At 39.8% G+C, this 230750-nt stretch overlaps 3 protein-coding genes, 1 non-coding gene and 1 pseudogene across 5 annotated transcripts; 2 read left to right on the top strand and 3 right to left on the bottom strand.

Moving 5' to 3' along the window:
* The first annotated feature begins 17192 nt into the window (after positions 1–17192).
* On the top strand, positions 17193–175725 carry PPP2R5E (protein phosphatase 2 regulatory subunit B'epsilon). Of its 2 annotated transcripts, none has more exons than XM_004010710.5 (14): positions 17193–17787; positions 19973–20133; positions 99815–100011; positions 131266–131367; positions 138771–138863; positions 155410–155540; positions 155693–155752; positions 157073–157181; positions 158636–158689; positions 158793–158843; positions 160510–160629; positions 163794–163921; positions 166006–166107; positions 171040–175725. In XM_004010710.5, the coding sequence occupies exons 2-14, from the start codon at positions 19977–19979 to the stop codon at positions 171137–171139; spliced, it is 1404 nt and encodes a 467-aa protein (XP_004010759.1). In that variant the 5' UTR covers positions 17193–17787; positions 19973–19976; the 3' UTR covers positions 171140–175725. The 2 variants fall into 2 exon arrangements, with proteins under 2 accessions (XP_004010759.1, XP_012037181.1); XM_012181791.4 differs by having other exon boundaries at positions 19970–20133.
* LOC114115966 (U6 spliceosomal RNA) lies at positions 113391–113497 on the bottom strand. Its single transcript, XR_003590066.1, has one exon. It is a non-coding gene; the product is annotated as a U6 spliceosomal RNA (small nuclear RNA).
* Positions 137574–138033, bottom strand: LOC105615745 (small ribosomal subunit protein uS8-like). Its single transcript, XM_042252591.2, has one exon. The coding sequence runs from the start codon at positions 138003–138005 to the stop codon at positions 137613–137615; it is 393 nt and encodes a 130-aa protein (XP_042108525.1). The 5' UTR covers positions 138006–138033; the 3' UTR covers positions 137574–137612.
* A 25046-nt stretch (positions 175726–200771) lies between the features above and the next one.
* LOC101119397 (protein CBFA2T2-like) lies at positions 200772–202343 on the bottom strand (annotated as a pseudogene).
* A 23599-nt stretch (positions 202344–225942) lies between these two features.
* On the top strand, positions 225943–229956 carry GPHB5 (glycoprotein hormone subunit beta 5). Its single transcript, XM_004010709.3, has 2 exons — positions 225943–226146; positions 229768–229956. The coding sequence occupies exons 1-2, from the start codon at positions 225943–225945 to the stop codon at positions 229954–229956; spliced, it is 393 nt and encodes a 130-aa protein (XP_004010758.3).
* The last annotated feature ends 794 nt before the right edge of the window (positions 229957–230750 follow it).

The raw sequence follows: 230750 nt of genomic DNA, 5'->3' as shown, positions 1-230750 counted from the left end.
CATCTTGGGTGGCCCTATACGACATGGCTTATAGCTTCATCAAGTTATGCAAGCCCCTGCTCCATGACAAGGCAGTGATCCATGAAGGAGATATATTCCAGAAGAATCAGAAGCAGGATCTTGAAGAGATATTGGCACCTCTGTTTGTCACAGCATTATGCAGTCGCCAAGAGGTGGAAGCAGTCCACCATTCAGCTGTAGACCAATGAATGAATAAAGGAAATATGATATAAACATACAGTGGGACTTCCCTGGTGGTCCAGTGGCTGAGAATCCGCCTGCTGATGCGGAGATCACGGGTTCGATCCTTGGTCTGGGAAGACTCCACATACTTTGGGACAACTAAGCCTGAGGCACCACAACCACCGAGTCAGGGCACCCTCGAACCTGTGCTCTACAACAAGGGAAGCCACTGAAATAAGAAGCCCATGCGCCACAGCAGAGTAGCCCTGCTTTCTGAAACTGGAGAAAGCCCTCACATAGCAATGAAGACCCAGCGCAGCCAAAATTAAGGAAATAAATAAATAAAAATTTAAAAAAGATCCTGCTTCTATCCTCCAAATACATTAAAGAAAATACCATACAATGGGATATTATTCAGCCTTAAGAAAGACGGAAATCCCATCATATGCTACAACATGGACAAACTTTGAGGATATTATATTGAGTGAAATAAGCCAGTCAGAAAAGGACAAATACTGTATGATTTCTCTTATATGAAACATCTAGAACAGTCAAAGTCATGGAAACAGAAAGTAAAATGGCGGTTGCCAGGGACTCAGGGGAAGGAGAAATGAGTTGTTTGATGGCTAAAGAATTTCAGTTTTACAAGATAAAAAAATTTTAGAGATCCATTACAGAATAATGTGATCATGGTTAATATATTGAACTGTACACTTAAAAATAGTTGAGGGAAAGCTTTGTATTATGTCAGTTTTTTGCCACAAATAAAAATTTACAGAGGTAATTTTTAAAAGTTAACATGGTTACCACGGAAACAACTATGGGTGTGATAGAAGGAGTGGTGAGTTGGGGTCAGTTAGAAGACTGAAGTTATAAACCGAGCCTTGCCAGTTCCGAGCTGTGTGACTATGACCTTGGACTTGCATTTAACCTCTAAGCCACAGTGTCCTCCCTGATCAAATGGAAATCATGTCACTACTTTGAAGAGTTTTGCAGGTAATCATCTTACAATTTTTAAAATTGCACTATTTAATTTTTAGTGTTTATAAAAAGGTGAGTTTTTCCAAAAAAACTCAAAGAAAAAAAAAGTTCTGTGGGGGTTAAGTGATATAGTGAGATGATGTCTGTGCAAGTTGGCAGACCTAAAGCACTGTTAGTTGGTATGAGATGGGTTTCTCTATTATCTGGCTTCCCCACTGTGGCATCTGGCCATACCTGGACTTGGAAGGATGTTGAGGCACTGTGTGAGATAACTGAGCATCTCTTTTCCATTTGTCCTGCTATTTTCTTCAATTCCAGGTTACAGATTTTAAGAATAGAGTGCCTAAAAAAAAAAAAAAAAAAAAAGAATAGAGCGCCTAACCTGGTTGCAGATCCTGTTACCCGCAACCATTTTTTTCCCCTGGCTGCACCAGGAAAAATCTTTGTTCCCCAATCAGGGATTGAACCTCCACTCTCTGCAGAGGAAACACAGAGTCTTAACCACTGGAACACCAGGGAAGTCACTCAGCAACTGTTCTTCTGACTTCTCTCCAGGCAAGTTCTACTTGCCTCCCTTTTCTTATTTTAGTTAATCTAATCATCGAGTTGGAGAGATTAAATACAAGCATGAGGAAATAGAATTGCAATGCAAGATAGTGGGATAACTACTAAGACTCTTAGAGTACTGGGACCTCTTCTTTGGGGAATGGAAGGAAGGGTTGGCCTTTCTGATGGGAGGAAACCTCATTGAGCAAAGTTGGGAGATAAAAATAGATGAGAAAAGTTTAAGGGACAAAGAGCATACAAGTCTGCTTGAATTAATGAGCTTGAATGATGAGAAAGAGGTATAGATAATGGGAGGGACTTCAGTAGAAGCTGAGGGTACTGGATTTTATGCAGTGAAGAGTTTAGTCATTTCAGTTTGAGAGTGGAAGTTTGACCTATTTAGTGTGGGTTTTAGATTAAAATGATTCTTGGACCTAATGCAATTACAATAAAATCTCGATAAGCTATTTAGGAGAGCTATAACATGATTCCGAAATTCAACTATGCAAGTCATCAGGTGAGAATAAGGAAGAAAAAGACTTAAAAGTCTAATGAAAATGGACTTGTCATGACAATAAATGATGGTGGGAAAATTGGTTATTTATAACAAATCAATTTAGGTTCTTATTTAGGTTCTTTATACCATATGCCAAAATTAATTCAAGCTCAATTAAAGGATATAGTATAAGAGAGGAATAAAAATTAGAAGGTAATGTTGATAAATGTCTACTTTCTGAATGAGAAAGGATATTTTTGGACATCAGAATCTCCTGTATACTGCTGGTGAGATTGTAGATTGGTACACACATTTAGGAAAGCAGTATGCCCCTATCTGGTTGAAGTTGAAGAGGACATACCCTTTGACCTGATGCCTCTTCCAGATATGCACACTGGAGGAACCACAGTACACAAGGAGATGTGCCCAGGAATGTTCACAGCACCTCTGTTCAAGATATAAAATGCTGGGAAACAATCCAAACATCACAAAATAAGAGGATGAATAAATGGCAGAACATGTGTAAGTAGAATGCTATATAGCAGGGAAAGTGAATGATCCAAAGCATCTCTATCAACATGGTTAATATCATGTTGAGTGGATAATTACGTTATAGAAGATAAAGTACAGTATAATACCAATTATATGCAATCCTAAAATATGAAAACTAAAGAGCCTCTTGATGAAAGTGAAAGAGGAGAGTGAAAAAGCTGGTTTAAAACTCAGCATTCAAAAAACGAAGATCATGGCATCTGGTCCCATCACTTCATGGCAAATAGATGGGAAAACAATGGAAACAGTCACAGACTGTATTTTCTGGGGCTCCAAAATCACTACAGATAGTGACTGCAGCCATGAAATTAAAAGATGGTTACTCCTTGGAAGAAAAGCTATGACCAACCTAGACAGCAGAGACATTACTTTGCCAACAAAAGTCTGTCTAGTCAAAGCTATGGTTTTTCCAGTAGTAATGTATGGATGTGAGAGTTGTACCATAAAAAGGCTGAGTGCTGAAGAATTGATGCTTTTGAACTTGGTATTGGATAAGACTCTCGAGAGTCTCTTGGACTTCAAGGAGATCAATCTTAAATCAATCCTAAAGGAAATCAGTCTTGAATAGTCATTGGAAGGACTGATGCTGAAGCTGAAGCGCCAATACTTTGGCCACCTGATGTGAAGAACTGACTCTTTGGAAAAGACTCTTATGCTGGGAAAAATTGAAGGCAGGAGGAAAAGGGGACGACAGAGGTTGAGATGGTTGGATAGCATCACTGACTCGATGGACATGAGTTTGAGCAAGCTCCTGGAGTTGGTGATGGACAGGGAAGCCTGGTGTGCTGCAGTCCATGGGGTCTCAAAGAGTTGGACACATCTGAGTGACTGAACAGAATCGAAAATATGAAAAAAGTACTATGTGATGTTTAGGGACATGTACTTAAATATGACATCATGAGAATAAAAGCCTCCCAGACTCAGGGTCATGGTAACCTTTGAAAAGAAAGGACATGTTGGGAGACCATTACATAAGAGACTTCCACTGTAATTTTTTTTTTTTTTTTTACCAAGTCATGAGGCATGTAGGATTTCAGTTCCTTGACCAGGAATTGAAACTGGACCCTCAGCAGTGAAAGCTTGGAGTCCTAACAACTGGACCACTGTTTAAGGGAATTCCCTAAAATGTTTTGTTAAATAAAATGTAAGATGATGCCTATTCTTTATAAAAATTAAAATAATATCTCAATATATAATTTAAGCTTTATCATCTTCCTCTGAGCCATGCCCTCAAATATTCACTGTTAATAGTTCCAGGTATATTTTTCCAGATCTTTTCTAGATATCTATATACCTATCTATACATCAGGTTTCTCCTAATATAAATGGGGGACTACCTTATCTAAAAAATTTTATGATTCTTGCTTTTTTCACTTACTGCCATAGACACCTTACCATATGAGTGCATATACATCTCCCTTATATTTAACAGCTACATAGTATTCCATAGTGCTTCCCTGGTGGCTTAGAGGTTAAAGCGTCTGCCTGCAATACGGGAGACCTGAGTTCAATCTCTGGGTCAGGAAGATCCCCTGGAGAAGGAAATGGCAACCCACTCCAGTGTTCTTGCCTAGAGAATTCCAGTATGAATGTACCATAATTTATTTTACTATCCCTCAACTGATACATATTTAAGTTGTTTATATTTTTTTTGTCATTAAAATTATTCAATGAGTATCCCTGGTAAACCTTAGGAGTGTTTTTGTTTGAATTATTTCCAGAGGGAGGAATTTTTAAGGCAAAGACTTTCCAAGAATTTATGCTTAGCAATGAAAGAAATCCCAAAGGAAACCTGGTATATTCCTGTATGTAAATCAATATATAAAAAATTCATATAAGTAGATCATAAAAGCATTAAAACTGTAATAGAAAAATAAGCAATGAACACTAACAAACCATTTGCAGGAAAATAAATATAAATGACTACTAAATATGGAAAATATTTTAACTATTCTAGCTCTATAATTAAAGAGATGAAAGTTATAATTAGTTTCAAATTTGGGACCTATCAACTTAGACAAGATGAGAAAGGGAGTAATAGTTCTGGCAATGTGGCAGAACTTAATCAAGGACTTAACAAATACTCTTCTCCCCAGACCATTAATTCCACTATTATAAATTTAATTTGAGGAAAGAAAATCAAAGATGTCATAAGCAGATAGTCATTGCATGTATCCTGGGGTAACGGCTCCTTTTCTTTTTTTCTTTCTCAGCACACATGGAGACAACAGAAAGCCTCATCGCTCATTTTGTGCAACAATCCTCTGATGTCCTGGCCACAGCTGACAGGACCAGCCGTGGGGAGGACCTAGGTTGGACCAGAGTCCCCTCCCCAGGGAGTCTAGCCTAACTTCTGGATACTGTCTTAAATGGAGACAGTGAAAGCGTGAGAGCTTGATCTGCCTTTTTGCACCATGTAGCCTGGTCTTCAAAGAAAGCGCCTCTTTAATGAGAGAAAAAAATAGAGTACAATCACTGCAAGGGACAGAGACAAAAAAAGATCTCAGGCTTTCCAGTCCTGCTGCTAGTCCCTGTCTGCTGAGGCTCTGTGTTCCCGCCCAGAATTTTAATAACAATTCATCCCTTTTCACACCAGCTAAATCCCTGATAAGGCTCCTGCTGCTCTTTTATTGTTATTATTTATTTTTATTGCAGTATACACTTTGCTGTACAGTAAAGTGAATCAGTTATATGTGTACATATATCCACTCTTGTATTTTAAAAAGATTTATTGTTTTATTTTTTTGACTGTGGTGGGTCTTGGTTGCCGCATGTGGGCTTTCTCTAACTGGCAGAAAAACGGAGACTAGCTGTGATGCATGGGCTTAGTTGCTCTGCTGCATGTGGCTTCCTCCCAGACCAGGGATTGAATTGGTGTCCCTTGCATTGCAAGGCGAATTCTTAACCAGACCACCATGGAAGCCCATATCCACTGTTCTTTAGATTTCCCTCCCATTTAGGTCATCACAGAGCATTGAACAGAGTTCCCTATGTTATGTAGTAGCACATACACATCAATCTTAATCTCCCAGTTCATCCCACCTTCCAGGCCCCTGCTGCTCTGACTCAAGAGAGAGAACCTAGATTCTACCTTGTTCTGCAATATCCCAACACACAGACAATGAAGGGAAATGAGCATCCTAATTCCTAACTCTGAAGGTGGACTGGGGAAGAGGATAAGGAATGGAAGGAAGAATTCAACATCAGTTGAGCACTTATTAATAAAATGAAAATAATTTATGTGACTCATTTGGATATTTCCTGGCTATAGTAAAGAATACTTTAAACAAACAAGCAAACAAATAAGATGCCGAGCCAGGAATGGATGAGAGCTCTGAGTGTCACAATGTTTAGCTTATATACCACGCCCTCTTTTTCCTTTATTATTATTATTTTTCCATTTCCTAGTCACAAGGTTTTACACTGGACTCAGATGGTAAAGAATCTGCCTCCAATGAAGGAGACCTGGGTTTGGTCCCTGGGTCGGGAAGATCCCCTGAAGAAGGAAATGGCACCCACTCCAGTATTCTCGCCTGGGAAATCCCATGGAGAGTGCAGCCTGTCCATGGTGGACCACAGTCCATGGGGTTGCAGACAATCCAACAAGATTGAGTGAGTAAAACTTCCCTTTTCACTTCACTGGGCTCCCATAATAATTAACTCTTGATCATAACTTCCTGTAATACACTAGAGTAATATTACTTACTATATCTTATTCATATTTGAATTCCCTTTGAGCACAGAGTAGTTACTTAAATATTTGGAATGAACGCACAAAGGAATGATTAAGTAAAATGATAGAAATTTGGTTAGGAATATTCTCTGATATTAAGTGTTTGAAAGGCTTATTGAAATGTACTGACTTTGATGATGATAATGATTTCTCTTGAAGCTAAGCGTTTGCTCCCATCTGCCTCCAAAGCCAGTGACTTTTAGTTAATTTTAACTTTTCCTCTCTAAAGGTCAACACAGCTGGAATTTTATATTTTGAATGAGTCTCTTCCAATGCTTGTTCTTCAAAAATACTTTTTCATAAATAGTTTGTTCCAGTTGCCAACTGATTTGTTAAGCAGGTCACTAACCATCCAAATCTGAGAATATAAGCTTTACTGACTTTGAAACCCATCAGACAGAACGTTTTCAAATATTAGAGGTGGTTGCTGCCATTGTCCCTATTTCAAAGCTCTTTAAGACTAAGGTCTCCAAAGCAGATCTCTTCAATAAGAAGGTTGATTTGGAGCCACACTGCAACCTAACTCCACCAGCAAAGTGCGCTTCTCACCAAAGACAGAATGGAGCTTCTTTGTTGTTTTGGAAAAAGGCTTGACTATCAAGGGAAATGAGTGAGAAAGTTTTCATGTTTTCTATATATTCTATAAAGCACTATATACAAACCAGATTGTATAGACCATTTCCCAGGGGAGACAGGCAGTAAAACAATGAATTTCAGTGCCTGTCTTCTAGTCTTAATTCCTGCCCAAATTCTGCCACTTACTAGTTGCATGATTTTTGAAAATAAACGTTTCTGTGCCTTAATTTCTGTATCTGTAGAATAGGATAAAAGTACTTGCATTAACAGGTTATTTTAAGAATTAAGAGAATACATGTAAAATGTCTGCTCTGATTCCTCGCTTATAGAGTGGGAGTTCACATTGATGATGATGATGGAAGACTTGATCCATTGTTTATACCATTTCTTTCTATATGACACTGTATAGGATATTTAATCTCTGTGTCTTATTAGTCTTTCCTTCTGTAAGATGGAGAAAATAGTAGCCTTGTATTCAATTACTTGGCCATATCATTAGCAAACAAGGATTTAAAAATAGAGGTAACTTGGTACAGTGTGAAAAGGCCTGGCCCCTGGAAGAACTGGATACAAATTGCGGTTCTACTACTTACTAGCTATGTGGAACTGGACAACTTCCCCATCTCATCTTTCTTATTTATAAAATGAAAATAATATACATCTACAGAGATAGGATTCAAATTAAGTAGTGCACAGAAAAGTGAGCTAAATTGCTATGCATGTGTTTGCAGTTATTATTACCAGTATCATACAAGATTGAATATATTGTCCTTATTGTTGTTTGTTTTGATAACAGTGTTTTCAGATTTAAGTTCTCACCCTGTTGGTTGTCTTGTCCATAGATAACATTTTAGCAGTGATTAGGGCTTCCCTGGTGGCTCAGAGGTTAAAGAGTCTGCCTGCAATGCAGGAGACCTGGGTTCAATCCCTGGGTCGGGAAGATTCCCCTGGAGAAGGAAATGGCAACCCACTCCAGTATTCTTGCCTGAAGAATCCCATGGATGGAGGAATCTGATGGGCTACAATCCACAGGGCTGCAAAGAGTCGGACACGACTGAGCGACTTCACTTTCACTATTCACTTTTACCTCCTGTTCATAGGTTTTACCCAATTTTATTGATATCTCGGAAGCAATGCTTGCTCTCTATGATAGGTAAGAATCCTGGATGCAATATTCAAACATAGGCTACACTTCCTAAAATATGGCCTGGTGTCTTCAGTGATACAGTAAAAAATAACCTACTGAAAAGCAGCAGTTTGCTAAGAATAAAGCTTATTTTCGTGTTTGGTAGGTCACTGCATTTTCTCATGTAGGTGTATTCTAAGGAAACTTAACTCTATAGGTGTAATTCTTAAATATATCTGCTTTGAATTTAAAAAATAAAACCCAACAAATAAATTTCACTTGGTAAATTACATTATGAAAGAGTTTCTGGGAAGTTCACTTTAAATAATTTTCTCTCATGCATTGGATCAGAGTTCACCTAAAGATTTCATCCCGTAGAAAACCCCAGATTCAGGGCCTAAGGAGTAAATTGAGGCTTGGAGAGGTTAAATAACTTGGCCTTGCATTATTAGTCAGGATTCTTTTGGGTGTAAGTTATAGAAATTCAATATCAAAGTAGCTTAAACAAAAGATAGACTTCACTGAATCATACAACAGAAATTAGTTGCTGACATAGCTGAATTTAGCAGCTCCAATCAGGTGGTTAAAACTCAGCATTTGCCAATGTTTTCCCCACAGTATTGGCTCCCTCCAGGATGGAGGAGAGGAAGGGAGATGGTCAGAAGTAGCTCCAACTTACATAATTTCTATGGTTTATGATCCAAAAGAAAAAGAGGCATTACTTTCAGTTTTCACAGAGTAAATCTTGCGGAAGATCCAAGTGATCCCCTTGGGTTGTGTACCCATCTCTCATGGTTAACAGTTCCACCAAGACCACATGAAGTGAGGAGTGTAGTTCTCAAAGGAAAAGTGGGCATGGATGGGAAGCCAATGTCCACCACACCAAGGCTGGGCCATTACTAGAAACAGGCCTAGGACCTCAGCCTTAGTGCTGTTCTGAAGGTTACAAGGAGAAAGAGAAATAGGTAAGCTTAAAGCAAAATAGCAGAGAAGGCAATGGCACCCTACTCCAGTACTCTTGCCTGGAAAATCCCATGGATGGAGGAGCCTGGTGGGCTACAGTCCATGGGGTCGCTAAGAGTCGGACATGACTGAGCCACTTCACTTTCACTTTTATGCATTGGAGAAAGAAGTGGCAACCCACTCCAGTGTTCTTGCCTGGAGAATCCCAGGGACGGGGGAGCCTGGTAGGCTGCCGTCTGTGGGGTCGCACAGAGTCAGACATGACTGAAGCGGCTTAGCAGCAGCAGCAGCAGAGCAAAATAGTCTGCACCTCTTTTAAAGGTATGTAAATTAGAAATGAACATAAAGCTCTGAAATGATGTTAAATGAAATGATCATTTTTTATTACTTTCAAAAGTATGCAGATATTGTACAATGCAAATCCCTGTTATTGCTAATGAATGCTGCCAAATGTACATGATAATTTAGTGTGGAAATGGTTGAAAAGCATGTGGCTCATTTCCTTGTTCCTTGTTTTCTTTTTATCCCAGAAGGGTATTTCAGAATATAATTTTAGCGGGAAAAAAGACAAAACCTCTTAAAGGAAAATTTCCAAATGGATAAAAAGTATTGAAATGTGAAGACAGTGGATGATTATGGTAATAACTAGTTTCTATTGAACAGTTAACATGTGTCAGGCACTATAGTAAGTGCAGACACGAATGCATGCTAAGTCACCTTAGTTGTGGTCTCACTCTTTGCCGTCCTGTGGACTATAGCCTGCCAGGCTTCTCTGTCCCTGGAATTCTCCAGGTAAGAATACTGTAGTGGGTTGCCATGCCCCTCTCCAGAGGATCTTCCCAACCCAGGGATCGAATCCATGACTCTTAAGTGTCCTGCGTTGGCAGCCGGGTTCTTTACAATAGTGACTCCAGGGAAGCCCATAGTAAGTGCATCGTTGTTGTTCAGTCCCTCAATCATGTCTGACTCTTTAAGACCCTGTAGACTGTAGCACCCCAGGCTTCCCTGTCCTTTACCATCCCCAAGTTTGCTCAAACTCATGTCCACTGAGTCAGTAATGCCATCCAACCATCTCATCCTCTGTTGCCCCCTTCTTCTTTCAATCTTTTCCAGCATCAGGGTCTTTTCCAATGAGTCAGCTCTTTGCACCTGGTGGCCAAAGTATTGGAGCTTCAGCTTCAGCATCAGACCTTCCAATGAATATTTAGGGTTAATTTCCTTTAGGATTGACTGGTCTGATCTCCTTGCAGTCCAAGGGACTTTCAAGAGTTTTCTCCAACACCACAGTTTGAAAGCATCAATTCTTTGGCACTCAACCTTCTTTATGGTCCAACTCTCACATCCATACATGAATGACTACTGGAAAAATCATAGCTTTGACTATATGGATATTTGTTGGCAAAGTGATGTCTCTGTTTTTTTAATACACTGTCTAGGTTTGTCATAGATTTTCTTCCAAGGAGCAAGCGTCTTTTAATTTCAAGGCTATAGTCACCATCTACAGTGATTTTGGAGCCCAAGAAAATAAAGTCTCTCAATGTTTCCATTGTTTCTCCATCTATTTGCCATGAAGTGTTGGGACCAGATGCCATGATCTTTGTTTTTAGAAAAGTGAACATGAAAATCACTCAGTCGTGTCCAGCTCTTTGCAACCCCATGGACTATACAGTCCGTGGAATTCTCCAGGCCAGAATATTGGACTAGGTAGCCTTTCCCATCTCCAGGGAATCTTCCCAACCCAGGAATGGAACCCAAGTTTCCTGCATTGCAGGCGGATTCTTTACCAACTGAGCCACAAGGAAACCCATCCTGAGCTTTAAGCCAGCTTTTTCACTCTCCTCTTTCACCTTCATCAAGGGGCTCCTTAGTTTCTCTTTGCTTTCTGCCATTAGGGTAGAGTCATTTGCATATCTGTTATTGATATTACTCCTGGCAATCTTGATTCCAGCTTGTGTTTCATCCTGCCCAGCATTTTGCATGATGTACTTTGCATATAAGTTAAAAGAGCAGGGTGACAATACACAGCCTGATGTACTCCTTTCCCAATTTTGAACCAGTCTGTTGTTCCATGTCTGGTTCTAACTGTTGCTTCTTGACCTGCATACAGGTTTCTCAGTAGGCAGGTAAGGTGGTCTGGTATTCCCTTCTCTTGAAGAATTTTCCACACTTTGTTGTGATCTACACAGTCAGGTGCTTTAGTGTAGTCAATGAAGCAGAAGTAGATGGTTTTCTGGAATTTTCTTGCTTTTTTTATGATCCGGTAGATGTTAGCAATTTGATCTCTCGTTCCTCTGCCTTTTTTAAATCCAGCTTGAACATCTGGAAGTTCTCGGTTCATGTACTGTTGAAGCCTAACTTGGAGGATTTTGAGCATGATCTTGCTAGCATGTGAAATGAGTGCAATTGTGTGGTAGTTTGAATATTCTTTGGCATTACCCTTCTTTGGGGTTGGAATGAAAACTGACCTTTTCCAGTCCTGTGGCCACTGCTGTGTTTTCCAAATTTGCTGGCATATTGAGTGCAGCACTTTAACCTTTGAAATAGCTCAGCTGGAATTCCATCACCTCCACTAGCTTTGTTCCTAGTGATGCTTCCTAACGCCAACTTAACTTCACATTCCAGGATGTCTGGCTCTAGGTGAGTGATCACACCATCATGGTTATCTGGGTCGTTGAAATCTCTTTTGCATAACTTTATTTAAATCTGATGACTATCCTGAGTTAGGAAGTATTCTGTTCATTTACAGGCCAGGAAACCCAAGCTGTGAAGAGTGAGAAATCTGGCCCAATTGCTGGCTCTTGGCACTGGAATTCTGCCTTGAGTATAGTATCTGATTCCAGAGTCTGTGTTCTCATCATTATGATTATAATTAGTTACAACTTTAGTCCATTTTTTTTTGTGGCTTCCTCTGTAGCTCAGACGGTAAAGAAACTGCCTGCCATGCAAGAGACATGGGATTGATGCCTGGGTAGGGAAGATCCCCTGGGGAAGGGAATGGCAACCCACTCCAGTATTCTGCCTGGAGAATTCCATGGACAGAGGAGCCTGGCAGGCTATACAGTCCATGGGGTTGCAAAGAATCAGAGGCAACTGAGCAGGGACACACATTAGTCCATTTAATTGTATATAAGTTGACTATTTTACCAGCAAAATTGCATTAATTTGTCTTTTAGCCTATGTGAAAGAAAATGCACTTGAAGCATAGGCTTTCTCGTTCCCTGTTTTTTCCCCCTTTTTTGTTAAATTTCTTTCCCCATCAGCAACATAGGGTCCCTCTTCCTGTTTGATGCATTAGTGACCAAGGACCTCTCACAGCTAGGGATGGAACTGGAACAGCTAAATGTTTTAAATCTCAAGCTATAATTATACACATTAATCACATGAAAAGCCATGTATAACCTATGACTTTTGAGGTATATCTGAAAATGCAACTGCACTGTTTAAATTGTGACCCAAGAAAATGTCACTGCTGAGGGTGTTTCCTGTGGAGGTAAATGTTGTTGAAACAAATATAGCACCAAATTTTCTTGTCTATGTAGCTGTGTATATAATCCTTTTATTGCTTTCCTAAGACAGCAGCTCTTGTCTCAGGCTTTTCCACTATTCTTCCCTTTTAGCTCACAACCAGCTTCATGTACCCTCTACCCCCACTCACAAATTGGGCTCGTGTACCTCTGATGGTACTTATGCTAAGATGACACCTCTGATGGTGTCATCTTATCAGCATAAGTCTTTGTCTCCTGTGGTAGTAGTTTAGTCATTCAGTCGTGTCTGATTCTTTGGGACCCATAGACTGTAGCCCTCCAGGTTCCTCTGTCCATGGGATTCTCCCAGCAAGAATACTGGAGTGGGTTGCCATTTCCTTCTCCAGGGGGTCTTCCTGACACACGGATCGAACCTGAGGACACGTGTTTCCTGCAATTGGCAGTAGGGTTCTTTACCGCTGAGCCACCATGGAAGCCCTTTCCTCCTATACTTATTGATAATTGTTTTGATGATACTTCTGCTTATTATCTTAACCCTTCTTTAGTTCACTAGTCAGTCTGGTGAACTTCTTTAGTTCACCAGAAGATGACAGTCTACATCTTCCAGTCTCATCACATGGTCAGCTCACTAGTAGATTCATGATAAGCTCAGCCTTGGTCTGGGAACTGAATGCTTTCATCTGATACAATGAACAGTGTTTTGTCACTTGATGATGGCTTCCCAGACAATTATAATGTAGTTCTTTGTTGTTGTTTTTATATTTTTGTGTAAATGTCTCCAAACCTTTTTGATCATTCATTTTCATCAGCATATTTTGGGGGAGCAATTATTAACCACATATATGTATATTTATTTATAAAGTATATACATATGCTACCAGCATTAGCTAATAACTCAATTATACTATATGTTCGGGATGAAGTTCACTGTTAATGACAGTGGATATAAATCCACATTCAGAATCTTCTTGATGAGTTTGGTATTTTTTCAAGCCAAAATTTGGTTGAATTTATTACACTAATTTTGAAATGTAGCTCCCAAAAAACTTGATACTATAAGATGTGTCAGTTCTGCCATTTGCTTGTTTTCCTGTGGTTTCACTGCAAAGAACCCTGTAAAGCAACTTGGATATTTTCTATGGATTAGTCAGGAAATGACAACCCACTCCAGTATTCTTGCCTGGGAAATCCCATGGACAGAGGCAGGCTACAGTCTTTGGCGTCACAACGAGTCAGACACGACTGAGCAGCTGAGCTCAATCATGAGTTTCATTAAACCTAGGTAATATATTCAGTAACTTCTCTTAACTGAACCGAGCAAACCGCAATAAATCATTACATGTTGACAGAGATTGACTGAGACTACCACTGCCAACCCCTGAAAATGGGTAACTCCCACCTTTCCTTGAGGACATCTGTGCTGTTCTAGGTCAAGAGATCATTCCATGGACTGGGTGCAGGATCACTCATTATATATATAAAATATGTAGAATATTAGTTTTTCTTTTTTGATTAGAACTAGGCATAAAGAGGGAGAAGGCAATGGCACCCCACTCCAGTACTCTTGCCTGGAAAATCCCATGGACAGAGGAACCTGGTAGGCTGCAGTCCATGGGGTCACGAAGAGTTGGACACGACTGAGCGACTTCCCTTTCACTTTTCATTTTCATGCATTGGAGAAGGAAATGGCAACCCACTCCAGTGTTCTTGCCTGGAGAATCCCAGGGATGGCGGAGCCTGGTGGGCCGCTGTCCATGGGGTCGCACAGAGTCGGACACGACTGAAGCGACTTGGCAGCAGGCATAAAAGATGTCCCCACACTTTTTACTCCTGCAGCCCAAATGGACTGGGTTGACTTTAAATATAGTCACAACCTAAAAGTTGAGAGTCATATTTTATTTGGTGGGAATTTTTAGGACTTTAAGCCCGGGGAAACAGCATCTCAAGTGACCCTGAGAGAACTGCTCTGAGGGTGGGGGGGAGGAGTCAGGTTATATAGAAGTTTCCAACAATGAGCAGGTGGTTTAAACATCAAAAGATTATTGTTAATTAAGGAAAACCAGATAGCTCATGAGTTTGAGCAAACTCTGGGAGTTGGTAATGTACACAGAGGCCTGGCGTGCTGCAGTCCATGGGGTGGCAAAGAGTTGGACACGACTGAGCAACTGAACTGAACTGAGGATATCTCAAGTTAAGGAATTTAGTGCTTTTCTATATATAGGAAGATGCAAGAGTCTGGGTTCACTGAAATCACTTCTTTCATTTACATCTCAGTTATCTGGGGCCAGTATCCTGCATTTTTCGCATCTCCCCCCTCCCCCATCTGTTCCGCCCCCCCCCCCCCCCCCCCCCCAGCTCCTCAGTGCTCATCTAGGGAATGACTGCAGCCTGAGGGCTTCCTGGGGGTGGCTTCGAAATTCACATTTGGAGAGCCAAAATAGCTGATGGTTGTGACTCCACGGTTTATTGATATGGCAGGAAATACTCCATTTCTCAACTGCTTTGTACTCTCCTGGAATATACATACCCCTTGGAGGCCTGGACCTCCTTTAGAAACTATCAGTTCAAGGAACAATCTCACATAGGCAAGGATTTTTCCATTTAAAAAAACCTACTCATTTCAGTTACTCAGCCATTTTATAGAAAGTGAAAGAGTTTTGAAATGAATTGTCTTTATAGAGATCCATAATTTGCAAGCAAAATCCCCACTCTACAAAATGTGAAATATTCTAAGCAACAGCTGTGAGCATTTCAAACAAGCACTACTCTTTGACAGTTCAATTGTTGCCAAGGGAAACTGAGTTGGTTTAAAAATCTTCCCTGGTTTAAATTCTGCATTTACCCTAAATCAGAAATTGAGCAAAGAAGTACTGCATGGCTGGGACACTGAATTTTTCATGAAGACTGGTATGGGAAATTTAGATGTGGAAATGCAAGTTTCTTGAAGGTGGGAGGGAGACTGGTATTCTAGCCAGTTTTATAATGCTCAGGGGAGATGGAACTTTTCAGAGCAAACACAGACACTATAGTGGCCAATCATCTGGAGCCAGTGGGGGAAACCCACTTCCATCTAAGAGCACCAACTTTTTCGGCTTCCTATATTTTTAATGACAAATTTTTTTTTTTCATTCAAGACTCATTTTTGGGGATATGCATAGAAATTTGCAACACTTGAGTGTTAAACAACACAAACAAGAGAAATAAAAGCATTTCTTTTTCCTGCTGTTAGTTGTATGCATGGGACAGTTTTACTTACATGGAAAACATGATATAATGCCAAGTGGAAAAGTTCAAAGTCTACAGAAAGGAATACACAATCAATTTTAAAGAAGAAAATGCTGGAGGGAAGTACACCAAAATGCTAACGGTAGTTGTCTCTGGGTTGAATGATTATAAATGCTTGCTTTTTTTTTTTTCATTATCCAAGTTTTGAACATTTGGTACCTTGGCATTTGTACTTAATTTTTTTTTTTCATCCTCTCAAAAGACAAATGTAGCATGCACTCGAACAGAGCAACGGTTCAAGAATATTCTCTGGTAATGCACCACTTCGGCTGTTCACTCAGTCGTGTCCGACTCTTTGCGACCCCATGGACTTCACCACTTGGCTTAGGGCTCACTAAGAATACAACCATGTCTCTAAATATTTAATCACTTGTTCTAGCTAGAGTTAAGTGAAGCCTTCGCCGCAAACTCTTTCGGATCCAACTTGCCAATTAAAAGCTCCCAAACTCCCACGGTTTGGAGCTGGGCTTCCCTGAGCTCTGTGCAGCGGGTTAGCCCAAGCGGCTGTTCTCAGTAAATGATCTCGGGGCTTAGAGACAGCGTTCCCACCTGCGCCCGCCACACCGACCTGGCCCCAACCAGGCTTGCAGCAGCTCCAGGGAGCTGACATTCAAAATAGAGGTTCAGGAAAAAGGAGACGAGGACGAGAGAGAACTCGAAGCGATATCCAACCCTTGGCCGGGTCCCAGGGGTTCGGATTTCGGTGCCAGGCCTCCCACAAGGTGGAGCGGAGAGCGACTGCTGGGGGTTTACGGCCGCGAGCCGCGAAGGGCCCATTTACAGGAGCAGCGGCGCTCGTTCCCGTCGCGAGGGTCAGTCTCACGGCTGAAAGGGGAGGAATCGAGGGCCGGGGATTACCCGACCCTTGCCCTCGGAATCCTCAAGTTGCAGACGACCGCCGCCCAGAGGTTCCGCACTGCACAGAAACCCTTCGTATTTATGTCCGCTGCACACCTCCCGAGCTTTAGCAGCTCCAGTTAGGCCTATTCGCTGCAGCAGCTCTTTTCATCGGCCTACCCTACGGTTTGGCGGAAGCGGCGGCAGCGCGGCCTGAGAACGCGGCTGCATCCGGGTTCTTCTCGCCGTAGTCCAATCCTTGGTCTCCTCTCTTCCCACCCTCCTGTTTCCCCCCCCCCCCCCCCCGCCGCCAATCCGCGATCGGCTCTCAGCCGAACATGCTGACAGGGGAGTGAAGGCGCACGCCGACCAATGAAGCTTTGCTTCCCGTTTGAAGTTTCCAGTGAGTGGGCGCCGGAGGCGGGCGCTGCTGGCGAGAAGGTTCGGTTGCGCGTGTGCCATGGACTCAGCCGCCCGGTGATATTGACAATAGGAGAGAGAAAGGGGCATTGACGGGGACCCACCGCGGGTATCAAACTGAGGCTCTGGCAGCAGCGGCTCCAGCCCCAGCGACTCCTCCTCTTTCTCCTTCCTTCTCCTGCTGCTGCTGCGGCTTCAGTCTTCCTCCCTCCCTTCCCCCCTCCCCTCGTCGTCGCTTCTGCCGCCGGGTCCGAGGCAACGAGCAGAGGCGCCGCCCGCCGGGAATGTGAGCGAGGAGCCACCGGCGGAGCCGCAACGGGTCGGTGCCGATTTGATGGGACGGGCCCGCGGGGGAGGATCGTGAGGCCCCTGCCGCCGCGGGAGCGCTGAGGTTCAGGTCCGGCTGTGAGGCCTAGAGGCGCCGCCGCCGCGGAACCGGAGGGACGCCGCGCCGGACAGCCGTCGCCCCGGGCTCCCTGCCGCTGTCCGGACCTCCCCCTGCACGTCCCTGTCCCGCCACCCGCCCCCGCTGCGGCCCTCTCTCCAGTCTCCCGCCCCTCCGAAACCACAGATCATCTTTGGATTCTTCTCCAGAAGCTTCAAGGTAACTTCGTCCCTCCAGCCTCGCGGCTTGTCCGCTTCCTTTCCTCCTTGCTTGCCTCTTCCCCGTCCTCCTGGAGAACCCGCAGGGCACCGGCCTCGGGAAAGGCCTGGCCCGAGCTGGCGAGGGGTGCGGTGGGATGAGGCGCGGGAGAGGGAGCGTCGGTCCCACTTGTCTGATTTACCTGCAATTGCTTCTGATGTTGTCTCTCGTTCTGTTTGCCCCCTCCCCCCCTTTTTCTCCACCTTCCGGCACTGGAGGCGTATTCTTGTCCCCCTTTATCCACTGATGGAGGCGGAGGGGGGAGGAAAGGGGGATTGGTGTAGTGAGAAGGATTCTGTAGCAGCTTAGCTTCTCCAGGGCTTCGGGTAGTGGGGGGATGGGGTGGGTGGGAGCAAAGGGAGTGTGTGAGCATCCCTACAGACCAACCCCTTGTCTGTCTTTCTTCTCCACCCCAGCACCCTCTTTGGATTATCCTGAGCCGTGGAAATGCCCTGTGCCTGCTGCTCAGAGGATGATAAAGCTTGGGCGCTCTAGTTCGGGGCGAAACCTGTTTCCCCGGGCTTTGCACCGACCCGCTGCAAAACACGTTCAGTTCTGCAGCGCTTTAGGGTTGAGATCCTTGACGTTTATCCTGGGCCGCGGGCATAAGGGTCAAGTGATTAAAAAAAAAAAATTTTTTTTTTTTTTGCTACCAGTAACATCTCTATGAGACGTGAAGAATAAAGGGGAGACAAAACGAGTGATGGAGGAACAGGATTTACGGAAATTTTGTGTTGTGAGGGTTACATGTAATCTAAATAACTCATACCAGATTGGAAAAGAAAGCTGCCCCTAAATTTGCAACATACAAACGTGATGTGGAGCTTCTTGTAGATGCACTCATTATGAATTTTTAAGTGATCTTCTGCAGTCATTCATGCTTGGCAATTATCTATCACATTGTATTTGAGGCTAAATTAGGTAGATTGCTAAAAAACTTTTTTTTAAAAAGAGCCAAACGGACTTCAGCATCCCAAACCTCAGCACTATAAGGTCTTGTTTGTTCTTGATTTCTGTTTTTGTTATTTTTGCTCTGTCAGAATTCTGCTAATCCAGGTAACTTTTTATTCTCACACGTTCAGAAAGAAACTCCCTTACTCTTTTATTTAGAGGTTAAAAACCACTCATGTTATGTAGGGATGCCAGGTGAGTGATTGCATTTCAGCATTTCCACTATGTGCCTTATTTCTATTAAAGACTGCCATTTATTTTACATGGGGCATGGTGGAGCTTCTGTGCCATGGAAATGAGGGCATCTGTTTAAATTGGTGAATGAAACTGAGCTTAATGCTTGTTACTTTTAGGAAATAGCCTTCATTTTATATAATTTGAGAAGGTTAAAGAAAATCTCAAGGAACTGTTCTGTTCCATTAGTTTGATGGAATGAAAATTAATATTTGATGATGAACTTCAAGGGAACTCAACTTTGTTGTCTAAGTAGGCTGTGAATTTAGGTTCTTAGGTCAATTTTGGTGCATGATTTCATCATAGTTTTTAAGCTTTAGTAACATCAGATGGCTTCTTTCAAAAAGACTTCTTTGAAATGATTTTAATTATGCCCTTTATGTGTTCTGTTTAAAGTAATCTAGCCTGTCTTCATTGGTGGTATGGTGTCGTTTATCTTAGCTAGGACATTGCATTAAAAAGTCATGCCTTGTTAGTTCAGAAATTGTAAATTTCACCTTGCTGTGATCCATTGGTGTAGATTCTTGAAGTACCATAAGGATTTCAACTCCAGAGCCCATTCATAATATTAAATATCTTGGGAAAATGTATCGATGGAAGTTTTCCAGTTGCAGAATAGCTCCAAAATTAATTTAGGATCTCAAGATGAGAAGAGCTGTGCAGTTAAAAAATGAGTACATGGCTTAGAGTTTTTTCAGGTATAAATGAACATCTTTACCGCATATTGTAGAAGCAGCACAAGGCATTAGCATTACAATATTGTTTATATAGTACTTATATTCTATTTTCCACCAAGTTTTTCTGTTTTCCCATTGAATATAGAACTGTTAATTGATTTTGCTTTTTTCCCCCCCATATTCTCATTTTAAAAAAAAGTGTGTGGGAGTTTTAGAATTTGTGTAACTCACTTGTTTGCTTCCACCTTGGGGGTATGTGGATGATACTTCTTTCTCTTCAGTAGGGATATGTCCTCAGCACCAACTACTCCTCCATCAGTGGATAAAGTAGACGGATTTTCTCGGAAGTCCGTCAGAAAAGCCAGACAGAAGAGGTCGCAAAGTTCCTCACAGTTTAGGTCTCAAGGCAAGCCTATTGAGTTAACACCTCTGCCGCTGCTAAAAGGTAAGGCTCATGACCAGGTGATGGATTCCTTTTCAATTGATCTTTTTATATCTGTATATAATTTTCTTTTTGTAAGTTCCATATTTGTTAAAATTCTTTGTTGCAAGTTGAAGGAATGGGAGACTTTTCAGACATGTTTTAGACAAGTTACTGGTCTGTGACCAGGTATACCCACTCCCCCTTTTAGAGGGCTCAGTTGAACCTAAATAGCCATGGACAGATGAAAAAAAACTTATTATCAGGAGTATCTCTAACACTGATAAATAGAAAAACTAAACGCCACAGAAACTTTAAGGTGTCTGGGTCTGTGTTTTTCTTTTTTTCTTCTGTTGAGATTTAGATGTATACATTGTATGCAATGACACCTATAAATTGTACAATCTTAATCACAGGAAGTAGTAGAGGATATGGTACCATTAACTTATATATAGAAAATGATACTTGAAATAATTCTTTTTTTCAAATTGAGAAAAAATGGTCAGTAATTGATTACCCGCATTCTTGTTTTCAGATAGTACAAACAGGAAATGGATTTGATGATCATTCTTGTTTGTGGAATTAATTATGGATAAGTTCTTATGAGAACTGTTTTTTTTCTAAATTAGACTTTATTCTCAAAGGAAATTTAAAAACTTGGTTTCCTTTAAGCTCAAAGGAAATAAAAAACTTGGTTGCTAGTTAGTGCACATTTATTTCTATAATGATTTGTGAAATTGTTACAAAGGTATTATAAGAAAGGTATCATAAGAAAAGCTGAAAAAAAAAAAGAAAAAGAAAAGCTGGAGTGGGACTAGAAAATGTAGCGGAGGATATTTCAAGCTTCTGTTTTTCCCATAGGAATTTATGCTTATGTTTTTCCCAGTGTAAACTTGAAGTTGGTGGACATGAAATGAATATTGATTACTGTAGAGATGATATATCTATAGTTAATGAAGATGAGCTCATATGAGTTTGGTGGAGAGAATTTTTGACTAAAGATTTTGCTGGTAAACATGAGAATAGTCTTTATAAGACTTTGAAAGAAAAATGAAAGAAAAACTTGCTAGGGATAAAAGTAGCCATGCTTGAACTACAAAGTTGGGAGGTATATTTGGGTTCTTTACTAATTTATTTACTCTGAAATGGACAGGTGATAACTACTATCATCTCTGTCTTGCAAAGAACTTTATTCTGAGGAAGCAGTTTAAACTTTCTTAGAACAGATTTCAACTTTGTTGTATTAATTTCTTGGGGTCCATGGTAAACATTTAAATTGGAATTTAACTGACCACTCAGAGCCATGATGTTGGGTCTTGTGAGTAGTGACAGAGGCATGCATGAGGCAGATTTGGCTCATGTTTCAACACTTTGTTGTTTCTTACCTTATTTAAAAAAATGTGGTAAAATATATATAACATAATGTTGGTCATCTTACCTGTTTTTAAGTATGCATTAGGTATGGCATTTACCTTTGCGTTGTGAAGGCATCCATCCCCATCTCTCATCTCCAGGACTTGTTCATCTTTCCCCAACTGAAATCCTGTGTCCATTAAATAAATACTGCCTCCCCATTACCTCTGCCCCTAACCTCTTTGCAGCCCTCATTCTACTTTCTGTCTGTGAATCTGAATACTTTAGGTATCTTGTGTAAGTGGAATCCTACAATATTTGTCTCTCTTGTGGTTGGCGTATCTCGCTTAGTGTAATGTCCTGAAGATTCATCCATGTTGTAGCATGTGTCAGAAGTTCTTTCCTTTTAAGGCTGATTAATATTCCATCACACATACACACACACACACACTCACTCATGCACACAAAACTTACGTTTTTCCACCTTTTGGTTATTGAGAATAATGCTGCTATGAACATGGGTGTATAAATATCTGTTTGAGTCCCTGTTTTCACTTCTTTTGGGTATATACCCAGAAGTGGAACTACTAGGTCATATGTTTAATTTTTTGAGTAATTGCCATGCTGTTTTCCACAGCAGCTGCACCATTTTACATTCCTACCAGCAGTGCCCAAGGCTTCTTCCAATTTCTACACATTCTCACACTTACTCTTTTCTTTTTTTGATAATAGCAGTCATAATGTGCATAAAGTGGTAGTTATTGTGGTTTTTATTTCCCTAATGATCAGTGACACTGAGCATCTTTTCATGTGTTTATTGGCTATTTGTATTTCTTTTTCTCATGTTTTAAACGTAGTCCAATAGTACTGAAAAATTTCCAAGATTTCTACTCTCCAAAAATGTGATTTTTGTGAACTTATGTATTTTCCCAGCATAGGAGCATTGGAGAGCAACAAGATCATATAATACTAGATACACCTGCAAGCTTAATTGCAGAAAGACTAAAAGTGATTCTTGTGTAATAAGCACGTTTTGGGAAGATATTTAGGAAGCATTCCGTAAGATAGATTTCCACAGCTGTAGAATAACAAAGAAGTAACAGTCATTTACAGATTTTAGAAATGTGTGTATGTTCTTGGTGATTATAGTGAATGTAGAGAGTTTGTTGAATGACATTTGTTGTTCTTACAATGGATTAACTTTTGTTTGTGTGGCTTCTTACAACTTTAGGAAGTGGTTTATGAACATAATGAAAATGTAAGATGAATTTCTTTTCTTTTTTTACCATTTCCTTAGGAAAAACCAGAATAAATTATATATGCATGCCAAAGGCTAGCTACTGATTTAATTTTCTATAGAATTGTTTTGACTGACTTGGAAGGCTTGAGTTAATTTTATTTGGGGGTGTAATATAAAGTACAGTTGAATTTTGGGGGTTGCTTTAAAGAATAAAGTAAAAACATGTCTTTAAGGTCTTTAATTTTAGGGGAATTTGAAAATGGAAATTGTATAAACACCGTAATTATGAAACATTTTTAACATAATTTTTGAAAGCTCAAAAATTAGGTATTCATTAATGATCACTTATTTTGTGTGTTTGCCCTATAAAAACGTTTATTATAGACATCATAGTATTTGAGTGACTTGGCTCAGACGGTAAAGCGTCTGTCTACAATGCGGGAGACCCGGGTTCGATCCCTGGGTTGGGAAGATCCCCTGGAGAAGGAAATGGCAATCCACTCCAGGACTATTGCCTGGAAAATCCCATGGACAGAGGAGCCTGGTAGGCTGCAGTCCATGGGGTCGCAGAGAGTTGGACACAACTGAGCGACTTCACTTCACTTCATAAGTAACACTACCATTATTGCCTAGCATTTTAAAAGTCTCTTTATTTGCAGAACTGTAAAAAAGTGAAAGGAAACTTTCATCTCTTTTGCTCTTTTTCCAGTAGGTGGGGTTTTGAAATTTGTATCAGTGATTTTATTTTCTGCAGAAAGCAGCACCAGCACGTAATTGTCTGTGTTAATATATTAGAGTGACCTGGCTTTTCCTGCAATTGTGAAATTGCAGGATAGACCTTGACATATAGACATCTGAATTTTCTCCATGAAGTACTTCTGAAAGTATTTTCAGAAGGTTCTAAAGTTTTTAAGCTTGAAGGACTTTTCCTCATTTTCCTGGTAAGGGAAATTCAGTAGCGGTTGAGTGCCTTATGAGCCTCATAAGAAAGTAAAGACTTTGATGCTTTCTGGGTACCTGCACAGCAGGACATGATGCAGACTTTGACAGGTACCTAGGACGAGATAAACACTTAGGCAGATACACACACACCCATGAATAATAATTGCAATAATAACTGCTAGGAGTTATTATCTGGTTAAGTGGTTTATGTTCTCCACCCACTCCTTATTTCCTTCTCTTTTTAACTTTAAACGATTATATAAATTTAGATTCGAGGGAAATGTTTTTGAAAACTACCACCTTTTTGAAAATTTGATTATAATGAAAGTGGCATCATTGTTGCTAGGCTTACAATTCATCATACATGTCTGAGGCATTTTGCTTATAGTTTGAACAGTTGGTATCAAACATTCCAAAAACTTTGATGCCTGGAGGTGCTATTCAGCAGAAAGAAACTCTTTGCCTCTTGATATTGAAACCTTTAGATGGGTAACATTTCTGTGACACTCATTCTCTGATTTTTTTTTTTTTAACTTTAAGCTTATGATTCAGCATACATTTTTATTTTATAGGGTGACAGTTTGTAAGGACTTAAATAATTTCAAGTTAAAATTAGTTTTTGTGCTTTTGAAATTGTTAGATGGGCTAATTCCTCTCTTTCATTTGTATCTGGTTTGTGTAGTATATAGGAAAATGCAGATAGAATTCCCAGTTTTTATAATGGTCTAGGGCTCTAAACTGTATTTATGATGAGAATGATTGCCTAAGAAATAGGGTCCTTGATTTTAGTGTTCACCTTCCTCTGTGGAGGTTATGCTACAATGTTGCATGGGAGGAGGTACATAGGCTTTGTTTCCTGCAGGAGTTCTAGCTAACTTCTAGCTTTGTTGCCCAGGGCAAGTGAGTTAATTTCAGAAAGCTTGGTTTCCATATCTATCAAATGGGAATGACAATAAAAATCAAGAGATATGGCAATACCACATCCAATGCATTACTAACTATTGTCACTTAACTGAGATTTCAGAAGTTAGATATGAATAATGTGAAATTATTATTTGACCTTTTATATTTTCATAGCAAAAAGTTGAAACTGGAAATGTCTCTGAAAATTAGGAAACAAGAGCATAGTTTTGTGGTCATGAACCTCTTTCAATCCCCAAATGTGAAGAAACAGTGTGCAAATATGTTGACTTTAGTAGACTAGTTATTTTAAATATCTTTATCTGAAGATTTTTTTACCTTCTGCATTGGTATCCTGCCACATATTTGAGTGTAATGCTTTTTTATTTTTTAACTTACTAGTGTTTTGAGTAGATAGTAGAGTTATATGGTTCAAATTTTGAAAAATACAAAAGGATATGTAATGAAAAATCTTCCTTCCAAGTTGGTTTTCCTAATTAGTTCCCCTTCCCAGAAACAGGCAGCCATAATATACTTGTATTGTAGGCATAGGCTTTTTTAAACCCTTGATTTAATTTGAAATGCACTGAACAGACTGAAATTATATGCACATTTTATATGCATATGTCCATTTTTTTAAAATGGGAGGATTGTATAGCATTTTTCAAATTCTTGAAGGGGTATTGGAATCAAAAAAGGTTAAGAACCATTGATCTAGTGATCTAGTTTGTACCTTAGATTAGTGATGTATATTCTTTATTTTCTTTTCCATTATGATTTATTACAAGATATTAAATATAATTCCCTGTAGGGCCTTGTTATTTCCTTGTTTTATAGTAGTTTAAATCTGCTAACCCCAAACTCCTCTAATTTATTACCCCCCTCCCTTTTCCCCCTTTGGTAACCATGAGTTTTTCTTCTATGTCTGTGAGTCTGTTTTATAATTTGTGATTGATATATATTCCTTAGGCAACTAAATTGTAGTGTATGTGTATGTTATGTGTGAATGGTTTTAAAAAAATAATCATAAGCTTTGCTTTTGAACCAGAGAACATCTGTAAGTTAATAGGTGTTATGTTCAGCTTTGCAGCCTTTGAAGCAATGTGGTAATATTTTTCTTTGGGAGAAGAAATTATAAGATTTTGCACAAAACCAAATCTCAAATTACACTGTTACCATGTGTGAAAGATTACAGTAGTTGTAGTGAAGAGGTATTTCATTCACTTTTAGGTGGGAATTTATCTATCTTTCTTTATACATATATGTATTAATCTCTCTCTCTGTATATATATGCATATATGTATATCTGTATATCTATATATAGCTAACTATGTCTATATCTATCCTAATAGTCTGTTTCTGTAGAATAGAGAAAATTCCTGTACAGAGTCTTACGTGGGCCAATATAAATTGAGAGTAAGCATTCCTGATTTGTGAATGATTTAAAAGTAGAGTGGCAGCTTGCATTCATATTCATCCTATCTGAATATGATAATTACTGCTTAATTCTTAACCTAGGGTTCATGGATTTCTGTTTGGGGATAGGGTGTATGTGTTATAGACGGGATTCAAGGTTCTAAGAACCTCCTAAAATTTTATGTAAAGTTTCTGTGTATGTGCATTTTTTTTTTTTTTTTTTTTTGAGGACAGAGTTCATTGCTTTCATCAGATTCTCAAAAGATTCAGTAATCATTACTGCTCTTTCCCCAGAGGTAAGAACTTCTGGCTTACACTAAAAGATTGGGAAATTGTTATTATTATTACTGTTTTTCCTGTGTATCAGATTAGCTTTGTGTGTGCACAGATGCATTGGATACTTATCAGTAAATATTGTAAGCTTTAAACAGAATTCATCATAAAGTGGCTCTCTCCAGGATATAACCCATCCAAGAAATAAAAATAAATTAAATTGTGAAATAAAACCTCTCATAAGGTGAGGTGGTCCTTTTCTACTTAGAACTTTCTTCTCTTTGTATCATTCTTCAAATTTCAGCTCAAATGGGACCTTCTTACGGACCATCCTGCATCACTTTAAAAAATAATCTTTGACATTTATATCATTTTATTGTTTTTTAGCATCATATTTATAACCTGAAATTATTTTATCTTTGTTCACTTGTATGTTATCTGTTTCTCATCCCCCATTAGAATGTAATCTTTAGTGTGAATACCTTGTTTCGCTTATCTCTACGGCCTAGATCAGTTTGCCTCATACATAGTTGGTATTCAGTAAGCATTTGTTAGCAAATGAATGAACATTGTTAGATCACAACATTGAGATTATTAGTAATAGCAGTATAGACATTTGTTTTTCCTTTCTAAATATTAAAATTCTTTGCCTCAAATCCAGGCCATGCAGATTTTAACTAGTAATTTACACAAAATAGTAAACTTGTTTAATGAAGATTTTTCAGTTTTAAAGGATCAAATTGCTAAGTGTTCTCTTAAAATGCTGAGAATGGGTTTATGTTCTGTGTAATTCTGCGTGTTTCAGGTTAAAAACAGAAGTGGTATCTTGTGGAGAGAGAATAGAGTGGATTATATGTAAGGTAGACTAAGAGTCATTCCTTTTACTTAGGGGATTCATCACTTTGATTTTGCACAAGTTAAGATATTAAATACAATGCAATTTCTTTTTTCTGCTGGAGTTTGGGGACTGAATTGTGAGCTGATCAGATCATCAGATGTTCTTTCTTAATATAGTTTGAGAGAATATCTGATTTATAATGGACTTTCAGAGCAGTGTTTTATGGTCAAATTTTCTCATCTTTAAAACTTTCATTTTATAATAATGTTAACTCTTAATATTAATTAGATTTTGTAGTACTTGAAAAAGAACAGTAAAGTTTCCCCATATTCCATAAAGGCTAACTAAAGTAATTCTTTGATTTGTTTGCCAATGACATTCTCTTTTACCACTTAAAAATACTTTTCTACTTTTGGTATTGTAACATTTTATTTAAAAACCCAGGGATCTTATTTTTATTTTATAGTACAATTATGCATAAAGAACTTTTGCATATGTTAACTGTATATTATTATTGTTACCTAATATATAAAAGTATATACCTAACATATGTTACTTGAGGGAGGCAGTTACCCTCCCTGAGGTAAGAATGGTCTCTGGGGTCACACACACGTAGGTTTGAATTCCAGGTCCTTCACAGCCATGTGACTTCTGAGCATTGGCTTTATATCTTCAAAACTGGGAGTGTATTAGAACCCACCTAAGAGAGTCAGATTAAGTACCATCAGGCAGGTAAAACATTTTGCTCAGTGCTGGGGACATTGTAGGAATTGAAGAGTATTAACTATCACAATTATGGTAAGAACTGCGTAGTGGAAAATGCTTACCAGTGTATTCAGTTGATTTTTTATTTAATTCATTACATGGATTATTTCCACTTAGGTAGAAAGATATGGAGTGAGTGGAGCTATGAGAATTAGACTTTAAAAGCAAAAGAGGGAACTGGTTCTTGTGGAACAATCTCAGCATTATTGTTGTCAGTTTGAAACCAACTTCTCATTTCAGGAGTAAAGAAGATGGCTAATGTGATTATTTTCAAGGGAAATTCCATTTGTGGAGAGTTACCCAGGAGAAACTATTGTTAGGTAAACTAATTTTGGAAGCTGTCTAGTAGGACAGGATTTACAAACTTTTTTTGTGATCGCTTACTCCTGTCAGTAAAAATAACATGTATTTCTGTTTATATATTATATATATATACATGTGCTATTATGTAAATATATAATGCATGTTAAGAACATACACAGACATAGAAAATTAAAAAGGATGATTCTGAAAAATATAATGTGTAGATGTTCTTAATACTTCATTTTTTAACCTCCTTTTCCCTTGCCCACCCTCCCAGCACATTCACTGGCCTTGGTATCTCTTTATTTTGATGTTTTGCTTTAAAGAGAGAACCTTCTTTTTAGGTTTTGAGCCTTGTTAAATTTATAGCATTTTGTTTTGAGCCAGAAAGAGTTGACACTGAACCCAGATGTGGAGAGTTGAATGTGAACACTTCTTTCTTTATCTTCTTGAGGTTTTTGAGTTTATTGCACCTTAAAGAAACAAAATCTAAATGGACGATTTTGCCAGTTTGAATATTGTAGATGGTTTCTTGTTGAGGGCTCTTTGCTGTTGATGGGTAGGTTTCACAGGGCTTGTGAATTTAACCCTCGTGAAATTCCAGGCAGTATTTTGTGTCTCTGTGCAGATTGACATTTTTCTGGGCATAGGGTTTAGAGTGTTCATCAGATTCTCAAAAGGAGTTTCTCCCAAAGGCTAGCTAGCAACCATTGCCTTGGGTAGTGGGTGTCCATTTGCTTAGAGCAGAGAGAGAATTTGTCATATGACCCCTTTCTATAGAAGGGAGATCTCATGTCAAGAGATTTCTCCTGCCTGTGTCTTCTGATTTTTAATTCTTTTTGGTATCAAACAGAATTTTAAAAGATGTTTGAAGGTAGAAGTTGCTACGTGACTCCAGTGTGGTTGGTTGGAAAAGTTTTGATCAGTGTCTTTTGAAAAATTAAGATGAATGAATGTAACTACCATTGGTGAAATTGAGAGTGCCTGTAAAACAGCATTTTCTCTGGAACAGTTTTAGACCAGGAAGAAGTTGGGTGGAGAAGCTCAGGTTATCTTTGCTGGTGAAGAAATAATTTAGTAACTAGTGAAGCAGAAGAGAAGCACTCTCTCTTGGTTCTGCCCTATGTCGGGCGACGTACCACATGGTGTTGCATTGATGCTCCGCAACAACACAAAGAGCATGGGATGTTTGCCTTTGGCAGAGGGTAGAGAGAGCCCGAGTTGGGGCCCCAAGCCCATCTGGTTTCAAAGCCAAGGCCTTCTCCATTATATGCATTAGTGATAGATGAACACAGGTGGGCCCTGGACCTAACAACTTTTTTGCTCATGCTATGCTAAGATGACTTCCTAAGTGAATCATCTTACTGCCTCTTGTAAGAACCCTGAAAATTGTGAGGAGATGAGGTGATGAGAAAGAGAAGCAGAGAATAGAAGAGCAGGGAGCCTCCAGGCTGGGAGGAGCACTGCGGTGATGGAGAAGAGTCGAGGAGTTAGTAGCAGGCCTCCCAGACTCAGCTCCTTGGAAACGCCAAGGCAGTGCCACTGAGAGGCAGACAGAAAGGGTAGTTGGTAACTCATGGTGGCAGGGAGAGGGAAGATGCCTCCCTGGACCCCTGTTGTCACTGTCACCGTGAAGTCCAGATAGTTAGAGTTTGATAAACAGGTAGCACTCTTGCCATGGTGGGTTTTTTTTTCTTTTTTCTTTTTTCTTTTTCTGGCTGCACAGTGGCATGTGGGATCTTAGTTTCCTGACCAGGGATTGAACCTGCACCCACTACAGTGGAAGGGTGGAGTCTTAACCTCTGGACTACCAGGGAAGTCCCTGGCAGTGTTTTTTTTTTTTTTAACCATTCATCTTCCCATCTTTGGGAACTAGCATATTGTAGGAAAGGGTCTTGGGTTCAAGCCTCGGGTGATAATTCTAGCTTTGTGAATTGAGATCAGGTATTTAACCTTCTTGGAGCTTCAGTTTCCACTTTTGTAAAGGGGGACTCGTACATCCCAAGGTGGTTGTGAGGAAGGAGTTCGTGTGGGTAAACTGCTAATGTGTGGTTGGTGGCTTAATAAATAGTCCTTCGCTTGCTTTCTGTTTGCCATTGATCTTTCTTTGAGTCACTCCTGTGGGCCTGCATCATGTTTCAGAGTACACAGTGTTGTGAGGGAGGAGATCTGGCAAAATTCCATCCATTTATGTAGGCACCATGAGAGACTTTTTGTCTTTTTTAAAAATTTTATTTATTTTTAATTGGAGGATAATTACTGAACAATGTATCGGTTTCTGGCATGCATCAGTGTGAATCAGCCATAGACACACACATATCCTCCCTTTTGAACCTCCCTCCCACCCCATCCCACTTCTCTAGGTTGTCACAGACCACTGGGTTGACCTCCCTGCTCCATACAGCAAATTCCCACTGGCTATCTATTTTACATAAGGTAGTATATATGTTTCAATGCTGCTCTTTCAATTTGTCCCCCCTGCCCCGCTAGCTGTATCCACAAGTCAAAAGACTTTTATCTTAAGGTGAGGTTACATCTTATAATTAATTTGTGGTTACCAGTGTCTGGAACATGGTTCAAAGTAAAACATTAAAGCATGAAAAAGAACTTGGAGAAAATTGGGACTTGCTACCATTTCAGGAAAAGTGCTATCTTCTGACAGGAAAGATACAGGCTTTGAAATTAGCCTTTCACTGAAACATGCCCAGAAGACCCCCTCCATTGAGGGGTTGCACCTTAACCATACCTTATAAGGGTATACAGTGAGGGTTCAGCATGGTTCCAGGCTCCCAAGGAGCTCTCAGTGTATTCTTACATTAGCAGTTTGGAAATCACGGCCAGACTGTACCTTCCACATTGTAAAATTGTAACACTTTTTTTGAATGAGCATTTTGAAATTTAAGGACATTTGTAGCAAAAATGATGCTTCTTTTAAGGGTCAGAAGGCTGTTTCAACCTTTTGACTCATCAAGTTAAGTTTTCAGAAAGTTATAGTGATGAATCAGAAGGGCTGGTGTTTTACCTTAATTTGTGAGCAAAAGTCAAAATGACTTGAAAGCACATTGATAAAAGGGACTTTCTAAAAGTAAAAGGAAGTTTCAGTACTCTCCGTTCCACCTTGTCTTCCATGCATCCATTAATGTTTGCCTCTTCAGCTACATCTACATGTGATAGAACCAACTGTTAGTTTTAATGGTACCTAGTGATTTAGTCGGAGAAGGCAGTGGCACCCCACTCCAGTACTCTTGCCTGGAAAATCCCATGGACGGAGGAGCCTGGTGGGCTGCAATCCATGGGGCCGCTAAGAGTCGGGCACGACTGAGCGACTTCCCTTTCACTTTTCACTTTCATGAATTGGGGAAGAAAATGGCAAGCCACTCCAGTATTCTTGCCTGGAGAATCCCAGGGACGGGGGAGCCTGGTGGGCTGCCGTCTATGGGGTCGCACAGAATCGGACACTGCTGAAGCGACTTAGCAGCAGCAGCAGCAGTGATTTAGTAATGGCAACCCACTCCAGTATTCTTGCCTGGAGAATTCCATGGACTGTAGCCTACCAGGCTCCAGGCTACTGTTCATGGGATCGCAGAGTCGGACACAACTGAGCGACTTCACTTCACTTCAGTGATTTAGAAGGGCTTTCCTGGTGACTCAGAGGTAAAGAATCTGCTTGCAGTGTAGGAAATGTGGGTTCGATCCCTGGTTGGGGAAGATCCCTGGAAAAGGAAATGGCAACTTACTCTAGGGCTTCCCTCATAGCTCAGTTGGTAAAGAATCCACCTGCAATGCAGGAGACCCTGGTTCGATTCCTGGGTTGGGAAGATCCTCTGGAGAAGGGATAGGCTACCCACTCCAGTATTGTTGGGTTACCCTTGTGGCTTAGTGGGTAAAGAATCTGCCTGCAATATAGGAGACCTGGGTTCCATCCCTGGGTTGGGAAGATCCCTGGAGAAGGGAAAGGCTACTTACTCCAGTATTCTGGCCTGGAGAATTCCACGGACTGTATAGTCCATGGAGTTGCAAAGAGTTGGACGTGACTGAGTGATTTTTCACTTCACTAGTGTTCTTGCCTGGGAAATTCCATGGACAGAGGAGCCTGGTGGGCTACGGTCCCTGGGGTCCCAAAGAGTCGAATATGACTTAGGGACTCAAAACAACAGCAGCAACAACAGTGATTTAGAAATAAAATACATCTCACTTTAAGAAAGGATTCACTGGTGGCTCAGTTGGTAAAGAGTCTGCCTTCACGGTGAGAGACCCAGGATTGACCCCTGGGTCAGTATGATCCACTGGAGAAGGAAATGGCAACCTACTCCGGTACTCTTGCCTGGAAAATCCCATGGTGAAGGAGCCTGGCAGGCTACAGTCCATGGGGTCACAAAGAGTCGGACATGACTGAGCAACTTCTCTTTCCTTTTCTTTGCTATGCTAAGTCACCTCAGTCGTGTCTGACTCTGTGTGACCCCATAGACGGTAGCCCACCAGGCTCCCCCGTCCCTGGGATTCTCCAGGCAAGAACACTGGAGTGGCTTGCCATTTTCCTTCTCCAGTGCATGAAAGTGAAAAGTGAAAGGGAAGTCGCTCAGTCGTGTCCGACCCTTAGCATGGACTGCAGCCTACCAGGCTCCTCCATCCACGGGATTTTCCAGGCAAGAGTACTGGAGTGGGGTGCCATTGCCTTCTCCTCCTTTTCTTTAAGAGAGCTTAAAGGTGTTTTAATCAATAACAGTTAAGATGAAGTTCTAAAACTCAGTCACTTCAGTCTGGGATGTGACTGGATCTTGGAGGTCTGTCTATAACTTTTCAGGTATGAGGAATCTTGACGTAACCTTTGGCTGTTGAGAAAAGCTTGTGCTTTACTACCTAAACTTAGTTATTTCTTAAAGATTTGAATAGAGCTATATTTTATTGTGTTTAGACTTATAAGTTAACATTGTAAAAGGCATTTTAGCTAACGGTGGAATTTTAGGCATTTCTGGTGTAGTGGTATGTTCTAGAAATGGTGTATACTTTAAATACCCTTGGCTTATGAGTGGTAGGTCCTGTACTCATGCTCTTGAATTTCGGTGAGATCTGAATGAAATAAATTGTGTGCAGGTATTTTTCAATGTGTATATGAAGCAAATACCTATGAAAAGAGTCTGCATTTGACCTGGCTAAATCAGTCACATCCAAGGGACTTAAATTCTCATTTTTGAAGTTGTTTTGTGGGCTGTTTAATTCATTTCGTTCATTTATTCCTTCATTCATTCATCAGATTTCTACTTTGTGGTGTGATGTACTAGGAACATGGTGATGAGCAAAACAAGAAGACTGATGAGGTGATTCTTCTCAAAAGGCTATTGTAGCTGGACGTCAGAGACTGATGGAGCTCTTCAGGTTGTTGGGCCAAATAATTCAGGCTAGGTTAAAGTTTGGCCTTGATCCTGAGGGTATTTGTTGTCTGTTGTTCTGTAGTTCTGTGACCCCATGGACAATAGCCCGCCAGGCTCCTCTGTTCATGGGATTTCCCAGGACATTTCCTTCTCCAGGGGATCTTCCCAATCCAGGGTGTTTCCTGCAATGGCAGGCAGGTTCTTTACTATTTAGCCCCTGGGGAAGCCCAGGGGTATTTGTACATAGCTGTAAATATACAATGATAGAATATATACATCACCTGTAAATAAACCTCCTACTCAGTCAGTCATGAGGAGTATTTTCCCCTCACGTTTATATATTCCCTTAAAAAAAAAAGCATTTATTTGTTTGGCTGCATTGGGTCTTGGTTGTGTCATATGGGGTCTTTTGTTGCAGCCCACGGACTCTCTAGCTGTGGTGCTCGAGCTCTGGAGCGCACTGATTCAGTAGTTGGGGCTTGTGGGCTTAGTTGCCTTGCAGCATGTGGGGATCTTCCCGGGCCAGGGTTCAAACCCGTGTCCCCTGAACTGGCAGGCACTGGGCCACTAGGGAAGTCCTTCGTGTTTAAATATTCTTGTGTTATGCTTTAATAATTATTAAATTTATTATTTTATTAAATAATAAATTATTTATTATTATATTTATTATATTTATTATTATTATAATTAATAATTATTGTGATGATGGTAATTATTTTGAGGTAGTCTTATTATTGGAGTTGGAATTTTATAAAGTTCTTTTTCTTGCCATGGTAACATCATGCTTGTCATTTTCTGACACTGAGGTTTCTTTGAAAACAAATCACTTAATCATTACTTGCTTTTTAAAAATTTTTACCAGTTTACTTTCAGACTATAAACATGAAATGTACAAAACGGAAAAAAGTCCTTTTAAAACTAAATAAAGTCCACTTGTAGGTCTAACCACATGCTCTATAGATGGCACTGTGTTATTAAAGTGCGTGGTTTTAAGTTTTCATGTTTTAATTCACTCTTTTATGAACTGCTGCTTGGAATAGTGGGGGACATGATACAGTAGGTTTAATTCATTAATAGAAGAAAGGTTTAGAAAGATTAGAGCTAGATGTACTGTCAACACCGCTTGAAGCTCATTAAATGAGAATGTAAGCAACAGTGAGCCACAGTTAGGCAAAGCAGTTAACACTGGTAAGCATTATGGTTACTGTGAAGATTGGGAAAAACAAATAATGGAAAGTATTTTAAATTTGACAGATTGAATGAAGTTAAAAATTGAATCCACCTCTTTTTTACTTGCTAATTTTAGATTTTCCCGAGCTATTATGATTTAAATTATTGGGTGTTATCTGTGCTGCGTTCTGTGGGTGGTGAAAATTGAGTGGAGTGAGTGCTTTTCAGCACCAGTGCTTGAAGCAAAACTGGATTTGTGATAGTTTGTGATGTCTCAGACTCCGACTTGTGGGAGTGTACAACAGAATAAATAAAAGAACTGTAGAGTTTGGAGATTTTGACAGTCAGAACTTGAAGGACCACTCTTGTGCATCAGTGGTTAATGAATTTCAAAATGATTTTAGAATCAATGTACACTCCTCTAAGTGCAAATCTATATTTAATGTTAGCATGCTCTTGGTGAAATTATATTTCTTTGCAGTTTTACTTACTGGAATATTTTCTTTTAGTTGTTAAAATAACACTTCACCTTCGTATATTTCCTGGCTAGAAAGACACCCCCTTTTTATTCTGTACTATCTCTTAAGGGAATAATTTCTTCACATCAGAGCATCGTAGTTAATAATTGATACTCCTTTCTCCATAAATACAAGGATAATTGTGTAGTTATTTGCCCTGCTTGGTGAGATAGTTGTAATGTTTTGCTTGACTCATGTGGAAAAGATGAGAGATCAAGAACTTCTCCACAGGATGGTTTTGAGTGTTGAAGGAGTTAATTTAGCTAATGCTCTGAGTAGGGCCCAGCTCATGCCGAGTATTATATAAATGTTAGCCAGCTTTGTCATTGTTGTTATTGTTATTATCATTTATTTATAAATAGTACTGAATTGTATCTTAAGGCTTGGGTTTCAATTGAATCCTGTGAAGATGATCTATTTTTGTATACCATGTTTAGGAAGTGGGTGTTTTGTTTTTTGAAATCTGTTTAGTCTATACATAGACAAAATTGTTTAAGCAAAACAGTGTATTGGTAAATGTATTACATTTACTAATGAACTTTAAAGAACATTTAAAATGAGTTTTTGAGTGAAGAAATATTTGGAAGCTGTAAAAAAAAAAAAAAGGATTACTGAACCCAAGGACTAGTCTAGCCAAGAGTGAGCTGCATTGCATTATGATGGATGCTGAAGCGTTGTGCTCACCTGGCTTCCCCAGCTGGTGTGCTCGGTGCTCGGAGGGGAGGGAGGCTTGGGGAGTTGCATATGTGTGATGACACTGAACACTGTCATGTGAAACATCAGGAGGGATCGGAGGTGGTTGCTAAATGGAGTTAAGACGTTGGTGGATGCTACCTGGACAGATAGGAAATAGTTATCAACCTAACATCTTTCATTTCGTGGGAACATTAGAAAATTGTAAAAAACCAAAGCAACCCCCCAAAATCTAAAGAATTTGCTAGGAGTTTTGCAAAAGTATCTTTGGAGTAGGTAGTTTAGAGTATGAATTTCAGGTGTGTTAGAAATTTTCCTTCATCTGTGAGTTTTTACCTAAAGCTGTTTTTATGAACTGAGATTATGGATTTGTTATGTGTGTATAATTTTGATTAGCAGGGAACTTGTATTTAGTCTTTCTTCAGGCCTAAACCTAGAAAGTTTTTTTTCCCTTTTTCTTTCCCATGGGAAGTTATGGTTATTACAGTGTTCAGACCACTCTTTTCTCATGAGATGGTAAAGAATCTGCCTGCCACTCAGGAGACCTGGGCTCGATCCCTGAGTGGGGAAGATCCCCTGGAGAAGGAAATGGCTACCTACTTCAGGATTCTTGCCTGGAGAATTCCAGACAGAGGAGCCTGGCAGGCTACAATGGGGTCACAGTCAGACTTGACTGAGAGACTAACAGAAGCCTGGAAGGTTTTTTCCCTTTTTCTTTCCTATGGGAAGCTGTGGTTATTACAATGTCCTGACCACTCGTTTCTCATACATGTCTCATGATGAAGAGTTTTCCCATTGATATGTCTTCAGTTTCTGTTGAGAAATAATGAATTCAAATAAGTGACTGTGAATTGAAAATGTTCATGAAAACAGCATGTATGTGCATTGAAGTAGGTATATAATGAGGGAAACGAAGGCCCTAAGAAATTACTGCCAGTTCAAAGTTCAGTAAGTGGACTCAGATTGGAATGCATTCAGAAAAGAACTCTCTCTTCCTAGTGACCTTTCTCCTTGAACTGATAGATGCTGATGATTCTGTTCTACCTTGATTTTTTACTGTTTATCTTAAATATTTAAAGTAAAGACTCAAACTTGGAGAAATGAAAGCTTCAGTCAAGGCAAGGCACTTTAGGTGTATACTATACTGTTTGACTTCAGCTTTGTTGAAGCAAGAGACAGTTCCTAGACTTTTTTCCCCGCCATCTGTTTAGAAAAAAATTTTTAAGACACATTTTTGACATTTATTTTTCCAACTCGGTTTCTCTTGCTTAGTTTTTTTTTTTTTTGTCTTTCAGGTGAGTTTACTTCAGGCCATATAGAACTAGCTGTGACTGGGTCATAAATACAGAGGTAGCATGGGAAGCTAAGGAGACTGATGATCAAGACACAAAGATGTTGCATAGCCAGCAAGGTAGGGTTATGGGAAGAGGCTAGGTTTGTGAGCCAGCCAGCCTGACGTCTTGGAATTCCAGCCAGTTTTCCTTGCAAACTGGGTGACTCTGGGCACATAACCTTCTCAGAGCCTCAGTTCAGTTCAGTTCAGTCACTCAGTCATGTCCGACTGTTTGCGACCTCATGAATCGCAGCACGCCAGGCCTCCCTGTCCATCACCATCTCCTGGAGTTCACTCAAACTCACATCCATCGAGTCGGTGATGCCATCCAGCCATCTCATCCTCTGTCATCCCCTTCTTCTCCTGCCCCTAATCCCTCCCCAGCATCAGGGTCTTTTCCAATGAGTCAACTCTTCACATGGGGTGGCCAAAGTATTGGAGTTTCAGCCTCAGCATCAGTCCTTCCAATGAACACCCAGGACTTATCTCCTTTAGGATGGACTGGTTGGATCTCCTTGCAGTCCAAGGGACTCTCAAGAGTCTTCTCCAACACCACAGTTCAAAAGCATCAATTCTTCGGTGCTCAGCTTTCTTTCCAACTCTCATATCCATACATGACCACTGGAGAAACCATAGCCTTGACTAGACTCAGAGCCTCAGTGTACTCATGTGTAAAGTGTTGATAATATCTGCCTTGCAGGATTAGTTTGAGCGGCCATGTCTACGATATGTCTCGACCAGTACCTCACGTGTGGCAGACACTTGCTTATTGACTCTCGTCATGGTATTTCCGTCTTTGGGTCAGGGACCATGTCCATTTGTGATTGTATTCCCACTGTCTAGGATAGTGCCCCTTCACATTGTCCCTGTTGATTGAGTACCTGTTGAGTTGAAGCCATCCTTCAGATAGGAAAGGAATTCTTTATGTATGTAAAGGAGTGCTGACTCATTCCTTTTTCTTTTCTGATTTATTTCTTAAATATTCTTTTAAACAAATGTACGTATATATTTTAAATGAGACTTTTATGTAACATAGTTGTTTAATAAACTGAACATTGCTTTAAAGACAGATGTTTATGACCATGCTTGCCCTGGTTAGGTGAAAAGGTGCGGCTTTGGATAGAGCGCAGTCTCTGAAAGGATTATCTAAAGTTGCCAAGTGCTTTGAAAGGCTTCCTCTTCTGGTTTTATCTTCAGTCTCTTCAGCTGTGATTTAGAGCTGTCTGTGTCTGGTGTGTTGGAGACATAGCGTGAGTGCTTATAGAGTGAATGAATATGTTGATGGTTCAGATATCAGAATTTTGTGGGATCTTCATTGGGCACTATTTATTTAATCATCTTTGCAAAGCAGAGAGAGTATGCAAACATTAAATGACTTTTAGTACCTTCTTGACAACAAAACCACCTCAGTTTCCTGTCACATCTTAAGTGTAGACCAGACAGACTTGCTGGTTCACAGCAGTTGCTGCTGACACTAACCCGGCACTTTACTGCTCTCCTTAAAATTCACCATAGAGACGTTTCCACTGGGTTAGCACCTAGGGCCTGAAAAGCGTCACATTTGTATAGTCTCCTTTGGGTGGATATGTGGGGGCTGTATGAGTGAAAGAGGGAGCTGCAGGAGAGAGTGTGTATGTTCTCTTTTCTCTTGTGTTGGCCCACTTTTCTTGTAGGTATTTATGTCATCTCAGATGCACTGGTTCTGGCTCATTTGTGATTAATGAGAAGAAGTGCTGTAAGAGTTACTACTCTGCTCCTCTGTGTAGTTTCTCTTTTCTCTTTAATGGACTTTTTTTCTTCACCCAGTCTGTCGTTTGTTTGGTGTGTGTTCAGGAAATCTAAAAAGCTTATTTTAATTCTAGCCTTAAGCTAACATAATTAAAAAGGAAAAGTTTCTGTTGGTTATTGCAGGAAGCCCTCCCTACTTGTGCTCCCCGCCTCCCACGCCCTACCATCCGTATATTTTTTAATAACTCAGGAAGAAGTGAATTTTAGGTTTTCCATGTTTCTGTCCCTTCATTAGTGAGTATAATTAAGAGGTGAAAGGATTTGATGTGGCTTGCTAAATTTTTGAGTAACATGAGAAGCACACTGAGTGGTTCATATTTTTGAAAATCTGTACAGTATTTGGGAACAGTTTCTTTTACTAGAAACTTTATTTTCTGGGCTGTTCATTTTTCTGTGCATACTTTGATAAGACTCAGGGTGTCTGTCCTTGTTCTTTATACTTGAAAGGAGATGCAATGTATATTCTGAATAGACCAGCCTGTGACCCTGGGAGGCCTTTCTTTGGTGAGTGTAGCTTCAGAAACAGAGGTAATCAGAATTTGTCCCCAGGAATTTCCTTTCTTCCCAGAGACACATTTCCAAATGTCAAATATAAACTAAGCCCATAAACTTTGGCAAGTGCTTTCCTTTAACCATCCAAACAGTTTCTGTTTCAGTTCCAAAAAAGGTAATTTGCCCCCTCCCATTAAATCCTTAGGTTTTCAGATTAAAAAAAAAAAATTTTGTGAGGCAGAGTGGATTGTTAACAGTGATTATCTTTGGGGAAATAAGAGGGTTTCACTTTCTACCTTGACATTTTCAAACTAGTGAAAGTAAGCAAGTGGGAATAAAATGATCCATTTAACATTGGTGATCGTTAGATTAAGCCTTTATATAGTTAGTTGAAACATGAGAAAACATGTATAAGGGTTTATCCATATAGCGTAAATGCTTCTACTGAAAGCAGTTAACAGTCGAAGTGTTATTTGTATGTATGTATGTCTGTCCTTCTATCCTTCCACCTTCTATCTACCCATCTGTCTGTATCAGTCAAGAAAGAGTGATCTCAAGTTGTGATCTCTTTAATATAATTGGTTTCTTTTCTATAAGGAAAGAGTTTTAATTATTCATCTGTCTAGACAACCTTGAAAAAGTATCATTTTTAATGTTTAGAAGGGAGGTAAAGTACTTTGTAATTTTCAGAAATGGTGTGTAGGACATTGCAAAGAAAAAGTCTGTTGGTGTGAAATCTTTTATTCTCACGGTTTTCTGAGATGCTTATCTTGGTGATTTTATTTCACAAAGAACTCAGCTCCCTGAGTCTCATAACACCACACTTTAATGAGCTACACAGTAATTTGTGACTTGTGCTCTCTCCTTTTTAATCAGCTTATCACTCATCAACATCATACCCATTTTGTATCAATTTACTTTACAGTTGAAACTTTCGTGTAATGCCATTAGAGAAACCAGGAGAGCTTAGTGGTTTGCTTTCAGTTTGGGGGATCAAAAGGTATTCAGTTAGCTTTTGCTGTTTAACAAATGATTCCAAAACTTGGTGGCTTAAAACAGCCATTTAGTTAGCTCACCATTCTTTGGTTTGGCAGCTGGGGTCGGGTTCAGCTACATGATGGTCCTGGCCTCTGCTGGGCTCACTCTTGCACCTGCAGTCAGCTGGTGCGTAATAGTGTCATTCGCATATCTGATCGTTGGCTGACCATTGACTGGCTGTGGCTGCAGGGGTGTCTGGGCTGTGTGGACTCTCACCATGTAGCAGGTTAGCCTGGTTTTCTTTATGTGGTGGATTGTGGGGTGCTGTGAAGCAGTGAGAGAGGGTAATCATTAATGCTTCAGTACTTTTCAAATCTCTTACATTATTTTTGCTGTTATCTTATTGGTCAAAGCAAGTTACAAGCAAGCTGAAATCCTAAGGGTGGAGAAAGACTCCACCCCTTTGTGGGAAGAGCTCTAACGTTGTATTGCAGTGTCATGAATACAAGGAGGAGAAGAATTTGTGGCATTTTTGCAGTCTGTGAAAGATAATCGGAGGACTTCAGGTCTTGGTTGTGGAATCTACCACCACTTCTGGCCCTACCTCCAAGTCCAGACCATAATCACCTTTTGTCTCCTAAGAGGTCCCCTGCTTCCACTTTTGCCCCTATATTCTGCACAACAGCCAGAGCAGACTTTTCGAAATAAGAGTCAAATCATGTTTAAAACCTTCTATTCACTTCTCATCTCTTTCAGAACAAAATTTAAACTCCCTACTGTGGCTGTAAGACTGCACGACGTAGCCCTTTCTCTTACCTCACTCTTCTCACTCACCCTGTCCAGCTCCACTGCCCTTCTGGCTGTTTCTCAGATACACTAAACTTGTTCCTGTCTCGGGCTTTATCTTTGCTCTTTCTCTGCCAGATATTCTGCACGGCTCCTCTCTTCACTTCTGTTAGATCTCTGTTTATATCCTCTTTGCAGAGAGGCCTTCACTGATATCCCCACATAAACTAGCATTCTTTCCTACCAATCTCCAGCTGGCATTATTTTACTCCCCAGCTCTTATCATCACCTGACGTGTGTTTATTTCCTCTCTCCTCCAGGTAGAATGTAAACTCCTTGAGGGCCAAGATTGAGTGTTTATTCCCAATGACTGGAACAGTGCCTGGAGCAGGGTGTATGCTCCCCGAGCCTCAGTGGAATGACCATTAGGTGATATTCATCACTGGGCCTTGTTGATGGCCGTTCACTAGACCTAGTGTCATCTGTGCCCCGTTGTTTCTGGGCTGGAAGCAGCCTCTCTCCTCCCCTTGCCTGATGCTCAGCTGGACCAGTGTAATGATATTTGATGAAGTAGTCATTCAGTTTCCCTTAAAAAATTTTAAACAATCTAAATATAATGATTTTTGGATCATTTTTCTTTATAAATACCTGTATGGACTCAGGAAGGTAATCATTCTCTGTTATCCTGATGGTTTGTGTAAATACATAAATATTCATTCATTCTTTTTTTTTTTTTTGGCAGAAGGTGGCAAACAGCAAACTCTCTAGGCTAAACGGGGAAGTTCAGCTGTTGTGGTGTTAATACCTTTTTTTTTCCCAAAGATAATTGTCAGAGTTATTTGTCAGAAACTTCAGAGGACCTCACAGAGAATGACAGTACTTCCTGAGAATTGTTAATGACAAGAAAAATGCTCCTACTTAAGTGACAGAACAAATAAAGAAATAGCGGTTCCATACTTTTGTTTGTTTTTTCAAATACAAGTAATACATTGAAATAATATAAACTATCATTTTCTGGTGGGATGAATGACTACCTTCTTTATATGTTCATATTGTCTAAAGAAAGTACTACTTCTGCAAACAGGACATTTAAACCTGGGAAATAAAATGGCAAAAAATCAACAACACGATATTTTTATTAAGAAAATCAAGCAGGAGAATGAAATAGAGCCCATAAGTTCTTCTCAAGAGACATAACAGATCTTGAAGACTGCCAGGATGCCCAGAATGAGAAAGAAGTCTAGGTTAATTCCGAAGTCCCAAGCTGGGAGGGATACAAAACAAGAAAGAAGTTTGGGGAGAGTTGTATTCTGTTTTGGACCTAAGGAGTTTGAGGAACCTGTAAAGTCCAGTAGAAATGCATAGAGAGCCGTGTGTGTGTGTGCTCAGTCGTGTCCCACTCTTTGTGACCCCATGGCCTGGCCTCCCCAGTCCATGGGATTTCCCAGGCAAGAATGTTGGGGTGGGTTGCCACTTCCTTGTCCAGGTAATCCCTTCTTCTTGCACGCTGAGAATTCCTTCCACCCCCAACCCCCCTTCTGTTAGGACTGTGTACCAAATTCAGGTCCTACTGAGCCACACTTCCCCTGCACTTTAGCTGACCCGGGCATAGGGTTGCTGTCCTTCGAGTGTAATTTGTCTCAAATGGCTTTCCTGTAGCCGCCTCTAGGCTTTGAATCTGAGTTCAGTTAGTCCACAGGAGTTTACCATCTGCAGGTATTTGTTTGTAACATAGAGTCAAACCTCTAATTTGGAATAATGAGATGGGACGGGGCTGAGTAGGAGGAAGGGCATCTGGCTTAGTGAAACCTCTGAATTACAGAATACTTAAAAATAAAGACAATTATATGATTCTTAAATTATAGTGCGTATGATACACTAATATATAACTGAGACATAATGGGCTGTGCGAGCAGCCGTAATGGAAATATTTACCATTCACAACAGGGCTACAGAAAAAGCTAAGACTGGTAAGCAGCAAAGTCTTTGTGAGAGTTATTTGACTCAGAATTTGAAGGCTGACCTAAAGAACCTGAGCACTCATAAATTTCCTGAAAGCTTTGATTTGAAAATATCATTGATTTTTATATAGAGTGTTCTTAATTTATGAAGACCTGAAAGGGTGCAGGTATGGACTGACTTGTATTTGATTGTAATCACAATCTTCAGTGGGAATGTGGAAGAGGAAAAGTTGAGACAGGAGGTTTCACTGCTTCACCTTCCTTCTTTCTGGCCATTCAGGTAGTCCTCTGTGGAAACATCTTCTCCCATCCTAGAAGGTGGGTGGGTACATATTAATTTCTGTTGCCCCAAAGCTGATTGAGTTAGGAAGCTGGCAAGCAAAACAAGATGGGGTTTTAAATAATTTAGTGAAAAGAGAGTGCTCATAATGGCAGCAGGGACTGGGGACCTTTTCTTCACTGTGGCTTCTTATGATGGAATGGCCAGGATGAAGAACATGCACTTTGGAGACAGGCTACAGTTTTAGTCTAGTTTTTGCCATTTACTGTTGGAGTGATCTTGGGCTTCCCAGGTGCGCTAGTGGTAAAGAACCCACCTGCCAATGCAGGAGACCTAAGAGACGTGCGTTCAGTCCCTGGGTCAGAAAGATTTCCTGGAGGAGGGCATGGCAACCCACTGCAGTACTCTTGCCCAGAGAATCCCCACGGACAGAGGAGCCTGATGAGCTACAGTCCATAGGGTCTCACAGAGTCGGACACAGCTGAAGCGACTTAGCACACACGCACACATTGGAGTGACCTTAAGTTATTAAGATCACTAATCTTAATAATCTACATCTCAGTTTCCTTTGCAATAAAAAGGAGGGTGCACATAGAAATTGTATTTTAGACTTGTTGTAAGGAATAAATGAAGTTAATATATGCAAAAGACTTAATACTAGAAAAGGCACATAATATATACTCATCAAGTACTAGCTAATTTATAGAGAAGGCATACTTTCTCAAGTATCTAGACAAGTGATGGTATCAGAAGGGTTCAGAAAGGGGCAGCAGGCTATAGTCTTTTGTAACGTTTAGGGCCCTATGAAAATATTGAATATGTGCAGTTAGTCTGTGAGAGGGACAGGGTGAGGGGCGACAGGGAGAGGGCGGGAGGGGTGGGGTCACAGCATTCACAAGGCCTGTGGCTGGGGTGGGTAGCCAGTGGTTTAGCAAGGAATGGGCAGGGCCTTTGATGTGTGCAAAGTGGCTCTGAAGAGAGGAGTGTGAGGTTGTGTGAAGAGAGAAGAACACGCGCATGATAGTGGGGACAGAGCTACAGAGCAGGAGGAGGACACTGGTGTGTGAGCGGTGTGTAGGGGACAGGGGTGGGAAGGCAGGGAGTGCAGTAAGGACTTGCAGGCTTCAATCTGGCAGTTGCATTGGATTCGAAAGACACTTAGGAGCCACTCAAGCAAGGCCTCTACTAGGAGGGATGGTACAAAGTAAGGCTCTCCTATTGGCATGAGACCAATGGTGTAAGGATCATGCTTGAGTGTGTCCACTCAGGTACCTAGCCATAAGAGAATTACCCTTGCCACAATCCTGCAATTTCTTTGAAGTTTTGTTTTTTACTTTAAAAATTCAGAGATTTTTGCATTGCGTAGGATCTTCGCTTCTTTTACTTCTCAAAATGGGTGTTTTTAGTAAAGTTTATGGTTCCAGGGAGATGTGCCATGTTTATCCTATGGCTTCTGGAAGACACTCACACTGCCCTCCTTGGATCAATCCAGGAGCAAGGTAATTAACAAATAGGGCATTTGGAATGTGAGGACCAAGGGGCTTTAGGAATGTGAGGACCAAGGGGCTTTAGGAGGGCTTCACCCTCAGCAGGCAGGCCTTCGTTACTCTTCTTCCAGACCTTATAGGCCCCAAATTCTTTTCTTGGGATCTTTGAAAGTTCATTGACCATGCTCTAGTGCTTACTGCTTCCCCATCTTTTTTTCCTCTTCCCTTGGCTTAAAATATCCAACCTCTTATTGCTTTTTTCAAGCACCTTTTTTGAGGTATAATTTATGTATTATACAATTCTCCCATTTACAGTGTTCAGTTCAGTGTTTAGTACATTCACAGAGTTGTGCAACCATTGCCACCCTCTAATTTTGGAAATTTTTATTCCTCCTGAAAGAATCTGTGCCTATTACCAGTTACTCATTCTCCTTGCCCCCACCCCTGCCACCCCTAATTCTTGGCAACCGTAATCCATTTTCTGTGCATAGGTTTGCTTTTTCTATTCATGTAAGTGGAATCATACATTATGTGGTCCTTTGTGATTGACTTCTTTCACTTAGCAGGTTTCCAAAGTTCATGATGTTGTGACATGTATCATTGCTTCATTCCTTTCTATGGTCAATCATGTTCCATTGTAACACATTTTACTTATCCACTTGTCACTTGATGAACATTTGAGTTGTTCCCATTTTTTGACTTTTATGGATAATGTTATGTTTTTGTGAGGACATGTTCTCAAGTTTTCTTGGATAAATAACTTTAGGCGTAGTAGTAATTCTGTGTTTAACTTTCGAGGAGTCACCAAACTTCTTCACAGGGGTGTGCCATTTTGCATTTCTGTTAGTGATGTATAAGGGATCTGATTTTTCTATATCCATGCCAACACTTGTTACTCTTTGTCTTTTTGATTAGGGCCATCCTGTTGGGTGTGATAGGCATTTTTCTGATGGCTTGTGATGTTGAGCATCTTTTCATGTGCTTTTTGGTCATTAGTATATCTTCTTTGGAGACATTTTTGTTCAAATCGTTTGCCTATTTTTGTTTCTTTGGTTATTGAGTTGTGAGACTTGCTGTAATATTCTGAGCACAAGTTTCTTATCAAATATTTTTTCCTGTACTGTGGGTTGTCTTTCACTTTTTTGATGGTGTCCTTTGAAGCAGAAAAGTTTTTTATCTTGATGAAGTCCCACTTATTTGTTTTTCTCTTTCACTGCTTGTGCTTTTCTTCCTGCTTTATAATCCCAAGCTTGTTGGGATAGGAACAAGAGAACCTGGGTTTTAGTCCATTTTACCAGTAATGAACTGGTTGACATTGGGCAAGTCACTGTCTGTTTGCTCTGCTTACAACTGTCTGTCCTCCACAAGAGATCTTTTTCTAAAAACTCCACGGTGATCATGTAACCTCCCTCTTCACAAATGTCTGTTTATTATTGTCCATAAAGGGTAAAGTCTAAATATTTAAGACATTTATTTAAAGTTGGTCCTCTATTCTTTAGCACACATCTTTCTGGATATGCTGAATACCTCATCAGTGTTTAAATCTATGCTGAATATTCTCACCTGCATCTCTTTTTTTTTTTGTTTATTTTTTTAATTTTAAAATCTTTAATTCTTACATGCGTTCCCAAACATCTCACCTGCATCTCAATCTGTCATACCCTTTTCCTGCTTCATAACTCTGTGTGCTTTTTTTCTTGACTGAGAAATCTTTCTCCATCCCATATTCCTCTTTATTTAGTAAACTCCCTACTTTAGTCTTTCAAGATCTACGGCAAATGTTCAGTGTTGTGCCCATGCAGTGCCTGGTACACAGTACATACGTAGTAAATAATTGTTGAATAAATAAATGAATGAAACATTACCTTTTCTTGAACGCCTTACCAGACTTTATTCAAAATTGTAATTTCTTCTTTCAGACTTCTAGAGCATATACTTTTTTATGTCTGATATTCCCACAGTTTTGTACTTTGTGATACTTTTCTGTCCCACCCAGTGATCCCTTGGGAAGCAGGGGCTATGTCCTCTATGCTCCCAGCTGAGTTTCTGCCAAGTGCAGCAGGATGGCTTAAGGTGGTCAGTAAATGTTGCTGTGAAGGGACGAGTTTCTCTGGGGAACTCTGTAAAGTGTAAGAGGGTATATAGACTGTTGATTCTCAGCTTTTATGAACCAGGTTACAGAATGATTGTAAAGCTGGTGTAAAAGGATGTGAGGAGTTAAATTCTCAGCCAAAAATACTCCTCCAGACTTTGACAGAGACTGTTTGGAGACACGCCAGCTCCATGGACCCAGCCTCCCTTGCCTAGTCTTTTGAATGTGGGGGAGGAGTTGGGGGAGTGAGTGAGAAGAATACTTGAGTAGATAGGTGGTTATTATTAGGGTTCTCTAATCCCCACCCTTTATGTGGATTTCCTCAATTCTAAAGAAGTTACTACTTCTTAGATAATTAAAGAAGAGTTTAATTATCTTTTTAACCTTAGGGGGGTATAAAGCTGCTTTTGGCTTCTTTAGAAACTTCCTTGGGAGTAACCAGATTATGTGATCCTGCTAATGCTATAATAAGATCTCTTCTAGTTCTGAGATTTCGTGGTTCAAGACTTTGTCTTGAAATATTTCTAGATTAGTCCTCGGTGATCTCTGTCTTCTTATCCTAAGTCATGCAAGATATATTTATGTGTACTGCACCCTGTCATTCATTCATTCAGTAGACCTTCTCCTGGGAACGTGCTAGATGCTGGAGTGACCAAGATGACTAAAACAGCATCTGTTTAACTGCATTTATTGAGCATATGTTTTATACTGTGTCCTGGGGATGATGTATGAATAATACAGGCAGAGCTCTTACATTGCACCGGTTGTTGTTGCTTTTCATGGGTGTTGGTTTGCTCTCCCTAATTAGGTGGTAAGTTGTGTGTTTTGTATTTCATTCCCTCAGTCATCTTAATACGCTGAATAAATAGTTTGCAAGAATTACCTGATTGACTTCTTGGATAGGGTTCTTTTGATTGATTGCCAAGAAAAATTCTACTTGCCAAGAAAACACATGAGCTGTTTGGATAAATCAGAACTGTGAAGTTTAGAATCTATACAATGTGTCCAGGTCTTACAAGTAGTAAGGTAGGTAATGTGATAGGAATAATCTATACCTGCAGTTGAGTTTTATTTGGAAGAAAAAATTGGAAATAACTTAAACTCCTGGGCTTTTTACCCAGATTTCATTTCCTAGTAAGGAACTTGTATTCAAAGTGTGGACTCAGGATCCTGGTATGTGACTTTGGTATTGCATGCTAAATCAGAACTTCAAAGAGTTTTTCTGTTTTGTTTTGCTTTTAAAAACAGGGCAATGCCCTTCTTAGTAAAGTAGAATCTTTTTGTTTGCTTGTTTGAGTTGTATTGGGGTTTTCCCAATATTTTTTCCTTGCATTCTGCTTTTAATAAGGGCTTTCAGAGCCCTCATGCAGTTCTCACCGGTTCATTATTTAATACCTAAGAGGACAGAGACTATGACTGTATCATTTGCAAATACTTTCTCCAATCTGTAGGTCATCTTTTTGATTTGTTGATGGTTTCCTTTGCTTTGCAAAACCTTTTAAGTTTAACAAGGTCTCATTTGTTTATTTCGGCTTTTGTTTCCTTTGCCTTAGGAGACTGATCCAAAAAGGTATTACTATGTTTTATGTCAAAGAGTATTCTTCCTATGTTTTCTTCTAGTTTTATGAATTCTAGTCTTACATTTTAGATGTTTAATCTGTTCTGAGTTTATTTTTGTATCTGGTATGAGAAAATATTCTAATTTCAATATTTTACATGTAGCTGTTCAGTTTTCCCAGCACTACTTATTACCCTGTTGCGTAATCTTGCCTTCTTTGTTGTATATTGACCATAAATGAGTGGGTTTATTTCTGGGCTGTCTATTGTGTTCCCTTGATCTATATGTGTGTTTCTGTGCCAGTATCATACTGTTTTGATTACTGTAACTTTGTATAGTATAGTCTGAAGTCAAGTAATGTGATACCTTCAGCTCTGTTCTTTCTCAGGATTGCTTGGCTATTCAGGGTCTTTTGTACTTTCACACTACTTTTGCATTTTAATCTTCCTACCAACTTTGTATGTGGTTGATTTACTACAATTACTGTGTTTTTGCCATTACCAGTGAGCTTTTTCCTTTTGTACCTTTCATGTTTCTAGTTCTGGCCTTTTCGTTTTTGCTTAGAGACGTCCCTTTAACATTTCTTGTAAAGCTGGTTTGGTGGTGCTGAACTCTTTCAGCTTTTGCTTATCTGTAAAACTTTTGATCTCTCCTTGAAATCTGAATGAAATTTCTTGGTTGTAAATTTTTCCCTTTCAGCATTTTGCATATATCATGCCACTCCCTCTGACCTGCAAAATTTCTGCTGAGTAGTCAGCTGATAGCCTTTGGGAGTTCCCTTGTATGTAACTTGTTGCTTTTCCCTTGCTGCTTTTTATTATTCTCTTTATCTTTAATTTTTGCTTTTTTTATTACAGTGTATCTTGGTGTGGTCTTCTTTGGATTGATCCATTTTGGGGCATTCTGTCTGTTTTCTTTCCAGGTTAGGGAAGTTTTCAGGTATTGTGTCTTCAAATAAGGATATATTTTCAGTTCCTTTTTCTCTTCTCCTTCTGGGACCCCTGTAATGTGAGTGTTGGTACCCTTGATGTTGTCTCAGAGGTCTCTTAAACTGTTCTCATTTCTTTTTATTCTCTTTTGTCATTGTTCAGCTTCAGTGAGTTCCACTATTCTTATCTTCCTTCCAGCTTGCTGGTTCATTTCTCTGTATCATTTAATCTACTGTTGATTCTTTCTAGTTTTTTTTTTTTTTTAAGAAAAATTCGTTTATTGTATTCTTCATCTATTTTTGGTTCTTTATATTTATATTTAACTATTATTAAAATTTATTATTGTTAATATTTCTAACTATTTGTTAAAAATTTCTCACTCTGTTCATCCATTCTTCTCCAGGGTTCTTTGATTATCTTTACCATCATTGCCTTGAACTCTCTACTGTGTAGATTGCCTGTCTCCACTTTTTAATTAGTTCTTTGGGGGGTTTATCTTATTTCTTCATGTGCAACATGTTTCTCTGTCACCTCATTTTGTCTGATATGCTGTTTTTATTTCTATGTATCTGATAGGTTGATTATGTTTCCTGACCTTGGAGAAGTGGTAAGAGATGTCCTGTGCATGTCAGCAACTCATTTCCCTCTGGTTACCAGGGCTGTTTGCTTTAGGAGTATCCCCTGTGTAGGCTGCATGGGTCCTTCTTTTGTGGTGGGCTGACTGCTGTGGGCAATCTGGTAGGCATGACTGGCCCCCCAGCCTGGTTGGTTGCCAGGCCTTACCTTATGTGGAGCCTTGATGGCCATTGGTTGGTGGGTGGGACCAGGTCACAAGGTAGCTTGCTATGGAACCCCAGGGGTTCCTACAACTAGTGTGGGCTCACTGGAAGGCAGAGCTGGGTTCTGGGGTGAGGGGTTATAGGATCAGGGTTCCTGAATCCAGTGTTGGCCTGCTGGTGGGTGGGCCAGTTCCTGTCATGGCTGACTGCAGGTTTCTGGGTGTTTAATGCTAGTGCTCGCCTTTTGGTGAGTATGCAGGATCCTGGGGTGACAGGCTGAGGAGTTTAAGATATTTCAGAGCTAGTGTTTGCCCGCTGGTAGGTGGGTCCAGGTTCCAAGATCCTCTGGCTGCAGGGCCCTAAGGGTCCTGAAGCTGATGTTAGCTGGTATTAACCCACTAGTGGCTGTGGCCACTGGCTGATGGACCCAAGGTTTGCCAGAGCTGGTGTTGGCCTAGTGGTGGGCAAGATCAGGGCTTTGGGGGTCCTAGGGTTTTTGCCAGCCTGCTGGCATGTTGAATGGGTCCTGGTAAGGCAGGCTGTGGGGCTGTGGTGGTCTTGGGCTTGTGCCTGCCCACTGATAAGTGAAGTTGGTCCCTGGTCTAATGCTGGCCTTCTGGTAGGCTGAGCCAGCTCCCGGAGTCTCTGACTATAAGACCTGGCGGTTGCAGAATTGGTGTGTTACTGATGGATGGGGCTGAGGCCCAGTGGGGTTTGAGGCTGATGCCTGGTCCACTGGTCCACTGGTCTCTTATGAGCTGGGTCCTGGGCCCTCTGGTGAACAGGGCCCATGTTCAGAGCTATGGTTTCAGGGGGATTTAAGGCAGCCTGCCTACTGGTGGGCGGGGCTGCATCCCTGCCCATCCAATTGCTTGGCTCAGTACTGGTGCAGACAGCCTGGTAGGCGGGCTAGGTCCCCAGTGCTACTATGCTAGAGGGAGGATTCCAAATGTTGCTGGCCAGCACCAGTGTCCACACAGGAGAATGAGCTAAGTGATGACTGCCGCCAGTGTCTTATGTCCCCAGGGGGACTCCAGTTGCCTCCTGTGTCTCTGGGAGGTTCTCCAAGATCAACAGGTGGGTTTGACCCAGTCTGCTTTCACATTACTGCCTCTACCTTGGGTTCAGAGTGTGTGAGGTTTTTGTTTGTGCTCTTTAAAAGTGGAGTCCCTGTTTCCCATTGCTCTCTGGGTCTCAGGAAAGTAAGCCCTGCTGGTATTCAAAGCCAAACATTCTGGAGGCTTGTCTTCCTGGTGCAGGATCCCTGAGGCTGGGGAGCCTGATGTGGGAACTCAGACCTGTTGCTTCATGTGGAGAACCTCTGGAATTGTAACTATCCTCCTGCTTGTGTGTTGCCCACTCAGGGGTATGGGTTCTGACTAGATGGGTTTTGACTATACTGCAGCTCTGCCCCCCTTCTTACTTGCCCTGTCAGTTGTAGATGATCTCTTCTGCTAGATTCTGGTCTTTCTCATCATAGTTGCTCTGTAAATAGTTGTAATTTTGGTGTGCCTGTGAGAGGAGGTGAAATCAGGATCTTCCTACTCTGCCATCTTGCCCAAGCTCCTTGAGTATGTAATTCTTGATATGTGGTATGTATTGGTCATTGGACCGTTCCCATATACTGGACTGCCTTACCTGCATACTCTTTAGGGCTCACACATAGAGCTTTGCAGATTTTACACTCGCTGCATAATGTACAGTGTTTTAGTGCAAAAAATAGCCCATTTCTCTTATTAATATTTTCAGTTCCTTGAAAGTAGGAATAATATTAGATTTTTATGTTCTCCATAGTACCTAGTTAACTGTTTATGTTCGGCCTATTTCTTCTGATATTTTTATCAATTTCATACAGCAAAAATATGGTGGTACTGTTTTATCTTTTATTTAGGAAATAATTGTAATAACAAATGATTTAGGATTAGTCACAGTCTTAAATTTGATGAATGTTCTTTTCTAGTTTTTAGAGTTCTTTTGCCACCATGGCTTCATTTTCATTATAATTTAATATGTGATGAGTAATGTTTTAATAGCCATTAAAATTAAAGAACTATTGATTGAATGTTGTCTTATGAAATATACAGTTGCTAAAGATTATTTTTACGTAATGATTCCAGTTAGAAGCCTTAAGCTAAGTTTTTCCAAATCTACCCCTCCACCACCTTCCAGATATACAGATTATTCCTATGTGAATAGTTGAATGTGTTTTTTGGTCTTCTTCTGAAAAATAAAAAAGAAGAACAAAAATGGCAACTTTTTCAGTTAGATAAGTCACACATATATCATTATAGAAAATACAGATGAACATTATAGAAGGACATAAAAATAATCACCTCTACTCTCAGCTCCAGAGATGGTTACCATATCAACATTTTGTTGTTATGTTCTTCAAGCTTTTGGTTGGGTGGGTGACTATTTATATGGGCTCATGGTCTTACAAATCATTCTGAATTAATTTTTAAATTGATCCCCCATTTTTGGGGGTAAGGGCTAATTCTATCCTATCCACAACTATAATTTATGTTAATTTGCCTTTTTTTCAAGTCACATCAAGAAATTGACTTAGCCAACTAGTAGTATGTCTCTTGGTTAGTTCAGTGCTTGTTGAGCAACAAGACTGAAATACAAAGAATATAAAGTAGTGCTACTGGAATATTCGGTCATTGTCTTCTGCTTCAAAAGACTACCCGTTTTGGGAACCCCTGACTTTTTTTTTTTTAATATTGGAAGTTGAGCCAGAACATTTTGCTTGTAGTTTGAGGAAAAAGAGCGCTTGTGCTCAGCTTCTCTGCATCTTGGAGGATCATGGTTTATGACTTACTGTGTACATTTCTCCAGTTCCCTTCTTACCCTTCCATCTTCCTGGCAGAAGAAATCCAGGTTAACTGCTGACTGATGCCAGTACAAAGATTTCTTATGTTCGTAGAAGGAGTCCGGGGTAGTGGAGGAGAACAGGCTTTGGAGGTTTGCTGGTTTTGCCCTGTGCATGACCCTTAGCAAGAGCATAACCCTTTTGAGTCACAGTTAACTCATCTATTGGAGTCTGCTTCAGTGGTCATCTCTTCTGTTGTCCTGGCTCTCTCTCCTTATGTCACGTTTCATTTGGTCTTCATGGCATGTGAGAGAGTGAGGAAGATGAGGATTATTATCATTATTATTTAGGTAAGGGAAGTTATAGGTGTTAGGAGGCAGGCCCTCTTGCCTCTAGCTGTGGTACCCTCTACTTTATGATGTGTTGATGTTTCCATTAAAAACAAAAAGAACAAAAAACAAAACAGAACTTAAAATAATTTTAGATTTAAAGTAGCAAAAGTAGAGAATTCAAATTGCTTTCCCTAATACTAGCAATTTATATAACCATCATCTCCATTTTTTTCTACTGAATATGGTTCAGTTTTGAATAAATATTTCACCACCATCTTTTCATTTTATTTTATTTATTTTGGCTGTGCTGGGTCTTTGTTGCTGTGCATGGGCTTTCTTTAGTTGTGGAGAGTGGGACATGGGGTTCCTACTGTGATCGCTTCTCTTGTTGTGGAGCAAAGGCTCTAGGGTGATTGGCTTAGTAGCTGTGGCTTTTGGGCCCTAGAGCTCAGGTTCAGTAGTTGTGGAGCCTCAGGAGCTTAGTTGCCCTACAGCATGTGTAAAATCTTCTGGACCAGGAATCAAACCTGTGTTCCCTGCATTGGCAGGTGGATTCCTATCAGTTGCTCCACCAGGGAAGTCTCATCTTTTTCTTTTTTTGAAACAGCGTTATTTAGATAAACAGTTTATTGAGATAAACCTGAGGTTCCGAAACTGCAGATTCAACCAATTGTGGTTTGAAAATATCCAGGAAAAAGAAAAAATTCTAGAAAGCTCCAAAAAGCAAAACTTGAATTTACATGCTGGCAACTGTTTACATAGCATTTACATTGTATTTACAACTATTCATATAGCCATTTACGTTTTATTATAAGTGATCTAGAGATGATTTAAAGTATAAGGGAGGAGGTGCATAGGTTATATGCAAATGCTATGCCATTTTGTATAAGGAATTTGAGCACACATGGATTTTGGTAGGTAGATGGGGTTTGTGTCCAAAAACCAATTCCCTGAGGGTACCGTGGGTTGACTGTGATATGCATACCATATAGTTTACCCATACAATACACTAGTATTACGTGTAGTCACAGATTTGTGTAATTATCACCAACAGTCTAATTTTAGAACATTTTTATCGCCTCAAAAATAACCCTATACCCATTAGCAGGCACTTTCCTTTCTTCTTTCTACCCCTTTCCCCAAGCCGCGGGCAGCCGCGAATCTACTTTCTGTCTCTTGTAGATTTGTCTAGATATTCTGGACATTTCATGTACATTTTCTACCATCTTTGTATCTTGTTAGCATTTTCTATACAGATTCCAGGGCTTCACTTCCTGAATTTAAGTCCCTTACTAGAACCTAACCGTGAACTGGTCATTTAATTTCTCAGCCTTGATTTTTTAGTTTGTAAAATAAAAGATAATTATAGTACATACATACGGGGTTTTAAGAATTAAATGAGTTAATGTGTGGAAGGTACTTAAAATTGTACCTGTCCCCAATAAATACTGTATAAATTTTAGCTGTTGTTATTGTGGTATCTGTCATATTTCTAATTAATTCATTTTGCAGTCTTCTGTATTAGTATTTATTGTTTATGTGCTGTTAACAACTTATGTTAAAGTGTATAAAAGTCATTCAGGTCAGTTTTAACTCCAGAGTTTAGAATTTAGTTGTAAACTATTTCCTGTCACAAAGACTTAGTTGGTTAAAAAAACAAAAAACAAAAAACAAACAACTCCCCCAAACGTAAAAAACCTGCAACATTTTGCAGTGTAATTATGCATCTTCATTTGGCACCTTGATGTGTTTATTTGAATGGGAGATGATGCACCCATCTGATTTTAAAGTAAAGTAAATCTTGGGTATTGGTTTCTGAAAACCAAGTTGGACTTCATTAAAGGAAGTTTGTTTCTTGGAAAGTTGTGTTTGAAATTGATTTTTTGGACAGAGATATTTTTCATAGACTTCCAAAATCCAAGGGGAGATATGTTCGTATAAGAAAAATTCACAGTGCCCAAAAAGCATATCCACCACCACCACCACCACCACCACTTCCATAGATGGGTAAACTCTGAGGCTCAGTTGAAATGATCTGTAGGATAGTAAAATGAAGCGTGAGAAATGTCTGTTTAAAGTAGTTATCTTTGTCAAAACAATTGTCAACATAAATGCAAATCACATCTAGATTAGGACATTCAAGAGGGATTATGAAATACCAGATAAGACACTAGAGATGCTAGGCTAGGAACCAGAAGTTCTGGGGCTACCACTTGGTATATCAGTCAGTTGAATGACCTGGAACATGCCACTTAATGTTCTTTGGGTTTTTTTTCATTTGTAAAATGAGACAGTGGGTCCCAAATAGAAGGTCTCTTGGGGCTTATCCAAAAGGAAAATTCTTTGGTTTATTTCTCATTAGTAACAGACAAGATGCTAGCAAACAATGATCAATTTCCGGTGCGCTATAAGGGAAGGATAGGGCAGAGAAATGACTAAATGTGTGTTGTTACTGCTGTTTCCCCATTCTTGTAATTGCTGCCACCTTTCTTCTAGTTTCATGGTGAAGTGGCTATTTTATGATTTGTATTTATGCATTTCTGCAGTGTGTTTGTCTCTCTCACTTGCAGCTCTGACTTGTGATACCTTCAAAGTCTTGTTAAGATTTTAGTTACAGATGGTCTGGCTGAGCAGCATAGCTCAGGACTAAAATCAACCTTCTCTCAGTGGTGGAAACGGAAGCTGGCATGTCCCCTGTTCTAGAGTGTCCTGAGGCCTTTCTATGAGTAATTGCATTTCTTAAAAATTGCCTATGAAGAAAACGCTTGTATGTAAATGATTTTTGTGACTAATTTTTAATTTAAATTCGGATTGCAATTTTAGAGGGCCATAGCGTATTCATGCCTGACATACAATAAACTGTCACTTCAGATTCCAAATACTTAAAGAGCTATACTGTTTTTACCTAGGCAGTTTTGTGTTTCCTATTCTCTGCCAATGGTTCACCAGATGTGATCTTCAAAAGATGAGGGATATGTAGTAATTGTAAGGGGTTCAGTCATCTATGCAAACTCCTAAGCTACAGACTAAATAAATAGGCCTTGGGTAATAAATGTATTGTATTAGTATTTTTCAGATGTTTATAGGTGCTTGTGATTAATAAAGAATGGATTTATTTAAAAATACATATTGAATTCAGAAAAACTTTGTCCTTGTATTTTCCTGAATGTTAAAATTACTAGCATGTAAAGATCCCCAAACACTGTAAAGCCTTGTAAAAATTCATATATGTGAAGCTTGGAAAAACCATGTCAAGAAGGTAGTGAAATGCTTAGATGAACCATCTGATAATACATATTTGTTTATAAATATGTGTATTAAACAGTTTCTGTCTTAAGTAAAACAACTTAAGCAAGCTTTGCCTTTTCACTTAATAAAACCTGCAGTATTTGTCTCTCTAGTGGATTTAAAGCATTGAGTCTCAAGACAAAATGACTAACATTCAAAAAAGCTCTCAAGACTTGATTGATACTAACTAAAAAAGCCATCTAACTCATAAGGAAAAAATACTAACTTCTTTTCTAAGATGATTATTTTGTTGACCGAATGATATTGTACTTAAAAGAAGACATAAGCCATAGAAACTGAATTCAGTTATTGACCAAAGTTCATCAAATGTATTGTTTTCTAAGGGAGTAAGGAAATGAGATTTATTGATATTTGTGACGAAGGAAATATTGAACAATACCAGGTGGTACCATTAAACCAAGTGTGTTTTGGCCATGAAAGAAGCAGTGTTTTTTGACAGGTTGCAGTGATCGAGTTATCTTTCCAGTTTCTGGGTGAACTTTGTGCTGTTTCCTGTGTTTATACCTACCCGGTTCCTTACCCTGTACACTGTTAGTTACTTTTGGAGAATGAAGGAGTGTGGTTTATCTACAGATGGTGCTTTACCTTGATGGTGTCAAGAAAGAAGAGGATTGTATGTAGCCTTTTGATGTAGACCCAGGTTTTATGAAATCCCATGGATCCAGTCTTCAGATCCAGTATTCTAATTGAATAAAGACCTTCAAGGTTCTTTATTATATTGTTCTTTCAGTGGAAAGGAAATAGTATCATGCTCACATTTATGCATCTCTGTATAAAGTAATTTAGAAGTGATAATCATATCATCATCGTTAGAGTCACTAAGAGGTGTCCAACTCTTGCGACCAATGGCTCCTCTGTGCCTGGGATTCTCCAGGCAAGAATACTGGAATGGGTTGCCGTTTCCTTCTCCAGCAGGATCTTCCTGAATTGAATCTGGGTCTCCTGCATTGCAGGTGGCTTCTTTATTGACTGAGCTATGGATAAACTGTATTTGAGATAAATGCCCTAATAAAGGTTAAACTATTGTGAAAAAATGGGAAAACTTAAACAGGAGGGAATACAGTTTATTTTTACAACTTAGAATGTTCCGTTTAAAAGCAGTGAAACTGGTTAGAGCTGAGGGTAGAGGGTGGTGTGCTAAGATGGTTTAAAGGCCATAGCTATTATGGTTCATGCTTGACATTTTGTTTTGAAAAGTGTCTGCTCGTTTATTTTAGAACCAAAAAAATTTTTTTTGGAGAAGTACCTTTCCCACTGTGCACCCAGATAAAATAGTTTGTTACTCTAAATCTAGAATTGAGGTTTTAATTTTTATTTATTATCAGTTCTGTCAGTCCTTCAGATGTTTGATTATTCATTGAAGATTTAAGTAGAAGAGGAAAAGCCACATCAATAAGTATGGATCATTTAGATGAATAACTTGAAAAGTAAAATTAGAATAAAATTTAAATTTATATAAGATCAGAGTCTGCTAAATTAAACAATAGAACATTTATTAACATTTCATAAAAATTAAAATATTGTGCTAAATTAAAATACTTCTCTCTATGTTCTTAGTTATCAACTGATTATAATTCAAGAGGGCATCTTGGTGAGATTTCTTACCTCTGAAGTTGACTTGGCAAAGTGAATTAAGCCTTACGTGACTGCTTTGAAGGCTCAGCAATGTCAACATTATGTGGTCAACGAACTGCACTCTGATACATCCCAGTGTGTGATACAGAATTATCCACAAAGCTTGATTTATCAAAAAAGTGACATACAGAAAAAACAGTTTTCAATAAGCCTTAAATTTGAAAAATGAAGATAGCCCAAGTCTAACTTTAAGTCTGTGTCTTGAAAATTATTAGTGGCTTAAAAGAGCACATACTTGTCGAAAAAATCAAAACAAATTTGTGTATATTCTTTCAGACTTTTTTTCTGTCTGTATCTACACACACATACACACACACACACACACACACACATACCCACACACGCATACATGAAGCCATACTTTCTCTCTCACTATGTATATTTCTTTGTCCATTTATTTCCCACTTAAAGTTTGTCTTCTTAAGAAAAATGGCTATACAGTCTTCCAAGGTGTGAATATACACTAATTTATTTAAAACTATTTCCTTATTGACATTTGAAGCATTTCCAATTTGTTGTTGATGTAAACAGTGCTGTGGGAACTGCTTTATGCAACCCTCTCCCTGTGTAGAGGTGAGTATACCTGTAGGGTAGATTCCTAGAGGTGGAATTTTGAGTAAAAAATAAAGTTTGGTAGATGCTGCCAAATTGCTTTACAACTTGCAGTCTACATTCCTAGAGGATACCTGTTTTCCAACAGTCCCTGGATGTTAGTCCTGTTATTTTTTGCTAACTATATGGGTTGTGTGTATGTGCGCATGCTAAATCACTTCAGTTGTGAAGTACCTCTTTACGACCCTATGGACTGTAGCCCGCCAGGCTCCTCTGTCCATGAGATTCTCCAGGCAAGAATACAGGGTGGGTTGCCATGCCTTCTTCCAGATAGTCTTCCCAACCTACTTACTGAATCTTTGTTTCCTGCATCTTCTGCATTGCAGGTGGATTCTTTACCACTGAGCCACCAGGGAAGCATAAACTATATGGGTCACAAAGTGGTATCTTCAGTTCAGTTCAGTCGCTTAGTCGTGTCGGACTCTTTGTGATCCCACGAATCGCAGCATGCCAGGCCTCCCTGTCCGTCACCAACTCCCAGAGTTCACTCAAACTCATGTTCGTTGAGTCAGTGATGCCATCCAACCATCTCATCCTCTGTTGTCCCCTTCTCCTCCTGCCCCCAATCCCTCCCAGCATCAGAGTCTTTTCCAATGAGTCAACTCTTCACATGAGGTGGCCAAAGTACTGGAGTTTCAGCTTTAGCATCATTCCTTCCAATGAACACCCAGGATTGATCTCCTTTAGAATGTACTGGTTGGATCTCCTTGCAGTCCAAGGGACTCGCAAGAGTCTTCTCCAACACCACACTTCAAAATCATCAATTCTTTGGTGCCAAGCTTTCTTCACAGTCCAACTGTCACATCCATACATGACCACTGGAAAAACCATAGCCTTGACTAGATGGACCTTTGTTGGCCAAAGTAATGTCTCTGCTTTTCAATATGCTATCTAGGTTGGTCATAACTTTTCTTCCAAGGAGTAAGCATCTTTTAATTTCATGGTTGCAGTCACCATCCGCAGTGATTTTGGAGCCCAAATAAATAAAGTCTGACACTGTTTCCACTGTTTCCCCATCTATTTCCCACGAAGTGATGGGACCAGATGCCATGATCTTTGTTTTCTGAATGTTGAGCTTTAAGCCAACTTTTTCACTCTCCTCTTTCACTTTCATCAAGAGGCTTTTTAGGTCTTCTTCACTTTCTGCCATAAGGGTGGTGTCACCTGCATATCTGAGGTTATTGATATTTCTCCCAGCAATCTTGATTCCAGCTTGTGCATCTTCCAGTCCAGCGTTTCTCATGATGTACTCTGCTTATAAATTAAATAAGCAGGGTGACAATATACAGCCTTGACGTACTCTTTTTCCTATTTGGAACCAGTCTGTTGTTCCATGTCCAGTTCTAACTGTTTCTTCCTGACCTGCATATAGGTTTCTCAAGAGGCAGGTCAGGTGGTCTGTATTCCCATTTCTTTCAGAATTTTCCACAGTTGATTGTGATCCACACAGTCAAAGGCCTTGGCATAGTCAATAAAGCACAAATAGATGTTTTTCTGGAATTCTCTTCTTGCTTTTTCCATGATCCAGCGGATGTTGGCAATTTGATATCTGGTTCCTCTGCCTTTTCTAAAACCAGCTTGAACATCTAGAAGTTCACGGTTCACGTATTGCTGAAGCCTGGCTTGGAGAATTTTGAGCATTGCTTTACTAGCGTGTGAGATGAGTACAGTTGTGTGGTAGTTTGAGCATTCTTTGGCATTGCCTTTCTTTGGGATTAGAATGAAAACTGACCTTTTCCAGTTCTGTGGTATCTTATTTTTATTTAAAACCATATTAAGACAGTAACCATCTGAGTTTAGGAGTTAGAACACCATGTCTTCTGAATAATCATTGTTGGTTAATCTAATAAAAATGTTTACCAATTAAAGTAGTTACTAAGACAGGAAGCTTTAGTTCCACTATAGTTGAAGAATCTTGTGTCTGAAGCTTGGCTGGTTCCGATGCCTAGTGTACTTCATTAAATTGTGACCCTCCATGTTTGTCCATGTCAGAGAGTTTCTCAGAAGTACTTCTTACCAGGTGTGCAAGACCAGCAGTTTGAGTACAACTTGCCACCCTACCTACACACGGGGAAAGTTGCCTCTGATTTGGTGCAACTTTTCAGGTGCTTTTGCTCTCTACCAGTGATTCTTGACTGGGGACTTTTTTTGTCTCCCAAGGGACCTTTGACAATGTCTGGAGACCTTTTTGATTGTCACAGCTCGTGATGTGGGTATGTGGGAAGGAGGTCACTGCTGGCATCCAGGGGGTGGAGAGTCCACAGATGCTGCTAAGTATCCTACAATTCACAGAACATTGCCCACAGTAAGGAATTTTCTGGCCCTAAACACCAGTAGTGTGAAATTGAGAAACCCAGCTCTATTCAAAGAAGTTAGGGTGTTTAGCCTTAACAGCTATTTGATTTTTTTAAAACTGTACCCCCATTTCTTGCTGCTTCATGCCAAGTCTGTCTTTAATGTATCAGAATTTTTTACTTAGAGTGGCTGATGGGCGGATGACCATCTGGTTAGCCCTTAGCCACCTTTGGGGACTTTGTTGTTACAATGTCTAGCTTCGTCATGTTTTGCTCAGAGGTAGAGACAGGCAGAATTAGGCACAACTTGGCCAAGTAAAGCCTGGTATAAAGAGTCGACTTCTAAGTTCCATTGAGGAGACTCTGGTAGTTTCTGTCTTGGAATTGGCTGTTTTTATTTTGCCGTGATTTTCCACTTAAATGGATAAGTAAAACACCCCCCACCCCACCCCCCCACAACAAACAAAAAAGCAAAACCCAATCAAACAAAAATCCCCCCATAAACAAGAACAAAACACCTGAGAAGGAGAGAGCCTAAAGTAATCATCTTTAGTTCACATTTCAAGTTTGTACTTGACTTGGGTTAGCGTAAAAGAAAACGAACTGGTGTGACTGTCCGGTGTGCATTTCCAGTGAAGAGGCTGGGAGAGTCCAAAAGAATGTTTTGAGTCATCAGATCCTTTTAAAATGCCAGATTCTTTCTGTGGGGTTAATTTAAACCTGTTGTGACCCTTTAAAAATTTTCACAAGAGGCCTCAGAGTCATAATAACGTGGAATACTGCTTGTGTAGTAGAAGTTTCTAAAGGGCACCTTTATATTTGGCCACATTTTTTACATGATTAACCATCATGTAAGAGAAAAACAGATAGGAATTTTGGAGTCCTTAACAGGAAAGAACAGTTGCTTAGGGTAGAGCCTCTCATGGCAACATTGTCTTTTGAATAAAAAGAAAGCTCTCTGATTGAAAAATAAGATATTTTCTTCTTTCTTATTTTTCCGTGACAATTTAGGTTTAAGCTAAGTGTATGGAGTGTCTGTGAAGGTGTAACAGTTCAGTGTGCTGTTTACTTAAGGTTGCCTGCACTTCTTGTTCAGAGGTAGTAAGCTGTAAGTCAGGTTATTGAAGAACAGAGAATGACTGGGTTTCTTTTATGATCACAGAGTAGAATGGTTGTGGGCTATTGCAGGTCCAAAGTTTTCCTCTTTGCTTTTTGTTTTAGCAATTTGTCTCCTTTGTTTCTTGTGTTAGTTTAGTGCTTCCCAGTAAAACTAGGATGCAGACCTCAACGTGAGTCACATACATAATTGAAAATTTTCTGGTAACTAGATTTTTAAAAAAGGAAAAAGAAACAGATAAAATTAATTTTGATTTCAACTCAAGGTATCTAAAATATCATCTTAATACCTGTATGATATAAAATGAATTATTTCTGTTTTTCATACTCAGTCTTTGAAATCTCATGTGTTTCTTTACGCATTTATAGTACACCTCACTTAGAACACCTGATATTTCAAATGCTTAATAGCTACATGTGGGCTACTGTATTGGACTGCACAGTTGTTTTTTGTTTTTGTTTTTTTACTGAAGTGTGATTGACGAATAGAAATTATATGTATAATTAAAGTGTACAATGTGCCATTCTAATACTTAAGCATTGTGAAATTACCAGTCAGGCAGTTAACATATCCATTACGCACATAGTTACTGGTGTGTGTGTGTGTGTGTGTGAGAGAGAGAGAGAGAGAGAGAGAGAGAGAGAGAGAGATGAGAATACTTGTATAAGATAAATTATTTGTTACAGACAAAAGTGAGTTTGAGACAACTCAGCTCTACTCATGTTGTGTGTTGGTCTCATAGGGGCTACATGGCACAAATACAATTAAATCTAATTCCAAGAGGGCAGATATTATTGAATCCTGTAATCTACTTAAGTGCAGTAAGAGAGTTACAAGCAAGGGACCCCTGCACTTCAAAGGCAGGGAAAGATGACATCAGGTTGAGCAAATCACCAGGAAAGGTTCATGACCTTTGAAAATGACATTTGAGAGGGACATCTAAGGATGGATGGGGATAGAGCCTGGAGGGGTATGGGACCAAAACGAGGCGAGTGAAGACTTGCTTGAGGTCTTTTAGCTGGAACACAGGTAACAGTTTGGGGCTTAGAGTTTATACAGGAGAGAGGAAGGCAGGAAAGCAGAGATAGGATAGGAAAGAAAATGAAAGGGGAAGGAAATGGTAGAGCATAGTGGATCTCATGATTTCTAGTTTCAAATTCTGATATATCCCAAATGATGGTGTTGGTAAGCAGTTTGTGATGAGAATTTAGTATATTTGCACAAATAAACTAAATGTGTAATTTAGTATACATTTCAAGGGGTTTCCCAGGTGGCACTAGTGGTAAACAACCTGCCTGCCAATGTAGGAGACTTAAGATCTGTGGGTTCTATCCCTGGGTTGGGAAGATCCCCTAGAGTTAGGGCATGGCAACCAACTCTAGTATTCTTGCCTGGAGAATTCCATGAACAGAGGACCCTGGCAGGCTGCAGTCCATAGGGTTACGAAGAGTCGAACACGACTGAAGCAGCTTAACATGCACACATGCATACATCTCAAGATAAGAATGTTGCCATATATAGATAATAGATCTTTTTGTATAAGAGAGAGGTAGAGAGAAGAAAGAGAGACTTACTACCGAGAAGTGTGTGTCTTTTGGTATTTGTTAGAGAACCTATTGTTTGTGCAAATGTTTTCACTTATAAGCATCATGGAAGAAAAATTGCTTCCTGGTGAAAATGTTTAAAGTGTGTGTATGTGTGTGTTTATGAAAGAGAGAGTGGAAGACCCAGAAGTGAGGAGAGCCCAAGGGGGAGAAAGGTGAGGAGGAGAGGGGAAAAGGGAGAAGGGGAGTTGGAGAGAATAGGTAATACCAAAGTGTGACGAGGACATAGTTTTTAGAGGAAGTGCCTTTGGGAGGCTTCTCTACTACAAATGTTTGTCAGTATTTACACAACCATAGTTTCTTCACAAGTTGTTGTTCCGTTGTTCTCATTTGACTCGTTGCGACCCCATGGATGGCAGCATGCCAGGCTTCCTTGTCCTTAATACTATCTCCTGGAGTTTGCTCAAATTCAAGTCCACTGAGTCAGTGATGCTATCTAACCCTCTCTCATCCTCTGCCACCCCATTTACCTTTTTTGCCTTCAATCTTTCCTAGCATCAGGGTATTTTCCTGATGTAAGCCAGCTTTTCACATCAGGTGGCTAAAGTATTGGAGCTTCAACTTCAGCATTAGTCCTTCCATTGAATTTCAGGGTTGATGTCCTTTAGGATTGACTGGTTTGATCTTGCAGTCCAAGGGACTCTCCAGAGCCTTCTCCTACACCACAACTCAAAGCATCAGTTCATTGGCGCTCAGCCTCCTTTATGGTTCAGCTCCCACATCGGTACATGACTACTGGAAAAACCATAGCTTTGACTATATGGACATTTGTCGGCAAACTGATGTCTGCTTTTTAATACACTAAGTTTGCCATAACTTTCCTTCCAAGGAGTAAGCCGTCTTTTAATTTCTTTGTTTCAGTCACTGTCTACAGTGATTTTGGATCCCAGGAAAATAAAATCTGTTACTTTCTTATTTTTCCTGTTTCTAGTTGCCAGGAAGTGATGGGACAGTATGCCATGTTCTTAGTATTTTTCATGTTGAGTTTCAGGCCAGCTTTTTTTTTTTTTTTTCATTCTCCTCTTTCACCCTCATCAAGAAGCTCTTTAGTTTCTCTTCACTTTCTGCCACAAGGGTGGTATCATCTGCATATATGCATCACAAGTTATATATCACTAATAATAGAAACACCTGTAGATTTTTTCCCCTGCTTTTTAAAAAAGTAAGAAAAACATGGAAAGAGCACTCACATTTCATAGTCATCTTGTTGAACTAGGTATATAAAAAAAATGTTTTTACTTGAATACCGTAGCAGTAGCTCTCTTCTGCGAGGCAGAAAGATTTAAGCCAAAATCTTACAAAAGGAGCTGATGCTTTCTTTGGACGGAACATTTACTTTTATGAAAGCAAAGCAGGTGAAAAGGCTGTTCAAAGAAATGAATGGTTGAGTTTGGATATAATAATGGCTTTAGGAGAAAAATTATTTTGTCCTTTCTTTTAAAGTGCTAAAAAGTTTTATTTTAAAAATAAGAAATGTGGTTACATTGTCCCCTCCTACAGGACTGTTTTCAGGGGGGCTCCCACTGAGAAAGATGAGGCAGCTCTTTGCTGCCTTGGTCTCCTGCAAATTTAAAATAGTTTGTTGGCTTATCTATTTTTATTATGAATTATTGAAATCTTAGGCTATAAAAATTCAACTTGGTGGTGCCCTGGTAGTATTTTTAAACTTCCTGTATCTTTGACTAGTTTGAGAACACTGTGAAGGACCCAGCAAATATACTTGACCTAGTTAGAACCTTGTTGTGTCTGGCTTTCCTGATCTTTTGAGTAGATTCTGAATACTTTTCTTTGGTTTGAATTATAACATTGTTTCTTGTGGTTCTGGAAACTATCGATAATAGCCTCCTTCTTGTAGTTGCCTCATTCTTAAGAAGTTCCTTTTTTGCTTTTGAGTAATTGTGTTTGACACTGTGCACTTAGGACAGATAAAAAAATATATTAGTAGTTGTGTTGTTGCAGGCTGCTTCTTTCTGAAAAAGGGAATGGTTAGAAGATTTCGGTGCTCTCTTTATAATTGATATACTTATGTATGTATATATTATGTGTATGAGAGAGAGAGCAGAAGAGAGAGAGGGAGGGGAAGGGAGGAGAGAGAAAAAGATTGATAGTATCTATTCTGATACCTTCAGCTGCACCTTCCAGACTTTTCAGTTTATCTTTCCAGGCTAGAATTTTTTCTAATCCAGATCTGTGTTTCTCACTACTCCATGGTCCCTTTCACAGGTCCCTTACATTGAGCGTGCCCCAAATCTCGTCTCTTCTGAATGTCCCCATTTTAGGGGGTGGTGCCTTCATCTCCAACGTGGCCTCCACTGCGTCTGTTTGGGCCCCGTGTCTTTCTGCTTCTAGCTGCTCAGTAGATGTTTTGAGTCTGTCCTGTCCTCTCGTTTCCCCATCATTGCCTCTGCTTTTTCATTTCTTTCCTGGCCCCACACGAAGCTGCCTTTCAGAGCTGCCTGTGTGAGCTTTCTGTAGCACAGCTCCGTGGTAGAAAGCACCCCCTCGAAGGTGGAACCCCCTTGCTCTGACCCCTGCCTGCCTTTCTCACAGCTGCCTCCTCCCCCATCACGTCAGCCGTGGCTTCATCCTGGGAGGCTGCCGGCTCCTAGCTCTCCTCTTCCGGTCACGGCACATGCTGGTCTCTGGGCATTGAGAGCCCATTGTCATCTCGTGCCTCTGGCCAACTTCTCTTGATCTCTCAAAAATTGGTTCAGATGTTCCTTCCTCTGGGAGGCAGAATTAAGGGCCGCCTCCTCCTTCCCACTGAGCCTTGATCAGATCTCACATAGTATGTGTTATCACATTGATGTCATAATTAGGTAAATGTCTGTCTAGGCCACAAGTCTGTGAGCTCATCCTACTTAAAATTGTAACCCTGCTGCCTTTCCTGTTGCTCTTTCCTTGCTTTCTTTTTCTTTTTCCTGTTGCACTTATCCCCCTTTAAAATACTAGCTAATTTTCATGTTTATAATGGTATCTGTGCTAGAACATAAACCCCATCAGGGCAGGAATCTTCATCTTGTTTGTTCCCTACTGTATCATCACTGCCTAGAGCAGTGTCCAATGCACAGGAAGTACTCAAGAAATATGTGTTGAAGGAAATAGGCCAGGGTCCAGCTCACAGCAGGCACTGGATAAGTTAAACTGTTGATGAATAGTGTATTCTGTTAGACTTGCCAGAAGGTATATGCCTGTGCCTTTGTGTGGTACATAGAAGTAAATATAATTAAATACCTTTCAGGATTTTTATGTGTTCAAATAGTTGTTTTATTTTGTAAATGGCTGACTTACTCTGTTAGTTTCTTTGTCCTTGTCGATGAGAGATATTTTGTGCCAGCATGTATTTACCCCTCTTTCTTATATAAGCCAAAACTCAACAACTAAACAACTAAGAAAATATTTCACCAAAACTCATGCTTTGAGAATACCATCTATATGGCATCCAGGATCATACACGCCTGATGGCAGCAGTTTTCAAGTATTTTTGCTCTATAAACCTGACAGAATTTTGTAGAACATTGAATTTTTGAATTGATTCTGACAAGTTTATCTTGTATGTTTAGACAATTGCATAGCGTGTAACTTCTAGGATGTTGTAAATAGTGACATTTAGAGAATGTCAGAAAGAGAAGTTGGATGATGGGTATATGGGGATTTATTATACTGTTTTCCTTTTAAGTATATTTTAATACAAAACACAAAGTAAAACAAGACAAAGCAAAAATTCTGTGTGGAAAGTGTTTTCACATGTGTATTCTGGTTTTCGCCCATTATTCTTTGATGCTACTAATATTATTAGTCTTAGTGCTATTAACGAATTAAGGCATTCTCTTAGGTTGAACCAAGTGAAATTGCCTATATTTCATATAGACCTAGGATAAATTTTGACATATTAAAAAATTAGTTTTATTTAATTCAGACTAACAATATTTGATAATATGCCTTGGTTTTCTCTTCACATGTTTCATTTTTCTAGTTGGAAAATTTCATTTTACTAGCTTGATGGCTCAGGGAGAATTTTTTCCAGGCTTTTTAATCCTTATAGACAGTATTTTTAGTTACGATTTGTCAAAAGGGTTTTTAATTTGATGTCAGTTTGGTGCTAGGTGTTATTTAGATTGACATGTAACCGTGTCTTACTCTGTTGTATCAAAGACTACATTTTGTTCAGCTCTTGATTCCGAAGTGTAGGCAAACAAACGGGTCAGTTCATTTAGCGAGGTGTTGAGTGAATAGAAGAGACCGTTTGGGGCCAGACAGCTGGAGCTGTCACCTGAATAGTACTTGACAAGTAGACTTTAGAGGGAAATTAATCTTCTAAAGAGCTCAGAGTGTGTATGTCTCTGTGTGTTTTTGTCTTTGTTGTGAAGTATGGGAATAACAGACTGGAGACAGATACTGTTCTTAATGTTTTCTTTAGCCAGAAGGCGATTAGGATCTAGAGAAGATAAGTGATTTAGTCTGCTCTTACGCCAAATCAGGGATAGAGTCAAGTTCTCATGGATTCTCATACCCTAGACTGATTGTACTCAGAGTGTGCTTGTTGCCTTAGCCAGCTTGGCTGTTGTCACCCAAGAGATTCCTGGCCCTCTAGTTAAATGTGTTACTTACATATTTTTTAACTTAACGTAGGGTAAATATTAAGCATTTAATGCAATTTTTTTTTTTTTTTGCCTAGGTAGGTATCATATGGCATAAATTATAGCAAAACTCTGGCTTTTGTGATATATAGCACTAGCCTCTGAATTTTCTTTTTAGAGAGCTTAGTAGAGGGCTTTGCCCATGGTACAATTTGCTTTAGTACTTCAGCCTCACTGTAGAGAATCTCAGACATACGATTATTTTGTGGTATCTCACAAAAGAATAATTATGCTCAGAATCTATCTTGAGTTTATAGTAAAGTAGTGAATTTACTCTTCATTATAGTAAATTTTTGTGTTTTGGTTGGGAAGAAAAGTTACTATGCTTTAGAATTGCTAGACCATATGATTTTACTGTTGCTTGAGTTTTGTAAGGTGAGTTCCTTGGTGAACTTTTGAATGTATGTTTCAAGTTCTACGTTTCACGTAGGTTCCATGTTTGTATTTTCCAAAGCAATAGTTGGAAGTTCAGTTCAGTTCAGTCGCTCAGTCGTGTCCGACTGTCTGTGACCCCATGAATCGCAGCACGCCAGGCCTCCCTGTCCATCATCACCATCTCCCGGAGTTCACTCAAACTCATGTCCATCGAGTCGGTGATGCCATCCAGCTATCTCATCCTCTGTCATCCCCTTCTCCTCCTGCCCCCAATCCCTCCCAGCATCAGGGTCTTTTCCAATGAGTCAGCTCTTCACATGAGGTGGCCAAAGTACTGGAGTTTCAGCCTCAGCATCAGTCCTTCCAATGAACATCCAGGACTGATGTCCTTTAGGATGGACTGGTTGGATCTCCTTGCAGTCCAAGGGACTCTCAAGAGTCTTCTCCAACACCACAGTTCAAAAGCATCAATTCTTTGGCACTCAGCTTTCTTCACAGTCCAACTCTTACATCCATACATGACCACAGGAAAAACCATAGCCTTCCTTGACTAGATGGACCTTTGTTGGCAAAGTAGTGTCTCTGCTTTTGAATATGCTATCTAGGTTGGTCATAAGTTTTCTTCCAAGGAGTAAGCGTCTTTTAATTTCATGGCTGCAGTCACCATCCGCAGTGATTTTGGAGCCCCCCAAAATAAAGTCTGACACTGTTTCCACTGTTTCCTCATCTATTTCCCATGAAGTGATGGGACCAGATGCCATGATCTTTGTTTTCTGAATGTTGAGCTTTAAGCCAACTTTTTCAGTCTCCTCTTTCACTTTCATCAAGAGGCTTTTTAGTTTCTCTTCACTTTCTGCCATAAGGGTGGTGTCATCTGCATATCTGAGGTTATTGATATTTCTCCCGGCAATCTTGATTCGAGCTTGTGCATCTTCCAGCCCAGTGTTTCTCATGATGTATTCTTCATATAAGTTAAATAAGCAGGGTGACAATATATAGCCTTGACGTACTCCTTTTCTTATTTGGAACCAGGCTGTTGTTCCATGTCCAGTTCTAACTGTTGCTTCCTGACCTGAATATAGGTTTCTTAAGAGGCAGGTCAGGTGGTCTGGTAATCCCATCTCTTTCAGAATTTTCCACAGTTGATTGTGATCCACACAGTCAAAGGCTTTGGCACAGTCAGTAAAGCAGAAATAGATGTTTTTCTGGAACTCTCTTACTTTTTTGATGATCCAGTTAGAATCCAGTTGGAAGTTAGAGTCTGGCTAATATTTAATTTTTCTTGATGGTATTTGACACACATATGTATAAAACTCAGATACTATTTAGTTAATATACTTCCTTTTACTTTTATTGAAAAATATAATTCACATAAGAATGAAACTATCCTAGAAGATCTAAGATGGTGGTTTTCTGATTTTTTTTTTTTGCCACCTCCAGTAAAAGGTTCATTTGCGTTCTGGCTGCAATATATGGGCCTCTCCATAAATGGAACAGGGTACATGTAACCAGTATAAAAGTTAAATGAAGTAGAACTTATATTTCATATGTTGGATGCACTTGTTTATATTGTTGTTTCTGTTCTGCTTCATTTACAAATATGTGCTGCTGCAGTTCCCTAAGTTGAGATTGAGGAAACAATGGAATGGTATGTATGGTTATTGTACATGTGGTATTAAGTGCCTTCTAGATGGAATTTTGAAGAACTGTGTTGAGTATCAATTCCTCTGTTGATTATTTGTGTAATCTTTCCTCCCTGCCTCCAGCATTTAATGGCTACTCTGTGCCAGGCTCTACCCACTGTCTAAGGCAGATGCAGTCCTTGTTGCCTAGAAGGTTGTGTTCATAATAGTAACTGTGATAACTGTCACCTACTGAGCCACTTGGAAGGAGATTGGCCTAACACTAAAACCACTGTCTCCCACTAACTGAGCGCCTATTACTTGCTAATGTACATTCTGTTTTCTTTATTTCTTATCAGCTTGCTAGGAGAGTGGTATAATTCTCCCATTGGATGAGGAAAGTGAGGCAACACTTAGTCAGTGAGGGAACTTGGATTGTACTCTTAAGTATGACATTTCTTTATGTTCCTGCTTTCCACTGACCATCTGGCTTTTTTAGACTTAACCCCTTTAGGTTTCAGTTTCCTTACTCTTAAAAAAAGGTTGGATGTTGGATATTAAGTTGCTGAAGACCAGAAGTTGCCGTTTATGTGTTTTGCAAGTTGAAAACAATGGTCTCAGTGTTCAGTTTTACAGGGTAGGTGTCCACATCAGTGGTATTCAAATCTTTATTCATTTTTCCTTCTTTTGTTTTATTAGTAGTATCGACAGATGATCAAGTAATAAGCCAGATATTAAATTAAATTGAGCTCTGTCTTTTTTTGTTGTTATTATTTCCACCTTTGAGATGGGAAAACAGCCTCTAGAGTATTTGAAGGATCTCAAAGCTAAATCATATTGATTCATTTACCCATGTTTTGCATAAGAGCAATATCACTTGGGATTCATTGTTTCTCTTATGTAAATTTTTGGATTTTTAACTCTAGTATACATGTTAATAAGTGCTTTTTTTTTTTTTTATTTCTGTAGGAGTCAGTAGTGGATAGTGACTTAACCTTTAGCTAACCTATACTTACGTTTTCTTTGAAAGAGCCTGCCTTAAAATGGGGATTTATTTGGCAGTTAGTTTTTACAGATAATGTATCTAACTTCTCATTCCCTCGTTTTCCTAATTCCTTCTTCTCCCCTTCCCATTTCCTTTTAGTATTATTGCATTAAAAAAATAAATGAATCAATAAAATAATAGAAGATGACATTTGTTACAAAGAGATAAAACTCTGGACAGTTATCACTGAACTTGGCCTTTCTTTCTGAAAGCTTTGACTTGTTTCTTCCTGAGGTTTTGCTTATGGATCTGTTACCTTCTCTCTTCTCAGTTTCCTCTTGTTTTCCATATTCTTTTCTCATGTTTTTATTTTAAGAGTTTATTTGATTGTTAGGAAGACTGAGTAATACTGGTAACAATTACTAGCATCTATGGAGTATTTAACATGTGTCAGGCATTGTTCTGAGCACTTTACTTAAATTAGCCCATTTTACTCACACATGATGAAGAGAGAGCAGAGGCTGTGGTGCTGGGTTCTTCCTAACTGCCAGTGTGACCTTGGACAAAATGCGTAGTCTCTATGGATCTTAGTTTCTCCTTTTGTAAAGGGGGGTGTATGTATGAGTATGAGTGAAAGTCGCTCAATCGTGTCTGACTCTTTGCGACCCCATGGACTATACAGTCCACGGAATTCTCCAGGCCAGAATACTGGGTAGCCGTTCCCTTCTCCAGGGGACTTTCCAACCCAGGGATCGAACCGAGGTCTCCGGCATTGCAGGTGGATTCTTTGCCTGATGAGCCACTAGGGAAGCCCAAGAATACTAGGGAGGTCATTTCTGTAAACCACAGAGAACATTATCTGGTATGTTGTTGTTGTTGTTGTTATCATTAAAGCAGATTGACAGTTCCTAGAATATATCAAGTGTTCAGTAAATGGTAGTTATTCATATTATTTAATATTGTTTTATTGCATATTTGCTTTTAGGTGGTGTATTGAGTTTGGCTGAGGCAGAGGTGAAATAGTAGTTTAAATGCTATCTTAATTTCTAGGTGAAATTTCTTTTTCTTATGAAATGATGCAGACGCTGGATCATGCCTGTGATCCAGATATGTAGTAGATATTGTGGACTTCATAAAGGATACTCCAGAGAACAGCCTGTTGAATTAAATGGGAAGTGGGGAGAAGAGATACTGGTGAAGTGGCATTTCAGGTTACAAATCTAGGGCTGTTTGAATCACAGTGTATTTCCATGCCCTGTGCTCTCTTATTTTCCTAGAGAGAGAATGTGAATAGCAAAGCATGGGGCCCTGAAAAGGGAAGCAAGAAGGCATCTCAGTGGAGAACAGAGAGAAGAAGAGGAGCATTAAGGACAAAGTTCTGGCACATTCTGATTTCGCCTGGGGCCTTTCTTGATCCTTTAGTTGTGCTCTGATATGGTGGCCAGTACATACATGGTACTATGGAATGCTTGAAGTGAGGCTGATACAAATTGAGATGCTCTGGAAGTATAAAAATACACTGAATTTTGAAGACTTAGATATGAAAAAAGAATGCAAAAGATCTCAATATTTTTACACTGATTATGTGGTGAATGATATTTAGAAAATTTGGGTTAAAATGTCTTATTAAAATTAAAAGAAAGATTTGATACTTGTTAATAAGCATCTTAAAGTAAAGAGGTGTTGGATTTTTTGTTTGTTCGTTTGTTTTTTGGTGTGTGTAAGTCACAAAACAAACTCTAATACTTTACATTCTAAATGGTTCACCTTGTTCTTCAATTTTCAGCTATTACTTAGTTAAGTTTGTGTTAAATATATGATCTTATCCATGAATGTCATGAATGAGTAATTTATAGATTACTTTGAAGGGAAGGGAAGGGAAAGTCGCTGAGTCGTGCCGACTCTTTGCGACCCCATTGACTGTAGCCTACCAGGCTTCTCAGCCCATGGGATTTTCCAGGCAAGAGTACTGGAGTGGGTTGCCATTTCCTTCTCCAGGGGATCTTTCCAACCCAGGGATCGAACCCAGGTCTCCCGCATTGTAGGCAGACACTTTACCCACTAAGCCACCTTATGACTGCTAATTATTAATGGGTTTGAAATCAGTAGAACTTCTAAGAAAGGATGGAAACACAGTGACCACCAACAGTCTTACAGTGATTTCTGTGTGCTCATTAGGAAAAATAATAGCATAATGAATGAACTGTCAGAATTGGCTTTCTGGTTGTACATCAGTGTAGTTGGGCATCTAATGCCTCAGAACTAATCATCAAAGCTTGGTTATTACTTGGGCGAATAGCTGAGTCTGTTGAGAAGTCACAGTATGTTATGTGATATTTGAACCAATTTTGGCAGAGATTTGAAACCCCTTAATTAAAGACTATATTACTGTAAACTTTGGTGGAGGGAGAAGTGGACCTTTTGAAACCTGTAAGACATGGATTTGAATGTGGTCCTTGTTAACTCTTATGTGTGTAATTTTGAGCAAATTGTGCCTCTTTGGTTGCAAAATTAGTATCAAACTTAGCCTAGCTCATAGTGTTGTTAGGATCACTAAGTGAAGTATTGTATTTTAGAGATGCCTTAAAATGCTTCTGAGTACTATACAAATATACATTAATGTCAGTCCTCCTTTCAAATGCAAAGGCATTGTTTGAGAGTATTCTGACTCTAGCTTGTGTTTATGGTTTTAATTTTTTGTTTAGGTTCATCAGTGGCAAGTATAAGCTTTAAGTATCATGATCTTCTATTTTTTTTGACCACTGATTGAAATGAAGGATGTATGAATTTGTGTCTGGCTATGTAGGCATAAGTAATGATAGCAGTGCTGTTTATAACACTATAGTTAAGCGTTTGTCAGAGTTTCCACTGTAAACTTTCCATTAGATTTTTTTTTTTTTCTTCATTTTAGCTTGGCTTTCCTGTGGGGTGAAATTATAGAGGCCTGAGTGTTTTGGTTGGAAACTTTTTTTCTCTTTAAAATAGGGAGTGAATGCATGCTATTAAAAACTTTTCCTGTACTTTGTTTTATTGTAAAGGTTTTAAAATACATTATGTATTTTTCTTTCTATAATAATTAAAAATGTATTAGATATTTTCACTCTATATTCATAAGTAGTTTTTTTGTTGTTGTAGTTTTTCCACTTAAAATGATCACTGTCTTCATTGTATTATCCCAGTTAAAAGGATGTAAATTGTTTTTATAAATTAATGATAAGGTCTAAGAACGATGTCTTGAACACCTGGATCCTTACTCCAAATTAAGAAAAACTAAACTACTTACAATTTTAAAATTTCCTTGACCTTCATCAGTAAAATATTCATTGATTTTTGTCTTTTTTTTTTTTTTAGTTTTTTTATTTATTTGGTTGTGCTCAGGTTTAGTTATGGCTTGTGGGATCTAGTTCCCTGACCAGGGATAAAACCTGGGCCCTCTATATTGGGAGCGCAGAGTTGTAACCACTGAACCTCCAGGGAAAGTCATGGTTTTTGTTTCAAATTTAAGTAGAGTGCAATGTATTAGGGGAACAGGCCAAGACTTAGAATGCCCATTATATTCATAGTCCCTCTCTTAATGGATGTCATGTAGAACCTCGTGGTCTGGTCTCAAGACCATGCAATGAATAGGCAGGCCTTTGATTCAGGCAGGAAGGAATCCAACCCAGAGGCTCTACCCAACAGATTAGAGTGATGTGTTATACCAAAGTCAGAATCCCTAAGTTTGAACTTGGCACAGAGCAACTGAAGGCAGGAATAGAGGCTGAAAACATACCTGTGGCTGATCATGTTGATGTATGGTAGAAACCAACACAGTATCGTAAAGCAGATATCTCTCAATTAAACATGAATAAATTGAAAAAAAGTTATGTTAATGGTGGGGCCTCAGGGTAGGATTCCATAAATTCTTGGTGTTGTGTGGTCCTGCCTTTACTGTCGCTTTATTGAAATTACTCATCAAGGCCACCTCCAGATCTTGATGGACACATGTCTGTCAGCAGCATCTGCTGCTTGTCCCCATTCTCCTTGGGGAAACATACTTTCCTTTGGCTTTTGTGACACTCTGGACATTTTCTTCCTAACTCTGGCTATTTTTTCTCATTATCTTTGCTGCTTCTTCCTTCTGTCCTATACTTACATGTGTTGGATTTTTCAGGCTTCTCTACTCACCATAGGTGGTCTCATTTATTTGATTGGCTTTAAGAACATTTATGTGCTGTTTGCTTCCATGTTTCTATCTCCAGCTCTGACCTTACTTCAGATTTTGGTCTTGTATGTCCAGTTACTGACTGGACATCTTCAGGTTATATGTCTCCTAAACACCTTTACCTTAACACATCCCACCCAACTATTTCTTCCCTTTTTTACTTGACAACTCGTCCATTCGCCCAGCTGTTCAAAGTAGACAACCAGTACTCACCATTGATTCCTGTTTCTCACTTTCAGGTTGCCTTCATACCCTCCCCAAAGAGCAGCTGCCGCCAGCAAGTGCTTTCGATGCTGCACCCAGTATATATCTCGAAGTCCACTTGTCTCCAGTCATTCTGGTGACTCCACGGCAGTAGCCTTTTATATACCGGTGGTCTGACTGGTTTCCCAGCTTCTCTTGCCCCCTTTCCATTCATTCAGCTCATAGTGCCCAGAGAAGTCTTTTTAAAAATAGAAATTGTATGCTATGTCTCTCCCTCAGGGCTTTAACATTGCCATGGGTTTTCACTGCATCTGGAATTAAAAACAAAGTCCTAACCTTCACCTTTTGCTCTTCGCTCTTCACCTTGGCTTTTTTCATGCAGTTTTCCTGACATTACTAATTAAAATGTAATGTTAAAATCAGTAGCATGTGGGTTAAACCTGCTGAGTTCCTAAGAACTTGAATGGACTTGACTTTTTTTCCTCTTTCATCTTGTCTCTTTTTCCTCTTGTTTCTTCTCTTAATTTGATAAAAACCAAATTAAAAGCAAATTACAACCAGCCCTGTCCCAGTTCCCAAGTGTTTGAGTTCATTGCATATCTCTCAGACCTCTTTGGGAACTTGTTTTGTTTCATTAGCATCAGGAGAATTTCTTTAAGGCTATAGGAGAAGTGTTTTCCACTTGTGTGTCTGTCATAAACTGTTGGCATTGGATGTGGCTTAGAAGTTCTGCTTATTGTTATTGGTGACACTTCATCTTCTTGGTTCTCAGCTCCCATACTGAGCTTTGTGCCTTGTCATTGAGTTTTCTTTATCTTGTTTCTAGCCACTTTATGTGGAGAAGGCAGTGGCAACCCACTCCAGTACTCTTGCCTGGAAAATCCCATGGACGGAGGAGCCTGGTAGGCTGTAGTCCATGGGGTGGCGAAGAGTCGGGCAGTACTGAGTGACTTCACTTTCACTTTTCACTTTCATGCATTGGAGAAGGAAATGGCAACCCACTCCAGTGTTCTTGCCTGGAGAATCCCAGGGACAGGGGAGCCTGGTGGGCTGCTGTCTATGGGGTCGGACACGACTGAAGTGACTTAGCAGCAGCAGCAGCAGCCACTTTATGGTTCCGTTTTTAACCTTCTGTGCTTAGTTCATCCCTTACTGTGTCATTGAGCTTATTTATTTCTCTGGCTTTCACTTTTATGGGAAAACTCTGGAATCTCCATTCTCTAGCTTAGCCTCATGTTTCCAGTACCATCATGAATTTCTTCTCCCTTGCATGCCCTGGAGTTAATCTCATGCTCCATTGTCCCCAACAATGACATACATGAGCTTCTTTATAAATTAACCTCTCTAATGATTCTGTTTTTACCACCAGTATCATCATTTTCTCAACCTGGAGACATTAGTAATCTTTGACTATCTTTCCTTTGCGTTACACGTAGTACGACAAAAAAATCCTTTTGACCCCTTTGTTCCTGTCTTTTGAATGTATCTCAGACTTTCCTCCATTCCTCAGTTGCCATCAGCATAGTATTGGCTGTCATAGCTCTTCATGTTTGGTTTTGGTGACAGTGTTTTTGCTAACCTTCCTTCACACCTCTCTGAAACACTTACTGTGTTTGCCTCTGCTTAACAGATCTCTGTTGTCACCTGCATGAAACTCAGATTACTGTGCATTTTTCAAGGCCAGTTGAGGCCTGGTCTGTTTTAATTCTTCACTCTGGTTTCCTACTCTTCCCAGTCAGCTATGTCCGCTGTCCAGTCAGTTGTACATTGTTGTTGGTGGTCAGTCGCTCTGTCCTGTCTGACCCTGCAACCCCATGGACTGCAGCATGTCAGGCTTCCCTAACCTTTATTGACTCTGAGTTTGCTCAAACTCATATCCATTGAGTTGGTGATGCATGCCATTCAACCGTCTTCTCCTCTGTCTCCTCCTTCTCCTTTTATACCTTCAGTCTTTCCCAGAGTTAGGGTCTTTTCCAGTGAGTAGGCTCTTTGCATCTGGTGGCCCAAGCATTGGTGCTTCAGCTTCAGCATCAGTCCTTCCAGTGAATATTCAGGGTTGATTTCCTTTAGGATTGACTGGTTTGATCTCCTTGCTATCTAAGGGTCTCTCAAGACTCTTCTCCAGCACCACAGTTCAAAAACATAAATTCTTCAGTGCTTAGCCTTCTTTATGGTCCAACTCTCACATCTGTACATGACTACTGGAAAAGCCATAGTTTTGGCTATATGGACCTTTGTCAGCAAAGTGATATCTTTGCTTTTTAATATGCTGTCTAAGTTTGCCATAGCTTTTCTTTCAGGGAGCAAGCATCTTTTAATTTCATGACTGCAGTCACTGTCTGCAGTTATTTTGGAGCCGAAGAAAATAAAGTCTGTCACTTTTTCCATTTTTTCCCCCATTTATTTGCCATAAAGTACTGGGACCGGATGCTCTGATCTTCATTTTTTGAATGTTGAGTTTTAAGTCAGCTTTTTCACCCTCCTCTTTAACCTTCATCAAGAGGCCCTTTAGTTCCTCTTCACTTTCTGCCTGTAGAGTTGTGTTGTCTGCATAGCTAAGTTTATTCATACTTCTGGCATTCTTGATTCCAGCTTGAGCTTCATCCAGCCCAGCATTTTGCATGATGTACTCTGCGTATAAGTTAAATAAGCAAGGTGGCAGGTAGGGTAGTCTGGTATTCCCATCTCTTTAAGAATTTTCCACAGTCATGAACATCTTATATTTCCCATATAATGTGCTCGATCTTAACCACTATATTCTTCTTGCCTAAAATGTCTTCTTCCCCTTCCTTTGTTTTTTCCTCGTCCCATTCATGGTTCCCTTAAGTTCCATTGCCCTCAATCTGCCGGATGTCTTCTTGACCTTAGGCCCTGCCAGTGATAACAAAGGATTGAACACTCAAATTTGACTCATCAAAACATATGAAGGATCAACAAATGTCAGGTGTTCTAGAACAAAATGCAACAGCTAAACCTCTGTGCCCTTACATTTCCTTGAAAAGTAAATTAAATCCAAACAGAAAGAATGTTGAAATCTTAAAGGTAAAGCAGCTCAGGTGCAAAGGAGGATGTTGGAAGGCCAGAGAACACTTGTAGTAATCATTTGAGAGACTTAACATCAACATAAAGGGGTCCTTTAAATGTTAATAGAAATAACAGTCCAGCTAGAGAATCTGTATAACTCCTGGTACTTGCATTTTGTTTGGTCCAAGTAGAGGTAGATCACTGAACTTGTGCCTTTATTAGACATTATATTAAAGAATCTATTAAGAGGATTAATCTTTTCAGTTTGTCCCTCTAGTGCCATGGTCACCAACCTTTTTGGCACCAGGGATCAATTTTGTGGAAGACTATTTTTTGATGGATTAAGGGAGTTGGTAGGGTGGGGGGATGATTTCAGTATGATTCAAGTGTATATTTTTGTGGACTTTAAAAAATATTTATTTATTTGGCTGCCCCAGGTCTTAGTTGCAGCATTCAGGATTGTCGATCTTCATTGTGACATGCCAGATCTTTAGTTGTGGCATGTGAGACCTAGTTCCCAGATGAGGGATTGAACCCCAGGCCCCTGGATTGGAAGTGTGAAGTCTTAGCCACTAGACCACCAGGGACGTTCCTATTGTGCACTTTATTTCTGTTACTATTTTATCAGCTCCACCTTAGATCCTCAGGCATTAGATCCCAGAGGTTGGGGACCCCTGCTTTAGTTTATATTGTAGGTATGAGATGAAAAAACAAAAGTGGTTATTGATAAGCCAATTCATATTACTCTCTGGCAGAGGTGATAGAGTGTATAGGTGCCAGATTGTTTGAGTCTAAGGCTCAGTAGGGCTCCTTTCCAGCTGTGTGACCAACAGCAAATTACTAAATCTCTCTGAGACTAAATTTCCTGTATGTAAAATGAGGATAAAAATGCCTCCTGCACAATATTATCAGTTCAGTTCAGTCGCTCAGTCGTGTCCGACTCGTTGAGACCCCATGAATCGCAGCACGCCAGGCCTCCCTGTCCATCACCAACTCTCGGAGTTCATTCAGATTCATGTCCATCAAGTCAGTGATGCCATCCAGCCATCTCATCCTCTGTCGGCCCCTTCTCCTGCCCCCAATCCCTCCCAGCATCAGAGTCTTTTCCAAAGAGTCAACTCTTCACATGAGGTGGCCAAAGTACTGGAGTTTCAGCTTTAGTGTCATTCCTTCCAAAGAAATCCCAGGGCTGATCTCCTTCAGAATGGACTGGTTGATCTCCTTGCAGTCCAAGGGACTCTCAAGAGTCTTCTCCAACACCACGGTTCAAAAGCATCAATTCTTCGGTGCTCAGCCTTCTTCACAGTCCAACTCTCACATCCATACATGACCACAGGAAAAACCATAGCCTTGACTAGACAGACCTTAGTCGGCAAAGTAATGTCTCTGCTTTTGAATATGCTATCTAGGTTGGTTATAAGTTTTCTTCCAAGGAGTAAGCGTCTTTTAATTTCATGGCTGCAGTCACCATCTGCAGTGATTTTGGAGCCCCCCAAAATAAAGTCTGACACTGTTTCCGCTGTTTCCTCATCTATTTCCCATGAAGTGATCGGACCGGATGCCATCATCTTTGTTTTCTGAATGTTGAGCTTTAAGCCAACTTTTTCACTCTCATCAAGAGGCTTTTTAGTTTCTCTTCACTTTCTGCCATAAGGGTGGTGTCATCTGCGTATCTGAGGTGATTGATATTTCTCCTGGCAATCTTGATTCCAGCTTGTGCATCTTCCAGCCCAGCGTTTCTCATGATGTACTCTGCATAGAAGTTAAATAAGCAGGGTGACAATATACAGCCTTGACGTACTCCTTTTCCTATTTGGAACCAGTCTGTTGTCCCATGTCCAGTTCTAACTGTTGCTTCCTGACCTGCATACAGATTTCTCAAGAGGAAGGTTAGGTGGTCTGGTATTCCCATCTCTTTCAGAATTTTCCATATTTTATTGTGATCCACACAGTCAAAGGCTTTGGCATAGTCAGTAAAGCAGAAATAGATGTTTTTCTGGAACTCTCTTGCTTTTTCCATGATCCAGCGGATGATGGCAATTTGATCTCTGTTTCCTCTGCCGTACATGTAAACTGCTTAGAGTAGTTACTGTCTCAGAGTAAGTGCTTACTAAGTTTTTACTATTATTATATATATATGATATGGCTGGGAAGTGGTGACTCATTGAATATTTTCAGAAAGAAGTATTTATTGTGAAACAGGAAATGGCTCTTGAGAGTGTCTTTTTTTTTTCATACCTGACCTGTCCTTGGTGACTCTTGTTTATTTTGCTTTATTCATTCATGAACAAGTATTTTTTGACATTGTTTATAGTGTTACAGATCCTAAAAGGGCAGATTGTCTCTAGGAGATTATGGTATTTTCAATAGAAGATGGATTCTGAAAAATACTCTAATGAGGGGTGTGAATGAGGTTCTTCTGGCCCATCTGGATCTGTGAACCAGCTATACAGATAAAGCATCTGGTTTCATCGGAAGCTGGAAACATACACATTTTAGCATGTGCTTTCTATTCCCACAGAGAATCTGGTGCATATTTTCCCAGTTTACGTAATATGAGAGTTTCTGAACTCTGGATGAATGTCATTCAAAACTCTGCTGAGCTTGCTGCATGTTAAACCCTTTCAAAGAGACATTATCCTTTGCTTTCAGTGCTTGGTAACTCTTAAGACTTTGGACTTCAGGAGGAGCAATGGCTTAGGAGCAATGACTCAAGCTATTGCCTGGTTAACTTTCCGTCCTAAAGGAGATTAGTCCTGGGGGTTCATTGGCGGGGCTGATGTCAAAGCTGAAACTCCAATACTGATGCGGAGAGCTGATTCATTTGAAAAGACCCTGATGCTGGGAAAGATTGAGGGCAGGAGCGGAAGGGGACGACAGAGGATGAGATGGTTGAATGGCATCAATGACACAATGGACATGGGTTTGGGTGGACTCCGGGAGCTGTTGATGGACAGAGAGGCCTGGCGTACTGCAGTACATGGGGTCGCAAAGAGTCGGACACGACTGAGCAACTGAAATGAATGATATAAACAAACAATGTGGTTTGTTTGAACTTCAGAATAGATATTTCATCTTTCTAAGACTGGGGCACAGGTGAGAGAAGGGAGAATTGGGTGAAGGCAGTCAAAAGATACACACTTAAAATTACAAGCTAAGTAAGTACTAGGAATATAATATACACATGATAAATATAATGAACACTATATGTGTTATGGGCTTCCCTGGTGGCTCAGACAGTCAAGAATCTGCCTGCAATATAGGAGACCCGGTTTTAATCCCTGGGTTGGGAAGCAGGGATTGGTTACCCACTCCAGTATTCTTGCCTGGAGAATTCCACAGACAAAGGAGCCTGGTGGGCAGCAGTCCATGGGGTTGCAGAGTTGGATGTGACTGAGTGACTAACACACATGTTACATGTGAAAATTGTCAAGAGAGTCAATCCAAAGAGTTCTTGTTACAAGAAGGGAAAATATTTTTCTTTCATTAACTTTGTACCTGTGTGAGATGATGAATGTTCACTAAACTTATTGTGATAATCACTTCATGATGTATATAAATTAAATCATTACGCTGTATACCTTTAGTTCAGTTCAGTTGCTCAGTTGTGTCCAGCGTTTTGTGTCCCCGTGGACTGTAGAGTGCCAGGCTTCCCTGTCCATCACCACTTCCTGGAGCTTGCTGAGACTCATGTCCATCATGTCAGTGATGCCACTCAATGACTGTATACCTTAGACATGTCCAATTATATATAAGTAAAACTGGAAGAAAAGAAACATATTTTCTTTTTTTATCAAGATGTGCTTTTTTTTTTTTCCTGCCTAAGATCTATTGATAAGACTTGCCTTATGATGATGTGAGTGGTGTAGATATAACTGGGGAGGAGGGGGCTCCAAGTATCTTGCCCGTTTTGTTTGAAATGTCCATTGTTAAAATTAGATGGTCAAGTGAGGCCCTTTTGTTATTATTTATGAAATCTTTGCAGTAGCATAAATATGTTTCTTTATGGGTGTAAACCTGTTAGTCCTTCAGCATTCAGGGTAATCACCATATTTTTCAGAGGATAAGGCAGATGTTTGCGGGTGTGGAAAGGTCATGAGTGCACGGTGTGATTATGTGAAAATCCTGTCTGCCTCAGAGGTTGGAGATGGACTATAAAAGAGGAAGTAGAGGAATCTGTTCTCCACATTCCTGCTGCCACATGTAACTGTTCAAACTAGTGTCAAAGAAAGATTCCATTTTAATGTAAAATTTTCATACCTTTGGTTCTGTACAATGAAACTGTTTTTACATCATGGTTATTGGCCTATATTAATGAAACTGAATAGCTTGCAGCCTCAGTTTTCTTGTCTGTAAAATGGGATTATTAACGTCTGCCTTTCAGGATTTTTGCAAGATTTCAAGAGAGAACTCATGGAAGGACCCTGGCTGGAATATTTTAGGCCCTCGCTGAATGCTTTTTACTTTTCTGTCTCTTAGCCCGTGAAATTTAGGTACCTAATTGCATTGTTCTTACGTTTTTTGCTCTTATTTACATATGTTAATTTTTCTTCCCACCAGGCTGAATTTCTTTGAGGACAAGCATCTTTTCTTTTTTATTCTCTGTAGTTTATGTTCCTATAGTATCTTGTACCTTTTCTTCATTGTGCAACCTGTTTTATATTTATTTACATGACTGTTTAGTTAGATTTTCTTCCTTTTTGGTCCGTAAGCTTCTTGAAGAGTAGAATCTTGTTTGATCGTCCTCAGAAATGTGTACTTAAGGCCTGAACTAGTGCTTGGCATATAAAAAGTGTTCTGTAAATATTTGTGGAATGAATGAATGAATGATTGATTATTAAATTAAACATACTAGATTCTAAGCCAGTTCTGTTCTGGGAAGGCTGAAACTACCTATCATATTCCTTCCAGACTTAGCCTGAAGCCTTGTAGGAGGCTATAAAAAGTTTGCAGAATTTTAACTAACACCTTAGACCTTTAAATAACAGAGTATGTGGAAAAGAAAAAAGGTTTACAAGGTACTTTGAAGTGGTTTGGTACTCAATGTTATTTTTGTGGGAGGTCAGTAATGTTTGTTATAAATATGTTATTGTATCTTTAAGTATAAATTACTGTTATTGCTTCTAGCTAATATTTATAAGTATTAACATCTGTGAGTACTAATGTTATTTTAAAATTCAGGCTTGAAGGACAACACTGTGCAACATTGTTTATTTTTCTTTCCTTTGCGAACCTGATTGTTTGGGAATGTGTGAGAACTGGGTGTGTCCGGGTCTGGGCAGTGCTCCTCCAGATGGTTGTATTTCTCATAATTTCTTGATTTTCTGTCCCTGATGCTCTGTTAGGCTCTCATACATTCAATCTTCACCCTCCAGGATTGTGACACACTGCTGAAACATGTCCTGACAGCTGAATCATTTCACATATTGAATTGAGTCAGCGTCTTCACCTTTCTTCTAATCAAATTGCAATTTTATTTTGAAGTAATCTCACTGGATATTAGTAGATCAAAAGCTCAATATTATATTCTACAAATATGGCTTGCACAATTAGACACACAGACACACACACACACATGCAGAAGGGGAGGGAAGGAATCCTCCATGTATCATCAATTTATGTTTTTCATTTGTTAGGTATATTTTAAAAAGCTGATATTTTGGGACATTTTTCATGTGTCAGGCATTGTGTGAAACATTTTATGTATTATCTCATGAAATGCTTGAGCTCTCACTGTGACAAAGCTACTATTCTTAGATTCATTTTGCAAAGGATTTTAAGGTTCAGCAGTGATTTTTAGCAAAAGCAGTGTAGCAGCTAAAGTTTATTGAACACCTAAAGTGTTCCAGACATTGTTCTGTGTGTTTTTATTTTTATGCACTCACTTAATCCTTAAGTCAATCATATGAAGTAGTTAGTTACTACTCTTAAGCTAGTGGAGGTGATGGAATTCCAGCTGAGCCATTTCTAATCATAAAAGATAATGCCCTTAAAGTGCTGCACTCAATATGCCAGCAAATTTGGAAAACTCAGCAGTGGCTGCAGGACTGGAAAAGGTCAGTTTTCATTCCAATCTGAAAGACGGGCAATGCCAAAGAATGTTTCGCACAATTGCACTCATTTCACATGCCGGCAAGGTTACGCTCAAAATTCTCCAAGCTAGGCCTCAGTAGTACGTGAACTGAGAAATTCCAGATGTTCAATCTGGATTTAGAAAAGGCAGAGGAATCAGAGATCAAATTGCCAACATCTGTTGGATCATAGAAAAAGCAACAGAATTTCAGAAAAGCATCTACTTGTGCTTCATTGACTATGATAAAGCTTTTGACTGTGTGGATCACAACAAACTGTGGAAAATTCTTAAAGAGATGGGAATACCAGATGGAAACACTGTACCTGCCTCCTGAGAAAGCTGTGTGCAGGTTGAGAAATAACAGAACCGAACATGGAACCGTGGACTGATTTAAAATTGGGAAAGGAGTACATCAAGGCTGTATATTGTTAGCCTGCTCATTTAACTTCTGTGCAGAGTACATCAATGTGAAATGCCAGGCTGGATGAATCACAATCTAGCATCAAAATTGCCAGGAGAAATATTAACAACTTCAGATATACAGATAATACTACCCTAGTGACAGAAAGCAAAGAGGAACTAAAGAGCCTCTTGATGAAGGTGAAAGAAGAGAGTGAAAAAGCTGGCTTGAAATGCAGCATTCAGAAAACAAAGATCATGGCATCTGGTCCCATTCAGTTCCGTTCAGTTTAGTCGCTCAGTCATGTCTGACTCTTTGCGACCCCATGAATCGCAGCACACCAGGCCTCCCTGTCCATCACCATCTCCCGGAGTTCACTCAAACTCACGTCCATCGAGTCGGTGATGCCATCCAGCCATCTCATCCTCTGTTGTCCCCTTTTCCTTCTGCCCCCAATCCCTCCCAGCATCAGAGTCCCATTACTTCATGGCAAATAGAGGGGTAAGCAATGGAAACAGTGACGGACTTTGTTTTCTTGGGCTCAAAAATCTCTGCGGCCGGTGACTGCAGCCATAAAATTAAAAGACGCCTGCTTCTTGGAATAAAAGCTATGACAAACCTTGACAGTGTATTAAAAAACAGAGACATCACTTTGCCAAGAAAGGTCTTTCTAGAAATGCTATGGTTTTTTCTCAGTAGTCATGTATGGATATGAGAGTGGGACCATGAGGAAGGCTGAGCACTGAGGAATTGATGCTTTCGAGCTGTGGTGCTGGAGCAGACTTCTTGAGAGTCCCTTGGAGAGCAAGGATATGAAACCATTCAATCCTAAGGAAATCAACCCTGAATATTCATTGGAAAGACTGAGGCTGAAGCTGAAGCACCAATACTTTGGCCACCTGGTGCGAAGAACCAACTCATTTGAAAAGACCCTGATGCTAAGAAAGATTGAAGGCAGGAGGAGAAGGGGACAGCAGAGGATAAAATGGTTAGATGGAATCATCAACTCAACGGACATGAGTTTGAGCAACCTACGGGAGATGGTGAAGGCCGGGGAAGCCTGGAGTGCTGCAGTCCATGGGGTTGCAGAGTCAGACACAACTTAGCACCTGAACAATAACTACTCTTAAGGGATTTCCCTAGTGGCTCAGTGGTAAAGAATCCACCTGCCAAAGCAGGAGATGCAGTAGATGTTGATTCGATCTCTGGATAGGAAAGATCTGGAGAAGGAAAAGGCAACCTGCTCCAGTATTTTTGCCTGGGGAATCCCATGGACAGAGGAGTCTGGTGGGCTACATGCTGTGGGTTTTCAAAAGAGTTGGACATGACTTAGTGACTAAACAATAACAACTATTATGCCCGCATTACTGAGGGAGTCGATAGACTGAGTCTCACCTCTGATTCTCTGGCTAGGAAGTGGCAAGGACAGGCTTGGAATCCAGCAGTCTGATTTTGTAGCCCATTGCCTTAACTGTCACCCAAACTGACAAACTGGCAAACTGCTCCAAACTGACAAGTGGCAAACAGTGGAGTCTGCTTAGAGCCCAGACCCCTGACTTCAGAGCGTGGAACCTACAGCATAATCTCAGCCATCTGGTATATTGAATGTAGAAAGTTTCCACTTGTGCTGAAGGAAATCAGCGTAATGTGAAATTGTAAACATCTATGTAATGTTCCTTCAGAATTACAACTGACAGACTTTTGAGATAGTAGACTTTAAGTGTCCAGTTTAGTGATATCACTCTTATTAACGCCAGATCTTATGTCTCACATTTGGTCTGCCTCCTTAAGTGGAAAATACAATTATAGAATATGTGTCCTAAAAGTCGTTTTTAGTATGACTGAAGAGAAAATATTTGTACTACCCAGTGACATTAGCTAAGCCCTAGAGTACTGCATTGGTTGTAGAATGCTGAATTATATTTAGATTCATTAAAAACACGTGCTTAGAGTTTCATCATTAGCATGCTTATCTTAAGGTTTTAGTGACTCTTGCTACCTTTGGTGACAGATTTTTGTGGCCAGGAAGTCAGTAGCAAAGAAGGGAGTTATGTTGTAAATATCCTCGTTCTAGTTGGTATATCTTACTGTTCAGTGTTTTAAAATGTTTCTCTGCTCTGAAGCTGTTAAGCTTTCCAGATTCATTCTGTGTCTTTATAAAATCTTTGTATTACTGTTTTCTAAGTTTCCATTTTGGAATCATGCGCTCACAGTTGTGTTTATGCATACATATGTACATGATACATGAATACATACATGTAAATTCCTGTTCATTGTTTTATACTTGACTACTGTTTTTATACATAATAGGAAATAAGGTTTCAAAATTGACTTCATTTTTCTCAGTATGGTGTTTCAAATTTGAATTTTGGATTTCCTCAAACCTTATATATACATATATATGGGCTTTACATTTATCTTTAATTTCTATTCATTAAGTAATATCCTTTGTATGAAGTATAGGCACATTCCACAGTTAGTGAGGTGTACTGCATGCCATTGCTGGATTTTATTGTCCAGATTATGACTTTAATTATACATATACACTCTTTGTTACTCTTGGGATTAGAGGTCATTTCACTGTACTCTCAGTCCTGTGTCACTCTCAGGAGCTTAAGGTCTCATATTTAAAACTCCCAGCTGAGGTTCAGAAATAGCATCTCTAAGCTGGCATTGCAACACTGGATTGATTCTTTTTTCATATTTTAAATCTTTTTTTTTTTTTTTAAGTTTAATGATGTCTTTGGTGTCAGCTGTAAATTGTGAAATAGAGGAAATGGTGGTTAAATAGCAGACATGGGCTTAATTGATATTAATGTGATGTCTATCTATTTAATTTGTTTTTAACTTCATATCATACCATTAAAATAGCTGAGGTTCATCTCATTCTGAACTGATTCCCACTGATGTTAATCCTCAAAACAAATGGAAAGTAGATAGGCCATTTTTTAATCCCTTGTAGAAGTAATCCCTAGGGAAGAGGTGGGGGGTGGTGGTGCTCAATTAACTGAATACTTGAAGTAATGCATTTTTTTTTTCTTTTGGTGGGGGAGGGCCAGCTGAAGGGTAAGTGCTTGTTGAAAAAAGCTATAATCCCATTAATTTATTTCTTACTTTATAATCATGGAATAAGTGAAAATAGTCTTTTAGAAGATTTTTGTTGCTCATATATTTGAACCTGGCTGAAATTTGGGCATCAACAGTGCTGACTCTTGGACATATCCCGGAAATTTGTTCTATTAGTTACTTTTTATCTGAGTATGATTTTCATGATTTACTCCTTAAAATCCAAATATAGAAAAGATAAATTATTGTTTTCTTAGGGTTTTAAAGAGACAGCCTTTATTTAATTGAAGTTTGATATTATTAGAATAAAATTTCAAAAATTAATGTTTCTGAAAGCACTTCAGAATGTATTTTGTATATATTTTTAAAATATTAATGAAGATGAGCCAAAAAAGCAAATGTAAGCCCTTCTGTACAGAAAATAGTTTTAATAGGATTTTAAATGTCGAATTTATTCGATAATGTATGCTGTAGATACGATGTTTGTGAAGTAAATGGTAACTTTTTGAAAGTGCTTTTGGAAGGGAATGAACAGCCTACAGGACACTTAATTCATTTACTCCTCTCTCCACCCTATGCAATACATTTTACAGATAAGGAGACTAATGCTCAGAAAGTAAGTGGCTTGTCCAGTGTCTTTTATAAACTATAAAAGTGTGATTCCACTTCAGAACTGGAAGCCTTGTGTGCATGCTCAGTTGTGTCTGACTCTTTGTGACCCCATGGACTGTGGCCCGCCAGGCTCCTCTGTCCATGGGATTCTCCAGGCAGGGATACTGGAGTGGGTTGCCATTTCCTACTCCAGGGACTGGAGTCAAGGCCAAAGTCCTTACTGTGTTTTTCAAGGCCCGACCTGATCTCCTGCAGCCCGTCATCCCTTACTCTTCTGACCCATCACCCCACTTTCCACTCAGGCTCCAGCCTTGTTTGCCTCTTTGCTGATTGATACTCAGATTCACCTGCACTCCCTGCTTCCATGGTCCCCTGGGTTTATTATCCCTCTGCTTAGGCACTTGCCCCTCAGATACTCTCTGATTACCTCATCTTCAAGTATTTGCTCAAAATCCATCTTCCAGGTGGCTCAGACGGTAAATAATCTGCCTGCAATGTGCAAGACCTGGGTTCAATACCAGGGTTGGAAAGATCTCCTGGAGGAGGGCATGGCAGCCCACTGTAGTATTCTTGCCTGGAGAATCCCATGGACAGAGGAGTCTCAGTTAAGTTGCTCAGTCATGTCCAACTCTTTGTGACCCCATGGCCTGCAGCATGCCAGGCTTCCCTGTCCATCGGAAAAATCTCCCTGTCCTTTGGAGAGTCCAAACTCCGGGAGCTTGCTCAAACTGATGTCCGTTGAGTCAGTGATGCTATCCAACTGTCTCATCCCCTGTGTCTCCTTCTCCTGCCTTCAATGTTTCCCAGCATCAGGGTCTTTTCCAATGAGTCAGTTCTTCGCATCAGGTGGCCAAAGTATTGGAGCTTCACATCAGTCCTTGCAAGGAATATTCAGGATTGATTTCCTTTAGGATTGAATGGTTTGATCTCCTTGCTGTCCAAGGGACTCTCAAGTGTTCTCCAACAGTTCAAAAGCATCAGTTCTTCAGTGCTCAGCTTTCTTTATGGTCCAGCTCTCACATCCATACATGACTACTGGAAAAAACCACGCCTGGTGGGCTACAATCCATGGGGTAGCAAAGAGTTGGACATGACTGAGAAATTAAGCACAGCAGACAGCATCTTCCAGATAAACATTCCACTTAAAATCATACCGTCCAACCCAACAGGCCTCATCCCCCTTGTCCTACATATTCTGCCTGTCTCCAGCATATACCATACAATGTGTTTATTATTTTTAGTTGCAGTTATTTTATCTCCTCCTTCTAGTATGTAAAGCTCTGTGAGAGAAGGGATTTTTGTCACTTTTCCTCCTTGTGATATCCCTGCAGTGTTTGGACCTCAATGAGTGTTCAGTGACTGTTTGGAGAATGAATGCAAAGCCTGTGACATTTGCACCAGATCTCCCACTTTTCATTTATTAATGATATACTTGACAAGATTACTAGATTTATGTTTGCTATGAAGGGCATTCCAAATAATACTACTTCATTAGTTTCATGCATTCATCTTCATTTTGAATATTTTTTTTTGTTGTATTTTCCTCTCATCTGTGAAGATGAACCATTCTGTTTGATTTTAAAAGTCAGCCAGATTTTTTTTTTTTTTTTGAAGAAAGTGTTAGAAAGTGAGACATAATCATTTTGGATAGTAATAGGGGCAGATGGTTCAAAGAACTTAGGTCTTTGTCAATTAAGCTGCACTTTTTTTTTTTAAATTCATAAATACTGTGTCATTAAAAACCAACCTAGTTTTAAAATTTTATTTATTTCTAGTTTTCTTGAGATATAATTGATGTATAACATTGTGTAAGTGTAATGTGTATGGTATGTTGATTTTTCTACACTTATATTTTGCAAAGTGATTACCACTGTGGAGTTAGCTAACACCTCATCTGGTCACATAATTACCATTTCTTTTTTGTGGTGAGAACATTTAAGATCTGTTCTTTTAGCAACTTTTAAGTATATAATATATCCTTATTTAGTGTTACACCATGCTGTACTTCAGATCCCCAAAACCTATTTATCTTATAACTAGAAGTTAATACTTTTTGACCATCATCTCTCCATTTCCTCCACCCCTTCACCTCTGGTAACCACCATTCGTTTCTGTTTCTTTGAGTTTGACTTTGTTAGATTTCACATATAAGTGGTAACCTCCAATATGTCTTTTTCTGTCTGACTTATTATACTTGTTCCATTTTAGTTTTAAAATTTGCATTTTGTGACTTTTGGTATTATTAAAATATTAGGAAATAATTTATTCTATTAAATATATTAAACTTTCCCCTCTTCAGTATAATTTTTTTCTAGAGGAATAAAGCTGTAGTTTACCTTTGGAAAGTAGAGGAAAATAAGATTCGGTTGATAAAGTCAACCTGCATTTATTATGTACCTATCATGTTCCAGAAACTTCTTTTGGGGGGCATTAAAAGAGGAACAAGACACATGATTCATTGGCTTGGGGAAAAAAAAGCGGTCCTAATGTAATGTGGCAAGTCCTTGAATGGAGTTATATATATAAAGTTTTATGGGGGATTTTTATGTTATGGGATTTCAGGACTTCATGGCTGCTATAAAGTGAGATACTCCTATACTCATGCAGGGTGTATGATTATCTTCTCAGCGTTTACAACCATCTAAATACAACTGAAATTAGTACTGTCATTACAGCTGAGACTGTTATCCATGCTACTAGAGAAATGTTGGAGCAAAGAAGTGATGTGGCCCAGAGGTTCCCAAACGCGGACGATCAGTGGAAGAGTTGTTGCTGGTACTGGGCAAAATCAAAAAACAAGTAGAGGGGAAAGCAGATTGAGAGAGAATACATGACTCTGTGTGTGTGTGTGTGTGTGTGTGTGTGTGTGTGTGTGCGCGCGCGCGTGTGTGTGCGTGTGCATGCTAGCACATGTGCAGATGTGAATGCATGTGTGTACGTATGTGTGGAAAATTGCCACCCTCCTTTTTGAGGAAGGATTATTTTTGATTCTAAGTTTGAGCTTTCTCTTCTTTTTTTATCCTTAAAGGTCCTTTCATTTTAGGAAATTATAGTGGAAATAAGTGATATCTAGTTATTATTTTAGTGTCTTTTCCTGAAATAAAAGAAAGTCAGCCTCTTCTTTTTAATAATTTTACTGGTAAAATCTTCAGAGGGAGCCACTGTCAGGGATACTTTAGAACATTCTATAATTCTTGCAGCTCTTCTTTCATTTTTTTGGCATAGCCCAGCATGCTTCAGGAATTCTTTTTATTGAAAAGGCCTTGGTTCCTATTTTCCTAGTCTCATCTCTGCAAATGGTAATGGACTGATAGTAGAGAGACTGTGTTAGTCAGAGGCTGTGGTGCCTTCTACCCTGTGAGTAAGTTTGGAGACAGAAACGTAGTCTACATCTGTAACTAGGAATTTTTAAATGTTTTATTTTTCTTGTCCTGACAAGTTACAGTGCGTTAGAAGGTCAAGCATGAGGGAGAACTGTGAAAAATTGGGAACATTTATTAGAAGTTTTATATGTGTGGGTGCACGTGTGTGTTTCCCATTTATTCTGATTAGAACACAGTGTTGAAACAATATGGTAGCCCTGGATCCTGTGGTTTTGGTGCTGAGGCCATTTTTCTGCATTAGTGGAGACCTTTGGGTATTGCTTATAAACTAGCATGTATATTTGTCAGCTTTGGGGAAAGGATAACTGGAGAGATCCATGAAAGAGTAATAACAAATGTTGATTGTCCAAATTTGGAAGAATAATTAATTTATTATTATTTAAAACTTATCCACCTACCATTGTTCGCTTATGTTAAAGTTTTAAAATGTGTAAATACCTGTAGAAAAGTGTATCAGATTTTCCTTTACTTTTAGATACTTTTCTTAAACCAACAAGCAGTCATGATAGTTCACCCATTGCTCCAGTGGTGGTGGTGGTGGTGGTGGTGGTGGTGGTGGTGGTGAATTGCTTTTCTTTATCCCAGTCATCGTCATTGCTATTGGTGTGTGCACTGGATTAAGACTATCTAGGTTTGGATACTAGCTACAGCTCTTAGTAGTGGGTGATGTTGGGCAGATGACTTAGCTGTCTAGGCTCTATTTTTTGTTTTTTGTTTTCCATCTGAAAAACTGGGATATTAATAGTGGCCATTCATAAGATATTCTAGGGATTAAATAGGATAATGTGTGTCAAGAGCTTAGTACAGTGCTTTGCAGTAGTAAATGTTCCTTATCATTGTCATCATTCTTTTAACCTTAAAGTATCAGTACTGGTCTTAACTGCCTTTCAGTTTGTTGTTTAATACTTAACACCTTGGTCATCTTTTGATACTATTTTTTTATTGGTGTAGTAGTTCTATGTTTTTGAAGCTAAAAAAAGGTGTGTGCTAATAATCAGCAAAGTGTTTTTCGACCTTCCTAATAGATTGTGAAGAGTTATGAAAGCAGCCAACTCTACATTCACGTATTTATAGCCAGGGGCAAGAAGGAATACTTGCACTGTTGTAGGTGTTGCCAGGGACCTTTGGTTAAAAACCAAAAGTTTTTACTGTTAGCTTTAAATAAACTGAGGGCAAATTTCAAAGGTGAAGCAGATGAAAGAAGGATTTTAAAGTGATTACTTTAAAAACCGTGGTCTTCAGCTGTGGTCACACATTGAAATCACATGAGACACTTTTATAACATATAAATACCTTGTAGTGGAAGCATCATCAACAATAAACGTTTTTGGAGCCCCTACTTGGAACACAGTAATAAAGTAATTGGGATGGTCAGATACTTAATACTTATTTTAGCTCACATCAGTTTCTTATTTGCTTATTTATATGGAACTGTCTTGTGACACCAACATGGTATGCTTGGGTTCAGTTTATAGGACATGAAGCCTACTTTTATTATTTGGTTCATTATAAGGATTTATAGTGGTCTTATTTTGGTGAAATATTGTTGGCTATATCTGATTTTTTTTTCAAGTATCAAAAGCAGTTCCTAATAGAAGCATAGTTCCATGAATAAAATAGGATTCATTTTAGGTTTGTTTTTGAAGTAGGTATGACAAAAGTGGGGACTTCCCTGGTGGCTCAGTAGTAAAGAATCTGCTTGCAGTGCAGGAGACCTGGGTTTGATCCCTGGGTTGGGAAGAAACCTGGAGAAGGAAGTGGCTACCCACTCCAGTATTCTTGTCTGGAAGATCCCACGGACAGAGGAACCTGGCAGGCGACAGCTCGTGCAGTCGCAGAGAGTCGGACATGACTGAGAGACTAACAGTTACTTTAGGTATTTTACCACATCTGCCAACAAACCGCACTTCAGTCTTCAACGCTCAGGCAAGCTCTTCTCAGTGCTGTGAGACTAGTTTTCTGTAAATATATTCTCATATACCCATACAGATACAATGCTGTGACTTTGTTGAAGTTTTGAATGGTCACGTGTAAGGGACTGATAGCGTACTTGGATGGGGATGTATTTGCCTTAGGGAAAGTTCTAAAGGAGGAGGTGGAGGGATCAGAGACCTCATTGACATGCTGAGTACTTCCTGTTTTTTTGTTGTTGTTTTTCGAGTTGGGGAAATAGATGTAAAAGGGCTAAAGGAGTAATAGCTTAGGGTGTTTTCAGGTGAAAGCATTGTTAATTTAGAATTTTTTTCCCCAGATCTTTTGAATGGACATAACTGGTTATAAATATTATTCATTAGGAGCTCAAACAATGTTACTGCTTAACTTCCAATACAAACATGACCATTTTATGGAAATATTTATCTACATACATTTACACAGCTTATGTGTAAATGCATTATCAGCCCACATCTCTTATTTTATTTTATTTTCTAAAAACCAATCTGCTTTCTTCCTGTGATATTGTGGCTAATGAATTTAATGATGTGGGCTTTATTTACTCAGTTGGCATATTTATTTGCAAGTTGCAGTGATTTTCAACAGTTTCGTTTAACTGGCGTCCTGGAGTACCAAACCCAAAGGACATTGAGCTCGTGTTTCATTTCTTCTGCCTTTGCTGCTTTTTTCTTTGCAGAGTCCAGAATTGAGTCAGTCCCTCAGAGAAGATGGGCTGATATTGGGTCCATAATTCTGTGTCCCAGACTTTAGAAGGGGTGGAATAATGGAAGCTCTTGATTAGGGAGGAAAGAGTGTTCTTCCATTTATAAACAAACAATAAACATCCATCCCTTGAAATCATAATGAGGGTGAGTAGTGTGTGTGTGTGAGTGTGTGTGTGTGCATGGGTGTATTACATGTATAACTAAGTGTGTGTGACACCCGTTGACTATTCTTTAGATATAAGGAGAATCTTTGGCTCTTAATCTGAACTTACATCCTTTCTCTACTGTTGAATTCTGTGCCTGTTTTCCCAATACTTTGGGGCTTGTAAATTTTAAAATTCTTTGGGTATGAACACCTTGGAGGTGAGAGTAATCATTTCGACTTACTAATGAAAATTGATAGGATGCTGAGAGATGGTGATAGAAAAAAGCATGTGTGAGAAAAAGACTTAATGCTGAAAAGGAAAGACAGGGACACTGAAGTTAGAAATGCAAGTGTCAAGATCGACCATTTAACTGGTCATTATCTTCTTGGGTGAGGAACATATTCTGGAAATCAGCTTAAATTCTACAAGTTGTTCCAGTATAGTGGAATCTGACCTTATGAAATCTTATCAAGCTAAGATCATTAGATCAGTTGACTCTTCCCTTCAAACAAATACCAACATTGGATGGATGGGTTGTTGTGCTAATGACCTTCATGGTATTATATAACTGCTTACTGATTCTTCATTATTTATGGTTATGATTTTATGGAATCCCTCTCCTGGGGGTAGGGACGGTCTGTGCAGGACAGAGGTTTCCACTGGAAGAGAGACGACACAAGCATCCACTGCCTGATGTGCTTTGGGACTCTGCAATGACCCTTAGTTTTTCTAGTTTACATTTATTTTGAAATGTCTATAATTTTTTTTTTCTTCATCTAAGTTACTGAATGTTTCGATTTGGGAGGTGGGTAGTTTTGAGTTGTTAAAATCTAGTGTTACTGCATGTGGCCAAAATGTACTGCTTGTCTGATTTCTTCTTTTCGTCATTTATGAGGTTTTCTTTATGGCCTAGTACCTGATCCTTTTTTTACACATTTCTTTAGAAAAGAATATTTGTATCTGCGTCTGGGACTGGTTCTGTAGACATTAAACTTACATCACTGGAACCGTCTGCACGACTCGGTGTTTCATCTCGGATCCTGGCCAGTCCCACCGTTTCACACTCTACTCTTATATCCCGCTGGAACTAGGGAGGATGAGGGCAGGGGGGTAGGAGCAGCACAGCCATGTGGGGCAGTCTGAGTGCCGAACGAAGAGCCCTGTGCTTGGACCGTTGTGAGTTAGGGCATCCTTCAGCACAAATGAAAACACAGTTTTTAAATATTGTTATAATGGGATTGGTTCTCTGAGGACACCATTCCCCTTTTTTCTTTGTCTTGACTCTCCTTTTTTTCTTCAGTCTTGGTTATTTAAGTTCTTAAATTTAGAGGAAAGAGATTATTTTAGAGGAATTTAGTCTGTGATAAAGGATAAACATAGCTTGTTGCTGTATGTGTTAATTTCTGGGAAATGGCCTAGAGGGGTTCAGCATCATAGTTTATATTGAGGGCATGTTGGAAATTAATTGGTTGTTTTCTTTCTGTGTTCTTCCTCTTTTCTCTTTGTGCATACCCTCTCTGTGGAATATGCTATTATTCCAGCATTTCATTGAGTTTGATTGTTGCACAGAGTGAAGAGTTCAGGCTCTGGAGTCAGTTAGCTTGAGTTTGAATCCTTTCTCCACTGCTTATTAGCTCTAAGACTCTGCGGAGGTCACTGAATCTCATTGTGTCTTGGTTTTCTCATCTGTTAAGTGGGAAATAGTACCTATTGCATAGGGTTGTTGTTGGGACTAAGTGAGATATAAAATATGTAAAATGCTTAGAATATTACCCAGTACTTGTATCTAATAGTGGTCAATAAATGTGAGCTATTATCATTATTGGGCAGCTCTGAATAGCCTGCTTCACATTTGTCTTTGACATTATAGCAATTTGGATTAAAAGAGAATAAATTTCAGTTGTTTAAAATTAAGAAAGAGGACTAAATGTTAACTGCCTGTATTTTTATAAATAGCCAAATGTGAATTATTTGAGTATCATTGCACTGACCACAAAGAATAATCATTGTTAAATGATGATTTGCTTTTTGGAGGAAAAACTGTTATAATTCATATGTGCTGAGTTAAGGAGTTCTCCTTGTACATGGCCTGGTATTTAAGCTTTATCAAAATTATTGTATCAAAAGTAGGATTCATTAAAATTTGTCCTGAAGACTTTAATACATTAGTAAGCCTTTTCTTGTTCTCTGTGCAGCGTCAAAACTCCTCTTCCACTTTGAGGTGTGGGATCTGATTTAGAACTTAGAAGACTTCAGTAATTAACCATGATGGTATTGTTCATTTAATTAGCCTTTGGTTAAGGATATAGAGTCATGTTGATAAGCAGCCTTGTTTAGTTTTTGTTTGTTTATATAAACACCTGAAGGAGATAGCAATTAAAGAGAATGCTTAGTTTGTCTAATTTAGTCCTTATAAAGCTTAGATGTTTTGAAAGTGATTAAGTTTAAGGGAATAGAATAAGACATCTCATGGCTTAATTCAAATTCTTTGACGTGGCTTCCCTGGTGGCGCAGAGGTTAAAGCGTCTGCCTGCAATGTGGGAGACATGGGTTCGATCCCTGGGTTGGGAAGATCCCCTGGAGAAGGAAATGGCAACCCACTCCAGTATTCTTGCCTAAGAATCCCATGGATGGAGGAGCTTGGTGGGCTACAGTCCATGGGTCGCAAAGAGTCAGACACGACTGAGCGACTTCACTTTCACTAAGTCAATATGTTAGACTTTTGGGGGGACTTTGGGGGGTGGTGGTGAGAGGGGCAACTGGTTGAGAATACTTTCTAAATATGTAACTTGTTTTTGCTGAGAATAGCAGTGGTGCTGTATACCTTTAAAAATGATCGGCTATTTCTTGTTTCCTTACATCTGGTAGAGAAATGTGATACTTTCAGATACCGTTACGCTTCACCTAAACTTCACATCAGTTTTGGGGGCAATGATCCATGAGGTCCCGGGTACATGGGCTGGCACTTGGGTTGTGGGTTATGAGGAGGAGAGGGGGCATGGGAGGAGGGACCAAGTGGATCCTGTGACTAGCAGTCTAGCCCTGTCCACCCCTCTGCTGGGGCTGCTGGTGACTGTGTAAGATGGGTGCTGTTAGTCTTCGAATCAGGTGGCCTGTGCTGCGAGGCCGTTGTAGTGCATTTCCTGGGAGATTGGCAACTGAGGATGGTTGCAAGTGACTGGACAAACATTGTTCGAGTCCTTCTTGAATCGTACAGAGGAAAGATGGGAGTATGGTTAGAGACTCGGGTCCTGTGCCTAGCTTCACAACTCTTCATTGTGGAACCGCCATGATTGTCTCTAATTTTCTTTGTGAAAAATGGAGAATAATAATAATGATGCCACCTGCTTACCTCAGAGTATTCTGAGGATTATGATTTAATCGCCTTGGATGAAGGCAGCAGAAGTTCTCTTGTCATAATATCACTGCCTTTCCAGAGAAGCTCCAGTTTGCTGGAATAAAGTAGTGGAAAGTAGATAGAAGTGGGATGAACTATTTACTATTAGTTGGTGTCTTTCAAGTCCAACTCTGGGTCAGGTTTCCATTCTAGCTGGGGAATTTAGTATAAAATTTCTGCATATTTTTTAGTGACACCAAACCAAATGTCTGACCTGCTGTTTGTAGGAAAAGAACAGATGTTTAAACACATTAATGAACATGTTAGTGGTTTTCACCCCTGTAAGAGAAGAAGGTGGGTCAAGAGGGAGAGCCTAGGAGAGCCTAGGTTTAGGTAGAGTTTGCTTGCATTGTCCTATTACGGATGTGCCCTTTTTGAGAGAGTCTGTATTGCTTCATTCTGTTGATCTTTTGAGTGTCTTTGACAAGAAAGCTTCACAGATACCAAGCCAAAACAAAACAAAAAATATAAACACTCAACACCAGTTGCCTTAAATACCAAGGATGTCAGCGTGAAATTAAAGTGAATCAACTGACATTTCTGCTTTGAAATTTTTTTAGTAAAATTAATTTAAACCAACAGTGAAAACGTCTGTGTCTACGTTATAATGGAACGTTTGACCTTTTTCAGTGTTTTTGGCTTAAGAGTGTAGACATTGGGATGTTTTTGGTTAAAATCTGCTTCCCCTCTCTAAGGGCTCTGGGATCTTGGTTGGTCTCTGGTGGCGGAATAGCAAACGCTGCCCATTGTGTTGGAACCTGCAGGTTCTGAAGACAAGGTCTCTGCAGTAGTGGATGTGGTGTCTCCTCCTGTCCATGTGTAACTGTTTTAAAAGAACACTGTTGTCATGCAAATTCTTATTTTTTTGAGCTTGCTTTTGAAGTTAACTTTCACAGAGAATTCCTGTTACCTAGAAATTGATGACAGACTTACACCATTTCCTTTTTTTTTCTTAGACGTTCCATCCTCAGAGCAGCCTGAACTGTTCCTAAAGAAACTTCAGCAGTGCTGTGTCATTTTTGACTTCATGGACACGCTATCTGATCTTAAAATGAAAGAATACAAGCGCTCCACTCTTAATGAACTGGTGGACTACATTACAATAAGCAGAGGCTGTTTGACAGAGCAGACTTACCCTGAAGTAGTTAGAATGGTGAGTTTCTTTTTTTCGCCGCGGACACATGTAAGCACCTTCCATAAGGACGCACAGGTGTATTTACTGCAGAGTCAGGTCACAGGAGGTCACCTCCACAAATGAGAGCCAACCTCCTGAGAGCTAAGCACAAGTAGTCGGCACAATACTAGAATCTGAAGAGCATGATTTCATGAGAATGAAATCCAGAACTTTTCACCTACAACAGTATTGGAGGAATCATTGACTTCAAAATACGAAACCAAGATTGCCAGAGTGTTACTGGATTTCTGGCATTGGGAAAAGAAAAGACACAGGAGAATCAGCAAAAGTTTTAGATCTGTGTTCGAAAAATATACAAGCCTGTTGGATGCCTTGATTTCCCCCCACCCCCCGCCATTCATTGTGGTATATTAGAAATGGCTTTAAACTTAATGAAATTGTGATAGAACCTAGATAAAGCCTCTCTTGGCTTTATAAACTAATCATTCACTTTATAATCTTACAGTCAGGAGTGATGTCTTTCATTATTTTTGAACAGCTTCTTGTACTTTGTGTGGTCGTTAAAGAGTTATGAGAAGAAACATTATTAGTATAAGAAATTATGTTCTTATTGTATCAATAATTATATTAGATTTTCAAAAGCTGAGCCAAAATACAGTCTGCTGTTAGATTTTTGTGAGAGGGTTGCCTTTCTTGGCCTCCTAGAACATCTTGGGTCTAGAGAGCATAAGCTATTTGGAGGTGGTGGCGCTGGTCTACTAACTCCTGAAATTATGCTGAAGAGATCTAAGGGGGTTGGTGCATCACTGGGAAGCCCACTGGGGATCTGGCTCACCCTCTGTGTACTGCTGAAAATGTATTTAGTCTTTTTGTGTAACTTGTATCACTCATATTCAACAAATGCAGAAACGAAACATCTGAGATGGAGTAGTTTTGGTTAAAAATGAGTAGTTTTCAGATTCGGGAAGGGACCTGAATTATCACAGCTTGAGAAACTATGACACATATATGAAGGTCATTTCAAAACAGTGTCCAGTATAGTCCTCAGATTCATATTGGAATGTCTATTGCATTTATTTATTTACAGGAATGTAAAACAGTGTTTTGTACATTAACTGTTTACATGTTTACATTGTGGCTCTTGAGCAGTGGTTCTCAACCAGGGGTGATTTTCCCTGCCAGGGCACCTTGGCATTGGAGACATTTTTGGGAGCTGCAATCAGGGTTGGGAGGGGGGTGCTACCAGCATCTAAGGGGTAGAGGCCAAGAATGCTGTTAAACCTCCTAAAATGCACAGGACAGCCCCCGTAACAAAGAATTATCTGGCCTCAAATGTCAGTAATGCCACTGGTGAGAAACCTTGGCTCTAGAGTTGACCTGTTCTCCAGCCCTCTTACCCTGATACTAGGATCTTCTTTAGTCCACCTGCTTCTTCAGAGCATAGTCCCTTGGTTTTAACCTACCTGTGTTCTCAGCCAACAGAGTTATCCACTGTTTATAACGTTCTTCTGCATCTTTCCATGGCTAGTCTTTGAATACTGAAGCATATCCAAGCCTATATGTATAAACATTATCTTTTGTAAACACACAAATGGTAGCATACTATACACACTCTCTGTATCTTGCTTTCTTCGCTTACGTAAGTACATCAGTACATACTAACCTGCCTCATTCATTGTTACAGCTGCATTTCATTGTGTGGATGTGCCATAATGTTTTTAACCATAACTGCATGAATATCTTTGTACGCATATCAGTTTGCCCTTGTGTGAGAACATCTATGTATTTGTGGATTTGTTCTCTAATAGCCTGACTTTTCCCCTCTTCGTGGACTTTTGTGAATTCCCTGGCCCCCTGCCTCTGATACTGGTTCCCCACGCTTGCTTTCAAGAGCTGGCTTAAAGTGCTACCACTGGTTCCTGAAAAGTCCAGTGTTTTCTCCATCCTTCAGTTCTACTACTTCTTGACAACCCAGCCTTTAGAGTTTGTTCATTGGCTGCTCTTTAATCCTTTCAAACATTTGTTTGATTTTTCTATTTAGATTATAAGTACTTGTAGGGGTCCCTGGCCTCTGGACCACAGACTGGTACCTCCTGTCAGGTCAGCGGCAGCATTAGATTAGAAGTAAAGTGCACAATAAATGTAATGTAATTGAATCATCTTGAAACAATCCCCCCCCGCCCTCTAGTCCATGGAAAAATAGTTTTCCGTGAAACTGGTCCCTGGCCATAAAGACTAGGGACTGCTGAGTACTCCTAAGCAGGAACTATGTCAGGAACATCCCTGTGACCTCTGTAATATCCTAGTCCAGGCCTACCTGGAGATTGTTGAATGAGTGAATGAAAGCGTATTCCCACTTAAAATATGGGCATTTCACGCTCTCAAATTATGATGAAGATACTGGATTTATTGGGTTATATCCAGTTTTAAACCCAGTATGTGGCATAATTAAAAAATTCATTCATTCCTGTGAATCATCTTGGTCCTAAAGCAGCTTGAGTCTCAAAGGAGAGACCATTTTCTCTTCTCTTTCACCATCCATCTGTGCCGCGCCACCCGCCCCCGCCACCACCACAACCCTCAAACCTCAACAAAAAAATGTAAAAAAACAAAAAAATGACTCCTGTCATTTGCTTCTGAATGTATACCTTAAAATGTACTTAAGTCCTGTTTTAGGAAGTATTGAATCTGTAGCATGCCTGCTATTCTAGGGCGTTAGATAATTGACTTTCTAGATGATAGTTGAGGGTTCTTGGAGGTGTAATTTATTTTTCACATCTTGTGATTTGTGAAATTGCTGCTAATTTTACATGATTCTTAGTCTGGGATTTACAGAGAAGGAAGTAGTATGGTAGAGTAGAAAGAGAAAGGGCTTTGAAACCACACAAACTTGAGTTCAAATGCCAGCTCTTGGCTCACTTACTTGCTCCATCACCTTGGACCGAGCCCTCCATCTCTAATGTCCTCGGTTTACATGAGGTGCCAAGAGATGGGTAGGATGGAGGGAAGAGTGGCTACAGTCCCTCCCACCCTGCTCCATAAATAGTCCACTAAGGAAAATTGTTACGCTTTGTTTGTACATCAAGGTTCTTACCACCTCAGATACACATACAATCTAGTAAACAGGGATTTACCTCTATAAGAAGGGTTGAAACTAAGTCCCTCCTTATCTTCTATTCCCTTCCATTTTGCCACCTGTGAGCCCCTTGTACGTAGAAATCCTGGTGCTGTTACTGCTTATTTTCGTCATCTGTATTTTACCTACCTTTTGGTTATTTTGTGAGGATTGGAGATGACATATGTGAAGCTCTTGGTATAATCCCTAAAGGGCTTCTCCAGTGGCTCAATGGTAAAGAATCCACGTCCACTGTAGGAGACGGGGTTTCATCCCTGGATTGGAAAGATCCCTGGAGAAGGACATGGCAACCCACTCCAGTATTCGTGCCTGGGAAACCCCATGGACACAGGAGCCTGGTGGGCTGCAGTCCATGGGGTTGCAAAGAGTCAAACATGACTTACTGACTGAACAACAATAGTCCCTAACACACGGCCAGCGTTTAGTCAGTAGTACTATTAACTATACTTGGATGGTTTCATTTTTAGGCACTTGACTTTATAAGCATTGGAGGAGCCCAGAGTTCCTGTTTGCTCTCTTGGCTGGATGTGTTCTATCCCACTGCCTCTGGTCCTCAGATTCTCTCATTCCAATCCTGCCTGTTGAATAGTCACTGTCCCCACCTGTTCCTCTTTCTTATTACTGTAAAATGAAATTGCTTCAGAAGGATTAATGAGAGAAATGGTAGTACTTTTAATGAAACATCAGTGAAGTTGATAGCTGGGTTTTACAAACGAGTGTGACTGATGACTTAAGATAGCATGTTCTGTTGTCAGCATTATCACCAAAGCCTGATGGGACTGTTCTGAGAGCTGCTATTCCTGTTAGGGTAAGAAAAGAGTGGCAGATGCAAGTAATCTAGGAGTTGGGGAACCCATTTCTAACATTTAAATAAAGTCTAAAGACTGTTAGAATTAAGAAAGAAAAATGACTCTTTATGTGTAAACAAAATAAAACAATGTAGCATGTAACTCGAGTAGCCCCAGATAAAGTAGAAGCCACTGTCCTCATTTCTTATCTTCCACTTAACTACTGTGAGACTTGGGTAAGCTCCTCTAAGCCCCATTTCTCCCCTTGTAAATGAAGGGAGTTGGTGGTGGTCTCTCATGTCCATCCAGCTCCAAAAACTACCAACACATTTTAAGAAATTTAGAATGGATCCTGCCATCCTTAAAGTTTACCAAATATTGTGCAAAGTAGTTGCTTCTAGTCTGTCAGTGGTTTCGTCCATGTTTTTCTTTCTCATGGGGTCATATCTGATGAAAAACGAGAACCAGGACTGTTAGTTCCTTAGGCTTTGGCACATATTGCCTTGTATCATGTCAAGTGTCAGGCTTCTGTTCTTGAGGCAGTGTTTTTACCACATTTATGCTCATGTTTTTTTTCTGGTTCTGTTGCCATGCATCCATTTGAGAAATTTCTTAGCATTTCTAGCTCTCCCAAAGGGTCGGACATGACTTGCCCACTGAACAATAAGTAATCTTGGGTTAATTTTTTTTTATCCAGACTTAAACTCTGTCTTTTATACTCTTTATATTCATACATCTTCCTTTTCAAAACCATCTCTGGGAAATAGTTCAAATATGAGAGGAAATCTTATGGGTGAAGGCATTGTTTTAATTAGCCCCAGGTAATATTTGTTGAGTGGTTTAGAGCCACACCTTCACATTTTAATGATTAAAAAAGGACAGGGCCTTGCTCTGTCAAAGTCTGGTAGAAAGGGCACCCATGTGAGCAAATAATATGTCATCCATTTTTAATAGAAGTTTGTAGAAGGCAACAAAGGAGCAGAGAGAAAGGGGGAAGGTAGGAAGGTCAGGGATGGCTTTACAAAGTGAGGAAAGCCCAACTATCAAAAACAGTGAAACATATTTTCCAGTGGTTGAAATAATGTTGAAATGAGAAAGAGAATTACATGATACAAAGGCATTCCCAAACCACATGATATAGTCAGAGGAACGCAAGCAGTGCTGTGTTGTTGTAGCATTGTGTGTGTGGGCGGGGGGGGGTGCTGGGGAGTGAGAAGAGGTGAATGGTGGCAGTTGAAGATGCAGGTATGGACCAGAAGGACCTGAAAGAACCTCTGGTTTATCTACAGACAGTAGGTAACCATTGAAAAGTTATGAACAGGGGAGTGATACGGTCAGTTTTGTATTCTGGTGGCAGTGGGCCAGGTGGATTGGAGAGAAGGCAGAGAAGAATTGATTAGGGGCTTATTGTATTAGAGAAGTTTTAGAGGTCCTGAACCAAGGACAGGGAAGAGGTAGAGAAGGGGAGGAAAGTTCAGTTCAGTTGCTCAGTCGTCTCCAACTCTTTGCGATCCCATGGATTGCAGCAGGCCAGACCTCCCTGTCTATCACCAATTCCCGGAGTTTCCTCAAGCTCATGTCCATTGAGTCAGTGATGTCATTCAACCATCTCATCCTCTGTTCCCTTCTCCTTCCGTCTTCAATCTTTCCCAGCATCATGGTCTTTTCAAATGAGTCAGTTCTCTGCATCAGGTGGCCAAAGTACTGGAGTTTCAGCTTCAGCATCAGTCCTTCCGGTGAATATTCAAGACTGATTTCCTTTAGGATGGACTGGTTTGATCCCCTTGCAGTCTAAGGGACTCTTAAGAGTCTTCTCCAACACCACAGTTCAAAAGCATCAATTCTTTGGCGCTCAGCTTTCTTTATAGTCCATCTCACATCCATACATAACTACTGGAAAAACCATAGCCTTAACTAGACGGACCTTTGTTGACAAAGTAATGCTTTTTAATATGCTGTATAGGTTGGTCATAACTTTTCTTCCAAGGAGCAAGTGTCTTTTAATTTCAAGGCTGCAGTCACCATCTGCAGTGATTTTGGAGCCCCCCAAAAATAGTCTGTCAGTGTTTCCACTGTTTCCCCATCTATTTGCCATTAAGTGATGGGACCAGATGCCATGATCTTCATTTTCTGAATGTTGAGCTTTAAGCCAACTTTTTCACTCTTCTCTTTCACTTTCATCAAGCAGGGGAGGCAAGGATGGCATTTAAAAGTCATAATGGTCCAGTGGTTAATAATCTGCCTTCCAGTGCTGAAGACATGGGTTTGGTCCCTGGTTGGGGAACTGATCTCGCATGCTGCAGGGCAGCTAAGCCCATGCAGTGCAACTAGCGCGCCAGCGTGCTGCAACTATAGAAGCCCACCCACTGCTGCAGCGACCGAGCCCGTGTGCTGTAGAACCTGTTCTCCACAATAGAAGTCCATGTGCTTCAGTGAAGCCCCAGTGCAGGTGCACACCACCCTCATTACGAGATAAAACTGAAGCCACTTAGCGTTTACATTGATGTTTAGAGAGAGAGAAGGGAATCTCGGATAGCTTTGGAAAACAGGTAGTCTATGGAGCTGCTATTTGAGAAAGGTACAGCAGGATTAGCAGCAGGTTTTGGATGGAAGCTGAGTTGAGTTTTGATATATTATCTTTGAGGTTATAGGAGTCATTGATGGGAAGGTTAGAGATGGTTATTCATAATTATCAGCTTGAGCGCAGGGCAGGGGAGAAAAAGAACAATGCTGGGACCCCAGGTGATAGCAGAGAATCATTGTGCTTCGGTGCAGTGGTTCAGGGGGAGCTAGTGGGTTGTATGTGAAGTGTCAGGAAGTTGAAGTGATGGCTGTGGATAATGATTGCACGCACAGTAGTGGGATCTTGGGTGTACTATCCTCATTAGAGTAAAAATCCTATCCCTTCTTTCCTGAGTGAAGGATGTTTTATCTCATTGGTCATTTATTGTTATTATTTTTGTATTTTCTCTATATATCTTGGCTTTTCTTGATTTTAGAGTCTGCTCCACTTCTGCTTCATTTTGGTTAAATATCTGTCTCAAATTATAGAATACATGGTTTGCCAAAGTGAGTGTAATTTTAAGATAAAATACAACATTTTCTTCTTCTACTTGAGTCCTTTATATTGTTTCTTGTCCACACATTCGGTTTGTTTTGCCCACTCTGAAATTACGCCGTTACTTCGTTATCGAAGTGCCCTATCTTTTCTTTGGCCCTGTTGGGTCTTCGTTGCTGTGGGTTTTCTCTGGTTGTGACCAGCAGGGCCCGCTCTTGTCGTGGTGCCTGGGCACCTCCTTGCGGGAGCGTCTCTTGCTGGAGAGCATGGGCTCCGGGTTGCACAGGCTTCCGCTGCAGCACGTGGCCTCGTAGCTGTGACTCTTGGGCTTTAGAGCCCTGTAGGTCAGGAGCTGTGGCTCATGGCTTAGTTGCTCTGCAGCACATGGTATCTCCTTGGACCAGGGATTGAACTGTGTCCCCTGCCCTGGCAGGTGGATTCTTAACTACTGGACCACCAGAAAAGTCCCTATTTTTATCTTTTATATGTTCTATGATTTAACTGGAAATCACCGCTCTGGTTAGCCTCTTAATAGACTAAAACAGTTTTGTGGAAAAATAATGAAGTCCGCAATTTAAAGACCTGAGGGTCTCCCTACATGGACTCTTATGGGTGCTTTGTTAAGTTCACTGCATCCTCTCTAGGCTGAACCGTGGGAGATTTCTTTTCATAAAATACCAGCCATCTAAAAGTAGCCTTGGGAATGATAACTACCAGAGGGAGCATGAAATTTCCATTTTTCATCTTCCTGCATCTTCAGATGCTCTACATCCTGGCTGGATTTGTCTTGGAGGTGACCGTTTAGACCCAGAGGAGATAAGATCTGTAGGTGTGAGCCATTGGGTGTGGTGGGATAGGGGAGGTGGGGTTGCTTGCTGCTGCTAAGTTGCTTCAGTCCTGTCTGACTCTGTGCGACCCCATAGACGGCAGCCCACCATGATTAGAAATATAAATAATGGAGGAGAATTGAGTAACATCTGGGAAAGGCATTTAGGAAGTGATGAATTTACTGGGAAATTTTTAAGGATAGGATAAGTCTAAAAGACAGGACCTAGTAAATTAGAAGGTAAATAATTCATTGGTACTTTGAATATACAGTGGTGGTGGTTTAGTCACTAAGTCATGTCCGACTCTTTGCGACCCCATGGACTGTAGCCCTCCAGCTGTTCAGTGCGTGGAATTCCCCAGGCAAGAATGCTGGAGTGGGTTGCTGTTTCCTTCTCCATGAATATACAGTAGGTGCAGACAAATAACTGTTGATACCACTTATCACGAGGTACCTAGAATAGTTAAATTCATAGAGTCAGAAAGTAGAAGCCAGGGGGCCTGGGGGGTGGTGTGGGAATGGGGAAGGGGGATGGGCAGTTAGTGTTTAATGGGGTCAGAGTTTCAGTTGAGGAATGTGAAAAACTCCGGAGATGGATGATGGTGAGACTTGTGCAACACTGTGAATGTACTAGTGCCACTGAAGTGTTAAATATGGTTAAAATAGTTTGTTTTATATTATGTGTAATATAATATACCTTGGGGACTTTCACCACAATTAAACATTTTAAAGAAAGAATTTCTTGTTATTTTGTAAAGACTGTAAGGTTATGATGATGAAGATTGCCAGAAGATATTTTTAGAATGAGATCAGGAAGAAATCACTGCTCAAGGTTAGGAGTAGATTGTTACCATTTGTAATGTATCAGAGGGTAGAGAAACTGGCAGGCAGGCACTCTGTCCTGTTATTAAGCTATCACTCAGTGCTGCATCTGTTAATGCTCATTTAATAGTGTTGTTTAGCATGTTTGTGTGTCCATTGAATATTTTCGTGGGTGTCAGTGGACCTCTTGATGTTGAGCACAGAATTTTGTGTGTTTTGCCTGTTTTTGTGGGAGGAGATCTGTAGTTTTTGGTTAAATTTTGAGACATAGTCTGACTCCAGAATGGTTTAAGCTCAATTTTCACATGTGCAGTGCTCTGCTAGGTGCTGCTGTCTAAAATATAGGATGAGATTAGAGGGGAGCAGGGTCTCCTATTTATGGCGGTAACTAAAGATGAAGATGAAATTGTTAGAATGATTTCACCAGTGAAACCATCTGGGCCTAGAGTTTTCTCCATGGGAAGGTTTCTGGCAGTGAATTCATTGTTTTAAAAAAATGTATTGAAGTATAGTCGATTTATAATGTTCTGTTAATTTCTACTGATAGTAATTATATGTATCTCTCTATATACACATCAATTATGAATAGATGAATATATATACACACATTATTTTCATATTCTTTTCCATGATGGTTTATCATAGGATATTAAATATAGCCCCCTGTGCTATACAGTAGGTCCTTGTTGCTTATCCATTCTATATAAGTTTGTATCTGCCAGTCCCAAACTCCTAATCCATCCTTCCCCCACCCCTTCAAGTTTTAAAATACATATGTGACCTATTCAGGTTTTTTTTTGTTTTCTCTTGTGTCAGTTTTTGTTGGTTTTTATAATGGTTTCACAATTAAGAATTGTGTTTGAATTACTTAATCCTTAGTGGTTCTTCATAAAGATGTGTACTAATGAAAGATGACCAGCACCTGTACAACTTCCAGTGTTAGCAGCATAATTGTCTGCTGCAAATACTGTGAGTAAATTAAGTCTTCACAACAACCCTGTTGTATTATATGTTATATTATTATTACGTGTTATTTTATAGATTATGTAAAGGAAGTAGAGAGAGGTTAAGAAACTTTCCTGAAGCTTCTCATCTGGGTAACTGTCAGGACTGAGAATTGAACCCAGTCTGGCTACAGAGCTCATCCTCTTGACTGCTGTGCTGTAATACTCTCCTGGGATCAGTCTTCCTAATAGGAATGGAGACTAAACTCTCTAAACTTGGACTCTTGCCTCAGTACTGTGTCATTTTCCTTGAACCCCTCTACTTAAGTAATAAGCTTTGATGCTTTCCCTGGAACCTTTTCCATGCTTGTTATTTTACCAAATAATAAGCTCTGGGGTTAAATGTTCATTTTTTGCTTAAGGAACATTCCTTTTTACTCCCTCTCCAGCCCCCACCCCAAACCTCACTACCCTGTGTAATAACTACGTTGCCTTTGTTATTCTCAAATTAATTTTTTTCCCCTGCCCGACCACTGCCTCCCAGTAGACAAGTGATCATTGGGAGTGAGGAGGGGCTCAGGAGGAAAGCTTTGTAGTTCCGAATTCTCCTCTGTTCCACCCAAACCACAGTCCTTGAGATGGTCATATCCCCTAAGTTCATGTGCTGCCTGCATGGCAGTCCTCCCCCTCTCTCCTCATTAGAAACAAGAGGGCCATATCTGCAGCCAAGGGATCCTGAAATTGCTTGGTTAGCCTGGATTTAGAGCTAGGAAGTTAGATATTTAAATGTCCTTTCATCTCTACGGCCCCTAATCCTTAGAAGTATTTACAATTACTTTAGTTGTACAGCCTGCCTATTTGTGGTCCTTCCTGGGTCAGTGATATAGACGGAATAACCTGGGCTACTTACTTAGCTGTGTGATCTTAGCTGAATCTTCATCCTAAGATCGTTACGCACTGTAACTTTATAAAGTTATTGTGATGTGACTATTGTTATCATTTATGGTACTACTTTTGCCACCTTTGTTAGACTTATTTTTTTCTTTGAATGGATTAATCAGTTTTTTGGTTACAATGAAGTCTTGCTAGCATGAAAGCTCTTTGTGTCATTAAGGTGGCTTTTCACATCTTTGACTATTGATTTTAAACTTTAATTCTCTCTGGGAAATCTTATTTTCAAGTCTGTTTTTTTGGGATGGGGTATGGCCCTGTAAATCTGCAAGTGCCCATGTCTATATAATTGTATTAGTTTGTCCAAAACGTTTGCTTGAATTTTTCCATAACGTCATAGGAAAAACCTGAACAAACTTTTTGGCCAACACAATATATACATATGTATGTACTGTCTTTAGTTCACCTATATAACATTTTTTTCTGATATTACTTGCATAGTAATATCCACACTGTATTAATAATTTACCACTTCTCTTCTGCAAACATTGTCTCTTAACATATCTGATAGGGATTTCAATGGGTTTAGTTTAATTTAAACATTCTGAGGAGCAGGTTTTAACTCAGGAAGCAGTGAGCTACTCATGATTGCTGTTTGCTTCATTTACAAGCTGTAGTCCCTCTGGCTTAACTGCTTCACAGATTGTTGAGAGTTTTCAATATACTTAAAATGGTTTGACAGCTGTGACTTGTCTAGCGCTGAACTATCCAATACTATGATTTCACTGAGATGAGAATATTTCTCTTCTGTCTCCTCCCACCTTGCCCCCAGGCTGGCAGCAAAGTCTGCAGGATAAGTTACAGTACAGCATTCAAGTTTTGATTTCTCTTTTATCCCACCTTATAATTTAACCTAGAAACTGAAAATATGGTTAGTTGTGTAAGCAATACTTCTGGAAAAACCTGCCAAGAAAATGGATGACAAAATGACTGGAAAGTCCTGCCGGTCATATATTTAAGTGGGTCCTTACCTCTAGCAGAGCAGCTCAATCGATGTTAGTTTCTATGGCCCAGACTTCTCTTTACTGAAGGAGGACAGAAATGAGAGAGAGGGATTTATTGGTTGATTCTCTAAGGGAAAAGCCGATTACACCGTAGCAGTGCATTATTAGCAGGAAAAAGTGGAGAAAATGAGTGTCTTCCATGTGGAATTCTGAGAGACAGTGATGCTTGAGGCAAGAATTTGGCAAGAAAACAATGAGCAGGTCCTTTCCAAGAGGTAGCTGGCCTCTGAACAATAGTAAAAGCCAAACTTGATCTGTAGATGAAAACAAGAAATAGCCTATCTAGTGACTTCTGCAGAGAAAGTTGCCTCTGAAAAGTGAGGGGAAGATAAGGGACGTTATTCTATGTAGTTACAGTGATGAATAGAGAAGTGGTGGGGGTTAGCCCGTCAGTGGAGGAGGAACTAAGGGAAAGAGCAGAGCCTGAGGCAGAATTCAGGGAAGAGCAATGCCAGGAGAGGCGGGCAGGGGTGACACAGAGAAGAGAGGATGTTTCTGAGTAGAAATAGGACTGGGCATAACTATCTGGTAAGTTGGAGAGCAAGTTTATTTTTTCATAAAATGGACAAGCAAGGTATTTTGGAGAGTATATTTCCTGGCCCTCCAGAAATGTAGGTTACAAACAGAGTAGGGGGGCTGGGCAGGTGCTTACATGAGCATACCATGGATTTTTCCCTTCCTGAAGAAGTTAAGCCTTTTATGAGAATAGGGTAGAACATGCTGGAATAACCCCAGCCTCTTTCTTTTGTGGGACTTTTGGATTTTTCTCTGAGAAGTTAGAAAAATTTAGACAGTAAGGTAAGGTGCTAGAAAATGGAGTTTTGTATTGTCAGGAACAACGCGGGGTGTCTCATGCCCTATTCTGGAAAGCAAGCATAGTAATTTGAAGGATAAAATAATTGGAAGGCAGTGGTCTTTAAGAGCACATTTTATTTTATTTTATTTTTTAATTTTAAAATCTTTAATTCTTACATGTGTTCCCAAACATGAACCCCCCTCCCACCTCCCTCCCCATAACATCTCTCTGGGTCATCCCCATGCACCAGCCCCAAGCATGCTGTATCTTGCATCAGACATAGACTGGCGATTCAATTCTTACATGATAGTATACATGATAGAATGCCATTCTCCCAAATCATCCCACCCTCTCCCTCTCCCTCTGAGTCCAAAAGTCCGTTATACACATCTGTGTCTTTTTTCCTGTCTTGCATACAGGGTTGTCATTGCCATCTTTCTAAATTCCATATATATGTGTTAGTATACTGTATTGGTGTTTTTCTTTCTGGCTTACTTCACTCTGTATAATCGGCTCCAGTTTCATCCATCTCATCAGAACTGATTCAAATGAATTCTTTTTAACGGCTGAGTAATACTCCATTGTGTATATGTACCACAGCTTTCTTATCCATTCATCTGCTGATGGACATCTAGGTTGTTTCCATGTCCTGGCTATTATAAACAGTGCTGCGATGAACATTGGGGTACATGTGTCTCTTTCAATTCTGGTTTCCTTGGTGTGTATGCCCAGCAGTGGGATTGCTGGGTCATAAGGTAGTTCTATTTGCAATTTTTAAAGGAATCTCCACACTGTTCTCCATAGTGGCTGTACTAGTTTGCATTCCCACCAACAGTGTAGGAGGGTTCCCTTTTCTCCACACCCTCTCCAGCATTTATTGCTTGCAGATTTTTGGATCACAGCCATTCTGACTGGTGTGAAGTGGTACCTCATTGTGGTTTTGATTTGCATTTCTCTAATAATGAGTGATGTTGAGCATCTTTTCATGTGTTTGTTAGCCATCCGTATGTCTTCTTTGGAGAAATGTCTATTTAGTTCTTTGGCCCATTTTTTGATTGGGTCGTTTATTTTTAAAAATATGGAACGCTTCACGAATTTGCGTGTCATCCTTGCGCAGGGGCCATGCTAATCTTCTCTGTATCGTTCCAATTTTAGTATATGTGCTGCCGAAGCGAGCACTAAGAGCACATTTTAAATGGAAGCTAAAAGGGTTGGTAGACAGTGCCCCTAGAACCCTCTCTTGTTTTTCTTCTGAGGAACGTACACACACGCTTTTGCCTCCCACTCCAAGACGCGGCTGGCACGCCTCTGTGTGGCTGGTGAGGGGGGCTGCCTGGCTGGAGTGGCGTATCTTACTCAGTTTATTATGGAGAGTAGTATCTGGTAAAGAGTGATGTTCATCTCTGGTCAGAGGTGGGTCAGGTGTGTTTTTGTTTTCACTGCTCACCCTCTAGCTCAGGGCTTTATTTTACTAATGAAGGGTCACAGAGACAAGAGAATTACACACAGACACAGAGTAAGGGGCAGTGACAGTTTGGGCAATTTCCTGTTTATCTTCAGTAATTTTATGTAAGAACACATACTCAGTAGCCAGAAATGCCCCCTTAGGAGCCTCCAGTATTTTGTGTGTTTTTTTAATTCAAAATTCAAGAGGTTTAATTATTCCTTTAGCACTGGCTGATTTTGAAAGTAAATCGCTGAAAGCAGATGTTAAAAGACTATATGTGTTCTAAAAAAAGCGCCGTGTTGTTATTGTTTTATCAACTTGGGCACTGTGATTCTTGCTGGAATCACTTAACTTAGCAGTTTTAATAACTTTCTGGGGTGTTAGGACCTGCAGTCCGTGCATAATGAAACGTAGTGAAAACCTGGTGTCACAGGGCGAGCCTGAGTGTGGGGTGTGAGCGTTCGACTGCCAACAGCAAGACAGCCTGCTCTGTATTTATACACAGCAAGCACCATGACTATTGCAGTGTTTACACCTCTATTTTTGGATTCCAAGATTTAATATCAACAATCTTCACTTTTGGATTCACTGCTACATTTCCAATTTTGGAGACTGGTGCAATATAGTTGTCTCTCTGTGGGAAATATTTCCCTGTGATGGTTCGTGTGGGGATAATAGACTCTAGAGAGAATAAATTTGACATTATTGTCAGCATGTCAGCAGGTAAAAAGTTGCCTCTTTGAGCAAAGTCTAGTCTTGAAATAGAAGCCTAATGGGAGTGGAGGGTGCATGGTTGGAATTTGTGGGAAATGAGATGGAGCCGCAGGGATGGCTCTAGATTACAGAGGTCTTGGCAGGCTAAGTAGAGGAGAGTAGGCTTAATCTCATGGATAGCAAGCAGGAAGTTGCTAAGGTTTTTGAATAGGAGGTGAAATGTAAATGATATACTAATTTTTCTCTCTCCTACCCCACAAGGAGAGCTTCCTGCCAGCTCCTTTGTGTGGCTTCTCGGTGGGCCGATTCAGCCCACGATGGCCAATGGCAGAGGACTGTTGTCCCAGTCCTGTCCGATGGTGGCAAACGAAGAGGAGCTAGAGAAGAGCATGTAAAGAAACTCCCCATCTTCCCTATTTTTTTTCTGTGTTCATCAAAGAAAGTTCAGAAACCAGAGGGAAAAATGATCTATAGTTCATTATTTAAATTCAGTCATTGCCTACATTTTGGCCGGTTTCCTCCTATCAGTTTTTTTTTAAATGAGATTTTCCCCTTAAGTTAAAAAAATTTTTTTAAGATATGTGGAATATAATTTTAAGAATAGAGCTTAGGCAGTGAATGTTCAGTGAATTTAACAATTCTATTTACTCAGTAACCATAACCCCAAATCTAGAACATTGCTGTCACTAAGGAAAATTTCCTGTTTCCTCTCATGTTTTCCCTTGTTAAATTTTTTTCTAATCTTACTATATATATAATTTATATTAAAATTTTTCTTTAGAATTATGATGCAAGCATGCTTTCATGTAGTTAAATATCTTTTAAAAACATCAGTCTAATGTCTGCCTCATACTCCATCTTGTAGATATACCATTGTTTACTTGGCTGTTTTCCCATGTGGAAGACATTTAAACTGCTTGCACATTTCCACTGTGAGAAGTAACACCACCATTAACTCCAAGAGACATTATGAAGGAATAACTAAAATGACTTCTCGATAAGTTGCATAAAGGCAGATAACGAAGAGGAAGAGTTAAAGACAGTTCTCAAGAGTTAGAATGAGGAAGGTGAAAGGAGAATTCTCTTTTATGGGGAAGTGGAGGATGTGATTGGTTTTGACTGGAGTGAATTTGAGATCTACTGAGAACTGCTTTGTATACAGTTGGAAATAATGGAGTTAAGGATATCCTAGTGCCTTGGAAACAGAAATCAAAGAGAAAAGGTGACAGAAAACTGAGACGGGAACTTCCTGCTGAGGATTCAGCTTTGCTCCACCTTGAGATTTAGTGATGATCTCTCTTTTGAGATGTGTGTACTTGTTCCTTGGGTGAAATTGATGACTTTGAGCCATTCATTGACTTCTCTATTTAATATTCCAAGACCCAGAATGTGCTTTGCTTTCTGTTCTGCTTCACGCTGAGACCTTTTACCGCGATTGGTGCTAATTCTGAGAAAGCAAACTTGATGTGGGGGTCTCTCACTTTTCTTTGGCTGAGGTCAGAGCAGGTGCCATTTAATATTCTTGACCTTCTACTGGATTCTTTCCCACTAATGGAGGGTTGATGTATTAGCATAAGGAAATTGCTTGAATTTGCAGAAGTTATTGAAGAATGGAAGAAATAATTTTGTAGGAAATGATGGCTAACTTTTGAGTAAATAGCAGGAATTGAACACATGCACATATGCAGGGTACATCATGAGAAACACTGGGCTGGAAGAAGCACAAGCTGGAATCAAGATTGCCGGGAGAATAACCTCAGATATGCAGATGACACCACTCTTATGGCAGAAAGTGAAGAGGAGCTAAAGAGCCTCTTGATGAAAGTGAAAGAGGAGAGTGAAAAAGGGGGCTTAAAGCTCAACATTCAGAAACTAAGATCATGGCATCTGGTCCCATCACTTCATGGCAAATAGATGGGGAAACAGTGGAAACAGTGTCAGACTTTATTTTTTTGGGCTCCAAAATCACTGCAGATGGTGACTGCAGCCATGAAATTAAAAGACGCTTACTCCTTGGAAGAAAAGTTATGACCAACCTAGATAGCATATTAAAAAGCAGAGACATTACTTTGCTGACTAAGGTCCGTCTCGTCAAGGCTATGGTTTTTCCTGTGGTCATGTATGGATGTGAGAGTTGGACTGTGAAGAATGCTGAGTGCTGAAGAATTGATGCTTTTGAACTGTGGTGTTGGAGAAGACTCTTGAGAGTTCCTTGGACTGCAGGAGATCTAACCAGTCCATTCTAAAGGAGGTCAATCCTGGGTGTTCTTTGGAAGGACTGATGCAGAAGCTGAAACTCCAATACTTCGGCCACCTAATGCGAAGAGTTGACTCATTGGAAAAGACCCTGATGCTGGGAAGGATTGTGGGCAGGAGGAGAAGGGGATGACAGAGGATGAGATGGCTGGATAGCATCACCAACTCGATGGACATGAGTTTGAGTGAACTCTGGGAGTTGGTGATGAACAGGGAGGCCTGGTGTGCTGCAATTAATGGGGTCTCAAAGAGTCAGACATGACTGAACTGAACACATGTCTACTTCCTTTATCTCTGAAACCACACAGAAATTACTAAAAGGAAGTAAAACACACAGGATAAAAGTGAAACGGAGAGATCTCAGAATCAACATTTTGGAAACCATAAAGCAGATGACCTGGTGATCACTACCAAGGCTGATTAGAGAAGGCTGAATTCTGGTCCATAGCAACGATAGTTTGGAAATTGCCAGCTCACACTGCATTAACTCCAGAAGGTGCAGAAAGGTACTTTTCAAAGTAAGGGTGCTTGCGGTGAAAACAGACTTGGTGGACAGTCTGTGTTAGATATAGCTGGAACTGCTTCTCCCAAACCAGGCAGCCAGATGACTGCTCCTCCCAACCCGCAGCAGAAGACTCTGGAAAGGCTAAACTGGAAGGAATCTGAACTCAGGGGCATTGGTTCCGAGCAGCAGTACCTTTCTGAAAGCAGGGAAGTGTGAGTGAAAAGATCCTTAACCCTCTTCCCCCCTCAGCTCCCAGTTCCTTTATGCCATTATTCTGGAGGTGGATGCTTCTTCTCTGGAGACTTAGATAAGCCCGAGAGAAAAGATCCAAAGGCACCAATAAAAGGAGCGTTCCTGGGCGGGTGAAAGGATGGCTGTGGTAAGGAAGTAGCCCAGCCAGTCTCACTGTGGAGGAAGAAGCCCACTGCCCAGTGCCATCCTCTCATACAGGTCTCCCATTTTAATACGACTGGGTTTGATGCTGAGTAAGAGCACCAATTTTGTGGGTTTAAATCCTCTCTTCAGGTTAGTTTTCCAAGATTTTGAACTTTATGTAAATGTACATGGAGGGGTTCAGCTCAGATGTCTTCCTCTTTCCCTTGCAACCCCGACCCTCCAAGTCTCTTTTCCTGCCACTGGTCTTCACAGTCTTCTGATGAGCGTAGGTCAGGCAGAGTGGAGCAAAAGAGCAATGGCCTGTCCTTCACACACTTTCTCCCTTTTGTCTCCTTGTAGCTAAGTGTTGATGTTATTCTTCAAAACTGCACCTGGTACTTGTATTTGATCTGTGTTCAAGTTCTGTTGACTGTCTGTCCTTGATCTCTCATGGACAGATTCCTTTCTTCCTATACAATTGTCAGTGCTCTGATTCTTCTAGAAACCGATCGTCTAAAGGGGTCAAATTATTTTCAGAAAAATCCAGTTCTATCTGTTGATCACAACAGTTATCAGCTACTGCCACCACCACCAGCAGCAGTAATAACATAAGTGAAAACAGGTTGTTTTTTTTTCCCCTAGTCTGTGTAATCTGAATAGTGTGTGTACCTAGTAGATTTTGAAAGGAAAACTTGATTAAGGAAATATTGATATAAGTAAAAATGTTGGTATCCTTGTGAGTTAGGAAAATGCCTAAGATTTCTATTACTCTAATCTTTTGAATTTGGCTATGTATTTAAAAACTCTAATTGGGCAATATAAGTGTTTAAGCTTCCTTTTGTTGTTTGTTTTGTTATTTGTTACTCTCCTTCTTCAACTGATTGCTAAGCTGCTTAAAAATTTTTTTTTATCATTAAAAAATGTTCTTTCTGCCTCATTTCATAAATCAGTTTTAATAAAATAGCTGCTATGTCCTAGAAAGCCCTATTAATACAGATTTAAAATATGATGGTGAATGGGTAACAATAGTTAGGTTGTAATCGTTGACTTTAGAAATCTTTTAAATCCTCTTAGATTTCTGGATCTTGTGAAACAAACTGCACAACTGTCTTACGGGCGTATTTCTTAGTCACATGGAAACAATGCTCTCTGTCTTGGTTCTGGTTTGGTGAATGTGTTCTGAAAGGTATAGAGCTTTGTCCACAAAGATGATTTTCTGATAAAAATGTGAACAACCTTACTGGAGTAGCTTGATACACTTATGTATCACAGTATTTCAGTCCTTATTGTGTTGCTAAGACCTGTGCTTGTGATCTGCGTGGAGGTGGTTTTGGTTCAAGGAATCATATTCTAGTGAGCATGTCTGGAATGATAAGTTGGGGAAATGCTTGTCTGAAACTTCTAATTTCATTGACACTTACCATATTTAATATATTAGAAAATAAAATGACACCTGTAGTGGATGGCTCATAATCTAAGAAGTTGTTATACTGATTTAATTAAATTTCTCCTCTTTAGAATTAGTGCTAAGGACTTGTCTTTATATTAGAATAAGATTTTAATGATTCCATGAGTTAGATGTAAGTTTTAAATAGCCTTGTCCATTCATGTAGACAGTGAGGTTTAAAAAGAAAATTTGTACCTAGTCTGAAGTAGAGACTACAGGAGATTTATTATAATTAAAAGACATAGTTTGCCTTTCAAATCATTGATTGAAGGGATTGCCAATGAATTAAATTAAGTGCTAATTGAAAGTTTAAAATGTTGCCATTTGTTTCCTAATCAGAGCATCAGTTAAAAAGATAGTTTATCTTCTGCAGTTTCCTTGAGCATAATTACAAAGGCTTTGGGATTTCCCCCTTTGTTTTTATTTATCTGTAATTAAAAGGGGCTGAGAGTCAGGTTTGGAAGGTTCTTTATAATTGGGATCACTAAGAATTCTTAAATTTGGTGTTACCAAAAGTAACTTGACATTATATATGTATATGTTGTTACTTTCATGTTACAAAAATTATATAACATAGCAAGGTGTACCTAAGCAAATTTTGTTAGAATTTCATTTCTTACCGTTTGAATGTTTAATACAAATTCTAGTATGTTTGGAAATCAGTCTTCTCTGTTCAAATGTCTGATTTATAGATTTTAAAGTAAGTTTTATTTCAGTTTACATTTATATTTTGGATGTGATTATTTTTAAAAATTGCATCTATGGCAGATGTTGATGAACTACTATGAATTTTCTTTCGAAATTTAGTTTTAGTATATCTATTTAGATATATCTTTTGGGCTACCACAGAATACTATGAGAATAATGCATGATGACCTGGTTTCAACATTGAGTTTCCTGGGTCCTGCCTCTGCTTATAAATACTCGATTAAACCATTTGTTTCTTTTTAATACATGGTAGATTATGGAATGATAAATGAAGAACTGGATGAAAACCTCAGGGATATTATTGAAATTGTTACTTACATGAGGTCTTGATACAAATTTTGCTAGAGGAGTGCCAGAGGAGTAATGGCGTTTTGAATTTTACTTGAATGTTCTCTGCTTAACATCATTCATATAGCTCTTTTTTATTAGAAAACTTACTTCTTAGATGTAATCCCAAGAAAATTTATTTTATAGTTATGATGTCATTTTTTGTATTTATAGCTAGTATTGCATAAGTATTTGAAACTACAGTTTCACAGATGAAAGGGGGAGAAACCTTTCTGATGTTAATTAGCTTACCTGCTTTTATCGAAGAAAGATGACACTTAATCATCTAGAAAGTATTATTTTAAAGCACAGGGAAGATAATTTAAGTTACCTTGTTATACTGTGGTAGAACTGTCCCTGATCACATTACATGCCTGGTTTTCCCAGGCCTTAAATATTAATAGTGCTAACAAATATATAACCAAAGGAAATAAAAAGTATTCCTTTAATACCTTTAAAAAGTACTTTTTAATATTCGTTCAAGTTAAATAGGTGTTTGTTTTTTTTTAAGCAGTACTCAACTGTATTATCCTTACCTTCTGTTTTGTTCATTATTAATACTGGGAGATATTTAGTGAGTAGTTACTAGGTGCGTCCACATTCTGTTCTTTTATGCTAGGCTAGTTATTTTCCTTAAGCAATAACAATAGCAAGATGTCAACAAAAACCATGGTGTAAAGTTAGTAGTTTCTATGGAGAGAAAGAGATTGAGGATATTGAGTTTTCCTGCAGTAATTTAATAAATTATTTAAAATGCTAGTAGTTGTATTTTAATATTGCAGGTTAAAATGAAATAAGTTGTTTAATCAAAAACTGATGAAAATATGCCTAAACACTTATTTTGCTAGATGGGCTATGTACTTAGAAACATTTTAGTCTTCTCTTTCACATTTGGTCAAGACTTCTAACTTTTTTTCTTTATACCAAAGTTAACAGCAATCAGCAAGAAACCAAAGAACTGAAAAAATAAGAGAGCAGCCAGTCCCTCCAAGCAAGCTGCTGTCGGGTCCTAGGCCTTGCCTGGCATCTCCCGCTTTCATCCTCTTCCCCAGTGTGTTACAGTGCCAGTTTTGAGTTGCTACTGAGTTGTAACTGGTAGAGATTCTTAATTAACATTAGTATTATTTTAAGGTTGTTGGGTTTAGGAAATAAAAATACAGGGCACCTACTTCAATTTGAATTTCAGATAAACAGTGAATAACCTTTTTTAGTCCCCATGTAGTGTGTGGGATATATTTGACCAAAAAACTGTTTATGTGAAACTCAGACTTAACTGGTAACCTATATTTTATCTGGAAACCCTATTTGTTTCCATTTTTTCTATATTAGGTTCTAGGCATTCAGAAATTAAGGATTCCCAGGTGGCTCAGTGGTAAAGAATCTGCCTGCAAAGCAGGAGACCCCGGTTCAATCCCTGGGTAAGGAAGATGCTCTGGTGAAGGGAATGTCAACCCACTCCAGCATTCTTGCCTGGAGAATGCCATGGACAGAGGAGCCTGGTGGGCTGTAGTCCATAGGGTCATAATGAATTGGACACCACTGAGCGACTTACCACACACATGCCCATGCTTTCAGAAATGAGTAAAGAGCCCTAGAGGGACTCAGAAGCTAACTGGGCAAGGTGAGAAGGGATGTGTGAGCAGGAACACCAGAGAGGAAACTCACAGTCATCCAGGTGTTTGATGATGGGGCTGTGAACCGGACATCAGGGATTCAGGGCTTGCTTTATTTCTGTGTTAGTGCCGGGTAAGGGCATCAGCTTGAGTCTGAATGCTCTCAGAAAAAGAGTGTCCGTGCATGTCATTGAGGGCCACTGGCAGACCAGAAACCTAAGAAGGGGGTGATGGGAAAACAGAGTAATAAAAGTGGTAAAGAAACAAAAACTGGTGAGGGGAATTAGGGAAGAAAGAGAGAGAGATAAAGAAGGCAGGTCCATACATGGTCGTCAGGGGCGGTGGTAGAGGTGAGATGTCAAACAAAGAACCCCAAGAACCCTCTGAGAGATCATGGCAATTTTACCTTGAAAAACTCGCAAACTCTTAGGACCTCACTTTTCTGATTTCTTACAGTGGAACTGGATTTTTTTGTTGCTGTTATGTTGCTCAGTCATGTCCGACTATTTGCGAACCTATGGACTACAGCACGCCTGTCTTCTGTGTCCTTCACCTTCTTCTGGAATTTGCTCAAACTCATGTCCATTGAGTCGGGGATGCTATCCAGTCTTTCATCCTCTGCTGCCCTCTTCTCCTTTTGCTTTCAATCATTCCCAGCATCAGGGTCTTTTCCAGTGAGTCGGCTCTTTGTATCAGATAGCCAAAGTATTGGAGCTTCAGCTTCAGCATCAGTCTTTCCAATGAATATTCAGGGTTGATTTCCTTTAGTACTGACTGGTTTGATCTCCTTGCAGTTCATGGGACTCTCAGAGGTCTTTTCCAACACCATGGTTTGAAGGCATCAATTCTTCTAAGCTCAGCCTTCTTGATGGTCCAGCTCTCACATCTGTTTATGACTACTGGAAAAGCTGTTCCTTCTTTTACTATACAGACCTTTGCTGGCCAAGTGATGTCTCTGCTTTTTTAATTCATTGTCTAGGTTTGCCATTGCTTTCCTTCCAAGGAGCAATCATCTTTTAATTTCGTGGTGGTAGTTACTGTCCGCAGTGATTTTGGAACCCAAGAAAATAAAATCTGTCACTGCTTGTACTTTTCCCCCATCTGTTTGCCATGAAGTAATGAGACTGGATGCCATGATCTTAGTTTTTCTAATGTTGAGTTTTGAACCAGCGTTCTCACTCTCCTCTTTTCACCTTCATCAAGAGGCTCCTTAATTCCTCTTTACTTTTTGCTCTTTGAGTAGTATCATCTGCACATCTGAGGTTATTGATATTTCTCCTGGCATTTCACATGATGTACTCGGTGTGTTAAGTTAAATAAACAAAGTGACAATATACAGCTTTGTTGTGTTCCTTCCCCCATTTTGAACCACTTATTTGTTCCATGTAAGTTTCTAAGTGTTGCTTCTTGACCTGCATACAGGTTTCTCAAGAGACAGATGAGATGGTCTTGTATTCCCATCTTTTTAAGAATTTTCCACAGTTTGTTGTGATCCACACAGTCAAAGGCTTTAGCGTAGTCAATGAAGCAGAAGTAGATGTTTTTCTGGAATTCCCTTGCTTTCTCTGTGAACCAGCAAATGTTGGCAATTTGATCTCTGGTTCCTCTCCCTTTTCTAAACCCAGCTTGTACATCTAGAAGTTCTCGGTTCATGTACTGCTGAAGCCTAGCTTGAAGAATTCTGAATCTAACTTTGCTAGCATGAGAAATGAGTGCAATTGTCTGGTAGTTTGAACATTCTTTGGCACTACCCTTCTTTGGAATTGGAATGAAAACTGATCTTTTCCAGTACCGTGGCCACTGGTGAGTTTCTAAATTTGTTCCGTGTTGAGTGCAGCACTTTAACAGCATCATCTTTTAGGACTTTAAATAGCTCAGCTGGAATTCTGTTACCTTACTAGTCTCTAATAAGATCTGATTCTAAAAGCATCTCAGTGGAATCACCTACCCTAGGTTTTCTGTCTTTGAGGAGAAGTTTTAACATCCGGATTTAATGCCTGTTTCTCTCATTCCCAGCTTTGCTTTCTGTCCTTATCACTGCTTTCTAGAGACCAGGCCAGTGCCTTCAAGCCTTTAGTTTGGTCCAACTTTCAGTGTTTATTTTAATATTGTTGAAATGAAAATGAATAGACTTACCTCAAAAACACTTGTTTCTTAATTTTTTTGTTGCATTGACCCCAGTATAGATTAAAATAAAATAGAGATAGTATACTTTAAAAACTTTTGTTCATTTCTGGTAATTCATTATGAAAGAAATAAAACAGAAGGCTTAGGGCTAGAACCTCATACATTTAAATGTATTAATAGTGACAGTTTGTGACTTTATAAATACCTGGATGCATTTTAATCTAGCTTACATAGATGCTTTAAAAATTTCTTTGCAGTGAGGAGTGATGCTGGTGGCTAGTTGTGGTCACGATACATTTGCATAAGCATGCAACCGCCAGTTCAGTTCAGTTCAGTTCAGTCGCTCAGTTGTGTCCGACTCTGTGACCCCATGGGCCTGCAGCACGCCAGGCCTCCCTGTTGGTCACCAACTCTTGGAGTTTACTCAAACTCTTGTCCATTGAGTCAGTGATGCCATCCAACCATCTCATCCTCTGTCGTTCCCTTCTGCTCCCCTCTTTAATCTTTCCCAGCATCAGGGTCTTTTCAAATGACTCAGCTCTTCGCATCAGGTGGCCAAAGTATTGGAGTTTCAGCTTCAACATCAGTTCTTCCAATGAACATTCAGGACTGATTTTCTTTAGGATGGAGTGGTTTGATCTCCTTGCAGTCCAAGGGACTCTCAAGAATCTTCTCCAACACCACAGTTCAAAAGCATCAATTCTTTGGCACTCAGCTTTCTTTATGGTCCAACTCTCACATCCATACATGACTACTGAAAAAACCATAGTTTTGACTAGACAGACCTTTGTTGGCCAAGTAATGTCTCTCCTTTTTAATATGCTGTCTAGGTTGGTCATAACTTTTCTTCCAAGGAGCAAGTGTCTTTTAATTTCAAGGCTGCAGTCACCATCTGCAGTGATTTTGGAGCCGCCCCCCCCCCCCATAAAGTCTGTCACTGTTTCCACTGTTTCCCCATCTATTTGCCATGAAGTGATGGGACCAGATGCCATGATCTTAGTTTTCTGAATGTTTAGTCCTCTTTCACTTTCATCAAGAGGCTCTTTAGTTCTTTGCTTTCTGCCATAAGGGTGGTGTCATCTGCATATCTGAGGTTATTAATATTTCTCCTGGCAGTCTCAATTCCAGTTTTTGCTTCACCTAGCCAGCGTTTCTCTTGATGTACTCTGCATATAAGTTAAATAAGCAGGGTGACAGTATACAGCCTTGACATACTGCTTTCTTGATTTGGAACCAGTCTGTTATTCCATGTCCGGTTTTAACTGTTGCTTCCTGACCTGCATACATGTTTCTCAAGAGGCAGGTCAGATGGTCTGGTATTCCCATCTCTTGAAGAATTTTCCAGTTTGTTGTGATCCACACAGTCAAAGGCTTTGGCATAGTCAATAAAACAGAGGTAGATGGTTTTTTGGAACTCTCTTGCTTTTTCGATTATCCAGTGGGTGTTGGCAATTTGATCTCTGGTTCCTCTGCCTTTTCTAAAACCAGCTTGAACACCTGGAAGTTCATAGTTCATGTCCTATTGAAGCCTGGCTTGGAGAATTTTGAGCATTACTTTACTAGCGTGTGAGATGAGTGCAATTGTGTGGTAGTTTGAGCATTCTTTGGCATTGCCTTTCTTTGGGATTGGGATGAAAACTGACCTTTTCCAGTCCTGTGGCCACTGCTGAGTTTTCCAAATTTGCTGGCATATTGAGTGCAGCACTTTCACAGCATCATCTTTCAGGATTTGAAATAGCTCAACTGGAATTCTATCACCTCTGCTAGCTTTGTTCATAGTGATGCTTCCTAAGGCCCAGTTGACTTTGCATTCCAGGATGTCTGGCACTAGGTGAGTGATCATACCATCATGATTATCTGGGTCATGAAGATCTTTTTTGTATAGTTCTTCTGTGTATTCTTGCCACCTCTTCTTAGTATCTTCTGCTTCTGTTCAGTTCAGTTCAGTCACTCAGTCATGTCTAACTCTTTGTGGGCCTACGAACCACAGCACACCAGGCCTCCCTGTCCATCACCAACTCTTGGAGTTCACCCAAACTCATGTCCATTGAGTCAGTGATGCCATCCAACCATCTCATCCTCTGTCGTCTCCTTCTCCTCCTGTCCTCAATCTTTCCCAGCATCAGGGTCTTTTCAAATGAGTCAGCTCTTCGCATCAGGTGGCCAAAGTAATTGGAGTTTCAGCTTCAACATCCATCCTTCCAGTGAACACTCAGGACTGATCTTTAGGATGGACTGGTTGGATCTCCTTGCAGTCCAAGGGATTCCCAAGAGTCTTCTCCAACACTACAGTTCAAAAGCATCAATTCCTCAGTGCTCAGCTTTCTTTATAGTCCAACTCTCACATCCATACATGACTACTGGAAAACCCATAGCCTTGACTAGACGGACCTTTGTTGACAAAGCTCCTGTTAGGTACCTATTTAATTGTTACCTACTTAATAATCCTTTTAAAACCTGGCGTGTAAATCAGAAGTTACTGCCATGATAAAGGAAGATTTAATGGAAGCATATTTATTATTTTGAACAGTGGTTTTTAATCATTTTAGAGTCTGAAAGTCTTTTGGAAATATGATGAAGGCAACTGGGTCTTTTCCCAAGTTGGACTCACACATACGCAGTGCTGGCTAAGACTTCAGGAATTTAGAGAACTGTCCTCCTCGCTTTCATCCAAGGATGGCCCAGTTTTAAACTCATGATTTTGCAGCTCGGCTGTATAGTTCACCTGGTCCATTCATTCAGTCCTTCAACCATTCATTCATGAGGTAGATCCTAGACATTGTGAGAGGCTCTGATTTTTAACTCTCCTGACAATCATAATCTTTTTCAAATTCAAGAGCTTGTTTTTATCTTGAAATCAAAGGCATAATGCACATACCACATATCTCTAACTTGGTCTTTTTATGCATTTAGAACTTACTTGGTGTATCCCAAGAGGAAGAACAGCAGCTACTGAGTTTCATCCATATTCCTCTTGCTTTAATACAGCTTTTCTTAACTTCCTTTTAGTTGTTGTGCTGTGTGATCAGTCGTTTCCAACTCTTTTTGACCCCATGGACTGTAGCCTGCCAGGCTCCTTTGTCCACGAGATTCTCCAGGCAAGAATACTGGAGTGGGTTGCCATTCCTCCTCCAGGCAATCTTCCTGGTCCAGAAATGGAACCTATGTCTCTTGTACCTCCTGCATTGGCAGACAGATTCTTTATTATTAGCACCGTCTGAGTTATCCGTATCTGCTCTTATCTGTATAGTTATACTTGACAGCATTATAGCTCAGTTGGTAAAGAATCCACCTGTAATGCAGGAGATCCCAGTTCAATTCCTAGGTTGGGAAGATCCGCTGGAGAAGAGATAGGCTACCCACTCCAGTATTTTGGGGCTTCCCTTGTGGCTCAGTGGGTAAAGAATTCTCCTGCAGTGCAGGAGACTTGGGTTCCATCCCTGGGTTGGGAAGATCCTCTGGAGCAGGGAAAGGCTACCCACTCCAGTATTCTGGTCTGGGGAATTCCATGGACTGTATGGTCTATTCGGTTGCAAAGAATAGGACACGACTGAGCGGCTTTCACTTTCATTATGGTCACATCATCTTTCCCCCTAAGTCTGTATTTCTGACTTCTCTTTGTGCTTCAATATAGTGATTATCTTTAATCTTGTGCAGTGTTCTACTGAATTGACGTGCTTCGCTAACGTTGGACTTAAAGGTTATTTCCAGTTTTACACTTTTTGGAGAATGTTGCAAATGACTACTTTAAATAGTTTTTTCAGTCTTGTCTTAGATTAGTTTCTTAGGATAGATTCTCAAGGATGGGGACAATGGTTCATTCAGTCATGACATTTTTATTAAGCCACTATGATGTGCCAGGCAGAGTGAAAGGCTGACTTGATTTGCTTTGACATTCTTTCTATTTGTTCTAGACAGCTACTTAATTAGTTGAGTTGGCTATTAATTGTCCAGCCCAATAGATCCTTGCTTCCTCATTACTCATGGTGAATGTTTAGGAGTACTAAGTAAAGCATTGTAAGGAAGGCAGATCCAAAGAAGTGGCATTGTGTGGCTAAGTGACATGTACATGCCTTTAGAACTCTTTGCTGGTTGGATTGCTTACACAATTCAGCATTGTTTTGATGTGACAATAATTGAGAGATGAAGCTTTGACCAAAAGAGAGGCTTAGAACACTGTGCAAAGCTAAACATCTTAGGTTAAATAGCCTAGGCTTATTTAAATCACTCAAAAATTTAAATTGAAATTTGGCTAAAGCAAAAACATACAGTTGTATTATATATCCAAAACTTTATTTTGTGAACATTTATTGGAAGACTCATATGTGCCAAGAAAACAAATGTGAATATGACATTGCATATTCCTAATTAGTGGGAAGAGACAAATATGTAAACAAATATTTGCTGCAGCCCGATATTTCCTCACCGTGAAAGAGTTTGAATGTCAAAGAATACAGAGGAACAGAAGTTTCTGTGTCTTTTTACCCAGGGTTGTTGTTTTTTTTTTTTTTTTTTTTTACTACAGAAAGTGTGTTTCTTTTCTCTCTCTTTTCTCTTTCTTTTTACAAATTAATTATTATTGGAATATAGTTGTCCTTCCTTCTGTGTTTTACTTTTGCATCTTGTGGGAAGGAAAATAAAACTTGTTACAGAGTACAATAAATATGAATGACGTAGCTGAGAGGAAACTCAGCTTCTGCAATAAACGCGTAGTTGAATGAAGATTCGAAAGCAAGTAAATAAAGGTTTTTGCTCTTTTGATTACATAGTATGACTGGCTGGTTGAAGAGAAATCATTGATTGCTGATTATCTGAAAAGTCACTGGTTTCTTTGTAAACATAATTTCTAATAATCATTAGAAGGGACGAAAGTAAAGTAACTGTGTGTGCTATACATGCTGTAGTTAGTCACTGCAAAATTATTCTAGAATGATAATTTTATTTTTCAGTCATTTAAGCTAAAGAAGAGCAAAAGAATTGGTCTACCCACTTTTTTAGAACACTGGGGTGGAGCCTGACAGCTTGGGTTCAGTCATAACTGCTGGTTACTAACGATAACCTCAGCTTTCAACACCTGTGCTTCTATTTCCTCAATGGCAAATTGAGGGTAATGATATTACGCACTTTATAGGGCTTCTGAATCCAGTAGATTCTGCTCTAGAGGAGGATCTTGGTCCTCCTTAAGCAGCATTTGCTGTTTGGTCATCTTGTTTTCCTTAAGACACTCTTTTCTCCTAGCTCTTAAGATCCTCAAACTCAAATCTTTTTTTTCTCCTACTTCCCACTCCTTTCCATTTGTCTTGCTTGTCTCCCTCACACCCATGTCTGGCTTCTAAATGTTGGATATCTGAGGGTCCTTTCCCTTCTTTCTATTTATTCCTTTCAAGAAGATCCCTTAATCCCATGGTTTCAAATATCTTTACTTGCTGATGAGTCTGTATAGATCTCCAGTCCTGACCTGTCTGCCTCTGAGGTTACAGGTTCATGTGTCTGGTTGGCTCCTGGATATTGCTCTTTTAACATATTTCTAACTGGATCTCTGGATGTCCCCACTAAAGCCAGCAAACAAAGGAAACATTTCCCTTTCCCAGTCGTTTTCATCTTGGATAAATGACCTTACATCTATGACTCATTCTCTAGTCTTCCCTTTCGTTTACCCCATACTTCCAAGCCAGCAGCAAATACTACCTCCAGAATATATTTGAATCAGTCTATTTCTGTCTTCTCTGCTAGCCATCGTCATGTCTTGCCTCTTTCATAGGCTTCTAACTTGCCCCCTTCCTGTCTGTTCTATACGTAGCTGCCAGAGGGATTGTTTTAAAAGTGAAAATTGAACTGTATCCTTTTTCTGTTTAAGATCCACTAATGGCTTCCCATCGCACTTAGAGTAAAATCAAGTCTTTCTATAGCTTACACATCTGAGTTCAGGAAAAATATCTAGAAGAAAGAAGAAAGAAAGTCGTTCAGTCATGTCCGACTCTTTGTGACCCCATGGACTGTAGCCTACCAGGCTCTTCCGTCCATGGGATTCTCCAGGCAAGAATACTGGAGTGGGTTGCCATTTCCTTCTCCAGGGGATCTTCCAGACCCAGGGATGGAACTCAGGTCTCCCACATTGTAGGCAGACGCTTTACCATCTGAGCCACCAGGGAAGTCCAACCATATCTAGAAAATAGGGATAATTGTAACTTGAAACTAGAGTATAAACTCCTGAGGGCACAGATTTTTATCTACTTCATTCACTTCTATTGTCCCAGTGCCCAGAACAGTGTGTGTTCGTAATGAGCACTTAACAGTTATTTGTTGAATGAGTAAACACATTCAGATTATGTGAGCCTTTCTTTTTCCCTCTTTCGGAACAACATATTAGAGTCTAGTATTTTCTATATTATATAGAAAGTTCAGCAAAGGCTTCTGGTACAATATCTACCCATCCCTGCTTTGTTTCTTTTGTGTTTGTTTGTTTGTTGGCCCTAAGGCTCCAAGATCTTAGTTGCCCAAACAACTATTGTACCGTTATGCTCTGTAGTGAAAGCTCAGAGTCCAAACAGTTGGCCCACCAGTGAATTCCCTCCCCACCCCTGTTTTATTTTTTAAATCTGAGGGTGCATTTGAGTCATTAGGAGAGGATAGATAAGTAATAAAACAAGAAATAGAAATTGGAAGGAACCCTGGGAAGGTCACTGCAAAATAGTAGCAGCAGCATTTAAAAAAAATAAACATTTTACCATAGAAATCTTGGATTATGTGCAGAAATAGTAGAATAGTATAATGAATTCCTATCTCTTCATGGCCCACTTTCAACAGTTGTCAACTCATGGCCGTTCTCTGAGCCTCCAGGATTTAATTTGGAAATTTCCTATGGTAAAGGAGTACCTGGTTTATAGAAGTTTGTATCACAGATACCTTACCCTGGTCATTGTTACTATTTTACAAACCAGCTGAGAGCAGATTAGATATGATTGTAAGGACTCTAGGTTCTGAAACATTTTTTCCGATTTGCTTTCTGTAAATGCCTGAAATTTACCATCAGTGTGACTGTAAACCCACAAATTGTGAATAAGCCTGAGAAGGGAAATACGTGAAGCCCATTAGCAGTTATTTGTATTTTAGTGTAAATTGATTAATGAGAAGCTTGCTTGACTGGAAAGTAAATGAAGCACAAGCTTTGATGGAAGGCATAAAATCACAGGGGCCTGGGGTAGAGATGGCATTGTAAGCACTAGGAATACTGTTCAAGAGGGTGGAAGGTACTGCTCTATTTCCCAGCTTTTCTTGGAGCTGGTCCTGGCCTCAAAGCTGGGTCTCCTTCCAGTTTGGTGGTGTTCTTGTCATCTGGGTTCCTTTTGGCTGGCCGCAAAGACCTTGTGTAAGGCTGCCAAGGAGGTGATTCCATTCCAGCTAACTCTGCTACTTGTTTATTTTTAGGTATCTTGCAATATATTCAGAACTCTTCCTCCTAGTGACAGCAATGAATTTGATCCAGAAGAAGATGAACCTACCCTTGAGGCATCGTGGCCACACTTACAGGTACTTTGAGCTAACATTTGTTCTAAAAGAAAGATCCATTAATCCATGAGCTCATTAGCATGGGAATTCCTTGACAGCCTTTATTCACCAAGAAATCAGATTAAGAGTACATTACTGGAAAGCTGGAGAATGCTTTTTATGTTTCTTACTCTTGATAATTGGATGCCAAAAGAATAAAATAATAAGTATTATAATGCTTTAGGGTGGCCCCTCCTGGGTTGTACACTCAGCCAGCAGTTTTTATTAGTGTTTGTGATCTTCCCGCTGGAGCCTCAAACAAGAACAGAACTATTTCACGTTAATATTAGTTAGATGTGATTAGGTCACAGAGTACATACCTCATTTTCAGCAGTTAGGTACCCTGGGGACTTTGAATGCCTGTCTTCATGATAACCACGAATGCGTTTCTTTAGCCTGGAAGGACAAAAACAAATTGCATTAGCTGTTTCACGGTGTCGTAAGGAGGAGCAATAGCTGAGAAAAAGCTTGTGTGAAGGCCAATTTTGCTCTGTTGCACTGAGAAGGCCATGTTTTCCAGTTGCCCTCATGTGCCAGGACAGATGAGGACCATCCCTGCATCTTCTTTCCCAGCATTAAGCCCATTTATACTGTGTTGAGTTATCCACACCAGCCCTTCACCATCCTCCTTCCCTGGCTGCCTTCTTTCAAGACCAGACTTTCTCAAATGAATAAAATGAGGAAATGTGAGTACAGTGAACCTTAAGGCCAGTTTTTCCATTCAGTTAGGTTGTTCTCCAAGGTTGGGTAACAGCTAGTAAGGAGGGAGGGAATGATGGAGAAGAAATATGACCTTGTACATTTTAACCCGAGGCAGAAGCCACTGTGTCTTTGTAGCAGTGTGCTTATGGTTACTGGTTGACTTTCTGAAGGGCAGGAAACTGTAGCAGGGAGAGAAGGCCTAGAGATATTCTAAGGGTTTATTTTTTATCCCTGCTTCAGAATTTTTGACATGCATTTGCAGCTTTCCCTGTCCTGCTTTGGCAGCTCAAGGTTGCTGCAGATATATATGTAATGCTCTTTCGCCTAGTTATATGGAGAGCTTTCAGGGCTGTGTTTTCTCAGCTCTCACCTAGGCATGTCATATATATATATTCCTGCTATGATTGCCAAGTGGAGTAAATTAGTTAAGACCCTATAGTTGATTTAATCATCTTAGATGCTTGATTTTTTTGTTTTTTCTTAAGGTACCAGACATACTTTCTGCAGTCTAAGAAATTTGGGAGACTATTTGTGCTTTTTGTGGTGGATCCCAGATTGTGACCCCCCCAAAAAAAGCAATAACTCTTTTGAATGGATGAGTGTTTTGTCATGTCTTATTCTTCATGCTTGGCATTAGGTCACAGAGGTGCAATATCGTCTGGAAGAAATTTAAAAAACAAATTAAACAAAAAGAGATAATTTTCTCAGAAAAGTCCCTCATCGTGTAGTAGAAAAGACAAGGAGGGAAATGCCTTCAGAGCTTCAACTTTTGTCTAGTCTACATTCTGCAGAAGAGACAGTAGACCATTTTTACCATTTGCAAGAGCTTTTGAATACTCTAAATTATGATAGCCATAGATATAAATTTCCCCTAAAGTATGATAAAGTTTAACTCAGTATTTCAGTTAATCCTTCCTAAGCTTAATGACTCTATAAAACGTGGGACTAAATCAATTTCTAAAGCTATTAAGCTGAATTCCACCACCACAAATGTCAAGCTTACACTGTGTCATTAGTACAGCAGCATTAACCATTAGTTCATCGGAAACTCTTAAAACCAAAGCAACAGTGAAGACTGATGCTGAAATCTGTGTCCTTGGAGAGCTAAAGTAGCAAACTGTGTTCCAGAACAGTCTGGTTTCATCTCTGTTGACACGTGTTTCAGCCTGTAGTCCTCTCAGCCCTTCTTTAGCTCAGGGGGAAACATGACTTAGACTGGATCAGGTTCCCCGAAGGCTCAGTCATAAAGAATCTGCCTGCTAATGCTGGAGACTTGGGTTCAATCCCTGGATTAGGAAGATCCCCTGGAGAAGGAAATGGCAGCCCACTCCAGTATTCTTGCCTGGGAAATCCCAGGGACAGAGGAACCTGATGGGCTATAATCCAAAGGACCGTAGAGAGTCAGACACAACTGAGCACACACAAACACACAAACTTACATGAGAAAAGATTCTAAAAAAGAGTGAATGTATGTATATGTATATCTGTATATGTAACATATATATGTTATATATGTAACATCTGTATCATCTTGCTATACACCTCAAACTAACACAACATGGTAAATAAATTATACCCCAATAAAATTTAAAAAAGAAAAAGAAACCTCTTAAAATTCACAAAGCAACCTTCATTCATAGCAAAGGTCAAGTCAGTAGGCACTCTTGCCTTCACTCTCTTTGGCTTTCTGGATGCCTTTGTACTGGTTCCTGACTTGTCTCATGAATTCTGTTTTCTTTGTGCATTCTGACTCCATGAATCAGTCACACTGAAAGACCCTAGATGGATGTTTCAGAAATCTCCCTTTCTGTCCATAATGGGTCTCTCTGGTTGCAGTGATCCATCATTGCTATTCAACATCTTATTTTATGATTGATCAGACAACTGATTTTTCCTAACCCAAACTGCATGTTCTTCAACCTTTTCACTTTTTCGGAACTCCAGCATTTGCAGTGTGCTGCTGCTTCTGGACCACATTTTACAAGGAAACACAGTGAAGTTGCTCAGTTGTGTCCAACTCTTTGCAATCCCTTGGACTGTAGCCTACCAGGCACCTCCTTCCATGGAATTTTCCAGGCAAGAGTACTGGAGTGGGTTCCCATTTTCTTCTCCAGAGGATCTTCCTGACCCAGGGATCGAACCCAGGTCTCACACATTGCAGGCAGACGCTTTACCGTCTGAGCCACCAGGGAAGCAAAACACAGGAAGTTTAGTTCAGTTCAGTTCAGTCGCTCAGTCGTGTCCGACTCTTTGCGACCCCATGAATTGCAGCACGCCAGGCCTCCCTGTCCATCACCAACTCTTGGAGTTCACTCAGAACAGTGTTTATTACCAAATCTCTGACAATAGTAGAAAGTGAAAGTGAAGTCACTCAGTCATGTCCGACTCTTTGCGACACGTGGACTGTAGCCCACCAAGCTCCTCCATCCATGGGATTCTCCAGGCAAGAATACTGGAGTGGGTTGCCATTTCCTTCTCCAAGGGATCTTCCCAACCCAGGGATCGAACCCAAGTCTCCCACATTGCAGGCAGATGCTTTAACCTCTGCACCACCAGTAAAATCACACTGTGGTTGCTGGGTGGTTGGCTATGTTCATTGCTTTCACTAATTGTCTGCTCCAGCACACTTGGATTTTAATTTTGGCTTATACAGTATTACTCATAACAAATTATGAATCTTTGAGGATATTTAAAAATAAGAAAAAATGTTAAATCTACCCTATATGTTTTGTTTGATGTTTTCAACAGTATCTTTTAAAAGATACCAATAACAATTGGTATCTGGCATCCCATGGTTACCATGGTTATTCTTTGCATATTTTTTGAAATTTGGTCTATATTTCTAGTAGAATATGATTTTGTAGGACTTCCATTTACAATTAAGGGGTTATTTGTAATGTTTTACACTTGAGACTGAAAATCTGGAATACTTAAGGGTAAAGCATCTGCCTGTAATGCAGGAGACCTGGGTTTGATCCCTGGGTCTGGAAGATCCCCTGGAGAAGGAAATGGCAACCCACTCCAGTACTCTTGCCTGGAAAATCCCATGGAGAGAGAAGCCTGGTAGACTACAGTCCATGGAATCGCAAAGAATCGGGCACGACTGAACGACTTCACTTTCTACGTTCCTTGGAGAATTCACTTACGTGACCTTGAAAAGTAATTTATTCTCCCCAGTCCCTAGTCTTTTCCTTTAGAAACTCAAGGAAGATTTTTGATTCTGAGGTAAAATTGGTAAAAAAAAGAGCATTTATGCTTATTAATAAATGTGTCTGAAGTATTTCTGCCAAACTTTTTTAAACCATAGCTGCTTTCAGGAAGGGAGAGGACACTTTGCCAATCCCACCAGAAAGCCCTGCCAGCCCACAAGTCAGGCCTGGAAGATGGAAATCTCTCCATTCTGTGGGAGTCAAAAGAGAGATGAAACCCTCTTTCATGAGTTATTTGAATAATGCCGATGTAAAACTATAGGTAAAACTATAAGTTGAAAGATTAGTATATTGAAGAAAAGAACAGTTCTTCCAGGGCATGTTTGAACTTGGGCATTAGTATGACTAGAAGTACGACTTGGCAGTGTTCAGATCACAGGGAGGAAGTTTTTCTGAATCTAGACTTTCAGAGAACAAAACAGAATTTAATAGAAAATTAAAATGCTAATGTACATGTAAAATGTAAAGTGCTGATGTAAGTATTACGTTAGAGTCTAAAGTCACAAGATCCCTATGTGACACATTTAGTTTAGTGGTATCTGCAGACCATTAGGGGGATCCTTGAGATAAGATTTTCAGTGGCCTGCAAAGTCAAAATTAGTTTTATAATAATACTGCTTTATTCTCTCTTTTTACTGTGTTGGCATTTGCCCTAATATTTGTAAAAGCGATGGTGGTTTCCTTACTAGCACAAATCAAATGTCAAACTGACTTAGTAGTTGCCTTCTCTACTGCCATGCACTTAGAATTTTAAAAAATCCAATTTCAATTAAGAATGTCCTTGAAGAGCAGCAAAAATTATCAATTTTATTAAATCTGGACCTTTGAGTACACATTAAAAATAACATTCTTCATGGTGAAATGGAAAGTATGCATAAAGCCTGCTGAATCAAGCATTTGTGTGATTGTCTGAGCTGCAAGTTAAAGTAACTATTCATAAAGTATCATTTTTACCTGAAAGAATACTTGACAAACTGTGGTTGTTCCGACTTGGGTATTTAGTAAATGTTTTCTGTGAAACAAACAAAGAAAACAATTGTTTTCCCACTGGTAAAATTAGAGCATTCAAGCAAAATTTAGAATTAGAATTTTGGAAAGCTTGTGTCTGTCCTTTGGAAAATTTGTATCTGTCCTTTGTTTGTCACCTTGAGCTTTATAGCTCCCCAAAGCTTAAAGACTTAAAAAAAAATTGAAGATATTAAGGAATGTTAATTCCTTGGAGATATTAATGGAGATATTAAGGACTTTTATTGATACTGTGTAATAAAATGTGTCAACATTTGCAGTAGCTCAGTGAACTAATGTTTTCCAGTTGACCAATGAATGATGTTAAGTAACCATGCATGGGTAAATATTATCCAAAGTGCAAGATAGATGATTGGAATTTAGTGTAACAGTGTGAAAAATTCGTTGATATGGTTTCAGATTCTTAAATGCCGCTTTAAGAAATGACTGTCATTCTGGTATAGTATCAAAGAGTATCCACAATTATGTAAAACAAAAAACTGAAAGTACTCTCTTTTTCACAGCAGTAGGTTTGTGTATAGCTCGATTTTCTTGATATACTTTAACCAAAGCAACATATTCTAACAGCTTGAAGATAGAGGCAGATAAGAATCTGTCTTCTAATATATCATTAAAGAGATTTATAAAAACAAAAAACAATATTCCTTTTCATAGTAACTTTTTTGAAAAGTAAAGTTTTTACAGAAATATATTAGTTATGTTAACATGTGATGTGTTTTATTCTGAATAATAAATATATTAAAATATAAATTTATAATTATAATACATTTATAAAATAAAAAGATTAAAATTTCTGTGTTTATTTCTACTTCTATCTCATGTAAACAAAAGCGTTTTAGAGTCTTCAGTCATTTTTCATTATAAAAGGGTGAGACTAAAAAGTTTGAGAATCCTGTTTTAAGCAGTAATGACAGTAGTAGTATGTGTTAGCCACTGTGCAGGGGCTTTATGTATATATTATCACATTTAATCTTAAGGATTATCATTTGCATTGTGCAGTTGAAACAACAGACTAGGGTTACACAGTAAGGAGTAGAGCTAGGTTTTCAACCCAGTATCTGTCTCTTGAAAGTTCTGGTTTTAACATACTGTGGTATATGTGCTACACCAGGATTTAATGTATACTTTAACATAGGTTTATTTTGTAAAGCGTGTGAACAGTGATCCCACACTGTTTATCGGAAGTTATTTGAGGTTGACTCTGTGGATGAGAATATTCTTAACTCTTTGTGAATGAGAATATTCTTCTTTTTTTTCCTCTGAGGCATTTTATTTGCATGTATTACATCCCTAGAAAAAGAATCCAAGGATTTTCCCTCCTGTATGTTTTCGTCTTGCTTCTTCATGGTCCACGATGCCAGCTGAGGTTGTCAGTACAATGAAACCAAACTGACGGGATGCGGGCAGGTTATTCTGCCATTTTTCTAGATCTTTGAGTTGTACATCAAATCTGGGGCTGATCACTCCACACTTATTTAGCCTGCCTGTGAGGTTCACAACAATTTTCCCAGCCCTGTGATCATCAATGATTTCAAATTCGCCAATGTAACCATGCTTCATCATCACTGTTAGAAACCTGACGATGACTTTGGGGCACGGCCTAATAAGGACCTGGCGTTTGCCTCTCTTCTCGGCATTATTGATACTCTTGAGAGCATCAGCCAGGACATTCATGCGCACCATTATGGCGGCACGGAAAGATGGCGGAAAGCGAGAATATTCTTAACTCTTTGCAGATGAGAACATCCTGACACGCTCTTATATATTGTTGTTGCTAGAGGAGCTTAAATTTCCATAAACTTTCTGAAAAGAAATTGGTCATGAAATATTTTCTCATGAAATAATTTAACAAGTGCACACTGATATGTGTTATATAAGGTACATTATGGTGTAATTTAATAGAGTAGTAATTTAAGAACTATTTACATGTTTAAGCAGAGGGTATTGGTTAAAGTAATTATGAATAATGGAATTATTTATTATAAATTATCTATAGCGGACTATGTTTCTGGCTACTAAGAATGGTGGCGTAGATATTGTTGGCACACACTGACCACAGTATATTGTTTAAATGGTAAAAATAGTTTGAAAACTATATTTTATATACGTGTGTATACATACATACATATATTTATAGTACATTGATATGTTATAGAGCTATAAGGAAATCGGTAGTTTTATACATTAAAATGTTAACAGTGGTTAACTCTAAATGATGAGATTTGGGGGGGGTTTATTTGCTTTCTTAGGCTGTGTTTCAGATTATAAATTTAAAAAGCTAAAAATCATAACAGCAACTGTGAGCTGCAAGAAAGGCTAGCACTGCTAGTTGATTGATATTAAAACACACTAAACCCCTGTCAGTTTTAGTATTAGAGCTTTTTATGGTTTTTAATACTGTTCTCAGTGAATTATGGTCTGAAATTAACAATAATCCATTTCTTGCAGCTTGTATATGAGTTTTTCATACGGTTTTTGGAAAGCCAAGAATTCCAACCCAGCATTGCCAAAAAATACATAGATCAGAAATTTGTATTACAGGTAAGTATATTCTTGTCATTGTATGTATTTGTTTTTCAGTTGATAACACTTTATCTCATTTGCTGTAGATGTTTGTTAAAAAATCTTACGGTGACAGTTATATCAACCCATAAACAAATATATATATACATAAATTTATTATTGCCCATTAAAAGTAACAGGTACCTCTTTAATTTATTGTACTGGAAATTACATTTTAAACAATAAGAAATGCTAATGCCTAAATCCCTGCAATTTTCTTTCTTAAAATGTAATTATAAAGGAATTTCACTTATATAACTCTAGTTTGTGACTCTTTATATAATTTGAAAACTTCTATTTGCATAAGGATTTTAAACTATTTCATGCATCTGTTAAAACTGAGTAGGCATGGTCTAGAGCATAAGTAAGCTTTAATAAGTAATCAAAGTCAGGGTACTAGTAAGCTTTCATAGCTAGGAAGTAGTACAGGTTAACACTTAAGATTCCCTTGAAGAGATTAACTGTCACCTATCTGTTTGGAACTTCCTACATATTTTTCTTGAATGTCATTTTACATTTTATAATTATGGATCATATCTGTTTACTCCAGACCTGAAGTATGTTCATGGTGCTCTTGTTGACAGTCATCTGTAAAAATGGATACTTGAGCCAACTGGTGTATGGATTATTGTAGCTTGCTTCTCTCTAAGTGATTAATGAGATACCTTATGTAGAAAAAAATAAGTATCTCGTAATGAGTCAATATTGGAGAAAGCAATGGCAACCCACTCCAGTACTCTTGCCTGGAAAATCCCATGGGCGGAGGAGCCTGGTAGGCTACAGTCTATGAGGTCAAGAAGAGTCGGACATGACTGAGTGACTTCACTTTCACTTTTCACTTTCCTGCATTGGAGAAGGAAATGGCAACCCACTCCAGTGTTCTTGCCTGGAGAATCCCAGGGACAGGGAGCCTGGTGGGCTGCTGTCTGTGGGGTCGCACAGAGTTGGACATGACTGAAGCGACTTAGCAGCGGCAGCAGCAGCAGCAGCAGTGAGTCAATATGCAGAACTTCAAATATAAAACATTCCTTTGGCAGGAAATTGATCTTCTGTGTCTTACTGGATAAAGGTTGATGACTCAAGTAATGACCTCATTCCCCTTTCTTAAATTAACACCTTTAGAATTCTGGACATATGAGGCTGAGCAGTTTTGGAAAAGTGAGATTTGATATTTGTTGTTCAGTCGTGTCCAACTCTCTCACCCCATGGACTCCAGCATGCCAGGCTTCCCTCTCCTTCACCATCTCCCAGAGCCCGCTCAATCTCATGTCCATTAAGTTGGTGATGCCGTCCAACCATTTTGTCCTCTGTTGCCCCCTTCTCCTCCTGCCTTCAGTCTTTCCCAGCATTTGATATTTAGAGAGGTAGATAACTAAGTAGATTGATGGTTCACTGGGCAATAGGTAGATTGGTCCAGGTCCTTATCCCAAAGAGGTAAAATGCATTTCAGGCAGAACAAAAAACAAAACGTAACAGATCTGTGTTTGTATTGGAAAGTCCTTGCATTTCTACAGCACTGTATAGTTGTCAGAGCACCTTTATATGCATTATTTAATTTGATATATATAATAATCTAAAGCAGATATGGCTACGTTTTATGCCCATTTTGTAGATAAATAAATCTGAGGTCTAAAAAAGGCAACCAGATTTCCCACACATATGTTCTATTCAGGTTTCTGTCTCTTACACCATGATGCCTCCCTGTGAGTCCCTTCACTATAACTTGGAATGACTTCAAGGCACGAGTAGCCCCCATCTCTCAACACTGACGAAATGACAAGGTTCTCTTATATTTATGGTGAATTAAAGTGCCCAAGAGGATCAGATAATTATTCAGCAGTAGACACTGTGTTTAGTTGACATGGAAACAGTAAATCCTGCAATCTTACTATGAAAGTCAGTGCTTTACTTACATGGAAAACACGCAGGGCCCAGTCAGTGTGCTCTCCGTGGTCGATGATACTGATGATAATAAAGCTCCTAAAATTAAAACATCAGAAAAACCCAGACTTGGAAGGGACATTTTGGTTTGTCTCTTCTAGTTCTTTATCCATTGAATCAGTTTCCTTTGAGACCCTGATGAGGGGTAACCTCTGCCTGCTCTTTTTCAGTGAGGAAGGGCCACATACTTAGGCAGGTTCTTCCCTTTTTGTTAGAAAGTTGTTTTTTATGTTGAATCTCCCTATACCTCATATGCCTTTGGCCTTATTTTAGAGTCCCTTAGTGTATCACTAGCCCAGGCATAACCTTTGAGGTCCTAGAACACAGCTTTTGTATTTACCCCTCACCACTTTTTCTCTAAAGCAGCAATTACAACTCAGATGCTTGTAGGCTTCAGACAATAGGAGGCAGACCAGCTGTTACTGAAGGGAGCTTTGACTGTACCTCTTTCATCAGTTCTTGCTAAATAATGTTTTTTTCCAAGAGAAATTGTTTTCTCCCCAATTTGTTTTTTTGGTGAAATTTTCTGATAGCTTTAAAATCCTATTCAGAGTGAATTAAAGCCATCTGCCTCGTGGATCTAGCCTTCCAGCTGTCAGTGTGCGTTCTCTGCTCTAGACTGAGTCCTTAGTATCTGGCTCATTTGTTAGTTTTTGAAGTCTTCGACATGTGTCCATTTGTCTTTAAGGATGACATCTATATCTGAACACAGAGCTCTGAGCTCGGTCAGTCCAATGGAACTTAGAGTCGGGGTCTGCATTCCTTGTCTGGATGCTAGGGTTCTTAAAGGAGTCCTCTCATTAGCTCTTCTTGCTGTTCTATGACACTGTTAATTTAGGTTGATAAGCTTATGGTCTTAACTGACTTTTTTTTTTTTTAACTTTTTTTATATTGGGATATAGCCAGTTAACAACATTGTGATAGTTCAGGTGGACAGTGAAGGGACTCAGTCATACATATACATGTATCCATTCTCCCCAAACTCCCCTCCCATCCAGGCAGCCACATACCATTGAGCAGAGAGTTCCATGTGTTATACAGTAGGTCCTTGTTGGTTATCCATTTTAAATATAGCAGTGTCCAAACTCCTTAACTATCCCTTTTCCCTGTCATTCTCCCTGCCGCCCCCACCACAGCCATAATTGACTGACTTCCAATTTAGTTTCATGCATTTTGTCATAAGCCCATTTTCATTTTCCCTGGTTCTTGTTTGTTTTGCAGTTAGCTTTTCTATCTTGATATAGGATCTGACATATATTCCTAGGGAATATCTTACCTCCCCAGCCTTCTGAAGTCTTTCTGGGTCTTGATTCTGTCATCAACCGTTTTCACTCTGCCTTCCATCTGTATCACATTTGTGACTTTCTAAATATGCTAGCTATTGGCTTCATTAAAGCCACTGATTAAAATTGTTAAACTAGGCAGGATGGAGGATAGAAGCCTGTGGCGTGCCTTTAGCAACTTCCCTTTATTTTAGCACAGATTCATTAATCAGCAGTCTTTGAATTCCATCCTTGAGCCAGTTAGAAATCGACAGTAGAATTTCCTCCTCCTCTGATTCCAAATTTTTGTTTATAAAGAGAGCCAGAGAGAGATTTCATCCGATGCAATGGTAAAAGCCAGGACTTCATGTTTACAGGATTCCCCTCCTCTGTGGGCCTTGGAACTTTATCATAAAAAGGAAAGCTGGAATTCTCCGGCGGTCCAGTGTTTGGGACTCCTGAGCTCTCATTGCTGAGGGCCCGGGTTTGATCCCTGATCAAACGTCACCACTGAGTGGTATTTGAATGTAGTCATGTGACTCAAACCATTGCATCATGTTAGAGAAGAGCTGTCGTTCTGTCAGCTTCCATCTTCCATATTACCCTGTTCATTCATGTTGGTAACCTGTACAATTGGCCTCCCGTTGCTTTTCCTTCCCTAAGTTTGCCCAGCACCTTCTCGGAGAAGGGACTCAACCGTCTACCTGCTTCTGACATTCCTTCCTTGGACCTTTGGCCCCAACCTGGGACCTTCTGGCAATGGTGAGCCTTTTGGAGTTTGAGACATTCTTGCTGAGATTCTGTCCTGTTATCCCCTGTCCCACCCTCCTTCCCTCTTCCTCTGACCACCAAGCCTTAACCGTTCTTGAACTGGCAGGTCCTTTGTACGTCTGTGCTCTGTTGTCAGCTTATTCATTTTGCACACCCTTGCTTTTCTCTACCCCACGGACTTGCATGGTGCAGCCTGGTTCTAGTGTGTTTCTCTTGTGACATGGGAATTTTTTCCCTTTTGCAAATCAGAATGACACTTACCTTATTCCTTTTCTTTGAGCAGATATCTGATTCTCTGTGAATTCTCATAGATCTCAGAGAGTTTTGGTGATCTTAATGCAGAACTTTTTTATTCAGTTAAACATAATTTATTCTAGTTACAAGATTTATACTTTTGGTAGTAGCTAGCTAGATTCTTTACAGTCTGATTCCTCCATCCCCTAAAGCAAAATAAGAATTGGGCTATTTTAGCATGATGTAATGGAAAGAAAGCTAGAAAGCTCTGGATTTGAACCCTGACTCTCCTGTGTATCTACTTATATTTTAGGAGCTGAGAATATGACTTTGGCATAAGAAGAAACTGTGTTCAAACCCTGGCTTTTCTGCCTACTTGCAATGTAACTTTCAGCAAGTTAATATACTTGCTACCAAGCATGGATTTCCTCATTCATGACATAGGGATAATGGAATAAGTGAGATACTGTTCGGTAAAATAGAATATACCCCAAATTGACAGCTGTTAGATTTTCTTAATTGTATTGGCACTACAGATACGAACACAGGCTCCTTACCTTCAGTCTTAAATAGGTACTGAAAACTTGGGCAGATTATTGACTGTTCTGAGCCTGCGTTTTCTTCAGTAAAGTGACAATAACAGTCGTCTGTCTTATAGCAAGTTAAAACAAAGTAGTAGGCTGCTATGATGCTAAAATAATGTGACTTACATAAATGTCTGCTAGTATCATATAGGAGGCCTAATATTTGCTCATTAAGTATGAATTCTTCTTTTCACATCCTCATTATATTACCTGTTCACATTGGCAGAATATTTTATTTTTCTTGATTCTAATATTAGTTTTATAGTTTCCACCTTTTGAAATAATTTAAAAACTTATGAGAAACTTATAATAAAAATTTACAAAGAAGCCTTGTATAAATGCAGAAATGTAACATTCCAAGGTGGGAAGGCTTGCCATCAAAAAAATGTCCATAGAATCTACAGATTAGTCTGCACATTTAGTGCACTTCTAATTAAAATTTCAGTGTGTGTGTGTGTACACACACACTTCAGTAGTGTCTGATTCTGTGTGACCCTATGGACTGTAGCCTACCAGGCTTGTCTGTCCATGGGATTCTCCAGGCAAGAATACTGCAGTGGGTTACCATGCCGTCCTCCAAGGGATCTTCCCAACCCAGAGTTCAAACCCACATCTCTTATGCATTCTACATTGGTAGGTGGGTTCTTTACCACTAGCACCACCTGGGAAGCCCCAAATTTCAGTAGTTTCTTTACTTGAAAATTTCAGAGTTCATGAAATAAAACACTTTTGAAAAAGGAAATTAATGATACTTTATTAGACATTAAAAATACTATGCTACTGCTACTGCTAACTCGCTTCAGTCGTGTCCAACTCTGTGCGACCCCATAGATGACAGCCCACCAGGCTCCGCCGTCCCTGGAATTCTCCAGGCAAGAACACTGGAGTGGGTTGCCATTTCCTACTCCAATGCAGGAAAGTGAAAAGTGAAAGTGAAGTCGCTCAGTCGTGTCTGACTTTTCGTGACCCCATAGACTGTAGCCTACCAGGCTTTTCCATCCATAGGATTTTCCAGGCAAGAGTACTGGAGTGGGATGCCATCACCTTCTCCGAAAACATACTATAAAGGTATATTAATTATAAAAGTATGGTATGGGTACAGGAGACTAGAATATAATAGAGATTTGGGTAGAAAAGACTTTTTCTTGTTAGGGCTTCGCTGGTGGCGCAGATGGTAAAGAATCCACCTGCAATGTGGGAGACTTGGGTTCGATCCCTGAGTTGGGAAGATCCCCTGTATGCCGTAAAACTCATAAAAATGCACAAATGAATAGATAGGTACCTGCTACTGCTAAGTTGCTTCAGTTGTGTCCGACTCTGAGCAACCCCATAGATGGCAGCCCACCAGGCTCCTCTGTCCCTGGGATTCTCCAGGCAAGAATGCTGGAGTGGGCTGCCATTTCCTTCTCCAATGCATGAAAGTGAAAAGTGAAAGGGAAGTTGCTCAGTCATGTCCGACTCTTTGCGACCCCATGGACTGCAGCCTGCCAGGCTCCTCCATCCATGGGATTTTCCAGGCGAGAGTACTGGAGTGGGGTGCCATGAAGAGGAGATCTGATGGTATTCTCTTGATGCAGATTGTGACTGAGCAGTTCCATGAGAAATAGATATGTACACAAAGGAAAATATACAGGGATAGTGAATGCATCACTGTTAATGATTATTAGAAAATTGGAAACAGTTTTAAAGTTCCTCAGTAGGGGGTCAGTTGAATAAACTGTGGACATTCATTTAACAAAATATAGATCACTGAGTAAAAAGAATGAGATAGAGTTACACAGGATCTGGTTTTAAGTGGAATATGCACAGTGTGGAACAGTAAAATATTGTGAACCTGAGTCTGTTATTTTAGAGAAAAGATGATTTGTCTATGCAATAAAAAGTGTGAAAGGAGAGACAGTACATTTTTGTTAATTATCTCTTAGGGTGTCAGATTATGTATGATGATGTTTAGTTTTTAATTTTGGTATTTCTCTATTTTTTCATTTTTAAGTATGAACATGTATGTTGTAATTAATAAGAAGAGTCAAAATATTTCCATTGCAACTACATTCTCATTTTGTTGCCTTGCATTTTTCATAAATGTCAGCTGATTCTGTGTATTAACTTTCCTAAGGCTACTTTTATAAGACTGGGCCATTCTTTTACACTTAACATTTTTTATGTGTCCATCCTTTTATCTTCTGTGTATGTCCTTTTAAAGTCTGAATTTCAGTGGAAAGCTTCCTGTGTTTCCTCAAAAGCCTCTTTCAGTAACTCTTTTTTAATTGATAATTCCTCAGCAGGAAGCAAAATAGATTAGTGGCTAACTGTATGAAGAGGTTTGGATGCAGGCTCTGCCATTTTCTAGTGTCTGACCTTGGGCAAATTATATAACCGCTCTGTGCCTCAGTTTCCTCCCCTGGAAAGTAGATCCAAAATATCCATAAGATAGCAATTAAAAGGTTGTTGTGTAGATTTAAAAAGTATATTCATGTGTAAGTATGGGGAACAATTTCTGAGCACTGTAACTATACAGTAAACGTTACACTGCTGCTGTCACTACTGTTTTGTTAGGATCACCTCTTGTTTTGAGAAGTTTCTTTGTGATTATTTTCTAGAACAGCCTCAGTCCCCAGAGTTATATATTAGTTTGTGATGTCTTACCTAGCATGTTACCAGTTTTTTGAGATTTAACTTTCACCAATCTGAAAAATCAAAAAGCCCTCTGGACTCTACTTGTGTGATTCTTCTTTGGCTGTTGGTTTGTTTGGTTGGTTTTTTTTAAAGATGTTTAATATGGTCTCTTGTCCTTGAATTCTTATCATTTCCACTTCACCAGCTGATTTCTTCCAGTCAGTGTTAGAAGTAACTGGTGCCAGGAACGTGTACTTTTTAGTATGTGAGAACCAGGGAAAGCACATTCAAATCTTCATAGAGGCCAGACAAATGATATAGAATGTAGTAGTCTGGGTTTGACAGAGAGGAGTTGATGGAAACAGTGGTGACCCCAAGAGCTTGGACCCTGCTGCCAGTCCACTCTGGTCAACTGCTGGCTAATTGCTAAGTGGGCCAAGTATTGCTAGATTCTTTTGGTTTTTTTTTTAGGAAAACCTGGAAGTCTAGTTTTTTTATGGGCCAGTCAGAAGTATCTGTGACTTGTACCTTTGAAGGATCTGCTGTTTTTTTATTTCAGAATGGACTTGTTGTTCAGTTGCTAAGTTGTGTCCAACTCTTTGTGACCCTGTGGACTGCTGCATGCCAGGCTTTCCTTTCACTACTTCCCCGAGTTTGCTTAGACTGACGTCCATTGCATCAGTGATGCCATCCCACCGCCTCATTCTCTGTTGCCCCCTTCTCCTCATACCATCAATCTTTCCCAGCATCAAGGTCTTTTCTAATGAGTCAGCTCTTCACATCTGGTAGCCAGAGTGTTGGAGCTTCAGCTTCAGCACCAGTCCTTCCAGTGAATATTCAGGGTTGCTTTCCTTTAGGACTGACTGGTTTGATCTTCTTGCTGTTCAAGGGACTCTCAAGAGTCTTCTCCAGTACCATAACTCGAAAGCATCCATTCTTTTGGCACTCAATCTGCTTTGTGGTTCAATTCTCACACCTATAAATGGCTACTAGAAAAACCACAGCTTTGACTCTGTGCATCTTTGTCGACAAAGTGATGTTTCTGTTTTTAAATACGCTGTCAAGGCTTGTCACAGGTTTTCTTCCAAGAAGCAAGTATCTTAATTTCATGACTGCAGTGACTGTCCACAGTGATTTTGCAGTCCAAGAAAATAAAATCTGCTACTGTTTCCATTTTTTCCTCATCTGTTTGCCATAAAGTGATAGGACAGTATGCCATGATCTTAGGTTTTTTTCATGTTGTTTTAAACCAGCTTTTTCACTCTCCTCTTTCACCTTCCTTTAGAGTGGCTCTTAGTTCCTCTTTGCTTTCTGCCATTAGAATAGTATCATCTGCATATCTGAGGTTGTTGATATCTCTCCTGGCAGTCTTGAGTCCAGCTTGTGATTCATCAAGCCTTATATTTTGCATTATGTACTCTGTATAGAGGTTAAATAAACAGTGACAATATATAGCCTTGACGTACTCAGAATGACATATCAACTAGCTTAAATTTCATACTAATTTTTGTTAAATCTAGGTTTACATAACCTTTAGCATTTGTTATGTACTTAATCTAAATCTTTACATAAGGAAGCTGTCAGAGACTTCAAAGATAGTCGATTGATTACATGGTGCACTTGTTTCCAGGGTAATGTTGATTTTTGACTTAGGCAACTTTTTAAGCTATAAGTGTGTGGGCTTGCCTAGACTTATGAAACAACCTTGTCTCTTCCCAATAAAGATAAATTTTGCCTGCGTTAGTTGGGCAAATGGTTCGTTTATGACACTTCGCACCCCCAAGACCAAAAATGAATCACCAAACCTTGAATTATTTCACTGGGTGGGTTATTGTGGCAGGAATTGAGTAGTGAATTTCTAAAGACTGCTTTCAACCACTCTGCAAGTCTGAAAAGTAGTCAGTGGTTGCTAAGAGACATACTATTCAGGTATCTCCATAAACATATGTACTTTTGGAGATGGCTGGCTAATAACTTGTTCCTCACATGTGCAGTTATATTTAGCTGAAAGGTGCTGTAATTTTCATGCAAATTATGCAAATCTCCCAGCCTGTCCTTGATAGTGACCTTTTGTTATTGTGTTTTAAAAACTGAAGACAAATTGGATGCAACATAAAACCAACTTGTGAAAAAATTTTAGATTCTAACATGAAATAAAATTCACAAATCTTGAATCTCAGCCCTAATACAAAGAACTATTTTCTAAACAAGTTCCTTGAGTGTATAAAAATGTTTACATTTATCTCTCAGAGTCTTTAGCAAATAAAACTTGAGAGTTTATTTCTACCAGAAATTTTATCAGATAGCCCTTACCAATGAACAGTAAATTACCGTATCTCATCTGTCCAACCTGTAACTCAGAAACCTAAAAAAAGGGTTTTACTGTTCTGACTCCTGCATCCAAAGCCAGCTTGGTGGGGATGCAGCTCGTGCTGGGGCAGAGGGCCCTGTGCTTAGAAGGCACTTGTTCATGGTTTAATGCTTTGCTGTTCTTGTCTTGAAATTCTTAACACTTTTTGAGCAAGGAGTAAGGCATTTTCATTTTGCCCTGGGCCCACAAATTATGTAGCTAGTCCCTGCCTGTATCCCACTAAGTGCATCATTATGTGGCATAACCACTCTTTCTTGAGATGCCCACCAGATTGATTGTCTTAAAATTTTAAATCGCGGGGTTTTCTTGAGTCAGGATAAACGCTTGAGGGAGAAAGAATGGGCTTCTCTACTTTGTAGGAAAAGTGCTGAAATGAGGAAAATAAAAGCAAGTGACTCGGTGGAGTTGTTCATGTTTGTATGACTTGTATCTTTGAAATTTTTGTACTGAGTTACAAAGTTCCTGAAGTCAGAATTGCTATAAGCTTATAATGTAAGCTTATGCTCACTGTGCTTGCACACTGACTGCCCCATAGTTAGTCCACTTCATATGTTGGTCCTCTTGAGTTATGATACATGGGAGTCAGGCTGCCGCTGGCTCTTGTTTCTTGGTTCTTGGCTCTTTTCTCCAGGTGCATTTTTACTTGATCGAGGTGAAGGTATTAGGAAATAGTATTTTTTCATGTAGCAGAATTTGTTGTTCAGTCACTCAGTCATGTCGGACTCCTTGCGACCCCATGGACTGCAGCACAGCAGGCTTCCCTGTCCTTCACTATCTCCTGGAGTTTGCTCAAACTCATGTCCATTGAGTCAGTGATGCCATCCAACCATCTCATCCTCTATCTTCCCCTTCTCCTCCTGCCTTCAATCTTTCCCAGCATCAGGGTCTTTCCTAATGAATCGGCTCTTTGCATCAGGTGGCCAAAGTATTAGAGTTTCAGCTTCAACATCAGTCCTTCTAATGAATATTCAGGCTTGATTTTCTTTAGGATTGATTGGCTCGATCTCCTTGTAGTTCAAAGGACTCTCCTTGGAGTCCATCACAACAGCTCAAAAGCATCGGTTCTTCTGCATTCAGCCTTCTTTATGGTCCAACTCTCACATCTCTACATGACTACTGGAAAAACCATAGCTTTGACTATACAGACATTTGTTGGCGGAGTAATGTCTCTGCTTTTTAATATGCTGTTTAGGTTTGTCATAGCTTTTCTTCCAAATAACAACATAGCAGAATAGCTTAAGTAAAGCCTAACATGTAGAGATCTGATTTTAGTTAGGTTTGAAACATTTAGAATACTAATTTCATTGATTATACTCTTCCTTTACATGAAATAGAGCTGGGCAGTTGCTTCTTTATTGCAGAAGAGGAAAATGGCTTTTTGTTTCAAGTCTTTTTCTCACACATTTTATAAAGAAAAATAGTAACTCCTGCCTGATCCTTCCCCAACCCAAAGTCTCATTCCCTGGAAGTAACCACATTCAAGTAGCTGTTTCCTCGTATGTACCTCAGTACTTCTAAATAGCGTTCTTAATGTTGTTTCTTGATTGTTTAAAATCTGTTCCTACTATAAGCTATTACATGTCTGCCTCTATATCTCCCTCCTGTCCATCTTTCCAGTACAGTCAGAAAATTTAATTAAATCAAATTGTAGTATTTTACAGTCAAACAACAGGACTGTGTACATGTTGTTCAGAGCAGAGGCACACAGTATGCCATAATGACGTTTGTTTTCCTGTAGGGTTTTTTTAACCCCCTAGAATTAGTGATTTTTCACTTGCCTGCTTCCTTTTGTAGTGGTCACCAGTTCACCCGTCAGTTCTGTGAGAGTGTCACACAGCTCTTAATCTGGCCCACACTGGTATCTAGTCTTTTGTCTTTGTGTTTTCCTTGGAGGCCGCCTTCCCGGAGCCCAAGTCATCCTGCTCTAGGTGGCACTTTTGGCTGTGTCCACCGAGGCCATCCTGGGGCTTCCCTTTGCCCCTTTCTGACTGTGTCTTTACTTGCTTCATTTCCATTCATTTTGGTGGCTACATCCTCTAGGTGCTTCCGAGGAAAGCATGGATGGGATGTACATTTTTCGATACCCACTTCTCTGAAAATGTCTTTATTCTGCCCACATAACTTGATTGACATTTTGATCTGCTGGTTTTCTTATCTTCTTTCTTCTGTATACTCTATCATTTGGTTATACTTTCAAGCTAGATTTGCTCACTTTAATGCGCCAGACCTGTGAATTTCTAAGCGTGCTGTTTTATCTCCTGAATATTCATCTGTAATAGCATTCTGTTTTTGTTTCAAAGATCTAGTGGATTTGTTTATTTTGAGGATGTTGCAGATTCTTTTATTTTCAGTTTTTTCCACTCTTGCGCTGTTTCCTCTGGATTCTTTATGATTTTTTTGGGGGGGGTTCTGTATCTTTTATGTTAGAGTCTTTGGTGATCTTAGACTATATTCGTAGTTGTTGTTTAGCTGCTAAGTCGTGTCCAACTCTTTTGTGACCTTATGGACTGTGGCCCACCAGGCTCCTCTGTCCATAGGATTTCCCAGGAAAGAATACTGGACTGGGTTGTCATTTCCTTCTGCAGGGGATCTTCCCAACCCAGAGATCAGAGCTGCGTCTCCTGCGTTGGGAGGCAGGTTCTTTATGACTGAACCACCAGGGAAGCCCTATATTCATAGTTAACACGTTAGTTTTTAAAAAAAGACCTCTTAGAATCTGTATCTCTGTGTGTGTGTGCATGTGTACACACAGGCGTAAGTAGAAAACACTTGGCAACTTGGGCAGAGGCCTTGCCATTTAATTGAGAAACCTTCAGGTAAGAAACCTTCAGATATTAGTATATCTGTAGCTATTTCCTCTTGGGACTGTCCATTTCCCCCATAAGGAACTTACTAACTTCCTGCCTCAGTCAGAACTGAGAGCCTAGTCAGGGAAGGGCCTGGCAAAGATAACGCTCTTCAGCATGCAGAATTTTATTAAATCCCATTGTTTTTAATAAGTGTTTTACTTCAGCCTATATCTGATGTCCTTAAGACTAGACTTGCTCATTTATTCTCTCCAGGCCTTGACTGTAAATCTTCAGTAAACTGCAGGGGACAGAGGATCTGGGAGATCTTGTTACACTTCCTCCAAACTTTCAATCAGTTCTCCTGTTTCTAGCTCCTCACAACCTTGCCATCAAATATATCTGGTGCCTTCAGTTCTTATGCCTTTTAAGGGTTCTCTGGTGTGAACTGGCTTGCTTCTTGTTGGCTTCCCTCCCTGCTGGCAGAATGGAAAAACACTTAGCAGAGTGGAGAAAGAGGAAATCTAAGATAGTTACGTCTTGCCATCCACTTTCCATCCTTGAGAGATGTGCAGATTTGTCTGATCTGCTCCCCACTCCTCTCTGCCCCGTGGATTTCTTGCATTTTTATTCCTTTACTCTCATTTCAGGGAGTGTTTACGAAGACAGAGGTTCAACCCCTCTAGTCTAACTGACAGACCCTGACTACCTTTTGCAATTTGTCCTTTACGTTTCACTGTAGATTTATGATGAGGTTCAAAGGAGTTTGTTGGGCTAAGTCACTGGGCACTGGTTTTGTAAAGTGGGAGACAGCATGTTGACAGGTCTGTCTTTGCTCTGTAATCACCTTGGAAACTCTCCAGCTTCATTTCTTTGCAAACAAGTTGCCTGTTACATGTAGAGAGCACAGTCTACCTAGGCATTTACAGATACTGGATTATATTTTTCATAGCTTTTTTATGTGGGGAATATTTGGAAGTTATATATGACTGTGCACACAAATATTACTTGGTTTGGGAAATTAAACCTCATCCCACTCCCTTCTTTTTGGGCCTACACACGATTCTACCTTTTCTTTTGCCTCCTATATCATGAAATCATTGAGTGTGTTCCGTAGCGCTGCAGAAAAGTAGTTTGTATATTACAATGCATCTTTCTCAAAGAACATAGTATGTATATATATTATTTGTGCCATTAAGACTGTCTCAGGTTACGTGCCTGGTAATACATTTTCTTTGAGGGCCTAATGAAAACGCATTGAAGTGAAGTGAAGTCACTCAGTCGTGTCCGACTCTTTGTGACCCTGTGGACTGTAGCCCACCAGGCTCCTCCATCCATGGGATTCTCCAGGCAAGAATACTGGAGTGGGGCGCCATTTCCTTCTCCAGGGGATCTTCCCTACCCAGGGATTGAACCCAGGTCTCCTGCATTGCAGGCAGATGCTTTAACCTCTGAGCCACCAGGGAAGCCAATGAAAACGCATTAGTTAAGTAATTTTTGTTTAGTTATTATGTGCTCATCAAACTCTTAAGATTAACAGTACATAAGCATGGTTGATTCAAGTTTTGCTAGCATTACACCCCCTCAAACCTTCTTCCGTGTTAGTTACAAATTACTCATTAAGCCTTTTTGCAACACTTAAAAATAGAAACCAAATTAAAAAATAGAACTCAAAGGTTAATTATTTCTGTTAACACGGAATGGAATGGGTCAGTTAGAAATCTGTCATTTTCTGCAGGTAGAGGTAAGAAATAACGAACCCATGGGGCCTTTTTTGCCCATAGGGCTCACATCTTTCTTTTACTGTTTCCTGTGGAAATGTGTAGTTGACTTTCTCATTGCTTTCCTGTGGGCTCCAGGTTTGTTCGTGTGTGTGTGTGTTTGCGTGCGCGCGTGTGCACGTGTGCATGCACCCAGCAAAGGAGATGGTCATGGTCCCTGGTATATACAGAGATTGGTTGATTGGCTGGTTGATTGTATGACTAAGTAAGCAGGGAGATGGCAGGTATTTTAACCACATCTTCTATTTGGATAGGCTGCAGGCGAAGGTATGTACTGTTGAATCTGCCATGAACACTTTCTTCACCTCTGGCTCCGAAGTTTTACATGGATGTCACTTCGTGTAGAAGTCTTACCTGATCACTCCACTTCTCTCAAATAGAGTAGATGTTGCTGCTGTGTATTTATCTAGTATCCTGAGTCACTTGCCATGTATTCCTCATTACACTAGGTTCTGTAAAAGCAATGTCTGTATTGCTCATCATTTTGTCCCTGACACTGTGCCCAGTGGCTGGCGACATGCTTATTTGAAATATTCAATTTTTGAATGGATGGACAGATGACATTGTACAGTCAAAAATTTTGTCTGTCTCACTGCTCAGTGTTGAAGACTGTTCTTCAGTTTGTGGTTTTTTGCCCTGTAACGCTCTTTTGTTCAGACAATAGTAGATTATTTATTTGATTACTGCCCACCAAGTTCTTCTGCTGTCAATCCCAGCCTCAGTCTTTAATCACCTGAAATCATGTTTAAGTGTGTCTTGACAGCTTTTTTTTTTGGTAACTGGGTAGTCTGCATTCATTGGTATGGTATCTATACGCTCATGAAATGTTTTGCTATAAAGTTAACATTAGAACTATGAGTTCTGTTTTATTGCAATGATAATGAAGGTATGAGGAATTAAAATTCAAACCAGTCTCCAAGTTTGTTCTTCAGGTAGAGGAACCTTCCTATTATCATTAAAAAAAAAAAAAAAGCAGTCTTACTGAAATATGACTCATATACTGTAAAATTCAGCCTTTTAAAGTTTATAATTTAATGTTCAATATATTCTACAGAGTTTAATCATCACTGTCATATAATTGCAGAACACTTTCTATCATTTCAAAAACAAATGCCATACTCATTAGTGGTCACTCTCAAATACTTTCTGTCTCTACGGATTTGCCTATTCTGGATATTTCAGTGAAATCATACACTATGTGGGCTTTTTGTGTCTGGCTTGTTTTGCTTGGCATGATGTCTGAGAGGTGTGTCCATGTGGTGACGTATTTCAGTACGTTATCCCTTTTCATGCCTGCATAATGTTCCGCTGCAGCACACTTTGTAGCAGTTGATGGGTATTTGGGTTGCTTTACTTTTTGGCTGTCGTGAATGATGCTGCAGTGGACATTCGTGTGCAGGTTTTTGTGTTGGCATATGTTTTCAATTCTGATAAGATGTGATCTTACCAGCATTCAGTTATTGTCTTTAGATTATAAATGATTGGAAGCTTGAAAAATGTTATTCATGTATAACATACATACGGAAATCATAAATGTTCACACCAGTGAGTGTTTATAAAGTGAACATACCCATGTAGTAAGATCCAGGATCTCAGAAGAGAGTGTTGCCAGTGTTTTGGGGAACTTTTTGATGTTTGCTTTGGTTTAGGGTATCTCAGTTTACTTGTATGCTCTGGGAGAGCTGAAAGCCTAGCTGTATCTTTGAAACATAAGCTCAGTGAATGGCTTATGCCACAAAAGTGTGGTGATTGAAATAATGGACTCTAGGGTCCCGACTGCTTGGGTTCAAATTTTAGTTCTACCACTTCTCATCTTTGTGCCCTAATTTCCTCTTCTTTAAAATGGGAATAAGACCACCTCATAAAGAGTATTAATATAAGTAGGTTGTTTCGAAAATTGCCTGCTGATCATACTAAGTGCTATATGTGTGTTACCTAATATTATAATTACTGTTCTGATTATTGTTCTTTTTGTGCATCTCTTTTCTATAGAGTATGAGCCCCTTGTCTGACTTACTTATCCCTGCATTCCTAGAGAATAGCGCTGTGCTTGTCACGTAATAGATTTTTAATAATGTTTTGAAGAAGGAAGGAAGAGATTTTAAATAACAAGTGGCAGAATTTCTAAATCCTTTGCTGAAACCACTTTGACAGCTACACTATTTTTTATTTACAACAGCTTTTGGAGCTGTTTGACAGCGAAGACCCTCGGGAACGGGACTACTTAAAAACAGTCTTACACAGAATTTATGGCAAGTTTCTTGGTCTTAGAGCATTTATCCGAAAACAGATTAACAATATTTTTCTAAGGTAAGTGGAGGGAGGAGAAGCAAAGGTGATGGTTTTATAGAAGTATTAAGTAAACCTCAAATATTTGAACATAACATACTTTTTCTTTTTTTCCTTCTCTTTCCTCTCCTCTTCTCCCCTTCCCTCCCCTTTTCTTTCCTCTCTCTTTTTAGGTTTGTTTATGAAACAGAACACTTCAATGGTGTAGCTGAACTGCTGGAAATATTAGGAAGGTAAGCACATTTTTAGCTCATTGCTAATCTCAGGTGAGTATTGTTGTGATGGTTAGGGTCAGATGGCACAGGGAGCCACTGCCCCAGATCTTACTGTATGTACATCAGGTCTCAATTGTGCTTATAGCATGTTTCCCAACTGACTCTACAAAACCTAGTTTTGTGTTCCCCTTCTTTCATAATTATGCATTGCTGATTATTTTGGAATGACAGAAAGAGCCAACAGTTGAATCATTATTCATCTAATCACCGTCAGACCAGTTACTCAAACATCTTTTTCTTGTCAGTTTCGTTTCTCTGCCATAATTTTTGAAAGCAGGTTTATGAGAAACTAGAGGGACATCCCTGGTGGCACAGTGGGTATGCCTGCCAGTGAAGGAGACATAGGTTTGATCTGGCCTGGGAAGATTTCACGTGGTGTGAGCAACTAAAGCCTGTGGGCCACAACTCCTGAGCCCACGCTGTAGAGCCCACAGGCTGCAACTGCTGAGCCCCCATGCCACAAGTGCTGAAGCCTGCACACCCTAGAGCCTGTGTTCCGCAACAGGAGAAGCCGCCACAAAGAGAAGCCCAGGCACTGCCACCAAGAGCAGCCCCCGCTTACTGCGACTGGAGAAATCCCGCACTCAGCAAGGGAGACCCAGCACAGCCAAAAACAAACACATTATTTTAGAAAAATTAGAAAGATTGCCATTTTCAAAGGGTCCATGTACCAGGTGTATTTCTTGAATGGCTGCTGCCTGGAGTAGTGAAATGAATTGGGGAGAGACAGCTGTTGTTGGGTTTCCACACACAAGGGAGTCTAATGTAGCTGGACAATGTGATTACTTAGTCTCTCCTCCTAATATGAGGAGAGAGAGAAGGTGGAGTCACTTGGTTCCCTTTAGGACTTCCCATGGGTGGGCTTTATACCCTGGGGTATTCTTCGCATGAGCAGATTTCAGGGATAGAAAGAAACGCTGTCTGGAAATGGAAAGGGTCATCAGTTAACCAGGTCAGCGATTATTTGGGGAAGGGTAAGGGGGAAGGAAAAATAAAGAGTTTTGATACAAAAGCTTTTGGGAACTATGTATCTAAGTGTAAGAGCTCAAGAGCCTTTGCTGGGAGATCAGAAGCAAATTTCTTTCTTTTAAATTCTCTTTCTACTTAAAGATATTCTTTCAAGCAACTGAGAGGACTTGAATGCCACTGGGGTGGGTTTTGGTTTGTTCTGGATCAAACATAAACTGATTTGGATATATCCTGATCTCATAAGAACAGCATCTCAATTTAGCTTGTGGTAATGACATCACGAATTCCTGTCTCTTTTCTTCTTCCCAGTATTATCAATGGCTTTGCTTTACCTCTTAAGGCAGAACACAAACAGTTCCTGGTGAAAGTGTTGATCCCTTTACACACCGTCAGGAGTTTATCACTCTTTCATGCCCAGGTAGGATTTTGTACAATTACTTTTGGAAGCAAAATAAAGTTTGTAAACCCAGTGTTTTGTTGTTCTTGTTATTTACTCAATTTAAACAAATAAAAGGCTTGTGAAAGCTAAAAACATTCCCCAAAGCAAATAAAATGTGTATATATTTGCCTGTGTGTAGGAGAATCATGGGAATTATTGGGAATTATTTCTTAAGTGGGAACAGCAGTTGCTTAATCATCTCATTTTACAGAGAGAACTTAGATAGTTGCCCAAGTTCATAATCATATATTCAGTGGGTTGCATGTGATAAACATGTAGATGGGCTTTTCAGATTTAGACATTTGGCGGTATGTAATCATTCTGGAATATTCTCAAATCTTTTAGCCCATCCTCATCTTGCATTAGTCTGTCCTTGCCCCTTTTACCCCCTCTTCTAGGTCATTCACCGTTTTTTTCTCACCTCCATACAAATAACACTCTCACAAGAAAACAAATCAATCAGTATTTTCACTTTAGCCTCCATTACTTTAAAAGCATACCCTGCCTAGTCCCCCTCATTCTAATTTCCCTGCTAATACTGCCTTGCATGGTAAGCATGTCACTAGAAGGTAGATACATGATATCATGGCATTTTAGTTTTAGCATTTCAAACCTCCGACATGCCCCCTCCCTGTAATGGGAATGTTTTGAGTTTTCATAAAAATGTAACACATCTTTCACAGTAGTGTTCCTCTTTAAATGTGAAATAGTGTGTTTTGAGGAAAAATTAGCCCATATGCTTCTAATGTAGAACACCATCAAAATGTTGTTTCACAAGAGTGAATTTCTTGTCCAAGAATCTTTCCGAGCCCCTTTGCTGATCTTGCCTTGAGTTTTTGAAATATGATATCACACTTCATGATCATTAAAAAAAAATTCTTATCTTGGTGAGTTAGCATCAGATGTAGAACTCTTCGTGTTTATTCAGGGTTCTATCCATGGCAGGTACAACCTTTTAAATCTTTCCCTGAAACTGTTTCAACTTGCATGTGCCATTTCAGGTGGTCAGCAATGTTTTCAGTTAAGTGCCTGTTTCTCATATAGGACTTTTCTGGAACCACAGTAAAATCCCATATTGTTAATGTTCCAGCAAAGAGAAAAGAAACCCATGAGATGTAGCTCAAACTCTATGTAGATGAGATACTTTCAGAATATACTGGATGTGGTATTTCACCTCTGCTTTTCATTAACTGACTACTTCATGTCCCAACATTCTTTTTAAAAAATTTCCCTGCTGCCTTATTAGTGTCAATCTTTGGCTTGAAAAAGTAGCTTCTTATTTTCCTTTATATGTATTTTATTTTTTAAATGAATTGAATGTAAAGTTATTAAAACCAGACTCTGGAAGCTTTTTAGGGCTTTTTAATAATACATCTTTGAGCCCTGAGCATATAGAATTTCTAATTTTGTCTTGTCTTTGCTTGTTTTTCCAGCTGGCATATTGTATAGTACAATTTCTGGAGAAAGATCCTTCACTCACAGAACCAGTAAGTATTTTTTCTGCAATTTTGAAAAACTTCAGAAAAACCACTTTTCATGGAGTATATAAGAAAAATGAAGTGCAATTTGTTTTTTTCCTTTTCATTTTAGGTTATTAGGGGATTAATGAAATTTTGGCCCAAAACATGTAGTCAAAAAGAGGTAAGTGTTCAGTGTCAGTGTGTTAATAGCTGACTAGAGCACTGAGATAATAGGCATCTGTAAAGAGGCATTATCTTAGCTAATCCTCACGGTAACTCAGAATAAGGCAGGACTGTAAATATTCTCGTTTTACTAGTTACGAAATTGATGTTTAGGGGTTAAGTAGCCTTCCTGGGTACGCTGAGCTTAGGTGATTAGGCCAGAGCCCTCCCCCCCGATTCCTGCACCCTGGGCTTTTATCCTGGTCTGCTCACTGATGTCCGCTTCCTAGTGACCACCTACAGAGGATGGAGGTTTTGCTGTCACTGTTGATGGATGCTGTAGCAACCTGCCCAGATACCCCCTTTAAAGCATCATGTGGGTGAGATCTTACTATGCACAATCTTAAAATATATCGCAGACCTTTAGTTTCAGCTGTTCACAAGTGGCCCTGGAAATCTCTGATTTATAATCATTTGTACTTTTGCCAAGACCTCACTGGGCATGTGCAGTGTGAGGTTGTGGCGGAAGCGAGTCTCTTTGCGAAGTGAGCCTAGCTGAGCACCAGATCTATACCACCTTTTCTGAAAGGTTAGAAACCATGTGGAAAACGGCCCGGAAACAAAGGTCAGCAGTTGGTTTCTATTTGGAGAGTGTTTTAGAAGAAATTCAGAATGTTTCTTAACAAATGGTAAGGCTCGACTATATTTCACTTTTTGATGGAAACACCCTCCTTCTCAAATCAGCTTCAGTTCGCCAGAGCCCTCCTTTACACATTTTTGGAAACTCTTCTTATTTCTTAATACCTGTTAAGTAAAATTAAACTAGCCATTGCTACCCAGATGCATCTTAAGATACGAAAAGGTCATTTTTCATATTTTAATTGCATACTTAATATTTTTCTAGGCAGTCATTTCTTCATATCTAAATAGGAAAATGGTTTTTATTTCTCTGTCAGTTTTCCATTATATTTAAAACAAGTAACTGTACTATTGATTTGGCTCCATTTTGTGATCTAAAAGCTCTGGTTTTGGAAGCACAGGGTACTGAGGCAACGAGATTCGTTGTGCTCAATAGCGAGTGAGTGTGTACGTATGTACAGGTAAGCGTGGAGAATGGGTCAGTGTGTGCTGAGGAGTTTAACGTGGCATCTGTCTGTGACTAAATCTGCTCACTGGTGTGTCTCTGACTTCGTATGTTCTGTGAACTGGTGTCTCCTAGAGGAGCACCTAGCTCATAGCACGGGGCTGTAAATGTTTGGCAAATATCTGCCTGTGCCGCGGTGGACTTTGTCCATCATGCAAGAGGGCCACTTGCCCACCGTTTTAAAAATATGGAGGAGGGGAGGCAGGCCCCACCGGGACAGTCCCGTTCCCAGGCAGGGCCCTGCTGCAGTGTGTAAGTACCCCCTGCTTTATGTAATAGATGTAGCACGTAGAGTATTTTTTCCAAAGTAAATAGAATCACATCTTCAGTGCTCTAGGAAATTTGTTCTTAACAAGTACCCTCCGGTGAATTTCTTACGAAATAAACATCTAACATAAGTTAAATTCTGATTTGTTCATGTTCAATTTTATGCATAAATTTTCACTGTATTAAAACCATGCAAAACTCTCGTTTTCCTCATTGTCCATATAGATTTTTTAATCAAGCACCTGACACTTGGTGTTTTGCATGTTACTTCTAGGTCATGTTCCTTGGGGAGCTGGAAGAAATACTGGATGTGATTGAACCTTCGCAATTTGTTAAAATCCAAGAACCTTTGTTTAAACAAATCGCCAAGTGTGTGTCTAGCCCCCATTTTCAGGTTAGTTAAAAAGAGGGCACGAGCCAGAGTGGCTTGTACAACATGTATTATTTTGGTCAAGTTTTATTTCTGTTGGAAGAAATGTAATGGGTACTAGCTACCTAATGTTGTTATTCGCTCTTTTTTCACACGATAATCATACTTTTGATAATCACCACCTTCATCTTGAACTCTTGCTACACGACATCCACTGTGACGGTGCATTTTGTCTAGTAACTTGAATTCTCATGACCACTCTGCAGGCAGGGCACTATGATTTTTACAGATGTAAACACTGACCTTCAGAGTGGTACAAGAATTTGTCTCATATAAAATGGCTGAATAAGAGGTGGACAGGTAGGGCTCCTATGGTGTGTAAGAGAGAATGGTGAATAAAGCTTAAGAGAGAAAAAGAATGCTGATCTTCTTTACTGTGTTAGATGTTTCACATACATTACTCGTGAACTTCAGATTATCCTATGAGACTCCCCCGCTCCAGTTTCTAGATGAGAAAAAGGAAGTTCAGAAAATGATCTGTTGAAGTTCCTAAGAGGGAGTGAGGAGTCACATGGCATAGCTTCTTGTGAAAGCCTGTGACCTTCCTGTGGCACCAGTCTGCCTCCTTGTGGCCACTGTGAGAGATTACAGGGAAGGTGAGCCTGGGCAACCCTTTTCTCCACTGGGGCCATTTAAGTTGTGCTGTGGAACCCACACTGGAGAGAAGGTGGTGGTCCAGGGTGAAACGCATTAGGGTTTCTAATTTGGCTGTCTCATCAAAGGTCCAGATCACAGACCTAGAGAATTGACTGTTTATATACTGCCTTTTGATTAGAAGAGATTGTTCAGATTGCAGTTGGCAGCGCAAAGCCCCATCGCTAGCATGATGGACTTGATGGTAGGCTTCCCTCTGAGCTATTATTATCTTGCATAGTTAGAGACACTGGCTGCTGCTGTTCTAATTTTTGACCTAAAGACATCATTAGTATATCAAGTCAGTAATCTAATGAGAACCTTGCAGTTGTACCACAGAGCCAAGGGGAAAAAAAAAAAAAAAAAAGAAACCGTTCTATGAACCATCACATTCAGATGACATGACACATGTCTGGATTTCTTTGAAAATGCAGGACCCTCTGTAGATGTTTTACGTATTACACATGGCCCGTGGTACTCAAAAACTTGGATTGTTTACCTTATTTTTCAGTTTTCATTATGTGTTTGGGGTAGTGGAGGGCAAAGAGCCAGAGTCTCTTTCCAAATGAGCGGTATCAGGAAGACTTAGACTCAAGTGACGCTCAGAAGCATCAAAGGGAGACAGAGTGTCTTAATCCACTGGGTCTGTGTCTTGTACTTAACAAAATACCGCAGACTGGGTGGCTTATAAACAACAGAAAACTTTTCAGGGTCCCAGGGGCTGGCAGTCTGAGATCAGCGTGGCAGCATGTTTGGGTGAGGGCTCTCTTTTGGGTCACAGACTTCTTGTTGTATCCTCACGTAGTAGAAGGGGCTAGGGAGCTCTTGGGGGTCTCTCTGAAAAGGTGCTAATTCCATCATCTTTGGCGGTTAGGATCTCAATGTAGGAGGTTTGGAGGACACAAACATTTAGACCACAGCAGACTTCCATAGTGCTTCCCAGGTGGCGCTAGTGGTAAAGAATCTACCTGTCAATGCAGGAGATGCAAGAGACATGGGTTTGATCCCTGGGTTGCAAAGATCCCTCTGGAGATGGGTATAGCAACCCACTCCAGTACTTTTGCCTAGAAAATCCTGTGGACAGAGGAGCCTGGCAGGCTACAGTCCATGGGGTCACAAAGAGTTGGACATGACTTGAGCACACATATGTCTGTGTGGCTTAAACGATAGGAATTGCTTTCTCATAGTTCTGTAGGCTGGAAGTCTGAGATCAGAGTGCCAGCATGGTCTGCTGCTGGGAGGGTTCTTTCTGGCTTGTACATCTTCTCACTGTGTTTGCATGGCCTTTCCTTGCTACATGCTTGAGGAAAGAAGCAAATCTCTCGCTTCCTCTTCATACAAGGTCACCAAGCATATCTGATTAGGACCTCACCTGTATGACCTCATTTAACCTTAATTACCTCCTATCTCCAGATGCACTCACACTAGAGGTTAGGGCTTCAGCAAATGAATTTTGTGCAGGGGGTGGGAACAGATTTATTAAATGTATTTAAATGAAGCATAATTTCTTAATCGGTGTAAATGAAAGAAGCAACTCTTCCTTTCTCCATATAACTGCTCTTAGAGTTTTTAGTGTTTTTTTGGGGTTTGTTTTTTTCTTTTGAGACTTTGGTTTACTTGAATTATTATTGTTATCTTACATTGCTTTTTAGATTTTTTAGGTTTTCTTTGAAGTATTCCTTTGAATTCAGAGAGTCAGTTGGTAAATGTGGCAGTCAGAAAAAAGAGATCTGAGATAGCAAGTGCATGTACATACAGCCCTAAGTCCAACTGAGTGCCTTCCTCCTGGCTTACCCAGGTCAAAGGAGGGGACCAGAAATGAACTCTGGAAGGAGTCTGGGCACTAGACTCATGTCTCAGTTTATCACTGACAAGCAGTGTGACTGTAGCCAGGTTCCCCATCTCTCTGAACCCCAGTGCCCTCGTTTGTACAGTGGTACCCACTCCTCGGATGGTGGTAAGGATGACACATTCTGCCTGCAGGCTGGGCACAGTCTCTGGCCAAAGGAGGTGTTTAGCAAATGTGCCTGCTCTGCAGGGATGGGCAGCTGCACTTTCTACAGCAGCTATTGACTGAAGGCCAGCTACATGCTGGGCCCTGTGGTTGATCTGAAGTGTGTGGGATGAAAGAGGTGAGCCAGGAAGGGAATTAAAGTGATGGGGAAACAGCATGGCATTTAGAAGCAGGGTGAAGGTGTCTGATGCTTGTGAGCTATGTAGGGAAAATGTGGAATCAGGAGAATAAATGTGTTAAAAGGAGAATAAAAATAAGCAGGTAGCAGATCTTCTTTTTCTTTCCCAAATTGATTAACCAGTTTGGAACTTTGTGAAAGATTTTAAACCCACAAAAATGTAAAGTGTGATTAATACTTAATTTTATACTTGTTTGAATGATACTAAAATAGTCTTTAATACTTTTTTTTGAAGAGGTTATAATTTTGTTTTATCTGTGTCTTTTTCTCTCTGTTGACATTTTCTTTTTCCTTTTCTCAAAGGTGGCAGAAAGGGCACTCTATTATTGGAATAATGAATACATCATGAGTTTGATAGAAGAAAACTCTAACGTCATCCTTCCCATCATGTTTTCCAGTCTTTATAGGATTTCAAAAGAACATTGGAATCCGTAGGTTTTCACAGTTTCCCTCTCCCCCTCGTTCCTCCTCCCTCCCTCCTCCCCTCCTTCTCTTCCTTCCTTCCTTCCTCTCCGCTCTCTCCCCACCTCCCTCTCTCCTTCCGTCTTTCCCTGTCCTCTCCTTTGGCCTCTCTCCCTCCTTCCGTCTCTTCTGCTTGATAAAATATCTTGTATGCATGCTGTGTGTCAGATGTTGTCCGTGCTGCTGAAGATTCGCGTGTGAAAAGGTAAAATGTCTACCTTTTAGAAATTCACTGACTGGTTGGGGAGACCCAGCAAGGAAACAGATTTTTTATAAAACAGTGTTTTAAGTGTTGTTATGTTCACTTATCTGTTTATTTGAGGGCATCTCAACCTGTCTTTGAATATTGCTAAGATCTTCTGGGGATGCTCTGGATCAAGTAGAGAGATTTCTATTATATTGATGGGGGTGATGATGCTCATACTGAATCTTAAAAGAATTGGGCAAGTGGATGGGATGGGGGTTAGTCCATTCAGATAGTGGATTTACCCGTCACCTAAAAAGGCACAAAAGGTAAGAAGCACCTGTCATGTTCTGAGGCCTGTGAATTTGGGAGGGCTGAAGCACATGGTCATTTGAGAAGTTTGCTGGAAGACTGGGTCAAAAAGTAGAGTAGTGCCCACGTGAGTCTTCAAGTAAATAATAAGGAAACACTAGAGAGCTGTAGGAAGGGAAGTGGTCTGAATTGATTTGCATTTTAGCAAGATCCATTTTTTGTAGACCAACTCAGTCATTATACATGTTTTGTAGAGGGAAAAAACATTTTTGAATGTTTTTTATCATCTAGTTTTATGGAAGTTAAAGCATTCTGTATTTGAATGACTTTACATGTTTCTCTATCACATAGAAAACTGAATGTGGCATTAAAAATGAAATATATTTCAGTATTTCCATAGTATGTTTGTCTATGAGTTTTGCATACAACTGTAAAATATCATATTTCTCACTTTTCACATTTGTCAAATTTGTGACTAAAGCTTATAAAAATATAAGAGCTGGCAAACAGTTAAATCTTATTATGTAAGTAGCCTCTTGAGAGCCTAGAGTGGTTCTAGCACGTGTCCTTAACCGCTCAGCAGACTGTATTTGCCTTTTCTCCATCACAGCTCCCTCACTGTCATATCTGAGAAGGTCTTTCTTTTCAACAAGAGACAGCTGAAGTTTCTCTTTTAATGAACACAGGGCAGAAGCAATACAGTAAATCCACTTATAAATGTTTTAGAAACTTCAAACCCAAGGAATGCCTTTTTCAGTGGTGTTGGAAAACACGCAAAATGGAAGAAATGTTGTATAGTTTTGCACAGGGAAGTGTTATTTAGATTCTAGTCTGAAGATACTCAGCTTGTCATGGCAGAGTCCTCACATTGCCAAGAGCTTATTCTTAGACTTGATAAGCATGGGCAGCCATTTGGCTCTTGAGCTGTTTAGTGTTCCATCCACTGATAGCAGCCATCACCAGCTAGCCAGTTACCTTCAGCCTGTGCATTGAGTCAGCAAGAGGACTGATGCAAATCACTACTAGAAATGTAACTCATATTAAGCTGCCCAACTTACAGGGGGGGCTTGGTATCATCTTTGAATATGAATTATAGATATATAAAATTGTTACCATAGAAACAGCCTTTGATTTTGATGAATTATGTATTTTATCACTTTAGAAATAAAATTCTATGTAAATTCAGGTCTCAAAGGTTGGTCCTGCCACAAGTGTTCATTTTTAGGGTGAAGTTGCTTTATACTTGCCTTTTTATTCATTGAAATTAACAAGTGCCCATAGGCAAGTCTATTCTGGGTACCAGTGATTAGAAGGGCAAAATTAGATTTTCGTTTTCTAATCCTGCCAACCCCTCAGAAAGATCTCTTGTCTAAAGAATGTAGCTCTCTTCATGTGGAAATGAATTGTAGGTCATTTCTAGTTGTTCCAACTAAAAAAGGGATGGCGACTAGGCAGTGTGAGCAGCTCACTCAGGTAAAGGTTGTACCTCCATTTTCTTCGGGCAGCAACCCGTTACATAGGGCTGACCGATGCGTTCCTTTCTCTCTCTGCTTCCAGGGCTATTGTGGCGTTAGTGTACAATGTGTTGAAGGCGTTTATGGAAATGAACAGCACCATGTTTGATGAGCTGACAGCCACATACAAGTCAGATCGTCAGCGGTAACTTTTTAAAGCTTTTTTTGTCAGCTCTGCATAAAACTATTGAGTTCTTTCTTTGCTCTTTGCTGAATTTGCCTCTTTGTACCTGAAATCCTAAGCAGCACAATTTTATTTATTTCCATATTCATTTTCGCATATGCATTAGCTGTGTCTTTATTAGTGTGCCACTGGGTAACAAAGTGTCATTTTGGTAAAGGCTGCTTTCCTCCTTTCCTTCCCTAATGTTTCTCTTCTGTGTCCAGGTTAGAAGCCTGCCTCATAACTGGTATTTCAGGCCCACATAAGGGGATCATCAGGTTGATAGCCATCTGGATTCACTCCCATTCTGAACTAGAATGGGGCTGATTTGTCCTTCACTCCAGCAGCTTCCCTGGTGACTCAGAGGTTAAAGTGTCCGCCTGGAATGCGGGAGACCCGGGTTCAATCCCTGGGTCGAGAAGATCCCCTGGAGAAGGAAATGGCAACCCTCTCCAGTACTCTTGCCTGGAGAATCCCATGGAGGGAGGAGCCTGGTGGGCTGTAGCCCATGGGGTCGCAAAGAGTCGGACATGACTGAGCGACAAACTACTAACTACTACCAGGAGCAAGAGAGATGGGGCATGGGTTTTTCTTTAGCTCTTTGACCTAGAACTTAACTTTCTATACTAGAACTCAGCACATTCCCGTGATTTAGAGGGCAGTGCAAAGAACAAGGAGATAAAGAGTATTATGCAAATCTTGATACATTTAAGGTCAAAAGGGAGCAGAAACCAGTTGAACTTATTATAGTAAATGCTTCTGGTTTCATGGGTCTTTCTTGATTTCATTTACGTGATTCTTCAATTTTGTTATTTCTCGTTCAGTATATTCACCTTTCGAAAAGATGTGTCTTAGTCTGTGTGGGCTGCTATACCACATTATAGGTATCTTGTGGGTAGCTTCCAAACAACACAAATGTTCTGGAATCCAGAAACCCAAGAGCATGGCGCCACCATAGTTGGATGAAGGCCCTCTTTCTGATTCAGATCTGGTACCTTCTCACTGTGTCTTCGCAAGGTGGATGGGGCAAGGGATCTCTGTGGGGTCTCTTTTATAAGAGCACTAATCCCATTCATGAGGGCTCCACCCTCATGACCTAATCACCCCAAAGGCCCCACCTACTAATACCATCACCTCTGGGGTTTAGGATGTCAACATGTGAATTCGGGGGGCACACAAATATTCAGACCCTGACTTGATGTACTTGGAGAGGTTGAGGAAAGTCTGGAGAGCTAGTTGAACCGCTGGGTTGACTTTTCTCATCCAGAAGAAAATGTCAGCTTTGTGTATATTATAAAACCATAGACTTTCAAGGATCCCAGTGTTCATACTCAGGACCTGGCTAAACCTCCTGAGAAAAACTGTCTGTGGTTCCCTTGCTCCTTTTCCTGACTTTTAATATGTTAACTTGGATTTTAGATAAAAGTAGCAATGAAGGGAAAGGTTTGGTGGCAGGGGACAGAGGATCATCATAGTGATTAAAAAATTACCAGAGCAACTTTATGGAATACGAAAAGTATTTAATAATAGAAGAGACTTGAGTTTTTTTTTAATACCACGTTGAGGTAAAAATCAGTTATTGGATATATTGTACCAGACTTAACTGTTAATTTACTATATTTGTACTTGTTTCAAATCATTACATTTATAATAACCCTCCATGTTTCAAACTTAAAATCTTTAAAAAATGTTATTTAAGTGAAGGAAATACAGGGCAAATTTTCATACTGTGATATACCAGTAAGGAGTGCATTATACATAATATCCTTCTTTTTATAGTAACTAAAAACCCATTTTTATTTTCCTAGTTGAATAAGAATTAAATCTGTAGAAATCCATTAAGACTACTGAAGACCTATTTCTAAAATATTCAAATCATTTGAATTAATTTCATTCATTTTTATTGAATTTCAAAACTGTTTTATGATCATTTATCATTTAAACTAAATAGGTCAGACTCTTGGAAAAGATAATTAAGTGCAAATAAACACTATGAAGCTGACTATGACAGTCTGGTGTTTTAAAGTGATTTATACTTAGTGGACTTTCTTTATGACAGAAGGATTATTCAAAAACTAGTATTTTGTCTAATGAGCAATACAAGAGTATACTTAGTAGATGGATATACTAGTTTTTCCGTGGATATAGGAAGAGAAAAAGAGACTAAAGAGATTTATTTGGTATTGTCCGACAAGAGCTTCTCTCGTGGCTCAGATGGTAAAGAATCTGCCTGCAATGTGGGAGACCTGGGTTCGATCCTTGGGTTGGGAGGAGTCCCCTGGCGGAGGGAATGGCAACCCACTCCAGTATTCCTAGCTGGAGAATCCCCATGGACAGAGGAGCCTGGTGGGCTACAGTGAGTGCATGGGTCACAAAGAGTCCCAAGGAGAAATGAAAAGATTTATTTCTAGAAGGCAAGAAGTTAGTAACTGTTGCAGTTCAGATCAACATTTTCTAAAGTATTACAAATCTGAAAATGGTGGGTGGAATAAGTAACTAATACTGACGGATACATGTGTCAACATTAGTGCTCTGTGAAATTGTAACAGGGAGTTTGACATTATCCCTAGTATGACAGCATAGTGAAGTTTTAAACTGCCACCTACAGGGAGAGAGAAAAGTGGGAAAGAATAGGGGTGACAGAAGCTATATCGGAAATATTTAGGGTTTTTGAAGATAAAGCTGTCAGTATAAAAGATGTATGATAACTCACCAAAAAGTTTACCTAGAAGAAAAGCCCCGTAGGGTAGACTGCATTGATTGCTATACAACTCTTGATCAAAGACTGGTGAAATGCCTCAGTAACAAGATTATAAATGTTTAATCATGTCCGCTCTTCATTTAAACTGCAAATTAGGGCAATAAGAACCTAACATATATTGAAGCTGTTTTTTAGTTGAATAAAGTCTCTAAAGCCCTTGCTTACTATCTTCCTCCTCTTCCAAGTAAAAAGATCAATATGCATTGAAACTCAGCAGGATCAGCAGAATTTACTTTCGAACCAGTATTCTATGATAACATTTATTTAGACCTAATGTTGGGCTTCCCTGGGAGTCCATTGTTTAAGAATCTGCCTTGCAGTGCAAGGGAAACCTGTTTGATCCCTGGTCCGGGAAGAGCCCACATCCTGCAGAGCAACTACGCCCGTGTGCCAGCCCTCTAGAGCCCGAATCACAGTGACTGAACCCACACACTGAATCTGCTGAAGCCCAGGTGCCTGGAGCCTGTGCTCTGCAACAGGAGAAGCCACTGCGCTGGGAAGCCTGTTCCACCACAACCAAGAGCGGCCCCCGCTCACCACGGCCAGAGAAAAGCCTGCGCGGCAGCGAGGGCCCAGCGCAGCCGATAATAAATAGACAATGAATCTTTAGACAGACCTGCTGTTAATCCCCAGATTGTACTGAGAAACCAAAAGTGATAATTTACCAAACAGCTTTGCTTTGCAGTTAGATAGATATCTAGGATCCATAATGGTTGGAGAATTATTGCCCTATAAATAAAACTTTTCAGGGTCAAAGTTACCAAGTAGGTAATTGTTTGAAAAACTGTTATGCCTACTAAAATTCATATTGTATCAAGTGTATTTGAGCCAGTTAAAACTAGTTGCAGTGAACGGCTTAAATTGCCAAAATACTAATTATAAAATGATGGAATGGGGATGTAAAAGTCTTTAGATATTTCTAGAGGTATTTTGGTGGGGGGGATGAAGATTACTTTCTGTTGCTGTAGATAATCAGTACAACTTAAAAAAATTGGTAATGACTTAAAAAATATAAGGCAGTGGAATTATATATACATTTCACTTATGTGGATTTCCTTCCCTGAATAAATATACTGTACTACAGTGAAGTACAAAAGTCTTGCTAAGTGAAGTCAAATTCTTCCCAAGTGAAGTAGAGCCACTGTTTTTAGGAATTATCTGAATTTATGGATTCACAAATATTATCAGGTGTGCAGTTTACTGGTTCATCACAACATGAAGAAACTAGGGACAGTGTAGTGAGTTATTTTTAATAAATATGAATTTATAGTGTACCCATGTATTCCTGGGTTGCATACTTACTACTTCATTGATATTAAAGTTAACATCTTTTCTTTTATAAAAGTATGGTAATCTAAAAATGTCCTTGGCAAAATAAAATTCATTTACCCTATTTTGAACATCTAGGTTTTGGGAAAATTTTAACCAAACAGTGAAATCTGAAGTCTGTAAGTCACAAATTGATATTGAGCCAAATTCGAAGGCTTGGAACATTAAAAATTTAATAACTGATAATACTAACAAAGTTCTGTTGAGAATTAAAACTGAAATTATAGAAGAAGGATGTTTAATTTTATATATAGGTATAAAATTCATAATTTGGTTTCTGTGGTTTGATATATTTAGAACAAGTTCTGCTAAAGACTTTACATACATATAATGTAGAAAAAATGGACTGTCATTAAAGAGGAAGTATGTTTTCTTGACTTACTACATTCTCTATATCAGTGTCATCTCTAGCAACCCATTTGAGAAACTATTCAGAGAGAAAAAAAAATCAGATTTGAACTAGACCCAAAGTAAACATGCCATTGGATTTAGAGTAACAGATACTTATAAATGTTGGTCATTTTTTTTTCTTGGTATTTTGAAGTTAATCTTCCTTATTAAGCTAAGTGTAAAGGAATATTAATGTGAAATGAGATCTTAAAATATTCTTGTCATTTCCTACTCTATGTTGTTTCTACATAAGTGTCAAGGAAAAAAAAAAGAGCAGAAAACCCAAAAGATGAACCACCTACAAGTTTAATACCAGAGTTTTCAGAGATATTTAAAAGACTGGGTTAAAGTATGTCCAAGGGGCAGTTATAGTTGGATAATCTTTTTAAACTTTCTCAGTTGTTTACCTTATATTCTATTTTTTTTTCCCCTAGTGAGAAAAAGAAAGAAAAGGAACGTGAAGAATTGTGGAAAAAACTGGAGGATCTGGAGTTAAAGAGAGGTCTTAGACGTGATGGGATAATTCCAACTTAACGAAAATAACGACAACAACATTACTAACCTGTGGAGTCACACATTTATGTAGTAGAAGATGGAGCAACAGTTTTCTGTATTGTGCAACTTTACAGTAGATTTCACATTTGTTTCATTATTACAACAGCACTGTATATACCTGTCTCTAAGTAAAGGAAAAAAAAAAAAATAAGGACTTCAATCCAAAGTTTGGACAGTAGATGGACTTCTCAGAACTTGGCAAACGTAATTATTGTTCTAACCCTCTTTTAAAAAAAAAAAAGCAGTCTTCAGAGGTCTGTTGATGAAATTGCTATATTAAAATTCCATTATTGGGAGTTCCTTATTTATCATTAGCAGAGAGTATGAAACAATTTTCAAATGTGAACAATCTTAAATTTAGCTTGTCTTTCTGCTAAGCTGTTAAATGTATTTATAGTAAAGGAAGGAAAAAAAAAAGACTGTCATTTCCTTATAAGTTTGTATAACATCCTCCTCTGGATAACTTGACTGTAATTTGACATCTTTTCCTTTTGCACATCTTCATGAGTTGAATGTGGAATGGGGCTATGAATTATAAAGGTCCCGTGTTAAAAGGTTTGTTTACTGGAATGAACATCTTTCCAGTAACCAGGTAGTCCTGGTACTCCTTTAGTTTTAAAATTAGGAGTAAAAGAGAACAGGTGATAAACATAGTAGGGAAGGGAATTTTGGATTCATGCCTGAGTTTATGGTGAATCCAGATCAATGTCTTGAATCCTTTGAAAACAGGCGCTGGGACAAGCTAGGGTTCAGTACCTGACCAGTATTAGTTATGTACATCATTGAACACACAAACCAGAGATGTTTTAAAAATGTCAGGAGACATCCTTTCGGACCATTTGGAAATAAAGACAAACACTGAACAGTGCAGCCATGAAATTGATTGCCAGGATTGTGAATCTAATTGGGAATAGAGTTGAGCAAACAGCTTGGACTGTTTGGAGTTGTTGCCTTACTTTTTAATATGTATTTATAAAGTATTCCAGCAAAAAGAGGATGTAGCCTCTGGGGGAAACAAACAAACATATTACAGTGTTCTTTTGTAGATTCTCGTTCTGTATCCCATCACAGCGCCAGCCCTGTTTTTAGCCAGAAAGGATTCAGGATAAACATTATTATGCATTCTGAATTGGATGCGTATTCCTAACTACTGTATTTGTTACCAAAAGTGGTTCTACAAATGCTACTGAAAAAATCTGGAAATTCCTAATGTCCTGAGTGTTAATAATAAAGTTTAAAAATGCTTTTATATCAAAGGTGCATTGTGACCAAATTGTTTAAGAAAACAAAAAAAAAACCACAAAATCTAGGGCTGTATTATAGATGTATCTTACTGGCTCTCTGCTTTGTATTTGAAAGAGGAATCGTACATCTTGGGGAGTGAAAATGCTGGTAAAACTTGTGTACACTGTGTACGTAACCTAATGCAGTTGAGCATTATCATGTACTGAAAGATATGTGTTTTGGGATTTATTTCCAGGATGCTTTTGCTTGTTATGGACATGGCAGCAGTGAGTTGATAATCCTAAACCATCCCTTCCAGCAGTATTCGTGATATGGAGCTGATTCTGCGTTCATGTGTTGAATTGTGATAGTAACAAACAGGAACATATGAACTGTTGTTGCTCTTAATAGAAATATGGTATCAATATGGGCTTGTATATTTTATTCCTTCCATTTAAAATATAAGATAGAATATGCAGTTTATTCTTTATAAGAAAAAAGGAAAAAAAAAGAAGCCGCTGACCTTTCTCCCCTATCAAGTGTTTCAGGATTATCAGGTCACAGTTTGTGCATAAAAAGTCAGCCAATTATGGACATTGTCATCTCAATACCTTTGTAAAACAAAAACAAAACTTGGCATTGTTAATTCTGAAAAAGAAACAGCAGTAAAAGAGTCATATGCAATATCAAACACAACATGGTTTAGTGGAATTAATAGATTTTCTTTTTTTTTTTAAGAACTTTAATGGGGATTCAATGTAAAGCTGGCAGAGGCTGCCAAAGATGAAAGAATTTACTTTAAAAGTGCTGGAGCAAAGGTGCAAGTTCAAATGCTAAAGATAAAAATAAATTTGTAACAAACCATCTCCTTCAGCCCTTTTGATTTTAGCCCATGAGTTTTGACTTTGTTTTATATTTAATTTTGACAGTATGAACTTTTGTTTGCTATCAAGGTCACAGGTTTATGAACTATATCTCTGCCCGTTAGAATGAAACGCAGTCATTTGAAATGAGAAAGACCAGGATTCTTTATTGCACCTTACCCTGTCCTCAGAGTTAAGGTGAAAGCTATACCGATACCCTTGATGTCAATTTCGTATGTTGAGCATTCCAAACTGAGAAGAATAAAGCCAAATTTTAGACATATTTAAAGAAGCTATTATAGATATATGTCTAAAATTCATTGGGCAACTTCTGAGAAGAAACACTGTCTTTTCTATTTTAACCAGAAGTGACAATGTGACATGTGTCATGTTGTATCCAGTGACGCAGAGTAACTGAGGTAACCTGACTGTTGCACTATGTGACATATTTAAGGACGTACTTGCTGCATTTGCAGCAGCCCTCTCTCTTTGTCCTTTCCCACATTTCTGCTGTTGCTGCAACTCGAGTTAATTGTGACAAATGCATCTCTGTGTTATATTTTGTTTGCTTCCTAATTTCCAGAACTATATATAAATATATTTTTAAAATAGCAAATATTGTAGTTAGTGAGTGATGATCACTCCAACCTTATCCCTACCATATTGGTTTCAGGGGTAGAATTAAGAGTGTCTTTGGAAGAAAAACAGAAAATGAAAACAAAACCCTGTGGTTTAGAAGGATGCTGAGGCCTTAGGCTGTGGGCCTAGAACAACCATGTGAGTGAACTGACCCATCTCATACTTTGAATCAAGCATGCATTCCTTTTCTCATTGTGCAAGTGTCCCCAGTTTTCCCTCAGTGTTTAGTTTTCGTCCTTTGAAATTTTATTATATTTTGCTCTCCCTAACATGTTTTTTATAAAATAAAATAAAAAATAAAAAAAGTGAGATATAAGTACTACCCTCAATGCCTCTGGATACTCGCAAGCAGGGTTATACTCCTTCATCTTGGGCTCACTTGCCTAAATGGAAGGGTTTAATTTATTTTGTACCTCCTTCTATGCGTGGGACAGTCCAGGGTGCGGAGCCAGGAATTGCTTATAATTGCACCTGCTATACTTAAATGTATAGCCCTAGGCTCAATCACACTATGGAAAGAAAAAAAAAAAAGTATATTTAGAGCTTTAAAAGCTTTTTTATTTTTTTGTCGGGACTGGGGGGTGGTGGGTGGGAAAGGGAAGATGTATGGATGTTATTGGCATTTTTAAGTGTTCAGAGGTGGGTTTTTTTTCCCCCCTTTCTGTTTTGTTTTTGTTTTTTTTTCCCTTCAATTGGATGCACTGACCTGGCCCAAGAAATAAAGAGATTCTCTCTTTTGATGCTATTACCGATGTTATGACAAATGACAGTCACCTAGAACCAAAAAGGTGGCACCAGACATGATCAGTGATATTTTATTTGCACATCAATATTTTTATTTTTATATTCTGGCTCAGCTGCTTCTCTGAGTGGAGTTAAGGAATGAGCCACAAAGAATTTTTGTAGTAGCTATATTGGGAACGCATTTTATATTTCTCAGTGTTTAATTTTGAAACTCGAAAAGGATGGTGCATCTTGAGAGAAAGCTGAGCAAATCTTAATCTAGCAGAATGTTAATTTGTGCTGCTTATTGTGCACGACTGCAGCAGTAGCATCTCTCTTGGAAATAAACATCCCAGATTATGACGTCTATGAATATAGGTTTCCTTTTCTACTCTTTCCCTTCCCTCCCCCGTCTTTCCTTCTTTCCCTTCTCTTTTCTTTACGTTTTTGGAAATCACTTATTGTATATAAGTTGTAATCCAGACCTCATGTATCAATGGGGAACTTTCAAATATAAATATTACCAATACATTTTCTGGTTGTTGTCTGATTTTTGATTGAGGTATAATGAGAATGACATGTCCATTGCTTTTGGTTTGAGGATTTCGCTTTAGCTTCATACATCTTTTGGTATTTTAGTATTTCATTGTTTTAGCAGGAGAGGGCAGCAAAAGTTCATTTTCCCTGTTAGAAATGCTGTGGTTCATGACTGGTTTTAAATTTAGTTGTGTGTGTGTTTTTTTAAACATCATCTGTTTGTGGGTAGAGGTAAAAAAATGAAACATTTTTGATAGGAAAATTTGCATATGAAAATTATAGACTGATTCAACCAGACAGTGAAGACTTCTGATCCACATGAAAGTTAAAAGGCCACAAAAGAATCTTCTGGCACTAGCTAAAATATGCTACTTCCTGTTCAAACACAACAAAATGCAAGCTGAATCTTAACACTTGGAGTTTAAAATGTCTTTCGCTGGAAATGATTTACTTTCTTCAGAGTGGTAACAGAAACAAAAATGAAGGTACTCCCAAAGGAAAATGTAACCTTCCCCTTTGACAGATGTGTGAGAGGTCCTGTACTGTGGGTGCGTCCTAATAAAGAAGCAGTGAAGAGTTCTCAGGCGCCTGGCTATGTGTGTTTGTTCATCTGTTTCTGACCTCTGTGACCTTTCTGAACCATACAAATAGTAGATTTGATCAATATAAATGTGAGACAGGTTGGTATGTTCAGGCTTTCAACTTGAGAAAATCAGTTTGTAATTAGGGTGGGCTTCAGGGTCTATTGCTGGATATGCAAATACCCCAAAACTTGGTGGCAAAATCGAAGTTGTTTGTTTTGTTCACAAATGTACGATGTGGACGGGACTTGGCAAGAATTCTTGTCTTTGCTATTCAAGTGTCAGCTTGGGTTTATCAAGGGGGACAGGAGCGCTCCCTTCCAACATGGCTCACTGGCATGGCTGGCCAGTTGGTGCTGGTTGTTGACTTGGGGTTCAGCCAGAGACCTCAGTTCTTCTTGACACAGACCTCCGTATGGGGGTGCCTTACTTCCTCGAAGTATGAAAACTAGGAATGAGCGTTTTAATTGACAGGAGGTGGATACTGCCAATTCTTTAAAACCTGGGCCCAGAAACTGTCACAGCATGATTTCTGTCATGTTCTGTTGCTCAGTGACAAAGTCTGCTCAGATACAAGTGCAGTGGATGGGGGCCCTATCGCTATGTGATGAGAGGAATGTCATCTGTAGCCAGCCATGGGATACTTTCCTTGTAAAGCATTTGATTTAGGTGTGGTTTACTCTCTGGCTAATTAGACTTGGAGCCATGTAGAGGTAACTAGTTAATGTTTCATGTTCAGTTAAACTAAGTTGGGAGGGGGGAAAAAATTCTTGTACATTCAGTAGTTTTGTGTTTCAAAGCATGACAATTTTACATCTGAAGATCACCTTGGTAAGTCACTTACCAAGAAGAAACTTGTAACAAACAATTTCAGGGTTCATAGAAATATGAGTTGATTTCCATGGAATATCTAACCTTTTCTATAACATTGCTTTCTGTCTTATAATGAAGCAAAACAAATGTATAATCCAGATTTTGTTTGTTTTAGCCGAGACTATGGAAAAGTATGGAATAGTTGACCAAGACTATGGGATTAGGGGAATTAAAATTTGCTTGTTTCTGATTATGATACATGTTCATTGTATATTCTTGAGAAGGAAGATTTTTAAGAAACGAATACCTATATGCTACTCCTCATACCAAAAAGACCATTAAAAGTCATGTACATTCATTGATTGACTGGACCAATGTTAGTGGATTACCTCTGTCCAGAGTTTTGCCCATCGTCCGTTTTCCCATTTTCTACATCTTTATTGTCTCATTTAATTTTGTTCACAGTCTGAATTATACGATTTGCGTCAAATTTTGCTGCTACCAGATGATATGGGGTCTCAGAACCAGATGGATATCAGTCACGGCCCCCTTTGTCCTCCCTGAAGCTCTTCAGGCAAGGTGTCTTCAGCCAGTGTCACCCAAGATGACCAGGGACTTGGAAGACAGAGGCCCCTGGGATCATTTGGCTTCTGACATTTATCAGCGGTGTGACTTTGGGAAAACTGAGCTAAGCCTCAAATTCATTTATAAAGTACTTATTTTTCAGTGTTGTTATATTCTATTAGGCAGTATATGTAAAATAGCATAAAGTGTGACACATGGTAACCTGAAAAATATTATGTTTGATGAATACTTTATTAAACCCAAAAGTTAAACCCACAGCAGAAGAATGGAAGTAATATAGATTATTAAGCAGAAATAAAGTAGAGAATAGAAAAACAACAGAGAAAAATGAAACCAAAAGCTGGTACTTTGAAAAAACCAGCAAAATTAACAAACCTTTAAGCAGATGGACTAAATAAAAGGACTCAAATTACTAAAAATCAGAAATGAAAGTGGAGATATCTTTGCTGATTCTATAGAAATAAAACACAAGAGCACTGTGAACATTTGTTTGCAAAAAAAAAAAAAAAAAGTTGGGTAGTCTAGATGAAATGATTCAATCACCATGAAATAGAAAATCTGAATAGACATAATTAGTGAGAGGATTGCGTTGGTAATCAAAAATCTCCCAATAAAGATCTTGGCCCAGGTGGCTTCACTAATGAATTCTACCAAACATTTAAAGAAGAATTAATACCAATGCCTCTCAAATGTTTTCGAGAAAGCAAAGAGGAGGGAACACTTCCTAACCCATTTCTATCAGGTCAGTATAACCCTGATACCAAAAACAGATGCTATAAGAAAGTAAAACTAAAGACCAATATCCCTTATAGACATCGATACAAAAATATCCAGCAAAGTGCTAGCAAACAGATTCAGCAGCATATTAAAAGCATTATTCTCCATAACTAGATGGGATTTATTCCTGGAATGCAAGGATGGTTCAACATACAAAAATGAGTCAATGTAATGTACCACATCATCAAAATGAAGGGAAAAAACCCCAACATAGTCATCTCAACTTATGCAGAAAAAGCATTTGAGAAAATTCAACACCCTTTCATGATAAACACTCAACAAAATAGAAGGCAATTACCTCAACGTTGTAAAAGCCACATGTGAAAAATCTATAACATTGTATTCAATGGTGAAAGACTGAAAGCTTTTCATCTAAGATCAGGAAGAAGGTGAGGATACCTGCTTTTTCACTACTTATATTCAACATAGTGCTGGAAGTTCTATCAGAGCAATTAGACAAGGAAAAGAAAAAGCATCCAAATTGGAAATAAAGAAGTAAATTTGTTTGCAGGTGGTATGATGTTACATGTAGAAAACTAAAGACTCCACAAAAAGGTGCAACTAATAAAATAGCAGAATACGAAGTCAACACACCAAAATCAGTTTCATCTCTATACAATGAACAAACTGAAAAGGAAATTACAAAAACAATTCCATATACTATTAGCATCAAAAATAATAAAATCCTTAGTAATTAATGGTGAAAGACTTGTACAATGAAAACTACAAAACATTGCTAAAAGAAATTAAGACATAAATGGGAACATATTCCATGTTTATTGATTGGATTACTTATTATTGGCAAAATGTCCATGCTGCTGCAGTGATCTACAGATAGAATGTAATCGTTATCAAAATCCCAATTGATTGATTGATAAAAGGATTTTTTGCAGAAATTAAAAATCCATTCTAAAATTTATATGGACTCTCAAGGGAGCATGAATTGTCAAAACGGTTTTGAAAAAGAACAAAACTGGAGGACACATTTTCTGATTTTAAAACTTCCTATAAAGTTACATTAATCAAAACAGTGTGGTGGTTTTGGCATAAAGCTATACAGGCCAATGGGATAAAATAGAGAACCCAGGAGAAACTCATATATGTTTAAAAGATTGTTGACAAGGTTGCCAAGACCATTTGATGAAGAAAGGAAAGTGTTTTCAAAGAACAGGGCTGTGAAAACTGGATATCCACACTTTGAAGAATGAAGTTGGGTCCTTATCTAACACTATGTACAAAAATAACCTCAAACTGAATCAAGGACCTAAATGTAAGACCCAAAATAATAACTCTTGGAAAGAAACATAGGACAAAAGTTTCATTGTACAACATTATACAATATTTGACATGACTTCTTGGACATAACATCAAAAGGTACAGGTAACAAAAAATAGGTGAATTAGATTTCATGAAATTTTAAAAATTGGTGCATCCTAAGATACTATCCACAGAGTAAAAAGGCAACTCATGAATGGGAGAAAATATTTGCATATTACATATCTGTAAAAGGTTTAACATCAAGAATATATGGAGAACTTTAAAAAACTCAATGACAAAAAACTTAAACAGCCCAATTCAAAAATGGGCAAGGATTTAAATAGATATTTCTCCAAAGAAGATAATAACTGGCCAACAAGCACATAAAAAGATACTCAACATTGCTAATCATTAGGAAACTGCAAATCAAAACTTCAGTGAGGTATACCTCCTCATACCGATAAGGATGGCTGCTATTGGAAAACCAGAAAACAAGAGGCTGGCAAGGATGTGGAGAAACTGGGTCATTTGTGCACTATTGATGGGAATGTAAAGTGATACAGCTGCTTTGGAAACAGTATGGAAGTTCCTCAAAATATTAAAAATAAAAATATCATATGATCTGACAATTGCCCTTCTGAGTATATACCCCAAAGAAATGAAAGCAGGGCTTCAAAGAGTTATTTTTACACCCATCATTATTCACAATAGCTGAAATGTGGAAGCAACGCAAGTGTCCACCAGCAGATGGGTGGATGAGCAAAATGTGGCATATACATGGAATATTAAAGTGAAGTCGCTCAGTCGTGTCCGACTCTTTGCGACCCCGTGGACTGTAGCCCACCAGGCTCCTCCGTCCATGGGATTCTCCAGGCAAGAATACTGGAGTGGGTTGCCATTTCCTTCTCCAGGGGATCTTCCTGACCCAGGGATCGAACCCTGGCCTCCTGCATTACAGGCAGACGTTTTAACCTCTGAGCTATCAGGGAAGCCCCACATGGAATATTATTCAGCCTCAAAAAGGAAGGAAATTCTGAAAGATGATACATCATGGATGAACCTTGAGAACATTATAGTAAATGAAAATAAGCTGGTCACACAAAGGCAAACAGTATTTGATTCCACTTAAATGTGTACTTAGATGAGTCAAAACCATAAAGACAGAAAGTGTAATGGTTGTTGCCAGTGGCTGAGAGGAGGAAAGAATGGGGGTTATCTTCTAATAAGTATAGAGTTCCAGCATTAAAAGATGAAAAGAGTTAAGAGGATGGGTGGTGGTGATGGTTGCACACTAAAGTGTACAAATGACCTGTACATGTAAAAATGATCAAAACGGTAAATTTAATTTTATGTGCATTTTACCTCAGTAATAAAAAATGCTACTAAACCATTTTCCACAGTGGATAGGACATTTCACACTCTTAACAACAAGGTATGAGAATTCCAGTTGCACCACATTTTTGCCAACATGTAGTGGTGTCACTTTAAATAGTTTTAGCCATTCTGGTGAATGCATATAAAGATATTTTATTGAGGTTCTCATTTGTATCCTCCTGATGACTAGTTATATTAAACACCTTTTTCATGTGTTTTTGGCAATTTGTATATCTTCTTTTGTGAAGTGTCTGTTCAAATTTTTGCCCCTTTTTATTGTCTTGTTGACCTTTTTATTATTGAATTGTAGGGTATCTTTATGTTTATAATAATTCTTTGTCAGATATATGTTTTGTGAATATTTTCTCCATACTTAATGAGGAAAAGATGTAAATATTGATGAGATATAATTTAACTTTTTTTCTTTTATGATTACTGTTTCTTATGTCCTATGAAATCTTTCTCTCTTGCTACTTCCTTTCCTCCCTCCCTGCCAGTCCAAATTATACTCTTTTATATATCCCCTATGAAAGCTTTATAATTTTTGTTTTTATGTTTAGGCTCATGATTCATCTTGGATTATTTTTTTGTGCCCATCTCTGGCTATTTTCAAAATTTCCTTTATCTTTTGTTTTCTGTTTGCTTCTGATGTGCCTCATGTTTTGCTTCATATTTATCATGCTTGGAGATCACTGAGCTGCTTAAATCTCTCCATATTTACCTATTACCAGATTTGGTAAATATTTTGATCGTTATTTTTCAGATTTTTTTCTGTTCTGTTCTCTTTCTTCTGGAACACTAATTACAGGTACTTAAATCTTTGTTATAGTATCATATATCACAGGTACTGTTCATTTTTTATTAATAAATTATCTTTTTATTGAGATATAATTCACATAAATTTAATCATTTTATTTACTTTTTAAAATTGGCCATTTAAAAATATACTATTCACTGACATTTTGTACATTAAAGATATTGTACAGCTTTCTTTTCTATATCATTCCAAATATTTTCACCATCCCAAAGAAAACCCCATAATCTGAGGTAACCACTTCCCATTCCTCCCTCCCAACAGCTGTTAACCACAAATTAGCCTTCAGTCTTTATGCATTTGCCTATTCTGGGTATTTCACATAAATGGAGTCATATAATGTGTACCCTTTTTGTCTGGCTTCTCTCACTTGGCATATTCCTTTTGAAGTTCATGTTGTATATATCAGTACTTCTTTCCTTTTTATTGCTGCATATTTCATTGTATGATAGACCACATTTTATTTATTATCAATTTATTGATATTTAGGTTGTTTTCACCTTTTGGCTATTGTGAATAGTGCTGTGATGAGTGATCATTATGAGTTTTTGTTTAAATACACGTTTTCAGTCCTTTCAGTGAATAAGGTTGGAGTGAAATTTCTGGGTCATATGGTAATGCTATGATTAATTTTCTGAGGAACTGTCAGACTTTTTTTCTACAGTAGCTGCACTAATTTACACTCCTTGAGCAATGCATGGGGGTTCTGATTTCTTTACCTCATTGCTAATGCTAGTTGTTTTCTGTTGATTTTAACTATAGTCATCCTCGTGGATGTTCTGTTCATTTAAAAAAATATATCTTTTTTCAATGCTTTTTAAATTGATAATACATTGATCTTCCTCAAGTTCTTTTTCCTCTGTCATCTCTATTAACTGTTATGCTCATGTAACAAATATTTTTATTTTAGATACTATACTTTTTAGTTTTAGAATTTTCTCATGGTTCATTTTCTGGAGTCTAGTCCTTTGTTGAGATGTCTGTCTTTTCATTCACTGTATGTTTTCCTTAATATCATTGTGTATCATTATCATAGCTATCATAAGATTCTTTTTGCAAATTCCAGTATCTGGAACTTGTCTCTCTTAATGGTCTTTTTCTTGAGAATTTGTCACATTTTTCTGGTCCTTAGTATGTTGAGTAAATTTGAGTTTTTTCTTGGATACTTTAAATTTTATGTTATGGGAACTCTGGATTATGTAATATTTCTCTGAAGAGTATTAATTAGTTGTAGCAAAAACTAATTTGGTGGGACTCTGCAAACTCTATCTCTTGGTAAGTAGCTCATATCATTGTTCAGTTGTTTTATCCTTCTCTGGAGTTTGTTTCCTGCGTATGAGGGTCAGGTGTTGGTCATAGATTTGGGTTAGGTTATGCACACAAAATTTTGGCTTCTCCTCTCTAGTGCTGTCCTTTCTGTGATATTACCCTCGCTTTCCAATGGCTGTGGCTGCCCTGCACTCTGTGGTTCTTTAGGGCAGAAAAACAGCTTTTCTGTTGTGTTCTACTTGTGTTCTCCTGCTTCACCTCGTATTGACCCTCAGGCTAAAACTTATAAAATTGGAAGATTTATCCAGTGTTGTCCTTTTTTCCCAAGTGTTGACTTTCCTATAGAATATGCCTTTTAGTGCTTTCCAATCGTTTTCCTTTCTCCTCTGTGTGTAAGTCTCTGTATTTTTGCTGCATTTCCCCATTTTTATCTGCATGAAGAGGTCTAGGAGAAATCTGATCATATATTCTTAAAGCAGATTTTCCTTCAAGGGCTATAATTTGGAGACACATGATTCTCTGCCTCCCCCACCCCAACACATTCTACGTATCAGGCATGGTACTAAGTCAGGTAAGTATTTCCCACACATCAGTAATTTATTTATCACTGCCATTAATTTTGCCACTTTAATATTACACTTGTAATGTGTTAGCTTATTTTTAAATGAATCATATTTTCATTCAATTTTTTATTCGCTTTTAAAACTTTTTATTTTGAGACAAATTGAGACTTATACAAGAGTTGAAAAATATTACCGTGAATTCCTGGATACCCTTCTTCCAGCTTCCCCTTATGTTACCATCTTCTATAACCAAAGAGGATCCTTGGCACAAGTATCCTGGATGTAATGCTGTCAACTAAAATATAGAATTTATTCAGATTTTACTAGTTTTCCCATTAATGTCCCTTTTCTCATCTAGCTTCCAATTCAAGACTCCATGATATAAGTAGCTGTCACGTCTCCTTAGTCTCTTCAACTTGGCGACACTTTCCCAGTCTTTCCTGATCTTTCATTACTGATGCTTTTGAACAACACTGGTAAGTCATGTTTTAGAATGTCCCTCAGTTTGGGGTTTCAGATGGTTCCTTATGATAAGATTGAAGTTAGAGGCATTATTTGAGGATATTGATAGGATGCTTCAGAGATGATGCTCCTCCCTCAGTGTGTGATATCAGGGAGTACATGGTGTCACTGTTTATTATTAGGCTAGAGAGAATATTTACATACTCATATTAATGCAGTCCCTGATTACTGACTTAATTAAAAGAATGATACATTGGGAGGATGGGAGAGGGGAGACACAGGTTGTGCAAAATTAAGCTGAATCTTTGACAATGTTTGTAGAATTTCCAAATCAAGAAATAACAGCATAAGCAATTGGACATGTGGAAGCAACTACTGATAGCTTGCAGACATAATATAGGTAATATTAGCTAAATGTATTCAACAGGAGAGAGATCATGAAAAAAGGCTTAATTGTCTTTTATCAAAGTCTCAATGTCTGAGAAATAGGTCAAATAAATAGTGTGTATTCTTTTTTCACAAACTCGGCAGAGCAGACCTACAACAACCTCCAACTCAAGTTGAGACATGCCTGTTGGTATAAAAGGGGCTTTCTTCAGACCAGAGTGATTATATATGTATGGATAGAGCACATCCCGGTCAAGAATTAGGATGTAACAGGTTGAGTTGATATCCCTCAAGATGCATAATTCTTTTTCTGAGATTCTGAGAATGCAGGGGTCAGGAATTGACCTCTGCCACTGATTAGAAAGAAATCTGGCACAGATAACCTTCTAGCTTGCTTGAATGAGGAAATTTGAACATCAGATGGTGTTAATTAGGCATTTACAGGCTATTTCACTGACACAAAAAGGATATTATCGCTGTTCCCCCTTGTACTTCAGCACCTGGAGTGTCTCAGACAATAGCGAATTCACATAATGAGCAATGTGAAATGGCAAGTGATTATGACTGAACAAATTGAGCTTGTGAAATCTCAGAGGCAGACTCATTTCCTCCTTACAACTCTGGAATAGCCCTGTCTCTTTGGAAAGCCTGCTGCTTGTTCCAGGAGCTTCAGCAATCCAGGAAGGACCACCTGGAGAAGCCCAAGAGGGGCCAGTCAGGAGAGAGAGAACTTTCATAATTTCTTCTGCAGACTCTGAAAATCCAAAGGCAGGAGGCATCCTTGTGGGGGTGGAGTCCTGTACTCTTCTTATGGCTAATTTGATGAGGAGTCATCACAGGGAGAAACCTCTGAAGATCCATAAAACACTGCATGAATGGTTCAGCTGAATTATAGCAGTGGGAGAAGGAAGGGAAGTGCTGGGGAGAATCATTTTAAAAGCTCATGAATAAAAAGTATATCAATTTTGCAGGCTTTATTTTCATTATGAAATTATATGTACCCTTTCATTTTTACTGCTTCTTGAGCTATAAAATGGGGTTTCCCAGGTGGCGCTAGTTTTAAAGAACCCACCTGCCAATTCAGGAGACATAAGAGGCACGGGTTTGATCCTGGGTCAGGAAGATCCCCTGCAACCCACTCTGGTATCCTTGCCTGGAGAATCCCATGGAAAGAGGAGACTGGTGGGCTGAAGTCCATTGGGTTGCAAAGAGTCTGACATGACTGAAGCAACTTAACACATATGCACATCCTTGCAGAAAAGAGTACAGATGCTACATGAACAACTCACTGCATTTTTTTTCTGTTTTCTTTAGAGAGATAAAAACAAGAAACCAAAGTGAGACATAGAAGATAGGTTGGGAGAGACTGCATTCTGCTGTTACCATCTGGGGACAAATGGCTTGATGCTTTGATGTACACCTGATAACCACGTATGGCTGCATCTCCTTGAAATTGTCTCCATGCTGCTAAGGACCAACCAGGATCACCTCAGGCTGACCTCCTTTGAGGATACCCATAGCAATGGAAGTCCTGCCAAGTTTGGTGCTGCACCCAGCAACACCTGGGAAGACAGTAAGTCTTCAGGTACAGGCTATAAAAGAAATAGGACTATGAGAGATTAAAGGAATCATTACAAAGTCTCTTCTATGGTTTCTCCATGAGCTTCATGGTTTGTTTCCATCCCATGACACATCACTGATTCAGATAAGTGAAAGAAAGCCTGAAGAAAAGGCAGTGGATTGCTCTGAATATCAGGTCATGTCAATATTCTTCCAAAAACCCTTTCCGTGATTACTTGATATACTAGGAATAAAGATTAGACTCCCAAGTGTGTACAAGGTGCCAAGTTATCTGGCACCACCCAGCTCTCTGATCTTCTTGTCTGCTATTCCCTTCCCTTACTCATTGATCCTAGCTCCATTGGCTTCCATCTTCTTCCTTGGCTCTGCCTCAGGACTTTGGCATTTGCTGTTTCCTCTGCCCTTGGTACTTTGTGTTGGCTGCTTCTCGCTTTCTAGTTCTCTGCTTAGATGTCATCTCATCAGTGGATTCCCATGACTGGTCTACCTAAATAAACAAGTCCCTTCTTCTGAATCACTCCTATCTCATAGTCCTCTTTATTTACTGAATTTAGCTTCTCATAGCCTGAAACTACCTTTTATTTGTTAACTTTTTTTTTTACTTATTTTTACCTCCCCTTTCTAGAAAGTCAATTCAATAGGGGAGACTTTATCTGCCTCACCGATGCCTATAAACTAGCCCTGAGAATAACAGTGCCTGGCAGGTAGTTGGTGCTCAGTAAGTCTGTGTTGAATGAATGAGTAAATGAATAGTGAACAATATGCATAATAAACATATCCATTACACTAAGGTTTCTGTGAGGAATGAGCCTATGCTCTTCTTCTTTGGAAGCCCCCTGGGGTCTTGAGTGTAGAGATCTGAGCACTGTGCTCCTCATGTAGACTTCTGCAAAGCCCAGGCTAGCTTACTGAGCTCTGTATTAGTTAGTTATTGCTGTGTGACAATTTACCATAAACTTAGAAACTTTAGAGACTTAAATCACATTTATTAGCTCCTAGTTTTTCTGGATTAGGAGTCTGGGCATGGCTTAGCTGGGATTTTGCTTGGGATTTCGCATCAGGCTGCCATCAGGGTGTAGGCTAGGGTTGTGGTCTGTTTATTCTCAAGGACTGATGGGGGAAGGAGCTGCTTCCAAGCTCACGTGGCTGTTGGCAGAATCCTGTGCTTTGCAATTTTAAGGCTAAAGGCCTCAGTTTCTGGCTGGCCATTGGCAGGGTGCTGTCCTCAGTTTCTAGTTGATTGTTGACCAGTGGCTATCCTCAACTCCTTGTTATGAGGGTCTCCCCCATCTGCCTGTTCACTACAGTGAAGACAGCAAGGGAGAGAATCTGCTACAGGATGGATGTTCTCATCTTATGTCATGTGGTCACAGAAGTGACTCTCATTTCTGTTGCCATATTCTAGCCTACAGCAAGTCACAGGTCCAGGCTGTACTCTAGGGGAGGAGATGATGTGGAACAGGAATGCCAGGAAGCAGGGCTCCCTGGATCATCTTAGAATCTGCTTGTCACTGTCCATAATCTAGCTCCCAGTGGTTTGCATCCTCTTGGTGTCCTCCCCACCCCTCAAAATACATTCACCTCCTTCCAAGAGGAGCCACGAGTCCCATCCCATTTCTCATTAGGAATCATTCTCATTGGCCCTGTCCTTTGAGCACTTGGTTTCATCCCCTGAATGATCCTTTTTTTTTTTTTTTTTTTTTAGTGAAAGACAGTTCTCTTTGGAGCTTGATAGTCCTATTAGCCTACTTCTTATAAGTAGATTTTGTGAGTTCAAATGCCTCTTTTCACTTAGTGGTGGTGATTTAGTTACTAAGTCATGTCCCACTCTTTGTGACCCCATGGACTGTAGCCTGCCAGCCTCCTCTTTCCATGGGGAGTCTCCAGGCAAGAATACTGGCATGGGATGCCATTTCCTCCTCCAGGGGATCTTCCCAATCTAGCGATCGAACCCAGGTCTTCTACGCCACAGGTGGTCTTCTGCATTACAGGCAGATTCCCTACCGACTGAGCCACTAGGGGTTAATCTCTAGTTCCTTCAGTCCAATCTGGCAGTACTTTTGCTAAAATAACTTTTTTGAAAACATAATGGGTCTTCCTTGGATTCCACTAGGACCGGGGTTCATTTCATTGAATGAATCCACACTCAGATCTTTGTGAGGTAGCCCTTCTCTACCTGTGCCCCTGGTGCAATGGCTGAGATAGGAGGCTCCTAAGATCCCCACTGAGCTTCCTTGGTGGCTCAGCTGATAAAGAATCTGCCTGCAATGCGGGAGACCTGGGTTCAATCCCTGGGTTGGATTCTTGGTTTCATTCAATGACTGGTGTGATTAAGGGAATCTGGGAGACACAGCCTTGGTGTCCTGAAAGGACATTTTGTGTGACTAAATACTCTTCTGCAACTCTGATCTGTCCTGAGATTTTAACAAAAGGTGTATAGTCACGTTCTTGGCTTTTTTTTTTTTTTTCCTGTGCCACATTTTCCTGACAGTGCAAGGAAGCTATTTCTTAATTTTAGCATCTTTCAACATACAAAAAGTCTAATAATTTTAAAAAGTCATCAAGTCCTGGTTCTTGATTTAATAGTCATCTCCCCCTCCAATTCACTGGTCTCCCAGTGCATTTTACTATTGTACAAATGGCAAGAAGAAGCCAGATGGTATCTTCTTTATTTTGCTTGGAAATCTCTTTGGCTAAATAACCAAGGTCAATCCTTACATTTTTTTTTTCATGTAACTGCAGGAGACAACTTTGTGAAGCTTTCTGCCACTGCACTGCAAGCACCTCCCTTTCTCCAGTTTCCAGTAACTTGTTCCTCGCTTCCTTCAGAGCCTTAACAAACAGTGTCTTCAAATCTCTTCTACTAACAGTCTATTGGAGTCAATTTAGGTTTTCTCTCTCATGTGCCTCAAAAGTCTTCCAGGCTCCAAGACCATGCTCATGTTTGTTATGGCAGGACCCCACTTCTACATACCCAAATCCATCTTAATAGATTTTTTGTATGCCTTCCACCAAGCTGAATTAAGGGAAGTTAACAGTTGACTCACTTTGATTCCCTAAGTGCTGAGTAAAACCTCTCATACTGGTGACAGTTACCTTTTAGGACAAGTTTGTTGCTGTTGTTCTGACTCTGTTGTTCCATCATCATGGAAAGGTTTCTTTTCTCTTCATATTTATATGCCTGTGGGGTTCCGTCCCTCTGCTGAGCAAATAGAGCAAATTGAAGCCAAGCCACTGGGTGAAGATTTGGGCTTGGGGTTTCTGGAAAGTACTAGCAGCAAGGAGGACATAACTTGGTGTGAGTGGCCTAGAGGGGTATTAGGGATGGATCATTTGGTGTTGGGTTTGTGCTTTGTGATTGTCAACCCATTTGAAAACATGTTTTCCCCAGCATGTGTTCCCTCCAGCAGTCTGGCCTTTGAGAGGATGATGATGGTGATGGTTGTTCCCTAGGGTGGCAGCCAGGCTGTCCAAGCATCCTGACACGTGATAAAGATGCTTCAGGCCAGAAGGCCCTCATGGCAACTGTGTTCTGCTGCCAACAAGTCAAGCTGGCCATGGGATTCCATGACTTTGTCCACTTCTGGGGACACACCCTGAAGGTGAGCCTTGGGGTCCCAGGTTGGGGTCCTCCCAAGGCTCAAGAGTGCTGCTTGGCATTCATGTTTGGTCTCTACTAAACTGGAATGTTTCTCTTATGGGAAATGCCAGGATGAAAAATCTATAGACATTTGAGTGCCCTAAGGATCACGCCTGTCTAACTTGGTGTGTATCTCATGAGTTTAATTCAGTGTGATTTCCTGAATGCCACAGGCATGTCCTTATGCCTTAGTGTCCTAACATCTCAGTTGGCCAAATGACTCATTCTTCTGCTTGGGAAATTGCTACTGCATCTGCAGCATCCACCCTTACACATGTTTCCACTTCATTTAGGTCAATATGTTTCTCAGTTTCAGCCCGGCTCCTATTCTCCACTCTCATGTATATATTCTTTGTCTTTTGAAAGAGTCACTTTTTACCTTTTTATTAGGAAAGTGCCCTCAATCGTGAGTGGCCTTGATTTCTAGTTATTCCTAAGAGCCTTTGTCCAACTTTCTGATCAACTTTACTTAAAACTGTGTTTTAATTTTTTGGGTGGATAGGAGGCAAGGCTTCCAGGGACAGGATTGTATGGTTAACAGTAATTTCAGCTGATGTGGGAAAGAGGCAGTCTTAGAGTCTCTTGCTTAGTAGAAACTGCCAACTCTTAAGAAAAAAAAAATACAAAGGTAATGTTTATTTTATTAGCTCCATTGGAGTAGGTTCCTATTCAGGTCAAGTTGTATCACATTATTTTTGATCATCAAGCCTTCACTGTCACTTGTCCAGAGGCAAAGGATATATCCAGCCAGAACTTGTGAATATAACCCTACATGGAATGGATCTTTGCAGAGGGAATTAAGTTGAGGATCTTGAGTGCTATCACCCTGGATTTAGGTTGGAACCTAAAACCAATGTCAGGTGCCCTTAGAAGAGAAAGACAAAGGGAGACAGAGACACAAATTGGTCTCCTTAGAATTCTAGGATGAAACATTAGAAGCTAGAGGGATCAAGTTGTTGACTATGGGATCAGAATACAAGTATGCTTATACTTTCCTCCTGATCAGGCGGTGAAAGTCTAGGTTTAAGAAGCAGCCACTATGAAGAACAGTATTAAGGCTCCTTAAAAAAGTAAAAATACAGCTTTCATATATCCCACTCCTAGGCATATATCTGGAGAAAACCATAATTTTAAAGGATGCACAGGAAACTCTACTCAATGATCTGCAGTGACCTAATTGGAAAGGAAACCTAAAAAAGAGACGATGTATGTATATATATAACTGATTCACCTTGCTCTACAGCAGACACTAACACATTATTGTAAGGCAACTATACTCAAATAAAAATTGGTTAAAAAAATCACACACCCAAAAGATGCTATTTTTAAACTCTGTGCACATGAATGTAAATAAGTACTAAAAGCAAAACTTAAATGCTAACTACACAGCTGAAATACAAGTGAAATAAACCACACATGAAAACCTTAAAAAAAGAAACGGTCATGTATGTGTTCAGTTATTCATGAAAGTGTAGTTTGTGGCAGCAGAAGATTGGAGACATTGAAGCAATAGGGGAATAAAGGACGATACCATGGCATGGCATGTAGCTGGTAATAAAGGATGAGGGGGATCTCTATGAAATGATAAGGTGAAATCTCTAGGACATATTATTGGATGGAAAAAGCAATCCTGGAAAGAGTTTATACAGTAAGCTTACTTAAAAAAAAAACAGAGGAGAAAATAAGATTTTGAGTGGTATTTCTCTGTATTTGCCTAATGAAATACTGTAAAGATAAGTAAGACATTAATATAAATGGTTCCCTGTAGTGAGTGAGGGCAGAACTGCATGAGTGGGGGACAGGGTGGGAGTTAGACTTCTAATGTTGATTTGCTTTTAAAACAATGTAAATATGATATTTTCTCAAGAAAAGGAAAAAATTAATAAGACTGAGCCTGCCAGGCTTCTCTGTCCATGGAATTCTCCAAGCAAAAATGCTGGAGTGAATAGCCAGTCTCTTCTCCAGGGGATCTTCCTGACCCAGTGATCAAACACTGCAATACATTCAGATTCATTACCATCTGAGCCACCAGGGACGTCCAATAAGATTTAGGTTCTCTCTTTTTCAAATATAACATGTAAAATCTATGATATATAGTAATATAGTGTTGCTGTTGTTCAGTTGCTCAGTTGTGTCCAACTCTTTGCTACCCCACGGACTGCAGCATGCCAGGGTTCCCTGTCCTTCACCATCTCCCAGAGCTTGCTCAAACCCGTCCACTGAGTCAGTGATGCCATCCAAACATCTCATCCTCTGTCATCCCCTTCTCTTCCTGCCTTTAATCTTTCCCAGCATTGGCTCTTCACATTAGGTGGCCAAAGTATTGGAGTTTCAGCTGCAGCATTAGTCCTTCCAATCAACATTCAAGGTTGATTTCCTTTAGTATTGACTGGTTTGATCTCCTTGCAGTCCAAGGAACTCTCAAGAGTCTTCTCCAACACCACAGTTCAAAAGCATCAATTCTTTGGTGCTCAGCCTTCTTTATGGTCCAACTCTCACGTCCATACATGACTACTGGAAAAACCATAGCTTTTACTAAATGGATCTTTGTTGGCAAAGTAATATCTCTGCATTTTCATATGCTGTCTAGGTTGGTCATACCTTTTCTTCCTAGGAGCAAGTAAATTTCACCATCTGCAGTGGATTTTGGAGCCTCTGATTTTGGAGTCCAAGAAAATAAAGTCTCTCACTGTTTCCACTGTTTCCCCATCTATTTTCCATGAAGTGATCGGATTGGATGCCATGATCTTAGTCTTTTGAATGTTGAGTTTTAATAATATATATATAAAGCTAGATATATCTACATATATATATAGTCTATCATTTATGTATCTAGAATTATAAAATTCAGCCTGACAAGCTAGGTTTTTACTTAAAGTAAACCCTTGAGAATATGGATGTCTAGAGAGAAGAGAGAGCATTGGGTGAGGCTGGTGAGGAAGGTGAGGGAGTTATGGGCTAGATAACACATAATTTCAAGTTGCAATAAAACATTTGGATTTTATTCCCTAATCTATCCAAAGTTACTGAATGAATTTAAGAAGAGGAAGGACTGAATATAATTTCTATATACCAGTTTGGCTGCTCAATTTTCTGGCCATCTCACTGATAGAGTAAACTGAAGTTCTTTGCAACTCCCAATACCATATCACAAATCATTGTGAACTGACCGAATTGCAGGGCAAAACATTTTTGAAACTTAAATAAAACCCAACAGCATTCCGTTCAGTTCAGTTCAGTCGCTCAGTCGTGTCTGACTCTTTGCGACCCCATGAACTGCAGCACTCCAGGCCTCCCTGTCCATCACCAACACCATCTACAGATTAATAATCTAATATATAGACAATTCTTTCAATTAAGACAGCTTTGCCTGAAAGCTTAAGAATTTGATTTTGAGATTCAGGGAGAAATCTTGGTAATTGATGCCGGTCAATATGTTACTGACTTCATAAACATGAATGCAAGTTGGTGCTTGCCCCATTAAAAAGATATTGAGATGTTTTTCATTAATACTACTATTAATAAGTTTAGGTGAAAAATGATGGTGATTTGTAGTAATTAACCAAAAATCAAATTTCTCTCTTTCTTTCTCCCTCATCCCCATCTTTCTAGTCCAGCTTTAGTCTATTGTGTTTGTAGAGCAGTGCTTCTCAAAGACTGTAGGGCAGTGTCTCTTGGACACGGAGACCCTTTTAGGAATCTGCAAGGTAAGAACTATTTTCAGAATAATATTCAGATGTTATTCACTCTTTTCACTGTGTTGACATTTCCACTGGTAGTGTAAAATCAATGGAAGATAAAAGTGCTGGCAGATAAAAGTGCTGAATTAAAGCAGTGTACATCAAACCATAGTAGTAGTAATTGAAATTTTCACTCAGTTTAAAAAATAATGCTAGTTTCAATTAAGAATGTCATTCATAAAGCAGTAAAAATGGTAAATTTTACTAAAATCCTCAGGAAGATTCTCATTCCTTGAACAATTTTAATATTTGTGTGATGATATGGAAAGTGTATATATAGCACTTCTGTTACATATTGAAATATGATTATCTTGAGAAGTAGCACTTGTTTGACTGAGCTGGGAGTTGAATTAGCTGATTTTTCATGGGGCATCATTTTTACTTGAAAGAGTGAAAGACCAATTGTGGTTCCTTAGCACTGGGTATTTGGCATATATTTTCTGCCAAAAATTTCAAGTGAACCTATCACTTCAAGGAAAATAACTGATAGTGTTGGGTGGCAAAATGAAATTTGAGATTTTAAGGGAAAATTAGAATTTTGGAAAACATATCCACTACTGTGAGCTTGTCAGCTTCCAAATAATTTAAAGACTTTTCTGGTCAGAGTGCTGGTTAAATTAATGAATGTGATTTTATTCTTGTGTTGTATGATGAAATTTATGAACACTCAGAACATTTGCACAATTCAGTCAACTAATGTTTTCTAAATCACCAATGCAGTATATCATGATATTATCATGCCTGGGTAAACTATTTGAAGTGCAAGAGAGACAAATGGATTTTAATGTAACTCACTACAAAAAGTTCATTGATGTAGTTTCAGATTCTACGTTACAAACCAACCTTAAAGAAACTACCATTTGTTGAGCTTTGGTTTAGTACCAAAGAATATGCTTTATCATCACAGTAATATTTTCTTTTTTTGGATCCATCTTCTAGGGTAATGGAAATAAAAACTAAAATCAACAACTGAGACCTAATTACACTTAAAAGAGAATCATTAGAGAACACAAATTAAAACTATAGTAATGTATCTCCCCACACCACTCAGATTGGCATAATTAAAAGGTCTATAAATTATAACTGCTGAGCAGGGTGTGGAGAAAAAGGAACTCTCCTACACTGTTGGTGGGAATGTAAATTGATATGGCCACTACGGAGAAGAATATGGAGGCTGTTTTAAAAAACTAAAGATAGAGCTAACGTATGACCTTGCAATCCCACTCCTGGGCATATATCTGGAGAAAACCCTAATTAGAAAAGATAAATGCACCCCAATGTTCACAGCGCAATATTTATAATAGCCAAGGCATGGAAGCAACCTAAATATCCATCAACAGATAAATGGATAAAAAATGCTGCATATATTATATATGAATGAATATACACACACATAATGGAATATTACTCAGCCATAAAAAGAATGAAATAATACCATTTGCAGCAAACTGTATGGTCCTAGAGATCATCATATTAACTGAAGCAAGTCATACAGAGGAAGACAAATATCATATGGTATCACTTATATGTGGAATCAAAAAAATTAATACAAATGAACTTCTTTACAAAACAGAAATAGACTAACAGACCTAGAAAACAAACTTTTAGTTACCAAAGGAGGATAGCAAGGAGGGGTATGGGGGAGGGGAGGAATAAATTAAGAATTTGGGATTAACATACACACACTACCATATATGGAATCAATAAATGATCAAAGACCTACTGTATAGCACAGGGAATTATATTCAATATCTTATAATGACATACAATGGAAAAGAATCTGAAAGAGAGTAGCTGTATACACCCATGTATAACTTGGGTGTACACTGGAGACTAACACAGCCTTATAAATTAACTATAATTTTAAAAATGTTAAAAATAAACACCTGAAGAGTATTAAAATATTTCTCTCATTCCCAACTATGTATCATTATGAGACTAGCTTGTCTTCATATACGTCAACATAAACAATGTGTTACAACAGATTGAATATAAAAGTACCTTTAAGAATCCAGATGTTTTTATATGCCAGCTATTAGAGCAAGTTGTAAACGAGTGAAACAGAGCAGTTTTTCTTACTACTTTTTTTGGGAAAATATATTTTTTCCACAAAATGTGTTATTTATGTTAACATGTAATTAGCTTTTTATTGTTATTTTAGAACTAATTAGTAGTTGAACATTAAAGCATATCTCTGGATACGTGCCATGAATGAGAATGAAAGGATGAAATGAGGGTGCAAGGTAGAAATGAAAGGATTTAATAGTTAGAACATACATAATCAAAAGCTCTTGGGAGTCTTCAATAATTTTTAGAGAATAAAGGGATCCTGAGATCAGAGTCTGAGAATCTGTGGTCTAGAAAAAAGTCTGTGTTCCTCATGTGCATTCCAGTATTACTCTTGTTCTCAACGATTTCATGTGAGAAAGTCTTTAATTTCAAAATTCTCATCTGAAGCAAAGTACAAACTAATATGTACATAGGACAGACAATGATTGAGATATTTAAAATTTTAAATATTACTCTTGGTAGTTTATTATTCTCTCTTCCTGTAAAAAGGGGTTAACATCACCAATTTTATGGGGCTGTTGTTGGGACAGATGATGTACGTAAAGTGCATGATATGATTCCACTTGTCTGTCAGTGTTCTTGATTATCATTTTTCAAGTAGGTGCGTGTGTGTGTGTGTTAGTTGCTCAGTCGTGTCCGACTCTTTGCGACCTCATCGACTGTAGCCTGCCAGGCTCCTCTGTCCATGAAATTCTCCAAGCTAGGATGTTCGAGTGGGTTGCTGTTCCCTCCTCCAAGGGATCTGCCAAACCCAGGGACTGAACCCTGGTCTCCCACATCGCAGGCAGATTCTTTACCATCTAGATGCATAAACATGCTTAAATGAGTTTATCTGGGTCTTAAATTCCTCTCTGATGTCTTTGTTGGCGTGTTTCTGTGTGGCATCTGTAGTCCTGCAGCTCTTCCTCTCATCATCAAATGAAACTTCCATATAAGGAGTTTTTTGTATATATTTCTTCATGTCCCATAAGGAGAATGAGTCAAAGAAGCAACCTCTAAGCAACAATTATTGCTTTTCTAAACAGACTAAGTGATGAAGACTTCTATAGAATATTCCTTACAGGGAACTGGAAAACTTACTAGGATACCACATTATCCTAAAGCCATCTTGGAACCTTAGTGAATTTGAGTGACGTGTTCCTAAGAGGAGAGATTATGCAATTCTATTACTGCCCTGAAAAATCCCTACAACCTTTTCTTTTCCCCTCCACTTGACAAATTATTCCTAAAAACCACTGCCCATTACTATTATTTTCTGATTTTCCTGACTCATCTACAACCCCTCTCAAAAATCCTTGGCTGTGATGTCTGAGATTTCAGAACAGTCTGGCTCATTATCGTGTAACTAGAAACCAGGTAATGAAATTTCTGTTTGGCTTAACTACCAGGGAAAAGATTGTGGAGAAATAAGCCACCTGCAGTCTTAGTATTTTCCTTTGATCAAATGTCATAGTCATGAATAATAGGAATTCTGATTTAGTTGGGAAGTTGACTAATTAGCACAGAGTTACTATGTTTTTCTAAAGTAAACAAACATGTCTTTTGTTGTCTTTTTACAGATGGGCTTTTAAAAGTTTTATATTTTAATGATATGGGTTTCATTACTATTGATGACATCTGATTGGCAGCTTATGAACATGAATTAGAAGAAGATTAATTCTCTAGGGGAAACTTTGGAAGTGACTGGAAATTTTTTTTGTTAATAGGTAGGTATTCTTTCTAAGTAAACCTTCGCAGTACCTAGTCATGGAAGAGGTGAGATAGAAACCCACTCAGAGCCTGCTGGAGAGAAACTGAATAATGGAGTTGGAAGAAACTTATGTAAAGTGGGTTTTTCCATATTAGCTTATTCTAGGCTCTGAACATGTTGGCTTTGCTTGCCAAAGCGCTGACTAACCTATTCTAAGACTGGGTTATTGAAGTCTCTTGCTTTTCTGTCTTCCTTCTCTTGCGTTCTGATATTTGTGTATTTCATTACTCATTAACATTTATATCAAAGGATGAGATTATAACAGAGAAGAAATTTATGCAAGATGGAAGTCTGACAGTTCCTTTCAGCTTGCCTTTCCTCATTTATAAAATGAAAATGATAATATTCCCTACTTCATAGGATTGTTCTGAAGATCAAATAGATAATATAGGTAGAGTGCTTAACATAGTGGCTGGTACAAGGTAAGATCAACAAATACAAACTGCAAACTATTCTGTGTGGGCTTCCCTGGTGGCTCAGACAGTAAAGAGTCTGCCTGCAATGCAGGAGACCCAGGCTCCTTCCGTGGATCTGGAAGATCCCCTGGAGAAGGAAATGGCAACCCACTTAGTATTCTTGCCTAGAGAGTTCCATGGATAGAGGAGCCTGGTGGGCTACAGTTCACGGGGTCCCAAAGAGTCGGATATGGCTGAGTGACTAACACTTTCCCTTTTCACTTTACATGAATTAGTTTTATTGATTTCTCAATAAAAAAGAAGAGGGGGTCAGATTATTGGCTGAAATGAGGCTTAGATTTTATCTCTGTTTATATCAGGTCCTCCTAAATTAGCTGGTCAGCAATATACTTACGAACCCTCCTAAGTTCTTGTGCTTCTGAACTTCCTGACCTAAATACATGACTATTTCAATTTAAGTGAATTCAGTGCTACCTTCTTGTTGCAACAACATCGTGTGAGTTACAGCTGGCAGGTGAGGGATCCCACTCTGTTGGTCTCATTGTAACAGGTGGAATAGGGCGGCAACTAACAGAAAAGTGGACTAACAATGGCTTAAATACTGAAAATATTTATAAATTCACATAATAAGAAGTCTGAAGGTTGGATGCAATGACTTTGATCTTATCACACCACTGTCCTTAACACGCTGGTTTTCCTTCACAAACTTTTCTCTTGCTTACTAGATAGCTGCCTCAGTTCCAGGCATCATGTCTTCATGTTACTGCATCCAGAAGAAGAAAGAACAATTTCTCTTTATAGGTCTCTTTCCCCTAGAGGGGAGATTCTTCTCTAGAAGCCTCCCAGCAGCCTTACCTGCCCTTGCTTGGGTTCCCCAGAAAGCAGAGTTTGAGCGTCAAAGTCTTAGATTTTAAAGGGTCAGAGCAAAGGAAGCAAAGAAGTATCCATCTGAGACAAGAATTAACAAGGATGAATAATAATGGTGAATTTTGCCTAACGATGATCTTATGTTCTAGCGTATAAGCCCCCCGCCCATTATCTGTGTGTGTGCACATGTGTGTGTACATTCATGGTGTATATGAATTCATTCATCCATTTCTTCATACGTCATAAATTCAGTATGTACTGATGAGCGTTGCCTATGCCGGAAGCTGGGATTCAGAGACAAATGTGACCTGGCCCTTGCTGCAAGGACTCCATAGCCTGTTAGCTCTCCCTTGTCCGCATTCCCTCATCCAGTTCAGACTCCTGCTTCATTTCCCAACTCACTTTGTCTACAGCCTCTCAAGCCCCTTGCCTTAGAGCAGTCCTAAAAGTGAATAGTGAAAGTGAAAGCCGCTCAGCAGTGTCCGACTCTTTGCGGCCCCATGGACTATAGTGTCCATGGAATTCTCCAGGCCAGAATACTGGAGTGGGTAGCCTTTCCTTCTCCAGAGGACCTTCCCAACCCAGGGATCAAACCTAGGTCTCTGCATCACAGGTGGACTCTTTACCCACTGAGCCACAAGGGAAGCCCAGAGCAGTCTTGGAAACCTCCTAATCTTGCCTCAGTCTGACTCTGCTTTCTGCAGTTTGGCTGAACTTGGTCCCTGATTTCTTTTTTTTTGTATTTTTTTTTACATGGTCCCTGATTTCTGCCGGATAAAATCAAGCAGACCTAGGGATTAGTTTCTCTACTAATGTATAGTTTCAGTCCTATCTGAACTAGAAAAAGCTGTGATTCTTTTGAACCACTTTAGGTTGGATATCTCTGTATATCTCCTTATGGGATATATACGTATATCTCTTATGGATGTTTAAATCTTCACTAGGAGTTCACTTTGGATGAAAGAAAACTTAGAGCTGAATTTGTGCCTTGTTGTAGCACATGAGCAGAAGCCCGCTATGTGTACAGAAGGGTACACCACAAAGGGACGAGGCTGCCTGGCTGAGGGGCGAGGCTTCCTGTGGCGGAAGCCCTGTTACAGAGGATGAAGACCTGGGCTGGATTCTCCAGCTCTGTCCCTTGCTGATTGTGTTCTGGGGCAACTTGTACCAAATTTTCTGGCTAGTAAATTTTCTGGCAATGTTGGGTGTCTTCAAATCTTCTCCAATTCCCTCTCATTTATTACAAAATTAGTGGAATTTTTTTTCATGAAATAGCTTACAAATGTTGGATAATATTTAGACCCATGTCATGTGAGTAAACAGTAGCCCTTTTGAAGAAGATACCCTTGCAAGATAATTAGAAGCAAGAAAGTTTTACTCAGAGCCTTACTCTTTTTGCGTTAGAAACAAAATATGTGCCTTTGCTACGGTTGTTTGCAGCCTCCAGTGCCGAGGGCTGAGAAGGAGGCCAGCTTACAATAGTTTGGATGTATTGGATATTGAGAAACTAGCATTTTCAGGGCATGTGAAATATTCACCCCAAAATGGCTTAATATAGTTAGTGACAACTCAACAGCTAATCAAAAAGAAAATAATTATATGAGATGTAAAGCATCTCACTGCAAAAGGAGTCACTGTAAAAAATGATGAAACATTTTCTAGGGAGGCTACATTAGAAGTTGATTTGTGCTTTTGCAGCAGGTTAAGTTGGATGTCGTAACATTGTTGAAATGGTAGACAGTACTTCAGACGTTTTTCAATGTCTCTTTGGGACTCTCTTTGCTAGGAAATCACCTTAATGTCAGAGTTGTGACCAAAGCAACTTTTAGTGGAACTATTGGTCTACGAGTGTAGGTATCTGCCTGGTGATATATTCTCAGTAACTTACAACCTGGCTGATTTTGCTGACAAAATACTTTCTCCTGTGTTGAAATGCTGCCTTTCTTCATACTGCCTGAATAGGAAGGATATGACCTTTAATTACTGTGGAGGAATATGGTATTTTGTAGATGCTTCATGGTTTGATACTGGTTTGTGAAAAATGCTCTCTGGTGAAATGTGTTTTGCACTGCTGTTTCCATCTCCTTCCCTCAAGAAAGGGTTATATTTGACTCTCTTTCCCCCAGTGCTTAGTCTCTCCCAGGAGGAAAAGTTTTGAGACAGCTCTCCTGTCTACGAGTGGTACTTTACTCAAGACATCAGTTCAGTTCAGTTGCTCAGACATGTCCAGCTCTTTGCGACCCCATGGACTGCAGCATGCCAGGCTCTTCCATCCATGGAGTTTTCCAGGCAAGAATACTGGAGTGGATGTATGTGTAGATATACAGATAATTGAGAAAACACCTATTTTTCCTATTTTACTAAGAATTTAAATATTTTTAATTGGGAATAACTCTTATATTTATTTTATTACATGCTTTTGCAGCCGATGTTGAGATGACATCATGTGTTTTTCCTCCTTTGATCTATTAATAGGGAGAATTATATGAACAGATTATTTCCTGTTACTGAATCATCCTTGTATTTCTAGAATAAACCCAACTTGGCGATGGTATATTATTTGTTTAGTATGTTGTTGGATTCAATTGCTCAGTTTATTTGTTATTTTTAAATCAGTATTCATAAGAAAAATAAGATTGTAGCTTTCTTTTCTGGTGCCCTCTTGTCCTGGTGTTTGTACTAGGGCCTTTGTAAGGGCACTTTATGCTGGCGGAAAGAGCCGCAGTATCATGCAATGTTGCAGCCACTGCAGGTTTCACTGGCTTTGTGGCCACAGTTCCAGCAGCTCTCCGTTGACTCTTCCTGCTTGTTTATGAAAGGCATCCTCTGCAGCCTGCCGTTTGATGTCCGCTATTGTCTGCTCCATTCGAGCTCTCTCGGTTGCAGTCACTTCAAAGGCTTTTTGCTCTGCCTCAGCAACAGCTTTCTGTACTTCTGACATGGCCTGAATTTTCACCTTATTCACAGCTTCAGTCTTTTTCCAAAACTCCACAGATACATATCCTGTTCCAGCCTACTGTTGAATTCCCATGGAGAATCATTGCTGAGAGAATCTGCGCTCCCAGGACTGTGCTGCCTGGAGACCACCTCACTCCCTGTGTTCCTCATCTCTGTGTTTTCCTTGAATCGTCTTTTCCAGTAGTTGAGTTCTTCACGGTCTGCTTCTTGACAGCGCCACAGGGCTGCCATGGAGCGCCTTGTTTTCTCTGCCATTTCCATAATGCAGCTGAGGGCACGATCAAGATGTTTCCATTCATCAGCCCACTCCCTTTCTGTCAAGTGGTCTACCAGCTCATCTTGATAGCCTCCATTTAGACTAAGACTGTGGTGTCTATCACAAACTTCTCGATGTTCTATCATCTTGCTGGGCTCACAATATAGGTGGGAAGTTGCGATATCTTCTAAGGTGTAGTGCTGAAGAGGCAGAGGGGTAGGATGGAACTACATGAGGGGTACAGTGAGGGCAGGACTGTGCCGGGGAGCAGGGCTAATGGTACACACTCTCTTGGCAGGAGGTTCAGGAGCAATTGCATCTCTTTCAAAACTGCTCTCTACCCACCTCTCTGGACTGGGCCTTTTTCCATTTCCATGCACTTCCATGAGCAGCTCAGAGGAGTCAGCAGGGGACGCAATACTTGTGTCCAGCAGACGGTGTTCCTGCTGAGCCAGGTACTGGGATGGGGTCTGCTTGGCAGCCCAAGGGCAGTGCAGCAGTTCGAGCTGCAGCAGAGGCAGGTTGGCCTTGAGGAATGGAATAACAAAAGGACAAAGAGGAAAGTTTGTAGCCTCCTGGAGCTTGCAATGGAATTCTTCAACTGTTACTGTTGAGTTGACCAGTGCTAGAACAAGAGTCCACACCTTCTCCCCAGTCTCAGGTGAGAGGTCATTGCCAAACTGCTGCAGATTGGCGAGGAAGTGTTTCAACTTTCTAAGCTGCCCAGCACCACAAGTGGCTGGCAACTGTTGGTTAGTTAGTGCAGATGATGTGGAAGAGGCAGGACTGCTGTTGAATCTTTGTGGTGGTGATGGGGGGCTGTTAAGTGTAGGAGGAGAATGGTTGATGCCATTGTTCAGTGCTGTAGGAGTGAATGACATGGGCTTGGGTCTTCTGGGATTTATTGGTGGAAGGGGTGGCATGGTGGGAGGTGAGGATCTTGACTGTATCTTCACTTCCACAGGAGATCCAGGCATCGCTGGCACCCTTTTGTCAGCACCAAGCTGGAAAGCGGCCGTTCCAGGGATGCCCACCATCGCCCAGCGCTGCTGCCGCACACCTCTGCCTCCATTCACGGCCCGGGTCCCTAGCAGGCACTTTGGAGGTGCTTTCCCACATGCTACAGTCTTTATAATAATTTTAATTGATAAATACTTTTCCATTGTGTGGCTGGACCATGGTCTAACACTTTCTTATCCCTGCATGGTTAGGATATTTCCTGTTGCTATAATAGTTTGTAAAATAATGCTACATTAAGTCCACTTTGCAAAGTTGTATCCTAATTTTAGATCTTTTTTTCCCCCTCTAGGATAAATTTCCAGGAATGAGAGGGTAGAAAACTTTCTATGACTTTTAAGATCTATGAGCAAATTATTTTCCCAAAGATTTGTACCGATTTACAGCATCTCCATAATTTTGATGTATTATCTGTACCACATTCTTGTCAGCACTGGGTGTCATTTATATATATATATATTTTCTATTGTCAGGTATGAAATAGCAACACAGACATCTAATCTCCAGGCTCAGGGGCAGAACAGTGAGGAGAGCACTTTTCCATTAAACACTGACTCTCCCACTGAGGTTCCAGGGTTGATATAATCGCTGTTGTTTCTTGGGTGTAGAAAGTTAGTCTGAGCCTGGGACCCCAGCTCTTGCCTGCATTGTATTGACTGAAGCCAAAGCCCAGTACTCAGATTTGGTCACCTTTTTGTTTTTATTTTTCTTTTTAGGTAATATTGATCGGGCTCTTATAAATATGCCAAATACAAATTCTTAGCTGCATTTGTTTATTACTAAGAGGACCCATGGGTGGGGAATATGAGGACTTCTATGGGCAGATAGAGCAGGAGCCTGCTTCTGGTGGCCTGTTTTGAAAGACAAATGCCTTTCAGCTTGACTTTCTCTTCAGTTCAATTTAGTGACTATAAACACGTATCACTATCTTCTGAGCAGGCTGGCTCAGGGAGGGGAGAGAAATCTTGGCTCTTTAACACTGAACTTGTGGTTCTTCCCCAGTTAATCTGTATTAAACAAAACAGCACTTGCCACCTCAGCAGAGAAGACCTCTTATTTTTGTGAAATCAAAGTGCTCTGTAACCATGACGAACTTCCATTGTCAGTAAACTATCCTCAGAGAGAGGTTCTGATTACAAAAGCCTCATAGAATAACCATGCTGCTGGAATTGTCACACAGGTGCCCTCCCCAGGAGGGGGTCTGATCACCCTCTACAAGCTGGGGTCTTAGACAAGGATTAACTGAAGAGCAGAAACCAATCATGACCCTTTCTATGGTATTTAAATTTAGTTGTAAGAGTGAGCACAACGAGAAGCTACTGCATAGTTCAGGGAACCCTACCCAGTGCTCTTTGGTGACTAAATGGGAAGGAAATCCACAAAAGAAGGGTTATATGTATATGTTTATATGGAGTTCCCTGGTGGCTCAGCTATGTGCATAGCTATATGTATAGCTGATTCACTTCGCTATACAGTAGAAATGAATACAACATTGTAAAGCATTTATGTGTGTGTGTTTGTGTGAGTGTACTCAGTCATGTCTGACTCTTCGCAACCTCATGCACTGTAGCCTGCCAAGCTCTTCTATCCATGGAATTTTCGAGGCAAGAATACTGGAGTGGGTTGCCATTTCCTACTCTAGGGGATCTTCCCCACCCAGGGATTGAACCCACATCTCTTAAACCTCGTATACTGGCAGGTGGATTCTTTACCACTGTGTCACTTGGGAAGCCCACAATACTCCAAGAAAAAAAAAATTTTTTTTTAGTGAGCACATGCAGTTCAAAGAAAGAGAATACCCTTGTTTTCATGATGATGGAGAAAAACAAGTGGCAGAATTTAGAAACCAGATTTCTGTTCTTACGTAAGTAAAGAGAACAAGGGGGGCACAGGGAAGAGGTGTATTCCTAGATTAAAATTTATCTTGAATGACATGCTAAAGCCTTGTACCTCCCTGAATTTGAAACACATCAGACTTGCTGTTTTTGTCTCTTCCATGAACTATGAGTTTACAATCATTATTTAATAACCATGTGTTGAACATGTAGAATATTATAGAATATTCTGAATTGTGTATTTAATCCTACAGACATGAATAAACTAAGATTTTGTCCTTGCCTTCAAGCTCACTGTGTCTCAGGCAGGAAAAAACTGTACACAGATGTAACAGTGATGGATGTTAGGTCAATACGCTGTGGGAACCCTAAGGAGATAAATGCTTTGGTTCAAATGAACTAAGTACTAAGCTCTGAGGCGCTTTATATGACTTCTTGCCCCTTCAGTTCAGTCACTCAGTTGTGTCCGACTCTTTGTGACCCCATGGACTGCAGCATGCCAGACTTCCCTATCCATCACCAACTCCCAGAGCTTACTCAAATTCACATTCATTGAGTCGGTGATGCCATCCAACTATCTCATCTTCTGTCATCCCCTTCTCCTCTCTCCTCCCCCCTTCAGTCTTTCCCAACATCAGGGTCTTTTTCAATGAGTCAGTTCTTCACATTAGGTGGCCAGAGTATTGGAGTTTCAACTTCAGCATCAGTCCTTCCAATGAATCAGGACCGACTTCCTTTAAGATTGACTGGTTTGATCTTGCAGTCCAAGGGACTCTCGAGAGTCTTCTCCAACACCACAGTTCAAAGGCATCAATTCTTTGGCACTCAGCTTTCTTTATAGGCCACTCTCACATCCATACATGACCACTGGAAAAACCATAGCTTTGACTAGATGGACCTTTGTTGGCAAAGTAACGTCTCTGCTTTTTAATATGCTGTCTAGGTTGTCAAGTATTTAGGACCAAGTAAATGACATTCTAATAGATCTTACAGAACTACCAGCAGAACTATTGCTGGTAAACTTTTAGAAGCATGAAGGGTAGCAAGAGAGCCAAGAAATGGACAAACGTTGCCTACAAAAACTAAAAGTGAATTATTGAAATTAGACAGGTAAGACTGATAGCTGTACCAGCCACTTTGGAAGGCAATACTTATGGGTGATCACCAAAACAGTCATGTCAAACTAGATAAAGAGCACATAGAGCACATTGATTTCAGAAAAATGCCTAAAATGTCTCATTTTTAATTTTTTTTTTTGGCAAGATGAAGGAGAGGCAGACGTGGGTGGTGGTCACTAGTGATATTTCAGGGGCTGTGTTCATGGCCTCATCTGTTTTCCCCTCTTCCCTTGAACCTACTCAGGAAGATGGGACCATTCAGTTCAGTTCAGTTCAGTTGCTCAGTCATGTCTGATGCTTTGCGACCCCATGAATTGCAGCATGCCAAGCCTCCCTGTACATCACCAACTCCCAGAGTTTACTCAAACTCATGTCCATAGAGTCAGTGGTGCCATCTAGCTATCTCATCCTCTGTTGTCCCCTTCTCCTCCTGCCCCCAATCCTTCCCACCATCAGAGTTTTTTCCAATGAGTCAACTCTTCACATGAGGTGGCCAAAGTATTGGAGTTTCAGTTTTAGCATCAGTCCTTCCAATGAAAACCCAGGACTGATCTCCTTTAGAATGGACTGATTGGATCCCCTTGCAGTCCAAGGGACTCTCAGGAGTTTTCTCCAACACCACAGTTCAAAGGCATGAATTCTTCGGGGCTCAGCCTTATTCACAGTCCAACTCTCACATCCATACATGACCACAGGAAAAACCATAGCCTTGACTAGATGGACCTTTGTTGGCAAAGTAATGTCTCTGCTTTTCAATATGCTATCTAGGTTGGTCATAACTTTCTGTCCAAGGAGTAAGCGTCTTTTAATTTCATGGCTGCAGTCACCATCTGCAGTGATTTTGGAGCCCCCCAAAATAAAGTCTGACACTGTTTCCACTGTTTCCCCATCTATTTCCCATGAAGTGATGGGACCAGATGCCATGATCTTCGTTTTCTGAATGTTGAGCTTTAAGCCAACTTTTTTACTCTCCTCTTTTACCTTCATCAAGAGGCTTTTTAGTTCCTCTTCACTTTCTGCCATAAGGGTGGTGTCATCTGCATATCTGAGGTTATTGATATTTCTCCCAGCAATCTTGATTCCAGCTTGTGCTTCTTCCAGCCCAGCGTTTCTCATGATGTACTCTGCATAGAAGTTAAATAAGCAGGGTGACAATATACAGCTTTGACGTACTCCTTTTCCTATTTGGAACCAGTCTGTTGTTCCATGTCCATTTCTAACTGTTGCTTCCTGACCTGCATATAGGTTTCTCAAGAGGCAGGTTAGGTGGTCTAGTATTCCCATCTCTTGAAGAATTTTCCACAGTTGATTGTGATCCACACAGTCAAAGGCTTTGGCATAGTCAATAAAGCAGAAATAGATGTTTTTCTGAAACTTTCTTGCTTTTTCCATGATCCAGTGGATGTTGGCCTTTTGATGGGACCATTGGCCAGTGTTTTTTTTGAAGAATTGAAAGAACTGGATGAAAGTGAAAAAAAAATACTGTTTGGAGTTCAAAGAAGGTGTCATATTAATGAGCATTTATCCTGTCTCATTCTTCCCTCTTTGACGTTTTGAAGCCATAATAAGGTCCTTGGTGGGGGGAGCTTTGGGTAGGATGAAGGAAAAAATTATGAAAACTTCTTTATCTCTTTTTCCTCTTTATTTAAAAAATATATAAAATTTTAGCCAAGAAATACATTACATGGTTAAAAACTCAAATATTCTATCAAGAGCTAGAATGACAGATGGCATCCTCTGGCTGTATCCCACCCTATATCCAAGTTCAGCTCACCCTACTTCCAAATTCAACTATCCTAGAGTAACACTTTTCAACTATTTTTTAGCTGTTTCATTTGTCATTTACTTCTCTATTTCTAAGTAATATGCCTATATTGCAATTTCTAGATTTATAAATTTGTGATGTTGTTTATTGACTTTCTATGATGAAGATGAGGGAGCAGGGTGGTATGTCATCCATTTATATACCAGCCCCCTTCCCTTTTCCCCATCTTCAAATGTGGTCCCCTTATATCCTTCTGCTCAAGTTTGGGTTTGCTGTTCTCTGGGCCTTTTTTGACTATTATTCTGGATTCTCTTCAACTCTCTCCTGCCTTGGATTGTTCATTCCCGAATTTGATATTTTCTTCTTCCTTTATTGACTTCCTTGTTTATATTTCTTGGTTGCTTCCTGAGAACAGACACATTTGAGATGTTGCATGCCTGAACATTTCTTTATCCTACTTTTATGCTTGACTGAAAATGTGTCTAGGTGTAGAATTTGCTAAGATGAAGATACTATTCAATAGAATTTCAAAGGTATTTTTCCATATTACTGTGAAGGAGCTTTGGTGAAAAGAATATTATGTGTTCATCAAATTTATTTCATCTTCTTCGTGGGCAAGACTGCCTCATTTCTCAGCCTTGTTTGCAGTTAGGTCAGAGCCATGAGACAGAGTTATGGTGGGGTGTGGGTGGGAGTGGTGTGCCTACTTCAGGCTTGCACTGGCTTCCAGGCTGGCTCTTTCCCATCCATGGTGGTCTTCCAGGCCACACCTCAAAGATGATGTCGTCACAAGATGGACCCTCTGTCCCTTAATGATAGCAGAGCCCTGCCCTCAGCTTCTGCTGATGGTGAGTGATTTTATTGTGTTCAGCCATTGAGACCTGGGGACTTTGTTAGCTAATCTGATTAACAGGCAAATCCTGTGTCATTCTGATTCTAGTTCCTTCTTATGTGACTTGTTTTCCATGTGACCTATTTTTCTCTTTGGAAGATGGATGGAAAGAACACAGCATGGATACAACATCTGAGCACATGCCTAAAGGATTAGTAGGAATCTGCTGGGCAGAGGCAGCTGTATAAGGTGCGGCACAGCAGCGTGGTGGTGTAATAGAGTCTGTTTGAAGAACATTGAAAAGTCTGCACAGGAAGTCACTTGTTCATTCATTCATCCATTCTTTAAGTATTTATTGAGTGTCTGTTTGCTGTCAGATATAATACTGCATGTGTGAAGTGCCCAGTTGCTTCAGTCCAACTCTTTGTGACCTCACAGACTGTAGCCTGCCAGGCTCCTCTGTCTATAGGATTTTCTGGGCAAGAATGCTGGAGTGGGTTGCCATGCCCTCCTCCAGGATATTGTCCCAATGCAGGGATTGAATCCGTATCTCCTGCAGTGCAGGGAGATTCTTTACCACTAGCACCACCAGGGGTAGAATAACAATGACCCCTATAGATTAGTGGTAGAAGTAGAAATGTAAAGAAAAAATTTTAAAAATATTTAGATACTGTCAGAGAAATATAGCATAGTGGTTGAGGGCATGGGCTCTGGACACAGACTGCCTAAATTCAAATCCTAACTCCATTACATTTCTCTGGGTGACCTTGGACAAGTTACTTAACTCCAGTTTTTTCACATGTAAAATGGAGATATTAACATTAGAGCAATATTCTTGTTGTGAGGGTTAAAGGAGACAATGACAAGAAAGTGTTTAATACGTATTGAACAGAGAGTAAGACTAAAAACATTAGCTGTTATTATTATGTGTGAATAGAGGCTGATGCTAGGAACTTTTATAAGCTATATCAAGCCTGTCAGGATACAGGCTGTATCCTGTAGACTTACAGATTATTTCCAAGCAGAGATCAACGAGAGACTCATTTTTAGTGCCTTGTCATTCTGCTTGTCTTACAAAACTCAGTTTCAAGCGAATAACAATTTTCCTAAACTCTTGTCAGCCCATTACATGGCTACACTGAACAACAGGCTTGGGGCATATTCACAAGTTCCTATTTTTATTAAACTGACACTGGCATCAAAGTTCATCCTTATTTACTAGTTTTGATTCCTTAAGGCCAGAGTAAGTCAATGTGAGTCAAATTGTTTCCTTTCATTGCATTTCTTAGGCTACTTGTGATTTGATTCACTGCTTGGAGACATTTGAATGCACAGTCATAGAACCACAGAACGTCAGGGCTGGAAGGGGCTTCAGAGACACTCATGCAAACCCCTCACTTTGCAGATAAAGAAACTGAGGGCCCTGGTTTATTTTCCTACTGTCAACAGTGTTCCTGGCAGTGACTGTTAGTGTTTGAGGGTGATAAGCAATCGTGACTTTCTCCTTGCTCTGAGCTTGGGACTAACAGAAAGATAAGACACAAGAATCTGACAGGAGGAGGTACAGATGCTGAACTTCCTACTGAAAGGGGTTGAATTAGAGAGCAGGCCTTGACCTGGCCTTTGCTCTGACTCCAACCAACACACGGGACAGGCACTGATGGTTGTCTACCTGACACCAGTAGGTGCCCTCTCTTGTCAGCAGAGCTGGTCTTCCACGGTAGAGGCTGGAAATGCCAGGCACTCCCATTCCCAGCCTTCCTTACAGTGAGGCCATGATCGTGTGGCCTGATTCTGGCCAATGCGATTAAAGAGGAAACCAGCAGGAAGTGTTGGTAAGACCTTTCCTCTCTTAAAAGAGAAATGCTGTGACAAGGTACTTTCTTCTTCTTATTCCTCCTCAGCCTGATTTTTTGTTTTTGGACACTGTTGCCTAAGGACACTAAGTTTGGAGTGGGGCAGGTCATGAGGGCAGGCAGGTCAGCATGCTGGCGATGGCAGACCAGGCAGATGGGCAGCACCCAGGTCCTTGATGACAATGTTAAGCAGCCACACCAATGCTGGATCACCCTGACTCTGGGCTTCTTGTTACTTAAGCTCGAGTATGCTTATGACACCTTCATTGGCTTGTTATTTGCAGCCAAAACCATCCCAGTTGATAAATCTACCTGAACTCTAAACCTCCAAGATGTTGAGTCACCATATTTATTTTCCAATCTCATCAGTCGATCAGAAAAGAAACACAGGTGGGGTGTAGAGTAGAGAGACAGAGGCATGAAATGTTCTACTACTACTACTGCTACTACTACCACTAAGTCGCGTCAGTCGTGTCCGACTCTGTGAGACCCCATAGACGGCAGCCCACCAGGCTCCGCCATCCCTGGGGTTCTCCAGGCAAAAACACTAGAGTGGGTTGCCATTTCCTTCTCCAATGCATGAGAGGAAAAGTGGAAGTGAAGTCGCTCAGTCGTGTCCAACTCTTAGCAACCCCATGGACTGCAGCCCACCAGGCTCCTCCGTCCATGGGATTTTCCAGGCGAGAGTACTGGAGTGGGGTGCCATTGCCTTCTCCAATGAAGCATTCTACCCATCCTTTTCCCTCTTGCCGAATGCAGACAAGTGAGAATGGGAGATAAGCATCTCTCCCCACCCTGATCTTAACATTGGAAATTAGAGTCTAAAATACAAGGGTCTTCTAATTTTTGAAGAGTTAGACCCATGATTTTACATGACAAGCAGAGCTGAATTGAGAGTGAGTGTATTCTGATAGCAGTTCTAAAGCTTCACACTTTCGGCTCAGCCTTCTGCAGGCCTCACCGGTCTTCAAGACAGTGCAGAAAACAGCACCAACAGCCGTGTTAGGCATGCCTGAAATACGCATCTTGTTTCCAGAGCCTTGGACACGAACAATGCAGAAAGGATGAACCTAGCGACCACATCTTTGAGGCACAGTAATTTCATTATGAAGTTTCCTTCTTTACTTTTGCCCCTGCGGGGAGAGGATTATTAAAATTATGTCATTACCCATCAGGCTGTCAGAAAAGCCCAAACTCCTTTGTCCAAAGAGAGCTGCAGAACAGCAGAAGTGATCGAAGCAAAGAGCTGGCTGCCAATCAAATCTGGTTTCCATAGACTCCACATTTCTTTGATGAGATATTTCAAGCTGCAAAGAAGGAAAATGTGTTTTCCTTTCCCAGTAATTGAAGTTAGTCATAAAACTCAGCCGAGCAGACCATGGTGCCAAGGTGTTCCAAGAAGCAGATATGTGTGCCCTGCCTGACCACTCACATGGAGGACTCTGTTCCGATTGGTGGGGGTGGAAGCCATCAGGTTACTGTCCTGTTATGGGAAAGAAGATAATGGGAAGGGCCCTGCTCCCAGGGCCTAATCCTTCTAGAACTTCTTGTTGCCTGTGTAAGTTCACAGCCCCTCATGTGGACACCTCTCTGCACTAACTCAAAGCTCATGGCATTTCATGGTTACACCTGCACTCGCCACTGAGCTCTCATTTAGAAACCGAAAGGCAGATCTTATTGGATTGACTGTTTGCTTTTCCAGAGATACTTGCCAGACTTTAATGGAAGCTAAGTTTTGAGCTGGGGAAAAATGGGGATAAGTGATATTTGGCGTTCTCTACAAATACTCAGTTCTCCTCATTTAGTTCAGCATGTATTGCTTACTCTGTAAAGCACTGGGCTTGGAAGATTGAACAGGAGAGTGATGGGGAACTGCTTGTAGGGGTTGGAGACAAGCGAACTGTTCATGAAATGAGCTGCACTAGGGGAGGCATGAGGAATGATGAAAACACATGTCTTGGGTACCCATCTCAGACTTTGAGGATCCGGGAAGGCTTCCTGAAAGAAGCTAGCAGTGAAGCCAAGTCCTACAGGATGAACAGGGGGTGAGGCAGAGGTCGGGGTTGGGGAGAGGAAAGGGCAAGTGTGATGGCCAGATGGGAGAGAGGGTGGTCCTTGGCTCGTGCAGAGAGACCCGAACTTGAAATGAGAATGGGGAGGGGCTAAGGAGAGAGCTTTGTTAAAGAGCTTGTATTTTGTCTTGGGTGGCACGAGAAGCAGTGATGAGTTTAAACCAGAATGAACGAGTCATATTTAGACTGACATTTAGAACAGATCTTCCCAGGTACAGTGAACAGAGAGTCAGAGGCATTAGTAAGAAGGGTCTTCAAGGGTTTTGAATTAGGAAACTGAGTCACAACGTATTTAGGAGATAAAACTGATAGAATTGTGCATGTTGGTGGGTAGGGGTGCAGGGGGTGGGATTGGGAGGTACTTAGAATGAATCTCAAAGGTTTCATTTCAGAGATGGGAAATGACAGATGAAGTGGGTGGGAAAGACTCTAGGGAGAAAGATAAAGAACTTTGTTTGAGACATAATGAAGTTAGGATGTTTCTATGACATCAAATGGGCTTCCCAGGTGGCACCAGTGGTAAAGAATCCACCTACCAATACAGGAGATGTAAGAGATACGGGTTCTATCCCTGGGTTGTGAAGATCCCTTGGAGGAGGTCATGGCAACCCACTCCAATATTCTTGCCTGGAGAATCCCATGGACAGAGGAACCTGGAGGGTTCTGGTTCATAGGGTCACAAAGAGTTGGACATAACTAAAGTGACTTAGAATGCACTCATGCACATGACATCAAATAGAGAGATCATGTAGATAGTAAGGAAATCAACAAATGGTATTAGATGTTATTATACTTAATATTTGAGCTGCCCTGATGGCTCAGGCAGTAAAGAATCCACCTGCAATGCAGGAGACCCAAGTTCGATCCCTGGGTCGGAAAGATTCCATGGAGAAGGGAATACACTTAATATTCAGGCTGTTTCAGCTTCAAATTTGGGGCATTAGTTTGCTTTCTATCCATGGCTTGTTAACTCAGAATCATGGGTTTGAGACTCTTTATTCAGCTCTTAAAAATCTCAAACTGCTTCTCTAATTCTTGGTCAGCATTTTGCAAAGGTGTGTCCCTGGTTCCAAGAGACACCTAGGACTCAGGCCCACGGCTACAGAGAGAATTGGGTCTCAGGTCTGCCTTTGATATACTGCTATTCACTCTACCCATAGCCACCATGGCCTCAAGATCTTATATTGTACTTTCCTTCTCCTCAGGCTTTGCCTGTCTAGCTTATCTTTTAGACTGGTGATTTTGTTTTTTCAAAGCCCATTCTTTATTATTAAATTCTTCTATTCCCATGATAATTTTAGCTTCCCATCTCTGGACTTGATTGTTCACTAAATATCAGGGCCATCTCTACTTAGAAAAAATTTCTCCCCATAATTTATTTTAATGTGAGCTCTTCAGCGAGGTTAAGGTAAGAAGCAGTGATTCAGTCAGGCAGATTAGTGCATTTCTAAAGACCGAGACTCTCAAGTCAAGTAATTAGGCTCAGCAGATCAGAAATCAGGTTCTAGATAAATAAGCATTTTGATAAATTCTGAAAAAAAATATCATCTCTTTAATGGACTCCTTGCTGCTTTAAGCTTTGAAATTTCACATGCATCAGCTGCACGGCTCAGCTGGCAAGGCCTCAGATGTTGCCATAAAATTGATCTAATGATCCCTCACTGTAGGCCCAGGTTTCTCACTGGAACAGCCTAAAAAAGTGGCTAAAGCAGGTGGATATAGGAAAAGGTGGTCAGAGCTGAATTTGAATCCCAGCTCCATCACTGACTAGCTGGAAGGCCACTGTCAATTTGTTTAACTTCTTTGGGCCTCAGTTTCCTCATCGTAAAGGTAGATAATAATACTTCACAGGATTGTTGTTGCTGTTGTGAGAATTAATAGTCATGCCACATGAAAAGGAAGGAGTTCAAATAATTATTTCTTGCCACTGAGTATCAGCATCTATGCATTAGACCTGTGCTGTTCATTATGGTGTAAGTAATTCTTCAGCACTTGAAATGTGGCTACTTTGAACTGAAGGTTCTGTCAATTATGCATATCAATAGAGATTAGACCAAAGACTTAGCATAAGAAAAGGATGTAAAAAGAGTATGGAGTATTTAATGAATAATGTTTTATAGTGTTTGAAGTGAAGTGAAAGTCGCTCAGTCATGTCCGACTTTTTTGTGACCCCATGGACTATACAGTCCATGGACTTCTTCAGGCCAGAACACTGGAGTGGATAGCCTTTCCCTTCTCCAGGGGATCTTCTCAAACTAGGAATTGAATCCAGGTCTCCCACATTGCAGGCAGATTCTTTACAAGCTGAGCCACCAGAGAAGCTCTTCATAGTGTTTACATGTTGATTATATGGTAATATTTGGTACAGCTTTATTTCTGGCACTTAACACACTAGAATTAATTATTATAATTAATTTCACCTTTTCCTTTGTTTTCTTAATATGGCTACTAGAAATTTAAAATTGCATATGTGGCTTGAGTTCTGCAGTTGGATGCCTCTGTTTTGGACACAGGATTTATCCTTAAAGGACTTCTAACATAGCAAAGCACTCACCAGCTGGTGTCTCTCTTCCAGTCTATCTCCTCACTGTGCCCACAGGATCTTTCTGAAGCACAGAATGTTTCTTTCTGAAACTCCTCCTTTATGTTGGAATAAAGATTGAGCCTTTCAGAGTGCCTGATCTGTAGCCCATCTTCTGCTACCATCCTCATTCCTGTCTATCCTCCTGAGCACTCTGCTCAACCATGATGACTCCTTGTAGCTTCTTGAACTCACCGCATCCTCTTCCGCATCTTTATGATTCATTCAATGAATAGTTTTCAATAATTAGCTGTGAGCCAGGTAGTGTTTTAGGCCTTGGATAAATTGCAGTGAACAAGACAGATGAAGAGTCTGCTCTTTAAAAAGTTTTTTATTGAAGTATAGTTAATTTACAATGTGTTAATATCTGATGTACAGCAAAGTGATTCAGTTATATATATACATGAATTCTTTTTAATATCCTTTTCTATTATGATTTTTTGCAGGATATTGAATATAGTTCCCTGTGCTATACAGTAGGACCTTGTCGTTTATCAATTCTATGTTTACTACTTTGCATCTTCTGACCCCAAATTCCCACTCCATCTCTTCCCCCACCCCCTTGGGAGTCATACATCTGTTCCTTATATCTGTGAGTCTGTTCTGTTTCATAGATAATTTCATTTGTGTCGTATTTTAGGTTCTACATGTAAGTGATATATGGTATTTGTCTTTCTCTTTCTTTATATGATAATCTCTAGTTGAATCCATGTTGCTGCAAATGACAATATTTCATTCCTTTTTATGGCTGAGTAACATTCCACTGTATATACGTACTATATTTTCTACTCATTTATCTGTTAATGGACACTTCGGTTGTTTCTGTTTCTTGGCTATTATGAATAGTGCAGCTATGAACATAGGGGTCCATGTATCTTTGTGAATTATAGTTTTGTTCCAATATCTGCCCAGGAGTGGGATGCTGGATCACATGGCAACTCTATTTTTAGTTTTTTGAGGAAGCTCTATGTTGTTTTCCATAGTGGCTGTACCAGCTTACATTCCTACCAATGGTGTACAGGTTTCCTTTCCTCTATGCCTTCTCTGCTGCTGCTGCTGCTAAGTTGCTTCAGTCGTGTCTGACCCTGTGCAACCCCAAAGACAGCCTCCTACCAGGCTCCCCTGTTCCTGGGATTCTCCAGGCAAGGACACTGGAGTGGGTTGCCGTTTCCTTCTCCAATGCATGAAAGTGAAAAGTGAAAGTGAAGTCACTCAGTCGTGTCTGACTCTTCGCGACCCCATGGACTGCAGCCCATCAGGCTCCTCTGTCCATGGGATTTTCCAGGCAAGAGTGCCCTCTCTAGTAGCTTGTTATTTGTAGACTTAAATGATGGCCATTCTGATCAGTGGAAGGTGATATCTCATTGTAATTTTGATTTGCATTTCTCTAATTATTAGTGATGTTGAGAATCTTTTCATGTGCCCTTGGCTATCTGTATGTGTTCTTTGGAGAAATGTCTATTTAGGTCTTTTGTCCATTTTTTCGACTGGGTTGTTGTTGTTGAGTTGTATGAGGTGTTTTTATATTTTAGAAATTATTATTTTTGAAATTCTTGGTCACATTGTTTGCAAATATTTTCTCCCATTCTGTAGGTTTTTTCATTTTGTCTATAGTTTCTTTTGCTGTGGAAAAGCTTATAAGTTTGATTAGGTCCCATTTGTTTATTTTTGCTTTTATTTTGATTGCCTTGGGAGACTGACCTAAGAAAACATTGATATGATTCATGTTAGAGAATGTTTTGCCTATGTTCTCTTCTAGGAGTTTTATTGGAGAAGGCAATGGCACCCCACTCCAGCACTCTTGCCTGGAAAATCCCATGGACAGAGGAGCCTGGTAGGCTGCAGTCCATGGGGTCGCTAAGAGTCTGACACGACTGAGCAACTTCACTTTGACTTTTCACTTTCATGCATTAGGAAATGGCAACCCACTCCAGTACTCTTACCTGGAGAATCCCAGGGACGGGGGAGCCTGGTGGGCTGCCATCTCTGGGGTCACACAGAGTCAGACATGACTGAAGCGACAGCAGCAGCAGCAGGAGTTTTATGGTGTTATGTCTTATATATAAGTCTTTAAGCCATTTTGAGTTTATTTTTGTGTATGGTGTGAGGGAGTATTCTAACTTCATTGATTTATATGTGGCTGTCCAACTTTCCCAACATCACTTGCTGAAGAGATGTTTTCCTTTTGCATATTCTTGCCTCCTTTGTCAGATTAATTGGCTGAAGGTGTGTGGGTTTATTTCTGGATTCTATTCTGTTCCATTGATCCATATGTCAGTTTTTATGCCAATACCATGCTGTTTTGATTACTGTAGCTTTGTAGTATTGTCTGAAGTCTGGGAGAGTTATGTCTCTGCTTTGTTCTTTTTCCTCAGGATTGTTTTGGCAGTTCTGGGTCTTTTTGGTTCTATAAACTATTAGAATTATTTTTTCTAGTTCTGTGAAAAATGCCGTGAGTAATTTGTTAGGGATTTCATTAAATCTTTAGATTGCTTTGGGTCATATGGTCACTTTAACAAAATTAATTCTTTCAGTCCAAGAGCACGGGATATCCTTCTGTTTCTTTGACTCATCTTCAGTTTCCCTTATTAATCTTACATAGTTCTCAGCACACTCTTTAGAGTATTTTACTTTTTTTTCTGATGTGTTTTTAAAAGGTACTTTTTAAAAAATATTCTCTTTTTGATATTTCATTGTTAGTATAAAAAAATGCAATGGATTTCTGTATGTTCATCTTGTATCCTGCCTGCTACCTTGCTGAATTTGATTATCAGTTCTAGAAGTTTTTGTGTGAAATCTCTAGGTTTTTCTCTATATAATTTCATGTCAAAAGAGACTGCTGTTAACTCCAGTGGTGGAGTCAATGTGTGATTTTCTCTGCCTGAAATGAATTCTCTCCCAACTCACTGGAGTCACCTCAATAGGAAGTCTAAGGTCACATAGGATCCTTTCTCCATTTTTATTGCTGCACTTACCGCACTTAATGGTATGTTGACTTATTTTTTAAGCTTCTGGTTCTTTTGATTTCCTAGCAGTAATACTTAAAATTAACTTCTTTATTTTTTCTTAATGCAGAGTACTTTTTCATTAAAAATTGACATATAATTGACATATGCCTTGTAATTGTTTTAGTGGTATGACATGATGGCCTGATACATATGTGTATTGTGAAATGATTACCACATTAGTTTAGCATCCATCATTACACATAGTTACAAAATTTTTTTCTTGTGATTAGAACTTCAGCGTTCTACTCTCACACCAACTTTCAAATATACAATAGTGTTGTTAACTATAGGTCATCATTATGAACATTATAGCCACAGGATTCATTTATTCATCTTATAACTGGAAGTTTGTAGCTTTTGACTATGTGTATCCATTTGCCCATCCTGTAAATAAAATGTTGATTTATCTTTTAATCAAACTTTTAATTTTTATATATTTGTAGATTCATTTGCAGTTATAAGAAATGATACAGAGATATTCTATGTCCCATTCATCCAGTTTCCCTCAGTATCTTTTATACTTAAAACTGTAGTATAATAGTATATTGTCAGGTATTAACATTGATATAATTACCCATCTTGCTTACATTTACCCAGTTTTACTTAGATTTCCCAGGTGGTGGCATTGGTAAAGAATCCACCTGCCAAAGCAGGAGGTGCAAGAGACAAGGGTTTGATCTCTGGGTTGAGAAGATCCCCTGGAGTAGGAAATGACAACCCACTCCAGTATTATTGCCTGGAAAATTCCACAGGCAGAAGAGCCTAGTGGGATACAGTCCATGGATTTGCAAAGAGTTGGACATGACTGAGCACACGCCTCAACTTATATTTGTGTATATGGGTATATTGATATTTAGTTCTGTGCAACTTTATTACATGTTTTGTTCATTTATTTACCACCACAGTGAAGACAAGAACATTTCCACCATCACAAAAATCCTACATTTGCCCTTCGTAATCACATCCACCTCCTTCCTATTTCTGAGTCTCCTCAGTGAAAAGTGAATGTGTTAGTTGCTCAGTAATGTCTGACTCTTTGCAACCCCATCGACTGTAGCCTGCCAAACTCCTCTGTCCATGGGGTTCTCCAGGCAAGAATACTAGAGAGGGTTTTCATTCCCTTCTCCAGGGGATCTTCCCAACCCAGGAACTGAACCTCCGTGTCCCACATTGCCAGCAGGTTCTCTACCATCTGAGCCACCAGGGAAGCCTTGACCACTGGCAACCCAGTCTGTTCTCTATCTCTAGAATCCTATCATTTCAGGAATGGTATATAAATGGAACCATATGATAAATATCTCTTTAGGACTGGCTTTTTTCACTCAGCATGATTCCTCAGAGATTCATGAGTTGTTGTGTGTTTGTTCCCTTTTATTGGGGTATGATTCCATGACATGGGTAGACCACAATTTGTTTAACCATTCACCTAGTAAGGGAAACCTGAGCTATTTCCAGTTTGGGGCTATTATGGATTAGGCTGCCATGAACATGTATGAAAGGTTTTTTTGTGAATATAAATTTCCATGACTCTGGGATAAATGCCCTAAAGTACAACTTCTAGATCATATATCTGTTGGTTTATTTATCGCCCTTGCTAGATTTTGACTCTTTGGGGCAGGTTCTTAGCTCTGTTCATATTTGCATCACATTTACTTAGCATGTGTCTGACACATGGTAACAGTCAATAAAATATGGAAGGACAGAAAGAAGGAAAGAAGGGATAAAATCAAGAAAGGGAAGGAGGAAGGAAATCTATTATTACTCTCAGCTGTTAGCTATTCCACTTTCCCAACATCATCTGTTTGTTTTTAAATGAACCCAGTGACTCCAGTGCTGGACAGTGCCTGGCACATAGTAGTTGCCTGATAAATATGTGTAAAGTTGTGTAACGAGAACTCTGGAGAGTAGAACAGCTCTCCACGTCTTCACTCTCCTATCACCCTGCTCCATCACTCAAGCACGAGCATGGGTGCACACAGACATATGCCCTGCACTCTGGGGCTGTGATCCTACGAACCTTTTCTGGAACAAAGCCAGATAGCTAACAAATGAGGTACTGTTGCTCCGAAACTTAACTAACAACAACCTTGGCCCTGTGCGACTGCCTAGGGAATCACAAATGAAGGATTTGGGGACCCAGCTGCTTTGTGGACTCATTCCAATGAGAATACAGGATACACTTGAAATAAAGAATGCTTCTTTGTGACTCATTAAGCTCCTCTCTGTTCCTCTCTATTAGGCATGTGTCTGCCATGCCCTGCAAAGCTATGACATTCAAAAGTGGAAGAGTCAGGCGGAAATAAAAACATTCTGCTTCAGCGCCTAAACCATGTGGCCCTTAATCTGAAATAAATCTGTGACAACTGACAGACAGTTGTGGAGAAAGGCTTGACTTGTCCTAGTAAATCACACATTGGCTTCATTATTTTTAGTCTCGTTAAAAGAAATAGTTACCATGGCAACTGCACCATCATCTAGGGCAAATGTTATCTCTCTAAATCAATAAAATGAAGAGGCCCACAAATACCCAGTGCTTTGAAAGGAAGAAATGACTTCTCAATAAGACTCATTTCTTCAAGACTTTGCCATTCATCTACATTTGTAATCCAAGATCTTCTTCTCTATCTAAATAAGGGATATTAAAAGCAACATCAAACTTTGAAAAGTCCAAGGCTGACCTTGCTTGTATCTGTTTACAGAAAATTGTGAATTCTCTCAATTCCTTGAAACACATAGCTTCATTTGTGGCTTTTTAACCCATCCTCGGGAGGCATCATGCTAATTAATTTGGCCCTTGGACACAGCATTGTGTATTCTGAGAGGGCAAGGAGGAGAAACATATCAGAGCCTACGTGTCTTTTGTCAACTCTTAACATCATTGTAATCGATGAAGCAGACAGCTGAGTTCCTGGGGGCTCTCACTGAGTTACCTGCGGGTATGCCAGGCATGCACTGGTTGGCTTAGTTACTTTGGCTCTATTTTTGGTCAGAACTGAAATTGTTTCAGAGTATTCATGAAGATTTCTTAATACATTAAAACTTGTTACTATGGTACACATGAAGTGTGAGGTTTGAATCTTATAAATTAAATCTGTCAGACTTTTTTCCTGCTTGCTCAGTCACTCAGTCGTGTCCAATTCCTTGCAACCCCATGGACTATGGCCCGCCAGGCTCCTCTGCCCATGGAATTTTCCTGGCAAGAATACTGGAGTAGGGTGCCATTTTCTACTCGAGGGGATCTTCCCGACCCAGGGATTGAAACCACATCTCTTGTGTCTCCTGCATTGGCAGGCAGATACTTTACCAGAAGTGCCGAAGCCCTTTTCCTACTTAAAAAGTGTTAACCTTAATATCAGATCACAGCACTATAGACTGTGGGAAAGCACAGTTGGTACCCACCTGTGTCTCCTGGCTTCAGGATGCTGAGAAGGTCTTCTAGCCCCCAAAGACTTTACTTCCTCGATTTTCAGACTTGTATTTTTTCTGCATTTAACACCTTTGAAATCAGGATATGCCTAATAATGAACAGATGTAATTTTTTATCGGCAACTTCTTTTTTCTTAGGGGTACACATAATGACAATGGGGAAAAAGAGTAAAACATTTATCTCCTGCTTATAAGGTATCAAGCACCAAGATAAACAATTTCTAGACATTATTTTGTAGAATGCTTACATAAACCCTTTGAAAAAGGCATTTTCAGTTTTGTAGAAAACTGAGATTCAGTGGGCTATGAGAATTTCCCAAGATCACAAGCTGGCAAGTATCAGAGTCAGACGAACACAAGCCTAGATGTCTTTATTATAATATAAACCTTCAGATTCTCTACGTGACTTGCTTTCAGCTTGTTATATTCATAAATAATTTGCAAATCTTTAAGTTCTGGTGCTAGAAAACGCCTCATGAGTCATCAGGTCCGACCCATTCATGTTGCAGATGAGGAAACTGAGGCTGAGAGAAGTGACTTGCCCAGTTCAGTTCAGTTCAGTCGCTCAGTCATGTCCGACTCTTTGCGACCCCATGAATCGCAGCACGCCAGGCCTCCCTGTCCATCACCAACTCCCGGAGTTCACCCAAACTCACGTCCATCGAATTGGTGATGCCATCCAACGATCTCATCCTCTGTCATCCCCTTCTCCTCCTGCCCCCAATCCTTCCCACCATCAGAGTCTTTTCCAGTGAGTCAACTCTTCGCATGAGGTGGCCAAAGTACTGGAGTTTCAGCTTCAGCATCATTCCTTCCAAAGAAATCCCAGGGCTGATCTCCTTCAGAATGGGCTGGTTGGATCTCCTTGCAGTCCAAGGGACTCTCGAGAGTCTTCTCCAACACCACAGTTCAAAAGCATCAATTCTTTGATGCTCAGCCCTCTTCACAGTCCAACTCTCACATCCATACATGACTACTGGAAAAACCATAGCCTTGACTAGACAGACCTTAGTCGGCAAAGTAATGTCTCTGTTTTTGAATATGCTATCTAGGTCGGTCATAACTTTCCTTCCAAGGCAGTCACAAAAGAAGTTGTGCCACTGAGAATCAGTGTGGCTGAACCAGGGAAGAGCATTACCAGGCTCTTGCAGTGTTTCCATCTCCTGCACAGGTTGTGCACTGCTGGTCCTCCCTTGCCTGGGACTGCCCACTCTGGACCAGGCCTCAACCCTTCAAGGTGTTGACACTCAGCTCCTCCCTCCTCTGTTGTCATGCTCCCCTAGACCTCAAGATGATTGCTCTCGTATGCCCCTACTCCCTGCTCCCTGCTGCTTACCCCCAGGAAACCTATATCTTGTGACTCATCCTCCAAGGTAACAATGAATCCAGTGAAGACAATGTGACAAGATGAGAGAAGATTCTCTTGGACCTGTGCTTGGAGACATTGCCCATATCCTTGCTGTATCAAGAGAATGACTTTAATGGTGGGAACATCAATGAAAATGGAAGGGAAGCCTGCAGATACAGATTCTGAGATGTTTTGTGGGTATCAGGGTCTTAAGTAACCCTTGAAATCACACAGCAACCCTCTCACTGCCTCTAGAGAGGCAGGGGGCATGGCACAGTCCATGGAAGGCAAAAAAGTGGCAGCCATCTACCAACCCCTTTTCCTACACTCATGATGAAGTTGGGGGTCCACAGCTTTCTGTCCTAGGAATGGATTCAGAGGCCTTTCTTTTCTTATTTATTTATTTTTTTGGTGGTGGTGGGTCTTCGTTCCTGCATGTGGGCTTTCTCTACTTGCAGTGTGTAGGTTTCTCACTGCTGTGGCTTCTCTTGTTGTGGAGCACAGCAAGCTCCAGTAATCGCAGCGTGTGGGCTCAGAAGTTGCAGCTCGTGGGCTCTAGAGTGCAAGCTCAGTAGTGGTGGCACATGGGCTTGGTTGCTCAGTGGCATGTGGCATCCTCCCAGGGCAAGGATCAAACTGGTGTCCCTTGCCTTGCAAGGCAAATTCTTATCCACTGGACCGCCAGGGAGGCCTGAGGCCTTTCTTAACAGAGTGTTCCAGGTGGTACCATCGACTGACTGCAGTTGATTACAGGGATGAAACAAACTGATTTGCCGTCTCAGTGTTTCCAAAGGCTTTGGAGACCGAGAGGTTACAAAATAACTGAGCCTCCATTTCTTCCACTGGCAAAAGAAGACAATATAGTTTGATTGACATAACTGATACAAGATTTAGAGGTAACGTATGCAAGAGCACATCAGGTACCATGGAGTCTGGTACATAGCAGGCGCTCAGTGACTATAAGTGGGCATTCTTATAAGGTCACTGCTGATGGGGAGCAAGCAGAATGCCACAGCCCAGCTGGAGAAGAAAGGCACTTCTTGGCCTCTCTTTGTTGTCTTTCTTTATCTTGTGACATTGCGGACACAGGTATGTATGTTTCAGGTCTCCTCCAAAAGGGTTGAACAGTCTCAGGTCAGGATGGCAGCTCACCACTGATTGGCTCAGCAAGTTAGGACAATCACGTCAGGTAAGCAGTCTGTCCCTATAGTACCCCAGGTCTGGTTATGCTACTCACAGTCTGAAGGGCTGAAGAAAGTCCTTTATTCCAAGCCTAGTTCGATTTCTATAAAATATATATGGTAATCTGACTCTAGAGATAGGTATATTGATGATATAATGATGGATTCACTGAGAGTCGTTATATATTTTGAAAAAAAAAAATCAAACCCTTAAAGAGTAGCAAGTCTATTTAAAGAACATCTTTCTTTGTAGAAAATGAAATGTTTAACTTTGTTTGGAATCATATTTATTTAATATGCATCTTAAATGTCTTAAAATATGTCATTATTAGCTATGATATGTAAACTCCTAAAGGCTAGAAAGATGTCTGCTTCATTAATTTTTTTAGCACACCCACAATAATGCCATGAACAATGAGATTTTTAATCTATTTACACACTACAGTTGCAGACTGGAATATAAACTGTGTCTCACACTCATAAAGAATACTATATCATTCTCAGTTTAAACTTTAAGAACCAGAAATTGAATGAAGCAGTTCTATTACAACAGCATTGGATATCCTTACATGCAGCACAGATGGATAATTATTGGTTTATTTTAATTTTTAAAGTACCAATATTAACCAAGTTTCTATGAGAGAAGCCTGCCCAAGTAGAAAATGTGAAAGATGCTGAGAACTACATGGAAAAAAATAAAAAGGCATTTTAAGTCCCATGCTAGAAGATAATCATGTTGAATACCTTACTATTTGTTTCCTGTGTGATTCATTTTAAGGTGTTATTAATATGCTCTAATACTTAATGCATTTTAAGACATTCAAATGTTTTGTACCATGATTTCCATCCTTTCAGTTAGTGATCCCATGTTCCTCCCAGGAAGAATGATTGTTTTGTCATCTTTCAATGCATTGAAATGTGTTGTGAGTTAAAGGAAAGAGAGCTGTGAGCAGCTGGTGACTGCCTCCTGTGGAGAAGGAAAGTTGTTACTGCAAAGGAAAATCTAATCCATCTTGCCCCAGTGCACTTGGTCTTCCAGAGCCAGGTGAACTACCTTTGACTGTTCCCCAGGATTATGTCACCCACCAAGGTAACTTTCTTTTTCAGTAGGCGATGTTAAGAAACAAAACAACACCCTTTAAGTTAATCACTTTTGGAAAATAGAGAACGGTTTTATATTCCAAGGCTTTGATGTGTTTAGTGGTTCCTGTAAGGCTCTGCCTCCCTTTTCATTTTGATTGACAAGACCTTTCCTATATATTTGAGCAATCAAGCAGCCCAGTCACAGAGGGTAGAGGCATTTACCCAGAGCAAACTTGTACCACTCACTGCGACTTTCCAAAATCTTGAGTACAAGTTTCAGCTTTACAGGCAAGTCAGCTCCAGTAAGATCAGGTAAGTGCTTCTCCAAACAGGAACTTCATTCTGCCTGAGGGTAAGTCCAGAGAGCCTTGCTAAGGTGACAGGTCAGGAGCAGGAACTGGGAGATAAGTTTGGGAATAAATAACTTTGCAGTCTAAATCATAATGAATTGGGGGTGTTCTGTAAGTGGAGAGTCCACCCTAATTTCAGCATTCAGGTATGTCTGTCTGGTGGGCCAATCATGAAAGAAGTGATTCTGGCTCCTGAAAAAGCACAGGAAATGATCAAGACCCAGGAAAGACCCTGATGCTGGGAAAGGTTGAAGGCAGGAGGAGAAGGGGGCAACAGAGGATGAAACGGTTGGATGGCATCATCAACTCAGTGGAAGTGAGTCTGAGCAAGCTCAGGTGGATAGTGAAGGACAGGGAAGCCTGGCATACTACAGTCAATGGGGTTGCATGATTGAGCCACTAAACAACAATAGAGAGGATTGGTATTTGAGTGGGGTTGTGATGCTTTCCATCATTCAGATTTAAATTTAATCACAACAAGATACCTATTACAGGTGAGGCGTAGATCAAAGGGAATTTGTATCAACTAGGACACATTTTTATCAATGGCCACCAAGTGGGATGTGAGAGCTATTCTGCATATCCAAGTTTTATGGCTTTGTACTGGGTTGGGTTAGTAACAATACATATGGGGCATGCAATTATTATTTATCTACCCCTCTCCATTTCTCATCCATGACATTGGAAATATAATTTCGAGTGAAGCATGTAGCATGATACCAAATACCTTGGATCTGAATAAAAATAATTCGTGTGTGTTCATGTATTATGTTAGGATATGGATAACTTTTGGTGTTAGTCATATTCTGTATTCATTCTGAAGAGATTATTGGAACAAACTTCTTTAATGCACAAATCCAGCAGTTGGGATACCATAAGGAAAAGCCTTAGGATACCCTTGGAGGGTTGAGTGTCTAGTGACCTGAAATTCTAAGGGCAATGTCCCGTTGATAGTGACAAACACATTATCCATTGAGGTTGTTTTCATTGTTGTTCAGTGGCCTGGTCGTGTCCGACTATTCGCGACCCCATGGACTGCAGCACACCAGGCCTCCCTGTCCCTCACCATCTCCTGAAGTTTGCCCAAGTTCATGTCCATTGCATCGATGGAGGTAATTAGATCCATTAATGCATTCTCCTTCCTTTTCCTCTCAGAGGAGCAGCATGAGGCTGGTGTGCATTTTCCTTGGCCCCATGGCCCTCCTGCTCCTGGCTGGCTGTGGCTGTGTCATCAGCACCTCCAGTGGGGACCTGCGCACATTTGTGGGCTGTGCAGTGAGGGAGTTTACTTTCCTGGCCAAGAAGCCGGGCTGCAGGGGCCTTCGGATCACCACGGATGCTTGCTGGGGCCGCTGTGAAACCTGGGAGGTGAGTCCCAAAAGAGGCTCTGGTGGCAATGCCTTCATGTCGCTTGGACTGATTCTAAAGTACTCACTTAAAAAAAAAATATTTCTTTATTTTTGGTTGTGCTGAGTCTTCATTGCTGTGTGCTGGCGCTCCCTACTTGTGGAGAGAAGGGACCACTCTAGTTGTGGTGTGGGGCTTCATTGCGGTGGCTTCTCTTGTTGAGGACTAGGGGCCCACGGTGCATACTTAGTAGCTGTGGTACTCGGGCTCAGTTGCCTGAAGCATGTGGGATCTTTCCAGACCTGAGATAAAACCTGTGTCCCATACATTGCAAGGCAGATTCTTAACCACTGCACCACCAGGGAAGCTGAAGTACTAAAGTTCTTAATGAAACGAGATAGAGCTGGGGTATCTATACTTTGTTATGGGTTAAACAAACAAACAAAAAACAACTACTTGGAATCTTCCAAAAATAATCTGAAAGAAGTATGATATTGCCCTTCTATTGAAGGGCATTGATAAAATTAATAATTTGATTGACATGGTGTCTGTCTACTTGGGGATCATCTCTGGGAGGCCAAGATGTGCTGTTTTTCTGCCCATTTTACAGATGAAATGCAAGAATTCAGTTGGTAGCTGACTGCAGAGTCATGCAGGGAGTCAGTGGAAAGTTCGGGATAAACTCCTGGTTCACGCTTATAACCCAAACTCTTCCCTGTGTTCCTCCCCCTTTAAAATACCAGCCAGTTACCAAGTAAGGCCCTAAGCTAAGCAGCAGGTGAGGGCGTGTCCTCAGCCCCTCCTTCAGTGCCTTAACTTCAGCCCTGCTGTCTTCTGTTCCCCTAGAGTCATTCCTGGGTCCCTCAGGGATCATCATTGACAGGTCTATTAAGGCTCTTCATATACAATTATATCCAGCTTTTTCAGAGACTGTACATTTCAAATGGGATAAAAATCTCGATCAAAGTTAGAATGCTATTAGGCTGAGAGGAGGAGATGTTTGAGGGGTGAGGAGACAGAGTACCTTTCAGGGCCCCGTAGGATCACACCATACAGTGACTGCTGCCTCTGCCCACTAGGGCCTGACTTGGTTCCTAATGAAGTACTAGCTCTGATTTTGTCACCCTGGCTCCAAAACCTTTAATGATCACCCACTGCTGCAAATTCAGTAACTAACTTTTAAGGTCCTCAGCAATATGCCATCTGCCTATTTTCCCAGGCACTGCACATATTATTAGCTCTGCCTAAGAGACTAGATTTTAAAGGTTTTATTCAGTATTCCTCATGAAATCTTACTTTTGGTCCTTTTCTCATATTCCTGCTCACATTTATTCCTTGGTGCCTGTCTCCAGAACCAACCCCTCTAAGCCTTTTCTGACTCTCTGTTCAGCCCATGACCATCATCTACCTTTTTTATCTTATTTCCTTCTCCACCACACATTACGTTTTAAGTTTTTTGAGTGGAGAGGTTCATTCTTGTGCCTTTCACAGCTCTTGTTAAAAGACATGTATAAGCAAGGCATTCAATAAATGTTGAATTAAAAGGGATGAATCCCTTCCTGGAGTTATGCATCTTCTCATCAAACTGAGCCCATTTAGAAGTCTGGTGGCTCAGATGGAAGAATCTACCTGTAATGCAGGAGTCTTGGGTTCAAGCCCTGTGTTGGGAAGATCTCCTGGAGAACAGAATGGCTACTCCAATATTCTTGCCTGGAGAATTCTATGGACAAAGGAGTCTGGTGGGCTACAGTCCATGGGGTCACAAAGAATCGGACACAACTGAGTGACTAACACTAAGCTAGAAGTCCATGAGCACTATGAAAGGACACTGCCATTAGGAAAAATATCCTTCTATTCAGGGACTCAGAGAGCAACCTGTTATCATTTGGATAAAGTTATGGCCCTATGATTGGAATTGGATTATGGTAATGAAACCTGTAACTTAAGTGAAACAACTCCACCAAGTTAGCTTCATTTTCCCATCATTTGGGGGCTTGAGACATAATAACAAATGAAAATTCATTTGTTGCAGATACTGCGGCTGTCACATGACCTCAAACTTATGCGAGAAACTTTCTTGTGTTCAAGGCGTGGCCTGGCAGTGCCCTCCCCTGCTCACAGCCTTGTCGGGGCTATTTGGAGCTCTTTCTGGGCTAAAATCTCAAACTACAATTTCCCTTTAATTGAACACATCTTCTTTTCCCTTTATAAATCAACGAATGGCTTTAACTGGGTAGTGGTCACCCACAGGAGGTCAGAGACTGTGCTCTCACTGGGGAAACGGAAGCACTGAGACTATTACAGAGCAGGAGTCTCCTTAATGTCAGGCAGTTTTTATGTATGCCTTTATTGTGGAATGAAAATGGAGGCTATGTCTAGAAAGTAAATAAACGAATGAGGCTTATTTCCCCCACAATCTGAAAGTTTCTGATTGATGAAGCACTTATTTTTGGTAACTTAACTGGGGAGCATGTCTGAAAATAAGGATATTCATGACGACACAGTGGCTGGATTTACTCTGAAGGTGGAGCTATTGCTGAAAATAGAGTTTGCTCCTGGCCTAGGTTTAGGGTAGCTAGAATTAGCAAATAACCAAACCAATCAAGCCAGGATGCCAGTTACATTTGAATGTCACATAAACAAACTTTTTTTTTTTTTGGTTTCATTTTGGTATAAGTCTATCCCATGCAATATTTGGGACATACTTATATTAAAAATTGTTGTTTATTTGAAACTCAGATTTTACTGGGTATCCTGATCCTGTATTTTATTTAGGGCTTCCCTGGTGGCTCAGAGGTTAAAGCATCTGCCTGCAATGTGGGAGACCTGGGTTCGATCCCTGGGTCGGGAAGATCCCCTGGAGAAGGAAATGGCAACCCACTCCAGTATTCTTGCCTGGAGAATCCCATGGAGGGAGGAGCCTGGTGGGCTACAGTTTTATTTGGCAATATTGCCTGGGATTCCAGATTACTGAAGATAAGAGGACATGAAGCAAAGTGAGAAAGGATAAAACATTATCTGAGAAATAGTAGGAAGAAGTTGATATTGAACTTAACTCTTCTACATGGTCCTCATTGAAGGCAAAGCCATATTCCCATGATGTGCATGTAAGACCTGCATCCTGGACCTCCACTAAACATATTTCATTTGCCTGGGACAAATGAAAGTGCTGTCCTCTGAAAGCTTGCTGGTTATTATTTTTATACTACTTTCTTACTCTTGTAATTGCTCTGATAAGAACAATAGACTATACTTACTGAACCTTACTTGGTGTTAGTCATCTACCATCTTACCTTATCTCCACAACAATGCTAGGAAGTAGGTATTTTGTTTTACAGATGAGGAAACTGATTTTCCAAGGTCTCCAGCAAGTGGCAGATGAGGGATTCAAGCTTAATAGGTCTGACTGCAGGGTTTGAGATGTGCATAGGGCACTAAGGAATCTGCCTTGCTCTGGTTTTCTTTTATTGATTCAACAGGTGGTTGTTGAATTTGCTTTCTACTGGAAGGGAAACAAGTAAAGACATTAATAAGTAAAGAAATGAGTAACAAGCTAATCTCTCATAGTGATAAGTGGTACCAGGAAAATGAAACCGGATGGTATGTTCTAACGGGTTTTCTGTTTTCTGCCTGTGGGGACAGAAGCCCATTTTGGAACCCCCCTACATCGAAGCCCATCACCGAGTCTGTACCTACAATGAGACCAGACAGGTGACAGTCAAGCTGCCCAACTGTGCCCCTGGAGTCGACCCCTTCTACAGCTACCCTGTGGCGGTCCGCTGTGACTGCGGGGCCTGCTCCACTGCCACCACGGAGTGTGAGACCATCTGAAGCTGGTGTGACCTGCAGACACAGCTGGAGGGCGCCAGGCTCACGGACACACCTGCACGGGCAGCATGAGCAGCTATACCCCTGAATTCAAGGACTGTTTAATTTTGACCCCACCTATGCAGGAGGCTAAACATCTCCCTTCTGCCCAGCTCAGGCACAAGGCTAAGGCAGCATATTTGTGCTAAAAATGCAAATCAGTATTTGTGCCTTCCCTGACATAATTTCTCTGGTTCACCCACTACAAATTAAATTTTCTTTACCTTGAGTCTCAGAACATAACTCATATATCATAACCCACCTCCAATATGGATTTATAGTAAGCCAATATTTTAAATGCTTTGGGCATAATTAGGAAATGGGGCTAGAAAAGCCTTTAAATTCTCATGTCTTATTTAATGACTGGTCTCCAAGTAGATTTATGATCAAAGTGCCAAGAATTAATAAAAACCAATGCTTTAGTCCTCATGCCCTCCAAGAACATCCAATTGCAAGCTCCCTTAGAACTTTCTTTTCCTTTTAACTGAGGGATTACCAACACGAGATATAGAGACTGCTCAGATTAAAAAAGGGAGGGCAACAGTAGCTCAAATTGAAAGGTGTCTGGATTTAGGGGATTCTTTTCCCAAGAAAAATTCCCGAAGTCCCTTGTAGATCCTTGGTAAAGAGACTCCTTTGTGATTAAAAACAAACAACTAACTCAGAAAAAATATGTAATCAGAGCTATCACTTGATTTCAAAAATTTATGAAACTAAACTTATGCATTTAGACTCAAATGGTACTTCCCCAAAGCTAT

The sequence above is a fragment of the Ovis aries genome, chromosome 7, assembly GCF_016772045.2.
Source record: "Ovis aries strain OAR_USU_Benz2616 breed Rambouillet chromosome 7, ARS-UI_Ramb_v3.0, whole genome shotgun sequence".
Lineage (NCBI taxonomy): Eukaryota > Metazoa > Chordata > Mammalia > Artiodactyla > Bovidae > Ovis > Ovis aries.
Note: the sequence above shows the minus strand (reverse complement) of the source record. Positions and strands in the feature narration are given on the sequence as shown.

Bases quoted from the DNA above. Each gene is read 5' to 3' on its own strand.
- PPP2R5E (XM_004010710.5), top strand. From the start codon at position 19,977: ATGTCCTCAGCACCAACTACTCCTCCATCAGTGGATAAAGTAGACGGA. The intron at 20,134-99,814 runs GTAAGGCTCATG...TTTTTTTCTTAG, and splicing joins ACCTCTGCCGCTGCTAAAAG to ACGTTCCATCCTCAGAGCAG. The intron at 158,844-160,509 runs GTAAGTGTTCAG...TGTTACTTCTAG, and splicing joins AAACATGTAGTCAAAAAGAG to GTCATGTTCCTTGGGGAGCT.
- GPHB5 (XM_004010709.3), top strand. From the start codon at position 225,943: ATGAGGCTGGTGTGCATTTTCCTTGGCCCCATGGCCCTCCTGCTCCTG. The intron at 226,147-229,767 runs GTGAGTCCCAAA...CTGTGGGGACAG, and splicing joins GCCGCTGTGAAACCTGGGAG to AAGCCCATTTTGGAACCCCC.
- LOC105615745 (XM_042252591.2), bottom strand. From the start codon at position 138,005: ATGGTGCGCATGAATGTCCTGGCTGATGCTCTCAAGAGTATCAATAAT.